The following is a 216385-nucleotide window of genomic DNA, read 5'->3' on the forward strand; positions in this document are numbered from 1 at the left end:
CTGGGTTGAGAAGATCCCTTGGAGAAGGCAATGGCAACCTGCTCCAGTATTCTTGCCTGGAAAATTCCTTGCACACAGGTGGCGGGCTACAGCCCATGGCGTCTCAAAGAGTCTGACACGACTGAGGGACTTGCTACTCATGCTGGTTCCCAGTGCTGGTGGGAAAGAATCGGAAGGCAGCCATTTCTTCAGGGAAACCTCTGTCTCCTCCTTCCTGCTTCTCTCTGTCTGTCTCCTTTTGTCCTTCCTCCTCTGCCTTTTTCAGCTCCGTCTCCTCTTTTCCTCTCTCCTCACTCAGCTCCCCTCCCCTTCTCCCTGCTCACCTTTGCCCCTCACACTTCCGGTCAGGGACTGTCCCCACGACTAGGCTCTTTCTTCCCTCCCCCTTTTTCTCCCTACAGTCAGTGGTGGGTCATGACCAGGAGCTGAGTGGGGGCTGAGTGGAAGGAGAGGGTCGTGCAGTCAGTGTGTGTGCCCAGATCCTTCTCAGGGTCCCTCCCAGGCTCCTGTGATGAGGCCCTTCCTGTCTCCCTGGCCTGGGGTGGGGGTGTGGAGGGGCAGCCCTTCTCCTGGGACACTTCGTGGGTGCCTTGTAGGTAGAAACGGGTCCATCAGAGCCCCTCCTGCTTCTGCTCTTTCTCAAGTGCCTTCAGTTCAAATCGTCAGTAGGTCAAGATGGTATGTTTTGGGGTGATGTGTCTTGAACCCCTACAAGGGGCTGTTTGTCCCCCTGCTTCAAAGTCAGGACCTCAGACTCTAGATCAGAAGAGGTCACTGTACGTGTGGGTCCAGGACAGATACGTCACCTGAAGGGACAGGAATGATTTCTGCTTCTGTCCTTGAGGCCTGCTTTCAGGCAAACCTTCATTTGTGTCTTCCTAAGCAGACAGTGATGGATGCCCCAGGGTGGGGAGGATTTTTTAAAAATATATTTTAAGTTTTATTCTTTTCATTATGAAAGTATGATAACGCATTTACAGGAGGCTTGGAAAATACAGAACAAAGTTACATATAGTTCCGCTGTCTATTACAGTTATTTTTTAATAGATAAATTAAGATGTTTCATTGGAGCTTTAATATCAAACTCTCAAAATTAATAGAATGAATATACAGAGAAGTAAAAGATAGAAACAGACCTGAGAAGCCCTGTGAACCAATTCAACATAATTAAGATTTATAGATTTTTCACACAACAGCAAGATACCATTCTATTCAAGTTCCTATAGACTGTAAACTAGGAGACACTGGAACCTATCCAGGGACATAAGACAAGGTACAAAACTTTCATGGTGCAAAGGTATTGAAATCATAGTCTCTTTTCCTATCACTGTGGAATTATGTTAGAAATCAATATCAAAAGAAATTTGAAACTAACTGTGCCCCCAAACCAATGAGACTTCAGGACTCAGGAAGGGTAGGTGGAGATGGACCCCAGTGTCCTGGTTGACATTTATGGTCAAATAGTTTCCAGAGGGCTTGTTGATCTCTATTGACTAAGGAAAGCAGTTTCTATGGGCAAGAAAATGAATGAGTGGCAGGTTACCTAGTAGGGAGCATCCCTGGGCCGGGCACTGAGCTATGCATGTGTGGACTGTTCTCTGGAACCGAGGAGGCTCTTACTGTTCAGTTTCCATTTTAGAGATGAATGGATTGAGGCTTAAGGAGAGGAAACAACTTGTCCAAAGCCATGCATCCCTCATCCCCACAGGGTTATGACCCAGGGCCAAGAATCAGATATTCTTAAGCTTTGCTTTGCCTGATTGTTGTATCGTGAAGGTAAGCCACAGTGCAAGTGCACCCTGGGAGACCATGTGATTGAAATCAGGGCCCTTGATCCATGCACCTAACTCAGGTCCCTGATACAGCGAAACTGCTACAAATTAAGATGGCTCACTTCTCCTCAACTGAAAGTTTACTCAATGTGTTCACTCCAGCATCAACTTCACCACCAAAGGCTTAACAAGAAACGTTCATGTCCTAGTTGGGTGAACTACTCTCTTAGTTTGGCTGGGACTGAGACATTTTCTGGGAGAAGGTAGTTCAGTGCTGAGATCCGGATAGTCCTAGGCTAAAGGGACAAGGTGGTCACCTTTCTGGGGGCTGACTCTTCCAACTCTGGCTGCAGAGCGGGAACATTGGCCCTAAACTGAGTAGATCTGGGGAAAACAAAGACATCAAGATGAATGGGCTAGCTTTCGAAGGCCCTCCTTCTGCCCTTCCCCGTGTGACCAGGACGGTCCCCAGGGTGGAGAACAGTAAAGCATTTCTCTCATCTCACTGCCATCCCTTGGCACACAGCTCCTCCTCACAGGGTTGTGAGTTTTCCATTCTCTTACCCTGACCCCTCTGTAACCTCTCATTTTCACGATGTTTTCCTGTTTTGCTACCTTTCAGCCACACTGGTTTCAACAGAATCGGATGAAGGTAAGTGTAGACGATGTGATTTCACCGCTTCCCCTCATCACGTAGAGATGAGCCTTAAAGTTGAGGTGCAAGAGGCTTCTCTACAAGGAAAACGTATGTACCCATTACCGAAAGAACGTAGCTTTCTGTGCTTCACAGCCTGGTTCCATCATCAAGTCCCTAACTCCAGTCTCTCCAGACCTCTGAGGACTCCCCCTTCTGCCTCATTCCTTCTCTCCACCCCACCACAGCTTCCAAACTCGGGAGAGGCCTCACTGTGTGGGAGGAGGAAGGGGCCGCCTCTCCACGCAGCAGGTGGCCAAGGTGGATGGAGCCGCCTCCTAATGGCTGGGGGACATCACCGTCTTCAGGGTCAGAGATGAGAGTTTCTCAGGGAGAAGGAGTGAGGACATCGTGATGGACCGGGTCAGAGGGTGCAGCTGACCAGAGATGGGTTGCATGCTCAAGAGGTTTCCAGGCCCAGGCACTGGCTGAGCACCTTCCAACCAGGAGCTCATTAGGTCCAAATGCCCAAAGGAAAGTGCTCCTTTTATCCTCACGTACAGATGTGGAACCTGGGCGCCACTGAGTGGGTCCCGGTGCTCCCTGCACGTTTGCACAGCGAGTGGGTTTTCATGCCTGGGAGGGGTCTGGCTCCTCAGGCTGTTCCTCTGCTGTTTCTCAGGCTTCACGGGGAAGAGACACGCAGGACACAGAAGGAGGGTTTGTGTGCACCTCTTGACTTCCAGTCTGGCCATGCAGTTGATGATAAAGATTTATTTGCTGAAGAGGGATTCAATATATCTGTTTTCAGGGGTCAAAACAAATTTCAGTGATGGGTATGGTTCCCTTTAAAATGTTTCAAAGAGTAAAACATTAAAATTACTTTTTTGGAGGTCACTAGACTTGGATCATTGATGTTGATTTGTGATTTCTGGAATCTGGAAATCACAAGGTTTAATGATGGTGTGGAGCCCAAGGATGGTAGAGCGACCCCCACCCCCCAGCCCAGGGGTTGTCACAGCCTCTGGGTACCAAGAAACCTGCCTTCCGTTGTAGACACTAGAAAATGTGGGGGCGTCCACAGAAACTTCTCTGGGAGGATCTCCAGCAGTTTCTCATGGGGGCTGAAGTGTACCTGGACCATCCTCTTGAAGAGCGGTTATACAGTTGTACTGACAATTCCATTTCTCAGGTCAGTGCTCAGCTGAGTGCTCTTTGCTGATGTTGTGGTTTTATGGGAAGGTGTCCCTCTTTGCCCCTTCCCGTTCCCCCTGCACCACCCAGCACACACATCCGGACACATCCTGACCCCAGCTCACTCTTGCTGATGACCTGCATGGCCCCCTGCCCTCTGCATCAAGCTGACCCTCCTTGCACGGCTTTCAGATCCCTCCAGGGGACCCCGATCTCCCCTCCCTTCTAACCTCTCCTCCCCTCTGCCCCCTCTCTGAGCTGAGCCAGCACACACTGAGCTGTGGACCCACCGGACTGTTGGGCAGCTCTGAGCCTTTGCTCACACTGTGCTCTCTGCCTGGAAGGCATCTTCCACCTCTCCCAGACTCACCACCTGCTGCTTAGGGGCCTCATTTCCTCGTTCACGAGTTCACTGGAGGAAGAACTTTTCCATCACACCGGAAACCCCTGCTCTGACTCTGTCCACAGCTGGGCAGATCCTTCTCGGATTTGTGCCCCATCCATTAATCCATGCAAAATGCTGGAGGAATTGACAGCATCACATCACTCTTGCTGATGTCCGAGTGTGTCTCTCCTAGGATGCGTGTCTATGTCTTGTTTGCTTGTTTTACCTAGGAGTGGATAAATGAATGGAAGACCTAATAAATGTTTGAAAGCATGAAGGAAGTTAGAACGCTCCAGAAGGCATTTCCAAAGTAGCAATAGCTACAGCATTTCTGTAGCAGGGTATTCTTCCTATATTTTAGCCTGGAAGTGACATTTTCATTATGTGTGGAGTCAAGGTCACTGTCAGGGGAGGCTGAGATTAGTTCTATCATCTTATAACTGAGGGCCGTGTCCTTCTATGAAGTCAGGTCTCCCACTAGGCGGAGGAGCTGCTCCGTGTGAGGAGGACAACCTGGAAATGCCTGCCTCACAGCAGGGCTCAGACCATCCATCAAAACCACATGCTGGGGCTGAAGGAGGCAGGCATTTCCTACATCCCCATTTCTGTTAGGATCAAAGGGATACATTATTCTAAAAGCTTTCATTATTGTCCCTTTGACCCTCTCCAAGACCAGTTTTGGATATGGGACTAGGAAGGAATCAGTCCGTCTAACAGTGAGCTAGTACAGAGGGAGCTGAGTGTGTGTCCTGGTGAGATGTCCCTTCCATGTCTCGTTTTAGCCCAGAGAGGCTCCAATCTCCCTCCTGGGCGGGACACACGCTGGTGGCTGAGAGAGGAAGACAGGGCGGGGTCAGGTCTGATGGGCAGGAGGAGGAGACGGAGACCTCGGCAGGAGTGTGACAACCCGTGTGTGCACTTTGCCCGTAGCAGCGAGAGCTGGACGCCCCTCTTGCCTCTGCAGGTCCTGGAGGCCAAGAGGGGGTCCTGGGCTCCTTGAGCCAGGGGTGCAGAGGGTGAAGCAGGAGTGGAGTCACACATGCATGTCTGGGCCTCACCTGCCTCCGTGCTTGTTGCCCAAGGAAACAGTCCTCAGGGTTGGCTATACTGTGCCCTCCAGTGGCTCCTGATCCCAGAGTCCTGGGTGGGCTTCCCTGAGCCCCATCAGTGGGGTTGCCCAGGAGGCAAGGAGTCACCTGCAGCCCCTGTAGGGGGGAGGGTCCTGGGGGACCACCACCCCCTTCTGAAGGATGAGTCTCCTTCCCTGTGGGCACCATGCCTGGGAAGTCTGGTGCACAAAGCTCTGTGATTGCATTGGGTCTGGACAGGGGAGGCGGCCTGCCGGAGGGACCACGATTCCCAAGGCTGATGCCTGCCCTTCCCTCTGCTTCAACAGCCTCAACTGTGCTAAAGAGTCCCTGGAGATTATAGACGGGCTGCCAGGATCTTCTGTCTTAGGGAGGGTTTGTGAAGGTTCGTTCCTGGAATATAGATCTTCTGGCAATACCATGACTGTCAAGTACATCAGAAAGCCTGAGCACCCAACTTCTTCCTATGAAGTGTTGTACTTTCAGGATCCACAAGGCAGGTAAAAGGAGGCAGGCACCTGCTGACAAGTCCTCCTTCTCTGTGCGCGGTACAGGGAAGTTGGGCGTCTGGTGTTTATATGACTGTTGAAATAAACCTGATTGTCAGCAGATGAGCCAGAGCCAGTGGGACCTAGTGAGCCTCTCCAGAAACAGCCACCAGTTCAATGACAGCCTTTCTGCATCCCCAGATCTTGCAGTTGTGAAGATTTGACATGAAAATTCTTTCACAAGTTTTACTTTACATCTAGACAAGATGATCATTTCCTCTCAAATATAAAATTTCCCTTCCTGATCATATTAAAACCCCTTAGGCATATATCAGTTCAGTCACTCAGTCGTGTCCAACTCTTTGCGACCCCATGGACTGCAGCACACCAGGCCTCCTTGTCCATCACCAATGCCTGGAATTTACTCAAACTCATGTCCATTGAGTTGGTGATGCCATCCAGCCATCCCATCCTCTGTCATCCCCTTCTCCTCCCACCTTCAATCTTTCCCAGCATCAGTCAGTTATTTGCATCAGGTGGCCTAAGTAGTGGAGTTTCAGCTTCAGTATCAGTCCTTCCAATGAACATTCAGAACTGATTTTCTTTAGGATGGACTGGTTGGATCTCCTTGCAGTCCAAGGAACTCTAAAGTCTTCTCCAACACCACAGTTCAAAAGCATTAATTTTTTGGCTCTCAGCTTTCTTTATGGTCCAACTCTCACATCCATACATGACTACTGGAAAAACCATAGCCTTGACTAGACAGACCTTTATTGGCAAAGTAATGTCTCTGCTTTTTAATATGCTGTCTAGGTTGGTCATAAATTTTCTTTCAAGGAGTTAGCATCTTTTAATTTCATGGGTGCAGTCACCATCTGCAGTGATTTTGGAGCCCCCCCCCCGCCCCGCCCGCTGCAATACAGTCTATTTCACTGTTTCCACCATTTCCCCATTTATTTGCCATGAAGTGATGGGACCAGATGTATATGTAACCTAAAACAAACCAAGCACAGTCCCTCAAGAGTGTATTTTTTCCTCGTTAATGATTGACTGCAATTTCACCCACATGCCAATTGGAAGAAAATGCTTCTTAAACTCTACTTAACCTGTTCTCCATCCCACAGCTTAGTGATCTCTGCTCAGGCCTGAGTGGACAAGCATTGCAAAAGAGAACAACATTCCTTGAAGACCCTCCGGAATCAGCTGCCCACAAGGAGAGCCATCTTCTGTCTAATCACACCTGCTGCTCTCAGCCTGTCACCTCCATCCTTTCCAGCCCCCGGTTGCCTAACTGCAGAAAGATTCCTTACTACTGGGCTTCAGATTGTTGCCAGTCTTGTGGTTAGTTTCTTCTATTTATCACTATAATCATTTTGAATAAAGTCTCTTTACCTGAGTCTGGATTTTTTTTTTTTTTAGTTTGTGAGTCCTGGTGTTACAGGGTTGGAAACCCAGGCATCGCTGAGAGTAGTTGAAACCCCTCCTGAAGGTCTTCATGCCCAGAGGGTGCTCATTGGTCTGAGGTCTATCTCAGGACAAGAGTGCTGTCTATTTATGATTTTCCTCGCCTGCACAAGGAAACCCTCTACAGACATAGCAATGAGACGCTGGCCCGGCTCTCTGCCAAGTTTCAAGCAATGAGCTTGAGGATAAAGGATCTTTGGTGAGGATATGCTGAATGTCTTCTGATTCCCACCATCCAACTATCAATTATACTTGCATCATAGTCCCTTTTAAAGGTCTGCAGAGAGTCACATATAAAGTTCACATTGTTTGCGGGCTCATCAAATCGGGTGATGTTGCATTTTATCAGACCAGGAGTTAGCACGGTCAGAAACACAGTGGCCTCTGGATGGCACAGCCCCTTATAAGCCTAGAACTGCTTCCGTGTCCTTTTCTTCTGTCCAGAGAGGAGGGGGAGTGTGGGGGTGTTTTCATGAACTTGTGGGGAGAACCATCAACTCCTTCAGGCACAATAATCCATAAGTGTGGACCATCCTGTTGAGGTCAACCCAGAAGGTCACGCTGGAATCTCCCTTCCTCAAGTGAGTTCTCTGAAGGTGATTTTTCTCTGTTGATATTGTAGCTTTTCAGATCTTTTCCAGTTTACCCCCCACCATCCAGCATAGGCATCTAACCACAATCCGGTTCCATTTTTCACTTCCTGTTGAAAACCAGTCCATAGAGTTAGCCGCCTTAGCAGAGTTTTATCAAACCCTTCTTCACCTGACTTTCCCTTCCTTCTAATGTCTTCTTCCCTCTGGTCCCTCTCAGGGCTGAGCCATCACACACTGAGCTTTGGACACTGCACACCTTGGAGCAACTCTGAGCCTTTGCTCACATTGTCCCCTCGGCCAGGAGTCCCTCCTTCCAACCTTCCAGATGCATCTGCCTGCTGCTTGGGGTCCTCCATGAAGCACATCCTGGTTCAGCTGAAGGGCTGACTCTACCATTGCATCCTTGTGCCTCTCTCACTTGCCTCATATAACTCTATGAGAGTTTAGTATACAGCTGCTGTTAGTCACTCAGTCACATTCGACTCTTGGCGATCCCACGAATGGAGCCTGGGTCGCCTCCATTGCAGGCAGATTCTTTACCATCTGAGCCACCAGGAAAGTCAAGTATACAGTACCAGTTGCTCATTTATTCAGTGGGTATCACTGCGGCACTCGAACTTTAGGGTCCTACTAGTAATTCTTAAATGAATGAATGAGCGATAAGGTCAGAGTTGTGTTTTCAATGTTCCAATGAGGCTCTGCATTTCTCTCCAGGCAGTCTTCAGTGTTAACATGGGAGTCGCGTTTTCCTCGACTGTAGGCTAAGCCAAACACAGACCAGAAAAGATGCTGAGACAGAAGATGTCATCTGTGTGAGGAAGGGTCTCTGTCCTTCCAGACTTGACGTGAGGTCTGGACCTACACTAAGTTACTCTTGTGTGCCCAAGGATGAAACACCTTGCATATGGCTGCAAAATGGGGCTTAGATTCTATTTAAACATTGCTTCTGTAAACTTGAAATAGCGTGGTCAAGAATCAAGACTGGGGTGCAAACTCAAGGAGTTGGGGTTGACAACACACACATTTCCCAGGGCTTATATAATTTCTCGAGGGTTCAGATGGCTCTGAAAATTTCCCTGCATTGGCCCTTTGCCATTTTCAGAGATTTCAGGCTCTTCCTGTCCTTATGTCTGGGAAGGCTCTGTTTGGTCAAGGGTGAAACCTGTACAGAAGGTCCTGGTTCTTTCTGGACATGTCCCCTGCCTCCTGCTGGATCCCTTAGAGCCTCCAGCCTGTCTCCTGTGAGCAGGGCACGTGCCTGTGGCTGAGGATGAAGGAAGGGATCAGGAGTTAAGAGCAGAGAGGGCTTTGAAGGCTAGAGAGAGAAGCAGAAGGACCTCCTCAAGGTGCTCCACAAGAATATGGACACAACTTGTGCCTCTGATCCTGCTCTTGGACCCAAGCTTGGCTGCTGGGGCCGGCAGCCCCACCCCCAACCCCATCCACCAGAGGAGGGGTGGTCAGAAGCCAAGGAGTGGCGTCTACACATTCAGGTCAGAAGGAAAGCTCTGCTTCTGAGGACAGAACAATGAAAGGTTTTATTTTCTGCGGAAGCATTCATCCATCTCTGCGAGGCACTCGTCAATTGCTTCCTGAGCTTTCCTTCTCCTGGGCAGCACTGTTTGATCTCAGTTGGTGTATTATGTTGCTTTTCCCTAGCATCTACTTAGAGGAAAGAATTCCTGGGTAAACAGCTCATCATGAAGCCCCTTGATGATTCAAGGGTGTGGGGATGGCAGGCAGGTGACAAATGGAATGCTAGTGACTGGCTAGGGCATGGCTGTCTGGAGCAGAGCCCCACAGAGACTCTCCAGGCATTCGCGCACAGCCCAGAGTCCTAACACCTCCAGGGTGACCATGGGGTTGTCATAGACCTGAGGGAGACTGACTGACAGTCCTGGGCAATGTTGCTGTAATGACCTCCAGCTGTCACAGGAGAGGCTGTGGCTTTCAAACATGTGGACAGAAAGCCTTCGGCCACACTGATGTGGGCAATGGCCTGGCATCTGGGTGTTCCCAAAATGACATGGGTCAGAAAGATCATGATGACATTGACAGTGACTCCTCAGTGGAATCACGAGAAACATCAGCCCAGAGTCTATTTCTCAGAGTTGCTTCAGCTTTGATTCCAGCTGGACGCATCTGTGCTTTAGATCTAACCTTCCTTGTCTCTCACAGAGATGCCCAGCCCCAGACCACACACTGGCCAGGTGAGAACCCAGCACCCCATCTCAGAATGTCCCTTCTCTCCCTGCCCATCCCCCCATAATATAAACCAGTCCATGTGGCCCTTCTGGACATGTGGCTTATTCTACCACTGGTGATATCCGTGCTCAGTAGGGGCTTCTTTTTAAGGACTCACAAGGCCTTGCAGAGTTTACACTTGCTTTCTGTGTGTGTGTGTGTGTGTGTGCTCAGTTGCTTCAGAAGTGTCTGACTTAGTGTGATCCATGGACTGTCTCTGCACTGGCAGGTGGATTCTTTCCCACTGTACCACCTGGGAAGCGAAAAAGAACGTGGAAGTGAAAGTCGCTCAGTCCTGTCTGGCTCTTTTGCAACCCCTTGGACTAGACAGTCCATGGAATTCTCCAGGCCAGAATACTGGAGCGGGTAGCCTTTCCTTTCTCCAGGGGATCTTCCCAACCCAGGGATCGAACCCAGGTCTCCCTCATTGCAGGCAGATTCTTAAGCAGCTGAGCCGCCAGGGAACCTCGAAAAAATATTAATATAAATAACTGAATCACTCTGCTGTACACCTGAAATATTGTTAATCAACCCCATTCCAATATAAAATAAAAACTTTTAAAAATGAAAAGTTTTTTTAAAGCAAAAAAAAAAAAAGAGAGAGAGAGAGAAGCCACCTGGGGCAGAGCTGCAGGAATAAGAAGGACCAGGAGGCTGGGTTACCATGGAGATAAATAACATTTTAATAATGATGGGAAGCAACTTTGCACATGTACCCTTTCCAGGCATTCTCTTCTTCCAGACGGGTGGCCTGTGCTGCATAACTGGGGTAGATCCCCCGAGACAGAAAATCCTGATTCATTAGCATGAGGTCGCCAGGAAATTCTGACACGTGCAAAAGACTTCTGTTTGTTAAGCCAGTGATGGACCTCTCCACTTTCTTTGTGGGGAGGAATGGCTTTAGATCATTTGGATGGTACGTTATGCTATTTTTGGGTTCTCCTGACTTGAAAATGACGTTCATTTTTATTTCCTGTCTTTTGGAGGTTTTGCTCTCCGCCTCTCCTCTCCCCTTTCGATGGGCATCATTGCCATCATCGGTGTTGCCGTCATCCTGGCCTTCCCCAGCCCTGGCCCTTGCCATGGGGCCCAGGCCCCCTGCAGGCAGAAACGACGAGTCCCTAAACCTTTCGACATAGGGTAGGAGCTGCTTGCTCCGCAGGGCTCTCGCCAGCTGCATACGCTCTATGTGCTTGCTGACATTCAGCCTCTCCCGCCGGGGCATCCTGAACTCCTCCGGGGACACGATCACCTTGGCCGTCCACATTTTCCCCAGGGGCCCACAGGTGGCACAAGGAGGGGTGTGTTGCCTTCTATAGTCCACCGCCCGTTTGTAGTCTGAAGACAATGTCTGTAGTTCCTTGAGCATTTCCCGTTCTTCCTCTTGCTTGTAAGTCAGAAACCTCCGGGCTGCCACGGTGTGAACGCCACCTAGACGCTGACAAGTGGGAAAAGGTGTGTGAGTCGATCGGTCGTGTCTGACTCTTTGCGAGCCCATGGACTGAGCCTGTTAGGCTCTGCTCCAGGCAAGATTATTGGAGTAGGTTGCCATCCCCTTCTCCAGGGCCAATGGGCAGGGGGCTGGGGGATGAGTGGGGAGAGGGGTGGTTAAAATCTCAAGGGGACTGATGTGTTCATTTGTTTGTTGGTTAGTTTTTTTATAATCCATGTGTGGGTGAATTTCTACAGTATTTCTATTTCTCAATCTGATTTATTTCACTTAGTATAGGTTTCCCTGGTGGCTCAGAGGATAAAGCATCTGCCTGCAATGCGGGAGACCCAGGTTTGATCTCTGGGTCAGGAAGATCCCCTGGAGAAGGAAATGGCAACCCACCCCAGTATTCTTGCCTGCAGAATCCCATGGACAGAGGAGCCCACTGGGTTGCAAAGAGTCAGACATGACCGAGCGACTTCACTTCACTCACCATCAAGGATTAGTAAAGGGGAGAAAACAAGAGTAGTGGTTACCAGAGAAGGAAGAGTGGGGAGGGGAAGGGAAAAAAGAGTAAAGGAGATGAGCTGCAAGGTTATGGAGAAAACTAAATTTTGGTGGGGAGCACATGTAGCACTTAGAGAAATATGAAACTCAACGTTGTACACATGACGCTGATGTAATTGCTGAGTCCTGCTGCAGGCCACAGGTGTGAGGCCTTGCACCAAGGCCACAGAAGCAGAGCCCAGAACCAAAGCTAACTGGGCCCCTTTGTAACCTTACCAAAGCCAACCGGGCCCCTTTGTAACCTTACCAAAGCCAACCGGGCCCCTTTGTAACCTTACCAAAGCCAACCGGGCCCCTTTGTAACCTTACCAAAGCCAACCGGGCCCCTTTGTAACCTTACCAAAGCCAACCGGGCCCCTTTGTAACCTTACCAAAAGTCCCCTTGATCATCACTAACAAGCTTCCTGATTCCAAGTTAGGCAAAGATGCCCACTCCAGGAAACACCCTGTCATGCCCCAATCACCTAACGCCAAACTTCCAGCAGGAACTGTCTTTCTCTTGAGGCTATACAAATCAGCTATTAACTCACAAAAGCGGTCAACTCTCCCTGGCTTGTCAGGAGTTGTCAGCCTGTTGCACTCGAAGTGCCCACTTTATCTCTGCTCTTTTTTTTTTAATAAACACACTCCTTTCTGCAGTTTGTGCCTGGAAATTCTTTTCCCACCTGCTCTCAGACTGCCTCAACAATAATGTTCTAAATCAATCTTACCTCAACAACAAAAAAATAAAAATATAGCATTTATGATGGAAAATTTTTTTAAAGTTCTCAATTTGACAGGAACAAAGGACACCCGTGGCTCCCTTGCCCTCTATCCGTGAGGGTGCCCGAGACCCTGTATAGTGAGAATGAGGATAGATCGTTGGGAACAGATGAGCCTGGGTTCAAATCTGACTTTCCGTCTCACCTACTATGAATCTGAGAGAATTGTATTGCTCTTACAGGCCCCTGTGAGGTCTCCATAAGATAACATATATGAAAGCAACTAGTGCAAGATAAGCGCTCGAGAAAAGGCTGCTTCCGTGATTTGTTATCACTTGTAGTTACAGTCCTGCTTGGGACTTTGTAATAAGAGAGTATTTTGCTTTTGCTAGGCAAATATGGAAGCCACTAGTTAACTCAGCCAACCCTCCTCCACTGCTTGGGAGACTCACACCTGTGTTGCTGGTGGTTTTTGAAACTCTGACTCTCCTAGCCTAACTGCCTGGATTCCATGGGACCTCCCTGCGTATAAATTTCACAGCACTTACTAGGATCTCTTTCTCCAAGGGGGAGTATTTCCCGAGGGCAATGCGTGGGTCCAACTTGTAGAATTTGGTCCATATCCTGGAAGGCAGAGAGGTGTATTAGAACTTGGGAATGGTCTTCCTAGTTTTGCCGTTTGGAGTGGGAAATCTCACAAATGCCACGTTGATCAGGATAAGGCCTCTGTGATCACGGTGTCTACAGCCACAGGGTGGGCTCTTCCATTTGGCCTCAAATCTGACATGGGTGGGAGGGAATGGACCAGAAGCACAGGTTGCACTCACCCCAGTGGTGAAGCAGGGCATAGATCCCCTTGGGACTCTCTATTCAGGAAGGAATCGCTTATATTAAATACTCGCATCGGTATTCCATTCTTATTTAACTTTCCCTCTGTAGTCATCCTTTCTTGGACCCTTGAATCTCTAGCCCTCTGTTTCCCAATCTTCGGACAGCCATTCTCCCATTCTCTGATCATACTCTGGCTCCAGGCTAGGTGGGAGGTGTCAGTGCCTGGACTTTCTTTCTAAGACAGCTTTAATGTGAACCCAGAGGACAGTCACAAACATCTTGCATCATAACTGGCTTATGTGGCAGCTATTGTGAGGTCTGAGTTTAGGCATCAAATGATCCCTTGGGGTGAAATGGACACACACCACCATGGTCTTGGTATGTTGGAGTCCAGGGGAATAGAGTGGGCAGAGAAGTGTAGCTGGGAGATGATCTGACCACATCAATGCCACTTATAAGCCAATAAAGACTGCTCAGTTCTTCCTGGATGGACACTCATCACCTGAAGTCTCTCCCTGGTACTGGCCTGCCTCTCCAATCTTAGTTCCTCATGCTCCATTCATGAACTCTATTCACGGTTCTTGGAATCAGCTTCTAGACATGCTCCCCTCATGTCTCAAATACCCCTCTCTGCCTTAACAACTTGCTTATCTTTTGGGTAAGCCAGGCTTGGCTTACCTGGAAATATCTCTGAGAAATACTGTTAGTGCAAAAATCAAGGCACAAAAGTATATAAATTGTAGACAACCTTTTTGTATTGGAAAGGAAAAAATGAGCATGTACACTTGCATTTGGAAAAAGAAGCACTAGAATAATACATGCAAAAAGTCATAAATGGTTATCAGACGTGGGTACCTGGCAGATATGGATAAGGTGGCAATGAGTCTTTTCATTGTGTACATTATTGTTTTGTGCAGTATTGTTTAGAACCATGTGAGCCTATTACCTTTTGAAAAAAATGAGTTTAAAAAGTAACGAAGCAGCTCATGGAAGACGATGTCTCTGACAAGTCCTGGTCCTGAAGCTTTCCTTTGCTTCTACCAAAAAACACCCGTAAGTGGGGATATGTCCAGGCCTCATGCTCATAACAGCCATCTAAAACACACCAATGCTCCTCTCCCATACCGGGGCAATTTCAGTTCCCCTAGAACAGCCGTGAACCTGGAAATCAGCAGCCAGTGCCGCGGAGCGGTATAGACAGTGCCTCTTGCCCTGTGTGCATTGACTCACACATTTGTCCTACACAGAGCTGTTTGCACAACCCACACAACACCTGGCATGTAGGGTGCACTCCACAAATATTTGTGGAACAACCAATGAATGGTGCATGATAGAATATTAAGGACTGGGGCTTTCCTGGTGGTCCAGAGGCCAAGACCGCACTCCCAGGGCAGGTGGGCTGGCCTGGCTTCAATCCCTCGTCAGAGAACTAGATCCCACACTCTTCAGCTAAGAATTTGCATGCCTCAACTAAAGATCCTGCTGGCCACAGTGAAGACTGAAGATTGTGCCACATCTAAGACTTGACACAGCCAAAAAATATATATTAAAAAAAAAGATTATTATGGATCTTGGTTCAGATGGTAAAAATATCCGCCTGCAGTGCAGGAGGCCTGGGTTCAACCTCTGGGTTGAGAAGATCCCCTAGAGGAGGGCATGGCAACCCACTCCAGTATTCTTACCTGGAGAATCCCTATGAGAAGAAGAGCCTGGTGGGCTACAGTCCAGAGGGTTGCAAAGGGTCGGACACGACTGAGCGACTAAGCATGGCACACATCAAAAAAATCAAGTCTTAGTCAAATTTCCAATAATACGCTCAGGATGTAATGTGATATTTTTTAAAAGACCATACAAAACTTATATAGGGTATGATCTCGGTGTGTCAATACAACAGTATTCAAGAAGAAAAAGGACTAGAAGGAAAAACAGAGATATGAATAGTGGACTGTGGGCTAGTGGGAGATGTTCTAGGACTAGCCATGGACCCGCAGCCTGGTCCCATCCAGGTATTGAGATGGAGTAACTATGGCCTTGGCTCAGCAGGTTCAGGTAGAAAAAGGTGGCACAGCTGCTCCAGACATCAGAGAGACAGTGATATAACACACCAATGCCTTGCTGGCCAGAAGTGATGTCACCACGACTATGGTGGGTTTGGGGTGGGAATTGGAAAAAGAGAGAAATTTATTTTAAGAAATTAGCTTACATGATTGTAGAGGCTGGAAGGTCCAAAATCTGCCGGCGTGGTCCAGCAGGCTGAAGACTCTGGGAGAGCCCATGTAGAGGTTCAAGACCACTGGGAGAATTGCCTCTTGTTCAAGGGACATAAGTCTTCAGTCTATTCACGCCTTCAGCTGATTGGATCAGGCCCACCCACATTATGGAGCACCAGGCAATCTGCTTTACTCAAAGTTTACTGATTTAAATACCAGTCTCATCCAAAAACACCCTCACATAAATATCCAGAATAATGGATCAGACCAAAGCATGACTGGGCATACATGTGTGCTAAGTTGCTTCGGTCATGTCTGAATCTTTGCAACCCTATGGACTGTAGGCTCCTCTGTCCATGGGATTTTTCAGGCAAGAATACTGGAGTGGGTAGCCAGGCCCTCCTCCAGGGGATCTTTCTGACCCAGGGATCTAACCATGGTCTCCTGCATTGGCTGGCAGGCAGATTCTTTACCACTAGCGCCACCTGGGAAGCCCTGGCTGGCACTAGGACCCAGCCGAGTCAACACATGAGAAAGTAACCCTCAAATCTACTTCTAAGTATTAGGTTTTAAAGATTTGCTTAATTTTTGAATAGCTTTTTAATATCAGAGTTTTCATTTTTGTACATGGTTTTGCCCATTTTTGGACTTCGTATTAACAGATTCATGCAGTATGAATTCTTTCACACCTGCATTTCCCCTCAACGTATTTTCCAGACTCTGCTGTTGTTATGCTTGTAGTTCAATCATTTTCATTGTCATTTAGCATGATCGTCTTATTTATTAAACAGTCTTCTGTTGCTTACATTTGGATTTTTTAATCTGGGGAGCATGATTATACAGGTTTCCTTGCAGTTACTGTGTTGGATGTGTACCTAAGAGTGAAATTGGTAAGCTACCGTCTATGGGGCCACACAGAGTCGGACACGACTGAAGCGATTTAGCCCCAGCAGCAGCAGCAGGATACGTATATCGTCAGTTTCCTAGAGAATTCTCAGCTCTGTTCAAAAATGTCTTTATAATTCACCATCCCACCAATAGTGTATGAGAATTCCTTCTTGCTAACACTAGTGGGTAGGTTGTGATATGTCATTGTGGGTTTAATTTACACTTTTCTGATTACAAATGAAGTCAAATACTTTTTCTATTGCCCATAAGAGATTACCCTTAGTGAAATGTCTATTCAGGACTTTAGTCCATTTTTTTTCTAGTAATTGCTTTTCTTATTGATATGTACAACTTCTTTACATATTCTTTGTATAAGCCCATTGCCAGTAAAATATATTACAAATATCTGCTCCTACTGTTGACTAGCCTCATCCCTTTCTTAAAAATGCCTTTTGGGGGTGCAAAGAGTTGGGAGATTGGGGCTGACATATATACACTATTTATACTATGTGTAAAATAGATAACTAATGAGAATCTAGTGTATAGCACAGGGAAGTCTACTCAAAGCTCGATGGCAACCTGAATGGGAAGGAAATCCAAAAAAGAGTGGATACATGTACATGTATAACTGACTCACTTCTCTGTACAGCAGAAACTAACACAACATTGTAAAGCAACTATACTCCACTAAAAATTAATTTTAAAAATATATACACTATGATATATAAGACAGATGACCAACAAGGACCTACTATAGCGCACAGGAAATAATAGCACATAAGGAAAAGAATCTGAAAAAGAATGGATATATGTATATAGATAACTGAACCATTTTGCTGTACATCTGAAACTAATTCAGCATTCTAAACCAACTCTAATATAAAATTAAGTTTAAAAAGATGTCCTTTATTCCAGCTGCACTCCAATTTATGAGCCTTTTCCTGAATGGTTATTGCTTTTCATGACTTGTTTAAGAAAGCATTTCCTGTTGTAGGTAGGAATATTGCATATATATTTATGATTTCTCATATCATTCTCTAAAAATTTCTTTTCTTTTGAACTTCTTAACTTTCTATCTCTTTTTCTTTAAGTATATTTTCCAACTTAATATTATAATGACTATCGAGGAGTGCTCGTACGTGTGTGTGTTTGCATGTGTGTGTACACAGGTCATACACAAAAAGTCCAGGATTCTCTTCCTCCGCTAGCCACACCTGTCCTGCAGTCACCTCCTGGGCTCTGGCACCCTCTGGTGGATTTTGCCACTCAGTGAAAGCTGGCTCTGCAAAGACCCACCGGACATCCCTGCTCTCCAGGGCTGAGTCCCTACAGACATGGCCCCTTTGGTTTATAAGAATGATGCTCTTTTCTAACATTGTGCTATATTCAGAATTTATATGAGAGGCTGTGTGCTTTAGAATCATAGTTCCCTTTACAAAGCCATTGGCTCTAGGCAGACCAGTTCAGTTCAGTCGCTCAGCCATGTCCCACTCTTTGCGATCCCATGAATCGCAGCACGCCAGGCCTCCCAGTCCATCACTAACTCCCGGAGTTCACTCAAACTCATGTCCATCGAGTCAGTGATGCCATCCAGCCATTTCATCCTCTGTCATCCCCTTCTCCTCCTGCCCCCAACCCCTCCCAGCATCAGGATTGTTTCCAATGAGTCAATTCTTCACATGAGGTGGCCAAAGTATTGGAGTTTCAGCTTCAGCATCAATCCTTCCAATGAACACCCAGGACTGATCTCCTTTAGGATGGACTGGTTGGATCTCCTTGCAGTCCAAGGGACTCTCAAGAGTCTTCTCCAACATCACAGTTCAAAAGCATCAATTCTTCATTGTTCAGCTTTCTTTACAGTCCAACTCTCACATCCATACATGACCACAGGAAAAACCATAGCCTTGACTAGACGGACCTTTGTTGGCAAAGTAATGTCTCTGCTTTTGAATATGCTATCTAGGTTGCTCATAACTTTCCTTCCAAGGAGTAAGCGTCTTTTAATTTCATGGCTGCAATCACCATCTTCATTGATTTGGGAGCCCCCAAAAATAAAGTATGTCATTGTTTCCACTGTTCCCCCTTCTATTTCCCATGAAGTGATGGGACCAGATGCCATGATCTTCATTTTCTGAATGTTGAGCGTTAAGCCAACATTTTCGCTCTCCTCTTGCACTTTCATCAAGAGGCTTTTTAGTTCCTCTTAACTTTCTGCCATAAAGGTGGTGTCATCTGTATATCTGAGGTTATTGATCTATCTCCCAGCAATCTTGATTCTAGCTTGTGCTTCTTCCAGCCCAGCGTTTCTCATGATGTTCTCTGCATAGAAGTTAAATAAGCAGGGTGACAATATACAGCCTTGATGTACTCCTTTTCTTATTTGGAACCAGTCTGTTGTTCTATGTACAGTTCTGACTGTTGCTTCCTGACCTGCATATAGATTTCTCAAGAAGCAGGTCAGGTGGTCTAGTATTCCCATTTTTTTCAGAATTTTCCAGTTTATTGTGATCCACACAGTCAAAGGCTTTGGCATAGTCAATAAAGCAGAAATAGACTTTTTTTTTCTGGAACTCTCTCGCTTTTTCCATGATCCAGCAGATGTTGGCAATTTGATCTCTGGTTCCTCTGCCTTTTCTAAAACCAGCTTGAACATCTGGAAGTTCATGGTTCACGTATTGCTGAAACCTGGCTTGGAGAATTTTGAGCATTACTTTACTAGTGTATGAGATAAGTGCAATTGTGAGATAGTTTGAGCATTCTTTGGCATTGCCTTTCTTAGGGATTGGAATGAAAACTGAGCTTTTCCCGTCCTGTGGCCACTGATGAGTTTTCCAAATTTGTTGTCATATTGAGTGCAGCACTTTCACAGCATCATCTTTCAGGATTTGAAATAGCTTAACTGGAATTCCATCACCTCCACTAGCTTTGTTCACAGTGATGCTTTCTAAGGCCCACTTGACTTCACATTCCAGGATGTCTGGCTCTAGGTGAGTGATCACACCATCATGATCATCTGGGTCATGAAGCTCTTTTTTATACAGTTCTTCTTAGTATTCTTGCCACCTCTTCTTAATATCTTCTGCTTCTGTTAGGTCCATACCATTTCTGTTCTTTATGGAGCCCATCTTTGCATGAAATATTCCCTTGATATCTCTGATTTTCTTGAAGAGATCTCTAGTTTTTCCCGTTCTGTTGTTTTCCTCTATTTCTTTGCATTGATCACTGAGGAAGGCTTTCTTATCTCTCCTTGCTATTCTTTGGAACTCTGCATTCAGATGCTTATATCTTTCCTTTTCTCCTTTGCTTTTCACTTCTCTTCTTTTCACAGCTATTTGTAAGGCCTCCTCAGACAGCCATTTTGCTTTTTTGCATTTTTTTTCTTGGGGATGGTCTTGATCCCTGTCACCTGTACAATGTCATGAACCTCTGTCCATACAGGCACTCTGTCTATCAGATCTAGTCCCCTAAATCTATTCCTCACTTCCACTGTATAATCATAAAGGATTTGATTTAGGTCATACCTGAGTGGTCTAGTGGTTTTCCCCACTTTCTTCAATTTAAGTCTGAATTTGGCAATAAGGAGTTCATGATCTGAGCCACAGTCAGCTCCTGGTCTTGTTTTTGCTGACTGTATAGAGCTTCTCCATTTTTGGCTGCAAAGAATATAATCAATCTGATTTTGGTGTTGACCATCTGGTGATGTCCATGTGTAGAGTCTTCTCTTGTGTTGTTGGAAGAAGGTGTTTGCTATGACCAATGCATTCTCTTGGCAAAACTTTAGTAGCCTTCGTCCTGCTTCATTCCATACTACAAGGCCAAATTTGCCTATTACTCCAGGTATCTCTTGACTTCCTACTTTTGCATTCCAGTCCCCTATAATGAAAAGGACATCTTTTTTGGGTGTTACTTCTAAAGGGTCTTGTAGGTCTTCATAGAACCATTCAACTTCAGCTTCTTCAGTGTTACTGGTTGGGGCGTAGACTTGGATTACTGTGATACTGAATGGTTTGCCTTGGAAATGAACAGAGATCATTCTGTCATTTTTGAGATTGCATCCAAGTACTGCATTTGGGACTCTTGTTGACCATGATGGCCACTCCATTTCTTCTGAGGGACTCCTGCCCACAGTAGTAGATATAGTGGTCATCTGAGTTAAATTCACCCGTTCCAGTCCATTTTAGTTCGCTGATTCTTAAAATGTCGATGTTCACTCTTGCCATCTCCTGTTTGACCACTTCCAATTTGCCTTGATTCATGGACCTGACATTCCAGGTTCCTATGCAATATTGCTCTTTACAGCGTCGGATCTTGCTTCTCTCACCAGTCACATCCACAACTGGGTATTGTTTTTGCTTTGGCTCCATCCCTTCGTTCTTTCTGGAGTTATTTCTCCACTGATCTCCAATAGCATATTGGGCACCTACCGACCTGGGGAGTTCCCCTTTCAGTATCCTATCATTTTGCCTTTTCATACTGTTCATGGCATTCTCAAGGCAAGAATACTGAAGTGGTTTGCCATTCCCTTCTCCAGTGGACCACATTTTGTCAGACCTCTCCACCATGACCCGTCCATCTTGGGTGGCCCCACATGGCATGGCTTAATTTCACTGAGTTAGACAAGGCTGTGGTCCGTGTGATTAGATTGACTAGTTTCCTGTGATTATGGTTTCAGTGTGTCTGCCATCTGATGCACTCTCACAACACCTACCCCCTTACTTGGGTTTCTCTTACCTTGGACGTGGGGTATCTCTTCACAGGTGCTCCAGCCTCCTAGAAAGGTCTTCTAGGCCAGTGATTCTCCAAAATTTATGTGTATATAAACCCCCTGGCAAGTGTTACTCGCTCAGTGTGTCTAACACTGTGGACTGTAGCTCACCGGGCTCCTCTGTCCATGGGATTCTCCAGGCAAGAATCCTGGAGCGGGTTGCCATGTCCTTCTCCAGTGGATCTTCCCAACCCAGGGATCGAACCCAGGTCTCCCGCATTGCAGGCAGATTCTTTACCATTTGAGCTACCTGGGAAGCCCATATGAACCTCCTAAAGATCTTATTAAAATGAAGTCACTGACACATCAGTTCAGTTCAGTTCAGTCACTCAGTCATGTCCGACTCTTTGTGACCCCATGAATCGCAGCACACCAGGCCTCCCTGTCCATCACCAACTCCCGGAGTTCACTCAAACTCAAGTCCATCTGGTCAGTGATGCCATCCAGCCATCTCATCCTCTGTCGTCCCCTTCTCCTCCTGCCCTCAATCCCTCCCAGCATCAGAGTCTTTTCCAATGAGTCAACTCTTCGCATGAGGTGGCCAAAGTCCTGGAGTTTCAGGTTTAGCATCATTCCTTCCAAGGAAATCCCAGGCACTGACACATAGAAGACACTTAATAAATATCTGTGGAATGAGAACAAAAAGCTTAGCTAAGATAGCACTGTAAAGTGAAGCAGGGAGCTCTGGGCCATAGAGTGACATGATGTCCTTCTGTGGGCTGGGGTGTAAAGGGAGGGGCCACAGGTTGAGTGAAAACACCCCTCAGCTCCTGACAGTATGCATCTCCAGGGCTCGTTTCTGGTTGCCTGCTTAAATCACTTAGGTGAGGCCACATCATTGTGTATAGGAGGTGGAGGCATCTTCCTGAAAGCATCAGGGGTGAGCCCAGTCCTCTGGCAAGAAAAACGGGTACATGGAAGAAGGGCTTTAGACTAAAAGAATTACTGCCACTCTCCAGCTCTTACTCTCCTGCATCTAGATCTTTGAAAGGTGGCCCTGGTGGTAAGGGAAAGATGGCCTCTACCGCAGGGAGCCAGCTCGGAGCAAAGTCAGGAGCCAGACTGGGAGCCCCATCATGGCGGCCCGAGATAAGCTGAACCTCGTGGTTCCACGTGCTTTCCTGATTGTGTCTGCTTCCCTGAAGGGCGAGCCAGAGCTCCGATTGCTCCAGTCTGGTCTCGGTCTAGGGTTACACTGAGGCTGCGGGGAAGGGTGGTGGGGCAGGAGTGTGGACTGTGCCTTGGAGGCCAGGACCCTGGGGTCAGCAGTGGTTAGTGAGACTCCTCTCAAGGGGAAGCGGAGATCCAGGGAAGAGCGCTTGGGGGCAGTCCTTGAGATCCACACTCTCCATCCTGGCCAGTCCCTTCCCTGCCCATCTTGGGGAAATCTGGGCTGGATCTGATCTGTCTGTAGGTGAAGTGACACGTGCCCTAAGGACCCATCAGGAGGGCAGGAGGGGTGGGCACTCCACACAGGGAAAGAGCAAAGCCCGAGAGAGCCTATGAGTTCATGGAACTGTTGGCAGAAAAGGGTGTGTGGGGACAGGACAAGGGGCCAGGAAAGGATGCAGGCAGAGACTAGAAGAGCCTGTCAGGGGGTGCAGACAAGCTGGCACTTCCTGAAGAGTGAGACTAGCATTGCAGCTTCCTTCGAAGGAGGCGGCATGCTTAACAGCTTAGTTCTTTAAAAACAACTTTATCAGGATAAACTTTTGTTTTTGTTTAGTAGCTGTTATGTCCAACTCTTTTGCAATGCTATGGATGGTAGCCCGCCAGATTCCTCTGTCTATGGCATTCTCCAGGCGAGAATACTGGAGTGGGTTGCCAGTCCCTTCTCCAGGGGATCTTGCAGACCCAGGGACTGAACCTGTGTCTCCTGCTGAGCAGGCAGATTCTTTACCAGTGAGCCATCAGTGGGAAGCCCCAGAGTAAACTTTATCCACCACAAAATCTGCCTGTTTTAGACATGTCATTCACTGATTTTTAATAAGTTTACTGAATTGTATGATTGCCTTCACAATTCAGTTTTGGAATGTCTCCCCCAAAAGATCTCTCCTGCCCGTTTACAGTTAATCCCCTGGAAGCCAGTAGTCTGCTGGTCTACGTTCTGTCTCTACAAATTTGCATTCAAGTGCTTTCTTTTTGAAGTGATCCCTTTCCAGTATTCTGGCCTGGAGAATTCCATGGACTGTATAGTCTGTGGGGTCGCAGAGTCAGACATGACTGAGCGACTTTCAGTTCACTTGACTTCACTTTCTGGCTTTCAGCTGCAGAGTGCGTTGGGTGTTTTGTTGCCCCTCCGTCAACACTGGAGGCACTGCTAAATCCTGGCTCATGAAACCGGAAGTACCAGCCTGGGATAATGTCTGAGCTCACTCTGAGAGCCAGGCTGGGGATGGTCCTACCTTACCCTAACTCCAGCTTAGCAGTTCCGAGACTCCATCGGATTACAGGGGAGGGTGTGAACTGTGGTTTCCCTTATCTTTAAATAACAACTTCCTCTGTTAGCCTGGCATGAAGATGGCGCCAGACAAACCAGACGTTGATTCTACTGGTCCCACTGCAACCAGACAAGGCAGGAGGCGGGGGGATGGGCAGCCTTCCTGTATTTAGAATGCTCCTTCTTGCCTGTCACTCCTTGTGAAATCTGGACATAGATAAAATAGGAGAAAAGACCCTCCTTGCTGGGCCACACCAAGTCCAGTCCGTAGGCTGTGATGTTCCTTTCTCCCCCATGAAGGTGGGGAATGGGAAGAGGATGGGGAAGGGCATGACTAAGCAGGGTCCAGGCTCCATTTCTGTCTTGCGTCCCAGCCCCGCTGACATCTGATTCAACTCTGTCCCCCATCTGGGTTGCTACATACCCCACCTGAGAGGTAAACAGCCAAAAAGAGGATGCCAGAGGAAAGGAGCTGGCCATGTCTGGAAGGTACGTCCCAGCTGGCTCACCAGATGCAAGGCTCACAGTGTGCTCATCTGACCTGGGGAGACTTAGAGAAAAAGCGAGAGAGAGGAGTCACTCAAGACCATGTGGTCTAATGGCAGATCTGAGTCCCCAGGGCAATGAGAATAGGTTTTAAAAAGAGAGAGACGAATAACTCTTAAGTGCAAATGAGAAAAACAGATCATTTTCATCCTCTAACTAAGGCACTGTGCACCCCAGCAGTGGAAACCCAGGGCTGCTGATATGACCAAAGCCCTTAAGTCAGTTCAAGGCTCTGCTTATACCAAGAGTGCCCCATACAGATGAGCCAAGAAGGAAAAGAGCCCCGTCTTCTTCATCATTTTGAGAGGGAAACTATAGCTTCTGGTGAAGGGATTTGTCCCAGGTTCAGGTCTCAGCTCTGCCCCTCCCGTTCTGTGGGTGCTTGACCTATAACGGGAAAAGGATCTGAAAAAGAGGGGGTATAACAATCTATGGATGTGTAACTGATTTACTTTGCTGTGCAACAGAGAGTAACACAACATTGTAAATCAACTATACTCCTATAAAAAAATTTTTTTTCTAAGTGAGATGTGGCTAAGATGCAGCAGGGAAGGAATGATGGGGCAACTGGGAATCAACTTACAAGGGAGCTCAGCCCAGTGCTCTGTGCTGACCTAGAGGGGTGGGATGATGGGGGCGGGAGAGGAGCTCAAGAGAGAGGGGATATATGTCTAAACATGGCCGATTCACATTGCCATACAGCAGAAACGAACACTAGATTATGAAGCAATTATAATCCAGTTTAAAAAAAATTTTTTTTAATTTTGAGAAGGCAGCCATGTTATGCCCAAGTCATGAAATCTCCCAATGACCACCAGGGAGCCAATATCCGATGCAAAAGCAAGAGAGTTTTTATTACCAAGCTCGAGCTGGGGCTCCCACCGTTACCGATGCAGCAGCTAAAGAGAGGAGCCCCAAACGCTGGGTTACATTGCTTATATAGGGTATCCTCACGGGAAAAATTCGAAAAACAGGAGTTTCCGGGTTGGGAGACGTCTAATTGGTTACATTGCTTATATAGGGTATCCTCACAGGAAAAATTCGAAAAACAGGAGTTTCCGGGTTGGGAGACGTCTAATTGGTTACCTTCTGTGGAAAGGTTAGGTGTTGGATTCTGATTGGCTTTCTTATTTCCACAGTAAATCATTTCTTCCAAGGTAAATCACAAATGCAACTCATTACTTCCAAGGTAAATCACAAATGTAACTCATTACTTCCAAGGTAAATCACAAAGGTAAATCATTACTTCCAAGGTAAATCACAAATTCTTGAACTTAAAGTCAGGAGGTTTAACCTAAGGGCTGATTGGCTCATGCACAGTGGGGCAAATTTAGGCAATATCCAAAGTCTAAGTCTGTTTGCCCGGAACCTTTACAAAATGGAGTTCTTTTACAAGATGGAATAGCTTAGGCTCTTCAGCCATGGCCCCAAAAAGAGAGCAGCTCTCCCCACACAGAGAGAAGTTACAAATACGAATGATTTTGCGTTTTGGGGTCTTGACTTCCAGGAAGTCCCATTTGTGAATCTGGAAAAGAAGACAACAGGAAAGGACTCACAGAAGTTGTCTCTACTGTCAACATAGTAAACAGGGCTCTCAGCGCTGATGCGCCGGGGTCTCTGGGCGGCCCCCTACTCATTCTTCCTCAGGAGGTCCTTTGATGGAGTTTTACAGACAAAGAAGTTGGCTACTTTGGGGGAAAGTTTCAATGATTTGCCCAAGGTCACACTATTTAAAACTAGAAAAACAAAATCCCCAATCTCAGTATAATCTGAGGTTAGAGTCCCTCCAGGAAATGATGAGGTGCTGAATGGATACAAATCAGTCTGATAAAGAGATTAAATCTGAACAGGAAGCTAATGAAATTCACACAGGAAAATGGTGAGAGGCAAGGGTTTAGCAGCCCCAAAGTCACCACCCCTAAACCACAGGTCTTGTCTTAAATAAGGAATGCCACCAAGATTAGCAATAATAATTAACACCCACAGAGCATTCACGGATAAGCAACAGTCTATGAACTATACATGCCTTAAAATATTTAAATACTTTAAATATGCATATTTATTTAAAACAATATTAAAGAGAGTTCTAGAAGGCATTTGCTTCCAAAACAAAGCATATTAAGAGCTTTAGTAATCTGCTATGATGGTGTGTGTGTGTGTGTGCATGTGTGTGTGTGCATGTATGTGTGTGCTCAGTCATATCCGACTCTTTGCAACCCCATGGACTGTAGGCCACCAGGTCCTCTGTCCATGGAATTTTCCAGGCAAGAATACTGGAGTGGGTTGCCTTTTCCTAGTCCAGGAAGATCTTCCCGACCCAGGGGTTGAACCTGCGCCTCTTGCATCTCCTGCATTGGCAGGTGGATTCTTTACCACTGTGCCACCTGGGAAGCATAATCTGCTATGATAGGCCAGATGATAACAGAAAGGCTGTAGCCTTGGCACAGGGCATATCGAGGGTTGCTGAGTAGGTGTATTTCTGTGTTTACATTTTATATAGGGAAGGTCTGAACTCAGGAAATGGGCTGGGATTCCAAGTGGTTCTAGGGGCACTCAGGAAGCCCATTACCCACCAGTAAGAAAGGTCTACAATCTTTCTATGATGGTACAACTACATATAGCAATCCCTGGTGGCTCAGACGGTAAAGAGTCTGCCTGCAGCGTGGAAGACCTGGGTTTGATCTCTGGGTGGGGAAGATCCCATGGAGAAGGAAATGGCAACCCACTCCAATATCCTTGCCTGGAGAATCCCATGGACAGAGGAGACTGGTGGGCTACAGCCCACAGGGTCGCAAAGAGTCAGACATGACTGAGCAACTTCATTTCACTGATGGAAGACCAGCTCTGCTGGCAAGTCTCAATTCTCAACCATCTTCCGTTTTTCTGGAAACTTCACCAGGTATCACCAATATCTTGCAGTGGAACTCCTGTATGTTTCATAAAATGTAGATTATAACCCCTAACTAGCTCTTCCTGCCTGGAAATGTGACGGTTCTCTATTTGGAAGTACCCCTGCTTGCTTTCCTTGGGCTTGCAAGTGTCTGTGTGAAACCCTGGCCTTTTTCCACCAATTGAGACACAGCTTAAGAGTTGTTTGTAAGGGCTTGGGTTTCCTCCATATCATGAGAGGATGGTCTTTCTCTGAACTTCCCCAGAAACCCATTGCCCCACTAGGGACTTACCCAGGGAGGAAGCACGTTCTTTTGCAAAGGCTGAGCCCAATTGAGCATGCAGAAAAAGATCGTGTGAGTCACGGTGTACAAACATGAAACCATCTTATCTTAAAACCCCAGTTGGCAAAACATCGCCTAAAGATCCTAGAACTCCCATGGCGGGTAAGAGGGAGGGAGTTACAGTCTATCTCCTTTAGGATCTAACCCCAGGAAGAGTACATGTTCATGATCTTTCAGTTGTGTGTATGGAAGAGTCCTGGGAACAGACCTGAATGGCCAGGGTAGAGAATCCCAAATTGGCAAAAGGAGCTGTGCAAGGCTTTGCCTCTTTTCCATTGAAAAGTCCATCGATTCTATAGGTGGGAAATTAATGGTTGATATTTTTAATAGTAGTGTTCAAAGCAAAAGCCATCCATGGAGTGTCTCCATGGCTGCTGGCTTCACCATCCACTTCTGCTTCGTCCCTCCGACCCTTGCAGTCATAGGCGAGGCTTCAGCTTCTTGTAGCCGCACCTCTGTCACCCGCTAAGTTGCCCTCATGGCAGCCTCCACCACCCCACCATCACCCCACCTCCTCAGTCAGTGGGGGAGCCCTCAATAGCAGCTACGGCCACTGCTGTGACTGTGGCCACTTGACAGCGAGCAGTCAGTGCGTCTTCTCCAGCTTCACTGTCACTGCACCCAACTGCAGGCACTGTCAGTGGGCACTCAGAGTATCAGGCATGTCCAGTGTGGTGTCCAGAAGTGGACTCATCCCGGCAAGGAGGCCATCTGGCCATGTAGCACGAAGGATAAAGAGGATGGAGGGGGTGCTTTGAGAATGGTGATGTCAAGAGATGGGTCGATGGCAAAGCAGATGAGTGTGCTCGTGACCTTGACGGCCCCCAGGAGGCCAATCGAGCCTCAAGAGGAGGGATGAGGGGAGGAGAGGGCAGAAATGCGGGTGAAGAGTCACGACGCGGCATGGTGGTGGGGACGTACCATTTGGTCTTGGATGGCTTTTGCCTGTAATTGAGGATTTTGTATTTGCAGCTGTGTGTTTTGACTTTGCTGATGACAATAAAGACTTCAGCCTTGTCTGTGCCAGCTGCCCATTCAGTCCATGCCATGTGTCGTGAGCTGAACTGTCTTCATCCCATAAGTTGAAGTCCTGACCCCTAGGACCTCAGAAGGTGACCTTATTTGGAGACAGCACCTTTATAGAGGTAATTGAGTTAAAATAAGGTCAATACAGTGGGTACTAATCCAATAGGACCAGGATCTTTTTAAAAAGGGGAAATCTGGAGGCAAACAGGCACATAGGAAGAACATAGACCAAGGGGAAAGGCAGAGACTGAGGTTGTGCTTCTACAAGAAAAGGAACAAAAAGTACAGATGAACCTACTTGTAAAGCAGAATTAGAGACAGACATAGAGAACCAATGTCTGGACACCAAGAGGGGAAGGGAGGGTGGGATGAATTGGGAGACTGGGATTGACATATACCAACTACTTTGTATAAAGAAGGCTGAGCACTGAAGAACTGATGGTTTTGAACTGTGGTGTTGGAGAAGACTCTTGAGAGTCCCTTGGACAGCAAGACAGCCAACCAGTCCATCCTAAAGGAAATCAGTCCTGAATATTCATTGGAAGGACTGATGCTGAAGCTGAAACTCCAATACTTTGGGCACCTGATGTGAAGAGCTGATTCATTTGAAAAGACCCTGATGCTGGGAATGATTGAAGGCAGGAGGAGAAGGGGATGACAGAGGATGAAATGGTTGGATGGCATCACCGACCCAATGGACATGAGTTTGAGCAAGCTTTGAGAGTTGGTGATGGACAGGAAAGCTTGATGTACTGCAGTCCATGGGGTCGCAAAGAGTCGGACATGACTGAGTGACTGAACTGAACCAAACTGAATGAGAACTGACTGCAGAGTGATAACCTACTCAGTGCTCCGTGGTGACCTAAAAGGGAAAGAAATCCAGCAACAAGGGGATATATGTATATGTGTGCCTGATTCACTTTGCTGTACAGCAGAAAATAACACAACATTGTAAAGCAAACATAGTCCAATAAAAAATTGTTTTTTGTTTGCCAGCAAGCCACCAAAATCTAGGGGAGATTCATAAACACATTCTTCCTGACAGTCTTCAGAAAAAGAAAAAAAAAACCCTGCCAACAACCTAATCTCATCTCCAGCCTGAAGAACTGTGAGACAATAAATCTCAAAATTTACTGTTGTTTAAGCCACCCTGTTAGTGGTACTTCATTATAGCATCCCTAGCAAACTAAGACTTCATCAAGTTCCCCCATACAGACTGTGCCCAAATAGAACTCACATTCTACTAGGAACTTGTTGATCTTGGTAAAGAGCATGCTTGTCTCAACCAAACTCTGTTAGATAAGGGGATAAAGTCCTCATTGTAGCATAAGAGCCGGGAGAATGTGAATTCAAAAGAGACCAAGAGCTGAAGAGAGAACTGCTTGAGGGAAGGAAGGAGAAGGCAAAGCTGGAGGAGAGAAGGTTGAAAGAAAAGATGTTCTTGCAAGAGTGGTTCTTGACCCTGGTTGCATATTAGATTCACCTACAGTGGGGAGGTACAGTGATGTGAGAGGCTATACCAGTCACATCAGAACCTGGGTTGTGGGACCCAGACATCAGTATTTATAAAGATCTCCAGCGTGCAGATCTCTCTGACTCCAATGTGCAGCCAAGGTTGACAACTATTGTCTGGAGAGTTCCTCAGTTTTGGTAAACTGTGTTTTAAAATGTTTCAAAACACAGTTCTGAAACATGCTGAAACTATTCTACTGCTCCCGAATAGCCGAGAATCATGTTTTCAGATCTTGGTGAGCCTATGATTTTCACAGTGGTATTTTTTGTTGAACCTAATGGTATTTCACAAACGAGGTGCTGAAAGATAAAATGAGGCCAGCCGAGGAGTTTGAGATGACACGTACACACTGGTATACTTAAAATGGATAGCCAACAAGGTCCTGCTGTATTAGCACAGGAAACTCTGCTCGATGCCATGTGGCAGCCTGGATGGAAGGGGAGTTTGGAAGAGAATGGATACATGTTTGTGTGTGACTTAGTCCCTCTGCTGTCCATCTGAAACTAGCACAGCATTGTTAAATCGGCTATACTCTGATATAAAATTAAAAGTTAAAACAAAATAAAGTTTAAAAAAATGAGGCCAGCCCCACTCATTCTGGTTTCTTCTCGAGAGAAACAGACAAGACAGGCTGAGAGGTGCATCGGCCTGCCCAGGAGAAAAGGAAAGGTGGCCACTCGGAAAAGTGGCAGGAGGCAGTAAAAATGCAAAGGACACGGAAATGTTTGAGCAGTGAGTAACTTAGCTTTCCTTTGGGCTTTCCTGGTGGCTTAGATGGTAAAGAATCTGCCTGCAATGCAGGAAACCCAGGTTCAATCCCTGGGTTGGGGAGATCCCCTGGAGAAGGAAATGGCAACCCACCTCCAGTATTCTTGCCTGGAGAATTCCAGGGACAGAGGAGCCTGGTGGGCCGCAAAGGGTCGAACGTGACTGAGCAACTAACACTTCCACTTCCACATCAGCTCCCCTTTGTCATTTCTTCAATTATTCTTGAGTGGAGATCTGGATACTTGTGTTGAGGCTACTTCTGCTGTAGATTACAAATGAAAGCACTTTCTCCAAGACTGTCTAGTCCTGCAATCAATAACTAGTTCGTAGGAGACCAAAGATAACTGTAATAGAGAAACTCAAGATGCTGGTGATGGAAGGGACCAGAAAGGAATCAAAATATATCCATACCCAGCAGACCACAAGCTGTAGTGGGTCAGAATGTGTATATATATCTTTGAGGAAAACCTTGAATATAATCGCCTGAAATTTAGCTCCCTCTATGACTTAAAGCCTGCATTAGATTTTTCTTGTTCAAAGAAAGAAAGCTGTTTGTTCAAAAATGAGTTTAAAAAAAGAAAAGAGCAAGCCAGTTTCTCCCACTTTGAACTGGGATCACACACTTTGAGCCTCGTATTTCGGATGCAGTCAGTTCTGTAATGTCTGTTCACTGTCGTTATAATTCGATCTGATTAGAAGTAGGGTTAAAGATGCGAGATTTTTTAGAATTGGCATCTGAGATCACTATTTAGAAAGAAAAGGTTCTTAGAAGGATCAATGAAAGTGGTTTTTAGGTCAACTTCCCTTAGTGTGCCTTTGCCTCTTGGTCAGGAAAACAAAAGAGACAATAATTGTCTCTCTGGGCAAGAGACATTCCATTTTATTTCAGAGATCTCTCAAGTAATAGAAGTCTAAACATCTAACATTTCATGTTCATGACATTAGTTGTGTGGTGATTTATACGACAGTCAAGTGAAGTAGCTATTTGAAGTTCATTTTATCACTAGACAATTAAAAACTGTTTATTTAAAAAAATTAACAAGTGGGGACTTCCCAGGCAGTCCAGTGGTTAAGACTCTGAATTTCCACTGCAGGCGGCATAGGTTCCATCCTTGGTCAAGAAACTAAGATCCCACACGCCATGTGCAGTGCAGCCAAAACAAGTTTTTTAACACATACAGTGCAATCTCGTTATACAGCTGGCCAAGGATACAGGGTGTACACCTATCCACAGGCCAGGCAGGCCCCATGTTGTGCAAGAGGGTGTGGTAAGAGGCTGGGTTGGTGGAGCCATGTAACCACGACCACCATATACACAACCATCATGGCTACCTAGAGTTTTGAAATTAAAGCTAATCTCATAAATTATAATAAAATTCTAATACATCATGGAGAGAGAAAGTGCCCATCCAGTCTCACATGGCCTTTTCAGGACACAGAGACAGAGAACCCAAGAACCAGCAGAGCTGAGTCATCATCCTACAGCTTCCTTCCCTCACCAGCTGACCTCAAGCATGAGAATCCATTTCCCCTTGCCTTAGTTTTCTCATCTGTAAAATGGAGAGAAGAATATCTGACCTCCTTACTCACAGAACTCTTAAAAGAATTAAATAGTGAATGTGAAACACTCAGCATGATCAGTATATACTAGGAAACATAAGGGGTTACCCGACTCTTACTTTATTTACGTAGCAAACGCCCTTTTCAGATTTATTGTCTTAGTCAATTTTGGTGCTTTCCACATCTTCTCTTGGCTTCCAGTTATTTTCCTGGACTTATTTTTAATTTTTGCTTTACTCCAGACTCATTTAGTTTTCTTCCTTTTTTCATCTTTTTGAAATTTGTGTGCATTTTTATATCAGCCTTAGTTTTTTGTTTTTTTTTTCTGGAAAAAGGTGACATGAACAAAAATAAATAAATAATACATTGGATTCACCCAGCTTGAGGAATCATCTTGATGAGTAATATTATATTGGTTGGTAAAACACTTCCCTCCATTTCCTAGAGCTAGATGCCTGCTCCAGAAGGTATGTTCTCTGCCTGAAGACTGTTATGGGACTTTCCTGGTGGCATACTGGGTAAGAATCCTCTTGCCAATGCAGTGGTTTGATCCCAGGTCTGGGAAGATTCCACATACCACTGGGCCACTAAGCCTATGCACCGCTACTACTGAGCCCACGTGTCCTAGGGCCCATGCTCTGCAACAGGAGCATAGCCCCTGCTTGCCACAACAGGAGAAAGCCTGCACACAGCAATGTAGACCCCGCACAGCCAAAAATAAATAAATAAGCACAATATAAGATGAAGAAGAAGACTGTTGTATCCCAAGGCTCAGAAGAGGGTATTCATTGAGATTATGGGATAATTTGTTACTATCAGTCAATGATCTAAGCAGAGGGAAAATACCCGTTAAGGAAGCAATAATTTGAACATCGGATGTCAGTGAGTACTTCAAAGTTCTGCAAGAATTTCGGTCCAAGGCATCACGCTAGGCAATAAAGTCAGTGATATTATAAATAGGATATAAATAATAGAGAAGTCTTGCCCTCAGAGAGTTTATAAGCTAATGGGGAAAACAAGACTAAAACACCAGCAGCTGAATGCGGAATGTTTTGAGTGACATAAGAGTGGAGAATGCAATTTGAGAATGCAATTGAGAAGGGAAGTGAAAGTCACCTAGCTGTGTCTGACTCTTTGTGACCCCATGGCTTATACAACCCATGGAATTCTCCAGGCCAGAATACTGGAGTGGGTAGCCTTTCCCTTCTCCAGGGGATCGTCCCAACTCAGGGATCGAACCCAGGTCTCCCACATTGCAGGTGGATTCTTTACCAGCTGAGCTACAAGGGAAGCAATTGAGAAAACTCAAAAAAAGAAAGTAAAAAAAAAGGAGGAGGGTAGATGTGGGCATTGAAAGATGAGCAGATGTCAGCAGTTCTTCTACTAGGATCTATCACCTGCTGAAGAAACAATGCCTTCATCCATATATAGGGCTCCGGGTGGTCTCTCTCTCCTGATTAGGGGCTAGAAGGTCCACCTGCATAACCAGACATCAAGACACAATTTGTCTTTTTTCCTTCTCTCTGATTTCACCTCCCAGTGGTTCCATGAAATGCCTCTAGTAATGGAATCACCCTTTCCCCACTGCAGATACACACCAAATGCCACAACAAAAAGCCTGCCAATCCAAGTCTGAAAAGAGCATCAGATTGCACTGCCCGCCCCACCACCCACCTCAGGGGAGACCTGAGAGCATATAAAGCTGAAACTCCATGTTTCCCAGGAGCTGGAAGCCTTCCCAACATGGGCCGCCCAGTCCTCCTCCTCTGGCTGCTGCTCCTCCAGACTGTTATTCTGCAAGAAGCAGGTACCAGAGCCGATGCCCCCAGGCTGTTTTGCTCCTGCCTTGTTCCAGGCCCGAAAGGGAAAGGCTGGTTATTTGCACATAGTTCACCAGCACACTGGAAGAAAGCTTAGCATGAAATCCAGACAAATAGAACTTTACTGTTCAATGCAATCCAACCACCATTGAGTTGTTGCTGGAATAGTAACCAAATGCATAGTCATGATTGATTAAGGGAAGCTGCATCGAATCTTTTCTGTAAGATTTTTTCTTTTCCATGGACAAGGCACAGGCCAATTTTTTGTTCTTTAAGTCCATGGCTCTGTGTTTAGGATTTGGGGGAGAAATAGATAATGGACATATACTTGTCTGCAGGATAATTAAACAGGAGTTTTGAAAATGTCCTTTGGCTTCTATATTGATATTTACTGCTTTTTTGCTGTTGTTTAGTCACTACGTCGTGTCTAACCTTTTTGCAACACCATGGACGATAGCCTGCCAGGCTCCTCTGTCCGTGGGATTTCCCAAGCTAGAATACTTGAGGGGGTTGCCATTTCCTTTCCCAGGATCTTCCCCACCCAGGGATTGAACCCCAGGCTCTTGCTTGGCAGACGTATTCTTTACCACTGAGCCACCAGGGAAGCCCTATTTAGCGCTAGAGGTACTGAATTATTGCCATGATTTCTTTACTGTTCCTGAATGGAGTTAAAAATGTAGAGTAAAATAATATCTTAGCCTGAAGTATTGGACTTGGCATGAAATTATCTGGACTAGACTCATGAAGTCTTCTAATCTGAAAACCTGTACCTTTCCAAATCAATTTTACTTTCTTAGTCTTAATCTGTATTCCACATCTAGCCCTCTTCAAGACATTTTAATTTACTTTAGAATTACAGTAGTTTAAAATATCTATATAATTTCAGTTATTTTTATCATTATGTTGTGGTTTTGGGGAGAAATATTAAAGTCCTTTACTATTTAGCTTTCCCATTTATACTAACAAATGGAAATTTGGAAATACTCTTGACCAACGAATAGCTACAATATAATTTTCATTAACTTTAAAGAAAAACATAACACCAACCACAGAATACTATTTGATTGTAAAGTTTATACTCTTTTTTTATTCTTCAAGTAATTATATAGATATATTTATTTCAGACCCTAAAACATTATTTATTAAAACATACTAGTGTGTTAAGAGATTGAGTGAGTTTTTTAATCCTTTGGGGTTCTGGGCCTTATTTCTCATGTATATGTCTGAGGAGGTATGAGTCTGGGACTAGAGCTTATTTAAAGCCAGAAAGGTCTGCATAATTCTGTACTCCTCGCCATCTGAACTTGAGCAAGGTTCTTCATCTCTCCATGCAGCTATTTGTTCTCCCGCAAAAAGGGGATAATTCACTGTATTGTGGGGAGTTTCAATATTCACTGTATTGTTGGGAGATTCAATATTCACTGTATTGTTGGGAGATTCAATATTCACTGTATTGTTGGGAGATTCAATATTCACTGTATTGTTGGGAGATTCAATATTCACTGTATTGTTGGGAGATTCAACATTCATTGTATTGTTGTATTGTGGGCCTCCCTTGAGGTTCAGCTGGTAAAGAATCTGCCTGCAATGTGGGAAACCTGGGTTGGATTCCTGGGTTGGGAAGATCCCCTGGAGAAGCAAAAGGCTACCCACTCCAGTATTCTGGCCTGGGGTGGACTCTATAGTCCACAGGGTTGCAAAGAGTCGGACATGACTAAGCTTTTTTCACTCACTCAGTCACTCATTGTTGGGGAGATTTAAAGAAATAATGTTTGTAAGTTATTTGAAAGAGTGCCTCAGGTACAGAAAATGCTCATTCAAGATTAAATGTTATTATAGAGGCTTACAGCCTCTAAATTGTGCATTTTAAGCTGATGAAAGATGGCTATATAAATTATGAGATTTAGATTATAACATTTTACAATGATATTTCCATTTTCCAAGAAACCAAGAATTTTCCCTTTCAGTATTTCAGTGTAGGTTTCAATTTAATTAACTGATTTAATATTGTCAATATGCACAGCATGAAAGGAGTTCTTTTCTTCTAGCACATCAATACTAAGCACATCAGTACTAAGGTGCTCTGGAGATTCATGAACTAATCCGAACGTAGGTGGGAAAATGGGGCTTTCTGAAATATATTTGGAAATTTCTGAGAAAATGCAATTCTTATTTGCTACAATTGTGGTGAAGATGATGCTGACTTTGATGGTGCTGAAAGTAACAAAGTACAGCCTTTGAGAATATAGTTTCAGGCAGGACTGAAAGTGACCCCTGAACCAGTCTGGAATGAGCCTCAGTGAGCTCTGCACCCAGGGCCTGACTTGATGTATATTGCTACTCTTAGGAAGCAGAAGTGCATATGATTTAATGTGCCTGGAATCAGATGCCCGAAGGATTTAGGATAGACATGAAGGGGGCAGGGGGGAAAAAGGAGAGACAACCCCCAGTCTGGCATAAGCAAGTTTAATAATTTCTGGGAACTGGAAAAAAAATGCCATCTTAAAACCCAGTGATTTTCTTAAGACTTTACCCCAATAACTAAAAGCAGAGAATGAGTCCCTGGGAATAAAGATCAACCTCAATTCTAACCCCATCCCCCACCTCCCATCACATTGAAAAACCAAGTATCCATGAAAAAAATCAGCCAAAGGAGGGCTGTTTATTACATTGAATTGGGCATTGTGATAACCTGGGCTTCCTTGGTGGCTCAGATGGTAAAGTATCTATCTGCAACGCAGGAGACCTGGGTTTGATCCCTGGGTGGGGAAGATCCCTTGGAGAAGGAAATGGCAACCCACTCCAGTATTCTTGCCTGGAAAATTCCATGGACAAAGGAGCCTGGCAGACTGCCGTCCACGTGACAACCTAGTCACAACAATATTCAGCTCTTGTCTCCTTCTGTCTTATCTTGCTTTCCTTGAAATTTGAAAACTCACCACCACATGTCAGCGCTATTTGTCACATTGAGGGTACCACATTGTCACATTTATGGAGCCATCTCTTAGCACAATTCCTGACACAATAGAGGGCTCTCCATAAATAGTCTGAACAGATGAATGAACAAACAATGAGCAGGAATGCTTGCAAATCATGTCTGTAAGCTCTACTGGTATCTGCTTACTGGATCTTCTCAAAATAAAGACAGTAAACTTATGGGGTTGTTGCCCCCGTGTCGCTTCAAATCTAAGGATATTTGAGAGGCTCAGTGGATCTTACAGACACCACTTGCCAGTATCGTTTACACCAGGGCCACTTTCTCCCAGACTCTCTGGCTCCTCCTTTATCTGTGCCCCCTCCTCCAAGCCTTTTACCTGGGCTTATCCTCTCCCCCAGGATGAGCACCTCACCCTACAGTTTATAGGGAGGTGCTCCTGAGCCTCCGGGAGCACATGGATTAGTGGTCTGATATGGTCCTACAGGCTTTGCCAGGCGCCTCGTGTGGATTGCACAAGAGACGGGCAGACAATGGGGCCAGTGAGAGCTTCTGGGAACAACCACCCAGAAACACAACTGCAGTTCAGTGCAGTCCTCCTGGATATCAGGAGGGATTCGGGGACCTGCAAGCCACTGGAGTTCGGTTGATATTAGGGCGATTCATGCAGAAAAGGTGAGGACAAAGGACAAATTGTTGACTGCCAGAGAAAGCAGGGCTATTTCTGAAAATGTGATTCTTTCCTGTGTTGACTTCACCTGATCAACACAATCCAAGTGAAATATTTTAACAAAATAATCCCTAAAAACCACCTTGCAAATAGAGTTTGGAAAGTTTTGATTCTCGGCCTGATTAAACATCAAATCCCTTAATGGCTGAGCTGCTAATCACGCCCTTCCTTTACATGCACGATGATTTATGATCCTGTCTAATGACATTGCAAGGCCACTTATCTTTCTCTGTTAGTGAAGATGTAGACTCAAATTTCCCCGATATGCTTACGTAACTGCAGATGCTCAAACCTGAAAGAACAGGATTTTAGAAGAGTGAATAGAAACAAAATGTAAACAAAATTTAGTCCAGAGCAGGCTAAGATACCACATAATCCACATTCAGAACTTGGTTCCACTAGTAAGGAGTTGTGTGGTCACGTAACCTCTTACAGTCTCAACTCCCCCATTGATAAAATGAGAAGAGAGAGAGCACTCGGTTCACAGAGTTTCTGAAAAGATTCTCTGGTGCGGCCAGTGGTTAGGATTCTAGGCTTTCACTGCGGTGGCCTGGATTCGGTTTCTGGTCCAGGAACCAAGATCTTGCAAGCTGCATGGTGCAGCCAAAGGAAAAAGGAATAAATCATGGACAGCACTCAGCCCTGCGGCCAGCTCATCGCAGATGGTGGCATGCTCCCCCCACATACTCGGAGCAAATCCCCTAAGTGGTCCTTGACTCTGCTTTCTCCCATAGCCTTTACCCAATCCTCCAGGAAACTGTCTAGCCACTTCTTATCATCCCACCTTGACTCACTGTCTCACCTTAGACAGGGCCCCCACCTCCTCTGCCGTGATTCCCCCAGTCACTGTGACTGGTCTCCCGGCTTCCACCCTCTTCTCCCAAGTCAGTTCCCAACACAGCAGCCAGAGTGATCCTCTGAAACTCAGGTCAGATCATGTCAATTTCCTGCTCCAAGCCCTGCAAACCTTCCTCGCCTCACTCAGGGTAAAGGTCAGAGGCCAACGGAGCCCTCGAAGGCCTGCTCCCTGGTTACCATCCCCACCTCTTTTCATTCCTTCTCCTGCTTCTCTGTTCAGGCTCCTCAGTCCTTCCATCCCCCCACCACCCCCCGTCCCGGGAACATGGTGGGCAGGCCGGGGGTGCTTTGCCCTGGACGCTCCCTCTGCCTGGCACAGTCTTCCCCACATATCAGCAAGTCTTACTTCTTACTGCGTGCAAGTTTTTCTCAAATGTTAATTTCTCCTAAGACCTACTCTGACCATCCTTTGAACATCCTAACCCTTGATTTCCACTATTTTATTTCCTCAGCCACTTTGTAAATGCTATAATTCACTTACTCATCTCCTGTTGTGTTCATTGACTGTTCCCCTCCTCTAGAATGTAAGCCCCACAAGGGTCTTGGTCTGCACTGTTCAATGATAAATACTGCTGCTGTTGCTAAGTCGCTTCAGTCGTGTTTGACTCTTGTGTGACCCTATAGATGGTAGCCCACCAGGCTCCCCTGTCCACAGGATTCTCTCAGCAAGAATACTGGAGTGGGTTGCCATTTCCTTTTTTATTATTTGTATGATAAATACTAAAAGCCTCTAATAGTCCTTGGCACATAGCTGGTACGTAATGCTAACCTTGAATAAATGAATGTAGGTGTTCAATCAGTGTTAGCTGTTTTTCTCTTTTTATTTACTTATTTATTTGGTTGTGCCAGGTCTTAGTTGTGGCATAGAGAATCTTTTAAGTTGCAGCACATGAGATCTAGTTTCTCAACCCGAGATCAAACCTGGGCCCCCTGCAATGGGAGTGCAGAGTCTTAGCCATTGGTCATCAGGGAAGTCCCTGATTTTTTTCTTTTTTGGAAGCAAAACATTGAGATATTATTGGGTAGAACATCTAATATTTTCTTTCACTCAGTCCTTATTAAAAGAGGGCTAATTGTTGTTCTCTCAAATACCTGATTGCCTCAAAATATTGAAATCATCATCAACCTCTATTTTCATTCTTTTCCAATTCCTATCTTTCATGGATAACCAAGCCACAGAGTTTCATGTCTATAATTATCATGTGAGAAGTCTATATAAATACGTTTATATAAATATGAGCCATAATTGCACAGAAAAGGCCTAGGAATCAATATTTTAAGCAGTTTCTCAGGTAATTCTGATGAAGGCAGCTGGAAGATTAACCTTAAGAAGCATTGTCTTACATTTTGTTTGCTCTCCTCTGTATCCTTGGAGCTACCATCACATACAACCCAAGCCTTCTACGTTTCCTGGCTGGTCCACTAGCATCATCTGCACCCCAGTTTTCTCCCTGCCTTTGTATCTCACTCACCTCTAGCTACCCCTGCACTGGGCCATTTGTTATGTCTTTTCTCTGAGCAAGAACCCAAAGGTGCCTCCACTGACAACTTGAAAAGTCTGGACTTCTCTTCCGAGCATTCAAAATCCTAAAAAGTGAAAGCCTCCTATTTTTCCCTCCTTGTGCCCACTCTTTATCCAATACAGACACTGTTCTAGTTCATATGGTTCCCTTTTGAGTCCTACATTAAAAAAAAGGCTTATACCGATTTACCCACTTCCTGTAAATTTAGGAAGCCATTCTTCAAGGCCTGCTTGACATCCCACCCCATTAATTCATTTGTTAGTCAATTTGGGAGTGTCCAGTAGGTTCTAGGCACTGTGCAGGGAGGATGGTCCCTTCCATCCAGGCCCACCAATCTGCTGGGGGAGATAAGACACGAACACAGGGAGCCCCAAGTTAGTTGCCAGACAATGAGTTATTGAGACACTATTATTCGCTGTTGGATCCCGAGGGCTTGGCACAGAGAAGGTACAGTGATGCTTGTTAAGCTTGGATGAACTAAGTGTAAGTACTTTGGGAAGTTAGGTTACCAGTTGAGGGAACTAGGAAACACTTTATAAGAGTTTCCGACTTGAGATTGGTCTTGCTCAGGATACCATGTTGATATGAGGGGGTAAAGACATTCCAGAGAATTTTGATAAGTCAGGAAAAGTCATACGGAGGTGGGCAGAAGGAGCTTCTTTCTGAGGAAAGGAGAACACTGTGTCAGTAGGTGAGAAGCTGGAAAGGAAGATGTGAATCTGATTATGGAGGGGTCTGAAACTGAGGCTCAGAACTTCCGGTTTTATCTAGCAGATGATGAAGATCCATAGTAAGCTGAGGGGTGATGCTAAAGAGGCTTTTCAGATGAGTAAACACTTGGTATGGACTAGAGTGAGAAGAGACTGATTATGGTGGTTCACACACAAATTTTTTTTTTTTTAAACCCTAAGTAGAAGTCTCTAGCATGGGTTTGGACGGTAGGAATAGAAAGTCTGCTTTCTTTTCTTCTTTCATTTTTGAATGACTGTCTGTAATCCAAGCCACCTGGCTGGGCTTTACCAGCACAATCACAGGGCTTCTTTGATAAAATCAGACAATGGGTGGAGAAAGTGCTTTGGAAAGGGATAGTTTTGTGCAAACATAAGGGAAAATCATATCAGGGAAAGGGTAATTGGGAGAGAGATCTGACCTGATGGTAGGAGATGGGAGGTGTGGGGTGGGGGGAAGAAGAGTCAAAGGAAAGAGGCGGGAGTGCCCAGGAGCATGAGAGGCTGAGGAACTTAGCGGCTAAATGTCCAGATTCTGGAACTCAAATCCTGGCATTGCCTCTTATTAGCTGTGGGGTCTGGGAACGTTACTTGACTTCTACTTGGATCGATTTCCTAATCTGTTCAATGGGAATAGAAACAATAGAGTTGTTCTCAATAAGACATGGAAATTGCTTAGCCCCATGGCAAGCACATAGCAGGTGCTGAATAAGGGTTAACTATTATTAACAACACCAACTTCGTTGACTTCCAGAAGTCTCTCCACCCCATGGGGAGACCTCTCTTAGGTTTTGCAGCCCAGTCCACATATCTAGTCACCAGGTTACATCCTGTCTAGTCTAGTGCTCAACCTGTATAGTGAATGAATATAGACTTCTTCCAGCCCCCGGTACCAGGCTCTGCAGAAGCTTAGACTTGTCTAGTTTAAATGGACAGCTGTGAATATCCTCAGACCTGACAACATCACAGGCTTGTCCCTGGGTATGTCTACAGAACATGGTTGAAAGAAAGAGGTGGCAGCTCACAGAGATGCTCATGGTGCAGACATCTATCAAAGGGACCACTTTGGAAGATATTTCTTATTTGTTTGGTCAAAGCAATGGTTAGGCCAAAGTTATTGTAGTTTACCAGAAAGAGTTAGGAAAAACAAGACTGCTTTCTTTGTGTGGCTACTGCTGCTGCTAAGTCACTTCAGTTGTGTCCAACTCTGTGCGATCCCATAGACAGCAGCCCACCAGGCTCCCCCGTCCCTGGGATTCTCCAGGCAAGAACACTAGAGTGGGTTGCCATTTCCTTCTCCAATGCATGAAAGTGCAAAGTGAAAGTGAAGTCGCTCAGTCATGTTCGACTCTAAGCAACCCCATGGATCACAGCCTACCAGGCTCCTCCATCTATGGGATTTTCCAGGCAAGAGTACTGGAGTGTAGTCTTTCTGTTGAGCAACAGATAAATAGCTCATCCTTTACCAAAGCTACCTTTAAAAGACAAATTAAAAATGTAAAATTAATTAAATAATATTAATTAAAAACCTAGCCAACAGAAAAATCTATGTTGAAGATGAAAATAGAAAAATTTTTTTAAAAAAGCAAAAAAGAAACAATTGTAAAAAGGCAAACTCAGGAGATAGTAGAAAACATCCAGTTAAAACTAAGAAGCATGATTGAATTTACATGTAAAGTTTAATTAAAGAAAATGCCTCCAGACTACCTACAGAATAGATAAAGACATGTAATAAAATACATTGACAAAAAGTTGGAATAGCTGATGAAAACACTTATTTGAAGACTCTGATGCTGGGAGGGATTGGGAGCAGGAGGAGAAGGGGACGACAGAGGATGAGATGGCTGGATGGCATCACCGACTCGATGGACGTGAGTCTGAGTGAACTCTGGGAGTTGGTGATGGACAGGGAGGCCTGGGGTGCTGTGATTCATGGGGTCGCAAAGAGTCGGACACAACTGAGCGACTGAACTGAACTGAACTAAACTGAATAGTTAACAGACCAGCTATACACTGCAAGGTAAGAAAGTCATTTCCCAACTTGGCTGAACAACAGAATCACTGGGATTGATAAAAATTCAGATTCCCAGGTCCTACTCTGCGGAGCTTGTGCGTCATTGGGATTGGAGTGGGGCCTGGAAGCTGCTGTCTGATGCCAGACCATGATCTCTGCTGGGAGGTTATTTCTCTCTCCCTGTTCTGAACGCTCGGGTTCTAACATGGCTCATGCATCTCAGTTTATTCCAAGGGGGATGGCAGAGGACCCAGAGAAAACCTGTGGAAGAGACTGTCTAAGAGAAGCTCCATGCCGGGCGCACCTGCGGAGCAGAGAGATGGTGAGTCAGAGCCAGATGGTGGCCTGGGTGGACAGGAACTTGGGAGGAAAGAGCTTGGCCCTGCAGGGCAGAGGATGCAGAGAAGCCCGGAAGACCCCCTGGGGATGGGATGGGTAGTCCCCACCCTGGAGGGCAGGCTGCTCTCCCCTGGAAATAAAGACACTCCATTTTTACTTCTGTTGAACAAGCTAGGAATGCACTCAGATCTTTATCTCATTTCGTAGTTTTTACACATTAAAGACTCACTTGCTGCTGCTGCTGCTAAGTCGCTTCAGTCGTGTCCGACTCTGTGCGACCCCATAGACGGTAGCCCGCCAGGCTCCCCCATCCCTGGAATTCTCTAGGCAAGAACACTGGAGTGGGTTGCCATTTCCTTCTCCAATGCATGAAAGTGCAAAGTGAAAGTGAAGTCGCTCAGTCGTGTCCGACTCTTAGCGACCCCATGGACTGCAGCCTACCAGGCTTCTCCGCCCATGGGATTTTCCAGGCAAGAGTACTGGAGTGGGGTGCCATTGCCTTCTCCGAAAGACTCACTTACGGGTCTCTATTTCAGGGGTTCTTACATACAGGGATATACCATAGTCGCCCCCAAGATCTTGTTGAACATGCAAAACCACAGACCCCATTCCCAGACGTGGTGTGTGCTCCAGTGGTCCGTTTCCCCGGAGATTCGAATGACGGGGGCTGGGTGAGGACCACACTTGGAGAAGGGCAGCTCTGTGCTGCTTGAGGGCCCTCAGTCAGCAGCCGGCCCTGGGAACTTTGATCAGTCTAGTTGCCTCTCTAATCATTCCTGGGTAAAAAAGGAGATAATAACAATTGCAGCTCATCAAGCGGCTATTCAGTACCTAGACCTTTATAGATACTTGGTTCATTCATTTCCTTAGAGGCAGGTACTGTTATCAGCATCAGCGTTTTGCAGACAAGCAGAGTGGGAGGTTACCTGCCCACACAGGCCACACAGCTACCAAGACGAGAAGCAAACCCAAAGTCTGCTGGGCGCTCTGAGACCCCTCCCTACCTGCTCCTGGGGAGGTGGAGGCGCCAGCGAGGTGTTCCCAGCAAAGCACTTGGGAGAGGTGAAGGGAGGGAGCAAGCTGACGGGAGAGAGTCCAACACTCTCCGGAAGATGTTCGGCCTGGGGCGGGGCAGGAGGAAAGCATGGCGCATGCGTCTAGTGTGCAAGGGCTTTTTTTTTCCTGGTACCTTCGGCTCCTCGCCGGCGATGACTCAGTGCAAAGCATCCTAGAGTCAAGAAATATTTAAGCTAAAATAGTAAGGAGCCCTGAGCTTAGAGCTTCAGTCTTCTTAGATGTAGATATTCTTGCCAGTGGGGATGGGAGGATCGAACAGGAAGTGCTTTTGAAAAGAACAAAGCAAAGCCAGGTGTTCCCCACCAGGCCAGCCGAGGCCAGGCAGATGACGCCAGCCATAGCTGAGGACCCTATAACAACCTGATGGAGGACCCCCGGGAGCTATCAGGATGTGCTGCGGTTCCAGTTCGGTCCCTGTTCCCTCCTCCCTGGTAAAATGGGGACAGTAATCCGCGATCAGGAAGTCCTGAGATGTCCGCTGCAAAGGGCTTAGCCCTGTGCCAGGACCCCGGATGGCACCTGATGAACAGTAGTTTCTGTCTGGTGATGACGGGGAAAGGGAGATGTTGGCTCCAGTCACCAATGCTTTGGCGGGGGCTGGGGGACTGCCTTTCTCCCAAAGACTGGCTTGCTGTGCAGCTCGTGGAATGTTAGGGAAGGTGCTCTGGCCGCGTCGAGGTGTATTTTGAAAGGCGTGTGGTGCACGGTGTGTGACGACCTGTGGGGCGAGAGTGACGCGCAGGTGGTGTGCCGGCCGCTGGGCTGCAGGGCAGTCGTCTCGGCCCCTGGAGGGGCCCGCTTCGGCCGGGGAGCCGACCCCAATCTTCTGGGCCAGGGGTGGTGTTCTGGGGTGGAGTCGTCCCTGGCGCAGTGCTCCCACCCCGGCTGGCTCATTCTCAACTGTGCGCACGGGGAAGACGCCGGCGTCATCTGCTCCGGTAAATGTCTCTCTTTCCCGAGAGTTGACATTTCATTTTTTTTTTCCAGTCGCTTCCTCAGTTTCTCCTTGACTCACCTTGTCGTTCAGTCGCTCAGTTGTGTCCGATTGTTAGTGACCCCATGGACTGCAGCAGGTCAGGCTCCCTTCCCTGTCTTTCACCATCTCCTAGAGTTTGCTCAAGCTCATGTCGGTTGAATTGGTGATGCCATCCAACCATCTCATCCTCTGTCATCCCCTTCTCCTCCTGCCTTCAATCTTTCCCAGCATCAGGGTGTTTTCCAGTAAGTCGGCTCTTTGCATCAGGTGGCCAAAGTATTGGAGCTTCAGTTAGACACTCTAACTCTAACCCCAACCTTCTTGTGTCTATTTGAGAAGCCAACGGTAATCATTCTAGGAAAGACTACTAGGTTTGAAGTGAAAAGACTTGGTCTAGTTGCAGTAATTGCAGATCCCAGTGAAAAATGATTATGTGCTTCTTTTTACAAAATTATTAAGAATTTCAAGAGCCAAGCACCCATTCATGGCTGCTTGGTGGGCGACCCAGCAGTAGACACAGTGTCCGTCTCCTGTGGAATTGACTATTCCATGACTTCCAGACTATTCCATGTGCCAGCTTCTGTCACAAAGGAGTGGGCTCACTTCTCTTGGTGATGAATGAGACCAGACCTGCCCTTCAGGAACCTTTCCTGCTGAAGGTGGCTCTGGCCTGAGAGTAGAATAAGGGGATGGAGGAGGATTCTGAGCCACTAAACCTTCATTCCCAACCGTCTCATCACCTCCGCCTCCCTGCCCAGGGCAAAGGCAGTTCTAGTCCCTCCAAACTCCTGGACCCCTGGCACCCACTTCATGGTCAGACCATGCCGGACACTCCCAAGACCTTTCCTGCACAGGCAGAATTGGCTTTGGCGTGTCTGGGTGCTCCAGGGGGCTTGGCCCAGTGATAGGAGGAGTCTGCTAGTCTATTCTACAGCGTGTCCTCGAGGCCAAGCACCTAGGTTGGTGGTGGGGGGGGCAGTGCTACATACAGAGAGGTGCTGACAGTAGCCCAGTTAGCAAATCATTGAAGTCGCTTACTTCGGGGGAATTGAAAACCACGTTTCAAGTAGGATTTTGAACAGTTATTCTCAACCAGGGGTGATTTTGTCCCCCAGGGGATATTTGGCAGTGTCTGGAGACATTTTTGATTGTCACAACAAGGGGGCACTGCTAGCATCTTGTGGGTGGGGGCCAGGGATGTTGCTCAAACATCCTGCAGTGCTCAGAACAACCCCATTCCCCGTCCAGAGAATGTTCCAGAACGAAGTGTCATTAATGCTGAAGTTAAGAAACCTTGCTTTAGAACCAGGCATGTGCCATTGAATTTGTTCATTTTAATAAGGACTTATTAATTGATATTCATTGGTGGTAAATAATTAATCATTGTTTTACCAACGAAGCAGACTTATCTACAGTTCCGTCTTCAAATGTCAGCCTCGGTCCAGTTATTTTTCCAATAATTTCCTCCGATTCTCCCGCTATGGATTAAAGTTGATTAAGTTTCCTCTGTCATTTTTCTGGGGAGAGGAATAACTAATTTCTTTCCAGTATGACATGTTGACAGACTGACTGGATCTTTATTGTAATCTTAGCCTGCCGCTTTTTCCAAGTCCAGGTGCTTTGAGTCTCTTAAACGGTTTTGCCTGAGAGCCTGCCTTAAGCAGTCAATCCCGACATGACTTGTTAACTCCTCCTTCTAGACACCTTCTTTTCTAGATACCTTCCAGCCACTATCCCTCGCCGTCCTTACCAACTCAGGTGGGCTTGTTTTATGATCTCTGTTTTACAAATAAAGAAACTGAGCTTCAGGGGCAAGGTTAAGTCAAGCTCATGTACCTCAACCAAAGTCACATGGCAAATATTCAGGCCTCTGGACTCCACATCAGATATTCAGTCCCCTTCACCACATATGCCTGCATTCTGGAAAAAATTGCCCTGGGCCTAAATAGAATTGGCACATGTGTAGAGCTGTCTTTGTTGCTCTGCTGCTGACCTCACCCTTCTCTCCTACCTCATGTGCCCCCAGTCTCCACTCGCCCCACACCAAACGCATACACAGTCACACGCCCCAGCCTGGCCAGCTCCCCAGCTGCCCTCATTCATTAAAACCAGAGTCTCCAGACCCACCTTCCCCTGTCTTTGCAACTCACTCTACCCTCTTCCATTTCCTGAAATGCTCTTCCCACCGGGGATATTGGAAGAAGGTCAGTGTATGTTAATTGGAGAAATGAGTGATTGACTGGTGGGTGGGTTGAGGGGACCAGTGTGAATGGAGTAAGCAGTTCCTGTGTTTCTCAAACAAATGCTCCCAAAAGCTTGGCCCAGAGTTGCCTGCCCAGAGGAGAGACTCTCTTTGAGATCCTAGTATCTTAAAAAGTCACCTGGAGTTTTACTTCCCAGTCATAACAAAACCACATTTATTGTGGTATGAAAATAGTGCTTTGAATATGCGACATTTGGTAACATTGGTCCCTGGGGAAGATGTACCTGTTTAGCCCGCAGGTGTCTCCAACCCCAGTCTCAGGTTGAGAAACAGAAAAACCAATCCTAGTTGAATGTGTTGTGTTATTCCTGAGTATGAAGTTTGGGGCTTCCCTGATAGCTCAGTTGGAAAAGAGTCTGCCTGCAATGGAGGAGACCCCAGTTCGATTCCTGGGTCGGGAAAATCTGTTGGAGAAGGGATAGGGTACCCATTCCAGTGATCTTAGACTTCCCTTGCGACTCAGCTGGTAAAGAATCTGCCTGCAATGTGGTTTGGGAGACTCCAGTTCAATTCCTGGGTTGAGAAGGTACCCTGGAGAAGGGAAAGGCTACCCACTCCAGTATTCTGCGCTGGAGAATTCCATGGTTCTCAAAGAGTCAGACACAGTGAGTGACTTTCACTTTCTTTTTTCATGAAGTTTGGATTAAGATGTTTGTATTTCAGCAACTATTGAAATAGTCAGAAGGCCTTTCCTTCCAATATTCCTTTTTGGAGAAACCGTATAAAAGACTAATTCCAGGCTGAACTGCTTCACTGGAATCTTAACAGTGGGATGATGGCTGAACCATCCAGCAAGTGCAGGACATTCCAGAATCTTAACTGTCTCTGCTAGACCCAAGTTACAATCAGCTTTCTTTTCTTTCTCACAGATGATGAATATGAAACTTCAGGAGCTCTTGGTAAGAAACATACCTTAGTATATCTTTAACAGAGCACCCCCAAGTGCCCCATCCTCTGATGACATTTGCCAGCATAACCCACTGCTGGCAGTGTAGGTGGGGGAGGGGCAAAAAACAAATAGTGAATTTAACCAGAAGGACTAAGTAAGGGAAAGAAAAGAAGCAGTCAGTTCCTGGCCTTGAACCATGCATAAAACATTTTCTCCCCTAACTGTTTTGTTCTTGTTGCCTAGATGCATTTTAGAAAATTATGGAGAGAGGCTATGGATATGATTTAATCAATTATCATCCAAAGATATAATTAAACTAAAATCAGACACAAAAATCCTGACTTCAGCTGCCCCAGTAATGCCTGTGGCTTTATGGGTGCTCATAAAATCTTATGGAAAAACCCAAATGGACTTTTTGGGCAACTCAATACTATCAGTTTCTAGAAAGAACCTACCAGATATACTCCTGGAATCACACCTTTAGCTTAACGTCTACTCCACAGGGCTATCATCACATACTTGCAATGCTCACCAAGAAACTTGGGTGGACTATTTAGCAATGACAGCAATGATATCTCATTTCTTCCTCTTTGCTCTTAGATGCTGAGATGCTGACACCATTTCCCAGGGGTGAGTTGAGGTTTTGTAACTCCTCATTTGATGTGGTTTGGTGGGTTGTGTGCTTTTAAATGATGAGTAGGTCCCAACCTTACAAATACTACCAAACAGAATGATTTCATCTGGGGATATCTATGCATTCTCGTCACTCATAACCTCTGCCTTTTCTCAGTGCACCAAGGAAGGCTTACTACTTAACTCTGTCCTTCTCTTCCTCTAAGCCTCAGGTCCATCATCCCTTCTTAGAAAAGATATCCTGGAACTCTTACCCCTTATGCTCTCAAAAGATTATGAACATCTCCATGTTTGCTTCTTAGCACCTTGCAAAATTGTAAGTTTAAACTTAATGTTGGATCAATGGGGCTGCCTCCTGTAATCTCCTCAAACTAGACTCTAAACTTTGGGCCGGGAAAGATCAGATCTGATCTGTGAATCATAGTAGCCACAGAGCTGTTTGCTGGGATCCAGCATGTGTTCAATAAATCTTTGTCGAACAGCTCAACAAATGGGTTAATGCAGAAAGTGTCCCTTCTCCTAACATGCAATGTTTGTGTTTTTTTTTTTTTTTCTGGATTTTTGGAAGACTGGCTGCAATTGCAGCTAGTGAATGGGTCAGGCAGATGTTCTGGAGGTGGGGAGGTTTTCTACCACGGCTAGTGGGGCAGGGTCTGTGTTGACCACTGGGACATGCATGAAGCTGAGGTGGTTTGCCGGCAACTGAGCTGTGGGCCTGCCCTGGCAGCCCCAGTGAAGGCCCACTCCGGGGCAGGGGAAGGCCAGTTTCTGCTGGAGGATGTGTACTACACAGGAAGAGAGAGTTTTCTGGGACAGTGTCCCCATGCCGACTGGTACATCCGTAACTGTGGTCCTGCAGAAGACGCCAGTGTCATCTGCTCAGGTAACAGTCACCTCTCCCTCCAAGGATGCACATCCCATCATCCAGACAGCGTCTCCACTAACCCCACCAGCAGAGCTTGCGCTTGTGTGCAGTATTGCTGGAAGTGTGTATGTGCACGTGTTTGGGTTTTTTATCATATATTTTTTGTTTCTTTCTTTTTCCCTCTTGGATTTGCCTTTGTTTTGTTCTGTGAGTTGGGTTTTTGGTTTAGAATGCCATAAAATCATGTGTGTAGATCATCTATGACCACTTGTAGGAGCCCAAAGTCAAGAGGCAGTTGTCAGGTGAGGCATTCAACTTGAGCGCAGGAATTTTCTAGCAAATAGATGTTGAAATGGATTTCAAACAGAGAAATACAATGGAAGGTACTGGGGTTTCCATTACAAGGACTGGATTCCAAAGTGACTGTGAAAAAACACCGGAAGTCAGCAGTGACATTAATCATTCACCGAGTGCGTTCTATTTCCACAGGGTACTGTGGGGAACTAAAAGATAAAGCTTTTCCCACTAAAAAGTATGCAGTCAAATGAAGTTGTAAAAACCAGGAGTTTAGAAATTAGAATAGCGCTGAGTTTTGTCCTATTGATTGTGGGTGCAGGCCATGTATTGCTAATCACATGTCTTTGACCTGTTAGTAATTGTCTTGATTGTTTTAGCCCAGGGTTTCTCAGCCTCAGCACTATGGATGTTTGGGGCCACGTAATTCTCCATGATGGGGGCTGCCCTGCAAATTGTAGGATGTTTAATAGTATCCCTGACAACTACCCACTGAAGGACCACCCCCCAAACTGTGGCAACCAAAAATGTCTTCAGACATTATCCAGTGTCTGCTGGGGTGGGGGTAGGGGAAATTGCCACTGATTGAGAACCACTGGTCCAGACAAACAAATGAATTTCCACCAAACATGACTGATACTTAGACAACCAACCCTGAAGTCACAAAGGTGTGTGCCAGTTGGGAAACAAGGGAAAGCATCTAGCGGATCTAGAGCAAATAACTGGATTATTTGCTAAAAAATCCCAATTGTATTCAACCGGAATGACTGTATCCATGACGATTAAAAAGTCTTTAAAGTCCATTCAGCTGAAATATTGGTGCAAGTGTGTATGTGCCTGTGTGTGTGCATGTGTGTGTGTTTTGGCTTTTTATCATACATTTTTTGTTTCTTTCTTTTCCCTTTGATTTGCCTTTGTTTTGTTCTATTAGTTGGGTTTTTGCTTTAGAATGCCGTAAAAGCAGAAATTCTGTAGAGCCACTGTGTTCCTCCTGTTTCACGTGTGTCAGGACCTATTTGCCTCCTATTTGGAGATATTGCGGAGTCTCCAAGAGGAACTGGCACGGCCACGACTGTGTAGGATGTGTTACTAGACACACTGGGCTGGTATGTGTCCGTGTATCTGATGGTTAGTTAAAGTCATCTGAACTAAGGCAGGGAGCATCAACATTTTTATTTCCAGGAGTCATAGTCTTTCATTTTAAAATTCATTTTGAATTGAAGCCTCTCTAGAAACAATATCCCTTTTCCTAAAAACAATCTTTTCTTTCTCCATATATTAACACAGACTGAAAATTTAAAGCCAGCACGGGGTAAATGCATGTTTTTGTTTTATTGACTTGACATTTTTCATTCTATGAGCCGCCCAGGAAGGTAATAGGTAGATCATAAAGGAAACGGTGGAATAAACAGTGGGATGGATCAGATTGCCATTTTTTGTTGTCATTACTTGCCATTTCCACATTCCTGGCCCATTGAGATGATCCCACCACTAAGTTTTCATGTACAAAATATGGAGTATGCTCAGCTGGTAAAGAATTTGTCTGCAATGCGGGAGACCTGGATTCAATCCCTGGGTTGGGAAGATCCCCTGGAGAAGGGAAAGGCTACCCACTCCAGTATTCTGGCCTGGAGAAGTCCACGGACTATATAGTCCATGGGGTCGCAAAGGGTCAGACACGACTGAGCAACTTTCACTTCACTTCACTTCGCCCTCCCCAGTTTGTCTCCTCAGTTCCAACCAAAAAACTCTTTAACTTTTAGGCCAAAAGGAAAATTTGCATCAAGTAAGTTGAAAGTGCTATTGGACCACTTTCTTCCCGCCATAAGAGTTAGCTTCATTTTCTTTTCAATCATAAGGATTTTAAGTTATCAACTAGTATCGATATTTTCCTTTTGCTAATGGAGTTGCTACTAAAAGCCTTGTTGCTACCACTGTATTAAGGAAAAGTCTAGGTAAATCTTTGTGTAGCTTATGCAGCTGTTCAACCTACGTTCTTTCCCACTATGTGGACTCAGAATGTAGATTTTACTTAACAGCCACTGAAGTCTTGACTCCTCTCCTTGAAAAGAATGCTAATGAGTCACTGCCATTGCCACAGGGTAGAAAGTTTTTTCTGGAGAAGGCAATGGCACCCCACTCCAGTACTCTTGCCTGGAAAATCCCATGGACGGAGGAGCCTGGTAGGCTGCAGTCCATGGGATCACGAAGAGTCGGACACAACTAAGTGACTTCACTTTCCCTTTTCACTTTCATCCATTGGAGAAGGAAATGGCAACCCACTCCAGTGTTCTTGCCTGGAGAATCCCAGGGACGGCAAAGTCTGGGGGGCTGCCATCTATGGGGTCACACAGAGTCGGACACAACTGAAGCGACTTAGCAGCAGTAGCAGCAGCAGGAAGTCTTTTCACTTTGAATTTGCAATTAGTCCTTATTTGATGCAAATTTCCCTTTTGACTTAAAACTAAAAGCTTTTCCGGTTGGAATTGATGAGCCAAACTGGGGAGGGAGAACATATACATATGTTGTACATGAATCATCCTTTTATTGATGGACTAAGAATGCTCAAACTACCGCACAATTGCACTCATCTCACACGCTGGTAAAGTACTGCTCAAAATTCTCCAAGCCAGGCTTCAACAATACGTGAACCATGAACTTCCTGATGTTCAAGCTGGTTTTAGAAAAGGCAGAGGAACCAGAGATCAAATTGCCAACATCTGCTGGATCATGGAAAAAGCAAGAGAGTTCCAGAAAAACATCGATTTCTGCTTTATTGACTATGCCAAAGCCTTTGACTGTGTGGATCACAATAACTGTGGAAAATTCTGAAAGAGATGGGAATACCAGACCACCTGACCTGCCTCTTGAAAAATCTGTATGTAGGCCAAGAAGCAACAGTTAGAACTGGACATGGAACAACAGACTGGTTCCGAATAGGAAAAGGAGTACGTCGAGGCTGTATATTGTCACCCTGCTTATTTAACTTATATTCAGAGTACATCATGAGAAACGCTGGACTGGAAGAAACACAAGCTGGAATCAAGATTGCCGGGAGAAATATCAATAACCTCAGATATTCAGATGACACCACCCTTATGGCAGAAAGTGAAGAGGAACTAAAAAGCCTCTTGATGAAAGTGAAAGAGGAGAGTGAAAAAGTTGGCTTAAGGCTCAACATTCAGAAAACAAAGATCATGGCATCTGGTCCCATCACTTCATGGGAAATAGATGGGGAAACAGTGGAAACAGTGTCAGACTTTATTTTTTGGGGCTCCAAAATCACTGCAGATGGTGATTGCAGCCATGAAATTAAAAGACGCTTACTCCTTGGAAGAAAAGTTATGACCAACCTAGATAGTATATTCAAAAGCAAAGACATTACTTTGTCAACAAAGGTCCATCTAGTCAAGGCTATGGTTTTTCCTGTGGTCATGTATGGATGTGAGAGTTGGACTGTGAAGAAGGCTGAGTGCCGAAGAATTGATGCTTTTGAACTGTGGTGTTGGAGAAGACTCTTGAGAGTCCCTTGGACTGCAAGGAGATTCAACCAGTCCATTCTGAAGGAGATCAACCCTGGGATTTCTTTGGAAGGAATGATGCTAAACCTGAAACTCCAGTACTTTGGCCACCTCATGCGAAGGGTTGACTCATTGGAAAAGACTCTGATGCTGGGAGGGATTGGGGGCAGGAGAAGAAGGGGATGACAGAGGATGAGATGGCTGGATGGCATCACTGACTCGATGGATGCAAGTCTGAGTGAACTCCGGGAGTTGGTGATGGACAGGGAGGCCTGACGTGCTGTGATTCATGGGGTCCCAAAGAGTTGGACACGACTGAGTGACTGAACTGAACTGAGGAAACTGCTGAGTCTTGCATTGTGCAACTGGTAAACTCAGTGGGAACATGTTGAAGACAGGCATGTATTACCCAGCTGAGCTCTGGGTTGAGGGAAAAGATCATGGGATTAGCAGTAGAAGCTCCATGTTTGAGTTGCACTCTGCCTTTTGGGGCTTCCCTGGTGGCTCAAAAGGTAAAGAATCTTCCTGCAATGCAGGAGTCCCAGGTTCAATACCTGGGTTGGGAAGATCCCCTGGAGAAGGGAATGGCTACACATTCCAGTATTCTCGCCTGGAGAATCCCATGGACAGAAGAGCCTAGTGGGCTGCATACAGTTCATGGGGCTGCAAAAGAGTCAAACACCACTGAGCAACTAACACTTTCACTGCCATTTATTTAGTGTAGCCCCAGGCAAGCCATTTTTTTAAGGGGATTAAAATGTCTCTCTCTTTTCTTTTTTAATAAAGAGGACTGAAACATCTGCTTCACTGTGCTCTGTTTGGGTTAAATGAGGTCATGTGCACGGAATGATAAGAGCAAACATTATTGAGTGTCAGTGACACTTGGGGCATTGTTCTGGGTCTTGGCGTGCAGTTATTATTTAATTCTCTAGTTTGTTCATGATAACTAGCCCGCTCTCAGGGGGTGAGCATTCTTTGGAGCCAATATCACAGGTTGAAGCTACTACCTTTAGAATCTCTTCAAATCAATCAAATCAGCAAATATTTCTGAGAGTCTGTTATGTCCAGGGGGCTGTACGTCAGCAGGAGTTCACTATGTTTCACATTTGGTATTTTTGACCTGTCACATCATAAATTTGTTAAAAATGATTAAGTAGGTGAAGAAGTTATTCGATTTAATTGAGTATTAAATATTTTCATTTATTTGTACCCAATAGGTGATGGAAATTCAGAAACTGTACTGTCAGGTAAGAGAATATTTTTGTGCTCTTTCCTGGGACATTTCTGATTGCTTATCAAAATACAGGAGAAAAATAAATGAAAGAGTTGCTGTTGAGTTATTTTACTGAGTGATTCATGATATGTGCTGTGCTTAGTTGCTCAGGCATGTCCAAATCTTTGAGACCCCATGCACTGCAGCCTGCCATGATCCTCTGTCCTTGGGGATTCTCCAAGCAAGAATACAGGAATGGGTTGCCATGCTCTCCTCCAGGGAATCTTCCCAACCCAGGGATCGAACCCAGGTCTTCCACATTTCAGGCAGATTCTTTACCGACTGAGCCACCAGGAAAGCCCAAGAATCCTGGAGTGGGTGGCCTATCCCTTCTCCAGGGGATCTTCTCAACCCAGGAATCGAACCGGGGTCTCCTGCACTGCAGGTGAATTCTTTACCAGCAGAGTTACCAGGGAAGCCCAATTCATTATAACCTGCCCTTTATAATGTAGCTTGTATGGGGTGATTTTCAGAGTGTTGCTCCAGCTGATTCTAAAAAAAAAAAAAAAAAAAAAAAAAAGGAGACAACAACGTCATTATTTTAAACAAATACTAGAAACTGTTTTGAACATTACAATTTTATAATTATTTTTAATCTTCATTTTGGCAGCTTCTCTGAGAGTTTTCAAAATCCCTTAATTTTCATAAATGATACGTTTCAGTTTTTCTTCAGAGGAAGCATCATTTGATCATATGTAATATTTGCTTATTGTATGAGCTTCTAATTGCTGCCTTAAAAGATTGCCATAAATTTAGTGGCTTAAACAACACACATTTACTATCTTACAGTTCTGAAGGTCAAAAATAGGTCTTACTGAGTTAAAACCCAAGGCTACACCAGGCATTGTTCATTCCAGAGGCTCTAGAAGTGGAGATCCATTTCCTTGTCTTTTCCAATTTCTAGAAGCCACCTGCATTCTTTGGCTCATGGCCTCCTGCCCATCTTCAAAGCCAGCAAGGGGAAGAATATTAAGACCCAAAACATATCATTCTTGTAAAAAAAAAAAAATACTGAGCACCTGAGCTTGGATATCAAGCGTGAGACAGAGAGAGAAAGGGGCTGGTTAAGTCTTACAGGACTGAGGACCGGTGGCTGAGAGGTGGTCTAGCATCTCTGTCACTCGCACTCCCACTCTGTAAAGAGTGACAGGAAAAGGGACATGTTATGTGGGGACATGAGGGTGGGTCTGTGAGGTAATGAATGAGAAAGGGGGGTTCCTAAAGAGTCACCTCATATCTTTAAAATTTAAGAAATAAATCAGAACATCTGGCCTGATGTCTGGGAAGTGGTCAACCTGGAAAGGTTTCACTGTTTCCCTGAGTCACTTGAAGAGGGGACGCGTCTTCCTGGTCATGGTATGTGCAGTCACCACGCAGGTCATTTTATCTTCGCATCGTGCGAGTCTATCATCTGTGAGGCTGCCATGTCAGTTACACCATCAGATGATTCACCTCCTGAAGATGCTGATGGGATCTTCAATGAGCCCTCGGACCTGCGTTCCATGTGGCTCTGTGGGGCTGAAACCTGCTGTGCATATCAGATACACCCTGGATCTTTGGTACCCGAGGAAGAATGTAATATTGCTTCATCAGCATTCTTATATGGACGGCATGTTGAAATGATCATAATTTGGATTAAATAAGGTACATTACTGAAATTAATTTCACCTCTTCCTCTTTACTTTTTAAAATGTGGCTGCCAGAACATTTTAAATTGCCCAGGTGACTCATGCTCTGCGCCTGGTGGACAGCACTTCCTTCCTCCACCTGAGTCCCTGTGTTGCCTGCCTCACGTGGATTTTCTTATCTGATCCTCCTGACAGTCAAATAAGAAAAATTCTGTAGTCTCCCTTCTCTCAACAGGGAAACTCATACTCAAATAGGTTAAATATTATCCTCAAAGGCAGTGGAATGATAACACAGACAATCTGACTTCAGAGCTTAGACATTAATCTCTGAACTATTTTTTCTCCCTAAACCACATTCAAATCCTATTAACTACTAAAAACACTGACTAGGCATGTGGCCTATTCAGAGATTCTGAGATGAGGAAAGTGAAGAGTAAAGAGAGGGGACCAGCATCCAGTCCCATCACTTTATGGCAAATAGATTGGGGAAAAGTGGAAACAGTGGCAGATTTTACTTTCTTGGGCTCCAAAATCACTGTGGAAGGGTGAATGCAACCATGAAATTAAGAGACGCTTACTTCTTGGAAGAAAAACTATGACAAACCTAGACAGCATATTAAAAAGCAGAGACATCAGTTTGCTGACAAAGGTCTGTATAGTCCAAGTTATGGTTTTTCCAGTAGTCATGTACGGATGTGAGAGTTGGACCATAAGGAACGTTGAGTGCCCAAGAACTGATGCTTTCAAACTGTGGTGCTGGAGAAGACTCTTAAGAGTCCCTTGGACAGCAAGGCAATCAAACCAGTCAATTCTAAAGGAAATCAACCCTGACTATTCACTTGCAGGACTGATGCTGAAGCTGAAGCTCCAATACTTTGGCCACCTGATGCAAAGAGCCGACTCACTGGAAAAGACCCTGATGCTGGGGAAGATTGAGGGCAGGAAGAGAAGGGGGTGGCTGAGGATGAGATGGTTGGATGGCATCATCGACACAATGGACATGAGTTTGAGCAAGTTCCAGGAGATGGTGAAGAACAAGGAAGCCTGGCGTGCTGCAGCCCATGTGGTCGCAAAGATTCAGACACGACTGAGGGGCTAAGCAACAAGAGTAAAGAGACAGCTCAGCTCTGAGTCAGCCTTGCATTTATATTCTTCCTCTTGCACTTACCAGTCCTTTGCCTCCAGGGCAGCCATTAAAACACCAGCCGCAACCTCCAGAGCACTCGCCCAGTCCCCCCACCCCAGGCCGGCAGCTGCCATTCCTCCTCTGGACCCACAGTTCTCTGTCCTCGCTTTTAGCTCTATTCCTTTCCTGTACAGTTGTGTGTCCATTCATCTCTCCAATGATGTCATCAGCTTCCGGGAGCAGAATCCGTATCTTTCTCATCTTTGACATTGTCCCCAGATAAACACACACACACATACACATACACACACACACAGGGTCTCAAGAATAGTGTCTGCTGTTGGATAGGCATTCAGTGCTCATTAAATGAATACGTAACTAAATGCTTGAATAGTGAATACTGCTCCACCGATCCCAGTTTACAAATGTGCATTCACTTTCAAATGTTTACAAAAGAAAAGGTGGACCCAGTCAGTTCTTCCATCTCCTGTCAAGTGGCTCAGGATTCTTCTGAAATCGGAGGGGCATGGCCCAGGCTCTTGGCAGGATGGTGCTCAGTGCCAGCTGCTGGTCTCTGGGTTTGGAGCCCCCTCTCCTGCCTCCCAGCTGTGTGACCCTCACCGAGTTTCTCTCCCTCTTGGTGCTTCAGTTTCTGTTCTGAAACATGGGGTGATAACTGTGTTATCAAGGAGCGTTTGTGAGTGTTAAATCAGTGAGTTCGTGTTAATAGCCTGGTGCCCAGCCAGGCCCCGTGAGCCTGGGTTTCTGTGCCTTGAGGTGTATCCAGTGCGATAGTGCCCCTCTAGGAGAGGGGATTCTGCCCCGTGGTACTCAGCTGGGTCAAGAGCGCGCAGCAGATCTGCTCTTTGCTAATGGCCTCAGCCATTTTGTCATCACAAGTCCTCCCCCCAGCACTTGGCCGCCACCAACTTGCTTTCTATCTCTACGGATGTACTTCATCTGATTAGTTCCTATAAATGAAATCATACAACATGTGCCTTTGGTGTCTAGCACAGTGTTTTCAAGGCTGATGGTTCCTTTTTAAATGCTCTGTATTGAATGAACTTGTCCACAGCTAATTGAATTCTTCTCCTGTAAATGTGAAGCAGGTGAATAAAGTCCTTCTGTGCTGTGCTTAGTCACTCAGTCATCTCCGACTCTTTGTGACCCCTTGGATTGTAGCCTTCCAGGTTCCTCTGTCCATGGGATTTCCCAGGCAAGAATACTGGAGTGGGTTGCCATGCCCTCTTCCAGGGGATTTTCCCTAGCCAGGGATCGAACCCGCTTTGCAGGCGGACTCTTCACCATCTGAACCACCAGGGAAGTCCCCTTGTCTTCCTGTTTGGTATTAAACATCAGGAGTCATTTCTCTTATACTATTGCTTTCCCAGCAGCTCTCTCAACTTCTGCCGTCCCAGAAGATGTGAACCACCCTGCTGTATCCTCCGGTAGGTCAGTGAACTGTGAGTTAAAGCAATGAAGATGGGTGTGGTACATTGTTACATGCCACTTCCAGCATTTTAAGACCAGAGGAAGGATGAGTTCCAGGTCAGGGCCGGGGAAAATTCACTGCCAAGGGCTCTATAGGCAACATGGTGCCCAGTGTCACCTTCGGAACCAGATTTTAAGCTCCAGAGGACAAGGGTTTTATCTGCCTTTCTCATCACTGTATCTGCAGCACTGTCACAGGGCTTGGCACATTAGAGGGGCCTGGGGAAAGTTCACTGGATCAGTAAATGAATGTGTAAGCCCTGCATGGGTTTCCCAGGTGGCACAGTGGGAAAGATTCCACCTGCCAGTGCAGGAGACACAGGAGATGCAGGTTGGATCCCTGGGCCAGGAAGATCCTCTAGAGTAGGAAATGGCAACCCTCTCCAGTATTCTTGCCTGGAAAATTCCACAGACGGAGGAGCCTGGCAGGCTACAGTCTATGGGGTTGCAAAGAGTCAGACACGATTCATCGACTGAGCACGTAAGCCCTGTCTGTGTGGATGGGCTGTCTGACTCTGCTGGGGTAGCTCTGCTCTTAGTTAAGAATAGTCCTGCTAGACAGTGTGTAGTGGTGGCAAATCCCTCTGCTCAAGAGATCCGGGCATCACTCTGGAAAATGCTGGTAGCCCCCTGTTGGCACTCACATCCCTCCTCAGAAAGAAGTGCTAGGATTTCACATGTGAGCAAACTAATGAAGCCGAATTCCAACAAATATTTCTCTTTTTCCATCTCAGCAGATAATGAAGAGTTACCGACTATCATACCAGGTACGGCAATGATTTCATCACGGGATCTATAGATACACAGCCTTACCGTGCAGATGGGTGGTACCTGGATGGTCATGTCATCGGATTACACAGTGTCCTCTGAGGGGTCAATGATCAAATCTGTCTGGATACTATGATTCTTAGAACTTTTGCCCGATTCTTCCATGATTGTTTTATTACTGCTGAGCATCCTTATGCAGAAAGGGGACAAGGCTTTGGGGGGCAGCAGAACACGTCAGGCTTTCACGCCAGCCTCATTAGAAATGGGTCATTTGTTATGACATGTGGCCAGCCCAGAGGTTCTGGTAGTGCTGTGGCATAGCTGGCGGCTATTCACCAGCTGCTGGTTGAGTCCTTTTCCGAAGTGCTCTTGTGTCTGGTCTCAGAAAGAGACGCTTCAGTCCTGATCACTGGTTCCCTGTTGTTCTAGTTCTACCCGTGGTTGACTCGCCAGCAGAAAGTCGCAGAGCCATTTTTCCTTGGCCCAGCCCATCAGGTCAGAACCTTCCTGGCAGGATGTACCACTGCTCTCGTGAAACCCTAGGGGGATTATCAGAGCCCAGGAAGGACCCTGGGGAGTTGCATGCTCAGAGGCCTCAGAGGAGCTCAGGGCAAGACCGTCGTAAGACAAGAAGGGTCATGGCCTCCAGGACTGGGGTCAGTCAGCTGAACCTCCCTCATGATTTCACCACTGGATCATCCTTGCTTTCCAGAGAAACATTTTAAAGTTCAGAATATACAGAGAAACAAGAAGTCAATAACCACGTTGACATCCCCTTTACCTGGACATGACTAATGTCTACATTTTATTATACTGATGTTCCAGTCTTATCAAAAAATAAAACATAAAAATTATAATGGTAAAGATAAATTGGAGGTTCCCCAACTCCCCCAACTCCAGGCTCTGCTCTCTCCTTCCTCAGAGAAGCACTCTCCTGAATTCTGTGTTTATAGTTCATTTTTAACATTTTATGAATAGGAATCATGTCATCTCAGTGCATGTTATTTTGGGGTTTTCTTTCACACAAATTACATTAGTCCCTATATATCGGTTAGTACCTTGTATTCTTTACTCGCTGCGCATTTGTGAGGTTCATCCATGTTGATAAACACACATATATAAAAGTATATACATCGCACTGCTTTGAGCTGCTATAATATTACATTTTTTGAGTAAGCCATTTGTTTTCTTTTCCCCACTGATGGAGATACGTTTTCCTAATTTTTCACATCTGTCCTGCAGATGTCAAATCCTAAAGCACCAAATCCATATTCTACCATCTAATCTGCTTTGTTGAGTAGGTAGGTGGTAAAGAGCACGCCACTGAGCAGGGTAATTATTAGGCAGTTCTTGCCTGGAATGCGCTCAGACGTGTGGAGTAATCGAAGGATTACCTTTAATTTGTAAGCCAGACAAAGAGGGTGAGTTTCACAGGTAAGTCTCATGAACTGACCTTCACGTTCTCTTCCGCAGGAGACTGGCCCACGCTGAGGCTGGTCAACGGCCCCGGAAGATGCTCTGGGCGGGTGGAGGTTTCCTACCAGGGCAGCTGGGGGTCGGTGTGTGGCGAGAGCTGGGGTCTGAAGGAGGCACACGTGGTATGCAGGCAGCTGGGATGCGGCTGGGCAGTGTCTGCGCCTCCCGGTGCCCACTTCGGCCCAGGCTTTGGGAAGATTCTCCTGGACAACGTGCACTGCAGTGGCGAGGAGAGCCACCTGGCCCTGTGTGCCCACAACACCTGGTTCACTCGCAGCTGTGGCCATGAGGCGGACGCTGGAGCCATCTGCTCAGGTGAGGGGTCCAAATGACTCCCCGACAGAACAGATTATGATGGCAAATGAGCGGTGAGGCAGGGCCCCCCTCCCAAGAGGGCTGGTGGTCTCCTCTGCCCGTTAACAGTTTTCTAAACCCAGTCCCCTCCAGGGGGATTTGGGCTATTTCTGTGTCCCATTCTGTTGTTGTTCAGTTGCTAAGTCATGTCCGACTCTTTGCGATCCCATGGACTGCAGCACACCAGGCTTCCCTGTCCTTCACCGTCTCCTGGAGTTTGCTCAAACTCATGTCCATTGAGTCAGTGAGCCCATCCAGTCATCTCATCCTCTGTCGTCCCCTTCTCCTTGTGCCTTCAATCTTTCCCAGCATCAGGGTCTTTTCCAATGAGTCAGCTCTTCACATCAGGTGGCCACAGTACTGGGAGATTCAACATCAGTCCTTCCAATGAGTGTTCAAGTTTGATTTCCTTTAGGATTGGCTGGTTTGACTCCTAATCCTATCTGGCTAATACTTATCCTGTGAGATAGAAATGGGATGAAAATGACTGTGTTAAATCATGCTTTAAAGCAGTTAATGGAGGCTGGTTTGCTTGGTCCATATCGCTTGAAGCCTAAAACCTTTCCCAGTGCCTAGTTCAGTGTGCCATACAGACGGAACTCACGGACGTGCAGCGCTGACCTGGCTCTCCTGTGCTCATGCTCTCCTCTAGGAAACCGCCTCATCCTGGGCTGCTCGGCCTCTCTTCTGTGCAGCTGCTAGAGGGCAGATCCCAGGCACTCTTTAGGGGTGGCTTGGTGGACAGCTTAACGCTGAAATGGAATACCAGCAAAAAAGGGAGTTAGAAACTAGCTAACTACCCTGTCACCCGGTGCAGTAATCTTCCCCCATCAGAGCTAAGTTACCAGGCCATTGCAGGTGTCTGGGGCCACTGAAGGAGTATAAACTAATGGTCACTGGGACTAGTGGTCCAGTGGTTGAGGCTTCATCTTCCAATGCAGGGAGTGCAGAGTTGGTCCCTGGTCAGTGAGCTAATATCTCACATGCCTCATAGTCTGCCCCCCCAAAAAAAGTCATAAAACAGAAATAATAAAGACTTTTTAAATGGTCCACATCAAAAAAAATCTTTTAAAAAATGGTCATTGACTTTTTTAGGATGTAATCGTTTTCTATGACTATGCCCACTAGTCATCACAATCCCTTTTTTGAAAGAAAGTGACCATCTATTTTCTGGAGTGATTAGATCAGAAATTTATCCCCCTGGAGTCTGTAAGACCTGATCCTCCCTAATAGGCAAAGAAACTACACCAGTTAAAAATGTATATTTATGTGATTTTAGAGTACTTTAGTCACTGGGAAAAAACCATGGGGCCATTTCCATCACTCCTTTTTATCCTAAAGCAGCAGTTGTTGTTTTTTTAAAAAAATTTAATGTGCATCAGAACCACCCAGAGGGTTTGTTAAGACCCAGATTGCTGGGCCACACCCCCAGAGTTTCTGATTCAGTAGGGTGGGGTGTGAGAATTTGCATTTCCAACACGTTCAGGATGGTTATGCTGCTGGTCTGCCGATCACGCTTTGAGAACCACTGTCTGAAAGCAAGGAATCTTTCTTATCCTAATGATTAGGAGCAGAATCATCATCTTCATCACCCTCGCTGCCATCCTCATCACCTTGGCCGTTGTCATCACGGCCATCATCCTCACCACCGTCACCATCCGCACTGTCAGCCTCATCACCGTCAGCAATGTCGTCACCATCAGCACCCCCATCGTTGCCATCCATATCAGCATCATTGTTACCAACACCACCATCATCACCTTCACCAGCAAATACTAGTCTGTCCGGTAAGTTGAACTTTTTATTTGTGAGTCACTTCCCTGGTTGTTTTTAGTCTATATGCTTCTATGGTTGTGTATAGTCAACAGTGGGCTTCCCAGGGGGCGATAGTGGTAAAGAACCTGCCCGCCAATGCAAGAGAAAAGAGACGTGGGTTTGACCCCTGGATCGGGATGATCCCCCAGAGGAGGGCATGACAGCTCACTCCAGTATTCTTGCCTAGAGAATCGCAAAGACAGAGAAGCCTGGCAGTCCATAGGGTCACAAAGAGCTGGACATGACTGAAGTGACTTTGCACACTTATAACGAATGATTAATGACTTGTCTCTGACTAATGTGCATAGCCAACATTAAGCATCCAAACAAGAATTTTTAAGTAAATTATTAAGATATCTGCAAAATATTTGAATATTTAGTGTTATGTGAATAAGCATCCCTACGGATGATTCATTCTTCATTTATAGCTAGGAGCCTGAGGTTGCATTCATAGCCTCCTCTGTTCTCATCCAGATACTCGTCACCTCTTCCTGCCTGGATGAACTCAGATTCCTCCTAACTGGCTTCCCTGCCCACAGGCTCCCAACATTCTATAGCTGGCCTGCAGTCAGAATTCAGTTCAGTTCAGTCGCTCAATCATGTCCAACTCTTTGCAACCCCATGGACTGCAGCATGCTAGGCTGCCCTGTCATCACCAACTCCTGGAGCTTGCTCAAACTCATGTCAGTGATGCCATCCAACCATTTCATCCTCTGTCGTCCCCTTCTCCTCCTGCCTTCAATCTTTCCCAGCATTGGGGTCTTTTCCAATGAGTCAGTTCTTCGCATCAGGTGACCAAAGTATTGGAGCCTCAGCTTCAGCATCAGTCCTTCCAATGAATATTCAGGACTGATTTTCTTTCAGTTAGGCTTATTAAGACACAATTTACCTACAGTAAAAACCCTTGTAGTGCAGAGAATTTTGATAAATCATTAAAACTGTGTAACCATTACCACCGTTAAGATACAAAACATTCCATTACTTTAAAGGGTTCTCTTATGCCCCTTGTGGAGAAGGAAATGGCAGCCCCCTCCAGTATTCTTGCCTAGAGAATTCCGTGGACAGAGGCGCCTGGTGGGCTGCTGTCCATGGGGTCGCACAGAGTCGGACACGACCGAAGCGACTTAGCATGCATGCATGCATTGGAGAAGGAAATGGCAGCCCCCTCCAGTATTCTTGCTGGGAGAATCGCAGGAATGGGGGAGCCTGGTGGGCTGCCGTCTACGGGATCGCACAGAGTCGGACATGACTGAAGTGACTCAGCAGCAGCAGCAGCATGCCCCTTGCAATCAGTCCCCTCTCCTGACCCCCAGATTCTGGTAATGACAGATATGATTTCTGTGCCCATGAGCCTGCCGTTCCCAGAATATTATGTGTTGAATTAAGACAATGTGCCACTTTTTGTGTTGGGCTTCCTCACTTAGCACGATACTTTTGAGATTCATCCATAGAGTTCCATGTATCAGATATCCATTCTCTTTTACTGCTGAGTAGTATTCCACTGCATGAATACACCAAAATTTATTTCGCTATTTACCACTTGATGGATACTGAATTTATTTCCAGTTTTTTACCATTACTAATCAAGCTGCGAAAGCATTCACATACAAGTTGAGCGTACCATTTGCTTTCCCACCAGCAACACTTGAGGTGACAGTTGCTCCGTGTCCTTGGGAATACTTTGGATTTTCTGGGTTTTGTTTGGTCATTATAGTCTCTACTCTAATAAGATAGCGATATCTCTTTGTGGTTTTAATTTGCCTTTCCCTATGAGAAATGATCCTAGCTTTTTCATTTGCTTATTTGCATCTCTTCTTTGGTGAAGCGTCTGCTGAAACCTTTCATTCTTTTATTTTATTCTTTTTATTTTAAACTGGATTGTTTATCTTACTGTGTTCTCAGAGAGGTCATCATACATTCTGGAAACAAGTATCTTTTCAGATATGTATTTTGCAAATACTTTTTTCTCAGTCTGTGACATCTTTTCAGTTTCTTAATGGTGTTTTTTGAAGAGCAGAAAATTTAAATTTTAATGAAGTCCAGTTTATCAAAATCTTTTTCTTTCATGTTTGTGTTTTATCTAAGGAATCTTCACTTAACCAAAGGTCTCACAAATTTTCTCTTTTCTTCTAGAAGTTTCTTAGTTTTAGGTTTTTCATTTAACTCTATGATCCATTTTTGTCCATAGTTTAATATGGTTTAAATTATGGCTCAAAGGATTTTTTTTTCATAGGGATGTCTAATCATTCCAACTCCATTTGTTGAAAAGACTCTCCTAACTCCACTGAAGTACCTTGGCACTTTTGTCAAAAATAAAAGAGCCATTAATACATGGTCTATTTCTAAACTCTTCTACTGATTTATATGACTGTTGGTACACCTGTAACACAGTGTCTTGATCACTGTGGCTTTCGAGTAAGCTTTCTTTTTAGAGTAAGTCTTGAAGTCTGGTAGTGTGAGTGCTCCAACGTTTTTCTTTTCTCTTCTCTTTCAAAATTATTTTGGCCAACCTAGGTTTTTTGCCTTTCACAAATATAGTATTTTAGAATCAACTTACCAATTTACACAAAAAATGTCTGCTGGGATTTTTAATTAGGATTGATTCTACATATAAAGCTGGAGGAAATTGGCATCTTAACTATATCAAGTCTCCTCAGCCATCTATACATTGTGTCTCTTCATTTACTTAAGTCTTTATCTCATTAGTAGTTTGCATTTTTCCATGTACAAATTTTATACATACTTATCAGACTTATCCATAAGAATCCCTTGGTTTTGGGTGCTACTATAAAAAGCATTTAAACTTTTTTCTATTTTCATATTTATTTATGTGGCTAGTGAGTTAATTTTCCCCCAGATAACCAAGTATTTATTGAATTGGGAAAATTATGGTAAATTTTAAAAATGTATTCACTTCTTAGTTTATAAACCTCACTTCTGTCTGTTATCAGATCTTATTTCCAGGAAACTGGTGTTCATTTGTACCTAAGTGTGTGCTAAACAAGAGTTAGATCTCAGATCAGAGCAAACACGTCTCTAAGCTGGACATTCACTAAACCCTTAGAACTGGCTTCTTCCGTTTCACAAAGAGATGCTGGACATGGTGTCGGGGGGTGAGCCAGCTCTGCTTTCATTCAGCTTCCGTTCTGTTTCTCTTCATGTGTCTTGTGTGTTCGTCTCTGGTTGGTGTTTTCTTTTTACTGCAGCTGCTGACGTAACAATTGCCCCCATCACCTCTCGGGAAGAGCAAACAGCAACAGGTATACAAAATATAACTTGAGTTCACAACAAAACTTTATATTGTGTATTCTAGTTTACAAGTTACTTCACATTTCTAAAAATAAGAACAAAAATGGAAATTTAATAATAAACATTGCTAGGAGGCTCCAGCCTCTACCAGGATCTTTGAGGTAGTCAGATAAAGATGTTTCTGGGATTGTGCTCCCAGAACCACTAGTTCAACAAGATGTTAAGGTGAGTCACACATATGCCCACACACACACACTCTGTGGTCTCATGAATTTGGGAAACATTGCATTAACCAAACTAGACAGGTTTCTTCACTACAGGATGTCTGTCCAGTCTCTCAGTCATATCCAACTCTCTTGCTTTCCCATGGACTGCAGCCCGCCAGGCTCCTCTGTCCATGGAATTCTCCATGCAAGCATATTAGAGTGGGTGGCCATTTCTTCCTCCAGGGGATCTTCCCGACCCAGGGCTCGAACTCAGGTCTCCTGCTTGGCAGGCAGATTCTTTACCAGTGAGCCATCAGGGAAGCCAACAGGATGTCTAGGAGCCATCCAGTATAATTAACCTTATAAAATTCCCATGAGAAGTCATGGGTTGCCATGCCTATGAAATACACTAATCCCAAATCCCTTTGTTTTCATGTACCATCTGTTTGGAAGTTTTCTGCCTAATACAGTAAGGAACATGCGAAGTCCAGATATTTGGGATTAGTGCATATGCTGCCAGAATATTCTAATCAAATTAAAATAGCAGAGCACCTCATCTCCCTAAATATGTAAATTTGAAGTCACTGTCCTCTAATACCTGTGCTGCCAGAATTGAGGTTCCCCCCTTCCCCCTCTACCTGTTAAAGTCCGACTGTGGCTGGGCTGCTCCTTTTCCCCAGGTAGCCTCTGCTGGTCTCCACAAAGACACACCTCCTCTGTGCTTGTGTCTTTTCTGTTGACATTGCTCATAATCCACTTCTTATTACAATTACTTAGACACTTATTCTAGCTCTGAGTTACAAGTCTTTGAAACGCAGGCTCGCTTTCTCTCTTTGTATCAAATATTTTAAAATAAATGTTGCCATACAGCATAATTGTAGAAGCTGCCTTCATTTCTTCTAGGTTTTCTTAAATATGATGCTCATAAACTCATCATCTGTTTTTTTAAAGATTTGTTTCTACTGAGCCGAAGATTTAAGGTTAAGTTTGCCATGAACAATATAGAAGAGATGACTGAAAAAAATTAAACAATCTTGTGTGACGGTGATGGTGACTGACTTGGATGAATCAAAAGAAAAGAAAAAACTTCAGAAGGCAGACTTCCCTGGTGCTCCAGTGGTTAAGACTCTGTGCTTCCACTTCAGGGGATGTGGGGTTCAATCCCTCATTAGGGGTTCAATCCCTGATTAGGGAGCTAAGATCCCACATGCTGCATGGCGTGGCCAAAAAAAAATATTAATTAAAAGACAAGCAAAAAGGTTTCCTTTAAAGACCAAAAAATACTTCAGAAGGGTCTTATCGTGAGCCCTTCCAGGAGTGTGTCTACTTTATTCTTTTCACTCTGCTGACAGATGGCGACCCATCTTTGCTGTCCCTTCCAGCTGACAGCTCCTTGGAGCCTTCACACAGGCTGGACACCGAGGCCTTGACACCTGCAGGTACAGGAAGCAATTCCTGAGAAATCAAGGGCTCATGGATCGTGTGGGAGAGGCATTCCTCCAAGCTGGAGGGAAACCACAGGCACAGTTAGGGTGAAGACAGCCCACTGACAGGCTATGGGATTCAGAGCAATTTTCTCCACCTTTCTGAGTCTGTTTCTTCATCCATAAAATGGGAACCCATCCCTTACCCTGTGGGGTTGTTGTAGGGAGTCAGAGAGGAGTGGTTAAGTTAGTGACTCTTGGAGACTCTGGCACTAAACTCCCAAACAACAGGTATTAGTTCCTGTCCTCAGTGTCCTTGACATAGTAAAGCCATTAACAAAGACCTAGGGGGCAAAGGGACCAACTAGCTCTGAGGCTAGAGTAGTTCTGCGTGGCCAGGAGTCTATTTAGCTGTGATCAGCCTGCAGATGGTCTTGTTTCTTGTTTCGCTGCTGCTGCTGCTGCTAAGTCACTTCAGTCGTGTCCAACTCTGTGTGACCCCATCAACGGCAGCCCACCAGGCTCCGCCGTCCCTGGGATTCTCCAGGCAAGAACACTGGAGTAGGTTGCCGTTTCCTTCTCCAATGCATGAAAGTGAAAAGTGAAAGTGAAGTCGCTCAATCGTGTCCGACTCTTTGCGATCCCATGGACTACAGCCTACCAGGCTCCTCTGTCCATGGGATTTTCCAGGCAAGAGTACTGGAGGGGGTCCCATTGCCTTCTCCGTCTTGTTTCACTAGATACACTGAAATCTCTTATTTCTATTACTGTCCATGGTAGGGGAAATAACACAGGTTCTTGTTGGGAGAATCTAGGAATTCAGGCAGTTTCTTAGAGAGAGCTTCACCTGTTGGAAAAGGGGGGATAAAGTCTTCCTGAGGGGACTTGAAATTGAAGATTATTCTGGCTCTTCTTGCTGTCTGGCTGGCTGAGGACTGTGTGATCTTGCCTGGTTGTAAAATAGGGATGTGACCACCTGGAGATTAAAAAAGATAAAGGGAGCCTTCCAGAGAAGAGAGGGCAGACCCCAAGTGCCTCTCCTCCGTTTTCCTCCCCAGGGCCCTGGGTGGCTGTGAGGCTGGTGGGTGGTCCAGGGAGATGTTCAGGCTGCGTGGAAGTTCTGGTCGTCCAGGATGCGTGGGGGACCGTGTATGACAACCTCTGGGACCTGGCCGAGGCTGCCATCGTGTGCCGCTAGCTGGAGTGTGGCCAGGCTGTGGCGGCCCCCACGGGGGCTCACTTTGGGGCAGGTTCTGGGAAGGTTGCGCTGGACAACATGAAGTGTGTGGGCAGCGAGAGCCACCTGGGGGCAGTGCGTGCATGGGGGCGAGGCTGGGCATAATTGCGGGCACCGGGAGGACGCCAGTGTCATCTGCATAGGTGAGCAGCTGACATCTCCCAGGACATCACTGCTTTTATGCCCCTTCGGACATCTCAGCCCCTGTTCACACCTGTTGTTCATAATAAGCTGTTCATAATAAGCCACACTGATGTCTTTCAACTGTCAGGTGCCGACGATCCACCAGCCCTGACTCCTGTCCCCGAGTCTGAAGATGCTTCCTCTGTGCACACACTCACAGGTAGGTCCTCTGAGCCTGCTGTATTTGCTTTCAGCTCTATTAATCTTCCAGAAGTATTGTAAAGATACTTACTATAGTAAGTACAAACAAGTCAATCCTAAAGGAAATCAACCCCAAATATTCATTGGAGGGACTGATGCTGAAGCTGAAGCTTGAATACTTTGGCCACCTGATGCAAAGAGCTGACTCACTGGAAAAGACCCTGATGCTGGGGAGGATTGAAGGCAAAAGGAGAAGAGGGCAGGCAGAGAATGAGATGGTTGGATATCATCACCAACTCAATGAACATGAGTTTGAGCAAACTACAGAAGATAGAGAAGGACAGAGGAACCTGGCGTGCTATAGCCCATGGGATCACCAAGAGTCAGACGTGACTTATCGACTGACAACAAAAGATGCTTAAGGGAATAGCAGTTACCCAGTTCCTATTTACTGTGCAAGGACTGCTGATAAGAACAAAAAAGGGCAGGGTATTTGGGATGCTCATCCATCACCTAAAATTCTTGAATGTTCTTTTCCTTTCAGTTATTTATGGGAAATCCATATTGTATCCCACTGATTTAGGAGCTGAATCTACTGTTAGTCGAGTTGAAAAGGATCCAAAGGACTTAAAGGTGTTATTAAAAGCAGATGATATTTGTACACCTGTCAGGTGGTAATAGCCAGGCGAGCTCCCTCCAATTGATGTTCACAGAGGCCACAAGGATGCAGAAGGCAGCAGAGCTCCTGGTGCTGAGGCAGCCCGTGTGGGCACCTCTCCCCCGACATCTGACTTGTCTGGGTCACCATCTTCTCTGGCAGCAGCCCTTCAGCACCTGCAGGTCATTACTGAAGGCTGAAGCCAACTCCGTCGGCAACCAGTTAAAATTGAAACCAGAAATCAGTTCTTTACACTGAACATTCAGTTTGTTGGGTTAATTGCCATTTGACATTTTAAACACTGATTTGGTCCAACTGACCCCATAATTAGACGGCAGGACTGTGAAGAAAGCTGAGTGCCGAAGAATTGATGCTTTTGAACTGTGGTGTCGGAGAAGACTCTTGAGAGTCCCTTGGACTGCCAGGAGATCCAACCAGTCCATTCTGAAGGAGATCAGCTCTGGGATTTCTTTGGAAGGAATGATGCTAAAGCTGAAACTCCAGTACTTTGGCCATCTCATGGGATGAGTTGACTCATTGGAAAAGACTCTGATGCTGGGAGGGATTGGGGGCAGGAGGAGAAGGGGATGACAGAGGATGAGATGGCTGGATGGCATCACGGACTCGATGGACGTGAGTCTGAGTGAACTCTGGGAGTTGGTGACGGACAGGGAGGCCTGGCGTGCTGCAATTTATGGGGTCACAAAGAGTCGGACATGACTGAGTGACTGAACTGAACTGAACTGAAGAAGGTTTGCTTGGATTGATGTTTTATGAGACAAAACGAGGTACAAGAGCTGCTCAAAGATGCCACGTTTGTCTCACATTGCTTGGGTACCACGCAGTCTAGGCAGGTTTGCCAAACACCTAGGGAGAGCCGGAGAAGTCCATTCATTGATATGAATGCTGCGTCTCCATGATAGAACACAGCTGGTTATTTCCTAAAAGGGAAAAAAGAGATGGCAGCAAAGAGATCCCAAAATAAACTCATGGAGAGAGCACGGATGCGCCGACCATGGGGAATATTCTAAACCCTCATCTTAGAGACTGGATAACTGAGCTTAAAGATGGGGGAGAGGAGGTCTTCCCTGCCTAGAATTTTGTTTGTGGGGGAACCGGTGGAGGACCCAGTGCCTTGTATCTGAGTCTGACTTTTCAGAATGTTTTCATTGCAAAGATTTTCTTTCCCTACATGGGATTAGGAGGCTCCTGATCACGAGCGATGTTCCTGTTTGTACCTGTTTGCAGGTGCTGGCCTGTCAGCTACCATACCCACAACGGGCCCTCCCAGCCTTCACTCCACTCTCCCGCCAGCAGGTAACGCCTTTCTGTGACTTGGCCAGTCTTGCGCTTAGCATTTTCTGAGAAACTAGTGTATACCGTGCACAGAATGAAGTGTGTTCCTCAGTAATCATAAAGCAAGCTGCTATTCCCAGCATTTCACAAGAAAATAAACAGAGACCCAGAGAACACAGTGAACAGATGTCACTGCTCAAATAACTAGTCACACAGTCATAAGTGGCAAAGGCTGGATTCACCCAGACCTGTTAACTACAAGGATCGTGTTGGTTTCACTGTGTTTTTCATGGTGACCTGGATCAAAGCTACCTAGACAAGGAGAAGGTATGAATAAGGACTAATTGCTCATGCCAAGACTATTTGAGAAAATTATATGGAAATGTTAAGTATATTATTAAGCTGTCTACAAAGAGAATTTATTATAATAAAGGATATGATAGATACAATGTTAATTATTAATTCAGATTTTCCATTTTTCTCATCACTGTTTCATTTGGGCAAAATTGATCTCCTCAACTGGGCCTTCGCATCAGCTGATAACCCCTCCATACAACCATTCTTGGCATATTTCCCCAAACATGGTCTAATACAATCTTTTCTTGTCTGGAGAATTTCATGACAGAGAAGCCTGGTGGGCTACAGTCCATGGGGTTGCAGAGAGTTGGACACGACTGAGCAACTCACACTTCCACTTTTTTCAGTCTTTTTGATGTTGACACATAGCTGGGAGGATGTTGTTTCCATCTTACAGTTGAATTATAAGACAAAGTGGAGTCAGGGCCAAGCTTTGGAGCAGAGAAATTATATCATTGTTCTGGGAGCTCAGTTGTGCCCCTGCGGTGAGATCCCTAAACTACACGCATGAAACAAGCCTAGGAATCCATTTGGAAAAAACAAGCATCCTTTTTTATAATTAGTCGGACAATTGCTCAAAAAGAAGTAGCTTTTCACTATTGATGGGAGCTGCCCCGCTCCCTCTACTTGCTGAGCTGACATTTCTACAAGTGCATCTCCTGTGTGAATAGCATCACCAGGTAATCAAGGAATGTGAGTTGCTCAGTCCTGTCTGATTCTTTGGGACCCCATGAACTATACAGCCTGCCAGGCTCCTCTGTCCATGGAATTCTCCAGGCAAGAATACTGCAGTGGGTAGCCATTCCCTTCTCCGGGGGATCTTCCCAAGCCAGGGACTGAACCACGTCTCCTGCGTTGCAGGTGGATTTTTAACCGTCTGAGCCAGCAGGGAAGCCCAGTGATCAATGAACAAGTCCTTTAAAGGTGACCTGGGACTATGCATTCCCTGCTCTGTTGGGCTGATTCATAGAAGACAAGTCCTCCCAATGAAAGCAAATAGAAAGGCCAAATAAAGTAAAGAAAGCTGCAAAGCCTATTCTCTTACTCTTGGTGATAAGGATTATATGACCCAGAAACACCATTTCTGAATAGTTTACCTCAGTAGAGGAAACCTCCCTGACCACAGAGAGCTAGGTCCCAATGCCTCTCCTGCTTATTCCTCCCCAGAGGCCTGGGTGGCTGTGAGGCTGGTGGGTGGTCCAGGGAGATGCTCAGGCCGCGTGGAAGTTCTGGTCTAGGACACATGGGGCACCATGTGTGACGACCTCTGGGACCTGGCTGAGGCTGCCGTCGTGTGCCACCAGCTGGAGTGTGGCCAGGCTGTGGCGGCCCCCACGAGGGCCCACTTTGGGGCAGGTTCTGGGAAGATCGCGCTGGACAACATGCAATGTGTGGGCAGTGAGAGCCACCTGGGGCAGTGTGTGTATGGGGGTGAGGCTGGGCACAACTGCGGGCACCTGGAGGATGCCAGCGTCGTCTGCACAGGTGAGCAGCTGCTGTCAGTCCCTGCCTGGAGGGCTGCTCCTGTGGTCTCCCTACCCACCCCTACACACACACACACACACCCCAGTGGCACACACACACCCCACAGCCTAGCCTCAGAATGTCAGCGGACCAGGCAAGCAGCCTGGCTCCTTCCCAGGTTGTTCAGCCACCCAACCACCCCCCTAGCTGCAGTGATTGTTGAATATGACTTATAGGCTGGATCTCAGCTCAGAAGTGGCTGGTTAGGTTTGAAAACTCTAAGCTGAACTTCAGTTTAGTCGCTCAGTCATGTCCGACTCTTTGCGACCCCATGACCTTGAATTTAGCCAAATCAGAATGTTTGGCATAAAAATCCAAATTCTTCCATTTTGTGGCAAAAATAAAAGTAGAGGTGCATCAGGTTCAAAGCAGCAAACTCTCTTGTTCCATTAACTGACTGGACAGTCAGGTTTCTGGACAGGGCAGAAAGCCCTGCGCCTCTGGACACCGAACAGCTTTCCTGTGCACACGACTCCCACCACTCAGGTCCCTTGTTTATCTTACCCCTGTGGGTCCTCATTAATGTTTGTGCGTGTGACTTCAGGGTGGTGGACCAAGTTGTCAGCTGGTATGCCAGGCCTTCCACATCTGGGCCTGGTGACCTCCCCAGAACTATGTGTCCCTCTGGCTGGCTCTCTGCCCCCCCAGTCTTTCCTGATTCTGCCCCACTGGTGACTTGAATAATGTCCCGATGAATGATGAGCTCTCAGGCTGCACCTGCCCACCTGGAGCCACCCTTGTCACCTCCTAAGGTCCCCAGGGAGCAGTGGTCCCTGAAGATGTCCTGGGACAGCCTAGGTTTGCTGTCTGGCCCTGTGTCCCAAATCCCCAAGAAAAGCCAGGCTCCTCACGGGCAGAGTCTCTGCCTCTCTGCCGCCCACCCCTCTCTACTTGTAGGATGTTCACAGTAAACATTCTCCCATTAAGACACGGTAACACGCATAGTCTCTCTCCATGTTACAGGTGCTGATTCCACAGCTGCTCCGCCTACAGGTAGGGCCCGTGCTACGTCTTCTACCAGACTCTGCATGATGTGAGAAGGTCATGAGGCTTAGAGTCAGATCCTGGTTTGATTTGCAGCTTCATTCTTTCACTCATCTGTTCGTTCAACCATGTGGCAGACTCTGCGCCAGTGAAGCACGGGGGCCCTGCAGTGGTCAAAGCCCTGGACCCTTCTTTCATGGGGTTTCCTCCCTAATGGGAGAGACAGCATGACATACGACCCCCTCAGTTAGACGACCACAGCCAAGACATGTCATCTCTCCTTCCCAGTTCATCTCCATGCCTCTTCATTAAAGTGGGGGTAATACGGAGAGTACAGAGTAAGGTCATGGACAGAGTGTGCCCAGTTCCTCAGTCGTCTCTGACTCTTGTGACCCCAGGGACTGTAGCCCACCAGGCTCCTCTGTCCATGGGATTTCCCAGACAAGAAGACTGGAGTGGGCTGCCATTCCCTACTCAAGTGGACCTTCCCAACCCAGAGATCCAACCTGTGTCTCCTGCATTGACAGATGGATTCTCTATCACTGAGCCTCCAGGGAAGCCCCAGGTCATGTATTAGACGATACCTAAAGATTCCTGGCACCTCGAAGGCACTCACACAGCCATGGCTCCTTCCTCTGGTCATGTGCCCACCTAAAGGAGGGCATGTGGGGATCAGAAGGCCCCGAGCTGTTGGAATCTGATCCCAACTGGTTTCTCTTCAGCTGAATAACCACGGGCTTCCCTGGTGGGTCAGATGGTAAAGAATCTGCCTACAGTGCAGGAGACCCAGGGTCAGTCCCTGGGTCAGGAAGATCCCCTGGAGGAAGAAATGGCACCCCACTCCAGTATCCTTGCCTGGAAAATCCCATGGACTGAGGAGCCTGGCAGGCTACAGTCCATGGGGTCGCAAAGAGTCAGACACGACTGAGCGACTTAACCAAATTTCAGTCTCCATGTCATTAGAACAGACACATTGGATGCCATGCTCCCTAAAATTCTATGCTTTTGATGTTCTGCGACTAACAAGGAGGGAAGAAGTAGCCACATAGGTTAGCTGAATTAAGTGTACACCAGTGGGAAAGCAAAAGATGGTTGTTGAGAAACAGAGATGTAAGTCTTACAATAGAAATTGAGAGACACCTTACCCTCTAACATTTTGTTATGAAAAATTTCAGATATACAGAAAAGTTTGAGGAATATAACGGTTAACTCCTACCTGGATTCTATGATAAATTTATCAATCCATCAATCATTCATCAACTTACCTTTTATTAAGGTTTTATTTATGTGCCGAAGGTTCACCCCTGTTAAGGTCCAGTTTGATGAACTTTGGTGATTGGACAGGGTTGGGTAATCACCACTGCAGTCGAGATACGCAATAGTTCCCTCGGCTCCAGAGGTTCCCTCGAGCATTTCAGACCTGCTACCCTCCTCCATGACCCCTCCCCCAAGGATTTGCTGTTTAGGTGAAGTCACTATGCCTCTGGGGCAAGGGTAACCAAGAAAGAGGTGACAGCCCCCTGACAGCCCACGTGCAGCAGGCCACTTGGGGCTAACTGTCTTTCCTTTTGCAAAGTGGCTATGTGGCTCGTGTCAGCTTGTCAACAGGCAGTAACGCCATGTTTCATCCAAAATGGGGATCTCGGGGATGTGAGATCACTGACCTTAGCAGCGTCATCATTATTCCTGCTGAATCCTGATGGGAGGCAGCTGCCCCTTGGAGTAGCTGTTTACCTTCTCGCGATGTTCTGACTCTTCCCTCACGTCACTCCTTCTTCTTTCCCCCATCAACAGCCTATGAGAACCTACTTCCCACGTCACCGGCAACATCGGTGGCCCGAAACCCACCTGCTTCGGCGCCTCCAGGTAAGGCCGTTCCTTCTTGTCTTGTGTCTTTGGATGGGACAGAGGTGACACGGTCACACGCCTTTCATTGCCCAGCAGGCCACCCAGGCTTATTCATACAGCTGTCTCTGAGCTTCCCCGGAGCCTGTCAGGAGGCCTTATAGCTCCAAACCATTACTTCTGCCACAGGCTATTGACCCAAGCAAATCTCAGGCCACAAGCCCAGGGGGTTGAGGACTAGGAAAATAGACTCAGCCTCCTGGGAGGAGTGGGAGGGTCACACTGCAGAGAGTGCAGAGAGCGAGGCTAGAAGGTGAACAGTCTTAACCTGGGTGTGATTAGCTTGGCATCAGTTCTCAGATTGGTTGGCATCAAAGTGAAATTTTGAGCTTCATCAACATTCTGGTTTCAATTGATATGAAGTCTACATGCTTGCAGTCAGCAGTTTTCATCTGATCGGGGTCCGCTTCCTGCAAATACGACTTAGGATTCTGTGTCAGGCCTTTATAGATGGATGCCATCAGACGCCTTAGAAACGCATGTTGGCATGGGACCCTCGTGGCAGCATGAAGGGTGTGGGTACAAAGCCACAGAAAGAAAGGAGAGCGAAGGTGGCAGAGGGCAGTCTGGTCCTCAACAGGCAGAGGCAGTGGCCAGCACCCTGAGACCCCTTTCCTCCCCCAGGAGGCTGGGCCCCCGTGCGGCTGGCGGGCGGCCACGGGAGCTGTGCCGGCCGCGTGGAGCTTTTCTACCAGGGTGCCTGGGGAACAGTGTGTGACGACCTCTGGGACCTGCCGGAAGCAAACGTTGTCTGCCGGCAGCTGGGCTGCGGCTGGGCCATGGAGGCCCCGGGCGAGGCCCACTTTGGGGAAGGTTCTGGGAAGATCCTCCTGGACAACATGCAGTGCAGGGGGCATGAAGAGCGCCTGGACGAGTGCTCCCACACTGGCTGGTTTGCCCACAACTGCGGGCACGGGGAGGATGCTGGCGTGGTCTGTTCAGGTAACCCCACTCCCTTCCCAGGCAGAGCCCAGCTGGGCCCTTTCGAGAAAGTCCTTTCCTAGGAACAGTGTAAAAAAATCACAGTTGAGAGTAAAGCAGGACAGGAACTTCCCTGGCAGTGGAGTGGTTAAAAATGCTCCTTCCAGTGTGAGGAACTTGGGTTCGATCTCAGGTTGGGGAACTAAGATCCCACAGGCCACAGAGCAACTAAGCCTGAGGACTGTGATTAGACAGCCTGCAACAAAGAACCAGTGCAGCCCAAATTTTGAGAAAAGAAAAGAAAGCAGGATGTTTTTCACTGACAGCAGATGTTTTCATCTCTCCCACTTACAGATGCTGAATACTCAGTGGCCTTGCTACCAGGTGGGGAAGGTGGTGTTCACATGTGCGATTTCTCAAAACCTGGTGGGGGGGAATTCTGCAGGAAATTGAATGGGTTCTGTACTCTAAGCCCGTAGAGCGGCTAGAGATGTGGAGTCACTGACTGTCCACTGGGAGAGAGGAAGAGCCCTTGGAAGTCATTTGGTCCCAACTCACCTTCTACCTCTTCAATTCACTGTGCATTTCACGTTCAGGAAGCAGATTCAAAATTTCTTAAACTTCTGCACAGCGCTTTGGGGTTGTGAGGGGCTGGCAGTGAGATGTGAGTGGGGAGTGGTTGAGATGAGAGAGGCAGTTATGGACACTTTCTACCCACGGGCAGCAGAAGGCTGATGGGCCAGACTTGGCCCAAGTCAAGGCTCAGTTTAATTCCTACCCTCTCCTTGGCCCTCTCTCTGATCCTGGGCATTCTGACGCCACACTGCTTCCTTGTTGTTGGTTTTCCCACCTGCTCTCAGCATCAGGACTGAGTTTTCCACACCTGTGCCCCCTCTCCTTTATCAAACCTCCAGTCCCTTAATGCCTTGCCCTTGGCCAGCTCCTGGCCAAAGGCTGGGTCATGACCAGAGCTGAGTGGACAAGGTCTGATAAAACTTCAGTCACATCCCCTCCTGGACTGTCAGCCTCAGGAGGTGGGAATGGATTAGTCCTCGGAGAGAGTCTCCAATAGGAAGTTCTAGGCCAGGTGTTGCTGGCTAGAGACATGTTGGGGACAGCAAGGAGCCACAGTGACCTTAGGTCCTGACCCACCGTCTCTGAGCAGCACAGGTCAAAGGAAGCAGTCAGTCAGGGCCTCCTCCTGTACTTGCATTGAAGCCTCATAACTCCCCACACTGGGGTTATAGAAATTGGCCACAGGAGCCAGAATGTCCCATCTTTAGTTTTCTCAAATTCCCCAATTAAAAAATATCTCGTTTACATTCTCCGATTCTCCGTGTCCTTCTCTGTCCTTTCTTTTTCAGCTTCCTTTTTTCGTTTGTTTCATCCCTCTCCTCTTGCTGGTATCTTGGGCTTTCAGAAGCTCCATTAAACTTTTCTTAGCACCTCTTGGAGATAAAGCGCTAGGATAACATGACAAGAGAATGAATGCATCCAAGTCCGAGAGATCTGGATCAGTGCGTCTTCCCTCCTGCACGTGACCACCCCCTGCGTGCTCTGCTTCACCCCCAGAGACTGGCTCAGGAGCTCGGGGAGGGGCCCTGATGATGTATCTCTTCCCGGCTCCTTGGCTGCTCCTTGTGGGTTGTGTCACCCTCGGTGCCAGCTGATGGCCCCATTGTGTTTGATGACGTCCTTTGTGTTTGACAGGTCCCCCTTTGGATGTCATGGCAGAGACGGAGGCTGCAGGTGAGACCAGGCTTGGCTGCCCTGATCATCGTCATCTAGCTCAGGCCCTAAAGTGATTTTTCGAGGAAATTGAGCAAAATACTACTGCCCTGTCTAAGTCACCCCTCTGAGCCTGCATTCTGAGTGACTTGTCCAATAATGAAGGTTCCAGTTCCATTTCTATTAGTTCAAGAAGGTAGTCCAGATGATCAAGTATGGCCAGCCTTCCTGGTCTCCCAGCATGGACACCACATGTGCATTACAGACATGGGGCCATCAGCACAGCCACATTGCCAAGGCACTACCCCAGGGCATCATTTTAGAGGGCTTTCACCACAGTGGGCACCTTCTCTGCCCTCTCTCCTTCTCTGACTCTGTGTCCTTCTCTGTTCTTTCTTTTTCATCTTCCTTTTTTGGTTTCTCTGGTTTAGCCAGTATCCTGGGCTCTCAGAAGCTCAGGATAAGCTTTTCTTAGCACCACCTGGAGTTGAAGGGTTAGAATAACGTAATGCCTGGAGGGCCTGGCTGGTCCTTCTGGGAGGAGCCAGCTGAGTGTAGGTCCACTTCTTACACAACCAGGTAATCTGATGGAGAAAGCTGCTGCTGCAGCTGCCACCTTTCATTTTGAACTAAATAGTGGACAGATGGATAGACAGACAAGCAGGTGGAGAATCAAATGGACAGTGAGTGGACAGATGGACACAGAAAAAAATCAGAGTTGGAGAGGCTGGATGACTCAGGGCAACTTCTTTCCACTTAGTGGATTTTCAGTGGTCTAATTTCAATCAATTACAAGTGCTAGTGGGTAGAACACTGCCGTCTTCATGTATAGAAGCTCCACGTGAGCTTGAACTTAACTGTGAAAATAAAATAGTTTATTCATTATTACTGATAAAATCAAAGCTATATGATATAGGACACAGTGTAACCGAAACTGGGGTCTGGCTGCTCACTGCTCAGAAGCCAAGAAAGACAAAGTTGGTGGAAAGGAAAGTTTGCCTTATCTTGGATGCCAGCAGTTGGAGACTGGGGGAGTGGCACCTGTCCAAAGGCTGACTCCCCTTTCCCCGACATTCAGGGGGGCAAGAGCTTTTATAGGCTGAGGGAGGGGGCTACATGCAGAAACAACACAGTCAGCTCTGACCAGCGTCATCTTGATACAGTTACAAATTAATTCAGTTCAGTTCAGTTCAGTGGCTCAGTCGTGTCCGACTCTTCGTGACCCCATCGACTGCAGCACTCCAGGCCTCCCTGTCCATCAGCAACTCCTGGAGTTTACTCAATTCGTGTCCATTGAGTCGGTGATGCCATCCAACCCTCTCATCCTCTGTCGTCCCCTTCTGCTTCTGCCTTCAATCTTTCCCAGCATCAGGGTCTTTTCCAATAAGTCAGTTCTGCTCATCAGGTGGCCAAAGTGTTTGAGTTTCAGCTTCAACATCAGTCCTTTGAATGAACACCCAGGACTGATCTCCTTTAGGATGGACTGGTTGGACCTCCTTGCAGGGACTCTCCAGAGGGACTCTCAAGAATCTTCTCCAGCACCACAGTTTAAAAGCATCAATTCTTTGGCACTCAGCTTTCTTTAAAGTCCAACTCTCACATCCATACATGACTACTGGAAAAAAACCATAGCCTTGACTAGATGAACTGGACAAATTAATTAGGTACAGTTAATTTTCAGTTTCGGGGGTCAGTTTGTTTCCATTTCCTCTGAGGCCAGTTCTCAGAACTGCGGCAGCTTCTGTCATGGGTACACTCCGCTCATCACATAGTTAACCTCTCCACCTGGTGGGGGTTTCAGTATCTATAAGACAGCTCACAGGATAGGGCTCAGAATATTACCTGCAGCCCTTGAGGAGAAACTAAAGGTCTCTGGCTTTGCTCACTGACTGCATTGCTATGAACTGCTCTCCTTTGACTGGTCTCCTTTGTTTCTGCAAGTTCTCCCTTCTCTGATTAAACTTAGTCTTTGGCTAAAGCTTTTCCGCAGACAAAAGGCAGGTGGAGGACATGGGGGCTGGGCAGGCAAGGACCATAGAGGCCTGCTCCGTTTCCCCAGCACTGGGGAGTAACCAAGGGAGAGGTTCAGGCAGATTCTGGATAACTGCCCTACCCAGAACGCACATGTCAGCGGCAAAATTCTCTTGAGATCAAGAGATACTGCAAACTTCAGACCTAATGTCATGTCCTAATTCCTAAGTTTACAAGAATTTTTTGACTGGTTTATACCTCTGCTACATCCTACGATGTATCCAACAAAGCAATGACCCATGAAACCTTTCAAGGGGAAAAAAAATGAAAGAAAAAAGAATGTCAACTATAGTGAACGGAACAATGAAAAAAACTGAAATTCTGAAGTATCTCTCTGCTTTTAGGAAAATCTCAGTGTGGCAGAATCATTACTAACTCATCTGGAGCGATCAGGAATCCCCCTCGGAATGAAATGCATGACAACATAACGTGTGTGTGGGAAATCAGAGCCAACGCATCTGACCACATACGACTGGCATTTCCATACCTTAAGTAAGTCAGATGGACTTTCCTTAACTGCACCATGTGGTGTAAGATTCCAAGCATTTATTTCTTTGGTTGATTCCTGTAATTAAAAGAGTCTTTCTTTTTAAGTTTCTATTTTGAACTAACCGTTGGAAAAGACTCTTGAGAGTCCCTTGGGCTACAAGGAGATCCAACCAGTCCATCCTAAAGGATACCACTCCTGGGTGTTCATTGGAAGGACTGATGCTGAGGCTGAAACTCCAGTATTTTGGCCACCTCATGCGAAGAGTTGACACATTGGAAAAGACCCTGATGCTGGGAGGGATTTGGGGCAGGAGAAGAAGGGGACAACAGAGGGTGAGATGGCTGGATGGCATCACCGACTCGATGCACATGAGTTTGGGTGAACTCCAGGAGTTGGTAATGGACAGGGAAGCCTGGCGTGCTGCGATTCATGGGGTCGCAAAGAGTCGGACACGACTGGAGCGACTGAACTGAACAAACACATAAGCTAGAAAAGTAACACAGAGTTCCACGTCCCCTTCACTCTTCTTTCTCCATTGGTGACATCTTATATACCTGTAGAATAGTATCAAAAACACAAATCTGATATTAGTATAATACTGTTAGCTGGAATATAGATGTACTCAGTTTTCACCGTTTTTCACTTGCACTTACGTGTGTGTGTAGTTCTGTGCAGTTGTATCCCATGTGCATGTCCATGTCTAGGTCCTCTGGGTTTCCCCCGTGGCTCAGCAGTAAAGAATCTGCTGGCAGTGCAGGAACCGCAGGAGACATGGGATCAGTCCCTGAGTCAGGAAGATCCCCTGGAGGACGGTCTGGCAAGCCACTGCAGTATTTTTGCCTGGAGAATCCCATAGACAGAGGAGCCTGGCGGGCTACATTCCACAGTGTCGCAAAGTGTCAGACACAACTAAAGTGACTTAGCACACACGCACGCATGCATAGGTCCATGAGACCACCACTACAATCTAGAGCAGCGATCCCCTACCTTTTGAGCATGAGGGATCAGCTTCATAGAAGACAATTTTTCCACAGATGGTGCTGGATGGTTTCAGGATGATTCACATGCATTTTATTTATTGTGTACTTTATTTTTATTATTATATAACTCCACGTCAGATCATTAAGCACTAGGTGCTGGAGATCAGGGACCCATGATCTAGAAGCAGAGACTGTGTTCGCCGACCACAAGGGGGTAACTACTTTGTCCCGCGTGTTTACAGCCACCCCCACCCTGGCAGCCACCAAACTATTCTCCAGTTCTACGTAGGTTTGTCATTTTGAGACCCTTCAATCTATGGAGTCATACAGTATTCTTTTGAGATTCACTTTTCTCACTCTGCTTAAGGCCCTTGAGCTCCATCCAGGCTGTTGTCTGTATCAAGAGTTTGTTTCTTGTCATTGCTGAGAAGGGTTCCATTGTGTGGAAACCAGAGTTTGTATAACCATTTCTTCCAGTGAAGGACGTTCAGACTGTTCCCAGCCCCTCTATTATATCTAAAGCTTCTATGAGCATTCATACACAGGTTTTTGAATGAACTTAAGTTTTCATTTCTCTGGGATTGATGATTGAGAATCAACTGCTAAGTCGTGTAGTATGTACATTAAAGAACATGTCAAACTATTTTCCAGAGTGACTGCCATTTTGCATTCCTTCCAACAACATATGACAGATATAATTTCTCCATATCCTAGCCAGCATTTGCTGTGACTTTTTGTATTTTTGCTGTTTTTGTTCAATTATGTCTGTCTTTTTGCGACCCCATGGACTGCAGGCTTCCCTGTCTGTCACCAACTCCTGGAGCTTGCTCAAACTCATGTCCACTGAGTTGGTGAGGCCATCCAGCCATTTCATCCTCTGTCATCCCCTTATTCTCCTGCCTTCAGTCTTTCCCAGTATCAGGGTCTTTTCTAATGAGTTGGCTCTTTGCATCAGGTGATATCCATTAATTTTTGTATTAGCAAAAGTTTTTTAGCAAAAACCGTTTTTAGCAAGCAGGTCTTGTATATGTGTTGTTAAATGTATATGTTGGTGTTCCTTTTTTCTTTTTGGAGTGATTGTAGATAATACTGTTTTATAATTTTGGTTTCCACATGTTTGTTAGAATATGATTGATTTTTGTGCCCATGAATTTGTAGTTATAATGAAATTCACCTTGTATACTTTGTATAGGGGTATGTGTGTGTGTGTGATGGGGTGTGAGAAAGAAAGCTTGATAGTATGTGTGTATGTATTTCAGCTTGCTGGTTGAAGATACAGATTCCATGGAACCCTCAGACCTAATAAAACAGGAAAATTTAAGTTTTAATATTGTAAACTGTCAAGGTTGTTATCATTCATAGGTGAATGTTTTATGGAAACTAACCTTCAGAAAAAAATTATTTATTGCTCTCGACTTTTGCTTCATCAAAATATGACTTGAAACAGACATCTCATCAGGCTGAGATGTGAGAATGGTTTTCTGATTCCTGCGTTCTGTACAAAACTTCACCATAAGGAACAACAAAACCAGATGACTTCCACAAAGCCGGCTGAGCCAATTTGGTAGTGCAGCTCCCTCTCAGGCAGGCCGGCTGCTGGAAGCCCGGACGCAGGTTGTTTGGACCCTGGAGCCATGTCCTAGTGGCTGCCCACTGGCTGGCCCTGCCCTTGGGCCCAGGTTTCAAGGTACCTGTGGCCTCAGGGTACTCAAGGCCTCATCAGGGTTACACCTACGATTCCAGGCTTCTCTCCCCTCTTCTAGTTAAAATCCCATTCCCAAGGGTAATGGCTCTCAGAAAAAATGGGGTAAAAGGAATCTACTATGTTTGGGCCCATCCTGGTGGCTCAGGCAGTAAAGAATCTGCTTGCAGTGCAGAAGACCTGGGCTCGATCCCTGGGTTGGGAAGATCCCCTGGAAAAGGGAATGGCCACCCACTCCAGTGTTCTTGCCAGGAGAATTCCGTGGACAGAGAAGCCTGGCAGGCTACAGTCCATGGGGTGGCAAAGAGTCGGACATGACTGAGGGACTTCACATACACACACACACATACACACACAGACACACAGACACACACACACACAGACACACATACACACACACACTATGTTCGAATGATGACAGCCTTTTGATCTTGCCCCAGCCTCTTGATAGCAGCAGAATAGTCTGCCTCACAGCAGACCTCTGAGATCTGCTGAGGGAGAGACTAAAGCTCCCATGGTGCTTGCTTCCCCAGCTTAGACTGCACCAATGAGTATTTTGAAATCCTGGACGGCCCTCCATCCTCAGCAAAGTCCCTGGGGAAGACCTGCTCTGGAACCTATCTCACCTACTCGTCGTCCTCCAGCTCCCTGACGCTCGTGTACTACCGAAGCTACAACAACATAGGAAAAAACTTCGCAGCATATTATTACTCCGAAGCCAAAGGTAAGAAAGGGTGGTTAAGGGAAAACTATCTGGAGCTGGGCTGTCTGTCTGGGGACTCTGGGATTTGGGGCAAGAGACTCAGCCTCTCCATGCCTCGGTCCTGTCCCTGTGTAACGGGGAGAAGAGAGCCTTACTTCTTAGGTTTGCTGTGAGCATTCCCGGAAAAGATGCCAAGTAGAGCCCTCTGCACAGTGATGCACATGATAAATGCTCAGTAATTGGCAGCCTCATCACGGGCTGTTCTTTCTCATGTAACCATCTGATGGCAGGCAGCCCACTAGGAAGCCACTGCTGAAGTTACTGTGAGTACTAGGTGGGTGTCTACAGAAGAAGGTGTGATCCCAGCCTAAGGGAGTCTCATGTACAACCTAGAAGGACTTCAAGACAAACACATGGCATAATTCAAGGACAAATAAAGCACGGTGGCGCTAGTGGTAAAGAACCCACCTGCCAGTGCAGAAGATGTAAGAGATGCGAGTTCAATCCCTGGGTCGGGAAGATCCCCTGGAGAAGGGCACGGCCACTCACTCCAGCATTCTTGCCTGGAGAATCCCGTGGACAGAGGAGTTGTCCCAAGGGCATGCAGCGATGAGTCCTGTACTGTTTACCACAAAGAGGAAAGAGTCTGAACTGGTGAAGAGTTCCAGCATCCTCTGTGTCCAGGAAGCCACTCATAAATCTCTGTAATCTTAGCAAGTGCCAGGGGGTCTCACTGAGTGAGCTCGGGGAACATGCTGTTAAACACAAAGGAGATACTCTGGGGCACAAGGTGGGCCAGGGGAAGTCACTGGGATTAGCATTTAACAAATGCTGATGATGGTCCTCTTGTATTTGCAGACGCTGTTTCACAGACCCCACATCTAATCAGTGAGTCACCTTTCCTGGCATTATTTAATCTTCATTCCATGTTCATGTTTATTCTCTTGTCCCCGCTCCTGGTGATTTTACTGTCATAGTCTGCCCTCTCTTATATATGTTGCCTAATTTCCTTTGTAAATCCCTTATTTGAGAGAGTCTGTCTACACAAGTTACACAAGTATGAAGACAGTAGAACTAAGTTACACACATTAACCATTGGGTACTATATATTGATAAATTATCCACTTGATTTCCTTAATTCCTTGTTTTTATCAAAGACAATAAAAGGCGTCTAATCAGACACTCCACATGCAGGGAAAGTTAATAACAAAAACCTAAAGCAGAAGCTTACAGAAGAAAGAGCTGTTTTCCCCAGAAGAGCCCTGATGGCGAATGTATTTTAACACAAAATGGCACAATGTAAATGCCAGATTTCCATGGCTGGGCAGAGGAGGGAATATCACTTCCGCTGGATCTCACAGCCCTGCCGACATCGAGACTCACCTGTAAGGAGAATTTGACTTCGGAGGTCACAGAGTATATGGACGATAGGAAAAATGAATCAGCCAGAATTTTGGCATTCAGTGGAGACTAAACTCAGGCTTGTCTGCATCCTCCCGTTTTACTCAAGGGTGTCTTCTTGTATCCACAGCGATCCCAACAGCAACACCCAGAATGGTAACAGCAAGACCAGGTAAGCCGTGGAACACACGCACACACCCATTGTCCTTGCCTCTGGGTGGCTGTGCTTATGTCTGCATCTGTAGCTGCTTCGTAGGCAGAGGCTGGACCGACTGCAAGTGGTTCGTCTACTTGCAAATATTTGCCGGCTGACCCTGTGCAGACTTTGCAGGGCCATTCAGAGCTCTTGGGATCTTTTGGCTCTAGGATCCTAGGATGAGCAGAATTCATTTTTTCAGCACTTTTCGGAGTCATCAAAGTCCAAGCACCCTCCAGTGGGTTTCTACCGTTTCTTTTTACGGCCTGTCCTGCTCATTGTTAACCTCACACCTGTATCACTAATACACTTATTCCAAGTGAGTAGAGTGCCAGACGCATTCCAGGGGCAGTGAACTAGAATAGCAGAGAGAAGAAAAATAGTGAACTTCGGAATCAGGAGAACAAGTTGCGATCAGCTACTGACCGGACACGGGATTTAGGCTAAGTCACTTTGCTTCTCTGGGCTTCCTCAGTGGCTCACCTGTAAAGAATCTGCCTGCAAAGCAGGAGCCGTAGGAGCTGCAGGTTTGATCTCTGGATCAGGAGGATCCCCTGGAGAAGGAAACGGCAACCCACTCCAGTCTCCTCATCTGGAAAATCCCATGGACAGAGAAGCCAGACAGGCTGTAGTCCATGGTGTCACAAAGAGCTGGACATGACGGAAGCAACTTAGCATGCACGCCTGCACTTTGCTTCTCCAGGTATCAGTGTCCTCAGAGATAAAAGTGGCTTATCTTCCTGAGTTACTATGAAGTTGTAGGTGGACACACAAACACATATACACACACAAAAGCACTTCAGAAAATCACAAATCACTGCGCAAGTTATTCTGTTTTTCTGCATTTAGCCAACACAGGTTGGCATATAGCTCTGGCCCAATAGATGTTCATTTAATGCATGTTTTAGGCTAAATGTTGTTTTGACAGTTTTAGTGACTTTAGTGTCACTTTAGTGACTTTTTTTTTTTTACTTTCGTGACTAGTGACTGACCTTTTACTGAGTTCTCCATCCCGAGCAGTCGTGTGGGGTGAGGAGCTCAGCTAGCCTCAGAGGAGTGAGCATGTGCCCAGGAGGCTAAGCTCACCCAGTCTCTGTCTGCAGGGGACTGGCCAGAGCTGCGGCTGGTGGGCGGCTCAGGACGCTGCTCAGGACGCGTGGAGGTCCTGCATCGGGGGGCCTGGGGCACCGTGTGCGACGACCTGTGGGACCTGAATGAAGCCGAGGTCGTGTGCCGGCAGCTGGGGTGCGGTCGGGCCGTGTCCGCCCTCGGGAAGGCCCACTTCGGCCCGGGCTCTGGAGACATCTTCCTGGATAACCTGCAATGCGCCGGGGCGGAGCGCTACCTGGGCCAGTGTGCCCACTCGGGCTGGTCGGAGCACAACTGTGGCCACCACGAGGACGCTGGGGTCATCTGCTCAGGTAGCCTCTCCTCCTCCCGCCGGTCACCACCCAAGTGCCTCAGGACCACCCTGCTAGAATTCAGAGTCAGCCAGGGACAAAGACGGGCTTCCCTGGTGGCTCTGCGCTTAAGAACCTGCCTGCCAAGCACGAGATGCAGGATCAATCCCTGGGTTGGGACAGTCTCCTGGAGAAGGAGCCAGCAACCCACTCCAGTATTCCTGCCTGGGAAATCCCACGGACCTGGAGGCCACAGTCCATGGGGTTGCAAGAGTTGGACAGGACTTAGAAACTAAACTGCCACCACCAGGGTTGAAGATAAGATCCTCAAACATGTAGCATTTGATGTTTACTTTATCCCTTTAGGGCTTCCCTGTGGCTCAGCTGGTAAAGAATCCACCTGCAATGCAGGAGACCTGGGTTGGATCCCTGGGTTGGGAAGATACCCTGGAGAAGGGAACAGCTACTCACTCCAGTATTCTGGCCTGGAGAATTCCGTGGACTATATAGTCCATGGGGTCACAAAGTGTTGGACACAGCTAAACGACTTCACTTCACTTCACTTATCCCTTCTAAGTTGATTGAACAAATGAGATTTTAACTGATTCCCAGAATAAAATCTTAAAATTTTCTAATTTGAGAGTAAGAATTACCAAAGGAATGTGTACCTTACTGCATACAGACATATGAAAAAAACATGATTAATTATGGGGGTTTTTAAGGAGTATTTGTAAAGGTCTTTGTTTAAAGGGGCAGCCAATGTGGCAAGTCTAAGGAAGACTGCAGGGCTGGGCAGACTTGAGTCTGGATCTCTGAGCTGGTGATGACACTCAGACAGCATCTGAGCAACTTTTAAGTTCTTGGAGCTTCAGTTTCTTCATCTGTAAAATGAGGAGACTGCTTGCTTTCTGGCAGGACTGCTGAAAGGGCTCCTGCAAGCTGTCTTTTGGAGAGCACCTGCAGAGTATCAATACCTGACAAAGGGCTGCATTTTGGGCAGTTTTTACACCGTTTTCCTCACTCAGTCCTCTAACACCAGAGAATCAATAAACTAAAATGGCTGATTTTAATTGCCTTGCGACAGCTTTTCAAAGTACTTTGGGATAGAGACTCCCACAGCGGTCTAGTTGGTTAAGACTTCACCTTTCAGGGCAAACAGTGAGGGTTCAATCCCTAGTGAGGGAGCTCTGATCCCACGTGCCTTGTGGCCAAAAAAACAAAACATAAAACAGGAGCAATATTGTAACAAATTCAATAAAGACTTAAAAAATGGTCCACATTAAAAATATATATATATATATATATCTTTAGGTGTGAACAGCTAGAAGTGAGTTAATCACCTCTGGAAGGTCTAGTAATAGCCCTTTCCAATAGCGAGATAATCTCTGTAAACTAGCAGCTATAATATTCGGTGTGATTCGAGAGGTTTGGTAACTAGAACTTGAAAGAGCCCTTGCTCATAGACATGCACATGAGACGGAGGTGGTGTCTGGGACTTTTAACTGGTTGTTGTCGTTCCGTCACTAAGTCATGTATGATTCTTTGCAACCCCGTGGACTGCAGCATGCCAGGCTTCCCTGTCCTTCGCTCTCCTGAATTCATGTCCACTGAGTCAGTAGTGCTATCTAACCATCTCATCCTCTGCTGCCCTCTTCTCTTTTTGCCTTCAATCTTCCCCAGCAGCGGGGCTTTTCCAATTAGTCAGCTCTTTGCATCTGGTGGTTTAATTGGGGGCACATCTTTTTAAAAATTATTTGTATTTGTTTGACTGTGCCAGGTCTTAGTTGTGGCACTAGGGGTCTGAAGTCTCCCTTGGAATGTGCTGGATCTTTAGACATGGCATGCAAACTCTCAATTGCAGAATGTGGGATCTAGTTCCCTGGCTAAGAATTGAACCTGGCCCCTTGCACTGGGAGCGTGGAGTCTTAGCCACTGGACCACCAGGCAAGTCCTAGGAGGTGCATATTTTAAAACACTGTCTTGTCTGCTGGAGCGTTCACTCACCCATCTGCTTACTTGGAGGTGTCTTATTATCTGTGGCACGTCCAACCCAGTCACAGCCTCATGGGGTGTTTTTATTCCTAAGGTTCAATGCTCTGGGGAATGACCATCCAAATCTGAAGTGTGGAGTGTTAGGCGCTCAGCTGTGTTCGACTCTTTGTGATCCCGTGGACTGTAGCCCACCAGGTTCCTCTGTCCATGGGATTCTCTAGGCAAGGATACTGGAGTGAGTTGCCATTCCCTTCTCCAGGGGATCTTCCCGACCCTTGGATTGAACCCATGTCTCCTGAACTGAAGGCAGATTCTTTACCATCTGAGCTACCCTGAGATGCCCCCAGTGTGAAACTCATTTGCCTCAAAATCAGGAGTCTAGGTCATATCATCCCAAATGTGCACATCCATCTGATCATTTTCTTATAACACAGTAACCAACCCACAACCAGCAAGAAACCTCCTACGTCTATAGCTGAATCTGTTTCTCCCAATACTGTGATATTTACAGGGACTCATTTTTTCCCATATCAGATGAATAATCATTTATAAGGATATAAGGAAAATCTTTGCTGTTGGTTATAAAAGTCAGGATTTCAGAAAAAGACTGACATATTTTTTCTCTACATAAACAGAGGCAGGAGACTCATCTAACAGCTCAGGTAGGTCACGCCTTTCTTTTGATGGGAGTTGAATATCAGCTCTTTGTGATTTATTGCTGGGCTCAGTTCATTCTTTGTCTAAGCTGCTGATATTTTCATGGCTTTAAGATGCCATTTAAAAGTGTTATTTGGAAATACTCCTTTCGATATTGTTACAGGTGATGATGTCTCTATGTATGTGGGTTAGAGACACATATGTGCAGGCATGAAATGGCACTTCAAGGTCTTTTTGCAAAAGTTTTCCCCTTACTCAAAGGCATTTCCCTGAGTCTGTCCTTGACCGGGTCCTCCTCAGTGTCTTAAGAGGAGTGCAGCCACACCCCATCACTCTCTTGAGCGCACCTTGGTCTTTCTTTTCATGGCCTTGTATTGGTGTGAGAAAGCATTACACTTGTGTCTGTGGTTAACTAACAAATAGACTGTAGGCTTCCTGAGGCAGGAGACATACCTCTTTGATTTGCATCTGTATCATCAGAGCTTAACATGAAAGGCAGTCAGTTTCTCTTTGAACACTGTTGAAATGACATTACACTGACTGAAGGCCCCATAGTCTGCATGCAACTCAGACACACGTGAGAGACATGAGGAACAGGCCCCAGGGGTCAAGACAGGGGCATCCCTGCACACCCGCATCGTCCTGGCCTGGGGCCGGTGGGCCCCCGGGGGTCTCCTGGGGACTCACAGGCCCCTCTGTCTGCAGGGAACTGGCCGGAGCTGCGGCTGGTGGGCGGCTCAGGACGCTGCTCAGGACGTGTGGAGGTCCTGCATCGGGGGGCCTGGGGCACCGTGTGCGATGACCTGTGGGACCTGAACGAAGCTGAGGTCGTGTGCCGGCAGCTGGGGTGCGGTCGGGCCGTGTCCGCCCTCGGGAAGGCCCACTTCGGCCCAGGCTCTGGAGACATCTTCCTGGATAACCTGCAATGCGCCGGGGCAGAGCGCTACCTGGGCCAGTGTGCCCACTCGGGCTGGTCGGAGCACAACTGTGGCCACCACGAGGATGCTGGGGTCATCTGCTCAGGTAGCCTCTCCCTTCTCGGGCTATAATTTCAGATGTTATGGTTGAAGACATTGTGAAACTATGCATCCCAGGTGGAATTTTTCAACCACCCATCCAACCATCTGTCTGCTCATTCTGTTGTCAGCCAATCCACGAGTGCCCACTGTGTGCCAGGCACTGGGCTCAGGCACATGCCCTGCCCTGGGCATCCCCCGGTTGCACATGGAAGGCCTTGAATGTTAGTGTGAACTGGCATCTCACAGCCCCGCCTTGCTGAATCCTGGACCCTACCCCACACCTAGAGATTGTGATCAACTAGGTTTGGGAAGGGACGCTGGAATCTGCATTTTAACAGATGATCCGGGTGATCCTGCATAAGAGGGGCCACGGGTAATCCAGCCCTGGTGACCGGGGAAGGGGCAGAGTTGACCCAGATGCTCTACCCCACCCTCTGGGGCCAAGGACCCTGCCGGAGGCAGACTGGAATGACCCAGGAGCAGCGCTCCAAGTCCTGGGCCCAAAAAGACCAGGGTCCTCCCCACTTCCTCCCCACCGGCCCCCTTGTTACCCTACCTCCTCCAAACTTTGGATTCGCTAAAGAGAGTGACCTGTTGTCTTTTTTTGTGCATTCAGATTCAAAAGACCTGCCTCCTCCCACACTTCCAGGTATGTCCATATTTTCTTTGTTGTTCAGGCAACTTTATAATAATAATAACATTGAATACTTACAAATGCTTTCAGGCACTGTTTTGGGGCCTGTGTAACTTATTTAATCTGCACAATAACCTCTTAAAGTAAGTTATTTGATTATTCCCATTTTCAAGATAGGTAAACTGAGATACAGAAAATTAGTAATGTACCAAGGTGTAGCCATTGGACTTGAACCACAGGTGTCAAAGCTCTTGACCACCAATCTAATATACCATATCCGTTCATTGGCCCCAACTACACAAAGACCAGGCAAAAACTAACACGAAACGGGAGACGTTTAGCTCAGGCTACTACTTTAATCTTCAGGAAGTGAAACTGTTAATCTCTCAGTCATGGCTGACTCTTTGCAGCCCCATGGACTGTAGCCCACCAGGCTCCTCTGTCCATGGAATTCTCCAGGCAAGAATACTGGAATGGGTAGGCATTCCCTTCTGCAGAGGATCTTCCTGACTCAGAGACTGAACCCAATTCTCCTGTATTGCAGGCAGATTCTTAACCATCTGAGTCACCGGGGAAACCTGCAAAAATGCATTTTAAATATTCTTTTACAGAAAGAGTAATTTGAGATGCAGAGAGGTTAAGTGACTTTCCTAGGATCATTCAACAAGTTAATGTGGGGACTAAGCTTTGATACTAATCAGTCTGTCCTCAGAGTACATGTTGGGAATCTTTTGCTTGTTTTCAAACAGTTTTTTAAGTTAATGATTGAATGATATTCTTCTATAATAAAAACTGAAGATTGGAAAAGTCAAACACCACATGATGTGATGATTCTGAAATGATGCTGAAGGTAGTGAAAAGGCGTTTTGTTTCATTGCAACAGACATTCCTAAGCATCTACATAGCAGTAGGCCTGACGCTAGGGTTTCTGAATAAACTCGTTTATTTAATCCCTACAATTGAGGACTGGGAGATCAAGAAGCCTTCCCAGGATAACTCAGTTAAAAGTAGTAAAACTGGAATTTTAAACCCCATCTCTCACCCTTTGAATCCTGTCCGTGCATAGCCTCAGAAAACACCGCCGGGCACACGTCATTAACAGGAGCATCTGACTCGGTCATCTGCCTGAAGACGACCTGAATGTGTTCTGAGTATTCTTGGAGGGAGACCAGCTTTGTGTGTTGGGGTCGTGAGTGAGAGGAGAAAGGCCATCCAAAGTTAAAGGGCCAGTGCTGGGGTCAAGGGCAGTGGATATTCAAATTAAGCCTCATCTATAGTTTTCCCATTTATGTAATTCAGCTAAACTGAAAATTACATGGATTGATGGTGAAATGGGGAAGACCATACTGCATGAATGATGGCTCAGCGGTAAAGAATCCGGTTGCAATACAGGAGACTCAGGTTCGATCCCTAGGTCGGGAAGATCCCCTGGAGTAAGAAATGGCAACCTGCTCCAGTATTTTTGCCTGGAAAATCCCATGGATAGAGGAGCCTGGTGGGCTACAGTCCATGGGGTTGCAAGAGTCAGACACGACTTAGCGTCTAAACCAGTGCCACTGTATTGCATGAAAGGAGCCATCTGGCCCTCTCTTGCTGCTCTAAAATGTAGTGGTTTAAAGCAACAACCACTGAATTATAAGCCATGGTTTGGTGGGTCAGGAATTGGGGCAGTTCTTGGCTGGGAGAGCCTTCTGCTCCACGCAGTGTAGAGCAGGTCCACCCAGTGGCTGGTCTGGAGAGTCCAGGACAGATGCACTCTCATGCCTGGAGCCTGGTGGGGACTCAGCCAAGGGCCTGCTTCCTCTCCAGGTGGTCTCAGGGCCTCTTTACAGGGCCCCTCCAGCAGGGGAATCAGACTTCTTACAGAGTGGCTCAGGCTGGCTCAGGGTGCCACGAGCAAGCCGGTGTTCCCAGAGACAGGAAGTGCAAGCTGCCAGTCTCTTATGGCACAGCACAGCTTCTGCCATATTCTGCTGGCCAGAGCTTCCACAGAGACCACCCAGGCTCCAGGGAGGGGACCAGACCCCACCCTGTGACCAGAGGCATGTTGGAAAACCTGCAGCCTTCCTCAGCCTGCCCCAGGACCGTAGAGAACATTCAGTCAGCACCTTCACACTTTTCTCTGTTTGCCCTAAGTACATGGACATTTCTAAGGAAACCCTTTACATTTTACTAACTTGCAGATGAGACTAATTCTCCTGATGTCAGCATTATCCCCCTTTTTTTTCCCCCTTCTAGATCTTTCCACAGCATCTCAGGATCATGTAACAGGTAGTTGCTTGTTTTAAATTGACGTGGTTACTCCCTTTCAAAAGAACCATCAGAGGAAATGCTAGGCGGTGTGCCCTGGACGGGGCACAAAGGGTGGCTTAGTGTGGGTGAGGGGCTGCCTCTGCTGCCCAAGCTACACCCGCCACAGCCCCTCCCACGATAAGGTGGGGCGGCCAGGACTCAGCCTGAGGATCCCCTCTGTTCTCACCTCGCTGAGGGGCGTGGCATTAGTATGGCCAATGCCTGGAAATGCTGATTTTTTAACTAAAAAAGCAGCAGCTGGGAAGGGGCGTGTGGATCTGCCCAGATCAGAGTAGGCAGGAGGGGGACAAGGGATTCGAAGAAAACGTGGCTCAGTCCATCTGCCCATCTCAGCCCGCCTCCTGCAGGCACAGTCCTGTAATAGGCACCCACGAAGGGTACCAGCCCATCACCACCCGCCATGTGCAGTTCAGTTCAGTTCAGTCGCTCAGTCGTGTCCAACTCTTTGTGACCCCATGGACTGCAGCACACCAGGCCTCCCTGTTCATCTCCAACTCCCGGAGTTTACCCAAACTCATGTCCATTGAGTCGGTGATGCCATCCAGCCATGTCTCATCCTCTGTCATCCCCTTCTCCTCCTGCCTTCAATCTTTCCCAGCATTCAGGGTCTTTTCAAATGAGTCAGCTCTTCCCATCAGGTGGCCAAAGTATTGGAGTTTCAGCTTCAACATCAGTCCTTCCAATGAACACCCGGGACTGATCTCCCTTAGGATGGACTGGTTGGATCTCTTTGCAGTCCAAGGGGCTCTCAAGAGTCTTCTCCAACACCACAGTTCAAAAGCATCAATTCTTCAGTGCTCAGCTTTCTTTATATTCCAACTCTCACCTCCGTGCATGACCATTGGAAAAACCATAGCCTTGACTAGATGGACCTTTGTTGGCAAAGTAATGTGTAGAGGCTTCGGGAAACCCAGTCCCAGGGGGTTTCAGTGTCAGTCTGACATTTGTAACCAACAAACAGCAGTCCACACTAGCTCCCTGGGCTGCCTGTGTCCCTCACCACTTCCCACCCTCCATTGTGGGAAAGACCAGGAATCTGTGAGATTCCAGGAGAATTGCAAGGTGCTCAGGGGAGAGAGAAGAAAGCTCATCATCTTCATAGTTTGGGTACAAGATTAATAAAATGTTATGCTTTCAAATTTCCTCTAAAATAATTTGATGATTCTAAGCTTTCTGCTTTTTTCATATGGTGTGCTGTTTCAAATTTATATGTTTGTGTGTGTGTATAAATTTATTATATTAAATAATATAGTTATATTAATATGACAACCAGAATGGAAGAGTTAGATTTCACTTGTTTTATTCTTAAAAGTCCAAAACTTATAAACTCCAGTCTGAGTAGACATTGAGATGAAGGAAAGAACCTACCCAGAAAAACTGGTGAAAAAGTAGTTAAAGGGATGTCCCAGTCACACTCTCCCAGAACAGTCCACACCACCCCCATTGCCTTTGTCTTCAGTTCCTCAGACCCTCAGATCCTCAAAGTCACCCCTTCCCCACCACGTACAGCTCCACGTCTGTCTCTGCCTCTCTTTCCCAAACCCTCAAGCTGATCAGCTCCACCTATCTCCCAGCAAGTGAGACCTTCCACTTTAGAAAGAGTCAACAGGACAGAGATAATATTTTCCCCATTGGATGACAGAGGGAGGAGGGTGGGGAGCTCTCACATCAGTGTGTTCTGTTGCTGCTGCTGCTGCTAAGTCGCTTCAGTCGTGTCCAACCCTGTGTGACCCCATAGATAGCAGCCCACCAGGCTCCTCTGTCCCTGGGATTCTCCAGGCAAGAATACTGGAGTGGGTTGCCATTTCCTTCTCGAATGCATTCTGACCCGTCACAATTAGACTGAATAGGCTGTCCTTCCCAGAAGATGCTTAGGTTACAGATCTATTTATTCAGACTACAGCCTGACTCCACCAGGTCCTTAGTGGGATGACAGAAGTGACGCCATGGGGACATATCCTGACATCCTTTTTCTTGCTGTTTCAGGAGAAAGGGACTCTTGTGGAGGGGTCATTTCTAGTCTCTCTGGCTCATTTTCCAGTCCACTTTATCCGGAAAACTACCCAACAGACATCCAGTGTGTGTGGGAGATCCATGTGGATAAGAAGTTCCGCATAGAACTCATGATTCCAACTCTGAAGTAAGGAAACAACTCTTTAGAAGAAGTGCATGCATGCTAAGTCACCTCAGTCATGTCCGACTCTTTGTGACCCCATGGACTATAGCCCACCAGGCTTCTCTGTCCATGGGATTCTCTGGGCAAGGATACTGGAATGGGTTGCCAAGCCCTCCTCCAGGGGGTCTTCTGAACCCAGGGATCAAACCCGTGTCTCTTAGGTCTCCAGCATTGTCAGGCAGGTTCTTTATCACTAGCACCACATGGGAAGCCCCCTTTAAAAGAAGAGTCTACCTAAGTAAGAATATTGCCTTGAAAAATTCAACAAGTGGTTTAATTCACGTATTTGACTTAACATTACTATGAGGGTTTTTTTTTAATTCACTTTTTAAAATTGTCTTTTTCAGCTTTGCCCTCATTGTACACTGGGTACCAGTATTTATCCTCTTAGACTTTCTTTTTCTTAATCTGAGTTTTAAGCAAGCAGTAAGAGGCTTTGCCTACACATGCATTAGGCGACTACTCCAGCCATGAGCCCTGTGTCCTCTATATGTCGCCTTAAAATGAAGTGAGATGGTAGTCACTGCCTCATCTCTGACATAAACAGACTCTTCTACGTCACTGCCATTCTTTTATTATCAGTTCATAAAATAAAAACTGACATTTTTAGTGTGCTCAGGCTCTGCACTGTGTATTCTGTATGCTTTGTCACATTACAGCATCACTATAGCCCTAATAAAGATGTCCTTATCATCCCAGTTAAAGACTAAGAAGCTGAGACTCAGAGAGGTTATTCACCAAAGGCCAACCTTCGAGGTCCATTGGATGTCAAAGGGCCCGCTCTTCACCAGTGTACAATGCTAAGGAGAGTCTGTGCAAAGCCCTTCTCCTTGTTGACTATGACACACCCCGTGCAACAAACACAGCAATACTGTGAAATGCTATGAAAATCCCCCTTTCATATGCACTCCCATGGACTCAGACATGCCCTATTACAAAGAATATTCTAGAAACGTGTTATCTTTGTCAACTGAAACCTTAAGGATACAGCCCATAATGAGGTGAGAACCTTGAACCCACACCTCTAAAACCTATCATGTTATCAGTTATCCATTTCTTCAAAATCAGCCTTCAGGACTGCCCTGGTGGTCCAGTGGTTAAGACTCTGCTCCCAATGCAGGGGGCCCAGGTTTGATCCCTGGCTGGGGAACTATAAGATCCCATGTGCCATGTGGCGGGGCCAACAACAACCAATCAGCCCTCGTACACATCCCTGTGAATAATTACCAAAGTGCAAATACTGTTCCACATGCTGACATTGTTTTTATTTCAAAATCAAGTTTTTTCTCCCCAAGAATTTAGGTGTGAAGAATGTTGTGAAATAAAGAGTTAGGAAAATTGGGCTGTGATGTCAGTTACATGTTGATCAGTCGGGATGACCATCTCCCGAGGTTTCGTGTAAGTTGTGATTGGCTAAAATCAGTATGATTTCTAAGTTTCTATTACTGAGTTGCGGCCATAAACCTCACACATTCTTCAGAAAGAGATAAAACAAGTTTTGCTAATAAGGCATCTGAGAAGGTTAACTGATATTTTATGTATTAATATGCGATTCAAAGTATAATCCAAGTAGTTAATTCTGTGCGTGTCATACTTTTCGAGCTTTAAAATCTAGGAAGCCCTGGGACTTCCCAGTGGTTAACAATCTTCTTCCATTGCAGGGGGCACAGATTTGAACCCTGATTGGGGGAACTAAGATCCAGCATGTCACATAGCCCAACCAAAAAATAAATAAAAATAAACCTAAGTAAGCAATTTTAAAAAAATCTAGGAAGCCCTAACCAGCTGCTAAGCCTCCACTGTGATTCCCCCAGATTGGAAGATATCCTTGGATGTCCGTCCGACTCAGTAGAAATCTTCGATGGCCCCAGGATCGCCTCACTCTCCATGGGGAAGTTCTGTGCTTCAGCGGCTGTGATGTTTTTCTCCTCCTCTGACATCCTGACTGTGGTGTTCCGAAGTGATTGCATGATCACCAACACTGGCTTTTATGCTCTGTTCAATGCGATACCCCAGGGCAGAAGAGAGTCAGGTAGGAAGCTTCAAGTAGGCTTTTGGCCATGAAAAAAAAATAATAGTTTTCTAATTTAAGGGATTCTCCTATTAGCAGAAGCATGGGCTTCAGTTTTAAAAGCTCCCCTACAATTAGCCAGAAAGGCCCTGCTGTATCACTGCTAGCTTTTTCCACTAAGAATGTCTTGTGGGCAATTGAAATAAAGTGGTGATGGGCTTCCCAGGAGGCGCTAGTGGTAAAGAACCACCTGCCGATGCAGGAGATGGAGGTTCCATCCCTGAGTCAGGAAGATCCCCTGGAGGAGGAAATGGCAACCCACTCCAGTATTCTTGCCTGGAAAATCCCACGGACAGAGGAGCCTGGCAGGCTAAAGGCCATGGGGTCGCAAAGAGTCAGCCACAACCAAGCCACTGAGCACATGTGCAGCCTATATGTGAACGGGCAGGCAGCTCCTCTCCACGTCACAGCCCACCGCCCTGGACCTGTTACTGTCCAGGGTGCTGAAAGGTAAAGTCTGTCTTCCAAGAATCCTCCTCCCTCCACCAGATGGCTCACTTTACATCTTGCCTCCTTTGAACCCTAGACTCATTAGAGGCCTCAGTTCAGTTCAGTCGCTCAGTCATGTCCGACTCTTTTTGACCCCATGAATCGCAGCACGCCGGACCTCCCTGTCCATCACCAACTTCTGGAGTTCACTCAAACTCATGTCCATCGAGTCGGTGATGCCATCCAGCCATCTCATCCTCCGTTGTCCCCTTCTCCTCTTGCCCCCAATCCCTCCCAGCATCAGAGTCTTTTCCAATGCATGAGGTGGCAAAAGTATTGGAGTTTCAGCTTTAGCATCATTCCTTCCAGTGAACACCTAGGACTGATCTCCTTCAGAATGGACTGGTTGGGTCTCCTTGCAGTCCAAGAGACTCTCAAGAGACTTCTCCAACACCACAGTTCAAAAGCATCAACTCTTTGGCACTCAGCTTTCTTCACAGTCCAACTCTCACATCCATACATGACCACTGGAAAAACTATAGCCTTGACTATGGGGACTCCTTGATGGATAGACCCTATAGCTCATCATTCCAGAGCCAGGTCCAGTTTGCACCAAAAAAGATACTTATCTGTCAGTTGTGGGGCCACAGTAACTCAGGTCGCTAGGAATTCAGGTAGAAACTTCCAGTTTGTATTTTACGGCTGGGGGGTGGGGGGCGGGGAAGGTGTTTCTGGACCTTCCAAAGGCATGTGTGAGATCTTGCCCTGGAGAGGCTAAGTAAAGTCCAGGAGTTGAAATCCAGATGATTCGTTGACTCAGGATCATCATTTATTCATCCAGTAGTATTCACTAAGGTCCTACTGTGTGCCAGCCCCATGCAGCCAACAGTACAGTGCCCTCCCCCCTGCAGTTTACAGTCGGGCAGGTATGGGTGAGTGGGGGAGGATCAAGACACAGCAAACAAGCAGATAAACAAGATGATGTGGGGCTGGTGATAAGGTTGGGAACAGAGAGCCACGTGGGCTGGAGCTGCTGCTACTGTGGACTGAAAGGGATGGACGGCCTTGCTGAGCAGGCCATATGTGAGGAGTGACCATAAAGGGGCATTCTCAGCAGAAAGAAGAGCAATGCACAGGCTCTCAGGGAGGAAAGAGCTGGACATGTCAAAGAAACTGAAAGAAGGCAAGCCTGTGAGCACAGTAAGGGAAGAATGTCCCCAGGTGTCGCCAGGGGACAGCAGGTGATTCCAGCGGGACACAGCCTGTCAACCCAGAAAAAGCCGGTCCCTTTGGGCTTTATGGAGTCATAGACTCCCTTGTGGCCAGGTGCCTTCAGGGGATTAAATCTACACTTATCCAAACACTTGTCCAGGACCTGCCCAGAGAAGCAGCCAGGAGCCCATTGCCCCAGGAACCCAGCTTTGTGACCCAGAGAAGCACAGGGCAAGATCTGTAGGACCCAAGGTGTATCGGGGCTGAGCTCTGTGCTTCGTGTACGTGCTGTTGTTGACTTGGCACCCCATTTTACAGATGAGGAAACTGAGGCCCAGGGAGATAATTTGTCAAAGGTTACACACCTAGGGAGCAGGAGAGGTGGAATCTAAACCTACCTCTCTCATGTATTACAGACTTGAGACAGCTTTAATAAGGCTTCATTCTTACATTTATTTGACTTAGCTGCAAATATGGGAGCTAGAAATCCTTCCTATTTAAAACTACCTAAACTCAAAGGTAAAATCTTGCTTTGTTTGGAAGATGAGCCAGAGCTGTAGCTGGTGGACAGTTCTGAACGGTGCTCCGGACTTGTGGAAATCCTGCACCAGGGAGCCTGGAGTGCCAGGCTCACTTCCCTCACACTGTGTGTGACGAACTGTGGGACCTGAATGAAGCAAGGGTCGTGTGCTGGCAGCTGGGGTGCGGTCAGGCCGTCTCTTCCCCCAGGAAAGGCCCACTTCAGCCTGGGCTCTGGAGACATCCTCCTGGACAACCTGCAGAGTTCGGGGAGCGAGAGCCACCTTGGCCAGTGCCCCAGTTCCGGCTGGTCAGACCCCAGCTGTGGTCACCATGAGGATGCTGGCGTCGTCTGCTCAGCTACCTGTCTCTCTCTTCCAGGGGCAGGTTTTTTCTGATCTTTCAGCAGCTCAGGGATGGAGGAAGGTGTGCGCAGAGCAGGGCTGGTGACCTGGCAGAAGGTGTCCCTTCAGCCAGGCTGACAGAGAATGCCAAGAACTGGGCTCTCTTGGGAACACACCCTCCAGGGCCACATAATTGTCAGGGCGTGTTTTCTGCAGCTCCTCTCAGGTCTGGAGCTGTTTACCAAACACGCCCTTTCTTGCTTGTGTAACAGGAAACCTGCCTGCTTGGGACCTGCGGAAAACCACCACTTGTCCTGATATAATTTAGCACAGATGTCCTAAATCTATCTTTTTCAGTGCATGCAGATGCAGGGGACTGGGCTCCAGACGTGAATCCTGCACCCCCAGGTAGGTCTGACCCTGCACTTCCAATACCTCTGCAAAGTAAATAAGAAATATAACCTCTTTCAGGGAGATCTAGGTTAGATCCCTGGATCTGGAAGATCCCCTGGAGAAGGGAATGGCAGCCCACTCCAGTATTCTTGCCTGGAGAATTCCATGGAGAGAGGAGCCTGGGGGGCTACAGTCCTTGAGGTCGCAAAGAATCAGACACAACCGAGCAACTAACATGCACAACCTGTTTCAGCATCCCAACAGAGGTGGACAGTGACCTAGACTCTGGAATCACCCAGGGAGCTTTAAAATTTTATGATACTGAAGCTGCACCCCAGACCAGTCACATCAGAACCTCTGGGTCTCACCCAGTCATTGGTGATATTTAAAACTTCCTGTGTAATTCCAGTGTGTGGCCAAGGCTGAGAGCCAGCGGCTTGTATGAGAAGCTGAGAGTCATGTTGCCCAAAGGAAATAGCATCCGACACTCTCTCTGGACGGCAGATCAGGGAGGGGCAGGAGGGACTGAAAGAGGATGTCCCATCACAGTAGCCGAGCAGAGGGTTGATCTGGAGTAGAGGAGGTGGGAAGGTCTACCTCTCAAGAACACGAGTTAGAGAATCAAAGAGTGCAGGCAAAGAAAGATGCACGGAATGTCGAACTCTCCCAGTGGGTCAAGAGCAGATTGGGCGTGAGAAGCAAAAACGGTTAGGGCTCCTCTGCGGTCCTCCTGGCTTAGCCAACACAGCAGGGATGGAGGAAGGTACGCCTTCTTCAGGTAAACTACTCAAAATCCATGTGATCCGCAGCCCCACACGGGAGATTCCAGCTGTGTCAGAGCCTCTGGCACTCGCCTGCCTCTGCAGAACAAATTCTTAGCTGCCAGCTTCCCTGATCACTGGCACCCTGGGCCCCATCCAGCCTCCTCCCAGCTTTACCCAGGGACTGCTGCCACCCTGTGCCCTCCGTGGGAGTCTGGGTTGGGGAAGGTCAGGGGTGCACCTCACAGTGTTTGGGGGCCAGGCACAGTGGCCGGCAGCTGCCCCAATCCTGGGCTGGCGCCGCTATGGTGCACGTGGAGGGATACTTGGTGGGGGCCTCTTTTCCTCCAGTCCAGGTCCCGAGGGCATCCCAGGTGGAAGACACCATCCCTTGTAGGCCTTCTGGTGTGGGTTGCAGAGGTGGGTCCGTGGGAAGGTGCCCGTCTTACTTCCTTGGACTCCTTGTCCAACCTGCCTTTCCCCACCACGGCTCTCAGCTTCCCAGGTTTTGTCCCTCGGCATTTTGGCACCTGATAAATGTCTGCAGGGACAATGGCATGCTCACGAGCCTGGTGCTGTGACTGTGAGTGATGCCTCATGACTGGTCACTCTCAGGACAGCCCTTGGGTTGGTGGACCCAGCGCAGAAGAGAAAACAAATCACATGACTGCGTTGTCTGTGATTTTGTGGTGAATCACTGAGAGAAGGGGAGTAGCTACATCTCAATCGGGGAGCTAAGAGGAATAAGTGTGTCCACACCATGTATTGAGACTCAAGACTAGTAGCACCTTCGTTCATTTGCACTTAAGTAGAAGGTGATGTCATCGGGCGAATCTCTTTCCTGATTTTCTTTGGTTTTGATTTTTGCAGCTGCTGTTCCCCAAGCACCTGTCCTATCAGGTAACACTCTTGCATTGAAAGTATCACCCCTAAAGGATAGAATGATGATTGTTGTTCAATTGCTAAGTCATGTCTGACTCTTTGATCCAATGGACTGCAGCATGCCAGGCTTCCCTGTCCTTCACTATCTCCTGGAGTTTGCTCAAACTCATGTCCCTTGAGTCAGTGATGCCATACAACCATTTCTTCTGCTTTTATGAATTAGAATTATGGTGATAATTCATAAAAGTAGAATAGACATCCGCTGTCCTGGTTGCATGAGGGAGAGGAAGTGGGGGATGGAGCCCTCCCAAATGGGTGGATTGTCTGCATCTCAGTTGAGCTGATTTGCATGACAGGAAGCTGGGACAGGATTAATGAAGTGTCCTTGACACCCCACAGCTGCCATGTATATATCCAATCCATTTCCAGCCTCACCTACAATCTTAGGGTCCTGCCTACCCATCACACATCTTTCCTCCACCCTCACCCCCACCCCTTGTGGGTATGACCACACTCCAGCTAAGCCACGGCTATGTCTACACCAGCATGATCCCTTCCCATTTTGTGATTCTCTCTTGAGCTTGGTGGGATTCTGGGTACCATACCTGGGAAAAGGTAAGGTACCTGTTTGAAGACTCCAGCCATGGGTCTCTTCATCCCGTTTTCACAGGAGGAAGTAGCTCCTGTGGGGGTGTCATTTCAAGTCTGTCAGGATCCTTCTCCAGTCCCCGGTACCCAACCAACTACCCCACTGACGTGGAGTGTGTCTGGGTGATCCACCTGGCCGAGAAGTACCGCGTAGAGCTGACGATCCCCACCCTGAAGTAAGCAGTTGTGTCTTTCTCTGCTTCAAGGGCCGGTTTGGATTTGAATCCGTGCTTTCCCCAAGAGGTTGCCTTTCCAAGTGCCTGACTCATTAGCTGCTATAACAAAAATTTAATAGACTGGGTGTCTTAATAAACAACAGAAGTTAATTTCCTGTAGTGGCCCCATGGTGTAATGGTTAGCACTGTGGACTTCAAATCCAGTGATCAGAGTTCAAATCTCTGTGGGACCTATCTATCTTTTGGGCTTCCCTGGTGGCTCAGATGGTAAAGAATCTGCCTGCAATGTGGGAGACCCGGCTGCGATTCCTAGGTCAGGAAGATCCCCTGGAGAAGAGATTGGCAATTTTTGCCTGGAGAGGAGCCTGGCGGATCGTGAAGTTGCATAAGTTGGACACCATTGAGTAACTAGATGACATGATGTGACGAACAAAAATATAATAGACTGGGTGTCTTAATAAGCAACAGAAGTTTGTTTCTCACAGTTGTGCAGGCTGGCAAGTCCAAAATAAGTATACCAGCAGGCTCAGTGTCTGGTGAGGACCTGCTTCCAGGCTCACAGATGGCTGGATTTCACTATGGCTTCAGTTGAGGGAGGGGACCTGGAGCTTTCTCAGCCTCTTTATAAGGGCACTAATCCCATCATGAAGGCTCTGCCCTAACAACCTAGTCACTGCCCAAAGGCCCCATCTCCTAAGACTATTACTATTGAGGGTTAAGTTTCAACAAATGAATTTTGAGGGGACACAAACCTTCTGCCTACAGCACCATCTGACAAATCCCTTCACATGTTAGGTGAAAACTGGTCTGGTCATCTGAGCTTAAGGAGTTCTTTTTAAATTTTTTTTTCAGATTGTATTTTATTTTTTAAATTAATTTGTTTATTTTAATTGGAGGTTAATTACTTTACAATATTGTGGTGGTTTTTGCCATACATTGACATGAATCAGCCATGGGTGTACATGTGTCCCCCATCCCAAACCCCCTCCCACCTCCCTCCCCATCCCATCCCTGTGGGTCATCCCAGTGCACCGGCTTTGAGTGCCATGTTTCATGCATCAAACTTGGACTGGTGATCTATTTCACATGTGATAATATACATGTTTCAATGCCATTCTCTCAAGTCATCCTACCCTCGCCTTCTCCCACAGTGTCCAAAAGTCTGTTCTTTATATCTGTGTCTCTTTTGCTGTCTCACATATAGAGTCATCATTCAGTTCAGTTTAGTTCAGTTGCTCAGTCATGTCTGACTCTTTGCAACCCCAAGGACTGCAGCATGCCAGGCTTCCCTGTCCATCACCAACTCCTGGAGTTTATGCAAACTCATGTCCATTGGGTCAGTGATGCCATCCAACCATCTCGCCCTCTGTCGGCCCCTTTTCCTCCTGCCTTCAATCTTCCCCAGCATCAGGGTCTTTTCAAAATGAGTCAGTTATTCACATCAGGTGGCCAAAGTATTCGAGTTTCAGCTTCACTATCAGTCCCTCCGATGAACACCCAGAACTGATTTCATTTAGGATGGACTGGTTGAAACTCCTTGCTATCCAAGGGGTTCTCAAGAGTCTTCTCCAACACCACAGTTCAAAAGCATCAATTCTTCAGTGCTCAGCTTTCTTTATAGTCCAACTGTTGTTACCATCTTTCTAAATTCCATATATATCTGTTAATATACTGTATTGGTGTTTCTCTTTCTGACTTACTTCACTCTGTATAATAGGCTCCAGTATCACTTAAGGAGTTTTAATCACTGAGCTCAACTTCCCATGCAGTTGGAGAAGACCTCATGAGCATCCCTGACACCATCATGGAGGGAGCCCCAGCTGGGGTGACCCACACATGAAGACCCCACCCCTCCACTCTCAGCCAGCTCCGTTTGGGACACAGCCTCTTCCTCTGGCTGAACCCCAGTCTGTTCATCGTCATTACCTTTTCAGACCTTTGTCTTTCCGCCTGGTGCTACACACAAGAGATCATCTTCCTCTTCCGAAAATTTCTATCCTGTTCCTACTAAGACTTTTCTTTTGCATATTAAATACCCTCAGTTCATTCGTTCCTCATATCCCCCCTTGGTGGGGGAGCTGAAATAGACCAGAAAAGACAAGAGACTGGCTGACCTGGACCAGTCCCAACAGGGAGGGGACCGAGAGGGCAGACTCAGGCAGCATCAGAGGGGTCAGGTCCACGAGGGAGATGTGTGGTTGGAAGGACATGCAGGAGACTGCAGTTTCTGGCTGCATGTCATGCAAAAATTTGACTTTATGTATAACAATCTGGCAGATTTCCTTGGGGAGCTTAACTCTGCCTTCACCTCCTCAGCTTAGAGGATGTCTACGGGTGCCCTTACGATTTCATCGAAGTGTTTGATGGACAGCAAGTTGCCTCGCTCTCCTTGGGCAGATTTTGTGCTGGAACCGAGCTCACATTCCACTCTTCTTCAAACATCCTGACCACGGTGTTCAGGAGTGATGCCAGGATCACGAACATGGGGTTCTATGCCCTGTACAGCGCCGTCCAGCAGAACAAAAGGGAGAGCGGTGGGTATCCTAACGCAGACTTCAGAGGGATGTCTGGTCTAATGTGCACCCTTTCCCTTTAAGAGAGGAGATGCTTTTGTAAATCTGACCTGTGGGTTCCACCCACATAACTGACATCTGAGTGACAGTGCTCTGACACTGACAGCCCCCAGATCACCCCTCCCCCTGCTCTGCCCCTCACTGTCGTCTTCCTCCACCAAGATGTCCCCCTAAAGAGATAGAGAGCCGAGTCTCACGTCTTACCATGGCCGTGCGTGTTGAGGGAGGGCCCATGACAACAGCCTCCTCCTTCTCCAAAGGAAGCAGAAATGCAATAAAGCAGATCCTTCTAGAAGAAAACCATCTCAAACTACAACTGCCAGCCCACCTGCTTCCAGCTGAGTTCAATGCAGAAACCATCCAGACTACTTCCTGTACAAGACAGGAAGACGATTACAGAGCTCTCGGCAGATGCTGTGCAACTTTTCCCTCCGTCAGGGGACTTCGGAGAGTATAATAGGGACTCGGAAACAATTGCCAGTAGTAGTGTTGGTCGCTCAGTCATCTTCAACTCTTTGTGTCCCCATGGACTGTTTGTAGCCCACCAGGCTCCTCTGCCTATGGCATTCTCCAGGCAAGAATACCTGGGTGGGTTGCCATTTCCTTCTCCAGGGGATCTTCTCCACCCAGGCATCCAACCCAGGTCTCCCACATTGCAGGCAGATTCAACAGGCACTAACTGACCTACCCCAGTCATAAACCAGGAAGCTAGTTTTGTCTAGGTTTGTCAGCCTATTAAAAAGCAGAGACATCACTTTGCCAGCAAAGGTCCGTCTGTAGAGACAAAGTACTGGTTTTTCCAGTATTCATGTATGGATGTGAGAGTTGGACCATAAAGAAGGCTGAGTGCAGAAGAATTGATGCTTTTGAATTGTGGTGCTGGAGAAGATACTTGAAAGGCCCTTGGACAGCAAGGAGATCCAACCAGTCCATCCTAAAGGAGATCAGTCCTGAATATTCACTGGAAGGACTGATACAAAAGTGGAAGCTCCAATACTTTGGCCACCTGATGCGAAGAGCTGACTAATTGGAAAAGACTCTGGTGCTGGGAAAGACTGAAGTCAAAAGAGGCGGGTGGCAGAGGATGAGATCATTAGATAGCATCACCAACTCAATGAACATGAATCTGAGCAACCTTTGGAAGACAGTGGAGGAGTCAGGCGTGCTGCAGTCCATGAGGTCACAAACAGCTGGAGGCAGCTTAGTGACTGAACAATTCCTGGCACATCAAGACATAGGGTCTCCCTATCTAGAGTGCAGCAGCTGAATATGCAGAAAGGTTCCCATAGGAGAATGTCAGAGATCCTCTCTCGGGCAGAAGTTTCCAGAGAGATGGGGCACAGCCCTACAGCTCAGGAGACTCTGCTTTCCCGTCCCCAGGTGAGTCCCTGAGGCTGGGGAATGGCAGTCACAGATGTGAGGGTCGGGTGGAGGTCTCCTACAACGGCACCTGGGGCACCGTGTGTGACAACAGCTGGGACCTGACGGACGCCAGGGTCGTGTGCCAGCAGCTTGGCTGCGGCGAGGCCTTGTTGGCCCCGAAGCAGAGCTACTTTGGTGGAGGCACCGGCCACATCATCCTGGACAACGTGCAGTGCGCGGGGAATGAGGCCAAGGTGTGGCAGTGCCCCCACAGTGGCTGGTTCTCCCACAACTGCGGGCACCATGAGGATGCGGGTGTTGTCTGCTCAGGTGAGCCCCCGGGACACAGCACACCTTGGTAGGGGGGGAGTCACCCCTGCAGCCTCTGGGAAGAGGGGTGACTTGGGAGTAATCGGAGCTGTGGGCTCCAAGCCGTCTTTTTAAGTCAATTTGCTGAAGAGATTCTCTTGAATCGTTGTGCTTGTAAAATGCTCAAGTGAAGTGAAAGTCACTCAGTCATTCTGACTCTTTGTGACCCCTTGGACTATATGTTAGCCCATGGAATTCTCCGGGCCAGAATACTGGAGTAGGTAGCCTTTCCCTTCTTCAGGGGATCTTCCCAACCCAGGGATCAAACCCAGGTCTCCCACACTGCAAGTAGATTCTTTACCAGCTGAGCCATAAGGGAAGCCAGAAAATGCTCAAAGTCCCACCTTAAAAGCTATGGTGAGGAGCTTTCCTTGGGGTCCAGTGGTTAAGGCTCCAAGCTTCTAGTGCAAGGGGTATGAGCTTGATCCCTAGTTAGGGAACTAAGATCCCACCTGCTGCATGGCAAAAAAACAAATAATCGTCATAGATCACTCATATATTTTAAAGAAAGCTTCAATGGTTAAATAGAGGGTTATATTACCAGGGTTTTGGAAAAGACCCTGATGCTGGGAAAGAATGGAGGCAGGGGAAGAAGGGGATGACAGAAGATGAGATGGTTGGATGGCATCACTGACTCAATGGACATAAGTTTGAGCAAGCTCCAGGAGATGGTGAAGGACAGAGAAGCCTGGCAGGCTGCAGTCTATGGAGTCAAAGATCTGGACGCAAGCTGGCAACTGAACAACAGCAACGTGTCCAGTGAATCAGTGATGCTATCTAACTGTCTCATCCTCTGCCCCCTTCTCCTCCTTTCACCTTCAATCTTTCCCAGCATCAGGGTCTTTTCCAAGACCCTGATGGATTTAGTGCTACACTCCTAGCTGCCCAGAACAGAATGCATTTGATTAAAAAAAAAAAAAAAACAGGCAAATAAAAATTTTAAAAAGCCTGATTTCCTTTGTGTGACTGTCTTAATCCATCTCTTATTCTCTCTTCTGTCTTGGAACAGACATTGATAGCAACCCCAAAGCAGGACCAACTTCCAAACATTTTAACCCATTGCCAGGTCCCTGGTATGAGTGAATCCTAGCTACTTTTTCATCCTGGAATTGGGACACCATCTGATTAAATTATTTCTTGTTAATTAACAAGAGCAAGGCAGTCCATCAGCGTTGGCAAAATGGTGGGGCTTGGGGGCGGGGGGCATCAGAGGGTGAGAGGAGAGAGAGGTAGGAGGGAAGGAAAATTCAGATTCACCAGAAATGCAGTCCCTGGTCACTGGGATTTCCTGAATCGGTGTTTGCATGCAGTGGCACGGAGTCGCCGTAGGGGTGGGGTTGGTAACTGCCTGCATTGGTGATCATGCCATAGTTACATGCAGAGCAAGGAAACAGAAACCCAGGGTCAGCCCTTGACAAGTTGTATCAAGCTACACTTGTCTGCATACTTGTTGTCCAGACACCCAGCCTCTTGTAGCAAAGGCGTATCTCTGTCCACTACCGCACGAGCAGTCACAGATCTGCACATGGATATTTTTGGGTACTTTAAAGGAGTTTTCTGAATAAAAGTCCTTGCTTACAGTATCATTTTTTTCTCTGTATGTTCACAGGCTCGACTGATGACAGCTCCCCTACAGGTACTGCAGCTGTATTTAAAGTTTCTCGTGATTTGATGTCTGTTTTGTTTTCAGTTGTAGGATTTGAAGCAACCGAATGAGCGCTCTTGCTTCCTTTTACATATGAGGAGCTCCAGCACAGAAAACCCTTTAGAAAAGCCACTTCAAAGCCAGTATTTCAGCCCCAAAGTGGATGCTTTAAGTAACTGTGGTCTTGACTTCAGCTGGGGTTTGGACATAACACAACAAAGGGTCCCCTAACACAGCTGTTCTGTGAGCACAAAGTCACATTGCATTGAACAGGGAGCCTTTGGCTTGCATCGTCTTTGCTCCCTTTTCATTAAAACACGTGCTCAGACCTGTCAGTGTATATGGGTTCATAAAGCCCTCTCAGCCTTATGTCCTGATCATTTCTCCTCACATAAACAGTATAAATTTGGGACTTTCCTGGCGGCCCAGTGGTGAAGACTCCACGCTTCCAATCCGGGTTCAATACCTGGTCAGGGAGTTAAGATCCCACATACTGTACACATGGCAAAGAAAACACACACACACACACACACACACACACACACACACTATAAGCTTGAGAGGACACAGGTAATGATCTTATCTAACAAAGAGCAACTTGGGAAACTCCAAGAGCCTCCAAAGCTATTTTTTAAAAATAGTTACAAGCAAAAGCAGCTCTGGAAGTTCTCCTTATTCTGTTCCTATCCCCTCTTGATCCCTCTAAAAACACCAGCAGTTTGGTGCCTCCTTCTGATGGGGTTTCTTCACTGTTTCTTGCAGATGAAAATATCCATTGTGGCGGTGTGCTGACAAGTAATTCGGGCTCATTCTCCAGCCCTTGGTATCCGAAAAAATACCCCACAAATGTGGTGTGTGCCTGGGACATACAAGTGGATAGCAGGGCGCGTGTCAGACTTACCTTCGAAGTGATAAAGTGAGTAAATAGCTCCTGCTTCCGCTCTCCTCTTTACTCGATTATACTGCCTGCTACCACCACCACCCACTCCCCACTCTCGCCAAAAAAGTCAGCTTTCATATTTAGTTCTCAAGAGTAAGGAAGGCCTTGGAGACCCATCCAGTAATACTGATCAAAAAAGCTTTTTAATTTTTATTTATTTGTTCTTTTTGGTGGTGCTGGATCTTCGTTGCTGTGTGGGCTTTCCTCCAGCTGCAGTGAGTGGGGGCTACTGTTCGTTGCAACGTGCAGGCTTCTCACAGTGGAGGCTTCTTTTGCTGTGGAGCACAGGCTCTGGGGCACACGGGCTCAAGTAGTTCTGGTGCACGGGTTTAGTTGCCCCTCGGTTTGTGAGGTCTTCCCAGACCAGGGATCAAACTCGTGTCCCTTGCTTTGGCAGGTGGATTCCTAACTGCTAGACCACCAGGGAAGTCCCCAGATCAAAATTTAAACACGTAGATCTTTTAACCCAGCAATTCCAGTTCCAGGAAATTGGTCCACAGATAAAATCTCATGTGCACTGAGAAAAATCTTGGTTGCATTCTTATAGTAGCACTAGGTTGGAAGCAGTTTTATTGCCCACCAGTAGGGGGTCAGTTAAATAGATTTTGGTACATCTATCTATTGCTGTCACACAGTTCAGTTCAGTCATGTCCGACTCTTTGCAACCCCATGGACTGCAGCACACCAGGCCTCCCTGTCCATCGTCGACTCCCAGAGTTTACCCAAACTCACATCCATCTAGTTGATGATACCATCCAACCATTTCCTCCTCTGTCATCCCCTTCTCTTCCTTCCTTCAGTCTTTCACAGCAACAGGGTCTTTTCCAATGAGTCAGTTCTTCACATCAGGTAGCCAAAGTACTGGAGCTTCAGCTTCATCCTCAGTCCTTCCAATGTATTTCAGGGTTGATTTCCTTTAGGATGGACTGGTTGGATCTCCTTGCAGTCCAAGGGACTCTCAAGAATCTTCTCCAATGCCGCAGCTCAAAAGCATCAATTCTTCAGTGCTCAGCTTTCTTTATGGTCCAACTCTCACATCTATTCATGACTAGTGGAAAAATCATAGCTTTGACTAGACAGACCTTTGTTGGCAAAGTAATGTCTCTGCTTTTTAATATGCTGTGTAGGTTGGTCATAGCTTTTCTTCCAAGGAGCAAGTGCCTTTTAATTTCATGGCTGCAGTTACCATCTGCAGTGATTTTGGAGCCTAAGAAAATAAAGTCTGCCACTGTTTCCATTGTTTCCATATCTATTTGACATGAAGTGATGGGACTGGATTCTAAGCCAGCTTTTTCACTCTCCTCTTTCACTTTCATCAAGAGGCTCTTTAGTTCCTTTTTGCTTTCCGCCATAAAGGTGGTGTCATCTGCATGTCTGAGGTTATTGATATTTCTCCCAGCAATCGTGATTGCTGTCTCACACGTAGGGTGTATTGTTATGGAATGATCTGTAAGATCGTGGCCAGTAGCATAGGGACTGACATTATGCATAGACCATCTCTGGAAGGAAACAAATAGAAACTGTTCATTGGAGCTGCTTGTGGGAAGGGGATTAGTCAGGGTTGGAAGAAAAGTTGCTTTTAACCACATGCCCACCATTACCACTTAAACTGTATTTTTTATGCTTGTAGTGCCTATTCAGAAAATACAATTGAATGAAAACTTCAAAAAATTAGAAGATTTTTAGAGCTGGGACGATATGCACTGCCGGCACCAATGGGGTTATGGCTTCCTCCATCCTGTTTGAAGAGATGTAGGCTTCAGGCAGCTCTTCTAGAGCCCTTCCTAGAACAGTCTTGGTGGTGCCTCCTGGGGGAAAGTCTGTGGCTAGATCTGAACGCTGTCATGACTTCACAGATTGGAAAACTTTTACAACTGCCCGTATGACTTCATTGAAATCTTTGATGGCCCACAAAGTGAACCTTTTTCGCTGGGGAGGTTCTGTTCCGGCACAACCCTGGTATTTACCTCCTCAGCAAATCGCCTGACCGTGGTCTTCCAAAGCGACGCCATTGTCAGCAATGTTGGCTTTTCTGCATCCTACGAGGCTCTCCTGCAAGATGAGAACAACACTGGTAGGTTCTCAGATTATCTTAGTCCCCGGCCCTGCTTGGCAATGACAGGAAGGGCGGATGACTGACTCTGTGATTGGGGAAAGGGGTCCCAAGTGCCTTAGTTTACCCTCCAGATCTGGCTAGAGAAAGTGGTTGAATGCCCAGTGCTTCCATGAAACCACATGTCCACATACGTCTTCTGGTGATAGAGCACGTGACCCCGGGTGAGAGGGTGCGTGGCTGATGTTGTCCCCGAGCCTTCGCACTCAGAATGCCTGCCTAGACGATGTGGGTCCTGCCTAGGGCAACAGCAGCCAGGGTCCCCAAGCTTTGTGCTGCCCACATCACACAGGGAGCTTGGGGACCTCCTTTGGTCTCTGTGAGCAGGCAGTCCTGTCTGGGAAAGAGCTTTAAAAAGCATGTTGTTGTTGCTTTGTTTCGTCATTAAGTTGTGTCCAACTCTTTTGCAAACTCATAGACTGTAGCCCGCCAAGCTCCTTTGTCCATGGGATTTCTGTCAAAAGTACTGGAGTGGGTTGCCGTTTCCTCCTCCAAGGGATCTTCCCAACCCAGCGATCCAACCTGTGTGTCCTGCATAGCAGGCAGGTTTCTTTACCACTGAGCCACCTGGGAAGCCCTCAAAAAAGCATACGCCACCCCAAATCACGTTGACCTGAATGATGAAACCCAAAGTACCTTTGTAGGTCCTTAACCCACCTCAGTCCCTTACTAGAATGAGAAGGGAGCCCCAGGAAGCTTGTCAGCTCAGAGGAGAGGCACAGAACCTCCTCGCAGGCAGAGCAGTGACCCAGGTGTGTCTGTTTCCTAGACGTGGTGATCAGGCTGGCCGATGGCAGCCAGCCCTGCGAGGGCCGCGTGGAGCTGCACTTCAACGGCAGCTGGGGGACCGTGTGTGATGACAGCTGGGACCTGCAGGACGCCGAGGTGGTGTGCCGGCAGCTGAGCTGCGGCGGAGCAGTGTCAGCCCCCGGGAGGGCTAGATTCGGCCGAGGCCTGGGCCCCATTGCCCTGGATGATGTGAAATGTGTGGGGACTGAAGCCAGGCTGTGGCAGTGTCTGCATGGCGGCTGGTTCTCCCACAACTGTGGCCACCACGAGGATGCTGGCGTCATCTGCTCAGGTGGGCCTGATGCTGGGGCCTGGGGTGGGCGAAATGACATTCCTGCTCCATGAGTCTTCACCCAAGTGTACTTAGAACCGTGAGGAAGTCCTGGATGGTCCCTGTTTCCCAAGCTTCAGCCCTGCATGGTCCCCATCGTGTCTACCTACTACCCACGGTTCTTGTTGTAGTCACTAAGTCATGTCTGACTCTTTATGACCCCATGGACTGTAGCACAACAGGCTTCTCTGTACTCCGCTATCTCCTGGAGTTTGCTTAAATTCATATCCACTGAGTCGGTGATGTACCTAACCATCCTATCCTCTGCCACCCCCTTCTCCTTTTGCCTTCAATCTTTCCCAGCATTGGGGTCTTTTCTGCTGAGTCGGCTCTTTGGATCAGGTGGCCAAAGTGTTGGAGCTTCAACTTCAGCATCAGTCCTTCCAATGGATATTGATGATTGATTTCCTTTCACATTGACTGGTTTGGTCTCCTTGTAGTCCAAGGGACTCACAAGAGTCTTCTCCAGCACCACAATTCAAAAGCATCAATTCCTTGGTGCTCGGCCTTCTTTATGGTCCAACTCTCACCACATCCACACATAACTACTAAAAAAACAGAGCTTTGACTATACAGATCTTGGGAAAGTGATGTCTCTGATTTTCAATACGCTGTCTAGGTTTGTCATAGCTTTTCTTTCGAGAGCAAGAGTCTCAATTTCATGGCTGCAGTTACAGTCTGCAGTGATTTTGGAACCCCAAAAAGAAAATCTGCCACTGTTTCCATTTTTTCCCCTTCTATTTGCCATAAGGTGATGGGCAGATGCCATGATCTTAGTTTTTTGAATGTTGAGTTTCAAACCAGCTTTTTCCCTCTCCTCTTCACCCCTATAAAGAGGCTGTTTAGTTCCTCTCCACTTTCTGCCATTAGAGTGGTATCATCTGCTATCTGAGGTTGTTGATATTTCTCCCAGCAATCTTGATTCCAGCTTGTGATTCATCCAGCCTGGCATTTCATGTGATATACCCACAGTCGAGTTTTCTTAATGCTTTCCTTTATATCAGCTCTATTCTTTTCACTTAAGTGAATTCATTTTGCAAGAAAAACTTATATTACCACCATATGGAGGGTCAGGATAACTTGCCATGAATAGAAAATACATAAGAATAAATACAGCAGCAATAAAACAAAGTTAAAATGGTTAAAAATAAATAGTGAACTATCTAACCAATTCACAACCACCTACATCTGAAAATATCCTTAAGCGGAATAGAACTAAATGTAAGCTTTTATATTTTAATTCAATGAATGCATGACTCTGAAAATAGAAGTCGTATAACCTCAGATTTTCTGGCCTCCCACCAGTGATGAGTGATGCCTTGGGAATGGTCTCTTTGGTTCAGACCCTCACCCCCACCAGTTTCACAGGTAACCAGGGATGCTCTGAAAGTCACAGAGCTGGAAGCCCAGCTCCTCACCCAGCATCCTTACCCCTCAGTTGTATCCCAGTTGAGCCTCTGCAGATAAATTCAGTACTTGGAGTCAAAAGCCCCCCTTTATCTCCACATCCTTCTGGCTTTGGCTGGCAAAAAGAAAACTGATTCATCAGCTAGACTGGCACCAACCGCTTGAGACAGGAGGAAAGAACAAGCAGAGGGTGAAAGGCCTGCAAGGTTCTGAGAGGAGGAGAGAAGTGAAGAGCAGAATCAGTGCTCTCAGCAAAGCAGGAGCTGTAGCATCAGAGGACAAGGCTGGGGACCTACAGGGCAGGAAGGTTTGGAGCAAGAGCCCTGGGTACCCAGGAGATGGCGGAGGGGGGTCGCAGAGGGGCCTGACCCAGCTCCACCACCCACTCTGGGGCTCGTCTGTTCCTTCCCAGTGCTGACCTTGCCAGTGTATGTCCTTGAGACAAACATGGTTCTGCCCTTTGCAGACTGACGTTTAGTCTGGAAGGCAAGCCCACACCCAGGAAGAATTACAAAACCAAATCAACTGGCAAGATCGATGCTCCACACAAGCCAACCATCCCTGTGGCCTCTGTTTGCTACCCGCCCACCCACCACCAAAATCCACAAAAATGACACTGCAGTTTCCGGCAATGGGACAGAAATCAAGTAGGACATCTGGACGTTGTAGCCATGGCAACTCAGGGCCATTCTCAGATGCCCAGATGGGATGCAGTTTCTTCCCCAGACAAGACATACACCTTATTGCTGCAAACAAGCAAATCTACCCCCTTGGGTTTAAGAAGAATCAAGGGATGTAATCTGATTTACATGTCTCTTGATTTACATCTCTTGTAGCTTCCCTGCCTTACTCAACACCGTCAGCTGCTGTGGGCCACCCAACTTCAGGTAACTGCAGTTGTTCTGAATTAAGTGGCTATAACTTGCCTTGGCAAAGTCACCATGGGAGACAGGGTTGTGATTCAAGAACCAGATGACCTGGGTCTGTTGCCCTGGCTCCACCTTCACCAGCAGTGGGACCTTGAGCAAATCCCTGAACCTCTCCGTGCCTCGGTTTCCTCCTCTGGCTAAGGATGAGAAGGAAGATCATAGCATTGGTATCGTAAAGCCAGGCTGGGGTTCACTGGATTTCTCTACGTAGAGTAGCGGGGTGCTTGCTGTGTGGGGCTCACCAGTCAGACGTCAGCTATCTTCTTAACCCCACTTCCATCTCCCTATCTTCTCACCCTCTCCCTTCCATCACCCTGCAGGGTGTTGCCTCTGAATATTGCCTTCTGCTTGACAGAACTGTAAATGAAGGAGCCAAAATCACCACTCCTTAAGTCTTTCCCTGACTCTGATTGGCCCAGTCATTGTCACATTTTGAATTAGGTCAGCTCCTTTTCCATAGTCTTTAAGAATAAAATAAAATATGCTGAGAAGAGTTAGGAAAAAAAAAAAAAGAAGTGAACCCTAGCCTTTAATGAGCACTAGAGCAGGTTATACTGAAGAGCAGTGAGCCCCAAAGGATGCTTGTTGACTTTAAAATATACCTACTGTTTGTTCATCTATCAACCCCCCTAACTCCATGCTTTTATTTTCTTGAGCTTGTATGAGCTGGCTTGTACCCTTCCAGACACACCAGTTGGTGTGTTCTCCCCACAGAGAAAGGACTTGGGAAGGGAATCAAGTTAGAAACTAGATAATCTACAAGCAAGGGAGCCCTCCCCCTCAAGCTTTGACTGAGAGTCAAATATGTTTGACACTTCAAGAGGCTGTTGTATAATTTTTTCTTTCATGTTCTTTCTGTCCTTAGGATCTTTTCCAGTGCCAACAGAGGTGCCCACATCAACAGGTAATCTTTCCCACTTTCTTCAACTGCCTTCCCTTTCACAGTTTTAGGTCAGAAAAGCTCCAGCATTACCGTGGGAGAAAATGCCCCTTCAGAAAGCACCTTCCTCCGCAGCCTCAGGCCGTACACATGGCTACTGTTGAAGGAAGGGCTGATGAAGTCCAGGTTCACCTACAAAATCTGCGATTGGAAAGGGAGAGGAAAGAGGCTGTGAGATGCAAGGATGGCTTGTGGGAACCGGAGTGGAAGCCAGCACCCAGAAAGGCTGGAATGGGAGTACCTGGCTGACCCCACCTCTCCACCCAGTCCTGCTGTGAGCTCCCCTCAGCTGTGTTCTGAGCATATCCAGCCTCTACTCTTTTTTGTAACACTGCCCTTTGACTGTGGGGAGTAGCCTGCGACGACTGCCCCTTATACATCCCAGAGCATCACTGCACGTGGTGACACCCGATCCTGGGGATAATGTAGATGCAAATTATTGTTCTTGTCACTTGATCAGTGTGTACAAGGCTCTCAGAGAATCTCTCTCTCACACACACACACACACACACACACACACACACGTCCACACACCAATTAGTGTGTGCCTGATAGCTTCTCATGAAAAATCCAACAAACCCTCTGAGTGCCATAAACCAAGACGTCACAGCAAGAAGGGGCAGCTATGGCGGGAGGCAGGGCTCTGGAGCAGCTGGCTAAGGAGCAAAACCATTTCTTAGCCAGCTGTAATGCTAAAAAAAAAACACAAAGTAATACCCAGGGCGAACTTAAAATGAAAGTGGGGAGTAGATTTGTTATCATCCATGGTCAGTGCCCAATTTCCAAGAGATACTGACTCTTCCAGTGGCCTCTCTGGACGAGCCTTGATGGAGGTCATTGTTTGGATTATCCACCAAGGTCTGGGCCTGCGGCTGGCTGATGGGTCAAGCCGGTGTGAGGGCCGAGTGGAAGTCTGCCATGCCGACACCTGGGGCACTGTGTGTGATGACAGCTGGTCCATCGAGGATGCCCACGTGGTCTGCAGGCAGCTTGGCTGTGGCCGGGCCGTGTCTGCCCTCCCGGGGGCCAGATTCAGCCCCGGAGAAGGGAGCATTCTCTTGGACGATGTCAAATGCACGGGCAGTGAGTCCTCCCTGGCGCAGTGCCCTCACAGCGGCTGGTTCACCCACAACTGCGGGCACCATGAAGATGCTGGTGTCGTCTGCTCAGGTGAGCACAGGTGTCTTCTGGGCCAGGCACGGGGCTGCCCCGGCCAAGCCTGGAATTGGCACATTGAGTCTGGAATTCCTCCATGCCTTCAACCTTTCGCTGTACTCCAGATGGCAGATTTCTATTCTAACTCTGAAAAATATGCCAGCTGTTATATACGGGAGGACACCATCCAGCTTGAGTGTCTGCAAAGATTAATCAATTGTAAAATAAAGAAATTAATAGTACTTATTTCATAAAGCTGATGGGTGGATTAAGTGGAATATTCCATGTAGAATACGTAGGCAAGCATATGACACATTGTCAATGTACAGAAAGAATCCCCCTGCCTGCAAGAGATCTGGGTTAGATTCCTGGGTCCAGAAGATCCCCAGCAGGAGGAAATGGCAAGCCATTTCGGTATTCTTGCCTGAGAAATCTCATGGGGAGAGGAGCCTGGCGGGCTATAGTTCAGTCGGTCGCAAAGAGTCGGACCTAACTTAGTGACTAAACACACACAAAAAAAACACAATGTGCAAAAACTTTAATTATTTTATTGTTGGCAGTGGTATTTTGGTTGCCAAGGCAAACTCTGTCAGAATCACTAGCTCAGAGATTTTAACCAAGTGAAACAGCCCACAGCTGGCTGTGAAAACCCAGAGGCGCAGCCCTGGATGCTTCAGGACAGTTGTTTACCAGGCCTGTTGAGCAGCATGCTAACTGAGACCGTGATCTTTGAACCACTCCACCACCCTGGCTTCTATTAATCCATGCTCCTGTTTCCTTTATCTCTGCAGATTCTGCAGCTGCTGGGAATCCAGGTACTCGTGCACTCACATCCGTTTTACTTGCTGATTGCTGACTAGCCATCTGGTGCAGGATCCCCAAGCTGGTCTTCCTTCCCAGTCTTAACTTTCCTTAACCATGATGCTCTGAGCTCCTGACCTTTCCACTCTCCCAGAATGTGAAGCTGCCCCCAGTCCCGTGGGGGCCCTGCTTTGTACCCAGAGGAGAGGCTGTCCTGGGTGTTAGCATGCTGATACGTCATTGCTTCTGCATGTGAGAGCTGCATTTTGGTGAGATTCTGAGACACTAGTTCTTGACCCAGAATGGTGGCTCATGCTGCAGAGGCTGTGGGGGCCAGAGACAGGAAGGTCTGGGGGCAGGTGGGCCTGGGCAGAAGTGGCTCCTCCCCTGAGAGCACCCCTACCTGGGGCCCGGGATGCTGCCCCTGAATTCTGTGGCACTAACAAGACGCCCCCATCTTAGGGGGCCATATCTGCATGATCCCAAAGTGAAAGTGAAAGTCGCTCAGTCATGTTCGACTCTTTGCAACCCCATGAACTATATAGAGTCCATGAAATTCTCCAGGCGAGAATACTGGAGTGGGTAGCCTTTCCCTTCTCCAGGAGATCTTCCCAACCCAGGGATCGAACCCAGGTCTCCTGCATTGTGGGGGGATTCTTTACCAACTGAGCCACCAGAAAAGCCCAACAATACTGGAGTAGGTAGCCTATCCCTTCTCCAGAGGATCTTTGCGATCCAGGAATCACACTGGGGTCTCCTGCATTGCAGGCGGATTCTTTACCAACTGAGCTATCAGGGATGCCTATCAGGGATAGCATCATTCTTATCTCTGCTGTTTCCTTATTCCTAACCAGAATGATGTGTACACATTTATGAGCTATCATATTTTAAATAGCAACTATTTGATGAGAGATTAGAAGGGATGGTTTAAAAGCAAACTCATGTGTGTGATTAGGATGGTACCTGAGAAAAACATGGGCTTCCCTGGTGGCTCAGACAATAAAGAATCTTCCTGCAATTCAGGAGACCTGGGTTTGATCCCTGCATCAGGAAGGTCCCCTGGAGAAGGGAATGGCTACCCACTCCAGTAGTCTTGCGGGAGAATCCCACGGACAGAGGAGCGTGGCACAGTGTGTTGGCCACAACTGAGCGACTAACTCACTTCACTGAGAAAAATATGAAATTTCACTGTGCTTGTTTGAAATGTCCTCATGGCGACCTATTTTTCTTTTTTATCTCTATAGTTACTTCAACTCCTGGGGAAGAGTCACATGTTTACCAACCAATAGGTACTGTTTCCATTCTTATATTTTGTATCTGTTTTTCTAAGACTGGGGTCCTGCCATTAGTGGCCAATAGAAATGTAGCCAACATTATTTTCATAGTCCTGTATGGAGTAAAATCTGCTCATTAAAGGAAGGTGGGTGTTCCTCATGTAGGGACCTTTTCAGGGAGAACAAATAACCCACCTGCCCTCAGTCGTGGAAAGGCCTTACTAAGGCCCTGACCCACACAGGGCGCTGGTGGGTCCTTTTCAAAGAGGAAGCCCACCAACCAGCCCCAGACTCTGGGACTCGCAATCTGAGGATCGACTTCACCTGCTTTTAATTCAGGGCTCAGTGTCACTTGACCAAATCCTTTACCTTCTTGCGCAATGACACCGTCTCTTCTGCTACTTGTTCTCCTGACCTCTGACTTCCTCCATCATTCTCCAATGAATATAGTTTTCAAATTCAAGAAAAGTGAAAAGAATTTTGTCCTGAAAATGTCATAATATACTTTGAGAGATCAGGGCTAGAAAAGCAAAGTCTGAATCCTAAGCCTTCAGCTGAACTGTGTTTAGTTTTGAGAGAAACAACATGAGAAATGACACCCCAGAGAGGATGAAGGCTGGTTATTTTTCTTTCTTTATAATTTATTCACTTGGCCATATCATGCCTTACCTGTGGCGTGTGGGATCTAATTCCTAGACCAGGGATTGAACCCTGATCCCCTGCATTGGGAGCATGGAGTCTTAGCCCCCGGACCACCAGGGAAATTCCCAGAAGGTTATTTTTAGGTGTGTGTGTCTCCTTCAAGGGGGTTTCCTGATGACTCAGTGGTAAAGAATCTGCCTGAAGTGCAGGAGACTCAGGAGATGCAAATTCCACCCTCGGTCGAGAAGATCCCCTGGAGAAGGAACTGGCAACCCGCTCCAGTGTTCTTCCTGGGAAGTCCATGGACAGAGGAGCCTGGTGGGCTACAGTCTATGGGGTCACAAAGAGTCGGACGTGACTGAGCGTGCACGCATATGCATACTACGTCTGCTACAAAGCCAGCAAGGTCACTTGTGTTCCCATAAAGAAACTGCCCAGTGAGGAACGCACTGTAGAGTCTGTGCTAAATTTCAGATACAGAAAAGCAGTCCTTTTCTTTCTTCCGTGCATGTCATTCCCCGTGAATGTATGCAAAGCTCCCGCAAACTGGGGTGGATTCTCTAGCTGGAAAGCCCTCTCATTTGAGAAGGGAGGGAAGCTTCTCAAGCCGGCCGGGCTCTGGGCCCCTGTAGATCTGCCCGTGATGAGGCTGGCCAGTGGCAGGAGCAGGTGTGAGGGCCTCGTGGAGATCACCACCACGGCACCTGGGGGACAGTGTGTGACGACCCTGGGACCTGCCGGCCACCCAGGTGCTGTGCCGGCAGCTGGGCTGGCGGCCCCGAGGAGCAGTCTGTTTGGTGATGGCTTCGGCCCCATCTCCCTGGACCATGTGCTGTGCACGGGCGATAGGCCCACCTGGGCCGGTGCCGACACCTCGGCCTGTCTATCCACGACTGTGGACCCCATGAGGCTATGCCGGGGCCGTCTGTGCAGGTACCAGGCCTACCCTGAGACCTAGCCTCCTCCCCAAGCAGCAGAGCCTCATCTGCCAAGCAGGTCAGCCCCACAGGGTTTGGGGCTCCAGGGCAGGCAAACAACTTATGGGGAAGCTTGAGTCCCATCAGGGTCCCCCAAACACAAGGTCAAGGACCCTTCTCAATATTGTTCAGCAGGCCTCTGGGTCATTCCTAGCCTCTCTTCATTTGCTGATCTACCCAACGCTGAGTCAACACCCTTGAGTTCACTTTAGAGTCCAGTCTCTCCCATCTCCAAGGAATTGCCAGGTCCCCTCTGTCATCCACCCACTGGGGTAATTAATTGTACTTCCTGTGTCTTGAAATGATCTGTTGTGAGCTTTAAAGCTGACTTAGTAGTGCTGTGTTGGGAAATTCCATGAACAAAACCGGGTTCCTCTCACCTATGCCGCTTGTGAAAGCGTCAACGCTATTTCTTTTGGCCCCAATGATTTGAGATAGTTTCCCTTTCTTCTTTTGTTAATTCAGCCCAATTATGTACTATACGAGACTGCCAAAAAATGTAAAATAGAAGAGGAAATCAGATGAAATGCAAATACCCACTGCCCAGCTTCTCTTATTTTTATAGAGCAAGGACCAAAAAAATAGGATTTAGTTCATCCATCCATTTATTTAACAGATATTTACTGAGCACTTTGGGCTTCCCAGGTGGTGCTGGTGGTAAAGAATCTCCCTGCCAATGCAGCAGATGTAAGTGATGTGGGTTCGATCCCTGAACTGGGAAGATCCCCTGGAGAAGGGGATGGCAACCCATTCCAGTATTCTTGCCTGGAGAATTCCATGGATAGAGGAGCCTGGTGGGCTGCAGTCCATGGGGTCGCAAAGAGTCGAACGTGACTGAGCACATGGGCACTGAGCGCTTTATATTCACCAGACACGACTCAGGTGGATATAGTAACGAGAGCGGCAGACAGCCAACCTGCCTCGGGTGCTTACACTCCAGTGCGAGGCTTCAAGGTCACGTCTGTGTTTCAGCCATGATAGATCATTAACAAGAATAAATGAACACTGAATCAGGGCTCATAATCCCCTTTATTGTGTTAAACACCCACTTTCTCCTAACACTTAGACAACTTAGTACTGTGTCATAAGCTAGTTTGTTGGATGAAGATGAGAAACCAATGTTAGAAACCTAAAGTCAGGATTAGGAAGGTTCCTGTGTGTGCGTGCTCAGTTGCTTCAGTCATGTCCGACTCTTTTGCAACCCCATGGGCTGTAGCCCACCAGGCTTCTCTGTATATGGGATTCTCCAGGCAGGAATACTGGAGTGGGTTGCCGTCCCCTTCCCCAGGGGATCTTCCCGACCCAGGGATCAAAACTGTCCCCTGTATCTCCTGCTTTGCACGTGGATTCTTTAGCCACTGAACCACCCTGGAAGCCCAGGAAGGTTCTTAGTACTTTGCAATTCTAGGAAATGTTTTCTCTTCCCTGCATCCAGGAAACAGGCTTTCTGATCCATCCAGGGAGATCACACTGTTCCCACAACAATAAATGTTTGCTTCCCACTTTCTGCCGCATGCATCCCTGTCTCTGTTCCAGTCTCATCCCAGCAGGCTTTATCTTTGATGTCACATTTCAGGTCATTTTGTATCTAATTTGCATATCTGAGGTACAAATCTTTAAAATATTGGGTCATTCATAAAGTGCATTTAGGGTTTTCCATAAGCTTGAACCGGAAAACCCAAACGCATTTTGTGGCCAACCCAATAAAACAGTATCTTCTAAATTTCTTATACGTGGGTGGGATTTTTGTTTGGATTTTGTCTTATTTTGGTCTCTGGTTTGTTTTTATCATTTCAGCATCAGCCACAGAAATGATCACCTCACCTGGTAATTTTATTTTCTTGCTTGCTTGATATAAATCAGATATATATAGACTGCCTTGCATACGGTTAGGGTTAAAGGTTATACCTCATATGAAGATAAACATCAAGCTCAAATCAAACTAACATAAAGTACTCATATATTTCTTGAGTAATGTAGGAGTGAATTGGACAGATACTGATTATATGCCTTCGGTACGTAAGGCACTGTGTTCAACGTGCTTCTCAGTCCTTGGTGCCACAGTAGAGAAGTCAGGAGCTTTGTTCGTATTCACAACAGTGTTCACACATTTGGAAATTCAGTGAGTTAATTTTTAACTCACAGGGCTTCAGGCATCTCAGGCAAAAAAATATACCTCTAATCTGCATTTTCAGGAAATAATCGAGTCCCACATCTCCCATGAGTATAGCACACCAATCCAGTGACAGGCGAATCTGTTAAAAGCATTTACGGGACTTCCCTGGTGGTCCAGTGGTTAAGACTCTGCGCTTCTGCTGTAGTAGACGAGGATTCCATCCCTGGTCCAGGAACTAAGATCCCACTTGCTGTGCAGTCAAAAAAGAAAAAAGCATTTGCGTGGCTAAATAGTTGAAAGTGAAAGTGAAAGTCATTCAGTCGTGTCCGACTCTTTGCGACCCCATGGACTACACAGTCCATGCAGTTCTCCAGGCCAGAATACTGGAGTGGGTAGCCTTTCCCTTCTCCAGGGGATCTTCCCAACCCAAGGATGGAACCCAGGTCCTGCACTGCAGGCAGATTCTTTACCAGCTGAGCCACAAGGGAAGCCCAACAATACTGAAGTGGGTAGCCTTTCCCTTCTTCAGGGGATCTTCCTGACCCAGGGATCAAACCCAGGTCTCCCACATTGTAGGTGGATTTTTTACCAGCTGAGCCACAAGGGAAGCCCATAATAAGTTGGGGAAATATAATACCCCTCTCTTGAGGATTCAGTCTATTAAAATGTTAAAGCTCTGACAAGCCCTACCATAAGGGATCTTCTTTAAATTTGGCTGTATCCAACGTTTCTCAAACTTCTTTGACTGCTGAGATCTTCCAGGTTTGAGTAGAAATGCAGCATTATAGAATTTGGAGCCAGAGAACCTGGGATTATGGTCTGGCTTCAGCCTTAAACCTTTGGGTGACAACTGGGCAAGTCCCCTTCCCTCTCAGAGCCTCTGTTTCATCACCTGCAGAATGGGAGGGTGGCATTTGTCCGAGGATTGGGCGGCACACTCCTGGGCAAGCTCTTGGTGATGGGAGCTTGCTGTTGCATCCCTGAGGGATATGTGTGCTGCCACCTCCTGGGACCTGCCTGGTTCTCTAGGTGAGCAACTCACGTGTCCTTTTGTAAACTTCCTCTTGTGGACACTGGGGATCATCTTAGGACCTGAGTTGATCAATATACAACCAAGCAAGTTGGAGAAATACCATCTCAACCCAAGTCAATTCAACCCAAATATTCTCTGAACTGTAAACAGTTATGTAAGTAGCTCACGATTCCTATTTTTAAAGTCTCGGAGCCCTCGGCCAAACTTGATAGAAATGGACAGTCTATGGAAAATCAGAATGTGAAACAGATATGTCTCCTTGTTGGATCTACGAGAATCAGCTACCAGATCTCTCAGGGAAGGACAAATTCAATATGACATCATCACAGTGTAACATCTTTACAAGAGTTGGAAGAAATCTTAGAGATTGTTCAGACCTGAAGTTACAAAGATGCAGCTGGCAGACCAGTTTTGACCTGTGGATGGGTTTTATTTCAGACAACAGAGTTTTGCCTATGCAAAGTTTCATTCTTTTTAATACCACATTTTAAAAGTAGGAGATTTCATATAAAAGTCCAGATTTCAAGCTTTGATGGGAAAGCCAGAGGCTGGGAAATACAAGTGTGAATTTTCACAGGGCACCGATTGTCCAGGGCAGAGAGGGGACCGGTTTCCCTTTATGGGCACGTGCTGTCTGTCTAGTTTCCTCCTGGCCCGTGCCAATTGTTTCTGGACCTGGAGTCATCTCCACTTGGATGCTTGGTGCCTCTCAAATTTTAATGTGTCTATAAATCACCTGGAGATCTTGTTAAGATGCAGATTTCAATTCAGTTCCTTGAGCGAGAGTGAGGGGTGGGGTGGGGTTTTAAATGTCTGCCTTTCTCACAGGATGGTACAGATGCTGCTGGTCCATGGACTCTGTTTTTCAGATGCATCCTCTGAAGTTTCGAGATGCAAAGGAACTTGTCCAAAGTCACATGCCTGTTTACACACAGAGAAGAGACTAGAACCCAAATCTCCTGGGTCCCAGACCCAAGTATCTCCTCTCCCACTATTTATTTCCCTTAGCTTAATGGAAAGGAGGACAGGAGAATCAAATAGTAACAGAGCATAATCAAATATGATATAATTTGTAAGCAGGGTCATTCTTTTAAAAATTTTACCAATGAACGTGATTGAAAAGAATGGTATTTAATTACAGTTTTCTATAAATTGTGCTTGTTTTGACAGTTCCTGCCTCAGTTTCAGCCACAGATTTGGTCCTTACGACTGGTAACAAGTTTTCTGCTGATTTGTCCTCTTACTAATGTTAAGAGATATTGATGTGTTGAAATTCTACCTAAAGAGTACTCTTGGCCCAGGGATCACTTGGCTGAATTAATCCCTTGGAAAATAGACTAGAATCCAGAAATAGACAAATACACAGCGAAGATGAGGTCCCAACATTCAAGGAAAGCGGTTGCATACACTTGGGAGTAATCCACAGAGTCAGCAGTTCATACTTCCTACACACACATTAACAATTGGCTCTCTGGTCTCCCCGCTGACCATGTATTATGAGAGACAACAGATTAGGGAGGGGGTGCAGAGACTGGGAGGGGGAGACCTCATAGAAGAGCCGCAGTGGTAAGGGCAGGAAATGCTAACAGACAGCCACAGAAGGGTTCAGAAAATCAGTGTCACCAGCCTTTCTAAATATCACAACATGAAGCAAAAATACCCACTAAAGTCAATGTCCTTTGAGATACCTCCTTAATACAACCTTGAACAGCAAGGGTTTCTTCTTAATGAGCCTGAATCATGCAATTTAAAATATGACCAATATCTTCTATTTAAGAGGACAGGGAGACTTGTTTCCTTTCAGGAGAGTTTTAATTGATAACAGCTCATGTGCGGTTTTTATTTTTGCCATCCAAAAAAAAAATTATTGAAGGATAGTTGATTTACAGGTTTACTTACAGTGTTAATTTCTGCTGTACAGCTAGTAACTCAGTTACATACATATAAACATATTTTTATATTCTTTTCCATTATAGTTTATCACAGGATAGTTCCCTGTGCTATACAGCAGGACCTTGTTGTTGATCCATCCCATATATCACAGTTTGTATCTACTCATACCATCCCTCTTGCCATTTTGCCAGAGGCTCCGATATTCTAATGAACAGAAGATCTGTATTTAAGAGACAGAGAAGTGTACAGTTTCTCTTGAAGAGATAGGATAAGTGATAAGCTTTAATTAGGAAGACAACAAAATAGGAAAAAATTAACACAGAATACAACAGATAATTAGATTTTGGTACTAAAATGGCAATAGGTGTCAATTATCATTGAATAGAAAAGATTTAAAACCGCCTAATAAACATTTAACTTCAGAGCAATGCCTGATAACAGAGAAATGACTGCAGTGTGTATTTCCACTTTGGTTGACTGTTGTGTGTGTACAAACAGCAGTTCAGGGGACACACCACTCATGTATTTTTAATTGAGGTACTTAAACTTTTATTCAAGAGCATGGGAAACAATTAGTTCTCACACTTAAATTTTTCCAATAGCAAAGCCTGGTTAATGAGATAATAGCAAAGGCAGAATTGTGTATATTAGAAAAAGATTAAGAACTTTCTGATCCACTGACTAACTTTGCTGTTTGTGTTTCATATTCAGGCATCATTCCGACTTCAGCAGAAGTGACTCCTTCACCTGGTAATGCCCTCTGCCCACTGCAAATGTAAATGGATGAGACAGCAAGGTTGCCTCTGTCATGCCACCAGGGCCAAGACTAGGACAGCTCTGGGGGAGGTGTATCATCAGGTTGTTGTTGTCTTTTGAGCAGAGTGCCTCGTCTGGGCCAGACCCTGCAGCAGGCCTGGGGACTCAAGGGGTCAGGAAGGCAGAGAGGGGATCTCCCTGGCCAGGTCAGCTCATCGGCTGCAGGTTCTCATAGCACCACACAGCTCTCCATAGCACTTGTCACAAGTGCAGTTTTGTAGAGCAGGAGCCATACCTAGTTTCGTTGATTGCCCCACTCCAGCATTTAGCACAGTGCCTATCAGAATAGATAAATGAATCAAGACTTACTGATTAAATAAATGATGTCTGTGGTTTCTGTAGGCTTCCCCAAAGGCTCAGTGGGTTAAAAAAAAAAAAAAATTGACCTGCAATGCAGGAAACTCAGCTGTGATCCCTGGGTTGGGAAGATCCCCTGGAGTAGGAAATGGCAACTCACTCCAATGTTCTTGCCTGGAAAATTCCATGGACTGAGGGCCTGGCAGAATACAGTCCATGGGGTCACAAGAGTCGGGCGTGACTGAGCACGCACGCATGCACGCACGGTTTCTGTGCTCCAGGGACAGAGAGAAGAAAATTAACTATCATACAACTATTTTTTGCCATTTGGCAAGTTTTAATCAATTGTCTTTTCTTATCTCCAGCATCTCTGAGTATTGCTGTAACCACCTCGACAGGTATTAATTTTGATGTTATTTCAGGCTTCATCTGTCTTATAAATTATTCTCTTATAAATTACTTGCTTATAAATTATTTGATTTTCCAGGGAGCTCATTAAATAACTGTTTATGTCCTGATAAATTCTTTGAAAGTTTTAAAATATGTTTATGATAAATTCTTTGAAAGCTTTAAAATATGTTTACACTGACCTGACTCAAAAAAGGCCACACTAACTGCCTGGGCCAAGGGGGAAATTAGTCCAGCCAATTCAGCCAAACACAAACAGTGGATCATTCGCTGGGCTGACTGGTGGTCGAATGTCAACTGTCCATGAAGGAACCTTCTCCTGAACACCAGCCAGAAGGTAGGTGTTGTCAGGCTGGTGGCGAGTCAGACCACGGCTTTTACTGATCCTTCTGAATCAGCATTGAGTGAAGATGGCCACGTGCCAAGGTAGTGAGGGATGCAGAATTGACCAGGCTAACAAATAGCTCTCCTCTAGGATGTTGTTAGACTTTGAGTGATGCCATTATCTGAGCCGTGACTGTGTAACTTTGGTTTTTTCCCTCCCTCCTTCCTCCTCTTTCTTATTTTTTAAATTATGAAAGTATGATAACACATTTACAGGAGACTTGGAAAGTACAGGACAAAGTTACATATAGTTCTGCTATATATTACAATTATTTTTAAGTAGATAAGTTAAGAGTTTTAGTTGGAACTTGAATATCAAACTCTCAAAAACTAATAGAATGAATATACAGAAAACCAGAAGGAAAAGAGCCATGAAGCAATTCAGCATAATTAAGATTTATACAATTTTCACACAAATAGGATAGAAATTCTATTCAAGGGGCCACAGACTGTAAACTTAGAAAACACTAGAACATATCCCGGAACACAAAACGAGGTGCAAAAATTTCATGGTCTGAAGGTAACGAACTCATATGGAGTCTGCTCTGTTATCACTGTGAAATAATGTTAGAAACCAGAATCAAAAGAGATTTGAAAATAACCCATATATTTTCACCCATGTGACTTTGGACTTAATAATTTGACAAATATTTCTTTGGGTGGAGGACAATAAAGAAGATGCTCTACACTACTCCAGGTGTTGAAGTAATTAGAACATGAAGCGTCAGAGTCAGAACCAAAATATGGTCTTTATTACTGATATAGCTAAGAGATGTATGAGACAAATGGACTTTTTATACTCCTCCTCACCCTCAGTCTAGATCTTGAGACAGCCTACCTAGGGAAAGTTCCAGTCTGCAGAGGTCTCCCACTCATTTAAGGGGAGGCAGGGAAAAGCAAGTCCCCCATCTATGGAATCTTTGTTAGATGAACACTGTACAGTGGAGAAGCTTGGACCATTGGTTGTTGCCCTCTGAACAGGTAGCCTCCAAGGGGAGAAGGGAAGGGTCACGAAGAGGAGACCCAGGGGATAGAGGGGTGGCCTGGGGCAGTAGAGGATTTGGAGATGCCCTGCTATAGCTCCTGTCTAGACAGTAGGCAGACAAGCCAAGCCAGTCATACTGATCTTCGCTGGCCATTTTTACGTCTTCTGTATCTTATAGAAACAGGCATGCCTGGTATGGCTGTCTTATGGCTGCCTTGTTCTTTTTGTTCATCTGCAGCTTTGTTGCCAGCCAGTGTGACCTCCCCACCAGGTAAAACACTCTGCAGTGTCCCATAAGTGTCTCTTCTTGGAGTTCCATTTATCAGACTAGGCTGTCGCACAGATATTTTGTACCCAACACAGCTTCAATAAAAACAGAAACCCAGGAGTCTTCTCCACTGGTATATAAGTTTCTTTACCTCTTATTCTACAGATCTCTCTTCAACCTCAGCAGATATGACCTCTCCATCTGGTAAATGCTCTCTCTGGTGTTTAAATGAACCAGTCTAGCTTCTTACTTCTGTCGTATTTAGAAAACAAGCCCACTTAACGACCATTTTGGCCACAAAGCAAGCCCCAATGAAAAGACACACGAAGTATCTTTTTTCTCCTTGCTAAGTGTCCTGTTCTCTTTGTTCATGCGCAGATGTGTTCTCAGCCTCAGCAGAAGTGGACACCCCCTCTGGTAATGTTTTCTGCCTGTCACATTTCCTAAGTTCAGACTCCCCTCTTTCTGTTTAAGAAGTGAACATACACATTGAATATTTTGTCTACAGAATAAGCCCCAGTGTAAACAGAAGTCCCAGCCTCCTTTGCACAGAAATTAAGCTTCATGTTCTCGTTCACGCACACAGAAGTGGTCCCTCCACCAGGGAATACATTCTGCTTGTCACAGTGGTCTTAATTGGATATGCCCAAGAGGGCTGGGGGTCCACACCTCCGCCTGCTGCGTGGTCAGGTTATGATTCAGGCGATGCTTTGACCCCTCACCCAGACACACCCACTAGGGGATGGGCTGTGATAGTGTTGGTTTTATCCGCTCACCACTTCCCTGGTGGCTCAGGGAGTGTCTGCCTAAAATGCCTGGAGAACCCGCTTCAATCCCTGGGTGGGGAAGATCTCCTGGAGAAGGAAATGGCACCCTACTCCAGTATTCTTGCCTGGAAAATCCCATGGACGGAGGAGCCTGGTGGGCTACAGTCCATGGGGTCGCAGAGTCAGACATGACTGAGCTTTTCACTTTCACGTTCTTCTGTTTTCAACCACGCTGTTTTTGAAAAAAATCATCCCATCTCTTTTTCACTAATACTGGAGTTTGATCCTTCTTTGTTTGCAGATATGACTCCCACTCCAAGCGAAGCTCCTTCTTCACCAGGTATCTCTCTGCTCTTTGTAGTAGCTCTGTGAGTGGCTTTCTGGACGAATCCAGCCAAAAAGAGACGCTTCCTTTTTCCCTAACAGAGGTGGGGAGAGAGGACAGGAGAGGCTGGGGAAGCTCCAAGCCACTCACCACCACCACCCCCGTCCCCGCATTCCTGATTCACCTTGTGGAGCCAGAGTGAATGCAACTCCCACATCCTATGCCCTGAAAGGCGGAGGGGTGTCGGAAGAGTGTACTTTGGGGTCTCTCAGGTTTGAATTGTGAGTGATCCAGGCATGTGTACAGGGCCTTCCAGGTGGCGCTAGTGGTAAAGAACCTGCTTGCTGATACAGCAGAATTCGATCCCTGGGTGGGGATGACCCCCTGGAGGAGTGCATGGCATCCCACTCTAGTATTCTTGCCTGGAGAATTCTATGGACGGAGGGGCCTGGTGGGCTACAGTCCATAGGGTTGCAAAGAGTTGGACACGACTGAAGTGGCTTATCACACACATGCACTCACAGACAGGTGTATAAGCTGAGTCTCCACATCCTCATCCGTAAAATAGTGATAATACTTAGCTGGCATGTTTATGGTAAGAATTAGAGTCGTAAATTATGACACATTGTAAATGCTCATAATGGGAATTGTTGTTAACCTACCTTGTTAAAGACCAACTTCACATATACTGTTTCACCCCCTGCAAGCACAAGTCCACAAGATAAATACGCAGAGTGGATTCTATTATATACAGCTTAAAACAGTCTTATTTTTTTTTAATTGTGGTCTACAGCATAAAATTTCAATGAAGTCAAATGTTAATGCTTTCTTTTCACTGGAAAAAATTTTTTTGGCAGCCACAGATCTGGTTTCAACAGAATCGACATCATCACCTGGTAACAATCATATGCCTGTTGCTAAATTAATCCTTAGTTTTATAGTAGTTTATATAACCAAATGCTGTCATAAAGCCCATTGCGACTCTTCCTACCTTGCTTCCTTCTGAGTACTTTCATATGGGATTTTAATATTAGATATGGTCTCTCTCATCTAAAAATATTTCTGGAATCTTACTTGATTTTCATTTCATTTTCACCCCTTGTGAAAATCTAATGTTTTGAATTCTTCCTTTCAAAACTGCAGTGCATTTATAAAATTTTTCTGATAATTGAATAAACTGTTTGATAACTATCGGTTAAGACTCCATGCTTCCGATGCACGGAGCACAGGTTCAATCCCTGATCAGGGAAATAAGATCCCACATGCTGCACAGCACGGCCAAAAAAATTTTAAAGTAAATCAATAATTTAATTTTTGGAAAATAAACAGCACACAACACTACTTGTTACATTTTGATGCAACTTAATGGCCAAAAAAAATAAAATAAAACCTAATGAACAGTATTTTGGCACTCAAACTAAAGTAAAAACTTTTAAAAAAGCATTAGGGTCTAAACTTAGAAAAAACATTTGTTTCATTTTCAGCTTTGAATATAAATATGTGACTTTGAGGATATGCATATTTTTAAGCTTATTTTTTCTTTTTTACAGTGTCAGTTTCAGTTGATGAGGAAATGACCCTGTTACCTGGTAATTTTTGTTTGTTTCTAAGCACTAAAACTATCATATCATTATTAATACTGTTATTCCCTTTTCATTGAAATTTCCTACCCTTTACAGAAAACTTTATAGCTTTTAGGTGTGTATGTGCTGGTACAAATGTGTGCACACACATACATTTTGTAGGTTAGAAGCTTCGATTCACCTCTCAAGACCTCCCTCAGAAGATGTTTGCCTTTATTCATAGTTTGAACAAGAATTGTTATCTTGCTTCCAGTATCTCAGCAACAAACCGGATGAGGAGAGCAACTATCCTGGACCAGGGCATTTCAGTCACAGAGAAGCAGATGCCAGAGATGTTTATTAACAGTCACTGAGCATCTTCTATGTGCTGAGCAGAGCAGAAAATTGAAAAATAGTCACTAGCAACCAATTTATATGAAGGCAAATCATTTTATACACATTAGTGGGTGTAGCACCACCAACATAATACAGGTTTTCTTTTTAAATTAGTTCTACTTTTTAAATCACCTTTTTTGAAGTATAATTATGTACAGTAAATTGCACACATCTGTGAGTTTTGTCTAATATATACAACTGTGTAAGCACCACCACAATCAAGATCTAGAGCATTCTGGGACTTCAGTGGGGTGTGTGTGCGCATAGTCACTCGGTCATGTCCCTCAGCTGTGTTCAGTGGTGGTTCAGTGATTAAGGGTCCATGCTTCCAAGGCAGGGGGCACAGTTCAATCCCTGATCAGGGAACTAAGATCCCACATGCCTCAGGACAAGGCAAAAAATTTTTTTTAATTAAATTAAAAAAAGAGAGATCTAGAGTATTTCCACACCCCCCCCCCCAGAATCTTCCCCGGAGAAGGCAATGGCACCCCACTCCAGTTCTCTTGCCTGGAGAACCCCATGGATGGAGGAGCCTGGTAGGCTACAGTCCATGGGGTCGCTAGGAGTCGGACACGACTGAGTGACTTCACTTTCACTTTTCACTTCCATGCACTGGAGAAGGAAATGGCAACCCACTCCAGTACTCTTGCCTGGAGAATCCCAGGGACGGGGGCGCCTGGTGGGCTGCGGTCTGTGGGGTCGCACAGAATCGGACACGACTGAAGCGACTCAGCAGCAGCAGAATGTTCCCATATGCCCATTTACAGTAAATCCTTTCCACTTCCCCCAGGCCAACTGATCTGTTTTCTGTTGCTATAAATTAGATGTGGTTTTCTAGACTCTCATATAAGTGAAATCAAAGCATATCCACTTTTGTGTCTGACTTCTCAACCTTGCTTAACAAATTTTAAAGAAATATTTATTTGGCTGCAATGGGTCTTCGTTGTGGTGTTCGGGATCTAGTTCCCTGACCAGATATCAAACCCAGGCTCCCTACATTGGGAGCTTGGAGTCAGCCACTGGACCACCAGGGAGGTCCCAACAAATTGTTTTAAATATTTGCCCCAGGTGGTTCCATATGTTGGTAATTTGTTCTTTTTTTCATTTTTATTGTTTCTGCCTAGTAATAATGTTGCATTGTGTGGGCATACCACAATTATTTGTGGACATGCATACCACAATTTATTTGTCCATTCTTCCGTGGAGGACATTTGAATGTTTCCAGGTTTTGTGTATTGCTGAGAATTTTGGTATTTATCTATCTTTCTCTGGTCATGTGTTTTCTTTATCTTGAGTAAATATCTAGGAATGGAATAACTACATTACATAGTATAGAGGTTTTCATTGAGGTATAATCTATACCTCAATAAACATTAACATATTAACACAATTAACATTAATATATTTACATATAACATATCAACATAATTAACATAGTAACATAATATTAACATAACATAAACAATAAACATTAGTTTCAGGTGTACAATATAATGATATAAAATTTCTGTATACTGGGATGATTACCACAGTAATTTGAGTTAACATCCATCACCAAACATAGCTACAAAAATTTTTTCTTAAGATGAAGATTTGCAAGTTCTCGCTTAGCAACTTTCAAATACATAATAGTCTTATTAACTGTAATAGTCACCATGCTGAACATCACTCCCCAGGAGTTATTTTAAAATTGAAAATCTGTATCCATGATAGTTCTTACAGTTCTTACAATGTGACTCATTCATTAAGAGATGCTTCACTGGATAGACGTGATGAGTTAGTGCCTCTTGCCTTCCGCAGACCTGCCCCTGCGCCTGGTGGGCGGGCGCGGCCTCTGCGAGGGCCGGGTGGAGGTCCGACACGAGGGCGTGTGGGGCACGGTGTGCGACGACCACTGGAGCATCAGGGACGCCCGCGTGGTGTGCCGCGTCCTGGGCTGCGGGCGCGCGCTGGGCGCCCTGGGGCGCAGCCGCTTCGGCCCGGGCTCGGGCCCCATCCTGCTGGACGACGTGCGCTGTGCGGGCACCGAGGATGCGCTGGGCCGCTGCGCCCACGCGGGCTGGGCGCGCCACAACTGCCAGCACTGGGAGGACGCGAGCGTGGTCTGCGCAGGTACCCGGGCTCCCCTGCCACGCCAGGCCCTCCCCGGGGTCTTCCTAAGGCTCCACCCTTTCTTTCCTCTCCAAGCATCCCTAAGGTCAGAATTCACCAGCCCGAGGAATGTCAGGTGGGCCATGGCCGCAGAGTCTAGGATAAAAGAGCGTATTTTATTACATAGCCATGGTGGTAAATGTTTTAAACAGACAGAGGTGGCACTTTATTAGCCAGTTTTTTCTAATTCCGGTTCAGCGCAGTATTTGTCCCGAAATATAGCTAAAAGTTTATGAGGCCAAAGAAAGAAGTGACAGCTTTAAAAAAATGATTAAAAAATAAAGAATTTGTCTGTTGTCCCCTTTTCAACCTCTGATAAGGGCACAGTCCTAGGTGGAGTCCCTTCTCCACCTTGACCTAGCCCTTGGAAGTCAGAACCCTGCACTGTCCTGGGTTCCCCTTGGTCCCTTTCATCCAAGATTCAGCGAATAGTTTTTGTCACCAGCATTTGTCTTGGCATTTGACTTCCATGGGCAGACCTTCTGTGTGGAATCATCCTCCCCTATATTTGTCCTTAATTTATCCACTAAATCTCACAGAGTGATGGAATTCTAAGGTTTGGTGAACAAGGTTAGCTCACTTTGGCTCTTCCATTCCACTTTTTTGTAGGTGATCAAAGGCATCCTTGCTGTTCCTTATGCCTTTATGTGGGAACTTCTCTTGTTTTGCATAGAAACGGGGCCCAAATAGGCTATCCGAGCCCCCTTGAGACAGTTAATCCCACAGGGAGCCATGTGGTGTGAGTCAGCCTTGGGGCTGAGGGGTCCTTTTTCTCTAGATCCTCAGGTTTACTGTCTGTTCACAGTTCCAGCCATTCCTCATGCTGTTGGGGGGCCCCCTGTAAATGGTAATTTACCTTCTATTCTCAGATTATACACCAAAGGGTTTCTTTTTCATTAGGTTCAGCAGCCAAAGGACCAATGGTCTGGGGCTGACAGCGTTTGAAGGGCTGAGGGCATCTGGCCAGCCGTACTTCCTTCTGGGTCCTGGCCCTGGGTTTCTGTCTTGCTTTGCTTCTGGGAGGGGAGGGCTTGATAGCCATGAAGTGTGCATTTCCCAGCCTGAGCTACCACGCACGCCTTGTGCATGGGAAGGGACGCCAGCCAGGGTTCAACCATGCGATGAGTTTTATAACCTGCAAAGCTCTGTGTTTACTAGTCTCTCTCTCCAACAAATCTTGGTGTTGATGACACCACTCTCAACACTACTTTATCCATGCCAGAATCCCTCCCTCTATCAGGAGGCCCTGGGCCCTCTCCTTTGCATCGCCTTGGAGTATTTCCAGGCCTTTGCTTCAGCTCTAATAGGTGAATCCAATGAGCCCCTTCCCTGCGGTTCATGTCCACTGCTGGCTCTGTTGTCCCCGTCCAGTGCTTCTGCACAGCTGACCTTTGCTTTTTTTCGCCCCCTCTCACCAGGTGCGGCTGACTCTGTGGTACCCAAGGACAACGGTAAAGTCTTCTTCCCTCCTAGGGTGTGAGACTCCAAAAGGGGGAGCTAAGAGACCCATTGTCTGTGGAAGAATGAACAGACTGTGTGAGGGGACCAGCTTCTGTGTCTCCCCTGAGATCTCTTGTATCTCCATCCTCTTGCTGGGCTTTAGGAGGCTGGGGAGGAAGTCCCTTTCCAACCCCTCCCTTGGCTTCCATTCCCTTTTTCTAACTTAACCCTCATACAAAGGGTCAGATGCATGTTCAGGCTTAGATGTTCTTACCATATGAGATGAGCTGTCCTTTAAATCCTTAGAAGAGGCTCTGACTCTGGGACATGTTCTGTGGGTAGGACCCTGATATGACATGACTTTTGGAAAGAAGGGGAAATATAAAGTCAATGAAAGTCAAGTTGAGGGTAGAGGGTGATGAGAGCCAAACCAGCCCCAACCCAGGGCACTGTCCATGGTACTTTTATAAACAACTCACACCCCTGAGTGCACTATATGTCCAGTGCTTCAGGTTCTCTTTGTAACTTTCTCCCCATCCTCCACCTTCTGCAGCCCAGCTCTCCTGCTGGCCTCACCTTTTCCAAGTCATCATTGACCGAGGCTACCTCCGGAGGCTGGGCTACTCGTCCTGGGACATCCATTTAAATGATGAGCTGTGTCGCCCCCGAGTCACAGGGCGCTACCTGATCTTCAGTGTTCCCTATGGCCACTGTGGCACCGTCAGACAGGTATGAAACTGACAAGGTGGGTGGTACCCTTCTGTGGATGGAGGCCAAAAAGAGAGGCTTAGGAGAATCGACCACCTGTTAAAAACCTGAATAGGGACAGAGGAAAGGCACAACCATGACTTTGGTTCTGAGTTCCATGAGACCTGGAGCAACTCATTAATTTGTCTAAAACTGCCCTTCCTTTTTGAAGAAGGCAATGGCACCCCACTCCAGTACTCTTGTCTGGAAAATCCTATGGACGGAGGAGCCTGGTGGGCTGCAGTCCATGGGGTCGCTAAGAGTCGGGCACGACTGAGCGACTTCCCTTTCACTTTTCACTTTCATGCATTGGAGAAGGAAATGGCAACCCATTCCAGTATTCTTGCCTGGAGAATCCCAGGGACAGAGGAGCCTAATGGGCTGCTGTCTGTGGGGTCGCACAGAGTCGGAGATGACTGAAGTGACTTAGCAGCAGCAGCAGCAGCAGCCCTTCCTTTTGGGAATTTGGAATACATAGTGACAAGTACAGAGTGCTGATGGGCTGATGGGTGGATGGACGGACGGAACGACGGATGGATGCATAGATGGATGCTATTCTCTAAGCTGCAAAGCCAAAGCGTTTTGTTACCACATGCTTTTTTATTTAGCAATAGTGCCCACCTACCATGTGCAAGCTATAGTGCTGGGCTTGGGGAAGACAGGCTGAGTGCCGTGTTTCTAACCAGGTTTCCCAAAGTAGGAAGTAAATATTAAGATATTTATGTATAATGAAATGAATATGTTTATTTCATTTTGTTTAACCACCTACCTATTTCACAAACCAGTATCATTGAAATTAAGGAAACGAGTATACCAAAGATACAGGAAGAGTGTATAACCAGAATTTCATGTTCATAGGCACATTTAATAATGTAACAAGTTACAAAGCAAGATCCCTATGCTATTCATGTATTCTTTCACATCCCTGTTTAGACACATGCCCCCAAAAAGAGCACCCCAAACACTTGACATTGTTGGAGGCTGAATGCGTTCAAGCAGTCTGCATGGCGCTAAATAACTACTTTGAGTCTATACGTCACATTGCATCTATTTGTGCAGACTGTGATCATTCTTATCCTCTTTGTTCTAGAAATTCTAATTTTTACCTCAGAGGTTTCTTCCCCAGCAGTCTGCTGAAAGCTCCCCAGTGTCTGGGAGATGAGCAGGCCCTGGACATTTCCAGTCCACTGGGGAGAACCCTGAGCTGTCCTCCCTGGCCCTGGCTGGCCCAGCTCCCCGTGCAAGCCTCCTGTGCTGACCACAGTTGTGGGGCCAGAGGAGTTAGCAAGTCAGGAACTGCCTGCAGTGGTGGCAAGTCCCCAAGCACCTATGGGTAAGGGCAGCGCTATGAAAAGGGCCCATGTCCGATTTCAGAGTCAGGGAATGAGCATCCTTCTAGGTGCTGAGGACCCAGCAGCCAATATGATTGACAGGACCACAGCTCCACAGCTCTTACATTGGCGAGAAGGGAAACTCAGGTCCTGAATAAACACACAGATGAGAGTCCTTTGTCATGAAAAGGATTAAGGAGACTGTCAAACAAAGAAAAGGCTAGAAAGTGCTTTGGGGTGGAAGACCACTTTTGAATAGGGTGGTCAAAGAGCTGAGGCCTGAAAAAGGACGTAAAGCAGGTACAGAGGACGAGGAGGAGGGCTCCAAGCAGGGGGTCAGCAGAGGGGTGCAGCGGCCCCGAGGCAGCAGCCAGCTTGAAGAGGTCACGGGAGAGACTCAGGGCTGTGAAACACAGGAAGCCCAAAGTCTGGTTGGAACTGGGCAGGGCCACACGGTCCTAGAGTTTAGTTTTGCTTCTAAGCTGTGCATTCTCAACAAGGGTGACATCCTCCTCAAGGTGGAAGAGAGATACGGGTTCTTAGGGGCAAAAAAAAAAAAAAGGAAAGGAAAACAAGGCAGACCAGTGAGAAACACTGCTGTAAGCTGTCGGGGCTTTGCTTGGAGGGTTTCAAGGCAGACTGCCACTGGATCTGGATCGCACGGGCAAGGCTCCCTTGAACAAACATCCCTGGCCAGGATGAGTCTCCATGACCCAGCAGGCTACGGGAAGGAGGCTGCTGGAGGCCCCTACTCATCAGCTTCCAGCACCTTCTTGGCCCTTTGAAGTCATGTTGGCTTTGAAGGAGCAAGGCTGAGAGTGAGGGCCAGGCCTGCAGCTCACAAGGGACCAGGGTTGGTCTGGGGGTCAGAGCAGGGCGGAGCAGTAGAGGAATTCAGCAGCCAGTGTGGCTCTCCCGCCCTGTCTCGTATTCCCCAAGCCTGGCCCCACAGAGGGCAGAAGGGAGTCCAGACTCACATACTAGGAGTTCCCTGCATGCAGCCGAAACTCCCAGAAGCAGGGACATAAGGTCAACCCCTCATGACCTCAGGTACCAGAGAGGTCATGCCTGAGGCCTCATGCCCTCCAGCTTCTCAGCAAACTGGCTCCGAGTGGCGGGCACAGAGCAGAGCTCTCCGCTCGTGAAGAAAGTGCTGGGCAGGGAGCTGGGAGCATGGGCCACCAACTTTCCCCTCTCCTCCCAGGAAAGCCGCGGCTCCCTCAGCTACTCCAACTCCGTCAGAGGCCGAACCAGGGGCCACCCGGGCCGAGTCTTCTTGCGGCACAGGGTGCCTCAGCTCAAGTTCACCTGCAGGGTAGACGGCCCGTCAGCAGTGGAAGTCGTCCCTGGGGAGAAGGCTGGCTACGATGTGTCCATATCTTTCCTTGAGTTGCCCCCGTCCCAGCATGGAGGGAACACGGGGCCACACTACGCCAGCCAGAAGAAAGAGGTCTTCCTCCAGGCCAAACTCCACAGTCTCAACCCCAGCCTGCGGCTCTTTGTGGATACCTGTGTGGCTTCTCCAGACCCCAGTGATTTTACAACTGTCAAGTATGATTTGATCAAGCAAGGGTAAGGAAAATGGAAGGCCCTGTCTGATTGATGTGGTTGGCTATTTACCTGTTATTCCTTTGGGGGACCTGTTTTGTTTTGCTTTTTAATAATTTTGTTTATTTATCTGGGCTTCCCAGGTGGCTCGGTGGTAAAGAATCTGCTTGCCAATGCAGGAGATGTGGGTTTGATCCCTGGGTCGGGAAGATCCCCTGGAGAAGGAAATGGCAACCCACTCCAATATTCTTGCCTGGAGAATTCCATGGACAGAGGAGCCTGTCAGGCTGCAGTCCATAGGGTCCCAAAGAGTTGGACATGACTTAGAGACTAGACAACAGCATTTATTCATTTATGTTTACTTTTGCCTGTGCTGGGTCTTCACTGCCGCTCGCTGGGCTTTCTCTGGTTGCGGTGAGCAGGGCCTGCTCTTCATTGCGGTGCAGGAGCTTCTCATTGCGGTGGCTTCTCTGGTTGCAGAGTGTGGACCCACAAACACACGGGGCTTCAGTGGCTGTGGTACACAGGCTTAGTTGCCCCGTGGCACATGGAATCTTCTGGAACCAGGGATCAAATCTGTGTCCCCTGCATTATCAGGCAGATTCTTAACCACTGGACCACCAGGGAAGTCTGACCATTGTCTTCTTAACTGGCAGTCCTAAATCAGGACGTTGTGCCCAGTCTTCATCCTGTCCAGAGGCAGAGCCCAGACCCTAACCATCCCTCTGATCCCAGCTGAGGGCAGATAATTATAGGAAGTCTAGACAATGTCCCTTGAATCCCCAGAGTCCTAGGCAGAGCCCATGCTGTCTCAGGCTCTGCTGACTCATGCTTCTGTTTTATAACAATTGCATTCCCCATTCCTCAGGGTATTTGGCCAGCACTGATGGGCTGCTGAGTTATCAAGCTAAGCTCTTACAGTGATGAGGTTTATTCTGGTACCCTTGGTTAGACAGAACATTTGCCAAATTAAAACTCAGGCAAGATGTTTGCCTTTATAGCTCTCTTATCCAACCAGCGCAAAATGCTTACGGATGGGTAATTGGCAACCAGTGAGAAGACATCAAAACTCACTTTCTGATGGCAGCTCCAGAGTGGTGAGAGCCACTAAAGTGGTGAGCACTTCCTAAAGCCCCTGAGAGGCATCATGGTGCCTGATTCCAAAAGTTGGGGAGGGCAAGAGGCAGCACCTTCCACAGGCGGAGTGAGCCACGGTGTGGGAGGTGCACAGATGTGAGTCAGAGAGAGAAAGCTCTTCCCTTTTCAGGTCTCCCGTTTCAAAACTTGTCAAGGAGAGGGAGTTCTCTAGTGGTCCAGTGCTTAGGACGCAGTGCTTTCACAGCCATGGCCCAGGTTCAATCCCTAGCCAAGGAACCAAGATCCTGTAAGCCTAGTGGCTATCTACCTCAGAGAGGCCAGAATTTAACAACTGTCATACTTCTGCTTATTTTATTAACAGGTTTTACTAGCTCTTCTTTCTCTAGTTTCCTAAGGTGGGAGCTTGTTGTTGTTCAGTTGCTAAGTCATGTCCAGCTCTTTGTGACCCCATGGCCTATGGTATGCCAGGCTTCCCTGTCCTGCAGCGTCTCCATGAGTTTGCTCAAACTCATGTCCACTGCGTTGGTGATGCCATCCAACCATCTCATCCTCTTTTGGCCCCTTCATCGTTGTGTAATGCCCCTTTCCGTCTCTGATTATCCTGGCTCTGAAGTCTGTTTTGGCTGAAGTTAGTATAGCTAATCCAGCATTCTTTTGATTGGTATTAACTTGGTAAGTCTTTCTCTATCCTTTTACTTTTAATTAATCTTTGTCTTTATATTTAAAATGGTTTTCTTATAGACAGCATATAGTTGGATCTTGGTTTTTTTAATCTACTCTGGCAGTCTGTGTCTTCAAATTGGTCTATTTAAGTCATTCACATTTAAAGTGATAGTTGACGTAGTTGGATTAAAATCTGCCATCCTAGTAACTGTTTTCTATTTGTTGCATTTGTTCTTTGTTTCTGCCCTCAATTCTCCTTTTACTGCCGTCTCTGGTTTTAATGTAGGTTTAATGCATTTTATATGCTGGTTTTAATTGAGCATTTTATTTTATTCCATTTTATCTCCTCTTGATATGTCATTTACTTCTTTCTTTTGTTTTTCAGTAGTTACACAAAATAAAATTTAAAATAAATTAAGTTCACCTTCAAATAATATGTACTGTGCTATGCTTAGTTGCTCAGTCATGTCCGACTCTTTGCGACCCCATGGACCATAGCCTGCCCGGCTCCTCTATTGATGGGGATTCTCCAGGCAGGAATACTGGAGTGGGTTGCCATGCCCTCCTCCAGGGGATCTTTCCAACCCAGGGATCAAACCCAGATCTCCTGCATTGCAGGAGGATTCTTTACCATCTGAGCCACCAGGAAAGCCCAAGAATACTGGAGTGGGTAGCCTATTCCTTCTCCAGGGGATCTTCCCAACCCAGGAATCAAACTGGGATCTCCTGCATTGCAGGTGGACTCTTTACCAGCTGAGCTACCAAGGAAGCCGCTCAAATAATATAGCTACCACTTTTAATCTACCCTTTTGAAAAAACAGAGTAGGTCATAGTTCTGGCTCGCATTTGCTTTGTTTTGTTTTTCTGTTGTGTTTTGCAGTGCCTTTCTGTTTCTGGCTAGGAATGGTGGTTTTTTCCTCTCACCAGTTTAGTTCAGTTCAGTCCCTCAATCATGTCCAACTCTTTGTGAGCCCATGGAGTGCAGCACGCCAGGCTTCCCTGTGCATCATCAACTCCCAGCGCTTGCTCGAACTCATGTCCATCCAGTCGGTGATGTCATCCAACCATCTCATTTTTTTCATAAAAGAAAGAAAGAGTAGGTAGTGGGAGGAACTCTGGTTGAAATTCAGAGGTTTGTGTGCAAGCCCAATTATTTGAGCCAGAATTAATCCACACCATGCTTTAAACTGGGACTTCCCAAGTGGCACAGTGGTAAAGAATCCAGCTGCAAATGCAGGAGACACAGAGATGCAAGTTTGATCTCTGGGTCAGGAAGATCCCCTGGAGTAGGAAATGGCAACCCACTCTAGTATTCCCACCGGAGAAATTGCATGGATAGAGGAACCTGGCAGGCTGCAGTCCATGGGGTCAAAAAGAGTCCAACACGACTGAGCGACCAAACAACAAATGACAGTGTGCTTTAAGTTAATCCTCTTGACCTGGGGTTTTTCTTCTCATCAGGTGCATCAAAGACAATACTTATATCAACCTGCACTCCCAGCAAAAGAATGTAGCCCAATTCAAGTTCAACATCTTCAGCATTCTCACCAGCTATGACGTGATCTATCTGCAGTGTAAGGTCACCATCTGCAAAGTGGGGGACCATTCCTCCCGCTGCTCCCAGGGCTGTGCAGGGCGGAGTAAGAGGGGCACAGGCCCCAGGAAGGCCGCAGAAGAGCAGGCTGAGCATTTCCGAATGGTGGGACCCCTGGAGATCCACAAAGGAGCTGATCAGAGAAGGACTCATGGGTGATTTCTCCAAGTTCCACATCAACCTGTTAGAAACTAGAAGCAAATTCTATTTCTGCTCAGCAAAGTAATGTTGGATAAATCTGAGGTAGTCCTTGTAGAGACAGATAAAAGAGCTAAAGAGGTTCTCTTCGAGGTTGATTGCTAAGTAAATCTTGTCTGATTACCAAATTTCTAAGGCAATTGCTGTCTTTGCAGCTAGGAGTCTTGCGTTTTATAATTCTTCACTACCAAGAACTCGATCACAGCCTTAAACTGTACAACATGTCATAAAGAAAAGTTATTTCTTGATACCACACTGCACTTAAAGATATTTTTGACTCCTTAATGTTAAGATGCTAGTAGGTGGATCTTTTTGTTTCTGTCCCTCTAGTGGTGGGAGAATTTATTTTCAGATCTTGCCAAGGGCCCTGTGAAGAATAAACTGTCTACCAGAAAATCACTGCTCTTTTTTTTTTTTAAACTATAGTCATTGGTCAGTTGAATCAAATGTCATTTACTCGTTGTTTACGCAAAGTGAGCTTTATTTGTCTGTTTCAAAGAAAACAAATTGGGCCTTGGCTTTGTTGAGCTTGGGTTAAGCTTGCGAATGAGAGCCTGAGCAACAATCACAGGAACCCCTCAGGACTGCTCTGTGAGCTACCACAGGCTTAGTCTGTTTCCCAGATCTTCAAAGCCTTACGCGAAACCTGAAAAGCAGACAAAGAAAGATTAGCATAGTCCCACGTCCTCCCTGAAAAGAAGGGCAGCACCCACATAATCTAATTTCTCATTATGTCTGAACAGAAAGAATTCTGCACTAGGCTCAGTGCCCTCAAAGTTTTCTTTAAAGAAACAGACGTTTTTTTCTCTTGTTTTTCAAGACATATTTAGTAACAGTATTTAACACATGAGCTCTCAAGTCCAGGGGATATTGTTCCCATCTCTGTCAATAAATAGCATGTACGAGATGATAATACACTATTGTCAAGTCCCTCAGGGAGGAGGGCAGGGTTTTATGGGGCCCGGAAGTGAACCCCAAATTCCTGAGAGATAAAAATCTGATAAGTGACTGGAGGAGGGACATTGCCTCTAAAGTGAGACATGTTAGTTTCACTGCAAACATGCCCTTCACCAAAAACCATCTTGGTAAAAGTAAGTTCCCTGCGGATACATAGTAGAATTTGATATGTAATTAATGGTCAGTTTGATGAAGATAGCATCTTTATATCCAAAGTTAGTTATCTCTCACAAGTAGCTTCGTCCTCAGTCACATGAAACAGTGATTTTAGCATCTGGCATCTATTTTGTGCAAGTGCTTCAAATTTAAAAAAAAAATTTTTTTTTCCAGATTACCAAGAGCTGCTAGAGTTTCCACTTTTAAAAGTTCGCCTGCCCATTAACTGTACTTGTCTAAATCTTGCAGAGAAAGGCTAAGAGCTTCCAAAATTAGCACCTTATGGCCTTTAGCAAATCCCTAATGTGAAAAGTTTTGACAATGAATGCACTGAATTTTCAAGAATAAATAAATAAGGGACTTCCCTGGTGGTCCAGTGGCTAACACTGCACGCTCCCAAGGCAGGGGCCCTGGGTTCAATCCTTTGTCAGGGAACTGGATCCCACATGCCACAGCTAAGAGTTCACGTGCTGCAACTGAAGTTCCTGCACGCCCGGCTAAGACCTGGCACAGCCAAATAAATACAGAAATAAAACTTTTTTTAAGAAAAATAAATAAGGGTCCAGTGAACTTCCAGTTCAGGTACTCTGGGTGTAGTTCAGGGAATGGGACCCAGGAAGCTGCTCTTTCCAAAAGCACTCAGGTGATTCTTAGGAATGATGAAGTTTGAAAACCACGGCTACTGTCATCATCTCATGTCAAACGGATCAAAATGCACTTAACAAGAAGAAAGGTACAGACCGGAAGCTCCAATTAGTACAGACAAAAATGGCCTGAGAGAAGCCTGCTCTCTCTAGCCAGAGTACCATCAAAGAGGCAGCCGGGCAATTCTAGAAAACTCTGAGTCCATAACTTACTTGCTCCACGGGTGAAACTGTGGCCCCAACCCCTTGCCTAGCCAGCAAAGGTGAAGTGGGGAGCCTGGCCTTCCACCTGCTCTCAGTGCCCCTTACCTATCCTCTCCCCTCTTCTCCCCTCCCCTCCCCAGGGTGTTATCAGAGAAGGCAGAGTAAAGAGCTGGGCAATGAGGAACCCCCCCGCACCCTCAAGTCAGGTGGAGCCTGGACTTTCAGCTCCACCCAGCAGGTCTGAGATACTCCTTTGAGGCTGCTAAAACTATAGAAAAGTAGCATTGATATTATATATTATATGCCATTGTATATAGCTCAGTCACTCCACTACAAAGGAGTTTTTTTTTTTTTTAATAATTCCTGGTGATGGGATTTTACACTCTCTAGTGGGTCACACTATTTGACAGGTTTCATAGTATTACACTATTCCACCTGATGCACCTCTGAATACCCCTCTTGCATGGCCATCAGCAGGTGTTCAGTCAGTTCCTGATAGAAGAATGGTTGATGGGCCAGTAACCAGGCAGTTTTCAAGTGCTGCTTGTAAATACTTAATTTGATTTTCCCAACCTAGTTAAGTTCTTTTCACACTACAAAAGATCTTGCCAGTAGCTGCGTTTAAGATGTATGAAGGAATGCAGAGGAGACTGACCCACATGGCCACTGGGGGAAGTATTTGGAAGATCTACATGAAACTATTAACAAGAAAATGGGGGGAATCTGTTTTGATTTGGACCTGGAATTCAATCAGGCACCTAAGGACTTGTTTGCCTTTATCTCCATGGTGTATCCCCTGGCACACTGTATACTCATACATAGGAGTAAAGAGAAAGCCTTTGGGCATCAGGAAAGCAGCTGCTGGTTAGGCGGCCCTCTCTCCCATTTTACATTAAGGAAACTGAGGCTCAGAGAGGCTAAGCAACTTCTGCAGTGGCACGAGCTTGTGAAAGGCACCGTTGATTTTGAACCAAATCTGCCCGGTTCTAAAACCTCTCTGTTACATTCTGTTCCTACTGCCTGCCAGCGGGGTGTCTCAAAGAACCCCTTACTCCATCCTGCCTCCCTCAAGGACCCTGCAATGCCTGGACTTAGGGTGTGCACCCCACATTTGGAACACACTTGCACAGGGCCTCCGGGGTTCTGGGCACTGTGCTGACCACTGAGTGGGGCTCAGAAGGAAATTGCACTGATGCTCAGGAGCTTGCTGGTGACAAGAGAAAATCCAAGTGCACTTGAACTCCTAAGATGAGGCAGGAAGTAGCAGATGCCAGGAGAGGAAGTGCTCCGAGGACACCCAAGAAGGACTCGTCACTTCCAGCTGGCAGGTTTGGGGCAGGCTCCAGGGAAGGTGCAGCCTTGAATTTGCCTCTCGAAACCCTTACTGAGACTGGGGGCACTCATGTTACCCTCTAGGGAGCTTCTCGGCCACTCCAAGGCCTACTGTGTGAGAGCAGCTCGCCCTGCTGGCTCTAAAGTGCTGAATAGACCTTCCTGAGCCAAGCCCTCAGCTAGAGGACTGCCTCTCCGCCAGGAGGCGACCTCTTCCAAATGCTTAGTTCTACCATCATCGCTTTCTCCCTGTGAGCCTAGAGGTAGTAGTTGTTTCTCATTATTTCCTGTTTTCCTTTTTCATCCTTTTTAGTTGGTAACCAACCACTTGTTACTAGTTAATTCCTTGAGTAAAACATGGGATGCTGACTAAGCAAAGGTTGTGCTAATGAGGGAAAGTACAAACTCTGGTTACAAACAGAGAGTCTGGGGCTAGAAGGGGGTTTCAGAGGCTCAGAGAAAAGAGCAGGGACAGAAAGGAGCAGCCCGAGCAGGAATGAAGAGGGGTGCATCCTCCTGCCTGTTGCTGAGACCAGAAGGATCTGGGCTTCACCACTCAGCGGGTTAAAGACACTGTCTGCAGTTAAAGATACTGAAACAGGCGAGTCAGCAAAAATCAGTTTTAACAGTGATGCAAAAAGAAGGAAAATCGGCTTCTGAAGATTTGGAGGATAGCAGGAGGAGGCGTCTCAGGTTTTTAAAATGTCCTTTTGACACCACAGAGCTCAACCCCATTGTTACACAAATCAAGCGCCCTTCACCCAGAGAAAGCCGGCCTGGCTGATACCCTCTGGGATGAATGGCGGTTCCCTCCTGGCCATATAGCAATGTCCATGGCAGAGCAAGCTGGGTGAGAGTGAAGGAAGTCGGTAGAAGGAGAAGGGCTCAGGCATGAGAAATTTATAGCGGAGTCTGAAATTGGAAACACTCTAACATCTATTTTTTTTCCCTTGGGGTTGTATATATAGATATATTTTCTACTCTTAACTCTCCTTATATTGCAACATAACATGATAAGCTAGTTGCCCCAAGTCCCAAAGTAGGTAAGACACAAATGTAAGTACTTTTCCAACTAACAACAACAACAATACTGGAGGCAGAAAGGGTTATTTTCAATATTGCATTTATTCAAAAGCACATAAATATGGTATATAGTACATGATATAATGGAAACAGTATAAAACTTGAATAATAAAAGACTCTACTAAGAAAGAAATATTGTTCATGAAGATATTTGTACCCACCCAAGTCAGAGCCCCTCATTTACATTACAGCAGCATGGAGGCAGGGCATCGAAGCCGGGATACAAGTTACATTCGTCACAGCACTGGAGGGCGGGATAAGACCCAGTGGTGAGGGCCGCACTGACCTTGTCCGGGGTGACCATGGCTGGATTATTTTTTAAAGCCAAACAAACAGGTACCTTTGGCATGCTTAAGAAAAGACATACACAGAACATAGGATTAGAATTTTTCTTCTTAGTCCACCTGTTACAACTGTCAGGGGGATCTGGAGAATTTGGGCCTGGAACCAATCAAACCCATGACACCAGCCCGAGATGAAAGCAACTCTGCCTTCTTCTCAAGTTCCTGTCCAACCCCTTCCTCTCCTAAGAGTGCCAGAAATGTAAGATCAGGTTCCAGCAAATGAGGGAGTGAGTTGCAAGTGCGGGTCACCCAGGTGATCACTGCAAGTCCGCCAAGTGCAGAGCACAACCCAGGAGGGTGCCAAGTCAGCCACCCCTGGGTGCTGGGAGTTACCTTCCTGCTCACAGACTGAACTTCCCTAGAATGGGAATGCGACTGCTGCTTTTTTTTGTATTATTCTCCCCACTTATCACGTAAAGAATCTGAGACATGGAGAAGCACAGTGACTTGATCAAACACATACAAGTAGAGGAGGAGCTGGAAATAAAAACCAGGGCATTCAAAGCCTGATGCAGGACTCTGCTCAACACACACGCTGTCTCCTGGGAACGTTAGTGCGTGGGAACACCACGGCTTCTGGCGACCAGTCTTGCCCATATTTGAAGGCTCCTTTCCCCCGAACTTAACCCTCCCTTTTCAGATCTACACTCCCTGGTGAGGCAAAGCCCAGGATCTTCACACAACTCAGCTTCCCCAGGGTCCTACAGGCCCATCCCACTGTGCCCAGAGCCAAGGACCTGCTGAGAGCTCCCCCACTCAGGCGGGGGGAACATCAGCTTAGCTCATCCTCTGAGTGAGCAGAGGCAGACTCAGTCACACCATCTTCAGTCTGCAGTCCTGTGGGATCAACCCGCTGAGGGTGAGGGAAGGCAAGGGAGGGCAAAGCAGCGCAGACCCAGCAGCTGAGAACATTCTCCTTGTGAGCTCACAGCCCCAGACCGAAAGGGGTAGAAAGCCAGATTCTACCCTCCGTGCCTCGGTCCTCTCAAACCCTCCCACTGTTCCTGACCTCACCCAGGGTGCGGCCATAGGGCCGGGGATGATCCCGCTCAAGCACGGAGCCCCAGGATCCCATGTGAGGGGGTGTTAGCCCTTCTTACCACATCACTCACTTCAGTGCGTTGGCTACTTTGTAGTAAAGACAGATGACGACAGCCATCAGAATGAGCATGGCCAACAGGATAGCGCCACCAATGCAGAACATAATTATCGCGTTAACTTTGGAGCTTTTATCTAGGCAGAGAAGTACAGGCAAGCAGTGAATGTGGCTTCCCTCCCCACAGTCACTTAGCAACCACAATATGCTTCCTTCAGTGGAAGAAGAATGAACCCAATGCTTGTAAAGCACAAATGAGTCTTCCTAGGGGGGTGCCCAGGACCATAAGTGGGCCCAGAGATGGGGAAAAAGGTTCATTTCTAAGTGAGATGGGACTGAAATATAAAGTCCAGAAAGAAAGAAGGAAAGACAGTGGGAAGAATCTTTTTCTCTCTTTCACATGCAGCAAAGTGCATCTGTAAATAACAAACCTGCTTACATTGGAGCAAATGGTTTTACTTCCAAACATCTGGGCCTCCAGGTTCACTTTCAGAGTCACCTCTGTTCACTTTCAGAGTCAGAATTAAACCCCTGCTGTACATTAGGCTTAAAAATCGCCGACAGCAATTATTAAGGGAACAGCTTTCTTTAAATGTTATGTTCATTAATCTTAAGACTATACTTATCTCTTTTGTAAGAGATACGTGTTTCAGGGAAAGGAAGTTTTTCCATTCTTCCTCTGACAACTGCCAATTTTCTCCTGAAACCTAAATCTTTCCAGGAAGTCCAAGTTATGTGGAATAAACAGTTTATTTAATCTAACGCCCTTAAACTGGGGTAAAGTGACCCGGAAGAGAGAATGAAACCATCCAACCACCAAAGCATACTTACGAGAATCTAAGTCGTCAAAGCTGGATGAAGGCTGACAGTAAAAAAAGATTACAATTAAAATAAACTTGAGGGAACAGTACATCTTATCAGGGATTTCTCAAGCGTTTAATTTGAGGAAGAAAATTCTAACTGTCCCTGTTAGGAGTAATTGAGATGTAAGTTTGAAGAGGTCACTTTAGAAGTGCAGCCTCCACCAGAGCAGAATGGAGAATCAACTGTCCAGCTCCAACTTCTGTGCCAATCAGGCCATACTCTGTGTGACATCAACTCTTTGGACATTAGCTCTCTTTCATGGAGTTCTGAATTCCATTCCATGTTCGGATATACTGTGGCACCAATGGACATGTAAATGCCCAAATACTATTTTAAATCATTTCATTTCAATATCACATTTTCAGGTTCTGTTTCTCTCAGAGGACTTTTTTAAGGTTTGACTGTTAATCAAAAGCAAATCTGGGGGTTCAATATAATAAAAAGACAGTGATGTGGGGTGGCTAATATCTAAAAATGCTCAATATTTCTAAAAGTACAATTATAAAAGTCTGCTTAGACTCTGTTTTAGCAATACAAGGAAATAGTATATACTTATAGCCACTTAATAGAATTCAGATTTAAGTTCACTGGAGGAGGGCATGGCAACCCACTCCAGTATTCTTGCCCGGAGATTCCCATGGACAGAGGAGCCTGGTGGGCTACGGTCCATGGAGTCACAAAGAGTTGAACATGACTGAAGCAACTTAGCAAGTATAGGTTCACTGACTTCAAAATATTATATACTTTATGGTTAAGCCAAAAAGATTTCAAAAAGCAATTTGGATATCAGGGTATCTTTTAAATCAGGATTCTATGATTTCAAGGTACTCACACCAGCAAAGATGGTTCCATTAAATGAAAGAATTAATTTAACTATGAAGAGTTAGTCCTTGCTGCTCTGGCTAAACCCTGCATGAGGTTACAAACAGCAAGAGAGTTATCACCAAAAATGGTGGCATAAGATCTCTGAAAATTTTCTTCTTTATAAAAGCAATGAAAATCTGACCAAAAAAAAAAAAAAACCTGTCAGAATCAGGTTTTTCTGACTTTGAATACTAACTATAAGCTTTCAGCAGCTCAAGGAATATTTAAGAACTGAATTTCAGTATGAACAGCATGCTAGCATGCTTTGTAGCACTGTTTCATCATTCATTCTCCAGCTCCATGGAAGCCTTACTTTCAACAGCCCTGATTCCAATGCAGCCAACCAGATGGAGCAGAATAGAAGCAGAGCTCTTTCAAAGCCTCATTCCAAAGAACTGTCATTATCTGACTCATCTGCTGTTTTTCTGAAAGACCTCGCTTGCAAAAGCTATCTATATTTGACCCAACTTGGAGTCCACTCAGTGCAAGAAGTCTTCTCACAGAAATTCTGGCAAAAAGTTTTCACTTCCTGGCTCTCTGAGCAGTGGATAATATTTGGGGCAAATGATTGTTGTCAGTCAGTTGCAAAGTCATGTCTGACTCTGTGATCCTATGGACTGTAGCATGCCAGGCTCCTCTGTCCTCCAGTCTCCCAGAGTTAGCTCATATTCATGTCCATTGAGTCAGTGATCTCATCCTCTGTCATCCCCTTCTCCTCCTGTCTTCAATAGTTCCCAGCATCGGGGTCTTTTCCAACAAGTTGGCTCTTTGCATTAGGTAGTCAAACTATTGGAGCTTCAGCTTCAGCAACCGTCTTTTCAATGAACATTCAGGGTTGATTTCCTTTAGGATTGACTGGTTTGATCTTCTTACAGTCCAAGGGATGCTCAAGAGTCTTCTCCAGCACCATATTTGAAAGCATCAATTCTTTGGTGCTTAGCCTTCTTTATGGAAAAAATGGTGAATTAGATCCATAGAGGTTTTGAACAAATCTAAAGCCTGTGCACATATGTAGAGCTGTGTGCATGCAGAGTTATGAGTATTCTCCAGAAGGACAGGAGATGGCCCTGTGCATTATATCCCAGCTGACCTTTTTCCAAGCAGGAAATTGAAGGTAAAAGCAGTTTTCAATTTCTTGGATACTACTGAAGGCATGCTCCAGTATGCACACAGAGCCCCTCATGAAAGACTGGGCAGTATACTGGATCCCGGTGGCTCAGATGGTAAAGAGGCTGCCTGCAGTGCAGGAGACCTGGGGTGGATTCCTGGGTTGGGGAGATTCCCTGGAGGAGGAAATGGCAACCCATTCCAGTATCCTTGCTTGGAAAATTTCATTGACAGAGGAGCCTGGCAGGCTACAGTCCATGGGGTCGCAAGGAGTCAGACACGACTGAGCGACTTCACCTGTCCAATCATTAGCTGCCTATTAAGCTAATCAATAAAGACTTCAGTGTTCACACATGACAAAGAATACCGACTTTACACAGAATTAGTTGAGAAAAGTCACTAAACAAGTATAACAAAACTTGGAGAATGGAGAGAACCTGATTTCCAGAGTTACCATACTGTATTACAGTGTTTTATCTTGCTTTTGAGGAATAGGGAGGACACAGCATGTGACCTAACCAGGGACTGAACTCAGGCCATGTGATAAAAGCCTGGAATCCTAACCACTAGGCCATCAGGGAACTCTATGTTATTTTAAATGCGCAATTTTCAATAAAAGGCAAGACATGCAAAGAAACAGGAAAGTATGGCCCATAAAATGAGAAGGAGGCAAGAAATCAGTAAAAACTTTCCCTGAAGAAGCCCAGGTGTTGGCACTGCTTGACAAAGACTTTAAATCAGCTATTTCAAACATGTTTAAACATACCACCGGAGAAGGCAATGGTACCCCACTCCAGTACTCTTGCCTGGAAAATCCCATGGACGGAGTGCCTGGCGGGCTGCAGTCCATGGGGTCGCGAAGAGTCGGACACGACTGAGGGAATTCACTTTCACTTTTCACTTTCATGCATTGGAGAAGGAAATGGCAACCCACTCCAGTGTTCTTGCCTGGAGAATCCCAGGGACGGGGGAGCCTGGTGGGCTGCCGTCTATGGGGTCGCACAGAGTCAGACATGACTGAAGCGACTTAGCAGCAGCAAACACACCACTTCTAAAGAACTAAAGGAAAGTATGAGAATAGGAAAAAAAGAAAAATTCACTGGAGGGGTTCAACAAATGATTTGAGCAGGCAGAAGAAGGAACTAGTAGGTTTGAAGATAGGTCAATTGAGATTATCCAGTCTGAGGAACAGAAAGAAAAAATAAGCTAAATGAATATGAACCTCCAATTTCCACTCCAAAACGTAGAGAGTTTGGGAACTGTTATCCTCAAAACAAGAAAAAAATCATAACAAATGGAAAACCAAGTCTTCTTAAGTAAACAAGAGAATTGAAGTCACAGGGAAAATAGCCACCCCTCCTCCCCAAGGGCTTCCCTGTGGCTCAGCTGGTAAAGAATCCACCTGCAATGCAGGAGACCTGGGTTTGATCCCTGGGTTGGGAAGATCTCCTGGAGAAGGGAAAGGCTACCCACTCCGTATTCTGGCCTGGAGAATTCAGTCCATGGGGTCACAAAGAGTCAGACACAACTGAGTGACTTTCACTCACTTCACTCCCCAAAAAAGCTAAGAGGCAGGTGAATACAGAGACTCATAGCATACAGCGTACCAGGAGCAGAAGCCACTGCTGGAACCAGCAATGGGTAGTAACACTTAAATAGTAATTGAGGAATTGCTGGAGAATCAACGAGGACTAGCTTAAGAAAAAGGAAAAAAAAAAAAAAAACCATTCCCCTTGGGGTCTCAGTTTTGGTTTTAGTGAACAGGGGCACACTTTCATGAGTTTTATCTCTAAGAGATGAATTAGATTCTTATGGTGAACACTAAAAAAAATCCCTCATGCTTTTGGTCTCCAATGACACCATTGTGCAGGTGTCTTTGTTACTGCTGGGAGATAGTAAAAATCCTGAATTGCCTCTAGGCTTCCTCTGATATCACCCCAGCAGTTAAGTGGAATAGTGTTTCATATCTACCAGGTGAGTGTGGGAGTCCAGAGTCCCCAAGGTCTCCACTGACACCACAGAGAATAAGAAGAGGTGTTACTTACTACCTAGGGATGAAAGTCTCAGCTCTACTCAGCCTTCTCTGGCACTAACCTGGAGAGAGGGGCTTGGGAAATTTCTTTAAAGCCTGGTGGAATGTAAGTCTAGTTTCTCCACGCAGTCTCTGCTGGGAGAGGGGAGTAGTGGGGAGATGGGGAAGAGTAGGGCCATACCATTTTCTCTGGTATTTGACTGGAACACCGTCTTTTTAGGCTTCCTGTTTCCTACTCCTTTGGATAGAAACATAGGCTTTTGTTGGGCTTTTTTGTCTGCCCCCAATAGTGTTTGCAGGTTGCCAGCTTCTTCAGATCCAAGTCTGGAAATGTGAGGAAAAAACAAAATCCAGGGGACTCACCACTAGGTTTCCTTGAATCTCAAAGGTTACTAGCTAGTCTGTTTTCTTCTCTCCATCTTTCAGAGTCTTGCTTTACATGTTCAGGGTTTAGTTGCACAGTTAACACAGAACATAAGGTAACTAGACAACATATTAAAAAGAAGGGAGCTTTCGGATCTGCCATCTGCAGTGCAACCGCTGCCAAGATGCAGATTTTCGTGAAGACCCTGACGGGGAAGACCATCACTCTTGAGGTCGAGCCCTCGGATACAATAGAAAATGTAAAGGCCAAGATCCAGGATAAGGAAGGAATTCCTCCTGACCAGCAAAGACTGATCTTTGTTGGCAAGCAACTGGAAGATGGACGTACTTTGTCTGATTACAACATTCAAAAGGAGTCCACTCTTCATCTAGTGTTGAGACTTTGTGGTGGAGCTAAAAAAAGGAAGAAGTCTTACACCACTCCCAAGAAGAACAAGCATAAGAGAAAGAGGGTTAAATTGGCTGTTCTGAAATACTATGAGGTGGATGAGAATGGCAAAATCAGCCGCCTTCGCCAGGATGAATGTGGTGTTGGAGTTTTTATGGCCACTCACTTCAACAGACATTATTGTGGCAAATGTTGTCTGACCTATTGTTTCAACAAACCAGAAGACAAGTAATTGTATATTGGTTAATAAACATATGAGCTAACATTAAAAAAAAAAAAACATAAAAAGAAGAGACATTACTTCGCCAACAAAGGTCCATCTAGTCAAGGCTATGGTTTTTCCAGTGGTCATGTGTGGATGTGAGAGTTGGACTATAAAGAAAGCTGAGCGCCAAAGAATTAATGCTTTTGAACTGTGGTGTTGGAGAAGACTCTTGAGAGTCCCTTGGACAGCAAGGAGATCCAACCAGTCCATCCTAAAGGAAATCACTCCTGAATATTCATTGGAAGGACAGATGTTGAAACTGAAACTCCAATACTTTGGCCACCTGATGCAAAAAACTGACTCAGTGGAAAACACCCCGATGCTGGGAAAGATTGAAGGAGGGAGAAGAAGGGGACAAAAAAATGATGAGATGGTTGGACAGGATCACCAACTCGATGGACATGAATTTGAGCAAGCCTTGGGAGTTGGGAAGCCTGGCATGCAGCAGTTCATGGGGTCGCAGAGTCGGACATGACTGAGTGACTGAACTGACTGAAGGAAAGGTACATCTACTCCATCTTACCAGAACATGGGAGATTTTGAAATCAACCCTCTACTTAACGATGTGCCAACCCTTCACTTGTCTGACCGAGTGAACATCTTAAATTCTGCACCCCAGGCACTGCACATCTCAATGTATCTTTCCAGCCTCATTTCCCACTGTATTTCCCCACAGCCAATCTATCTTCATGCCTGAGCCTTGGCTAGATGGCTCGCTAGTCTCTCCTTTTCTATCTGCTAAAATACTAATCCTGCAAAGCTTCACTAAAGCACCATCTCCTCTGTAAAATCTTCACTGATTCCCATCCGGCCCGCCTCCCATGTTAGTTGCTCCTTTTTCTCTGCCTCCATGACCTTTGCTTGTACGTCTCTGAAAATGTGAATTTCATTTACCTTAAGGTTTTCCAGCTCCTGCTTTAACTCTAAACAAACATTTGTCTTAAGTAAAGGAACCTACTTTGCTCACCCTCACTGAATCCAACACTTTGAATTAACTGTGGGTTTCCTTTCCTCTCACTCAAAAATGTTTTATTTTTCCTTCTCCTTCCTGTTGAAGCGCAATGATTCTGAGATAAACAGTCTTGAATGAGCTAAGTCATGATTAAGGACACAGGCTATGTTGGCTTTCCTTACAGAGCTAACTACTTCATCTCTTGGTTTCCTTCTATTCCCGTGGTTACTTGATTGCTGAGTTACTGTACATTGAAAGTGTTTTCTTCAAGGTGTGAATCTTATTAGGAACAAACTCTGGATCCCCCTAGTATCAGAAAGAGTCTAGAACCCATCAGGTGTTACCATGTGTCATGGACAATGACTCAAACATGAATTTTATCAATCGAGTAACAATTTACCCCAGCAGAGCCTCTAAATTCAGACATAGAAATAAATTCAGACATACCCATTTACCCCATGAAATCTTCATGAAATTCAAAATGTCAGTGTCCATAAAGATTCTGAAACACAGTGACACTCATTTGTTGAGAACTTGCCTACTTTTGCGGTCAAGGTAAAACAGCAGCCTCAAGTAGTGTCAACAGAAAACAGCCTACAAAATTTTAAAAATTTATTCAGTTTGGTTCAGTTCAGTTGCTCAGTTGTGTCCCCATGGACTTTGCGACCCCATAGACTGCAGCACGCCGGGCCTCCCTGTCCATCACCAACTCCTGGAACATACTTAAACTCGTGTCCATAGAGTTGGTGATGCCATCCAACCATCTCATTCTCTGTCGGCCCCTTCTCCTCCTGCCTTCAATCTTTCCCAGCATCAGGGTCTTTTCCAATGAGTCAGTTCTTCACATCAGGTGGCCAAAGTACTGGAGTTTCAGCTTCAGTATCAGTCCTTCCAATGAATATTCAGGACTGATTTCCTTTAGGATGGACTGGTTGGATTTCCTTGCTGTCCAAGGGACTCTCAAGAGTCTTTTCCTACACCACAGTTCATAAAAAATTATCGGGCTCTTTACAGAAAGCTTGTGAATATCTGATGGAACATCAGATGTATCCTCTCCTCAGACTGTTACATGTCCTTTAACTTCTGTTTCAAGTCTCAAAGTGGATAATATAAAAACTTTTAAAATAAAAAAAGGTACATCACAAGAAAAGGATATGAGTCAAAGAAATTTTTTTCATAATTGCATATTTACTGAAAGATACATCAGAATAATGTAAATATGACTTACTAAAGCAAGTGAAGAAATAAAAATATACTTCAACCAAAATGCTAAAAACAAAATAACAAACCTCCTCGGTGAAAGAAATAAAAACCATAAAGATATTTGTTTCCAGCATTTTCAGGTTAGACTCCTTCACACAAATGAACTGTGGCAGGGGTGGAAAAAGAGAGCTCATCTGTAATTGGTGAAATGCCACAATATTATTCTCTAAGGCTCCATAACTTAAGTATCTAACAACTAAAGACGTAGGAGATACTAGATTTTTCAGGATTATCTTCTTCCAAACTCTGTTACATGCTTCTTGTGTCAATGTCATTGCTTTCAATGTTTTGCTTCAACAGTCTTGAGATATATTTTTTACAATAAGATTTGTGACGTTTATTCTAAGACCATGCTGCTGCTGCTATTTAGACCCTAAGTCTCACCGGAGTCTATGTGACCACATGGACTATAGTCTGTCAGGATCCTCTGTCCATGGAATTCTCCAGGCAAGAATATAAGAATGGGTTGCCATTTCCTTATCCAGGGGGTCTCCCGACCAGGAATGAACCTGAGTCTCTCGCTTGGCAGGTGGATTGTTTACCACTGAGTCACCTCTACGGTCCATTTTTCTCACAAGGTGGGGCTGACAGAAAGGGGCAGAAAGGCATCATAGGTCTAGCTATCCCCCGGGCATCTGGAAAGTTCCATCCAATACCACTTTTCCGGACCAAAGTTTAAAGGCCCTTCAGGTCCAGCTCAGATTCTACAGCTCCACAACAGACCCAAGGCCGCCTTCCTAATCGCTCCTCCTGGGGCCTGGAGTGCAGACCAGTGGGGCAAGCCCCTTCCGGCCCTTGTCTTTCTCCACTTTCCATCCGGCCCGGTGGTGCCCGGGGGATACGAGAGGGGCTCGGATGGGTGACGTCCCAGGGCCCCAAACCTTCCCTAGAAATTCGCCCCGGCCCCACGCTGCGGGGTACACTGTCCAAACCTCCTCGGCGAAAGCCGAACTGCGGGCACCCACCTGATACCCTCGGAGGAAAGTGCGTGTGGGAGCCGGGCGAGGAGCGACAAGGCGACTCCACGGCCCGCCCGCGCCGCGCCCAACCCCCAGCACCACAACTGCCATCGGCAAAAACTATCAGCGTCCACTCCTGAGACACCCAGGGTCGAGAAAAGGTCCTTCAGATCTCGAGAGGAACGGACACCACACTGAACTCGCGATGGACTCTCCTCAATGGACCAACCCAACTCGGTCAGGCCAGCAAAACGGGAGCAACACAACCTGCTTCAGTTCTAGGGTTAACGTCGAATAACCGCGGCGTTCCCGCGCGCTCTGCACCGCGCCTGCGCAAATCCCAGGGTTTAGACGGGGCTGCCAGTGCGCATGCGCCTCCCTCCAGCTCTTTCCCCAGCAGCTTGGGAGCCCCGCCACCTAAACCGGCCGGCAGGCGCATGCGTGTTTCGGTAGCTGGTCTCTTCCCGACGCCGCCGGGAAGCCGCGGCTGTCAGGTTTGCCGCCAGCCGAGCCGGAAGTTGCCCTTACCCTTCCTTGGTCTGACGGAAAATTAAAGAGCTATAAAGAGAGGTTCCGGAGCCGGCCTGGTCCGTGCGTGGCCGAATGGAGACCGAGACCCTACACGGGTCGCTGACCCGCCGCCTGACCCTGGCCTCTTCCTGGGATGCCGCGTGCGGAGCCTTGGCCCAGAGTCTCCGTCTCACCCGGGCAGGTCTCGGCGCCCGGGACGCCGACTGGGAGGAGCTGCTGGCGCCGCCCGCCTCGGGGTGCGCTGGGCCGGCGGGGCCTGGGTTGTGCTCGGGGACAGAGTCGCGCTCCTGGGGGAGCCGCGAGGGGAGACGGGGACCGTGAGGGGAGAGGGTCTGCGCCCGAAGCGGGAGCCGAGCGGGTGACGGGGCCGTGCGGGCGGTGAGGGCGAAAGGGCGGGGCCTGGGTGGCGGGAGGACAGAGGGGCGTCCGCGGGAAAGCTGAGGGGACTCGGGTGTGAATGTTGGAGGCGGGGGGCCGGTGAGCGGGAGACAGCGTTTCACACACACCCCTTGAGTCCATCTCGTCGGCTCCTGGGGCCCCTTGTCGGGATCAGAACCGGCCTCTTTTATCCTGAAACAAAAACCTCCTGTCTAGCAAAATAGGCATTTACAAATCCAAATGTCGAAAATCTTCATAAACTTGATTTTGAAAATGGCACTCATTTGTCCTTTACTTCATTAACTATTCAGGCAGTTACAGGAAGTCGCATACAATGTAGATAGAAGTCAAGGTAAAACAGTGGAGACCCTCGTCTAAAGCATCATTTCGTCATGATTTCTTTATTGAGCATTTATTTGGTCAGTGTTTTGGAGTGGGCACTTCCCTGGTGGCTCAGACGGTAAAGCGCCTGTCTACAATGCGGGAAACCCGGGTTCGATACCTGGGTCGGGAAGATCCCCTGGAGAAGGAAATGGCAATCCACTCCAGTACTATTGCCTGGAAAATCCCATGGACAGAGGAGCATGGTAGGCTACAGCCCGTCGGTGGCAAAGAGTCGGATACGACTGAGCAACTTCACTTTCACTTTAGAGTGCACTTGGACTCCAAACGCAGACCTAAGTGAATTGGATAATATGTCAACCCTGTGGCCCAGTAAGTGGATTAACGAGAATGTCCAGAGAACTATAGGTATATTCTTCATTTTCTTTTCAGCCAGGATCATGTGATTTTGAAAAGGAACCTGAACAACCAAGATGAAAACTTCTGCTTCCTTTACCTGAGATGTGACCCTCATGGAGGTGAAGAAATCGTTTCTATTGGCATTTTAAGTTCAGCAAGAAATATGGAAGTGTACTTAGGAGAGGAGTACTGTGGAACCAGTAGGGGCAAGAATGTTTGTAATGTTCTGGATAACAGGTTTGTGCCTTATGCATGTGGAAGTGTTCTTCTGAAGTAGTGTTTTATTTTCTTGAGCTTTTGCAGTATTTGTTGATTCTGACATTGGTGCTAAACACTAGGAGAGAGAAGATAAAAACATACCAGCAGACCTAGAAGTTTAGGCCTTTAGGGATCTTAGAGACAGTCTAGAGCAGCCTAGTTGTTTTTATAAATATGGAAATGGAGAGCTAATGGAAGAGAGAGAAGTTGAAATAAATAAATAAAATATCATAGCTAGTTAGTGGAAGAGCTTTATTAGAATGAAACTCTGGTAAGTGTTTCACATTTGTTTTATTTAACTTACAAGGCTCTGTTTTCCAAAAATTAATTTGTCTTATCAGTTTAGAACTTTGAACATTTTCCTGTAAGAAACCGTTTACAAAGAGTACATGAATTTAAGACTGCCATGTCAGCATGCTCAACCCATTATTATACTTTTTGATTTTTTCCCCCCAATTTCTTACAAAGATTCTGTCTTAATCGTTCCTTAATATGAGTCAAAATGTGAACCGTGCATGTTGTATATAATGGATATATTCTTGAGCTTTATGGTGTGCTCTGTGCTACATGATTATACAGTTGGTATAATTTAATTTTTGCATGTAGTTAGTAAGTGGCAGATAGTGTTTTTATATCCAGGGCAACTCCACAGGAAATCCCCACTGTTTATGTTTCACCAGGAAAACTGAATTTCAGGATTTAAATATTGTCCTGGAAACCTTTATTTTTAAATGTAACTATTATAAATGATAATGTATGAAACTTTTTATATTTTTTTATTTTTAGTGAACATGAAAAGATTACTTTGTACAAAAAATATCTAAAATTGGAGTCTCCCACACATGCTTGTAAAATAAAGGTAAGTCATCCCTAAATTTTAACTAATTTGAAAACTATAGTTGTTTTTCTACTGTATATAAACTTACTTTCTGTTGATTTGGTAGAATAATTAGTCCAACTTGGTCTCTAGTTCTAGTTCAGAAATAGTAAACTGTAAAAAAAAATTCTTTTCTAAAAAATTATGCATTTTTCTTTTAAAATTTGAACATTTATTACATTGCTATGTCATGACATGTACTGTTGATAATACAGTGGTATTTTACTTTGAAGCCTCCAAAAACTGTGATTAAAAAAAAATTTTAACTAAGTTATAGTTTATTTACTTGAATATGTAAGTTTAAAAGATTTGTTATCTTTTTATGAAACTTAGGTGTCAAAAAAAAGCACATGCAGTTTTGGCCCCAAAATATTTAGAAAGATAAAATATAATTAGAGAACTTTCAGACAAGGGTAACACAAAGTTGAAGAGAATTGGACTGGTGTCTTCAGCATGAACGATATTGTTAAAGTGAAGTTTACTGATGTTGTCAGGTGTAGGGACAGGCTATAGAGCTGGAAACCATAAGCCCTGGCTATTAAGTAGGCTCTTTTGCTGACTAGCAGAATAATCTTGAGCCAGTTTATTCATTTTTGTTTGGACCTACTTTATGGGTAATATTAGGGAACTGAAGAAAATAAATTATTGAATTGATTATTTTTATCTCTAAAATTCTGTGCTGATTATTACAGAAGAGCAAAGATGTTATTTAGGTGTATATACTAATAGCTTCTAAAGTTGTTTAAGGTGATTCATTCATCCACACATATTGGAATGCCTATTAATGACAGCTGTGGTACTTAACATTTAGGAATTAGCAGTTATGAAATAAATTGGAATGAAGCCATCACATTGCTAATATTATAGTGGGCAAGACAGATAATAGGTTGATTCAGTGTGGAAAATAGGCACCACATTCACTCCTGAGAAAGGTTTGGGGATTAAAAAGCAGAACAGGAATAATATGGAAGTTGAAATGTGGGTGTATACATTTCATAAGGTATTTACTCACTTGCTAATGACAGTCACATCTTTGGTGCAACAGATCATAGACCTGTATTCACCTGTGTCTTTGTGTGATGTATGGGTTTGTTGTCTCTGAAGGTGAAAGGGATTTGTAACTGTGCTGTGGAAGTACCAGGGAGTGCAGAGAGTTTCATTTAGGAAAATCTTTGGGTTTGTATGAAGGCCTCTCCTGGGCCAGTAGTACCTTTAATAGTATATGAAAGTTAAATGATAGTTACTGATGCGTATCTTTGAGCACTCACTCAGTGATATACACTGGACATTTTAACACACAATCCTTATAAAAACCATGTGAACTGATTTTACCCCTGGCTCAAGTTTGGCATCTGCCCAGGGTCATCCAGACACAGCCCTCACTGAGCTCAGGTCTGTCTGATTCTAAATCCTGTTTGCGTTCCACTTTGAACTTCCCTGGTGGCTTAGACAGTAAAGCATCTGCCTACAATGCAGGAGACCTGGGTTCAATCCCTGGGTCGGGAAGATCTCCTGGAGAAGGAAATAGCAATCCACTCCAGTATTCTTGCCTGGAAAATCCCATGAACGGAGAAGCCTGGTAGGCTACAGTCCAACGGGTCGCAAAGAGTGGACATGATTGACTTTAATTTACTTTACTTGCTACTTTTCAGTCCTGCAGCACACAGGAAACATCTTGATTTAGAAGCATGAACAAAATGAGGCAGCATAAAGCATTGGAAAAGCTCCTGGGAGAGAAGTCAGAAGAACTAGGCTCAAAGATTGACCTTTATTTACTCTCTTGACAAATTAGAAAATCACTGTGAATTCATCTTTTCTATGTGCAAACTATTGAGCTCTCTTAAGTCATCTGGACATTCTGTTAGAATTCCTTTAGAATTTATTCTAAATTCTAAAATACTGAACTGTATTAACTATCAACCAACATTTTGCATGGGCTTCTAGTGAGTCTTATTTAACATCACATAATATTATGGAAAGTTTCAGTATGTTAAGGACTCAGATTGGAATAGTTTATCTTTAATTCTTTAAACTATTAAGTAAGACATTAATTACACTTAACAAAAATTACACTTAATTTTTTTAGTTACAAAAAGACTTTTTAAAGTTGATGTACTTCTTTATAGCTTTTTCCTGTGACTAGAGAAACTTTAAAATATACTTGAGGTTAATTTTTAGACTTTTGAATGCTTCAGTGTTACTTCAATATTGACAAGAAATGACCTTAAATAATGGATGTTTTTATTACCATTATTAATTTTCCCGGTCTTTTGTATTATAATAGCTGCTCTCCTTTGGTGAAAAGAACTGTGTGTTCATCAGTAAAGTTGTGGTACACGTAAGGCCAGTCTCGGCACCTTCTTCAGCAGGCTCTCCCACTCTAGGATCAAGGATAGACCTGGAGAAGGTCCAAACCATCATGGAGTCCATGGGGTCAAAGTTATCACCTGGAGCTCAGCAGTTGATGAATATGGTGAGATTCCAGCAGCAGGTGAGTAGGAATGGATTTCTTTCCAGAAACCATTACAATTCTTTAAATGATAGCACTTTATTACAACATGTGGTGACATAATTTTTTTCCTGTTATCTTTACTGATTTATGTAAAAATTGCATCTTGCCCAAAAAAAAAAAAAAAAATGGTTTTTACAGACTTCACAATTTTCTGTGAATTCTCTAGCTCATTCATTCAGCAAGCATTTACTTGGCCCCTTTTTCATAAATAATGCACTGTTTTGATTACTTTAAAAAGTTCTAAGGTAGAATTAGTCTATAGCCTGTCTTTAAGGATTTCTATAGACTTAATAGGGAACTCAGGGCATGTAAGTGGGAAATGTTGAGAAAGACTGCTGCTGCAGCTGATAAGTCGCTTCAGTTGTGTCTGACTCTGTGCGACCCCATAGACGGCAGCCCACCAGGCTCCCCTGTCCCTGTGATTCTCCAGGCAAGAACGCTGGAGTGGGGTGCCATTGCCTTCTCCGTGGGAAAGACTAGGAAAGGCTTATTAAAGAAAGTGGCATTTTATCTGGGCCTTTAAAGAGAAAGGGTGGGATTAAGCAAGTGAGTTTGGAGAGATGCAACTTAAGAGATAGAGAATAGTTCAGATTAAATCTTCAGTGCTGGGAGGAGTAGGATGTAGCTAGAAATGGAATAGAAGTTCATTTCTCTGGAGTGAAGATATGATAGGAGAAGCATCAGGTGGACTGGGGCTGGATCATAGAGGATTCCGAATGCTGTTATAAAGTTTGTGGGTGTCTTTTAGCTTTGTATGACAAAATGTGGTCCACTGGAGAAGAGAATGGCAAACCACTTCAGTATTCTTGCCTTGAGAACCCCATGAATGGTATGGAAAGGCAAAAAGATAGGACACTGAAAGATGAACTCCCCAGGTTGGTAGGTGCCCAATATATTACTGGATATCAGTGGAGAAATAACTCCAGAAAGAATGAAGAGATGGAGCCAAAGCAAAAACTACGCCCACTTGTGGATGTGACTGGTGATAGAAGCAGGGTCTGATGCTATAAAGAGCAATATTTCATAGGAACCTGGAATGTTAGGTCCATGAATCAAGGCAAATTGGAAGTGGTCAAACAAGAGATGGCAAGAGAGAACATTGACATTTTAGGAATCAGCAAACTAAAATGGACTCGAATGGGTAAATTTAACTCAGATGACCATTATATCTACTACGGTGGGCAAGAATCCCTTAGAAGAAATGGAGTAGCTATCATGGTCAACAAAAGAGTCCGAAAGGCACTACTTGGTTGCAATCTCAGAAATGACAGAATGATCTCTGTTCATTTCCGAGCCAAACCGTTCAATATCATGGTAATCCAACTATATGCCCCGACCAATAACGCTGAAGAAGCTAAACGGTTCTACGAAGACCTACAAGTCCTTTTGAAACTATCACCCAAAAAAGATGTCCTTTTCACTATAGGGGACTGGAATGCAAAAGTAGGAAGTCAGGAAACACCTGGAGTAACAGGCACATTTGGCCTTGGAGTACAGGGTGAAACAGGGCAAAGGCTAATTGAGCTTTTCCAAGAGAAGGAACTGGTCATAGCAAATACCCTCTTCCAACAACACAAGAGAAGACTGTACACATGGACATCACCAGATGGCCAACACTGAAATCAGATTGATTATATTCTTTGCAGCCAAAGATGGAGAAGTTCTATACAGTCAGCAAAAACAAGACCGGGAGCAGACTGTGGCTCAGATCATGAACTCCTTATTGCCAAATTCAGACTTAAATTGAAGAAAGTAGGGAAAACCACTACACCATTCAGGTATGAATTAAATCCCTTACGATTATACAGTGGAAGTGGGAAATAGGTTTAAGGGACTAGATCTGATAGAGTGCCTGATGAACTATGGACGGAGGTTTGTGACATTGTACAGGAGACAGGGATCAAGACCATCCCCAAGAAAAAAAATGCAAAAAAGCAAAATGGCTGTCTGAGGAGGCCTTACAAATAGCTGTGAAAAGAAGAGAAGCAAAAAGCAAAGGAGAAAAGGAAAGATATACCCATTTGAATGCAGAGTTCCAAAGAATAACAAGGAGAGGTAAGAAAGCCTTCCTCAGTGATCGGTGCAAAGAAATAGCTGAAAACAATAGAATGGGAAAGACTAGAGATTTCTTCAAGAAAATTAGAGATACCAAGGGAACATTTCATGCAAAGATGGGCTCGATATAGGACAGAAATGATATGGACCTAACAGAAGCAGAAGATATTAAGAAGAGGTAGCTAGAATATACCGAAGAACTGTACAAAAAAGATCTTCATGACCCAGATAATCAGGATGGTGTGATCACTCATCTAGAGCCAGACATCCTGAAATGTGAAGTCAGGTGGGCCTTAGAAAGCATCACTACGAACACAGCTAGTGGAGGTGATGGAATTCCAGCTGACCTATTTCAAATCCTAAAAGAGGATGCTGTGAAAGTGCTGCACTCAATGTGCCAACAAATTTGGAAAACTCAGCAGGGGCCACAGGACTGGAAAAGGTCAGTTTTCATTCCAATCCCAAAGAAAGGCAGTGCCAACGAATGCTCAAACTATTGCACAATTGCACTCATCTCACACGCTAGTAAAGTAATGCTCAAAATTCTCCAAGCCAGGCTTCAGCAATATGTGAACCATAAACTTCCAGATGTTCAAGCTGGTTTTAGAAAAGGCAGAGGAACCAGAGATCAAATTGCCAACATCCACTGGATCATGGAAAAAGCAAGAGAGTTCCAGAAAAATATCTATTTCTGCTTTATTGACTATTCCAAAGCCTTTGACTGTGTGGATCACAATAAACTGTGGGAAATTCTGAAAGAGATGGAAATACCAGACCACCTGATCTGCCTCTTGAGAAATCTGTATGCAGGTCACAAGGCAACAGTTAGAACTGGACATGGAACAAGAGACTGGTTCCAAATAGGAAAAGGAGTACATCAAGGCTGTATATTGTCACACAGCTTATTTAACTTATATGCAGAGTACATCATGAGAAATGCTGGGCTGGAAGAAGCACAAGCTGGAATCAAGATTGCTGGGAGAAATATTTACTGATATTTCATATATGCAGATATGCAGATGATACCACTTTTACAGCAGAAAGTGAAGAAGAACTAAAGAGCCTATATGAAAGTGAAAGAGGAGAGTGAAAAAGTTGGCTTAAAAGCTCAACATTCAGAAAACTAAGATCATGGCATCCAGTCCTATCACTTCAGGGCAAATAGATGGTGAAACAGTGGCTGACTTTATTTTTTTGGGCTCCAAAATCACTGCAGATGGTAACGGCAGCCATGAAATTAAAAGACGCTTACTCTTAAGTTATGACCAACTTAGCATATTAAAAACCAGTGATTGCTTTGCCAACAAAGGTCTATCTAGTCAAGGCTATGGTTTTTCCAATAGTCATGTATGGTTGTGAGAGTTGGACTATAAAGAAAGTTGAGCGCTGAAGAATTGATGCTTTTGAACTGTGGTGGTGGAGAAGACTCTTGAGAGTCCCTTGGACTGCAAGGAGACCCACCAGTCCATCCTAAAGGAGATCAGTCCTGAGTGTCCATTGAAAGGACTGAGCTGAAGCTGAAACTCCAATAGTTGGCCACCTGATAGCGAAGAGCTGACTCATTTGAAAGATTGAAGGCAGGAGGAGAAGGGGACAGTAGAGGAGGGGATGGTTGGATGGCATCACCAACTCAATGGACATGAGTTTGGGTAAACTCCTGGAGTTGGTGATGTCCAGGGAGGCCTGGCGTGCTTGGTCCATGGGATCACAAAGAGTCGGACATGACTGAATGACTGAACTGAACTTATTATGTATAAAGATGGGTCAACAGGAAGTGAGGCTGCAAGACAGAAAACATCTGTTATTTCTCATCGAGATGAAGGTTAAAGAGGGCTTAAACTTGAAGGAGGAACCTGGTGCTGGGCTGTGAGATGCTACAACAGTGGTACTAGGGAGACTTGACCATAACTTAGTATCAGTTTTGAGGGAGAAAAACAATCCAGTGAGAAACTAAAGTTTTGAAGATGCTGATACTAATAATACACATGGAACACAACGGAGGGAGTGACTTGGGGAAAAAGGAGTTTAATTTGGAAGTATTGAATTTTAGATGTGAAACTTTAAAACAAGAAATACAAATTAAAAAATCATATAACTTCTGTGAGATTTGCCAATATTAATTTAATAGGAATATCATTGGAGGGACTTCCCTGGTGGCTCAGATGGCAAAGCGTCTGCCTACAATACGGGAGACTCGGGTTCAATCCCTGGGTCGGGGAGATCCCCTGGAGAAGGAGATGGCAACCCACTCCAGTATTCTTGTCTGTAAAATCCCATGGATAGAAGAGCCTGGTAGGCTACAGTCCATGGGGTCGCAAAGAGTTGGACACAACTGAGCAACTTTCTTTCTTTCATTGGATGGATGGGCAGACTTAGGAGAGCTGGTGATGATCTTGGAAACCTCAGAATGGAGAGCTTCAAAAAGAACAGAGTCCATCCTCTGTGTTCTCTGGTACAGTGATCTCACTTGCATAGCTCAGGAGGTCCTAACAGGTGCTCCTGCTCCAGTGCTCCCTTTCCACAGAGCAACCAGAATGATCTCAGAGGGTCCATCAGACTCGACTTCCCCTGTGTTATGTCCCCAAACTGCTTCCCCTCACCCCAGAGTTAATCCAGATTCCTCACCCTGTCATCTCAGATCTGGGCCGTCGTTCCCTCCTCAACCCCATCTCCTGTCACATCTCAGATGCTCGTCTCTAGACATTCTGAGGTGTGTGTTCCCCAGATAGCCACCTGTGTTCCTACCTCAGGACCTCTGCACTCTTAACTGTTCTCTTTGGCCAGAATCCCCTCTTCTTGATCTTAGCAAGTCTGCCCTTTTCTTGTTCTTTCAGCCTCATCTTAAATGTTCCATCTTGAGTGAGACCGTCGCTAACCACCCTGTTTAAAATAATTAGCCTCTTCCTCCAAATCTCTATCATATTTTCATTAGAGCTTTCTTGACTATTTTTGTTTTTATTCATGTATTGTTCTGTTTATCTCACTAATATATAAACTTCATGCAAATAGGACCTGGCTGTCTTGTTTATGGCTCCAGGTAAGTACATAATATATATGCCCTTCAGATTATCAACAAGTACTCCTTAGAGATCTTCAGGGAGTCAATTTGAATAGTGATAAGATGATAGTGTTTAGTTACTCAGTTGTGTCCACCTCTTTGCGATCTTGAGGACTATAGCCTGCCAGGCTCCTCTGTCCATGGAATTCTCCAAGCAAGAATGCTGAAGTGAGTTTCCATTTCCTCCTTCAGGGGATCTTCCCCACCTAAGGGATAGAACCCAGGTCTCCCACACTGCAGGCAGATTCTTTACTATCTGAGCCACAGGTTAGGTGATAAGATGTAAAGTGTCACATGAGCTCTGTAACTATCTGTTGAGTATAAAGTGGGAATGTTTCATAATCAGAACCCCTCCTCCTGTGGAAGGGGTGTAATGACACATACTCTTTAGAACCTTCATGTGTTAATTGGGGCAGGGCCTGTCCAGAAGGCGAAAGGAAGGACCTGGGAGCAGCTTACCGGCCTCTCCCTGTTTCGCCTGTCCCTTGTGAAAAATTTTATTAAAGTGATTTCTTATTTTCTTGTTTTGAAGTTCAAATGTGCTGATTGTTTTTACTTTAGCAGTTTAGAATAATTGAGTGGGAATTCTGTCTCTAAATTCCTGGTATATGCTGCTGCTGCTGCTAAGTCGCTTCAGTCATGTCCGACTCTGTGCAACCCCATAGATGGCAGCCCACCAGGCTCCACTGTCCCTGGGATTCTCCAGGCAAGAACACTGGAGTGGGTTGCCATTTCCTTCTCCAATGCATGAAAGTGAAAAGTGAAAGTGATGTCGCTCAGTTGTGTCCAACTCTTAGCAACCCCATGGACTGCAGCCCACCAGACTCCTCCAGCCATAGGATTTTCCAGGCAAGAGTACTGGAGTGGGGTGCCATCGCCTTCTCCACCTGGTATATGATTGTCATTTAAAGTTATCTGAGTGAAAGCTGTGAGAAAATATATTTTCTCAAAGAAAACATATTCAGTTATTCAAGATTTTTATTGTTTACCTTTTACAGCTTTAAAAAGATAAGATCTTTTTTCTTGCTTTTTTAAAGTGATACTTATACATGCACATTCTTTATAATTAAATTAAAGATGATCTTCAGAAATCCTATGAGATGTTCATAAAAATTTTTTCAGAAATCTTGGAGTATATGTATACATATATGAAATTAAATATACATGTACAAGTATATGGACACAATTCTACATAAATGCTTTCATGATTTTAAGCCTGCTGTATGTTTTTTCCCACATGTTAATAGGATATGACATGTGCCCTAAACAGTCAGTTAATATGAATCATTTTATATATTTTTTTCTGCCTACTTTAAAAAAGGTTTGCTGTCCCTTGCAAGGCAACATATGACAGCTCAAGAAAATTAAGAATTGAATAAAGGCAAACAAAAGAAGTAGAAGAATAGCCACGAGCATCTAAAGTTGGTTCATTTCCTGCACTGTCATATAGACTAACCTGTGAATTTCTCAACATTTAATACAAAGTAAAGAGTAATCACCTTAAGAGCTTTTCTCTAGAAGGATATGACTAATTTTTATGATCAGTGAGTTTCTTATAATACTATTATATCAGAAAAGAAAAATTCATATAGCAGATGCCTTAATTGCATTTAGATTTTTCTAATTAAAATTTCTGGCAAATTAATTGTCATTTACAGTTTTGACATTAAGTAAGTAAGTAAAGTCGCTCAGTCGTGTCTGACTCTTTGCGACCCCATGGACTGTAGCCTACCAGGCGTCTCCCTCCATGGGATTTTCCAAGCAAGAGTACTGGAGTGGGTTGCCATTTCCTTCTCCAGGGGATCTTCCTGACCCAGAGATCGAACCCGGGTCTCTCGTATTCCAGGAAGACGCTTTAGCCTCTGAGCCACCAGGGAAGCCCATTGAGTCCAGTATTTATGTAACTGCAATTTTGTGGAATTTTAAATTTTCTATCATAAAGTTTTCTTGTAGTATCAAAGGTATGCTACCACCAAAAATAATCGAGTTTTGCCTTTATGATTGAGTAAAGGTTCTTTTCACCAAAGGAGAGTGGTCTAATTTTTAAATTTTATAAGTATAATTGTATGTAATCATCGTTTAGGAATAATTTAATATTTACTTAAAACTTGCATTCAATAGAAGAAGGTAATATTTTGTTGTAAAGGGAGTTTCTCCAGTGGGCAGTTCAGTAGAAGTTCCTTAGGGCCCTGTTGCTCCCACACACCAACTTCCCTGGCTCTCATTATTCATATGCCCTGTTGTATTTTCCCTAAAGTATCACCGTCTCCATCCACAGGATTTCTTTCTTTCTTTGTTGTCTGTCTCTCCCTGCTGCCTAGATTGTACTGTCCACACATCAGTGATTTTCGTTTTTTGTTCACTGGCTTATTTCCAGGGCCTGAAACAGTACCTAACGCAGAGTCGATTTCTGGAAAATTATTTGTTGAATAAGTAAGTTTGAGGCTCACTTAATCCAAGAATCATTTTTCAAATATCCAGAAAATATATGGACTGAGGGTCTTCACATAATCTTGAATAATACTTTTCTTAGTCTCTCATACAGGGTATTGAACAATAATATCACTGTGGGATGATATTCCCTGATAAGTATCTCTAGTAAAGATCTGGGTTTAGAATTTAGGATGGCACCATAAAATGTAACAGTTAGCTAGGCTAGAGGTAGTTTTGCTTTTCTCTTGTGGAAAAATTGAAGAACATAGCAAAAGTATGCCTCTCTATAGGAGACAGTAACCTGCTATCAGATGTGAGCCAGTCTTCTCAGGAACAAATATAGCCTAGCTGGTTGAGTTGAGGTCACAAAACATAATCATTACCCTATAAATTATTACAGCAGATATGGCTAAAAGGTAGCTAGCTCATTTTAATCATTGAAAATGTCACAAAAATATGCAGACTTTAAATATATAAGTAGAACATCAGACTTTAAGCAAGTGTCTAATCTATCTTCCAGTGAAAACAAATTGTATTTCTTTAGGGTGGCCTACATTTGTGACAGTGGCAGGTGACTTTTAATTCTAGGAAAATTACCAATTATTGTGACTCATTGGAAAATACCATAGATTAAGAAGGCCTTTGTAGTGGAAACATTAAAATATGCCTGTGCAATTTTACTAAGTAAGCTTGTATTTATTTGAAGATTTTCCTTAGCAAAACTACGCTGAAATGACTAGAAGCCCTGACTCTGGAGCTGGGTGTCCGGGGTTCCAGTCCTAGTTCTGCCACGGACGGCTGTGTTGCTTTGGCCGGGTTAGCTTTAGTCTTTTCTCCTCAACTCAATATTGGGACAGTGGCTGTAGCTGACTCCATGTGAACGTTCTGAGGCTCAGATGGAAGAAGGCACCTTGCCTGACTCTAGGTTGCTCCAGAGTTAGCTGTCATTATCATTAATGCTCCTGCTGTTTCCTTATCTGCCTTCCTTAGAACTGTGTTGCCATCGGAGAGCAGCTGCAGTCGATACTGGGAAACACGGGACACGAGCACGTGATGGGGCTGCGGTCCTCGTCTACTGCGAGAGCCTTCGACAAGTCATCCTCCACACCTTTTCCTTTCAGGACTGGACTGACATCTGGAAACGTGACTGAAGACTCGGAGGCTAACACTGAGGAAAGTCTGCAGCCAGCTGGTGGAGGAAGTATGAGCAGCCTCCAAGAGTGTAAAATTGTGCCGCAAAGCCATTCTCTTCTTGAGAATGATCTCAAGAATGCTTTATCTTCCTTCTTATCAAAGAAAGCAAGTGACAGCTCACACATACCTAACTCCAAGTTGCTGCCTCTTCTGCAGAATTTGTGTGGCCAGGTGAGCCATCTCCGGGTGGGACCCGGCACCAAGTGGCAGGACAGCATCACCAAGCCCGGCGGAGGCGCTGGGGGTGTCACGTAAGTGTTTAGACCCGTGTGGTCGAGGTGGGGTGTGGGGGAGGGTGCGGAAGCAGGTGGAGGAAAGAGGTTTGTTTCAGTAGCTTCTGCATGAAATTGTTTCCGGAGAGAACTGTAGAAGCTTTTACATTTCACCATTGACACAGATAGAAATAGAGGAAAGAAATATCCTGCAGAGTAGAATGCGTTGCTTTGAAAGAAGTGTGTAAATTGGAGGTGCCGAGCACTTCTCAGGCGTTTGGTGGGAGGAGTATAAGGAGCAAACAAGGGTCGGAGTAGAGAGTTAACCTGTATGAAAGGAGAGGAGCTGTGGTAGCCATGATGTGTACACTGTTTGCCTGATTGTATGAAGTGAGCCATTGCAGTGGATTTTCCGTGTAGATCATGTGTGACCAGGCTAATTTTGGAGTCATCCAGACAGTTTTCAGCTCTTAATTATTTATGGTATACAGCCTCTTATCCTCTGGTTTCATAATTCCAATTTTTTCCAGTCCTGCTATTTAGTAGCTATTTAGTGTGTTCCCCATCCTTTGTATAAATGGAATGTATCCAAATATTGCACTGGAATTCAGGACTCTAATCATAGTCCTGGCTTAACTATTTGACTTAACTATTTCAATCTTTGGATTTATACTTTTATTACATATAAAATGAAGTAGTTCTGTTGGTTGAATTTTTTTTATAATGTTCCAAAATAGCATTCAGTTTGAGGAGTTTAATAAGTTATTGAAACAGAAAAGTGGTTCTTACTTGAGAAGGACAAGGAAAGATAACATTAGTCTTTACTACTTTAAATTACTTTAGTATTAGGTTGGTGCAAACTTAATTGTGGTTATTGGACCGTGAATTTTAAATCATTATAACTAAGCTCAAACACATCTTTATTAGTCAGTGTAGGAACCATTACAATGAACACGTTTTTACCAACGAGAAATAAGTTTGTTTATTCCTGTAGTGTAAAAATCTGTGCCTCTGGATCCAACAAACTCTTGGAAAGCATTTTCTGCCTCTTGCTGGTTGTGGAAGCATTTTCCGTGCAAAAAGCTGTTGAGATGCTTGAAGTGGGTAGTCGGTTGGCAAGAGGTCAAATGAATATGGCTGATGAGGCAAAACTTTGTAGCCCAGTTCTTTCAGCTTTTGAAGCATTGGTTGTGTGATGTGCACTCAGGTGTTGTCGAGGAAAAGAAGTGCACTCAGGTATTGTCGAGGAGAAGAGCTGGGCCCTTTCTGTTGACCCATACTGGCTTCAGGTGTTGCAGTTTTCTTTGCATCTCCTTGATTTGCTGAGCATACTTCTCAGATGTAATGGTTTTGCTTGGATTCGGAGAGCTGTAGTGGATCAGATGGGCAGCAGACCACCAAGATGGGAAGTGATTTGGAGCTGCTTCTCAATCCAGCCACTGAGCTGGTCATCACTGGCTGTCTTATAAAATCCACTTTTCATCACATGTCACAATCTAATCGAGAAATGGTTTGTTATCATTGCATACAATAAGAGAAGATATACTTCAAAATGATTTTTTTGTTTGTTTTTGGTCAGCTCACAAGGCAAGCACTTATCCAGCTTTCTCACCTTTCCAATTTGCTTCAAATGTCAAATGACCATAGAATGGTCAAGGTTGAGTTCTTAGACAACTTTCTTGGGTAGTTGTATGAGGATCAGCTTCAATGATTGCTCTCAGTCGGTCATTGTCAACTTCCATGGCTGGCCACTGTGCTCTTATCTTCAAGGCTCTTGTTTCCTTTGCAAAACTTCTTGAATCCCCACTGCACCATATATTCCTTAGGAGTTCCTAGACCAACTGTGTTTTGATGTTGGGAGTTGTCTGCACTGCTTTATTTTCCATTTTGAAGTAGAATAAGAAAATCACTCAAAGGACTTTCCTGGTGGCTCTGATGGTAAAGAAAATGGCTTGAATTTGCTTTTTGTCTAAGATCATTTCCCTAACCTAATATAAAATACACAACAAGTAATAAGTCATTAGCAAAAAAATCATAAAGCAAGAATGCACATTAAAATGATGTGTAACATAACTACATTTGTCTAAGAATGTATTCCATTGTCAAACAGCAGGTTTCAACAATGCAAAACTGCAACTACTTGTGTACCAACCTGATACTTTAAAAGTATTAAATTACTGTAATACTTTAGACTTCCTTACTTCCTAATTATCAGAGAATTTCTTTCATCAGGAATAGGTTTCTGTCAAATATTTTTCCTATGGCCATTTATATGATCATGAATTTTCTTCTGTAATCTGTTCTTATGGTCAATTACATTAATTTCAAAACTTAAACCCACCTTGCATACCTAGAGTAAATCCCACTTAGTTGTGGGCTGTAATTTTTATATAATGTTGGATCTGATTTGCTAATATTTTGTTGAGTATTCTTACATCTAATTTATTAGAGATACTGGTCTGTATTTTTCTTATCCTGTCTCTGGTTTTTCCTGTGAGGATAATTCTGGCCTCATAAAGTGAGTTCCACATCTTAAAAGAGATTGTGTACAAATGGCATTATCTCTTCTTAAGATTTTTCGTATTGATAGGAGTCCTCAGTGCAACCAGCTGGGCCTGGATAGTTGTTTCTCAGAGATGGTTACAAATTCAGTTTTTAACAGTAAAGTTGTCAGTTCTCCCCATTGATATGTAGGTTTAATGCAATACATACTAAAATTTCACCACAATATTTTGTAGACATAGACATAGATTATTTTAAAAATTCTATGAGAAGCAAAAGAGGAAGAATAGCTAAGACAACCTTGAGAAAAAAGGATGAAGTGGGAGGAGTCCCTCTTCCAGTGTTGAGTCTTCTACAGCGAGAGTATCAAGACAGGGCAGTGATGGCGGAGGGGCAGACACGGGGTCAGTGGAGCCCAATAGAGGGTTCAGAGATAGACCCGCACAGGTGTGCTCAACTGAGTGTTGCCCGAGGTGCAACAGCAGTTCAGTGAAGGAAGAAGAGTCTTTCTAACTCATGGTGCTGGAGCAGATGGATATCCGAAGAGCAAAAAGTGAACTATGACCCAAACCTCGTACCTTATACAAAACTTCACTCAGAATGGATCAGAGCCATAAGTGTCAAACATGAAGCAATGGAAGTTTTCTAATAATCCACGGGAGACAGTCTTTGGGAACCTAGACAGGACTTCTTAGATATGACACGAGAAGCAGGATAATTGAAAATATATTGGACCACATGAAAATGCAAAATGTTGCTCTGTGAAAGACTCTGGGGGCTTCCCAGTGGCTCAGTGGTAAAAAAAATCCACCTGCCAGTGCAGGAGACAGCGGTTTGATTGCTAATCTGATAAGATCCCACATGCCACAGGGCAACTGAGCCTGTGCACCACAACTATTGAGTCTGTGCTCTAGAGCTTGGGAGCCACAACTGCTAAAGCCCGTGTGCCCTAGAAGCCCCTGCGCTGAGAATCCTGCGCACCGCAGCTAGAGAGTAGCTCCCACTTGGCACAACTAGAGAGAAAAGCCCACGCAGCAACAAAGACCTAGCACAGCCAAAACCAAAAAAAGCAAACTCTTTAAAAAAAGAATAACAATAAAAAAGACTCTGTGAAGTGGAATAAAATACAAATTCCAAACTGGGAAAAAAATTTGCAAATCACAAGTCCAATAAATGACTTACATCTAAAATATAGAAAGGGCTCTTAAAACTCAACATTTAAAAATCCAGCTAGCACATGGGCAGAAGACATAGAGAGACATTCTACCAGAGGGGATATACAAAAGCAAATAAGCACATGGAAGATGTGCTATTGACCTCGTGGCTATTAAGGAAAGGCACATTAAAACCACATGATACCACTCCACAGTTACTCAAATGGATGAAATAAAAAGTGTAAAATGGTGACAATACCAAGTTCTGATGAGGGTGTGGAGAAACAGGATCTCTCATACATTACTCATGGAGATGTAAAATGCTACAGCCACTCTAAAAAATACTGTGGCACTTTCTAATAACTAAGCATATATAGGTACCGTGTGTCTCAGCAGTCATGCTCCTGGGCATTCATCCCAGAGAAAAGAAAACATCTGTCCACATAAAAGCCTGTACACATTTGTTCATAGAAGCTTCTAGTAATTTAGTAAGGTTGTGTGGATTAAAAAAAAAAAACACAACTATTTCAATTGTACCATTGCTTAGGGAAGTACTTAGAAGACCTTAAAAAATTCACAAGATAACTTTAGATTTGGAGCTCAAAATAGAAAAAGACCCTTTCTATCTAATGATCTGTTCTTTGAGGGTAGAAGTTCCATCATCTTCATTTCTATACTCTCACTTCACTTTGTGCTTAAATGTTTAATGAATTAAAGAAATAAGGTGGCTTTGGGCATTCAGCATTGTGGTTGCCTGCTGGGTGTGTTGGAAATATGTTGCAAGGAGTCAGAATATAGTTGTGGAGACAAATTTCAAAGTTGTGGCTACTTTATTGTACTACAGTTTGGTTGTTTTTGTTATAATATAAAGAAAGTCGTTACATTATTATTTAAATTTACTTCTAGACTCGAAGAGCAATCCATTTGTTCCTACTTGGAAAAGATTCTTTCTAAAAATTTGGAACTGATGGAAAAGAAACTTACAGACTACATTGATCAGCAAATATATAAACTCCAGGAGCACATAGATAATAAGATTGATTTGTTAATGGACTTGCTGCAGCATCCCAACTCCCCACCCTCTGGGATGCCTCTGAGACATTATGACTCTGGAGAAGGACTTTCAAATGGAGAAAGATAAGCACTCAACATGTACAGAGTACTGCAGATATTTATTACATATTTATTATAAAACCAAACCGCCAAGAGGTAAAGCAGCTATTTAATGTCATTTGAGGATCGCTGTTTACTTGCATAAAGTGACCTCATGTTCATTTTACTGTACTTTTACTGTAAATCTGGTACTGTACACTAAGATTTAATGTGGTAGAGTCATAAATTATTCTTGTTTCCCATATTTTTCACTTTTGTAAGAAATTCACATACACTTCTGGGTTGCTCAGATGTTCAGATTGTTTTAAGGGTTTCTAAAGCATTTCATTAGTTTGTACTATATATGTGTTTGATTGGAGTACTCTTGTAATTTTTACAAAGACCTTATGTTTGGGGTATATAAAGTGCTTAGAATATGTAAGTGATATTTTTTCTTTTTCTTATTAATTATTCTTATAAAACTGGGTACTTAAGACTTGCAACCTTTAATTTCAAATCACCATGTTACCTTTTTTATTGTTTATTTCAGATAAAAAATTATATGTGATGTTTGGTATGTGTAAAACTGGTTTACATTGGGGCTGTTAATTTTGTGTTCTGTCACATTGTAGCTGTGCATAGAAAAATAATAATTAGAACTGACCTATTCTCTGTTAGGCTTATTACTTTCAGATTCAGTGTTTGGTGTAAAATGAGAGAAGTCATCTTGTTTTATCTCAGTCAACCCAGAAAGCAGAAGAAACTCTCTCCTTTTCCGAACTGATACAAGTTATTCTTTCCAGAGCCCTTTTTTGTTTAATGTATGAAATGCTGAGATTCTGCATTGAAGCATTAAGGCACATAAATCAAGGAGATTACAGTTCTCTCTGGCAGACTTAATTTTCCGAAACTATACCTATCATTTATGTGTTGTTAGGTGATATATTTGCCTCTAAAAAATAAATGAATTCACTCTGGAAATTAAATGTTTTCACCTGATATTTTAGGTGAAAAAGGATGGTTTACACTCATTTAGTATTTTGATGAATTTAGTTCTTTCAAGTGAGAACTAATATAAAGTTTATTCATTTATAAATCACTCTGAAGTTAGGGACATGAGGTTGTTGACCAGTTGCTAAGTTGTGTCTAACTTTCTGTGACCCCATGAACTGTAGCATGCCAGGCTTCCCTGTCCTTCACCATCTCCTGGAGTAGGATTTTACAATATATAACTTTTATCAGTCTTTTCCTAATTTATTAACAACATATGTAGCCATTAGATGGCATTTCTTTTAGCACAAAAGAGAAATGTGTCTCACTTAAAGTTGAACCCTCTTATTAATAGCTTACACAGCTTCTGATAATTGTGGTCTATTTTTTGATTCACAAATTGCTTAATGTAACTAGAACATATATGCTGTGTTTTATAAAATAATTAAGTACAATATTTATGATTATAAATAATTCACATGAGCTTTAATTCCTAATCTTCCATTTTTTAATTTTTTTCATGTTAATAAAGACCTAAATTACACTTGAAATGTATTAGAGATTCATATGTGTGCTCAGTCGCTCAGTTGTGTCTGACTCTTTGTGGCCCCATGGACTGAGGCCCACCAGGCTCCTCAGCTCATGGAATTTTCCAGGCAAGAATACTGGAGTGGGGTGCCATTTCCTACTCCAGGGGGATCTTCCCAAACCAGGGATCATAGGTATTGATTTTCTTATATTTATAAATTTCTATAGATGTGTGTATGTAATTGCTTTGTTAAAAATCATTATTGGCTAAGGAAATACTGCCTGAATTTGCTCAAACGGGAGGAGCAGACTCACAGTATGTACAAAATCTCTATTAAAGTCTTATTTTTTCTCTTAACTTTTCTCCACTTGTAGGTGGCACAGCTGCTAAGTCCAGTCTGGGCAATGAAGGTTGGCGGATGCACCCGTGTCAGGGTAGCCATGGCAGTTAGAGGTGGCTGCACGGGATGAGTGGGTGATCAAAAATGAGATCAGGAGACAGGTTATGTATTTTAATTTCCACACTGCCTCCCCTTTGAGGATTGTTTCATCTCCATCTTTCCTATGGTGACATATGAAGGTTTCCATGCCTCTGTCATCACTGGATTTTCAGCCATTTAGGGGCAGAACAGAGAGAGTGTGCCCGCATGCTGCTGCCACGTGACTCGTCATGAAGAGTCGAGCAGCTCACTGGAGGCGCTTCCTCACTCAGCCCCAGCGTAGCTCTCTAGGTGCACCGGCCACCACCACCATGTGACCCGCTGTTCCAGCCTGTCCCTTCTTCCCAAGCCCCCTCAGGCTGTTGGCCCCAGTCCTCCTGCACACTGACCCCCCACCTCTCCCTGCCCTCATCACAGTCGTCACACTACTGTCCAAAGCTCAGCTCCGGTTTAGCCTTCATGAAGCTGCCCTTGCTCTCTCCATTCCTCAGCAAGTGGCTGGACAAGTGAAACCTAAAGTGACAACGCTGAAGGCTCTTCTTAGGGGGACATAAGTGAAAAAGTTGGCTTAAAGCTCAACATTCAGAAAACTAAAATCATGGCATCCGGTTCCATCACTTCATGGCAGATAGATGGGGAAACTGGGAACAGTAGCAGACTTGTGGCTGACTTTATTTTTGGGGGGGCTTCAAAATCACTGCAGATGGTGACTGCAGCCATGAAATTAAAAGACACTTGCTCCTTGGAAGAAAAGTTATGACCAACCTAGACAGCATATTAAGAAGCAGAGACATTACTTTGCCAACAAAGGTCTGTCTAATCAGTTCAGTTCAGTTCATTTGCTCAGTTGTGTCCGACTCTTTGCTACCCCATGAATTGCAGCACGCCAGGCCTCCCTGTCCATCACCAACTCCCGGAGTTCACTCAGACTCACGTCCATCAAGTCAGTGATGCCATCCAGCCATCTCATCCTCTGTCGTCCCCTTCTCCTCCTGCCCTCAATCCCTCCCAGCATCAGAGTCTTTTCCAATGAGTCAACTCTTCACGTGAGGTGGCCAAAGTACTGGAGTTTCAGCTTTAGCATCATTCCTTCCAAAGAAATCCCAGGGCTGATCTCCTTCAGAATGGACTGGTTGGATCTCCTTGCAGTCTAAGGGACTCTGAAGAGTCTTCTCCAACAAGGCTATGGTTTTTCCAGTGGTCATATATGGATGTGAGAGTTGGACTCTAAAGAAAGCTGAGAGCTGAAGAATTAATGCTTTTGAATTGTGGTGTTGGAGAAGACTTTTGAAACTCCCTTGGACTGCAAGGAGATCCAACCAGTCCATCCTAAAGGAAATGAGTCCTGAATATTCATTGGAAAGACTGATGCTGAAGCTGAAACTCCAATAATTTGGCCACCTGATGCAAAGAGCTGACTCATATGAAAAGACCCTGACGCTGGGAAAGATTGAAGGTGGAAGAAGTAGAGGATGACAGGATGAGATGGCTGGATGGCATCACCAACTCAACGGACATGAGTTTGGGTAAGCTCCGGGAGTTGGTGATGGACAGATTTCTTGGCATGTGGCTTTCCATGGGGTCACAAGAAGTCGGACACAACTGAGGGACTGAACTGAACTGAACTGAAAGCAATTTAGATTGACTCAAGCATATGACACATGTCAGAGGAAAGGCTTGAAAAGGTAGTAGGCTTGGTCTGGCTCAGGAAAACCATCACTGCTTCACTGCAGATCTTTAGCACCAAGTTAGCACAGCTCAAGCAGGAAGGTGACCTGATTACCCTGGGCCTTGGGAAGAAGACCAGAGTAGAACTTTGTTCCTGGCCTCGCTTGCAGGATTTCCTGGCATCTTGCTTTGGGTGCTGTGAATGGATCAGTAGAACCATGTAACATCTGACTGATGAGTTAAGTCAGTTGCTACTCACTTGTTCTGCAGGCTTTGCCAGAATCAGCTGGAGAACTTGTTAATCGTGCAGGTTCTACAGCCCAACCCATTCTAAGGAATCACACCAGAGGGAGAAGCAGTCCATGAACAGGGGCCTTTCAGATCTTAGGGTTCTTATTATGTGACGGGCTGAGCTGGTACAGCTCGGCCCAGAGCCATCCCATCAGCCTCACCTGGGAACTGGTTGAAAGGCAAATTCACCACCTTTTACCCCCAAATCAGTGACTCAGAATCTCTGTGGTGGGGCCCAGCAGAGAACCCTCGGTGAAGGTTGCATCAAATCAATCTTTCCACTTCCACACTTTCCATCTGGATCAAGCTCAGGAACACAACACATCTATGGCTGGATCAGAGCCACCATCAAAGGGGTCAGCTACTCACACTGGCATCACAGTTTACAAAGTACTGATATATCTGTCTGCACCGAAACCTCTCACACATTAACAGCCACCACCACCGTCAGACCACACTGCATTCATTATCTTTTCACATTTGAGAAGAAACAACAGGCTCAGAGAGCTGAACTACTTTGCCAACCGTTCTATCAAGTAAATGGAGGGAAAGGGCCTGGAATTCAGGACTGCTTTCCTTCTCCTGTTTCCATCCTGTTCTCTGTGCCCATGGAGGTCAGACTCCCCAAGACTCCAAAGGTACAGAACCCATGGGTTGATTCCCCCTGAATTTAATGCAAGTCCTGCTGACAAGCTCAGGCTAGCCCAGCACCAGTGGCAAGGTGGACAGTGCAGAAGACCCCCAACAACTGTAGCTAGGAGACATGCTCTGCTCACTCCCTGGTCATGAGACTCCTCCCCTCCACTGATGGGTGTGCCAGTTGGCAGCCCAGAGGGGATCCCACCATGACAGTCATCTTTGCCCCCATGGGCCAGAGATTCCTTCTCCCACCTAGATCCACCCATGGCTCTAGCTGGGGAATCTGCAGTCCTTTCAAGCAACACTGCTGAGGGCTCAGGAGCCCCAGTATCACCAAAGAAAATGGATCAAAACAGCATCTGGAGGGACTTGCCTGATGGTCCACTGGCTAAAGCTCCACACTTCCACTGCAGAGGGCATGGGTTTGAGGCCTGGTTGGCGGAACTAAGATCCCTCAGGCCTAAAATCAAGTGAAAACAAAACGGCACCTGGAGTCTCCACTTTTCATGTTACTAGACTGGCTGGGTACAAGTACCTTTATACACTTGACTTAGAACAGAATCCTATTCAGCTTTGATTTGTAACCCTTTTAACTTATAAAGTATGAAAATCTTCCAGTGTCAGTGAACATATGCTTGAGTCCTAGTAAATGCCTCCATATTATTTTATTGTGTGGTAACAATCAAATTTTATTGTAACATAAAGTCTTCTATAATCAAACTCTTAAATGTAAGAGTGTTTTTCACCTCCCCACATTTCTGTTTATTTTTTTCACTGAAATTTTAAACCTGCTTTTGATTACCAGTCAAAACCTGAAAATTATTGTAAGGGACATAAGACCTGAAAAGGTAAAGAGTTAGAATTAAGTGATTCAAAATGATCTTTCTGTTTCATGGGGGCTAAAATATACCTATGTGTGGAACAGAATTCAGAACTCCATGGAAGAGCTGGTGTCCAGAGTTGATGTCACACAGGCTGTGGCCCAATAGGGGTCATAGCACCGGAGCTGGGGAGAGGCTAGGCTTCTTAAGTGAGCTCTTCAACCTTGCATCTTAAGTCCTCTAACAGGGATGATTCGATCCCTCTTTCTCAAATTACAGGTTTGATAAAGTATCCTGTTCCCTGCAAGGTTTTTTTTTTAAATTTTTTTTCCAGTTGGCCTTCATCCAGATCTAGAGGATTTAACTCTAGTAAGTATGTTTAGCAATAGAGTTGTTGATGCTTCTTTCCTGACTCACTGTTCCCAAATTTCATTGTGTTAGGTTAAGCAAATTGCTTATTCCAGGCAAATGATTTCCTGGGAGAATAGAGAGGGGAAAAGGGCAGAAAGGCCTCTTGTCTCCTGTAGAGACAGAATGAGGAAAAAAAGTCTCCATGAATCTCCTAAAACCATGAGATGGCATGACAATTGTCAGTGGGAGAATTGAAAACCTTTTCCTTAGGACATCACTTATAAAGCGGGTTTGTGTATTTTATTACACAGCATAATGTTTTGAAACAGAGTCTTTCCCTGAGTCATTCCCATAAAATAGTTTTTTTTAATTTGCTGGACAGCAAGGAGTCAATCCCGACTCTTATCAGTAAACATATTTCATGAGACCCAAGTGTTTGGGAATAAAACCCTTTGCTCAAGTGCAGGCTTGTTTTTGACAGACAGCTGCATGTTACTGCCTGCGAAAGGAAAAGATTCTTCTCAAGTTTCTGTTGAATGTGTTCCCTCTGGACTTTGTCTTTCAGTCCTTTTTCATCCATGAATAAACCCTTTACCCGACCTGGACCACTTTGGGATGCTAGGCTTCTGGGAAGATTCATGTTTCCATGTATACTGAAGGCTCTGTGGTTTGGGTTCCCTGTCCGCCCTCTGAAGGAAGCATACTGTGGTTGCTAAGTGACTGGAGGTGGGGGAGGGGGCGGGCGCTCACACTCACACTCACGGCTCGCAATTCTCTGCCCAGGTGTATGAGAGATGTTTGACCTCGAGATCATGATCGCCATTGGGAGCGCCTTACTGATTACAGCTTTCGTGCTCATAGGTGTCGTCATCTGTCTTTACTACAAAGTAGCCAACACGTTAAAGTGAGTGATGTGGGTAAGAAGGGCTAACACCCCCTCACATGGGATCCTGGGGCTCCGTGCTTGAGCGGGATCATCCCCGGCCCTGTGGCCGCACCCTGGGTGAGGTCAGGAACAGTGGGAGGGTTTGAGAGGACCGAGGCACGGAGGGTAGAATCTGGCTTTCTACCCCTTTTGGTCTGGGGCTGTGAGCTCACAAGGAGAATGTTCTCAGCTGCTGGGTCTGCGCTGCTTTGCCCTCCCTTGCCTTCCCTCACCCTCAGCGGGTTGATCCCACAGGACTGCAGGCGGCAGATGGTGTGACTCTCTGCCTCTGCTCACTCAGAGGATGAGCTGAGCTGATGTTCCCCCCGCCTGAGTGGGGGAGCTCTCAGCAGGTCCTTGGCTCTGGGCACAGTGGGATGGGCCTGTAGAACCCTGGGGAAGCTGAGTTGTGTGAAGATCCTGGGCTTTGCCTCACCAGGGAGTGTAGATCTGAAAAGGGAGGGTTAAGTTCGGGGGAAAGGAGCCTTCAAATATGGGCAAGACTGGTCGCCAGAAGCCGTGGTGTTCCCACGCACTAACGTTCCCAGGAGACAGCGTGTGTGTTGAACAGAGTCCTGCATCAGGCTTTGAATGCCCTGGTTTTTATTTCCAGCTCCTCCTCTACTTGTATGTGTTTGATCAAGTCACTGTGCTTCTCCATGTCTCAGATTCTTTACGTGATAAGTGGGGAGAATAATACAAAAAAAAGCAGCAGTCGCATTCCCATTCTAGGGAAGTTCAGTCTGTGAGCAGGAAGGTAACTCCCAGCACCCAGGGGTGGCTGACTTGGCACCCTCCTGGGTTGTGCTCTGCACTTGGCGGACTTGCAGTGATCACCTGGGTGACCCGCACTTGCAACTCACTCCCTCATTTGCTGGAACCTGATCTTACATTTCTGGCACTCTTAGGAGAGGAAGGGGTTGGACAGGAACTTGGGAGGAGGGCAGAGTTGCTTTCATCTTGGGCTGGTGTCATGGTTCTGATTGGTTCCAGGCCCAAACTTTCCAGATCCCCCCGACAATTGTAACAGGTGGACCGAGAAGAAAAATTCTAATCCTATGTTCTGTGTATGTCTTTTCTTAAGTGCTGCAAAGACACCCATCGCTACGACCATTACCTGTAGAGATCAAGATAAGGTCACCGAGGCTGTAACGTCCACCCCCGAGTCTTACCCCAGCTTCCAGTGCTGTGAAGAATGTAACTTGCCTGCCAACTTTGATCCCCTGACATCGTGCTTCTGTGACATAAACAAGGGACTCAATACAGAATGAGTAATAGAAGGTGGTTATAAACACCAACTGCCACCATCTGACTAGTTACAGAAACAAGGACTCTGTCGTGAATATTTCCTCCTTATTTGTTATGAATATGTTGTATTTACATATATTAAGCAAATATGTTTTCTTCTTATTTCCATATCATGTAACATAAGATGTACTGACTTTATGTCAGTATTTAGTATTTAATTTTACATCATAGTATTTATGTTCTAGGCTTCCCAGATGGCTCAGTGGTAAAGAATCCATTTGCCTAGCAGGAGACTCAGGTTCGATTCCTGGGTCAGGAAGATCCTTTGGAGATGGAGAGGGCAACACACTCCAGTATTCTTGCCTGGGAAATCCTATGGACAAAGGAGCCTGGCGGGCTACGGTCCATGGGGTTGCAGAGTCAGACACAACTTAGCAACTAAACAACAACAAATATCCTATTCTGTTTTTCTGGAGAATCCTAATAGAGTTGGATAGGACATGAAAAGCACTTGCAAACTAAAGCATTTTTAGTAACATGAAAAGTGAACAAATCCCCTTTCTTCATCTCAGGGCTTCCCTAGTGGGTCAGACAATAAACAATCTGCCTGCAACTCAGGAGACCCAGGTTTGGTCCCTGCGTCAGGAAGATCCCCTGGAGAAGGGAGTGGCTACCCGCTCCAGTATTCTTGCCTGGAGAGTCTCATGGACAGAGGAGCCTTGGGATTGCAAAGAGTCAGGCATGACAGAGCGACTAACAGTTTCCTTCATCTCAGTGTATATTTTCTTGAGCACCTTCTGGCTTGAAAATAGTGGATTCAGCAAGACAACGTACAGATACAGAAGCTTTGTTTCCTGAATTCAAGTATCTGTTCAGGGTGCAAAATCGTGCACTGGAAACTGGAAACCTGTAGGTCAAACAAGATTCAGAATCTGTTAGAGGCACAGCAAAGGGCATGGAGGCAGCAGACGAATGATTAATGGCGGCGGGGCAGGGGGGCGCAGGTGAGAGCCTCGGGAGGCTTTTAGGAGAGAAGACATTAGCATTTGAGCAAGTGGAGGAAGAGATGGAAAGAAGGCCCAGGCTGAGGTGTGAAGCTGGTTGGCTGGAAGAGTGAGCTGGGCTGAGACAGAGATGGTGTCAGAGGCCATGCTAAGGGGCGTGGCTTCATCCTACCTTGGGGGCTCCCCCACTGAGTTGAGGGTAGATCTGTTAGGGGAACCACTGAGTTATCTTACAAACAGGAGACCCTGGTAAGGAACATGGAAATAACAAGCTACCGCCAACTGGAAGAATTCAGGAAAGGTCAAAAGGAGAGAGGAGGGACCTCCCTGGTGGTCCAGTGGCTAAGACTGAGCTCCCGATGCAGCGGCCTGGGTTCGATCCCTGATCCAGGAAGTATATCCCACATGCAACTAAGGCTGGGCACAGGCAAATTAATTAAAAAGACTGAGGAGGGTCTACAGCTTAGGACATCTTCAAACCTTGTAAAAACTCATTTTTTTTCTTTTCCATGTTAAGCTGAACAAATCACTTGACTATTTTATCACTTAAGATTAGGTGTGGCTTGAACAAGCAAGAATTTGATTTCTCTCCTCTTCAAGATGCCCAGCAGTAAGCGGTCAGGCTGGCTGTCTTTGCCACGTCAGGGGCCATATTACTGTATGTGGGTTCTTTCCCCAAAGTCACAGCATGGTCCAAGGTGACTGCTGGTTCTCTAACCTTCATGTTTAAATTCTAGAGAAGAAGGTTGAGAAAAGCTGTGCCTTCCATTTCTCTTTAAATCCCCTGTGCTAGATAGAACTGAATGACATGGTCTCAATTAGCCACAAGGGAAGCTCAGAAATGTTTTTATTCCAGCTGTGAATGTGTACTTGAATTTTGCTAAGTCAGTAGATATCAAGTGTTCTCACCACACACACACACACATACACACACACAGAAACACACAAATGGTAGCCGTGTGAGTGGTAGCTATGTTAATCAGCTTGATTTTGGTAATCATTTCATGATGTACACATATACCAAAACATCATGTGGTATACCTTACGTATATATAATTTTTATTTGTTAATTCTACCTCAATAAAGAATACTTACTGGGATTTCCTTGGTGGTCCACTGGTTGAGACTTTGCCTTCCAATGCAGGGGGCGCAGGTTCAATCCTTGGTCAGGGAACTAAGATTCCACATGCCTCATAACCAAGGAACCAAAGCATAGAAGGGAAGTAATATTGTAGCACATTCAATAAAGACTTTTAAAATGGTCCACATCAAAACAACAAAAAAAAGACTTTAAAAAGTGTCCAACTCTGCGACCCCATGGACTGCAGCATGCCAGGCCTCCCTGTCCATCACCAACTCCTGGAGTTTACCCAAACTCATGTCCATTGAGTTGGTGAAGCCATCCAACCATCTCATCCTCTGAGTCCCCTTCTCCTCCCACCTTCAATCTTTCCCAGCATCAGGGTCTTTTGAAATGAGTCAGTTCTTCTTATCAGTGGCCAAAGTATTGGGAGTTTCAGTTTCAACATCAGTCCTTCCAATGAACACTCAGGACTGATTTCCTTTAGGATGGACTGGTTGGATCTCCTTGCAGTCCAAGGGACTCTCAAGAGTCTTCTCCAACACCACAGTTCAAAAGCATCAATTCTTTGGTGCTCAGCTTTCTTTATAGTCCAACTCTCACATCCATACATGACCACCAGAAAAACCATAGCCTTGACTAGGTGGACCTTTGTTGGCAAAGTAATGTCTCTGCTTTTTAATATGCTGTCTAGGTTGGTCATAACTTTCCTTCTAAGGAGTAAGCGTCTTTTAATTTTATGGCTGCAGTCACCATCTGCAGTGATTTTGGAGCACAGAAAAATAAAGTCAGTCACTGTTTCCCCATCTATTTGCCATGAAGTGATGGGACCAGATGCCATGATTTTAGTTTTCTGAATGTTGAGCTTTAAGCCAACTTTTTCACTCTCCTCTTTCACTTTCATAAGAGGCTTTTTAGTTCCTCTTCACTTTCTGCCATTAGGGTGGTGTCATCTGCATATCTGAGGTTATTGATATTTCTCCCAGCAATCTTGATTCCAGCTTGGGCTTCCTCCAGCCCAGCGTTTCTCATGATGTACTCTGCATAGAAGTTAAATAAGCAGGGTGACAATATACAGCCTTGACGTACTCCTTTTCCTATTTGGAACCAGTCTGTTCTATGTCCAATTCTAACTGTTGCTTCCTGACCTTCATACAGATTTCTCAAGAGGCAGGTAAAAAGTGTTATTTTTACTAAATACTGTTTTTATAAGTATATCACCCATCAGCCAGAGTGAAGAAAGAAAAACAGAGACTTCCGTGGTAGTCCAGCGGTTAAAACTTTGCCTTGCAATGCAGGGGGTGTGGGTTCAATCCCTGGTCAAGGAACTAAGATCCCACATACCTGAAACCAAAAAACCAAAACAGAGAAAAACAGAAAATTGTAACAAATTCAATATAGAGTTTAAAAAGAAAGCAAGATAAAAGTTAACTGTTAGATTCCATGATGAAGTATGTGTTCATTCACATTCAGTTAATTTCTTTTTAAAGCTGTCCGCCTTCAGGCTTTAAGAAATCTTGCCTCTTTGTGAACCCTGTGTCATGACGTCATACGTGTGTTCTCCCCAGAGCTTCACACTGCAGACATAAAGTCCTGGTAGCTAACCCTGTGATGGGGGAAACACAGTTCACTTCTAGCAACGTGGCAGAGCAGGGATCTCCTGGTGGGGAGCGGAAACCCACAAAGCCCTGACCCTGAAACTCAGCCCCAGTGAGGACGGCACCTGGACAATGAGAGCAGACGGAATCATCTTTCCCCACTTTCAGCAAGTGGAGACTTTGATTTCTGAACAAGGAAGGCTGAAGTCTCTGCCCACACTGAAGAATGTAGATCATGACGATGGGCATGGCTGATAAGTTACTGATGGCTGTGCCCCAGCTCAAGCTCACAGGGAGGTTGAGAACTTGTCTCAGATCATACTGTTTGTAAATGGGATGACCAGAGTTAGTAGCCAGCTAGTCTAGTCCCAGATTCTTGTTCCCAAGACACTGAGCTTCTAGTTCTGGGCTTTTCTGTGCATTATAATCAGCAGGGGGGCTTCCCAAAACCTAGACCTATGAGCTGAACACCCGAGACTCAGATCACAATCTCCAGGGGTGGGACCCAAGAACCAGTGGATTATATTTTTAAACTTTTAGTTTGAAATAAATATACACCTACGGGTGGTTTTGGTTTTTCTGGTTTTTTCTTTTTTGTAAGTGCCCAGGTGATCTCAGTGTGAGGCCAAGCTGAGAACAGGGCACTAAACTACAAGACTGTCTCAAGGTTTCATGAGAACTGCCTCATTAATCTTCTCAACAGCCTTCTCTCAGGGGTAGATGTGACTGAATTCCCAGTCAATGGCTAAGAGAAAGCCCAGTGTGCTGTGCTCCATTGCTCAGCTGTGTCTGATACTTTGCAACCGCATGGAGTACAGTCCCCAGGCTCCTCTGTCTGTTGAATCTTCCAGGCTCCAATACTGGAGTGGGTTGCCATTTCCTAGTCTAGGGGATCTTCCTGATCCAGGCATAGAACCCACATCTCTTCTATCTCCTATGTTGGTAGGCAGGTTCTTTACCACCTGAGCCACTGGAGAAGCCAAAGAAAGTCCAGAGAAGTCACTTAACGTGACCAAAGGCACATACTAATGGAAGGCGGAGAGGAATAGATTCCAAGCAACCTGGCTGCAGAGCTTGCACTCTTTCTTACCCTATCCCAGTGGTTCTGAAACTGGACAGAGTATCAGAAGCACTTGCAGAGTTACTAAAAGCATAACTGCTGTGCCCCACCACACCCTCAATTCGATGACTCAAACAGGGTGGGTGGGGCCTGAGAATGTGCACAGGTAACAACTTCCCAGGTGATACTGATGCTGCCACACGTTGAGAATCACAGCCCTACACCACTGACATAGAACTGACTTCTCTTTAAGCCTCAAGGAAATAAAAGAGAAGTGGGGCTTTCAAATTGCCTGGAATTCTAGGGTTATTAAGAATCATATGACTTCCCTGGTGGTGCAGTGGATAGGAACCCATGCATAGGGTACCTGGGTTCAATCCCTGGTCTGGGGAAGATTCCACGTGGAGCAACCAAGACCACACACCACAGCAACTGAGCCTGTGTGCCCTGAAGTCTGTGCTCTGCAACAGGAGAAGCCCCTGCAATGAGAAGCCTGCACGTCACAGCTAGAGAACAGCCCGCACGCAGCAAGAAGATTCAGCGTAGCCAAAAATAGGGAAGAGGGGGATTAACATTTAATTGTCACCTCCTGTGTGCCAGACCTGTACTAGCTGCTTCATAGTATTCAGTTGTTCAGAGTATTATAAGCTCATACAAGGTGGAAGCTGTGATAGTCCCATTTTACAGAAGGGAAAACTGAGGTTATTAAAAACATTGAATCCCCCACGCAAAGTTAGACAGCAATTATATGACCAACAAGGAAGAACTCAGATTTATCTATCCTGGTGTTTCTTCCTCTACATCATCATGGACACATGTTCTCCAAGAACACTTAGAGAGAAAATGTCCGAATGGGAGACTACTGAAACCCTGGGCTGCTGTCCAATGCAGGGCATGGGACTGCCTTTAAGAAGGAGGAAGTAGTGATATGAGGGCGGGAAGGCACAATGAGGAAGATGCTGTATTTGCTTTCCCTTGAGAGATGAGTCACTTCACCTTTCAATAGCCGTGGATTTCAAATGTCAAAGGAGATCAATTCAAAATAAGAAGGTTCTATACCAAAATCTACATGGGCACCTGGAACAGAGGATGGAGACAAGGAGAAGGAAAGGAGTCCTGGATTCCAGGCCCATCTTCCCCACATTTTTTTAAGAGAGAGATTTTGGTGTCTACAAGGTGGAAAATGCAGTTGAAAAATATTTGTTATCAGCTCTTTTCAGTCTTGAACCTTTATATATCTTTTTGATATGACCGTATTTCTGTTTCAGATGTAATCACGGTGAGACTTGTAATATGAATCACATATCTGGAAGGAGGCATTTTAAAAAATAATTTAATTTTGGGCTTTGCTGGGTTTTTGTTGCTGCGTGGGCTTTTCTCTAGTTGCAGCGAGAGGGCTTCTCAATGTGGTGGCTTCTCTTACTGCAGAGCACAGGCTTAGGTCACGCAGGCTCCAGTAGCTGCAGCTCCCAGGCTCTAAAGCATAGGCTCAGGAGCTGGGACACATGGGCTTAGATGCTCCGAGGCATGTGGGATCATCCCAGATCAGGGATCGAACCTGTGTCACCTGCTTTGGCAGGCCGATTCTTTACCACTGAGCCACCAGGGAAGCTCTGGAAGGAAACATATTGTAAATCAACAGACTACAACTACCAGAAGCTGTAAAACTGGTAAAACTGTAAAAAGGGTTCAGCTTGGAGTGACAGACATTCCTCCTGAACAACAATGGAAATACTATCTTACAGCTTGTATGTTGTCCCATCAATTAGAAAAGAACAGAAAAATATGCAAATTCTCGAGTGGGCATAGTGAGAGCATGTCCCATATACTGTGTCACCTTCGTAGCGAGCATGTTACAAATGAATGAGTATGTAAATTAGTCCTCATTTGAAAGAATTGACCACAGTATCAATTGCAAAACACCCCCTTTCATAAAGCATTTTAAGAAAAGATAGTAGAGGGAGGTAGGCTCAAGAGGAAGGGGATATATATACACTCACCGGCAGATCTGCGTTGTACGGCAGAAACCAACACAACATTGTAAGAGCAGTTATCCTCCAGTTAGAAAAGAGTTGAAAAGAAAAAATTTCTGTTTCCTTAGACAAGTAGCTTCCAGAGTGGATACATTTATTTTTTATATGTGAATCATCACCTTTCAACCCACATATGATACTTACAATTTCTAAAAATTAAGCCTGCCTGAGAGAACTGCGATCTCTTTAATTCATATGCCTCAACCCCTCAATGCAGATCCTCAGAATTTCATGCTTTATATATACAGAAAAGGGTTCTGGAAAGAGGAAGCTGTACCAGTCCAGAAAGGAAAACAGTTCCTTGTATCTTTTGGATTGACTGAGATAAAATAAAGTGACTTCTCTCATTTTACATCAAACACTAGACCTAAAATAACATTCCTAAGAAGGACTAGGCAGCTCTGATTTGTACTTCCCTCTCTACTACGACACTGTACTGAAATCAGTAACATTAACCTCAGTGTAAACTACTTTCACACATGCCAAACACTGCATTTTCCTCATTACCTGAGATAAACAATACAAAATGTAAATGAGTGATCTGAAAGAAAGTTTCCAAGTCTTAAGGATCCAATTTTTCAAAAACAATCAATTAGATAAATTATCAAATACTCTAAGCATTATTTTTCAGACTCCTAAGATTGTAAAAAGTCTTTCTATAAAAAAAAGTCCTTCAACGAAATACATATACAGTACAAACTAATGAACTGCTTTAGAAATCCTTAAAATCTTAAACATTTAATCCAGAAGCATACATAAATTTCAGTAAGAGTGAAAAATATTACAAACAAAAATAACTGACGATCCCACCATGTTAACTTAGCATACAGTACTGGATTTACAACGTGTGCGGGAAAATGAACACTGAGGTCACGTAAGTAAGTGGTAATATTTCAAAGGACATTAAATACTTGCTTTTCATAAACTTTCTGGGGTGGGGTTTGGCTTTGTAATAAATATGTAATAAATATCTGTAGTACTCTGTACATGTTGAGTGTTTATCTTTCTCCATTTGAAAGTCCTTCTCCAGAGTCATAATGTCTCAGAGGCATCCCAGAAGGTGGGGAGTTTGGATGCTGCAGCAAGTCCATTAACAAAGCAATCTTATTATCTATGTGCTCCTGGAGTTTATATATTCGCTGATCAATGTAGTCTGTAAGTTTCTTTTCCATCAGTTCCAAATTTTTAGAAAGAATCTTTTCCAAATAGGAACAAACAGGTTGCTCTTCTACTCTGAAAATAAATTAAAAAAAAATATTATGACAATTTTCCCTCGTATTATAACAACCAAAATACACTACAATAAGGCAGCCAATACACATTGTCTCCACAACTACATTCTGTCTCCTTCCAACATATTTCCAGGTTCTTGACGCATACAATCTCAAATGCTCAAAGCATTATTGCTTCAGTTCTTTAAATATTTAAGTATAAATTGAAATTAAGAATATGAAGATGACAGAATTTCTACCCTCAAACACAAGTCTTTAGATACAAAGGGTCTTTCTTTTTGGTTTTGCATTCCAAATCAAAAGCAATCTTGCTTTTTCTTTAAGGTCTTTGTATGTCTTCCAAGTCCTTCCCCAAGCATTTTAACAGTTTTCTCTTTTCTTTATCCGAACAACCTTCTAAAGCATTGGAAGGACAAAGACAGTGAATTTCAGAGTGTGGTCCACAAAACCCTAGGATCTCCTATTTTCCCGGGTGTTCCATGAGGTCAAAACTATTTTTTTATAATAACACTAAGTTATCTCAACATGAATTGTACAATACATGTACAATGAATTATCCAGAGGCCACACCATGTATAATGTCATTACTGTGATGAATAATCGCTATCTGGTTGTGTATTCTGTTTCCTAGAATTCTTTAAGGTAGCAGGTTTAGGGTATAGATGAATGTTTTTCTCAGGGTAACAGTTTGTTCTCAGTATTTCTACTGTGGTCTTACTAGATATATTGAGTTATACACGCTATAAGGCAACATATAGCTTCCCTAGTGGCTCAGAGGGTAAAGCGTTTGCCTGCAATGCAGGTAGACCTGGGTTTGATCCCTGGGTCAGGAAGAGCCTCTGGAGAAGGAAATGGCAACCCACTCCAGTACCTTTGCCTGAAAAATCCTACGGACGGAGGAGCAGGGTAGGCTACAGTCCATGGGGTCACAAAGAGTTGGACACGACTGAGCGACTTCACTTCACTTCACTTCAGGCAACATATATGAAACTACAACCCAAAGTCAATACAGTTTTACATACATTTGAAACAATACCATTCTCATTAAACTTTCTAAAAACAAAATATGGTATTTTTTCAAAAAGATATTTATGTTACTATGTAATGGGGTTTGTTATTTCTAAACTAATAAATATTTTCATATAGCCTACATAAATAAAAGTTCTTTGGAGTACTCAATTATTTTTAAGAGGGTAAAGACCATAAACTTTGAGAACCACTACTCTAGCATGTAGTGGTTTCTAGTACTCAAGCATGGATGAGAGAGTTGGACCGTAAAGAAGGCTGAGCACCAAAGAACTGATGCTTTCAAACTGTGGTGCTGGAGAAGAGAGTCCTTTGGACTACAAGGAGATCAAACCAGTCAAACCTAAAGAAAATCAACCCTGAATATTCACTGGAAGGACTGATGCTGAAGCTGAAGCTCCAATACTTTGGCTGCCTGATGTGAAGGGCCAACTCATTGGAAAAAGATCCTGATGCTGGGAAAGAATGAAGGCAGGAGAAGGGAATGACAGAGAATGACATGGCTGGATGGCATCACTGACTCAATGGACACGAGTCTGAGCCAGCTCCGGGAGATGGTGAAGGACAGGGAAGCCTGGCGTGCTGCAGTCCATGGGGTCGCGGAGAGTCAAACAACAATGACTAAACAACAACACTCTTTTTATTGTTCTCTTTATTTTCTTCTTTAAAAAAAATATATATATTTATTTAAAAAATTTTAATATAAATTTATTTTAATCTTTATTTTCAAATAACTATAGATTCATAGGAAGTAAAGACACTGCATTTGTCCAGTACCCGTCATCCAGTGGTCCTGGTCTCTACTTCTTACCTAACTATGGAATGATATCCAGACCAGGCATTTGATGTCAGTACAGTGTGTGTATGCCATTTTATCACATGTACACACATTCATGTAAATATCACCACAATCAAGAGACAGAACTATCCCTTAACTACAGTGAGCTCCCTCTCGCCACCCTTTCACTGCCACATCCACTTCCCTCATCTCCTCCATCCCGAACCCCTGGAAACCACTTACAGTGTTCATCTGTATTATGACAATGTTACACAAATGGACCCATGTAGCTTACCTCTTGAGACTCTCTTTTGTAGATCAGCATAATGCCTTTGCCCAACAACCAAATTGTTGCATGTGTCGATAGGCCATTCCTTTTTATTGCTGATAGCATCCCATGATATGGATATACCAGGGTTAATTGAACCATTCATCAATTTTAAGACACACTGGTTGCTTACAGTTTTGGGCTTTTACAAATAAAGCTTCTATGAACAACTGTGTATTGATTTTTATGTGGAAAAAAATTCCTGGGGGACTTCCCTGGTGGTACAACAGATAGGAGTCCACCTTCCAACTTAGGGGACATGGGTTCAGTCCCTGGTCGGGGAAGATTCCACATGCCACAGAGCAACTAATGAGACGTCCGTGCCAAGCAACGAAGAGCAGCCCCTGCTTGCCACAGCTCAAGAAAGCCCATGAGCACCAATGAAGACCTAGCACAACCAAAAATAAATTAATTAAAAAAATGAAGTTTTCATTTCCCTGGGATAAATGTTCAGGAGTATGATTTCTGAGCCACATGGTAACAACATGTTTAGCTATGAGAAACTCCAAACATTTTTTAAAGTGGCTGTACCACTTTAAGTCCCCATGAGCAATGTATGAGAGATCCAATTTCTCATTGGTATTTGGTTTTGTCACCATTTCTAAACTTTTTATTTTAACCATTTGAATAACTGTATAGTGGTATCTTGTGTCTTGTGGTTTTAATGTGCCCTTCCTTAATAGCCATGAGGTCAAAAATAGCTATCTTTTCATGTGATTATTTGCTTTGTACATCTTATTTGGTATAAATCTCTCTCTATGGTCTTTTGCCCATGTTCTAATTGGACTTTTTTTATGTTGAGTTTTCAGCACTCTCTATATTTTAGATGTAAGTCATTTGTTGGATTTGTAATCTGAAAATATTTTTTTCCCACTCTGGAACTTGTATTTTATTCCTCCTAAAAGAGTCTCACAGAGCAAAAGTTCTAATATTTTCATGGAGGTCAAACATTGTTGGTGTCCTGTCTAGGTTCCCAAAGACTGTCTCCCGTGGATTATTAGAAAACTTCCATTGCTTCATGTTTTACACTTACGGCTCTGATCCATTCTGAGTGAAGTTTTGTATAAGGTACGAGGTTTGGGTCATAGTTCACTTTTTGCTCTTCGGATATCCATCTGCTCCAGCACCATGAGTTAGAAAGACTCTTCTTCCTTCACTGAACTGCTGTTGCACCTCGGGCAACACTCAGTTGAGCACACCTGTGCGGGTCTATCTCTGAACCCTCTATTGGGCTCCACTGACCCCGTGTCTGCCCCTCCGCCATCACTGCCCTGTCTTGATACTCTCGCTGTAGAAGACTCAACACTGGAAGAGGGACTCCTCCCACTTCATCCTTTTTTCTCAAGGTTGTTTTAGCGATTCTTCCTCTTCTGCTTTTCATAGAATTTTTAAAATAATCTATGTCTATGTCTATAAAATATTGTGGTGAAATTTTAGATGTATTACATTAAACCTTCATATCAATGGGGAGAACTGACAACTTTACTGTGTTAGAAATTCAATTTGTAATTTAACAGTTACCAGGAAAGAAACAATTCAGGTCCAACTGGTTTTACTGCAAACTTCCATCAATACCAAACATCATACAGAAGAAATCACATCAATTTTACACAATCTCTTCTAAAATACAGAACTCAAAAAAAAGTAGAACTCATTTTATGAGACCAGTATCACCCTCATAATATAAAACCAGACAAACAGTAAAAGATAAATACAGACTAGGATCTCCAATGAATTCTATATAAGAGTACTTGACAAAATGTTAGCAAATCAGTTCTAGCATTGTATAAAAAAGAATTAGACACCACAATCAAGTGGGATATATTCTAGGTATGCTAGGCAGGTTCAGGTTTTGAAACTAATGTAATTCACCATATGAAGAGATTACTGAAGAAAATTTATGATCATATAAATGGCCATAGGAAAAATACTTGACAAAATCGTGTATCCCCCTATGATGAAAGAAATTCTGATAACCAGGAACTAAGAAACACTAAGCTTCAGAGGCCCTAAGCAATCTGACTTCTCTCCACCTTTTATATAGTCTTTGTGTGTTTGCTGTATTATATCCAGGGATTTTTTATTGTTAATAGGGAGGATCTGAGAGAACTGGAGACATTCCAGCTCAGCAGGAATCAGAAAAGTGGAAGTGGAAGTCGTTCAGTCGTGTCCGACTCTTTGTGACCCTATGGACTCAGTTCATGGAATTTTCCAGGCCAGAATACTGGAGTGAGTAGCCTATCCCTTCTCCAGCGGATCTTCTCGACCCAGGAATTGAACCAGGGTCTCCTGCACTGCAGGCAGATTCTTTACCAACTGAGCATCAGGGAAGCGCAGTTTTTAAATGTTTAGGTTTTTTCTTCCTTTGTGTTTTAGTATTTGTTTGTTTTGCCATGTCACAAGTTAACACTGATAAAGACTATCAACAATTAAAAAAGTTACATTTCCTTGTTCTTCCCAAGTAAGAACCCCCATTTGTTTCAATAACTTACTAAACTACTCATATTTCAATGCTATTAAATACATTAAGAAAATTTCAACCAATACAATGACCTCACTTGAGATGTAAAAAAAGTCTAAATCAAAAGACTGAAACAGTAAGGTAAAATAGTTAAGTCAGAACAATGGCTGAAGCCCTGAGTTCCCATCTAGTGCAGTATTTGGAAACATTCCATCTATCTAAAGGATGGTATGTGCGTGCTCAGTCATGCCCAGCTCTTTGCAGCCTCATGGACTGTGGCCCAGCAGGCTCCTCTGTCCATGGAATTTTCCAGGCAAGAATACTGGAGTGGGTTGACATTTCCTAGTTCAGGGGATCTTCCCGACTCAGGGATTGAACCTGCATCTCTTGCGTCTCCTGCACATACTAAACACTTAACTACCCCTCAATCAGAGCAGGAGTGGAAAAAATTGGAATTACGAGATCAGAGAATCAGGGCCTGTACACCATTAACAATGACAAGCTGATAAATGTTTGGATGATTCCAAAATCAGCCCAGGTCACACAGGATCTACAAGGAAAATCCACTGCAATGGCTCACTTTATACAATCAGGCAAACAGTGTACACATCATGGCTACCACAGCTCCTCTCCTTTCATACAGGTAACTCTCTACTCCAGCCCCTGTCTGCTGCTTACACTCCTCCCACCAAACGCCTGAGAAGTGCTCAGCACCTCTAGTTTACATACTTCTTTCAAAGCAACGCATTCTACTCTGCAGAATATTTCTTTCCTCTATTTCTATCTGTGTCAGTGGTGAAATGTAAAAGCTTCTATAGTTCTCTCCGGAAACAATTTCAGGCAGAAGCTACTGAAACAAACCTCTTTCCTCCACCTGCCTCCGCACCCTCCCCCACACCCCACCTCGACCACACGGGTCTAAACACTTACGTGACACCCCCAGCGCCTCCGCCGGGCTTGGTGATGCTGTCCTGCCACTTGGTGCCGGGTCCCACCCGGAGATGGCTCACCTGGCCACACAAATTCTGCAGAAGAGGCAGCAACTCGGAGTTAGGTATGTGTGAGCTGTCACTTGCTTTCTTTGATAAGAAAGAAGATACCGCATTCTTGAGATCGTTCTCAAGAAGAGAATGGCTTTGCGGCACAATTTTACACTCTTGGAGGCTGCTCATACTTCCTCCACCAGCTGGCTGCAGACTTTCCTCAGTGTTAGGCTCCGAGTCTTCAGTCACGTTTCCAGATGTCAGTCCAGTCCTGAAAGGAAAAGGTGTGGAGGATGACTTGTCGAAGGCTCCCGCAGTAGACGAGGACCGCAGCCCCATCACGTGCTCGTGTCCCGTGTTTCCCAGTATCGACTGCAGCTGCTCTCCGATGGCAACACAGTTCTAAGGAAGGCAGATAAGGAAACAGCAGGAGCATTAATGATAATGACAGCTAATTCTGGAGCAACCTAGAGTCAGGCAAGGTGCCTTCTTCCATCTGAGCCTCAGAACGTTCACATGGAGTCGGCTACAGCCACTGTCCCAATATTGAGTTGAGGAGAAAAGACTAAAGCTAACCCGGCCAAAGCAACACAGCCGTCCGTGGCAGAACTAGGACTGGAACCCCGGACACCCAGCTCCAGAGTCAGGGCTTCTAGTCATTTCAGCGTAGTTTTGCTAAGGAAAATCTTCAAATAAATACAAGCTTACTTAGTAAAAATGCACAGGCATATTTTAATGTTTCCACTACAAAGGCCTTCTTAACCTATGGTATTTTCCAATGAGTCACAATAATTGGTAATTTTCCTAGAATTAAAAATCATCCGCCCACTGTCACATATGTAGGCCACCCTAAGGATATGCAATTTGTTTTCACTGGAAGATAGACTAGACAGTTACTTGCTTAAAGTCTGATGTTCTACTTATATACTTAAAGTCTGAATACTTTTGTGACATTTTCAATTATTAAAATAAGCTACGTTGGGGCCATGTCTGCTGTAATAATTTGTAGGGTAATGGTTATGTTCTGTGGCCTCAGCTCAGTAGGCTGTATTACTTCCTGAGAAGACTGGTTCACACCTGTTAGGTTACAGTTGCCTCCAGAGAGGCGTGCTCTTCATAGGAATGCTTCATAGGAATGCATGCTCTTCCTCAATGTTTCCACAAGAGAAAAGCAAAACTACCTCCAGCCTAGCTAACTGTTACATCACATGGCTCGACCCTAAATTCTAAACCCAGAACTCTACTAGAAATTCTCTTTTATCAACGTATCTGTTTGTTTATTTATTTTGTTGCACTCTACCACATGAGGGATCTTAATTCTACAACCAAGGTTCGAACCCATGCCCCCTGCAGGTGGAAGCTTGGAGTCTTAACCACTGGACCACCAGGGAAGTCCTAGAGATTCTTATCAGGGGATATCATCTCATAGTTAATACTGTTCAATACCTTGTAAGAGAGACTAAGAAACATATTATTATTCAAGATCAGGTGAAGACACTAGATCCATAAATTTTCTGGATATACTAAAAAATGATCCATGGATAAACTTAGCCCAGAACTCATTCATTCAACAAATATTTACCAGAAATCTACTCTGTGTTAGGTACTGTTTCAGGCCCTGGAAATAAGACAGTGAAAAGCAAACACAAATTTGTATATGTACTCCCAGAATTCTGAAAAATTAAATATTTATCTCTGAACATCTTAAAGGATTTAACTTTTTAATCACCTTGAAAAAACAAGGACAAAGAGAATCTTTTTATTTTTTAAGATGAACAAGGTAAACAGTGAAATCTCTTAGAATAACTGAATATATTTTCTTTGAGAAAATGGCCCAGAGCTTTCACTCAGATAACTTTAAATGACAAACATATGCCAGACACTATCAGACAGAATTCTTACTCAATTATTTTAAACCGCTGAAGCAAAAACAAATCAAAGTCAGCACATGTGAACTCCAAATACAAGGAAATAAGAAACCACTTTAATAAAACTTTTCAGGAAACAAGGAACCACAAGGCACAGGTGAAGCAAGGAGAGGCCAGGAAGCTGCTCCCAGGCCCTTCCTCTCCCCTCAGGACAAGCCCTGCCCCAAAGAACACATGCAGGCTCCCGACAGTGTGCGTGGCTCCACCCCTTACACAGAAGGAGGGATTCTGATCATGAAACACCCCTCCTCTACACTCAACAGATACTTACAGAGCTTATGCGACACTTCTCAGAAAGACAGTCCATGGATTACTTGTTTGCAAACAAAAGCAATTCCAGAGAACCAGGTATATCCCATGAAAATCATTCCATAAATATAGTCTTCCCATAGAAATAGGATATTTATTAGCATGTTTAAAAGATTTCACAGGATCTCCTTTCTTCCTCAGGGTGTTTCCCAAATGCCCCCACAGGTAAGGATTTAGCATATGCATATAAGGGGAAACAAGTTACAGTAACATGTGCTGCTGGTTGAAGGACTTGCATTTTTGGATGAGACAAAGCTACCAAGACACATACCAAGCTTGAGAGTAAGGTAAGAGTTGGGCAAGCACTCCTATGATTTACCTAATGCACTTCTGAACTGACATAAATTCATGAGGAAGAAAGCATATTGTTTTGGGAATTAAATAAACAAGCAAAAAAAAAAAACCCTTAAAGACATGGCCAAAAAAACACCTGAAACTTTGGCATCATTTCTTTTCCAAAGACAAGCTTTTAAAACATAAGTATCAGTCATGAACTGATTTTTTAAAATTCATTAACCCTCTTGAATGTTTCCAAAATCTTTCACACACACACAGTTTCTTGTTTTTAAATTTTTAATCTCTATGTCCACTGGATCTTTCCCCTTAAACATTTGTTCTTAAAATACACTATGCATAGGGCCCATCTGGTGCTGCTGGTTAGAAATAGTTGAGTCCTGGATCACACCCTCAGGGTTTTAGGTCATAACTGAGGGCCAGTGTTCTGTCTTTATAAGCATTCCAAGGGATTCTGATACAGGCAGGTTCCTTATCTCTGGCCTTCCTGAAACAACCTACTTTAACCTGGCTACCTCCACATTCCAACTACTTTCTAATCCCTCAGAATCTGGTTTCCATCTCCTCACTATTCAAGCTGACCCACGAGGGATCTGCTGCAAAAGAAGCTGAGTTGATAATCAAGGAACATACACATTAGAGTCATAAATAAGATATCAGATTCCTGTTTGCACAAAGCTTATATTTTAATGAGATAAACAGAGCAATATATATACATGTATATATGTGTGTATGTGTCTATAAAACAACAAAAATAATGAAGAAAGCCATGATGAAAATATGATACAGATAGTGCAGGAAAGCCTAATCTAACAGTGTGGCTGGTGAAGGTCTCGCTCAAGATGGAACATTTAAGATGAGGCTGAAAGAACAAGAAAAGGGCAGACTTGCTAAGATCGAGAAGAGGGGATTCTGGCCAAAGAGAACAGTTAAGAGTGCAGAGGTCCTGAGGTGGGAGCACAGGTGGCTATCTGGGGAACACACACCTCAGAATGTCTAGAGACGAGCATCTGAGATGTGACAGGAGATGGGGTTGAGGAGGGAACGACGGCCCAGATCTGAGATGACAGGGTGAGGAATCTGGATCAACTCTGGGGTGAAGGGAAGCAGTTCGGGGACATTACACAGGGGAAGTCGAGTCTGATGGACCCTCTGAGATCATCCTGGTTGCTCTGTGGAGAGGGAGCACTGGAGCAGGAGCACCTGTTAGGAACCTCCTGAGCTATGCAGGTGAGATCACTGTACCAGAGAACAGAGAGGATGGACTCTGTTCTTTTGGAAGCTCTCCTTTCCGAGGTTTCCAAGATCATCACCAGCTCTCCTGTTCTCCTATGTTTGCCCATCCCACCAATGATACTCCTACTAAATTAATGTTGGCAAATCTCGCAGAAGTTATGTGACATTTTTATTTGTATTATTTGATTTAAACTTTCACATTCATCCTATGATCTCAGCAGCATTGCTAGATTGTAAACAATTACCTTTTAGATTATAAACATGAAGAAGTTTATCCTTAAATAGAGGAAGCAATGCTAAATAACACAGAACTAATACTGTCAGCATTGAATTCAGGCCTCCTGACATCAGAGTTGGACTATAAAGAAAGCTGAGTGCCGAAGAACTGATGCTTTTGAACTGCGGTACTGGAGAAGACTCTTGAGAGTCCCTTGGACTGAAGGGAGATCCAACCAATCCATTCTAAAGGAGATTGGTCCTGGGTGTTCACTGGAAGGACTGATGTTGAAGCTGAAACTCCAATACTTTGGCCACCTGATGCCAAGAGCTGACTCAGTGGAAAAGACCCTGATGCTGGGAAAGATTGAGGGCAGGAGGAGAAGGGGAAGACAAAGGATGAGATCGTTGGATGGCATCACTGACTCAATGGCCATGGGTTTGGGGGGACTCCGGGAGTTGGTGATGGACAGAGAAGCCTGGCGTGCTGCGGTTCATGGGGTCACAAAGAGTCAGACACGACTGAGCGACTGAACTGAGCTGACATCACATCTCTGCTACTCTAAATAGTGGCTCCTGCTCTCCGGCTCCTCGCCCCTCTCCGTGTGCTCTGAGAAAACGCAGCTGCTCGCCCATGGTCTTCCCTCCTGGCCCCAGTCCCTCCCCTCACCACCTTCTCTGTCATCTACTAGGGATGCTCCCGCCCCTCTGTGTTTCCGAAGGCTTACAACGTCACCCCAGGAATGTGGTATTCACATAGAAAACTCAATACTCCCAAATTAAACTACTTTTTTTCCCTCCAAGTCACTCCCTCCCTTGTGTTCCCTGTGTACTACTGGCATCACCATCTTCAAAAGTTTGGTTTCATGTTTGATTCTATTTTCCTCCCCAAAACCCCATACAAGTTATTGTCAAGTCCCAATGGTTCCACTGTTGTAGTATCTCACAACCCAGCACTACGGTCCTCCTTCAAGTTTAGACCCTCTTAACCCTCACCTCGACGAGAAATAACACAGAGATCCTTTCCTTCCTGCAGTCTCACTTTCTACTGACTCCTCATCTTGCACGTAATAGTGGACTAGAGTTAATTAAAACAGGTAAAACACGCCCACAAGCTTCATAAGAGCATTCAAAACCCTCTATGATCCGGCCCTAGTCTACCTGAAGCTTCCCCTACCACTTCTTCACTCCAGAAAAATGAACGTCTATCCATTTCCTAGCTACATTATACTCCTTCCAGGACTGAAGATTTAATCCATACTGCTCTCTCTCTCAAGTTGCAGCCCTCCAAATTCACATGCCTAATCCTACCTATGTAGTCCTCTAATAAGACCACAGAGACCTTTAGGGACAGGCCATAGAGTAATTCACCTTGGAACCTTCTGTAGTAACTAGAACAGAGCATCATTCACGAAGAAGGGGCTAAGTAAATACTTGCTGAATGAATAAATGAGTGAATTCATAGAAAATTATGAAGTCTGTAATAGAAATATTTTATTTGTAAGGGCATAAGGCTACAGAATGTTACTTTTAGAAAAGTTAGTAAAGATAACACTCATATCAATAACAATAGTTAAATGGAAAAGATTTATGTCACCACATGTCCTAATAAAAAGCTATTATTTAAAGAACTGTAATGGTATCTGGAAAGAAATCCATTCCTACTCACCTGCTGCTGGAATCTCACCATATTCATCAACTGCTGAGCTCCAGGTGATAACTTTGACCCCATGGACTCCATGATGGTTTGGACCCTCTCCAGGTCTATCCTTGAGCCTAGAGCGGGAGAGCCTGCTGAAGTATGTGCAGAGACTGGCCTTACGTGTACCACAACTTTACTGATGAACACACAGTTCTTTTCACCAAAGGAGAGCAGCTATTATAACAAAGAAGTTCAGCAAAATTAATAGTAATAAAAACAACCATTATTTAAGGTCATTTCTTATTAATACTGAAGAAAGAAGCATTCAAGAATCTAAAAATTAAATTCAAGTACATTTTTAAGTTGTCTCTAGAATAGTCAAAGCCAAGAAAAGATTCCAAAGAATAAGGAAAATGTAAAAAGTCCTTTTTAAGTAAAAGATTACATATAAATGTTTTATTTAATAATGCTTTTTTTTGTTTAAGGAATTAAAAGATAAACTGTATCAATCTGAGATCCTACCATCCTGAAACATGCTATACCATTTAATACAAAAGAAGACTGTCCAGGATCCCATGTAAAATGTTTGTGAAGTGCTAAATATAACTCAGTATTTTAGAATTAAAACCATACGGAATATTAAGACAACCTAAAATTCTGAAAGAAATAGGAATACCAGACCACCTAACCTGCCTCTTGAGAAATCTGTATGCAGGTCAGGAAGCAACAGTTAGAACTGGACATGGAACAACAGACTGGTTCCAAATAGGAAAAGGAGTGAGTCAAGGCTGTATATTCTCACCCTGCTTATTTAACTTCTATGCAGAGTACATCATGAGAAATGCTGGACTGGAAGAAGCACAAGCTGGAATCCAGATTGCCGGGAGAAATATCAATAACCTCAGATATGCAGATGACACCACCCTTATGGCAGAAAGTGAAGAGGAGCTAAAAAGCCTCTTGATGAAAGTGAAAGAGAGTGAAAAAGTTGGCTTAAAGCTCAACAAAACGAAGATCATGGCATCTGATCCCATCACTTCATGGGAAATAGATGGGGAAACAGTAGAAATAGTGTCAGACTTTATTTTTTGGGGATTCAAAATCACTGCAGATGGTGACTGCAGCCATGAAATTAAAAGACGCTTACTCCTTGGAAGGAAAGTTATGACCAACCTAGATAGTATATTCAAAAGCAGAGACATTACTTTGCCGACTAAGGTCCGCCTAGTCCAGGCTATGGTTTTTCCTGTGGTCATGTATGGATGTGAGAGTTGGACTGTGAAGAAGGCTGAGCACCAAAGAATTGATGCTTTTGAACTGTGGTGTTGGAGAAGACTCTTGAGAGTCCCTTGGACTGCAAGGAGATCCAACCAGTCCATTCTGAAGGAGATCAACCCTGGGATTTCTTTGGAAGGAATGATGCTAAAGCTGAAACTCCAGTACCTTGGCCACCTCATGCGAAGAGTTGACTCATTGGAAAAGACTCTGATGCTGGGAGGGATTGGGGGCAGGAGGAGATGGGGACGACAGAGGATGAGATGGCTGGATGGCATCATGGACCCGATGGACGTGAGTCTGAGTGAACTCCGGGAGTTGGTGATGGACAGGGAGGCCTGGCGTGCTGCAATTCATGGGGTTGCAAAGAGTCGGACACGACTGAGCAACTGAACTGAACTGAACTGAAGAGATCTCAATAGTTTACACATGAAAAATGATTTCATGGTGATTTTCTAATTTATCAATAGAGTAAATAAAGGTCAATCTTTGAGCCTAGTTCTTGTGGCTTCTGTCCCAGGAGCTATTCAGTGCTCTATGCTGCCTCATCTTGTACATGCTTCTAAACCAAGATGTTTCCTGTGTGCTGTAGGACTGTAAAGGAGCAAAGTGGAAAGCAAACAGGATCTAGAATCAGACAGACCTGAGTTCTGTGAGGGCTGTGCCTGAGTGACCCTGGGCAGATGCTAAACTTGAGCCAGGGGTAAAATCAGTTCACATGGTTGTTATAAGGATTGTGCATTAAAATGTCCAGTGTATATCACTGAGTGAGTGCTCACAGATACACGTCAGTAACTATCATTTAACTTTCATAAACTATTGAAGGTACTACTGGCCCAGAAGAGGCCTTCATACAAACCCAGAGATTTTCCTAAATGAAACTCTCTGCACTCCCTGGGGCTTCCACAGCAGTTACAAACCCCATTCATCTTCAGAGACAACAAACCCATACATCACACAAAGACACAGGTGAATACAGACTCATGATCTAAAAACTTAGTGTGGCACCAAAGATGTGACTGTCATCAGCAAGTAAGTACCTCATGAAATGTATACACCCACGTGTCAACATGCATATTATGCTTTTCAACCCCCAAGCCTTTCTCACCAGTGAATGTTGTACCTATTTGGCACACTTAATCTACCTGTCTTGCCACTACAATATGAGCAACATTCCAGTTTATTTCATAACTGCCACTTCCTAAATGCCTAATACAGCAGCCGGTATCTATAAGCACTCTAATATGTGTAAAGAGCCTCTTGATGAAAGTGAAAAAGGAGAGTGAAAAGTTGGCTTAAAGCTCATCATTAAGAAAACTAAGATCATAGCATCCGGTCTCATCACTTCATGGCAAACAGATGGGGAATCAGTGGAAACAATGGCTGACTTTATTTTTCTGGGCTCCAAAATCACAGCAGATGGTGACTGCAGCCATAAAATTAAAAGACGCTTATTCCTTGGAAGGAAAGTTATGACCAACCTAGATAGCATATTACAAAGCAGAGACACTACTTTGCCAACAAAGGTCTGTCTAGTCAAGGCTATGGTTTTCCCAGTGGTCATGTATGGATGTGAGAGGTGGACTATAAAGAAAGCTGAGTGCCAAAGAACTGATGCTTTTAAACTGTGGTGTTAGAGAAGACGCTTGAGAGTCCCTTGGACTGTAAGGAGATCCAACCACCCATTCTAAAGGAGATCAGTCCTGGGTGTTCATTGGAAGGACTGATGTTGAAGCTGAAATTCCAATACTTTGGTCACCTGATGCAAAGAGCTGACTCATTTGAAAAGACCCTGATGCTGGGAAAGATTGAGGGCAGAAGGAAAAGGGGATGACAGAGGATGAGATGGTTGGATGGCATCACCGACTCAATGGACATGGGTTTGGGTGGACTCTGGGAGTTGGTGATGGACAGGGAGGCCTAGAGTACTGCGGTTCACAGGGTCGCAAAGAGTCAGACACAACTGAGCGACTGAACTGAATATGTGTTGGATGAATGCATCACTTTATTAAAATGACTTTAGAAGCCATTAGTGTATACACCTAAACAACATCTTGGGATAATTAGTTCTGTGCTCCTCTGTAAGTAATAATCAACACAGAATTTTAAAGATAAAAATAATCCAAGAATTTTCTTTAGTTCCCAATTATTACCCATAAAGTAGGTCCCGAAAGATGAAGAAACTTGCCCAAGGTTACTTCTTTAGTCAGCAAGAGACTCACTTAATAGTCAAAGCTTATGATTTCCAGCTCAGTACTCTTCCTCTAGATCCGATGACATCAGTAAAGCTTACCTTAATAAAATTTTTCATGCTGATGACACCAGTCTAAACTCCTTTAACTCTGTGATGCCCTTGTCTGAAATTTCTCTGTGTCCAACACTGCTATACTAACAAAAGTACATTGACATGACCATAGGAAATAAATGATAAAATTTTAAAAGAATGTTGATAATATTTTAGAAAAGAATTTCTTTTTACATGTTTACTAAGTATTTTTGAAATAAAACCAGGGACCACGCAGGACTAACCACATTATCAATTTATGGAAATAAATATATCTATATATTAGGAAAGCACCTGTAGTTTTACATTGGCTAAAATTTAGGAATGACTTACCTTTATTTTACAAGCATGTGTGGAAGACTCCAATTTTAGATATTTTTTGTACAAAGTAATCTTTTCATGTTCACTAAAAATAGAAAAGAACTGATTTATTAAAAATTTCATACATTATCACTAAGAAGAGTTATACTTAAAAATAAAGGTCTCCAGGACAATATTTTAATCCTCAGATTCAGTTTTCCTGGTGAGGTATGAACAGTAGAGACTTCCTACTGAATAGCACTAGATATGAAGACAACATCTGCCACTTACTAATTATAGGAGAAAATTAAATTAGATATCCAATGTATACTCATGTAGCACTGAGCATATTTTAAAGCTCAACAACATATTGTCATACACAATACACACAATACATAAAACACCTCATACTTTGATTCATATTAAAGAAAGGTTAGAACAGAATCTTCTTCATAAAAAATTGGGGAGAAAAAATCAAAAAGTCTAATAATGGGTTAAAGCTTGGCAGTACAGAACAGTCTTGAGCTCATGCACTATTTGGTAACAGCATCCTACAAGAAAATGTTCAAAGTTCCAGGCTGAGTGACAAAGTGATTTTTGGAAAACAGATTCCTTGTGAGTTAAAGAAAACAAATGAGAAACTTAGCAGAATCTCATTTTCATCAAACTTTTTCCCAAACTAGCTATGATCTTTTACCAACTTCTCTCTCTTCCATTAGCTCTCCATTTCCACATTCATACACACAATTAGGCTGATCCAGACTGTCTTTAAGATCCCTAAAGGTCTAAACTTCTAGGTCTGCTGGTATGTTTTTATCTTTTCTTCCCTAGTCACCAATGTCAGAGAATCAACAAATACTGCAAAAGCTCAAGAAAATAAAACACTACTTCAGAAGAACACTTCCACATGCATAAGGCACAAACCTGTTATCCAGAACATTACAAACATTCTTGCCCCTACTGGTTCCACAGTACTCCTCTCCTAAGTACACTTCCATATTTCTTGCTGAACTTAAAATGCCAATAGAAACGATTTCTTCACCTCCATGAGGGTCACATCTCAGGTAAAGGAAGCAGGGGTTTTCATCTTGGTTGTTCAGGTTCCTTTTCAAAATCACATGATCCTGGCTGAAAAGAAAATGAAGACTATTATGTAGTCTTATAGTGCTTCCCTCATGGCTCAGATGGTAAAGAATCTGCCTGCGATGCAGGAGACCTAGATTCGATCCTTGGGTTGGGAAGATCCCCTGGAGAAGGGAATGGCAACCCACTCCAACATCCTTGCCTGGAAAATCCCATGGACAGGGGAGCCTGGTGGGCTACAGTACGTGGAGTGACAAAGAGTCGGACACTTTGTCCGACATTGTCCAACACTGACTGAGTGACTAACACGCACACACAGCTCTGAATATTCATTGAAAGGACTGATGCTGAAGCTGAAGCTTCAATACTTTGGCCACCTGATGTGAAAAGCTGATTCATTAGAAAAGACCCTGATGATGGGAAAGATTGAAGGCAGAAGGTTGAGATGGTTGGGTGGCATCATTGATTCAATGGACATGAGTTTGAGCAAGCTCCAGCAGACAGTGATGGCAGGGAAGACTGGCCTGGTGCAGCCCATGGAGTTGAAAAGAGTCGGACACAACTGAGCGACTGAATGACAACATGCAGTATTATAGTCAGCTGTCATTAACAGAACACTGTCATTAATCCCTTAATGGGCCACAGGGGTTGACATGTTATCCAATTAATTGATTTTTGCATTTGGAGTCCAAGCACCCTGCAAAGCACTGATCAAATAAATGCTCAATACATAAATCATGAGGAAATGATACTTTAGACTAGAGGGCTCTCCACTCTATTTCCCCTTGGACTTCTATCTACACTGTAAGCGACTTCCTGAAAACTGCCTGACCAGTTACTTACTGGTTGGTTACTGTGAATTCAAAAACCGTTCAGAAGTAGGGGGGAGGGGGTTGTAGGCAGGTACAGAATAAAGGGGAAAAGTGTGCCATTTTCAAAATTAAACTGATGGAAGATTTTTCCACATTTGGATTTTTTTAAGGCCTATTTTAGCCCACGGGCTTCCCAGCTGGCTCAGCGGTAAAGCATCCTTTCCAAAGGCAGGAGACAACGGGAGACGCGGTTCGATCCCTGGGTGGGGGAAGATCCCCTGAAGGAGGAGACGGCAACCCACTCCAGTATTCTAAACTGGGCAATCCCTCGGACAGAGGAGCCTGGCGGGCTACTGTCCATAGGGTCGCGGGTCGCCAAGAGTCAAGACACGACTGAAGGACTTTGCATGCATACATTGGTAGACAGGTTTTTGTTTCAGGATAAAAGAGGCCGGTTCTGATCCCGACAAGGGGCCCCAGGAGCCGACGAGATGGACTCAAGGGGTGTGTGTGAAACGCTGTCTCTCGCTCACCGGCCCCCCGCCTCCAACATTCACACCCGAGTCCCCTCAGCTTTCCCGCGGACGCCCCTCTGTCCTCCCGCCACCCGGGCCCCGCCCTTTCGCCCTCACCGCCCGCACGGCCCCGTCACCCGCTCGGCTCCCGCTTCGGGCGCAGACCCTCTCCCCTCACGGTCCCCGTCTCCCCTCGCGGCTCCCCCAGGAGCGCGACTCCGTCCCCGACCACAACCCAGGCCCCGCCGGCCCAGCGCACCCCGAGGCGGGCGGCGCCAGCAGCTCCTCCCAGTCGGCGTCCCGGGCGCCGAGACCAGCCCGGGTGAGACGGAGACTCTGGGCCAAGGCTCCGCACGCGGCATCCCAGGAAGAGGCCAGGGTCAGGCGGCGGGTCAGCGACCCGTGTAGGGTCTCGGTCTCCATTCGGCCACGCACGGACCAGGCCGGCTCCGGAACCTCTCTTTATAGCTCTTTAATTTGCGCCAGATCGAGGGAAGGTGAAGGAACAGGGCAACTTCCGGCTCGGCCCCCGGCAAACCTGAGAGCGGCCGCAGTTCCCCGTTGTCTGGAGACCAGCTACGGCAGACTCTCATACGCGCGCCGGCCGGATTTGGCAGCCGGGTTCTAAAGCACTGGGCCGCGGGGGGGGTGGCTCGCGGGAAGCTCCAGATTAGAGCATGCGCCCTGACAGCACGTGGGCCACCCTCTGGGCTTTGCGCAGGCGCAGTGCGGTGGTCACGCCCCCGCCCCGCCCCCGCCCCCGCCCCCCAGCCTTTACTTGACTTTAGGTTCATTCACTCAGTCGTGGCCCATTCTTTGAGACCCAGGGACTGCAGCACGCCAGGCTTCCCTGTCCATCACCAACCTCGGGGCTTCCTCAAACTCATGTCCATCCAGTCGGTGATACCATCCAACCATCTCATCCTCCGTTGTCCCCTTCTGCTTCTGCCTTCAATCTTTCCCAACATCAGGGTCTTTACCAATGAGTCAGTTCCTCACATCAGGTGACCAAAGTATTGGAACTTCAGCTTCAGTCCTTCCAATGAATATTCACTACTGATTTCCTTTAGGATTGATTGGTTTGATCTCCTTGCAGTCCAAGGGACTCTCAAGAGTCTTCTCCAATACCACAGTTCAAAAGCATCAATTCTTCAGTGCTCAACTTTCTTTAGAGTCCAACTCTCATATCCATAGATGACTATTGGAAAAACCATATCTGACTAGACGAACCTTTGTCAGCAAAGTAATGTCTCTGCTTTTAATGTGCTGTCTAGGTTGGTCATAGCTTTTCTTCCAAAGAGCAAATGTCTTTTAATTTCATGGCTGCATTCACCATCTGCAGTCATTTTGGAGCCCAAGAAAATAAAGTCTGTCACTGTTTCCATTGTTTCCCCATCTATTTGCCATGAAGTGATTGGGACCAGATGGCATGATCTTAGTGTTTTGAATGGAGTTCTAAGCCAGCTTTTTCATTCTCTTCTCTCACTTTCATCAAGAGGCTTTTTAGTTCCTCTTCACTTTTTGCCATAAGGGTGGTGTCATCTGCATATCTGAGGTTATTGATATTTCTCCCTGCAATCTCGATTCCAGCTAGTATTTCATCTACCCCAGCATTTCACTTGATGTACTCTGCATATAAGTTAAATAAGCAGGGTGGCAATACACAGCCCTGATGTACTCCTTTCCCTCTTTGGAACCAGTCCATTGTTCCATGCCCAGTTCTAACTGTTGCTTCTTGACCTGCACACAGATTTATCAGGAGGCAGGTAAGATGGTCTGGTATTCCCATCTTTTAAGAATTTTCCACAGTTTGTTGTGATCCACACAGTCAAAGGATTTAGCATAGTCAATGAAGCAGTAGTAGGTGTTTTTCTGGAATTCTCTTGCTGCTTCTATGATCCAATGGATGTTGGCAATTTGATCTCTGGTACCTCTGCCTTTTCTAAATCCATCTTGAACATCTGAAAGTTCACAGTTCACACACTGTTTAAGCCTGGCTTGGAGAATTTTGAGCATTACTTTACTAGCGTGTGAGATGAGTGCAATTGTGCAGTAGTTTGAGCATTCGTTGGCACTGCCTTTCTTTGGGATTGGAATGAAAACTGACCTTTTCCAGTCCTGTGACCACTGCTGAGTTTTCCAAATTTGCTGTCATATTGAGTGCATCACGTCCACAGCATTGTCTTTTAGGATTTGAAGTAGTTCAGCTGGAATTCCATCACCTCCACTAGCTTTGTTACTAGTGACGCTTCCTAAAGCCCATTTGACTTCACCCCAGGATGTCTGGCTCTAAGTGAATGATCACATCATCGTGGTTATCTGGGTCATGAAGATCTTTTTTGTATAGGTCTTCTGTGTATTTTTGCCACCTCTTCTTAATATCTTCTGCTTCTGTTAAGTCCATACCATTTCTGTCCTTTATTGTGCTCATCTTTGCATGAAATGTTCCCTTGGTATATCTAATTTTCTTTAAAAGATCTCTAGTCTTTCTCATTTTTTTTTTCTCTATTTCTTTGCATTGGTCACTGAGGAAGGCTTTCTTATCTCTCTTTGCTATTCTTTGGAACTCTGCATTCAAATGGGTAATCTCTCCTTTTCTCTTTTGCCTTTATTTAGCGTCTCTTCTTTTCACAGCTATTTCTAAAGCCTCCTCATACAACCATTTTGCCTTTTTGTCTTTTTCTTGGGGATGGTCCTGATCACTGTTTTCTGTACATTGTCACAAACCTATGTCCAGAATTCTTCAGGCACTCTATCAGATCTATTCCCTTGAATCTATTTGTCACTTCCACTGTATAATCATAAGGGATTTGATTTAGGTCATACCTGAATGGTCTAGTGGTTTTCCCTACTTTCTTTAAGTCTGAATTTTGCGATAAGGAGTTCATGATCTGAGCCACAGTCAGCTCTACTAGAGAATAGAATAAACGTCTTAGTTAATCTCAGCAACTACAGGTGAGATTTTGGAGAGTTATGAACAATGCCATGCTGTCCAGGTCGTGTTTGAGTTAAGGTAAAGTAGTTCAAGGTCTTTTTAAGTGAAAATCTGTTTGTGAATAGAAAGGGATTCCAGAAGGCTTAGCTCTAGGAATTAGAAAGAAATTAAAGAAAGAAATTTACTCTTTGGCTAAAGTTTTTCCACAGACAAAAAGCTGGCTGAGGATATGGTGGGCAAAGACCGTGGGGTTCTGCTTCATTTCAGGGAGAGGTGAACAGGTAGAGTACAGAGGATTTTTAGGGCAGTGAAACTATTCTGTATAACACTATAATGGTGGGTACCTGTCATTATACATTTGCCAGAACTCATGGAATGTATAACATCAAGAATAAACCCAATGTAAACTATGGGTGATAATGTGTGCTGTGCTGAGTTGCTCAGTCATGTCCAACTCTTTGCAACTCCATGGACTGCAGCCAGTCCAGCTCTGCTGTCCATGGCGATTCTCCAGGCAAGAATACTCAAGTGGGTTGCCATGCCCTCCTTCAGGGGATCTTCCCAACCCAGGGATAAAACCCAGGCCTTCTGCACTGCAGGTGGATTCTTTACTGTCTGAGCCACCAGGGAAGCCCAAGATTACTGGAGTGGATAGCCTATCCCTTCTCCAGGGGATCTTCTCGACCCAGGAATCCAACCGGAGCCTCCTGCATTGCAGGCTGATTCTTTACCAGCTGAGCTACCAGGGAAGCCTGATAATGATGTGTAGGTTCAACAATTCGTAACACATGTACCATCCTGGATGTTGATAGTCGAAGAGACTTGGGTAGGGATGGGCAGAGGTGTATGTAAGCTCTCCACTTTCTTTTCAATTTTGTTGTGAACCTAAAACTGCTCTTAAAAAAGTAAGCAAGCAAAACTAACCATGTTTAAACAAGAGAAAAAAAAAAAAGGTTGCCTAGGAACGGGAGAGGAAATGAGTGTGAGCGTGGATGGGGAATAAAAAACAATAAAGGAGAGGGATCTTGCATTGGGCCTATGACAATGAACTGTCATGAAATGAATGTTTAACTCAATGGTCACCTTCAACCCAAGAGAAAGAAAATGAGGTTGATGTATGTGCACCTGCTCTGTAATCACAAATAGATACAACATCAGGTTATTAATTATATTTTGCCCCAGTATATACTCATTCTCATTCACTTGTTCATCACATTTTGAACATATCTCCTT

At 45.3% G+C, this 216385-nt stretch overlaps 8 protein-coding genes across 8 annotated transcripts; 5 read left to right on the forward strand and 3 right to left on the reverse strand.

The window, feature by feature from the left end:
- Positions 1–10544: 10544 nt before the first annotated feature.
- C23H10orf120 (chromosome 23 C10orf120 homolog) lies at positions 10545–13580 on the reverse strand. The gene is made up of 3 exons (XM_068961511.1): positions 13390–13580; positions 13111–13186; positions 10545–11300 (listed from the first exon to the last, which is right to left on the reverse strand). Exons 1-3 carry the CDS (start codon positions 13578–13580, stop codon positions 10545–10547), a joined length of 1023 nt encoding a protein of 340 aa, XP_068817612.1.
- A 60162-nt stretch (positions 13581–73742) lies between these two features.
- Positions 73743–104684, forward strand: LOC138070223 (putative DMBT1-like protein). The gene is given in 21 exon segments (XM_068961368.1): positions 73743–73974; positions 74977–75006; positions 76792–76863; positions 77527–77844; positions 79534–79572; positions 81927–82074; positions 85288–85478; positions 86316–86345; positions 86989–87030; positions 88158–88540; positions 91793–92126; positions 92739–92771; positions 94468–94482; positions 95007–95027; positions 97056–97209; positions 99060–99277; positions 101501–101580; positions 101583–101681; positions 101683–101842; positions 102208–102228; positions 104527–104684. Coding segments are annotated over 21 exon segments (2778 nt in total).
- Positions 104685–107162: 2478 nt separating this feature from the next.
- LOC138070224 (deleted in malignant brain tumors 1 protein) lies at positions 107163–144908 on the forward strand. The gene is made up of 11 exons (XM_068961369.1): positions 107163–107214; positions 108634–108945; positions 113545–113643; positions 114452–114763; positions 118937–119248; positions 122583–122813; positions 135978–136289; positions 137747–137779; positions 138322–138497; positions 141051–141418; positions 144617–144908. Exons 1-11 carry the CDS (start codon positions 107163–107165, stop codon positions 144906–144908), a joined length of 2499 nt encoding a protein of 832 aa, XP_068817470.1.
- A 4581-nt stretch (positions 144909–149489) lies between these two features.
- LOC138070225 (protein FAM24B-like) lies at positions 149490–151228 on the reverse strand. The gene is made up of 3 exons (XM_068961370.1): positions 151203–151228; positions 150780–150900; positions 149490–149673 (listed from the first exon to the last, which is right to left on the reverse strand). Exons 2-3 carry the CDS (start codon positions 150869–150871, stop codon positions 149490–149492), a joined length of 276 nt encoding a protein of 91 aa, XP_068817471.1. The 5' UTR covers positions 150872–150900; positions 151203–151228.
- A 4950-nt stretch (positions 151229–156178) lies between these two features.
- Positions 156179–156634, forward strand: LOC138070412 (ubiquitin-ribosomal protein eS31 fusion protein-like). The gene has a single exon (XM_068961635.1). It carries the CDS (start codon positions 156179–156181, stop codon positions 156632–156634), a length of 456 nt encoding a protein of 151 aa, XP_068817736.1.
- A 3810-nt stretch (positions 156635–160444) lies between these two features.
- LOC138070417 (ATPase PAAT-like) lies at positions 160445–180170 on the forward strand. The gene is made up of 6 exons (XM_068961642.1): positions 160445–160608; positions 161525–161728; positions 162536–162608; positions 164911–165117; positions 173675–174129; positions 178653–180170. The coding sequence occupies exons 1-6, from the start codon at positions 160445–160447 to the stop codon at positions 178885–178887; spliced, it is 1338 nt and encodes a 445-aa protein (XP_068817743.1). The 3' UTR covers positions 178888–180170.
- Positions 180171–185378: 5208 nt separating this feature from the next.
- FAM24A (family with sequence similarity 24 member A) lies at positions 185379–186762 on the forward strand. Its single transcript, XM_068961371.1, has 2 exons — positions 185379–185470; positions 186576–186762. Exons 1-2 carry the CDS (start codon positions 185379–185381, stop codon positions 186760–186762), a joined length of 279 nt encoding a protein of 92 aa, XP_068817472.1.
- A 6951-nt stretch (positions 186763–193713) lies between these two features.
- Positions 193714–212763, reverse strand: LOC138070410 (ATPase PAAT-like). The gene is made up of 6 exons (XM_068961633.1): positions 212477–212763; positions 210732–210935; positions 209841–209913; positions 205976–206182; positions 200271–200725; positions 193714–194748 (listed from the first exon to the last, which is right to left on the reverse strand). The coding sequence occupies exons 1-6, from the start codon at positions 212638–212640 to the stop codon at positions 194514–194516; spliced, it is 1338 nt and encodes a 445-aa protein (XP_068817734.1). The 5' UTR covers positions 212641–212763; the 3' UTR covers positions 193714–194513.
- Between the last annotated feature and the right edge of the window lie 3622 nt (positions 212764–216385).

Source organism: Capricornis sumatraensis, chromosome 23 (genome assembly GCF_032405125.1).
Source record: "Capricornis sumatraensis isolate serow.1 chromosome 23, serow.2, whole genome shotgun sequence".
Taxonomy (NCBI): domain Eukaryota; kingdom Metazoa; phylum Chordata; class Mammalia; order Artiodactyla; family Bovidae; genus Capricornis; species Capricornis sumatraensis.

Coding starts and splice junctions, on each gene's coding strand:
- LOC138070224 (XM_068961369.1), top strand. CDS start 107,163: ATGGGGTTCTATGCCCTGTACAGCGCCGTCCAGCAGAACAAAAGGGAG. Junction 136,290..137,746: donor CGCGAGCGTGGTCTGCGCAG/GTACCCGGGCTC, acceptor CCCTCTCACCAG/GTGCGGCTGACTCTGTGGTA. Junction 138,498..141,050: donor ACTGTGGCACCGTCAGACAG/GTATGAAACTGA, acceptor CTCTCCTCCCAG/GAAAGCCGCGGCTCCCTCAG.
- LOC138070412 (XM_068961635.1), top strand. CDS start 156,179: ATGCAGATTTTCGTGAAGACCCTGACGGGGAAGACCATCACTCTTGAG.
- FAM24A (XM_068961371.1), top strand. CDS start 185,379: ATGATCGCCATTGGGAGCGCCTTACTGATTACAGCTTTCGTGCTCATA. Junction 185,471..186,575: donor AAAGTAGCCAACACGTTAAA/GTGAGTGATGTG, acceptor TCTTTTCTTAAG/TGCTGCAAAGACACCCATCG.
- C23H10orf120 (XM_068961511.1), bottom strand. CDS start 13,580: ATGATCAGAGAATGGGAGAATGGCTGTCCGAAGATTGGGAAACAGAGG. Junction 13,187..13,389: donor TGCCCTGCTTCACCACTGGG/GTGAGTGCAACC, acceptor TCTGCCTTCCAG/GATATGGACCAAATTCTACA. Junction 11,301..13,110: donor CCTTGGAGAAAGAGATCCTA/GTAAGTGCTGTG, acceptor CCCACTTGTCAG/CGTCTAGGTGGCGTTCACAC.
- LOC138070225 (XM_068961370.1), bottom strand. CDS start 150,871: ATGTTCTGCATTGGTGGCGCTATCCTGTTGGCCATGCTCATTCTGATG. Junction 149,674..150,779: donor AAAGTAGCCAACGCACTGAA/GTGAGTGATGTG, acceptor TCTTTTCTTAAG/CATGCCAAAGGTACCTGTTT.
- LOC138070417 (XM_068961642.1), top strand. CDS start 160,445: ATGGAGACCGAGACCCTACACGGGTCGCTGACCCGCCGCCTGACCCTG. Junction 161,729..162,535: donor TGTAATGTTCTGGATAACAG/GTTTGTGCCTTA, acceptor TTTTATTTTTAG/TGAACATGAAAAGATTACTT. Junction 165,118..173,674: donor TGGTGAGATTCCAGCAGCAG/GTGAGTAGGAAT, acceptor TGCCTTCCTTAG/AACTGTGTTGCCATCGGAGA.
- LOC138070410 (XM_068961633.1), bottom strand. CDS start 212,640: ATGGAGACCGAGACCCTACACGGGTCGCTGACCCGCCGCCTGACCCTG. Junction 210,936..212,476: donor CTGGCGCCGCCCGCCTCGGG/GTGCGCTGGGCC, acceptor TTTTCTTTTCAG/CCAGGATCATGTGATTTTGA. Junction 194,749..200,270: donor GGAGGCGCTGGGGGTGTCAC/GTAAGTGTTTAG, acceptor ATTTATTTTCAG/AGTAGAAGAGCAACCTGTTT.